This window comes from Passer montanus, unplaced genomic scaffold, assembly GCF_014805655.1.
Source record: "Passer montanus isolate IOZ18808 unplaced genomic scaffold, ASM1480565v1 scaffold56, whole genome shotgun sequence".
Taxonomy (NCBI): domain Eukaryota; kingdom Metazoa; phylum Chordata; class Aves; order Passeriformes; family Passeridae; genus Passer; species Passer montanus.
The window spans coordinates 2,559,471-2,847,828 of NW_024370595.1; the positions used below are offsets into that span (position 1 = coordinate 2,559,471).

At 39.2% G+C, this 288,358-nt stretch overlaps 2 protein-coding genes across 4 annotated transcripts; both read left to right on the forward strand.

The window, feature by feature from the left end:
- Positions 1-2,084: 2,084 nt before the first annotated feature.
- DHRSX (dehydrogenase/reductase X-linked) lies at positions 2,085-165,333 on the forward strand. Of its 2 annotated transcripts, XM_039725674.1 has the most exons (8): positions 2,085-2,397; positions 2,994-3,047; positions 39,176-39,283; positions 51,538-51,606; positions 105,265-105,366; positions 118,648-118,855; positions 135,264-135,471; positions 164,872-165,333. In XM_039725674.1, the coding sequence occupies exons 1-8, from the start codon at positions 2,286-2,288 to the stop codon at positions 165,067-165,069; spliced, it is 1,059 nt and encodes a 352-aa protein (XP_039581608.1). In that variant the 5' UTR covers positions 2,085-2,285; the 3' UTR covers positions 165,070-165,333. The 2 variants fall into 2 exon arrangements, with proteins under 2 accessions (XP_039581608.1, XP_039581609.1); XM_039725675.1 differs by lacking the exon at positions 2,994-3,047.
- On the forward strand, positions 2,261-15,083 carry ZBED1 (zinc finger BED-type containing 1). 2 transcript variants are annotated; one of them, XM_039725672.1, is made up of 3 exons: positions 2,345-2,397; positions 2,994-3,047; positions 9,258-15,083. In XM_039725672.1, the coding sequence occupies exon 3, from the start codon at positions 9,309-9,311 to the stop codon at positions 11,394-11,396; it is 2,088 nt and encodes a 695-aa protein (XP_039581606.1). In that variant the 5' UTR covers positions 2,345-2,397; positions 2,994-3,047; positions 9,258-9,308; the 3' UTR covers positions 11,397-15,083. The 2 variants fall into 2 exon arrangements, with proteins under 2 accessions (XP_039581605.1, XP_039581606.1); XM_039725671.1 differs by lacking the exon at positions 2,994-3,047 and having other exon boundaries at positions 2,261-2,397.
- Positions 165,334-288,358: the final 123,025 nt, after the last annotated feature.

A 288,358-nucleotide genomic window follows, 5' to 3' on the forward strand; every position in this document is an offset into this window, starting at 1 on the left:
AGCCAGTGGGAAGAAGGAGGCACTCTAAGTGCCTCAAAGAAAGCTGTCATTTTCTGCAGGTCTTCAGAAGTGCCTCTCTTTGTGTCCTCTGCCCATACAGCAAAGCTGAGGAATTAGATTGCTCCTTTTGTCCCTTCCAGGGCTAAGACACCTAAAATTTCATTGAGCTAATAATGTCTCAGTGAGGTATCTAAAGTAGATGGATGAGATTCCAGCCTGAATACTTGGGGGTTTGGAGTAAATGATTGCAAGGAAAACCAAAGTGTCAATAATAAGATGCAAACTGATGAAAACCAAAGAAAAGAAAGTATTGATTAAAATAAGGATGTATTAGAAGACTATTTGAAAAGAATCAAAGACTACAGCCTGTTGTAATTATTTTCACTCCTCCTGCATGGCCTATTAGCTTTAGAAAAAAAATAATACATTGTTGGAAAAAAATTTTCTCATCTTTTCTGTGACACTCTACTCATGAACCACAGAGGGCTTAAAATCCTTTGCAACATGCTGAGAAAAAGTGGTGGGTCCAATAAGACTGTAATGTTAACCCATCAGTTTTCCCTCACTTAGTCTAATTCCTTGGATAGCATTGTCTGAAAAAAGACAGAGGAGTATTTATTGCAGTAGCTTGAATATGCATCAATTGATTTTATTATAGTAGAAAACCTGAGAAAGTATGGTTTATTTATATACAGATTGTGTAAATACACTGTAGGCAAGTTTCACAGTTTAATGTTGAAAGGGCTTTCATTAATGGTGTAGTTCTGAGAAAAGGATATAAAGCAACATAAAAGAGTCAGGATTTGATTTTTACTGAGATAAGTTGAAAGAATAATTCACCTTTAGTAAATGTGTTTCTTCTTTCATGTTGTTTTATGTGTTGCTCTTTCTAGTATTCCATGCATGGTTGCAAAAAAAAAAATATACATTAAGAATGAATCCCTCATTGATGTGACTTAATGATGTCTATAATTTATGTTTGCCTAATTCTCTGTGTTAATAAAAAAAAATCACCAGAGATCCATAAAATTAAATGGTTGGTTTTGTCCTGGAGCAACTACACACTGTGCTTTTACTTTAGGTGTATTTCTGACAGAAGACATGAAGTCAGTTCTGCTTGAGCAATGTAATCTGATACTGAAAAAGTATGTTGTTAATTGTATTATTTTTTAGAAGGTATGGAGTGGGTTTTTTTAAAGGCTAGGAGATTGCATTTCAAATACACTTCCAGAACTTTGTATGGCTTCCCATCTTTCTCAGAGACAAAAAGTTACCTAAAGATTTGAAACTGAATATATGGGCCAACGTTTCCTATTGTGCAATGACTATTTTAGTTTGTATCGATATTGAGGCTCATCTGCATTTCTGCAAACCCCCCGGTTCTGTGAATGAAAACCACGGCATCAGGACTAGGCGCTCTATTTCCTGCAGCCGAAACCAGCCAAGAACTGGTAGATAGGACCCGCTTCTCTGTCCCGAGTACTCAGACTAAGGCTGAGCATTGAAAAGTGACAACACGATATACCATGCATGCGATATACCATTTATCACTGTAAAGAAGGTATCCGTCAGACAGGTGTAAAATCCCGGCTCCTGAGGTAGGAAAGCTCCGTACACTGAGCTACATTTGGAGAAATCGGTACCTGCAACTGAGACCTCGGGAGGAGTGAGCTTGAGGGATGCCCGAGGTGAGAGGGGCCGTACCCAGACCCAGCGACGCCGTGGGAGTCCGCAGCGGCCCCTCATGTGTGCCAGACTGAAGGGAAATGCTGAGACAACCCGAGGAGCGCTTTGAGCCACGGGATCCTGAAGCCGTGTGCCTCGCTCCGCCTAGGCACTGACTGGCTTGTAGCTGTCACAGATGTGGCAGCGAGAGTCCCTGCGCCCCAACCCCGGCGGCCTCACCGGGCCGGCTGTCACGCCGCTACCGCCTCCCCCCTCGCTGCAGCGTCTCCGTCTCCCCCTGCCCAGCTGCTCGGGCGTCCCGGCGGGGGCTGAGCCGCCGCGTTGTCGCTGTTGCCGCCGCCGCCGAGGCCGGTCCGCCCGCCGCCGCCCCTTCCCTTCCCTTCCCCCGCCACCGCACATGCCCAGAAGGGCGGGAGCCGCGGCGAGCCCGGGCGCTGCTGTGACAGCGGCGGCGCTTTCCCTTCCGTGGGTGGGTGGGGGCCGCGCCGCGCCCCCCGGCCCGGCCCGGCCCGGCGGAAACACTGCGCCGGCCGCCTGCTCGCCCGGTGCCTTCCCCGCCGCGCCCCGAGCCCGCTGCCGCCGCGGGGCGGGAGGCGGCCATGTCGCTATTGTCTGCGCTGGTGCCCTTGCTCCGGGTGTACTGCATCGGCCTCCGCGTCATCCTGCACCAGCTGCGCCGCCGCTTCCAGCCGCGGTGCGCCCCGGCCTCAGGTGAGCACCGCAGCCGGCGCCGCGGGGCGGGGCGGCTCCGGGCCGGGGGGCGGCAGCCCCCGCCGCGGAGAGGGGAAAGTTTGCCGCGCCTCCCCCCACCCCCCACGGGCAGGCGGCAGTTCGGGGCCCTGGGGCCGAGAACGCGCGGCCCAGCCGGGAGCGGCCGGACGGGGGCAAGGAGAGAACGGGGCAGGGCACCCGCGACCTTGGCTGTAGCGTGGGGGTGCCCCATCCCCCGAAGCGGGGCAGGGGCTGAGGCACCGCGGCGGCCCCGGCACGGGCGCTGCCGCCGGACTCCTCCCCTGCTCCCCTTCGCTGGCCGAGCAGGACCCGCCGAGCTGCCCGAGGGCAGCGGTCCCGAAGGGGCTGCGACTGGCGGGGCGCCCTCCCCGCCCCCGCCGCACCCCGCCCTCGCTGCCGGCGCCAGGCCTGCCCCGGGCCGCGGCCGCCCCGGACGCGGGGCGGGGCGGAGGGCCGGGCCCGGGACGGGCGCCTGGCTGCACGCCGGCCTGACTTGTGGCCTCGGGAGGCGGTGTGGGGGTTCCGTGGTCCGGGGGTCCCTGCTCTTCTTCTTGCTCTCTTTGGCTCTCTGACAGTGTCTCCTGAGACCTCGGCTCAGAGCCGCGCGGGCGCTCCCTCCCTCAGCCCAGGTAGGTGCTTGGAAGGCGGGTAGCGGCGAGCAGCCTCCCCCGGCCCGGGCGCTCCTGCTGCCGCCTCCCGCTGTGCCCCCACCGCACCGGGGCGGCCGGGACCGCCGCTTCGGCTTCCCTGTCCCGGCTGCTCCGGGAGCGGAACGTACCTGTGCTCCAGAAGCTTAGTATTTGATACCGGCTGACACTCGATGACAGCCTTTAAGCTGACAAGTGAGTGACACTTGTAGTTTTTTCTAAGACTTCAGATTAGTCGTTGGTTTAAGAAGTTAAATTTTTGCACTTTTCTGATTTGGATCAACAGTGTGTTCAATGCTGACTTAGGGGAAACTTTGAGTTTGTCAGAAAAAAACAACGATCTGCTTGCATTACTCTTGAAGAATAAAATGTTTCTGAGTTTATAAACTAAGAGCAAACTATGAATTCAGGCAGATGTGTAGGTTATCATCAGAGCTGACCATACAGCTGCATTGAAGTCCATGCCTTTAACTTTCTCTCCTTTTCAGCAAGTAAGCCTTTGTGGCCCTGTAGCTAGTTTTAACCAGAGGAACCATAAAAAAAGTAATATTGAGAGGGCCTAGTGTTTCAGTAAGGAGTTCAGGCAGATGAGGATATTGGCATAGACAATACTTGAAGTACTGGGAAGGAGACAGAATAAGTACACCGCATAATAGGAGCTTATTTGTTCATCTTGTCACACGTCGCATCCTTGGGTAGTGTTTTGTGTACTTTTTATTCATTCCTGGTTCTTCTGTTGGGATTCCCTTCCTTATTCTCAAAAGGCAGCAATGAAACCCGCAAACAAACGAGAGGACCCTGGTGACAAAAAGGGCAGATGCGCATATGGTTTGAAGTCATCTGAACATTTTTCTAGCATTAGCGTTTCTTGGCAGAGGAAATTTGGGTATTTTGCCTAGGGTGTGTAACACTTTCCAAATCTTTTTTTGAACCACAGAGAAACAGCATGATGAAAATGTGACCCAGTGTTTTGTTGCACTCTGCTCTTTGCTGCTAGTGAAAAAAAACCGTTGAATTTGGAAATGCCAGAGGAAGGCAATGAAGATCCAACCCAGGAAATGTCACTTACCAAGTGGGACCAAGGCAGATTTGACAGATGTGAAAAGTTTTCTTTGAGCCCTAACTTGTGAATTTTTTTCCCAAGGACAAGTAGTTTCCTCCTCAGCTAGTTGTTTGCACGCCGTTCCCTCTTGGCAGTTACCTGCTGCCTTGGTTTCACTCGCTGTGTCCAGCCATTGCTTAAAGAAATGATTCACCTTAACAACTGGAGTCTTTTTACCCAGATACCTCGTTTCCATAATAACTTCAAAATAGTGATGTCAGTGTAACAAAAAGCAAAAGTGTTGTTAGAACAATCTTGGATCAGTAAACTACAATTCCTGTAAGAAAACCTGGGGTACCTTTTTCAGACGGTAATCTAGAAAGGTGTGTATGTTTAAAATTTTCTGTATCTTTTCTAAGGGGTGTCCGTAACTCTCACAAGTACAGGCATTTTATTGTCAGGGTGCTTTCCTCGGGAGAGCTTGGAGTGGCAAAGGGGAGCTGGGACGGACAGGACGGGGAGGCAGAGGTAGCCATTCCTCTGATCCTGTCTTCCTTGGCCCCGTTTTCCATATCAGAGTTCCCACTCTGTGCAACAGCACTGCAAATCTCACTTGAAGATTTAAAAGAGAGAGATGTCTGCTGGCTTGTCCTTTAGCTCAGTGGATGAGTGAAAGGTTCTGGTCTGAATGCAGCCCTTCTGCCTCTGAATTTTCCAAGAAAATCTTGCTTTCTTATCCTTCTTGTGAAGAAGGACTCAGGATTTTAATCCAAGTAAACAAAACTAGTTTCACTTTTATTTTTCCTTACCCTAACTCAAGAGTTGCATGCTCTTGGCACATGTGCTTTTAAAAGTGACCCATGTGTTCTTTCACATCCTACTGAAGTTCATCTGATTTTTTTATAGATGGAATTGAAGACTTTTTTTGGGGGAAAGAGTTTGAGCTCTGAAACCTAGGTTCAGTGCAAAAACCTGGTAATTGTTTTGACTTGCAAACTGAAAAAATAATAACATCCTCTATTCAAGTGAATGTCCCCCACCTCAACACAGAGTAGGGAAGTTGAGCTGAAATTCTGATCTTGAAGCTCGGGGAAGGAAAATATAGAGCTGAGACTACAAACAGGGTGTGCAGTTAGCGATTGCTTCGCTAACTAAAATCGGCATAGAGGAAAGTGCACAAATAAAGGGGAACTTAAGTTAAACTTAAAAATACTTCTCCAAGTACTAATTGCATAAACAGTATAACTGCTAATATGTAGTTTTAGTGTTCAGTGGTTTAAACTATTAATAGTTTTCTTAGAAATTACTGTTTGGACTTCTTTACAGTGCTTAATCTTAGTTAATTGGAGGGAGGAAAAAAGCCTTGAATGACTAAAGTTCCTGATTAAAACAGCTTTTTAAGAACACAAATCTAATCAGTGGATTGATAAAAGATAAACCAGTATTAATTGTGACACCAGGATATTACCAGTGGAAATGTGATCATCAAAAGTCATCCTACCGATAAGAAAAATGGTTCATATAATTACCAGCTCCTCAAGGAATTTATTTGGCATCTTTCTCCTACATTTTTTCTTCTACTATACATATTTCACTGAAATTTAGTAGAGGAAATCTAAATCCTGAATGTTATGTAGTACTTTGAAAGTCTTTGTAGTTAAATTTGGAACCTGTAATGTGTAGAAAACTATCTGAAGAAGGTGATTATATGGATTAAGTTAAGGAGAACTTAAAGGTGACTCCTTCTTAAAAGTGGTTGAAATTTCATACATTTTTTTAATTTCCTCAATTTATAGTTACTCAGTATCCACATTTATACCAAGTTTCTTTACAGTTAATTGTGAAATGTTGATTTAGGATCATGCATCTCTTAATTTTGATTCATATTTTGAGGTCTCTTACTTTATGTGACTAAAGCGTAGTGGGAGCCTGAGCACTTCCTGCTCAAAGCTGTGTGAGCTCCAGATAGTAAATCATCCAGAGGTGGATAAGGAAATGACCAGGTAGAAAGGATTGATGGCAGGCAAAAATGCAGTTACATCAAGCAGTTATACTCTCTCCCCACGCATGCCCCTAAAAGAGTCATTAAGTTAGTTTCGGAATGAGGAATCACTTTATGATTGCCCCTCTGGTGACTGAGGCAAAAGTTGTGGGACAGGGATCCCCACAGGGTGCCATTGCTGTTCATGCACAGGGAGGCAGAACAAAGGTTGCAGGGTGTCTGCCCCCCCACGTTCCCTCACATCCCGGTGCTTGGTTTCACAATCCAAGTGACTGTCGTGTGGGTTTTGAACCAATTTTCTTTGCCAGTGGGGAAACTGAGCCCTGCCTGCAAGGGTAGCACGGCTACTTTCCACGACGCAAGCCACCACTAGCACTGATATTTTGGCCCAAGGCCTGCCCTGGAAAGGGAAGTCATGTGTTTATGTTAGGAGAATGAGACAGGGAGTCTGAGAGGTGTAAGGAGACAGCATAGTCTGCCCCCAGAACAGTAGGGATGAGGTGCTAGGGACAGAAAGTCTGGACTCTTCCTCCTCCTGTGGCAGCAGAGTTTGCTGCAAAGCCAGCCGGGGATCCTCACTGCAGGCTCTTAGAAACCTCTGTCCTGGTACTGGTTGGTAGTGTTGCATGGAGGAGGCAAGGGAAAGAAACAGCAGCTTCTCCAAGGTGCAGTTGTGTGGGTAAGAATTCAGGGTTGCTGTTGCTTTTGCCAGGACTAGACTATGAACACTGTTTTTCTGAAAGTGAAGTTTACCTCTTCCTGGAGTAAAATGAGAGGTGTGGGGTTTGTGTTTGTGTTCATAATGCTAGTTATGCTGTATAACACTCTATGAGAGGCAGGCATGATGAGCAGTTTATATTTGAGCTGCTACTAAAGCCTGTATTATACTGGCATATCCTTAGCTGTGGCAGTGCTGCTCTGGGCCACTATTGCCAAGTGCCTGATACATCACAAAATGAAGGCAAAGCTGTGACATACATAAGAATGAGGAGTGGGGTGAGTCTGTAACACTCCTATACTCTGAAAAACCTTCTGCTTTGTCAGTTGGTGATGAACTTTTTATGATCCAAGGTGCGTCATACTAATTTTGAACATTAAAGATGCATCAGCGCTTTTATTTCAGTGCCTTCCTCCTTACTTTCAGGAATTGCCAGGTAAACTGCAGGGGTAGCTGTAAGATTTAATGAAATGCCATGAACTTCTGTGCTTCCTCGAGACACCATGTCATGGATTGAAACAGAGGAATCTAAAAGCTATGATAATATGTATCAATATGATGTGTCAGTGCACTATCTGATAGCATGGCAGGGTTACCTCATTACACATTACACCACTTGGTCTTTCAAAATCATCCGTTTTTGTGGGATTGCATACCTTGGTGCTGTTGATATGCACATGTTTGGAATTAGGCAGCATTACCATGTTGAATCAATAGTTTATCCTGGCAACTTAAAGGCACTGAATGAATCACAGTAGAAGGCATGCTAGTAGGCAGAACTTTGCCCCTCCCTCAGGAAAAAATGCAAAGTGTCTACACCCAGAAGTAAATCTTCAGAACAAATCCAATAAAATGCCTGCCCTGCATCTCTCATTCTGCTTCTAAACAAACAGTTGTGTTTAGATAAGCATGTTTAGTATCAGTTAACCTGTCTTTGGTTTTCCATTCGGGGCATTCAGAAAATGTTGCAAAATACCAGCTGCAGTTTAGAGAGAAAACTTGTCTTTTCTTGTGAATGTTCTCCACAGTAGAAAGCACACCAGAGAAGCTTGCACACATGCTTTTATTTATTTTTTTCTTTTTAATATTCCCTTGCAGCAATATGAAAAAGTCAGATTGTTCCTTCCTGCCCTAACCAGCCAGTCTTACCACCTGAGGATTTCTTGGCTTGGGCACAGGTGCAGCTCCTGAGCAGCAGAGAAGTAGCAGTGCTGTTGTTTTCAGTCTGACACTCCTTATGTTCCTCTCCTGTTCTCTTGCTCTGGATTTTTGTGAAGGAAGCTGCATCCTTGTCTAACTAATGCCTGCCTTCTCAGTGCTGGCCAAGGCCCTGGAAAATGGCTTGTTGCTGTCACAGTGGAGTGGAAGAAATAGAGAAGTGTCAGTGCAATCGTGTTGTGCTGTGACTTGGCTTTTTGGTGTAGTGAGATCAGCTTTGGTGGCTGCCAGCTGCCAGCACTGTTTACAGAGGCATTGTAGGCCTCAAGTAGCACTTGCATGTGACTGCACAAGAAGTGTTTTCCTGTGCAGATATCAAGGTATAGATTGCCAAGTCTTGCCTTATCACCATACTCATCTCTAGTGTCATCCCCTCCCAGCTTCTGTAGCCTTTTGAAGAAAGTGCTGCAAAATTATTTTCCAGCTGATGTGGATAATAACAATTATTAGTGCTTCCCTGTCTGCTTTTCCTGTGATTATAATGTACTAGTGTTCCAGGAACCACAAATGTGAGCTAGTACTTCAGGAGATGACTTTGATTTCAGAAAGAGAAGGACAGGAAAGGTGTCAGACATGTATTGTTGATCTGCATGTAGGTTCAACCTCCTTTTCCTTTTATTTCAGTCAGAAAACATCTTTACATTTGAGAGGAACAGATTATTGCCATAATTTGCATCATAGATTTTTTTATGATATTTTTAAAGTGAAAGCTGGAACTGTTAGATCAGGCTTGCAAAACTTCTTTTAAAATAAACAAGAAAACCTTTGCTCCTTCACTATCAGGTTTCAGTTGAAATAAATGTTAACAGCAAAAACAGTTCAGTAATTCTTTGGCAAGAGGATGTTAGTCTAGCTCTAACTTAAGAGGCAGGAAAATGCTATAGCAGATGACCAGTTCTTGTGACAGTAATTTATCAAGTCTGTGGTGGTACTTATGCTTTCTCTACCCAGAATTATGAAATTCCAGAAAAAAAATATTTACTCTGGTGTTCTAGCTCAGTTTCACAGAAAAATGGGATGTATTAAAACCCCTTTTAATTTTTGACAATCCAGTGGGCTTCTTATAGGTCACACTTGCTGCAAATTTCATCTTTAATTTTGCAAATGTAATTAGTGAGTAGGTTTCTTGATACAGAAACGCTGATTTCACATAGTTGAGTGTGGTCAAACTTGTGCTTTCTCATTGTATCTTTATCTTACTGCCTTTATCAGGTACTCATTAATGAGTGAAGGATCAAAAGGTGGGACGGTGGCCAAGAAGCAATGGAGAATAAAAGTTTAGAAGGTTCCCCATCAGACCTAAAGTTAGTGGCTCACCCGAGAGCAAAGAGTAAAGTGTGGAAGTACTTTGGGTTTGATACCAATGCAGAAGGATGCATATTACAGTGGAAGAAGATCTACTGCCGTATTTGCATGGCACAGATTGCCTATTCAGGAAACACATCCAACCTTTCCTACCACCTTGAGAAAAATCACCCTGATGAATTCTGTGAGTTTGTGAAAAGCAACACTGAGCAAATGAGGGAAGCCTTTGCCACAGCATTTTCAAAAATCAAGCCGGAGTCATCGCAGCAGGTTGTTCAAGATAGCCTCATCATGAAGACCTACCAGAACTACGAAAACAAAAAACATCAGGAACTGACATCTGCAGTCATCAGCTTAATTTGCGAGGGCATGTATCCAGCCTCCATCGTGGATGAACCTACCTTCAAGGCCCTCTTGCGAACGGCAGACCCCAGGTATGAACTTCCGAGCCGGAAGTACTTCTGTACAAAAGCAATTCCTGAAAAGTACAGTGCTATTAGAGAAATTGTGCTGAAAGAGCTCACTGAGGTTCTCTGGTGTGGCATATCCACAGACATGTGGAGGAGCGAAAACCAGAACAGGTCGTATGTAACTGTGGCAGTTCACTTTCTCAGCAGCAGTCCTGCTAACTGCCTGGCTGTGAACTCGCGCTGTTTGAAAACGTTCGAAGTACCGGAGGATAACACTGCAGAGACCATTACACGAGTCCTTTATGAAACATTCATTGAGTGGGGGATCAATACAAAAGTCTTTGGTGCTACAACAGATTACAGTAAAGACATTGTAAAAGCTTGCTCTCTCTTAGATATTCCCGTACAGATGCCTTGTTTGGGGCACACTTTTAATGCAGGAATACAACAAGCTTTTCAGCTCCCCAAACTCTGCAACCTTCTTGCCAGGTGTCGAAAGTTGGTGGAGTATTTTCAGCAGTCTACAGTCGCAATGTACATGCTGAGCGAAAAGCAGAAGCAGCAGAATATTCTCCACTGCATGCTGGTAAGCGACCGTGTTTCCTGGTGGGGAAGCACGCTCGCTATGCTGCAGCGCCTCAAGGAGCAGCAGTTTGTCATTGCGGCTGTTCTCGTGGAGGACAGCAACAACCACCACCTCATGCTGGAATCCAGTGAGTGGAATACAATCGAAGGGCTGGTGGAGCTGCTCCAGCCTTTCAAGCAGGTTGCAGAGATGATGTCTGCTTCAAAGTACCCGACGATAAGTATGGTAAAGCCACTTCTCCACATGCTTCTGAATACCACTCTGAACATCAAAGAGAACGATTTGAAAGAAATCAGCATGGCAAAGGAGGTGATTGCTAAAGAGTTGTCAACCACCTACCAGCACACACCTGAGATAGACATGTTTCTCAATGTTGCAACTTTCTTAGATCCCCGCTACAAGAAACTGCCTTTTCTTTCAGCCTTTGAGAGGCAGCAGGTGGAAAACAGAGTGGTGGAAGAAGCAAAAAGCCTGCTAGAGAAAGTAAAAGAAAATAGTTTTAGAACTGAGGAGAAATTCTTCTCTGTTTCAGAAGAGCCCCCTATGAAAAAAATCATAATCTCCTCTACTCCTCCTCCTACCAGTGTCATCAACAACATGCTTGCAGAGATCTTTTGCCAGACAGGAGGCGTGGAAGACCAGGAGGAATGGCATGCTCAAATCGTTGAGGAGTTGAGCAACTTCAAGTCACAAAAGGTCCTGGGTTTGAATGAAGACCCATTGAAGTGGTGGTCTGACAGATTAGCACTCTTTCCAGTTTTACCAAAGGTTCTTCAAAAATACTGGTGTATCCTGGCCACAAGGGTCTTCCCTGAACGCCTTTTTGGTTCTTCTGCTAATGTTGTGAGTGCAAAGAGAAACCGGTTAGCCCCAGCTCATGTGGATGAGCAGATCTTTTTGTATGAAAACAGTCGTAATGGGTCTGAGGCAGAACCGGAGGACGAAGATGAAGGAGAGTGGGGTTTGGAACAGGAACAGATTTTTAATTTAAATGACTCGGTAAACATAAACAACAGTTTCTTTAATATTCGAGACAGTGGGTTTGTTTAACAGGACTGCTGCGGTACATTTAATGACAAAGAAAAGAGGTATTTGTCTTAAGTTACCAAAAATTCTTCTGTTGTATGCTATGAATGCTGTAAATATTGAACAGTTGTAACAAACTTGATTTAGCTTCCATTGTCTGTGTTTTTCCCACTGTCTTAAAACATGAATGACTTGTGATCAAACAGCACTGAAATGAATGAGGAAATAAATTCTACAAAGATCGTGATTTTTGACTGTGGCCCAGATTTCAGAAAGCACTTATCTATGTGCTTCCTTTCCACTTGTTTCAGTGGGAGACAAACACATGCTTATGTGCTTTCTATCATAAAATTATTTTCCTGAGTTAGGACCTTGAGGAAGTTTTTTTAAATGTATGCCTCCATTTGTAAATCCTGTGTGACTCAGGATGCTAGCTTTAAATTTTGGATTTTAAAATGTTTTTAAAATCCATAGATCTGAGCAGTTAATATTTTTAGAATATATTGTTGCTATGGAATGAAAAAAGATCTTGAGCCTAATTTTCACTACCTCATGTCTTAGGTCTGGTCTATGCTAGTAAAGTACAGCTGGTACAATTATGTTGGTTAGGGGACTGATGTGTTATTATTTTAACTGATACTGTGCTGGCATAGGCTGTAGTGTGGATGCATTTATACCACGATAATTTATTTTCCTTTCCAGTGCAGTGTAAATGGTATGAACACTTAAACTGGTATTGCTGTGTCCACATTAGTCCAGTTTTACCATTTAACTGCAGCTAAATGGCAAAATTGTTTTTTTGTTTGTTTTGCTTTGTGTCTAAGCAAGACCTGATTGTAGTCTCTTGTGTTTTTGCAAAGTGGGAACCAAGTGTGGGGTCGAGGCAGTGCTGTGTTACCTTCACCTTGTGCTGATGCCATGGCTGATGCCACGGCATAGTGTGTAGCAGGCAAGGCATCAGGCCTTTGGTAAGGGAGGGATGGGGAGAGGGCAGGGAGACGTCTGCAGGCTACTGGTCTACTGGTTTGTCTGTGTTATAAACTCCATAACCTCTTCACTTAACGGGGACTTTGCCCAGGGTAGGTTGAAAATTTTGTTGGCAAGAAAAGCAAAATAAAAAGCTTTAATATTATGTAAATATATTTAAAAGAAGGGGACCCCTGAATTTCCTCACATGTATTTAGTGAATCTTTAAATTTTTTTTGTTATGTTAGCACTTACAATCTTTTTTCACCTGTCTCTTTTTAATTCAGTTTGTAGAGTGGACTTCAGTCCTGTCCTGTGTAATGTTTGAGTACTGTTTCCGATTAGTTGTGTATTGTAACTACTCCCTTTGTGTCTCTCAGCATAAGTGTTTTAAGCCCCTTTGAGAACTTGACAAACAAGAAAAAAGAAAGGAAACCAACCTGACACCCCCACCCCGCCCCCAATGTCTTATGAAATACTGCAGGTCATAAACAGGATCAGAGTTCACCCTAGACACAAAATAGGATGCACCAGGTTCTTTTTCTGAGCTGCAGTGGAGAACTGTTGGCATTTTCCAGTTACAATCAAGGTTTGCTTGGGGTTTTATTTCTGTTACTGGTGTTTCACTCCCCCACCTCACTGTTAGTCTACAACTATGTTGAGCAATATCTGTGTGTTACTGTTCTGGAGGAAGAAAGTTGGGGTTTTTTCATCACAATGACACCTGTGGACATTGGGTTTTAAAAAGAGCACAGACAGCAGGAACATACAAAAATGGGAATGGTGATGGAATTGAATCTATTGCCAAATGGTTTGTTTATGGTTTGGTTTAATAATTTTTGGAAGTTTGAGGCCTCTGTGTTCTTTGTAGGTGGTGGGAAGGGATGGGTGAGTGAGGAGAAAGGACAGAGGTTAGGCTGAAGGAACAGTGGAGTAAGTACTTACAACTACATAAAGAAAAATGTTTAAGCCTGGGAAAAATGCAGTTAGCAAGTGGTGCAGCCTGTGTTTGGCTGTTAGTAAGCCTGGGGTTTCACTTTCCAGCCCCCTGAAAACTGATTTGCACTTGTACAAAGTACATGCACTGTGCATCCTGTTGAATGTTGCTACTCTCCATGTCCACTGAAGAGGTGTATATGTTTGCCCAAGGCACAAAATGCAGGCTTGGCCTAAAATTCCACAAGTAAGTCTGCTATCTGTGAGGGCAACAAAATCAAATTATGGAAGGGAGTGAGATACCTGAGCTCCTGTGGCACCCCAGCAGTCTGCCAGGAAGAGCTCTTGGTTTTTGTGGCCATCACTTGCAGGAGCTGCTACCACCACTGCAAGCCCTCCCTCCAGGACCTGCACAAATGCTGGTGTGAAGTGTGTGGATCTTGTCTTACATGAGCATAATTTAAAGCTGTGCCCTCACAATCAAGGCAAAGCCCAGAGCACCCTTAGTCTGGACTTGGCCTTCCCCTGTTGGCAGCATTGTATCCTTCTTCATCCTCCTAGGGCTGAAAAGAACCAGTGACGCTTACAAGAAATTTTACTGAGATCAGTGCAATGCACTGCTCTCTTCCTTCCAGCTTCTTTTTATTTTTTGGTATCCAAAATAAAATTGTAGGTGGTTCAATTGATGTGTCTCAGCATTCTTTGAAAAAAACGAGAAGAAAAAGAGCAAAACCATTGTTAGTCTTACCCATTGTCTGTGAGATTTTTTATTTAATGTTCTAAACCTGGAATATTGTTAAATAAATCAGAAAAATAAGTTAGTTACTAGATTATCTGTCTGATGTGTGGTCATATCTACAGCACTTTATGACTGAACTCTTCCGCAATAGGGGGAGGTTGTATTCTGAGGATTTAAAGCTATGCATTTATTTTCCTTTTGATCCTGTAAGTTATTTTTTAAAAATGCTGTACAAATCTTTTGGATTAAAAAAAAATGAGGATGAAAAATGTTGAAAGTTTAGATGGTTTCTCTCACTTAAATACGTGTGGTGTTTTTCATTTATTGACAAGATTTTCTGTTGTTTGGTTGGGTGGAGAAGGAAAATTGCAGAGCTGTTTTAAATATTGCTACAACTTGAGTTAACCCTCATGTTGCTGCTAAGGGTGGGCCCAGAACAATTTCCTAATAATGCTATTAAGTCAACTTTATGTTTGTGTTTCTTGACAGCTTCTTAAATCCACAGCCTAACGTTTCCTTTTCCCTTCAGTACAGCTGAGACATCTTTTTGGAGGGGCAATAGAGGAACAAACTTCAGCTTTTGAGTACTTTCATGCTGAAAAAGTGAATTTTAACAGGCTCTCAAAGTATGTACTCTGTGTCAAAAGAAGAATTGCCCTTGTCACCAACTAGGTATTGCCAATTCAGGATTAAACTTCAGTGGGCTAGGTGAGGTTTCTTGGGGTAACAATATAACTAAAGGGAGTTTTAGGTTTCTGACCAACTCTTGCACAAATTTCACCTCCCTCTGCCATCAGGGATTATGAGAAGACAAAAGAAAAAATCCTGATCCATACTGAAGTTGAAAAGGTGAATTTTTTCCAGCAAACCATGTCTGAAGTGATTTGGTTTAAAGGAGAGCAATAAAGTTCTGTATTATTTATGGAAAGGGTGTATAGTTTTAAGTTTCTGTTGCAGTGGTCTGTTAGATTAATTTCAAGCATTTTCTTTAACCAATGTCGTGGTGTCCAATTAGCTTTACAGGAGCATTTGTAAGCATGCAGGAATATTAAAAGCAAAAGAAACACAAATTGATTATTTGTAATATTTTATAGGACTTCTGAAAACTTAAAAAGTCATGTCTAGTTCTTGATTTTTAAAAAGAAGGGGCTGCCTGAGGACATTTCTGAAGGAGGGGAAACGCGTGATTATGAACACAGAAGTAGTGTATTTTACATACTCCGTGACAACTGGATAAAGGAAACTTCATGCTGGAAAAATTGCTTTTTATTGTCTGCACACCATCCTCCTTTTGACAGTCTCAATTTCTGAGTGTCCTTCTGAAGATCTGGTGATCCTGGTTTTGGTGGTGTTATCTAGTCTAGACTGTTTTTAGTTCTGCTGAAAGGACTCTTGTGGTCTCTTAAGTTTTGTGGCTTTTTTTTCCCTTTGGACCAGACTGTGTGGTCTGTCTTGCCTTATCTCCTCCAAATTAATGTTCTGCTAAATTCAAAACATTTTTAGGGAACATAGGGAAATTATGGAAATTGCTTTTGCTTTTTTAGTAACGTTTGGTGCTGTAGAGAGAATTTGAAGATACAGCTTCATTTTATGTCTGCCTTAAGAGCACATCAGTAAAGCATGTCTTAATGATACTATTTAAACTAATTTCAAAACATCTCTTCAGTTGCAGTTTATAATGCTGTTGTTTTTACATACAAAAGAATTTCCTTTAGATTGAACAATAAAAATCAATTAAATATGTATTTATTGTTGCAGTGCCCTTCAGTGGCCCTGCAGTTGGGTTAAAATGCCACAAAGGAACTGAGTTTAACATTAAAAAAATGGAAAAAATTAAAAACTAACCACTGTCTTTGAGCTTGCTATGTGTTTTAAAAATACAATTGGATTTATATGTTTTTTAAAATTCAAAGGCTGTTGCAGCAAATATTTTCAAATAAGAGTCCCTCAGAACTTGGAATTGTTAAAATATTAAGATTTTGAGCATTTCTGCTGACATTTCCACACTGAGTGGTATTGATTTATCTTGCTGCCAGAAGATCACAGAAGTGATGCTGCCATCTGCAGTGCTTTGAAATGATGATCAGATGTAACTTTTTTCAGGTTTTGAAAAGACTATTACCTGCTGCACATGTGTGCTGGTTTCCTTGCATCACAATTACTTATTTCCAGTGACTTGAGTTTGCCAAGTCATCCATCCTGTCTTCTCTCCCTGGTCCTGCCTTGGCAGAATGCTGGGTGGAAGCAGTAGGGAGGCAAACTCCAGCTGCTTCTCTTATAGAGAGACTTGTTTGAGAGCAGATAAAATTCAGTTTAAAAAGAGTTTAAACTAGGTTCTTATTCCAGGTCCATGGGGGCTACAGCACCTGTGCCATGCTGTGAGAAGGCAGGGCTGGTGCTTCCTGTCCTCACAGCGCTGTACACTGGGACATACGGCTCAGTGGGACCAAAATTGCCTGTGTAAGGGGAATATGCTGGGGATTTGAGCTCAGCACAGCTAGGAAACTACACTCAGAGCCCAGGGCATAATTAGCATGTCAGGGTAGAAATAGTATGTGTGCTGCTTGCCTTAGATAGGGGTTTAAGGTAAATACCATAATAAAATAGTGGTTTGTGCTATAGGCTGAAGCTCTGCCTGGGAAATTTTGTGATTATTCAAATAGTCATGTGTTTAATACTGACATAGAAAAGAGTGTTCTGTGACATTTAAATAAATATTTTATATAGAGAGTAAAGCTTCTGTTCCTATTTGATAGATATTTTGGGGATAACACTTATAATGGTTTTCCTGGAATAAATGCCATGGTTAGAAGTACACCAAGATTCATCTATCAGAAGCAGTGGGGCAGTCCTATTTGTAAGTATAAGAGACAGGAGGGGATATTTTCATTTGAGATAAGTGACAAATGTCCTTTTTTAACACTCTTAGGAAGGAGATAATTAAAGTGCATCTGTAAATACTTGTGATAGCCTCATAATTTGGCTATATCTGTAGAGAATTAATCCCTTTGTTTTCCTTAGTTCACTGAAAATATGGCTGTTTTTGTCCATAGCTGTATGTGCATGATGTCATGTTCAACAGTGCTTCCCAAAACAATGCAGAATAAGGTTATTTTTAAAAAGGCAGTTTCTTTGATTACATACAATTTTCTGTCTGTTCATTGTCCCCAAATACTTGCAGTTACGAATGAAAAACTCACTCATTTTTTATTTCTCCAGTGGATACTGCTTTTCTTTTAAATTTGAGACATTTTGTGTGTCGCTGTGTCTACAGACACTGCAATTGAAAGGGTTTCATTCTCCCTTTCTTTTTGCTTTTTTTGTTTGCTTTTTCTCTCATGAGTCATTAGTTAGGTTTACAGTGATAGGAATTTGCAGTCATAACAAGGAAGATGTCAAGTCAGCATCAGGAGAGCTCATGCCAGAAACATCCCATCCCATATTGTGAATGCAGTGCTCCAAGGGAAACTTTCATCTTCTCAAAAACGACCTTCTGATGTGTGTGTGTGAGAGAGAAAAATGAAGTGCTTTGCAAGCAATGCACAGATCTGTGTTATGGGTGTTAGTGCTGTTTGGTGTGAGTCTGTGCTTTGGGATGCACTCAGTGCTTTGGCACCAAATAAAAGTTTCTTGAGCACACAGCAAAATTTATATGAACAGAAGGAATGTAATAACAAATGTGGGAAATGCAATTGCTTTGCTTATGGGAACAGATAGGAAGTGGGTCCTAGGGAAAACACTGAAATTTTATCAGGAGTCTTCAATTCCTGTCCAAAAATCTTGATAGCATTTAAAAATGCTAAATGACTGGCCTTCCTGTAGTCTGACATTTAAGAACGCTGTAAACCAATTGTTTTACACACTTCTTGGTGTTCACATGCTGCTGGCAATGAGCTCTGTTAACTTCAAAAAACTCCTGCACTCCCAAATGGCCAGGGAAGAGTTCTCATTAATGAGCTATTGGAGAAGAAGGGAGATTAAAGCTGTGACCTGGCCTCCAGCCTGTGGGAATGTGGGCTGAAGGGACTGTTTCTGGATGATATGTTCACACATTGATCTACATAGATAAACATCCACATGCAGTCCAAGAACTTGCCACTGATCATAAATCTGTCTGGTCCCAAGGGAGTGAACATTGTGGTGAGAAAGCCAGTCTTGTGGATGAGTGGAGCGTGTATTCCTTTTGTCCCTCATTCTAAGCCCCACTTTATTTCCTGTGCAGGCAGCAAGTATGTTGGTGCTGCTCTTTGCTGTGTTATTTGCTGTGTGCTTCTTGTATTCCAGGTGTAAGAGTAGGAGAATGTGACCTGCATGTTTTCAAGCCTTGGTGAATGCAGGCAGAAGTTCACCTGCACTGTTCATGATTTGCTGCCTGGTTTCAATGAGCAGTGGGTTGAGCATAATACAGTGTTTACCCCATGGTCTTGAGAGCATGAGACTGGCATTGCTGATCACAGATTCCTGTGTACCTGCTCAGAGAAGTGAAGTGAGAAAAGCACAACCTTGTGTGTGTTGTATCTGAAGGTATGACTCAACACCCAAGTGGGCTTAAAGTGCTCACATAAATAAGTTCTGCTGTAGTCTTGTATACAAACCACCTTGTGCATGCTCTGCCCACACCACCCCACCTCCCCTTCATCAATGTTCACGAAGATTTCACAGTTCTTTTTAGACAGATAAATTCAGAGATAATATATGAAACTATTTGTCAGTTGTTAAGACCATTGCAATATGCTTTTTGTGCCTTTTTTGGCAATGCATGCTAGAGCTGATGGAAGATAACATTCTTATTTTATCCCAGAGACAGCTCTTCCCTGCAGTGAGGGGATCAGCTCAGTGCGCAAAGTTGATCTGTTGGCTGCACTTCTGCCTTTTCTCTAGGCTGTTTAGGAAAGTTGCTGTGCTCCGCAGAGGGAAAAACAGATTCCTCCAGAGTGTTTTCCCTGTGTTTTTGTGTTGCTGGGGCTGCTTTCTGGTCTGCACATGCCTGAAGGAAGGGGATGGACCAGGGCTTTTGACGTGATTCTGCTTCTTCTCTGGACTGATTGGCCACCCCTAGAAGAAGATTGTGCAGAAGGTGACACTGCCGGGTGATGAGTTCTCAAACACCAGGACTACAAAATTTTATATTTATATTTAGGCTAAAATTAAAGTGATAGAAAATGTGGCCTTAAAAGGAGTCTGCAGAGTCTGTGCACTAACTCCTTGACTTAGGTGTCTAAATACAGATTTAGGGACCTTATGTCCAAAAGCAATCCATTTTGCATGCTCTGCCTTTAGACCTTCTAAAAATGCTGGCATCACAAGTGTGTCTCTTTTAATATCCTTCAAATATTTTGGGTGGACTGTGTATGAGATGCAAACCACGGTAAAATTTTTTATTTTACATGTGTCCATTTTGTCTTCCATTGTGCTTCCAGTGTTAGTAGCCATAGAATTATTCTATCTAAAAAAGCTATTGGAACACTTTAAGTCCCAAATGTAGGTGAGCTTCAGAAGTAAGAGAAATATTTTCCCCCACAATTCATACACTGGAAGGCTTAATTATTCTGTTGTTGAAAGAGGCAATTGTAACCGCATTTTGCCCAAATATGGGAGAATGTGAAGTGTAAATATTTACATTTTTAGGTAAAATCCTGAGTAAAAGGCTTAAATGTAAGCACCTCATTTTGTGCCCTTACCTGCATCATAGCAATATACAATGAGACCCATGGTATTTCAATGAGGGTACAAGTGAAAGAACAACCCTCTTTTACTTAGTCATTATTCTGCTTGTAAGATGTTTCAGTTTCAATGATTCAGTTGTTACAAGCATAAAATCAACATTTCTAGTAGATGTGAATGAGCATTTCTATTGCATGGATCTTCCTTCCTCAGTAAACAGGAACTTAGGTTCCTTTGTTAATTTAGAACAAAAGAAAGGAGGAAAATGGGGGTACACTATTATAGGTGGAAGGTTGAGTGTTTGCTTTTTGCTCATGCAGCTGAAGCAGTGATGGATTTCAGAGCCAAGTGATGGATTCCATCTGTGCATTTGAGTCTAACGATGGGCAGATGGTATCTTTGCAAAGGATATATGGTCTTTGTCTTCAAGTCAGCTCTCTGCCAAGCAATGTCTGGTTGTGCAAATTCAAGCTTCTGCAGTCTTTTAATTACTGCAGTTTTGGGGGCTATTTGCCCTAAGATCTTGTTTAGGTGATAGAGCAAATTCTGTTAGCTTTAGTATCTCTGGTGCTAATGATAGGATGCTGCAACTCAAGAAAATGAGCTAGAAAATGTAATTGTTCCTTTGCATCATAAAAAGAGTTGTTTAACCAAATTCCACTCAGCCACACTTCAGCTGAAGGCACTGGAGATTGTAGAAACTCAACTGAAGAATGTAAGAGCTTTACTGACAGGGCAGTTGGGTGGATTAAGGTCTTGAGTTATGCAGGACCTTGTGTGGACTCCACCTGTGAGTCTGCCTGTGTAAGACAAGTTGCACAACCTTGTGCAACAGCCTTGTCTTGTTTGGTTTAGATGTGAGTGCTGAAGCACCCTCCTAACATTTTGCATGGCTGGAAGGCAGGTGGAAGTAGTAGATCCTATGATGTTATTTTTAGAGATATTTTTGTAGTAGCTAAGTAATAAGTCAGTTTTCTTAGACCATGTAGGTACTGTCCTGCCACAAGTGCTTTACTTGGGGCTCCCTTGCGCAGTGCTGCAGTAGTATTGAAGTTCCATGGGCACTGATGTGTGATTCTTGATTCAACTCAGTTGTGGTAAAATGTTTAATGTATTGAACAATGCATTCTTAGGAAATACTTCAATACCTATGCCACTAAGATTATGTGTGCTTTGCCTTACAGACTGGGCAAGGATCAAGATTTGTGCAGTTAAGAATAAAAACTTATATATCCACACACACACACGCACACAGTCCTCTCTTGGTATTTGCAGAAACTGTTGCCTGCCAGTTTCAAGCTTTCTATCCTCAAAGTTTCTAAATTACAGATGTCATTACAGAGAATGATTTTGGGTTTGTGGCTTTGTCATACTGTATAAATTACTGCATTAGAGCTGCAGATGTGGTGGAATAAAGCAAGATTCAAATGGGCATATTGCCAGCAAGGAAAGAATATATTTGAGGGCTGCAGTTCCCAAAGCAGATAACTAAAAGGCAAGGAAGTTTTGCTTCACATCAGGGTTGCTTTTAAGAAAAAATAAAGTGACATAGTTTTGTAATAAAATAATGACATTTGTTTTCATTTAATCATATCTGTGCTCTGCTAGGATAGCTTTGATACTTCACAGAACATTAAATGGGCACGAAAATGACATCCCTCAACCTACCCAAAACATCCTCTGAGTTGTATAAAGCTGAGTTAGAGTGCTTGGCTCTGATATACTTCTGCTTTTTGTTGTGTGCCTGTTTTCTGCCAGACTATGCTTTCCGGGTCATGGACATTTTGCTGTCTGAGGGAATGCCTAACCATGATTGCTAACATTGATCAATATTTTAAATTATCCTGGAGACGTAAAGAAAAAAAAAAGGAAAGTTGGACCAAAAAAATTCACTGAACTTGTTTCTGAAGGAGGAGTTTGACGGAACAGTTAAAACCTTTGTTTTTCTTCTTGTTGACACACTGGTAACACTGGTAACATGGTTGGTATAACTAAACACCTGCTCAGCTCTGCACCGAGTTACCTTCAGATGTGAACTTCACTGGCATGAGGAAATGTACAAACCAGGAGCTGAAGTTAATGAACCTTATGAGTGTTCAATGAATTTGGGATTAAGCTTTTATCTGCTATCCTGTGGGCAAGAGATTGATTGCCAGCTCCAGCTGCCCGGGTGCGATGTGCTGCAGCAGGAGGCAGGTGATGGTCCATGTTAGCCATTTGTACCCAAACTGCTGATTAGGGCCCCAAGGCTGCATTCTTTGCAAAGCCATCCCACAAGGTGTACTCTGTTCTAGGAAGGTTATTTTCAAAACAGAAACAAATACTTCTGTATGACAGTATTTTTTTAACAGCATGTCAACCAGTCCCGACTAAGGAAATTACAGAGGAGTTGGAGTCAGACCTCATTCTTTAAAAACGGTTCGGTGGTACCACTGCAAATGGCTTATGAAATCTGCAACAGTCTAAAAATTACACAGAATGAAAGGACTTTGTAAACAAAACGTTACTGGCACTACACTTTCTGCAGACCAGGACTGAGTAATCAAGCTTGTAATTTTTTTGCTGAATGTATGCCAGTGAACAGAGTGCCTGCAGAGCAGTAACTGTTGTCTTTCTGGCAATTGGATATAAGATAGAACTAACTAGATAACTGACTGGTAACTAGAAATGGGACATTTGCGCTATAAAACGCTTCTTATAGCTGAGGTACAAGGACTTTTCTTGGACATATTTTTCCAAAATAACATCTTGTTAATGAATAAAGTCATCCAGGTGAATACAGATATCACCTAATCTGCCGGCTGAAGTGTTTTCATGCTAATTAATACCACTACCTATATACGCCAGTCTTACTTGTGCAGTCCTAGCTGGAATCGCTACATTTCATGGTGTACAATTTTAAGATTAAATACTCTGCTGAAAATTAGTAGGAAAAAGGTCAAGAAATGCAAAATCCATGTTCTCTTGATGATGCTGTACTTCCTAATTATATGATACAGATATTTGAAGAGCAACTAATTTGAGTCAGAAACAAGTGTCAAGAGCTGCAAACGCTGCCATTAGTAGTGCATAGTAGATGCAGAGTTCTTTGAACTTGGTTTTGGGCATGTATTCATGTCTTCCTGTGGTCCTCATGGGTTCCTTTTCAGAGTCTATCTATTAAAGACATTATGTGTAGTTGTCCAGCACTCCAAGGAAGAAAGGCATATTTGAAGATACAAGAAAGAGGATGTAAAACAACAAAATAGGTGGGCAATGTTGAAGCCCGGACTTCAGCTTAAGCATGACCCTGTTAGGGTTGTATTATGATGGCATATGAACTTAACAGTTTATGCTCTAATATAATGATGTTTAATGGGTTTTTTGCTATCAACTGTATCTTCTGTCCATCTCTTCCACATCAATTTTCAGAGTATTTTATTTTTTTTCTGAACATGTACTCATTAATGCTAGTCATAAAGTATTCTAGCACAAGTGAAAACCATGATTTTTTTCCCAGTATTCTAATCCAATTATCAAAGTATTTGTTTTCTTCCCTAAAGAAGAAAAAACATATACATACCCACATATGTATATAGAAAATAATTGCAATTTAGCAATGAAGTTCACTCTTTTTCAGTCCAGATTTATCCAAGCTGCCACCCTTGGCTGTAAAGAACAAAGTTATCTTTGCAAGTTTGGTCTGGTTCATGGCTAGCATGTGGTTTTGCTGAGGGTTGTGGGGACAGCAACCGAGGCTGTGTGGCTTGCTGGACAGCATGTGTCTGGCTGTTCTGCTAGCACCCTCTCTGCAGGTGTGATCTGTTCCTTGCAAAGGCATCAGGGTCCGTGTCAAAGTGGCTTTGCAGTGTGCTCCTCTGGCTTGGCACATGGCAGCTTGAAGGGGGAGATGCTGAGGCCTCTTCTTCCTGCCCAGTCTCTGACATTTTTAACTACACAAAGGGCTGAGTAAATAAAGGGCTGCCAAAGTGCCTGTGCTCCCTAGAGAAATGTCACTGCTGTAGCAGGAGTGTAGGTGATGTCATCCTGGTGAGTTGTTCTGGATGTCCCTCTTTGTTCTGACTATGCTCCCATGTGCCTCACATTTGACTGCAACTACTGGTTTTTAACTTGAACACTTCTCTCCTCCAGGATAAACCTGCATGGGGCTGGCTGTGCTGGTGTACTCCATGCTGGGCAAAGCACTGCCCTGTAAAGTTGCCACAAAGATTAGCAGGACAGCACTTGCAGAACAGCTTATTCAGTAAGATATTTTTTATTTCCCCAAGTGAAACAGGGAATGCTGGTAACTGCCTGAAACAGCGATTGGGCTTTGCTGGGACTGCAACACTGGTCACAGACTGCATGAGGACGCAGACATGTTGGCCAGATGTCTTAGCATGCCTTGGGAAGGAGGTAGTGCTGTGCTGAAATGGAGGTGGTGTGACCCTCAGCACTGCTGGATTTTCTGTGTGGATAGTTGCAAAGCTTCAAGTACAATAACAAAAGAAATGCTGATGTAAGGGCTACAGAAGCTGCTGGTGCAGCTTGCAGAATTGGCAGGGGCTCACTTTTCTCTTGCAAGGAACTGTTCACCTTTTACCTTCTGTATAACCAGGATTTTTTTCTGGGAGAGATGCTAGCTGGTGGCAAAGCCCCACCAGAGAATCAAGTGTGAGTGGGCTGGCTGTTTACTCCGTGTGTTACAGGGGGCTGATGGAGTTGTAAGGCTGGAGTCTGGAATAGAAATTGCATTTTAGGGTCATATCCTTCAAATCGCCTATCAGTCAGTCCGCAGTGTAACACATGTGTTTCAAGTGCCTTGTATATTTATGGAAAAAGGCCTAGAGAGAAAAGTATTGGAAACAGCACAGAGCTGCCAAACAAGCCAGTACAAGCTCTTGGGCTTTTATTCCTCAAGTTCTCTTTTTTTTACTCCCCTTGATATGTTTACATTGCTAAGTTCCTTTATGCTTCTTAAAAAGAAAGCTTCATTCAAATAATTTTAATTATTTAGCACCCAACAGAAATTAAACACAGCTATAACTTTTTGCTGTTAAGTGGGGTGGAATGAAAGTGCTGTTTATTGGCTTAAAATCATAGGATAATTTAGGTTGGAAGAGAACTGCAAGATCATCAAGTCCAAGCATAAACCCAGCACCATCATGTTCACCAGCAAAACATGTCTCTAAGTGCCACATCCCCATGTTTTTTGAGCAATTCTCTGGGCATTCTGTTCCAATGCTTTCACCATTTCAGTGAAAAAACTGTTCCTAATATGTAATCTAAGCCTCCCCTGGCAAAATGTCAGGCCATTTTATTTGGTCCTGTCACTGTTACCTGGCTAGACCTACCTTTGAGAGGTAGCTCCAGGTATCAGCTTTACTGGAAACTGATGATCAGCTTGGCTTGATGAAAATAAGAGTATAAGATCTGTTATAGCAAAGAAAGTGTTTTTGTTTTTTTTATTCTCAGAAAAGAGAAAGAAATCATGCCTTGAAAAATATTGCACACCAAATTGGCTGTTGCAGAGCCATAACATTTGAGCTAAATCCTCTGGTCAGGTGGAAAAAAAAGCAGGCATGAAGCCTGTTTATGGTACCAGTGATGCCTGAAAAGTGCTGGTAGTTCTGGCTGATGTCCTGAGAAGGAGTGCCAGGGTGCACTGTGATGTATCAGCCTGTTTGAACGCCTGCTTGAAGAGTGAGGTTGTAAAGTGCCTCTGCAGAAGGGCCAGTATAATTCCTGTAGCTGTCACCTCCCTTCTTAGAAGCAGAACGGTTGGAAGGTGTTCGTCAACACAGATGCATATTTTTATATGAAAGGAGTTAATCCCTTAAATTTTTGGCAAGATATTTATAGAAGGTAATTAAATGTAGGAATAAAAATAGGATGTTTGTGTCATGCTCCTGCAGCATTATCAATAATGGGACTTGTCTTGTGAGTAGTTGCACATTTCTTCAAAGCAGCATGTGATGCTCTCTAATTGAAATATTAATAGCAGATAATGACACTGTGGAATGATGGCCTCTTAAATGGAGACATACTTTAACAGCTTTTAATCTGTGTGGTACCTGCATATTAAAAATCATTGACAATTTTGATGAAGACCAATTATAGAGCATGCACAGTAGCTGTTCTTCTAAGGTAACTATTTCCCTAAGTCTTGTGAATCTGCTCTAGATTGATGGGCTATAAAATTTAATTCAAATTAAAATTTTCACTGAAGAATGAAAACATCTAATTAAAAAAAAATCAAAACAATTAGCTGTCTTTATTGCAAAGTAGTTGTTTTCCTTGAAAACTTCAGTGCATATTTTATGAGAAACAAGAAAGATTAAAATTGAAAGAAAATCCATGAGTGTGAGATCACTCCAGCATGTGTTGAGAAAGAGGATTTTGAAATCAGTTTTTTTCTAGTAAAGGACTGTTATGAAACAATTAGGAAATTTCATATATGGTATAGTCTAGACCCTTCTGTACTTGCACATTCATGCTCAATTTGAAAACCCTGACCTGTTTGTGTTATCAAAGAAGAGAAAAATGAATGAAATTCCATATTTGGAGCACAAATGTTGCAGCTGTCTTGAAGACAAAATATGTGCAAGCTCTTTGTACTTGTTCATTCCAAGTTAGAACTGGTTTTTAAGTAGTTTTGAGTACAAAATTGAGCTTCATCCAGAGGCTCAGGGGCTTCAGTAGAACTACCTTTAAAAAATAAATTTAAAAACCCCACAAAATTCTGTTCCATCAGGGATTTTTCCTGCTGGAGTTTGGCTGATGGCCCTGGGAGGGTGGCAGCAGGGGTTGGGCAGCTGGTACAGCTGGGGCATCAAGCTCGGGCAGTGCCCTGCAGAGGCAGCGCCTCTGGGGCTACGCAGCTGTGAGTGTCCCCCTCAGTGGCCTGCTCTGCTTCCACATGAGCCCTGCTTTCCTTGGGGCCACTGCTTTTTGCCAAGAGGCACCTCTAGGAGTGACAATACAGACAGCTTCTGCCCCTGCCCTGACTCCTCACCAGGTGTCAGCCAGACAAAGACATAAATGTGCTGGCCAGGAGTGGGTTTGAAGGATGTGGAAACAGGGCAGAGAGGGAGAGGAAGGGATGTTGAGACTATTTTCCATGGTTTTATTAAGTCAGTAGCATCTGAGGTTATTCTCACATTAATGTCAATGCTGTAATGTCTTCTGATTTGCTTCAAAAATTTTTAATAATATGGAAATGTGCTTTTTAGCATTTTATATTTTAATAAATTACAGGTATCTCAGGGAAATTTTTAGTACTGATTGGTTGATGGGCTATGTTTCCTGTTAACTAGATTTTTCTCAATATTCTCTAATCACCTTGTACCTCTCTTCCTGATTCTAATTACTAGAGCTTTGTATATAATAACAAGCACTTCAGTTCACAAGTGATTGCAGTGTTTTGAAGTGAACTACTCCAGAAACTTTCAATTACCTTTTAAATTCTGTATACCAACTCATGACTTCTGCTTACTTATTTGATGGAAATACTGTCACCCCGAAACCATAGGAAGCAGAGGAGACTGTTTGAGTGGCAGCAGAGCATTTTTGTCAGCTGGAAGAGGCAGATCAGAATGTGACCTTCAGCTGGATGCTCTTAAGCTTGATTGGGATATGGAAATTACATTCTCTGTCTCTGGGAAGAGAGGAGATGCAGTTTAAACTACTCTTAATGATCTTTCCAATGGTTTTTTTTTTTTTTTTTCTTCACACACACCCACCCCTCACATTCCCAGAATATAATATAATATAGTAAGGGAATATTTAAAGAATCGACTTTCCCAATGTATTGGTTGCCCAACTGTATCTCTCCATCTGTGCTGTGAGCAAGATGGAATGATTAATTCAATCTTTTAATAGCATGTGGTCAGAATAAGAGATGTTGGAATTCACAAGCAGTAAAAGTAGAAGCTGTAAAGATGATATTGAGGATTGTGATACAATATATCCTGTACTATCTAGGAATATGATGACACAGTCAATACTGTCTTGATAATAGAAATTAAAATACTTTGTCTTTTGAAAGGTATAGGTCATAGTGCAAAGTATAAATTGTTTTCTGTTGTCTTTTTAATTCTTCTGGTGAGATGCTAAAATGCAGGTGGCAATATTTTGCTTTTGGTTTGGATTTGTCGTTTGGCCATAAGTAGATCAGTCTTTCCAGTTTGACCATAAGTAATGAGATCACTATTTGCTTCAGTTTCTGCATATGAAAGTGCTGATGAATCATAGAATCGTTGAATAATTTAGGTTGGAAAATTCCAAGTTAACCCACACTGCCAAGTCCATGGCCAAACCATGTCCCTAAGTGACACATCTACATGTTTTTTAAATACCTCCAGGGGTGGTGACTCAACCACCCCCCTGGACAGCCTGTTCAAATGTTTGATAACCCTTTTAGGGAAGGGGAAGAAATTTTTTCCTAGTATCTGATATAAACCTCCTCTGGAACAGCTTAAGGCCATTTCCTCTTGTCTTGTCGCATTACATGGGACAAAAGATCTAACCTCTCCGTGCTAAAATGCCTTTTGGATAGTTATAGAAAGCAATAAGGTCACCCCTGAGCCTCCTCTTCTCCAGGCTAAGCACCCCCAGTCCCCTCAGCTGCTCTGTGACTGAGTTGTTCTTCAAACTCTTCATCAGCTCCATTGCCCTTCTCTGGGCAATAATCCAGCGCCTCAATGTCTTTCTTGTCATGAGGGGCTCAGAACCGAGCGCAGGATTCCAGGTGTGGCCTCATCAGTGCTGAGCACAGGGACAATGGTCCTGCTGGCCACACTATTGCTGATACAGGCCAGGATGCTCACTGGCATTCTTGGCCAGCTGGACACACACTGGCTCACGTTCAAATGCTGTCAACCAGGTCCTTTTCTGCTGGGCAGCTTTCCAGTCACTCTGCTCCCAGCCTGTAGCACTGCATGGGGTTGTTGTGACCCAAACTCAGGACCTAGAAGCTGGTCTTTTTGAATCTCATACCCTTTGCCTTGGTCCATCAATCCAGCTGGTCAAGTTCTCCCTGTGTGGAGCCTTTCAGCCCTCCATCAGCTTGACACTCCTGCCCAACTTGGTGTCATCTGAAAAATGGCTGAAGGCACTCGATCACTACATTCAGACCATTGATAAAGATGTTAAACAGGACTGATGCCAAGCCTGAGCCCTGGGGAGCCTCACTTGTTTACGGCTACCAGCTGGATGTAGCTCCATTCACCACCACACTCTCCATGGCCAGCCAGCCAGGATTTTACACAGCAAGCAGTATGTCTGTCCAATCAGCCAGTTTCTCCAGGAGAGTGCTGAGTTTCAGCATTCTGAGTTTCAGCAGAAGCTGAATATATGACTTCCCATACTTTCTGAGCTTTGGGCACTTAAAATGTTCTCCAGACTTGAGGGTTTATGATGGAATGTTTCTTCCATGCAAGGTGTTGGGACTTGCCTGCATAGGTTTATTTCTATAGCATTTGGGATTAAATCAAGAATATCAGCTGTTCTTTTCTCCTTCTCCTTCTCCTTCTCCTTCTCCTTCTCCTTCTCCTTCTCCTTCTCCTTCTCCTTTTTCTTTCTTTCCTTTTTCCTTTTCTTAAGTCTTTTTGTTGTGAAATAACCATCACTTACAGTTTTCTGAAATGAGGTTTCTGCTCTGCAGTCAGTTATGACATTTACTCTATTTGTAAATGGCGGCAGCATCATGCTCTGCTGATTCATATTTTCTCCAGCATTTCAAACTCACTGCCATTACCCTGCTTTTTGGTCAAAACTGTAACCCAAATGCTAATTTTTCATAGTTAGACATGAAATTTTAAAACCTTAAGAATTCTGTGCCACATTTCATGCAGATAACTGTCAAGTTTTTTTTTAGATATATGGGATGTGGTCTTTCCAAGGGAAGACCTTTTCTGAGATTATTCACATTTCATTTTGATTGTTATTTATGGCTTCTTCACTGGATTTATGAACATGATTTGGAGAAATCTACATTTATTTGGGACTTTAGTGAGTGGAAAAGTGTCTTTAAATGTCAAATGTTTGGTTAAAATGAAACTTTCACTGTAGGGAAATAGCACTCGGAAATAGGGAATTGCACTTGGGAAGGCTTTTGTATGCTTGGGGGTATGTCTGAAAGCAAGAACTTGAAATGGTTTCTTACATCCTGAGGGATGTAAAGCATTGTCAGATGCAGCTGCATCTACTCGTTAGCTGTTCGGGAAATCTTGGAGCCTAGACAATCTTCGGTTCCTGGTAGAGAATGAAAAAGTAATTCTAATGTCTCAAACTTTTGCTGGATGGGAAAATGCATTCTACAGCTACTAGACTATGCAGAGCTATTTCCATTGCCCCTATTTAAATATCCTGGGATAAGCTTCTCTTTTTCATCTCTCATTTCACAACAGGAAAAAAGTATAATTACATGGTGACATGACTTGAAGAGCATTGGGAAGTTTTACATAAAATGACATTGCCCAAGGTATTGCAGAATTACATTTGCCCAGAGGGAGGGAGTATGGGAATAAGCATCAGTAAATCTGTTCAAAAGATAATCAGATGCTTTTCTTGATTTAAAGATACACCTGTTTATAACTTCCCTATCTTTAGTGTGACTGGAGTGAAAGAGAAGAAAGCCAAAGAGTAAGACTTAATAGGTAAATATATAAAAGGAATGAAAGATAAGCAGAGCAGAGAATACAAATGGAAAAATCTCCTTCTCTATTCTTGTGATAGTATTTTCCCATGTAAAAAAATGATATGGGTAAATGGAGCCTTTAAATATATGCATATGTAGGGAAGATTAGTTTTTTCTTGGAGCTAGCATCATGTTTCTTCTCATGATATTTTTAACAAATCCAGTAATCTTTCATATGCAGGCTGTGTCTGTTCAGTATAGTGTAAGGAATTAGTGGGATTTCTTCATATTATTGCAACAACCGTTCTGCACTTATTTCACAAAACCCAACGTTATATTTTTGTGAATTGCCTTTTATGACTGAGTCTGGGACTGCTCACATATGAATCACTGTCGCTGAGCTGAGTTTGTGCCATGCCTTGCCACTGACAGTGCTGTCCCTCACATCTCTCCAGTCCAGCCTCATGGCAGCAGAGCCCTCCTTTCCAAGCGAAGGCAATGCTTCATGGCCTCATCCAAGTCCCCAGCTGGCATCTGTCCCAACACAAAATGATTGCCCAGTGAAGCAAAACATGCCATGTGTGGTGTAACGCCAGTGGGTAGTCAGGTGCCAGATATTTTTGTGCAAGTTTGTCAAATGTACAATCAGCCTTTATCTGAAATAATCCTTAAGACTAGCGTTTTTCCAGAAAAACTAGCAAACAAACAAGCAAACACACAAACAAACACTGGCTTAAGCCAGAAATGGCAAGAATACATAAGACAAGGACTAGTGTGTGGTGGCAGAAATTGCTTGATGTCTGTTGGGAACTTGCAGAGCCATAATTTCACTAATATAATTTGTACTTGTCGATGTAAAGCAACTTTTCCATCTCTTGGTTACTTCTCTATCAGCCCATGCCCCTCCAGGGATCAAGTGCTCTCCTTTTCTACACATTTGGTTGGGAACTTTCCTCCCAAGAGCAGATTGTGGGCAAACTTGGATTCCTGATTAAATTTCAGCAGACTTTAATGCTGAACTGTGGTATTTTCCATCCGACTGATTTGTATAATGGTGTTCAATCAATCTATTTGGCACTCATAAAAAAAAAATAAAATTCAAATATGTTATCTTCAGATGAATTTTGGCAAAAGGAACAAAGTACTCAGGAACTCTGGCCAGAAGTGAAATTCAGGACTTGGGAACTGCACCCTCTCATCTACTTTTGCTTTCTTTTACCTTAGGGCAGCTTCATATTTGTTAGGATCAAATTTCCTAATATCTCTGTCAAAATCAGCCTGAACTTGTATTGTAAAAAAATCATATATATGCTTCACCAAATCATTTTTCAATGCAGCCTTATTTCCCATTGTCTGAGTGAAAGGCAATTCTGAAATAAGACAAATTCTCAAATTAAAAGTCCTCTTTACTTTTCTTTTTTGTATTCTCATCCCCCTCTTTCTTGGGGGAGAGGTGGCAACATCCAGCTTTTTTGCTGTGTATGATCAATGGTCCTGATGCAGAAGGTCTGCATGGGGTTTCCTAGAGGAAGAGGTTCTTCATGGACAGAGTGAAGATAGCATAAATCAGTTTGGAAAATTGCCGTCTATATAATTCTTGAAAACTCCAACTATCATTTTCTCCATGCAGCCCTTATGCCAAGTCTAGCAGCATCACAGAGTCCAAGACTAACATTACTGAGCATCCTATTAGACAAATAAAGCAAAAGCACTCAGGCTCCAGTCGAAAGATGTATGAAAATGCATCTTCCCTTGGCTCTTTTAGCTAGGCAGGACTTCTTCACTTGCAAACACACCAGTCATATGCTCTGAAAAACAGGGCACTGAAAATATATGTGCAAGTGGAGAGGAAATACTTTTTTGATTACTTTGGTAATAGCTGTAGCTTACTTTTCTAGCAGTCTGTGGATCAGTACCTTGACTTACCCCACCAGACCATGGTTGATTTACATCTGTAAGGAGCAGTGCCAGTGTCCTCACTGGGGCCCTTTTTTGGCTTTGAAGACAATATCACCATGCAGACGTTTATGATTCAGGTGTATTAAATTGCTTAGAGCTGTATCTCTTTCACCTGAATACCTGGAGGTGGGGAGAAGGTGAAGAGAGGGGAAAGGGGAATGAAGCACTTGAAAATGACCTCATCTTGACCAAAAAACTTTTTCCTGTGTCTTATTTGAAAGTCTAACACTTCCTTCTGCTTCCCCTTCCACACCCTGCTTTCTACACATGCTTCTCCCTTTATCTGCATTTATGCTGTCTTTCCAAGAATCACTAGAAGAAATGCAGATAGGTGTGTCATGCAAATGAAATTTTTAGTGTAGCTTTCCACTTCCCTTCCCACTGTTAGAGAGATGTCTTTCCACAGGTCTTGCATTTTTGAGTGCCAAAAATTCTTGCTCTGAGCACCTGCCTTATTTAGGGTATTGTTATTTTTCTTTAGTAAAAAATATTTCTTTCAGGACTGTAATGCTGGCATCATAACTTCCATCTTACTATTGCACCAGTTTATCTTGCATATTTTCTAATATGTGGGGGCTTTTTAAACTATAGTTAGGTCTTGTTGTGGATACTCATGCTCCAAACTTGTGATGTTGGACTCTAATAATACCTGTTGCTCTCTAATACCCCCCAAGGCTCCACAGTGTGTTCATGAGTTGAAAAAACAAGAGGAAAATGAGCTGTTCTGCTTGTTTGTAGTATGACTTCTGTATGTGTTAAATGAAATATCTAGGAACAAGTCCTGTAGTGGATTTTGGGAGCTTGTATCTCAGTCTTCTGTGAAGGGCTTGTCATCTTGCCTGAAAATGTTATCACTTCATCCCTGTAAGCAAGCTGGCATGCTTATCAAAAAGCTAAACAAATGTTATAAATTTAGAGCAGCCTTAAGTTTGGTTGTTTTTTTTTAAGTTGTTTTCATTGGCAATTTAAGAAAAAATCATTAGTCTGGCTCAGCAGATGTTTGCTGCTAACTCTGAAGAAATGTCACTTGTTCCTGTGTTGACAGTGTCAGGAAGGGATGAGTAAACATGTTATCTCCTTAGCTGGCTGAGCACTCTGCTTCTCTAGTTGGTGTGTCTGCCAGCTCCTCTCCTTTTGTGTCATTTGCTGCCTTGCTGCACTCTGGCCATTTGTCCAAGCATCCTGGATATGTGGTGCCTTGGCTGGAGTTACAGCACTGGTTGGGTTCCCAGGCAGCCCAGACAAGTTGCTGCTGCTGTGTGGGAGCTCTGTGTGTTGTGGAAATGTCCACTTCATGGGGCACAGGCTGAGTGTGCATTCCCCTGAAATACAGGGATGGAACTTCTGTGAGTTTCCAGAATTGGTAAGTGTGAGTTGTTGTTTGTTGTTTCACTGGCATGCAGCATTTCAGGCTCTGTGTGCCTTGTGCATTGGTTAAACAAGAAACTTATGTGTGCCAGGGGTTTGCTGTGGTTTTGTGAGCAGTTGTTACCAGTCCTATTCCCTGTCAGTGGCTGCGTGGGAGCTTTATTAAATTAGGTCTTCCCCTGACTGCTGAAATTCTTAGAGCCTTCTGACTGCTGCTGTTCCATTAATAGCACCTTGAGATACCTATGAGTTTGTAGGGTGAGGGACACATTTCCATGGTTTGGTTTCTCCTGCTCTTCTGGTTCTTCAACACCTTTCTCTTCCCATGAGTAACTCCAGGGCCAGCCTCTCCGATACCTCCATTTCCTCATGATTCTTAACAAAACCTGGGAGGCTTTTCGCTTCCATGATGCTGCACTCCAGCTGTGTTTGGAAACAGATGCTGTCCCTGGGCAGATAAGTCTCCCTTACACCATGGAACCTCCATGATGCTGCACTCCAGCTGTTTGGAAACAGATGCTGTCCCTGGGCAGATAAGTCTCCCTTACACCATGGATCCAGCCATCCAAGGTGTGCTGGACTGTTGGCCGTGTGCCTGTGGAGCTGCATGTGTGCATGGCATTTGTTCATCAGCAGAAGGCCCGGTGGCCTCAGCTGCTGAAACCAGCAGGATGCCTTTTCACAGAAGGACTCGTCGGGCTGGTTGCCACCTACCTGGTTTCCAGCCTTAAAGGCCTTCAATCTTGATTGCATATTGATGTTCATTAGGAAAGTGATTGGAAGCAGAAAAGATTTTGGTGTGCAAATTTGGGAAGACAATTTGCATTTGAAAAATCATCTGCACAGGCTTAGGACAGGCTTGAGGCACACACAGTTTGTCTGGCTTATCTGTCAGGATTTGAGTACCTAAATTGTCTTCTGTTAGGATAGTCCTGGAATGACATTTAAATCCAGACCCTGTTTGCCTGGTTTCTGCCAAACCAGAATTTTACGGAGATGTCTCTGTAAGACACACAAAAAAGGCTGTTGCTAAAAGCTGCATGGGTTCCCCAGCAGTTTACTGATTGCCTCTCAGAGTAGAAATTGAATTATTTTTTCTACATCTGCTTAATGGCTATAATCTGAACATTGACACAGTATAAATCAGAGAAAAAGAGTCAGAATATTTTGCAATAGGAAAAACTACTCAATAATCCTGCGGTACACTGAGCTATATGATTTCTTTAATCCATCTAGAAGAACTTGATTGTGCCTTGTCCTGTGGTGTTAGATGAGGACTGGAAATTACAGTTTGCCTTCTTTTCTCACTCAGTGTTGCTATACAGGAATGGCTCCAAACTTGGATCTTATTACTCAGTCATGAAACTAAATATTCATTGTTAGTTCTTTTCTTTTAATTTTTTTTCCATCTATACTTCTGCCAGTTACCTTCAGGCCTAATATTTGCATGTAAATTATTCAGTTATAGCAGGAATGAAAAAAAAAACCAACAAAAAACTGTTGAGATTTGTCTGTAGGGATCTCTCCAGCACAAATACCACCAAAGTTCCTGCACTGTGTGGCCAGTTCAGGAGGTGTGGGCAGGTCCCAGCATGGCACCTCACAGGTGGACACTGGCCAACTTTTTGGATGCCTTCAGCTGTGCTCAGGTCTTGCCTGATAACTACAGGTGACTGATTCAGACAATCTAAATTCTACCCTTGGCCATCAAGGTCTTAAAATGAAGGTTAATGAGGAAATTATTATAAAGAAATTATAGTTTAATGTCCAATGGTGTGCCACAATGACCCATAATGTGCCACAATGCAAATGCTGGATTACTAAGATAGGAGATAGAACTTTGTAAAAATCTAATGTAATTTGCTTTAAATAAACTTCTAATACTTTTTTCTTTTTTTTTCCCTTGGCCTCAAGCACCATGTCCTGTAAAGATTTCAGAATACCAAAGCAAGCTACTCTCAAGGGAAGCTCTTCTTCTGATGTTTGCATTGTCAGTATTCACATGGTGTATTTCTGCAAAAAAAGAGAAAGGTTGCTGCTTTTGTTTTGATTTGGCTACTTCAATGACCTTCATCCCTGCTCCAGAGCTGAGATTTTGCTGGCAGGAACTGGTCATTGATATGGAATTGGTCATTGATATGGGTCTGCAGACTGTCTTATTTCTGTGTGGTTTTGGCAGTTGCAGGGGCACCCTGACAGCCCTGTTCCAGAGTCCCTTGAAAATTAGCATTTTTTAAAATTACAGAATTGCCTTATGTTCTTTGTAGTATTGAATTTGTGTGAGGATGTCTATGTACATGGAATTTATTTCTGATTAAGGACAAGTATATTTAAAAGGAAAATGTTTTTAAATAGCCTTATATCAGGACATAATAAATCTGCCTTATTTTCCTGTTTTAGGGTAATCCACTTGCAAAGTAAACAGGCTCATATGTTGTCCAAGTACACTGGAATGCAGACAGAACCTGCAGCTTGAGAAAAGCTTCTCTCAGCCATTGGTGTGATAAAGGAGCACCTAAGGACTGCAGGCTGGTTTCTTTGAACACAAAGGGAAATTAACAGCTACTGCTTGGTCAGGGGATTTCATTAGCACAGGGCTGTACCATTCTCATGTCCCACGGAGATATCACTGGCATTATTCCTCTGAACTTGAGATCAGTATCTGCCTCCTTACCAGGAGCAGAGGGAGAGAGAGAACTGGGGTGGTTTAAATAAGTTGCAAGAAGTGCCAGAGGGAACCTCTCTGGGCATTGCAAAGCTGGTGGGTCTCCACTGCCTCCTGCCTGGGGGGGCTGTGAGGCTCCAGCTGCACTCACCTCAACCTCTCATACAAAATAAACCAGTACCTGCTGAAAACCAGGCTGAGCCCAGGTCTGCTTTGAAAATTTCATGCTGAATTTAATCATAGAAGTAGTGTTTTAACACTGAAAGTTGTAAATTCCACATTAAGCTGGAGTTCTAGAGGGAACAGGGCACTAAAAAACTGCCTTTTAGTGGAGTTGCCCCTGGATACACACAGAGCCTGTATTTGATCTTGACTATTTTTGTTGAAATAAATACTAGCTGTGTCTCATTTAAATGGAGGTTCATTTTACATTAAGACATCTGACTTGATGGAAACTGCACATGTTTTTAACATTAATAACAATTAAGAATTAATTGAGGAGTTTATTTTCCTCCTGCCCCACTCCCCTCCCCAATGTATTTCAGTTTTTCCCTTTGCATTTCCCATTTTGACTGAAGTGAGTGGATAGACTGAGTTGTGCCATGCAGTGTTGTGTCTATACAAAACCATGTTATGTGGAAGCTGTACCTCTTGGAAATAAAACAGATAATGACCACTTATCTGTGTGACTGCAGCCCTCATTTCTCCCTCCCTCTCTGCTTTCTTAGGTCCTTGGAGCTAGCTGCTACAAGCAGGCCTGTTTTAAAACCTCTCTGTAATATAGGATCACACAGAATTAATTTTGTCAGTGGAGTCTTTAAGTGGCCATTAGGACCAAAAAATTGTCCTTTTCTTTGCAGTGACCGTGGACAGGGTAGGACTGGACTTCTTTCATCTGCTAAATCAGCTTCTCTGATAAGAACCACATAACAGTGATACCTGTTGTTGCTTTGGTCTTCTGACTTTCCATTTTCACCTCATGTCATTGCCCCTTCCCCAGTCCTGACTTCTTTTTCTCCTTTCCTTTCATTAATTTTCTTCTAAGTGAATTTTGCATTAAAATGTCACTTCTTATTCAGTAGGTGGTGCAGTAATGGAAATGAGTAACAGCACCTGTATGCAACGTGAAATCCAAATGTCAGGTAGCAATGTGGTGAGAGGGCAGGAAGCAAAGGAGGCATGGGGAGGCAGAAGAGGAAGAGAAGGTACTCAGGCCCAAAAGAGTGCATTTTCTCTTGACAAGATTTGGATCTGTGGGCATTCTGTTTAGAGTTTAAGATCAGAAGTATTTTTGGTGGAAATTGCAGGGCTGCTGATAGCTGAATTGAAGCTGCTTAAGAAGGCTCCTGGAGAAGTCTTATTTAGCTTGAATTATATATGTCAGGACACCTATGTGCATACATATCACTGTAATTGGAGTTTACCTTCAAAGAACTACAAACAATTTCTGTTCTTCATGGATGGGAAGAACCGAGTTGTTACTTGAAGAGAACAGAAATTCATGTTGAATCATGATGGAAATCACTATGTTTCAGAAAAGATGAAATGTGGATCCTTTTTGAAGTTGCTGTGAAGAAAGAAGCTTGTATCAGTGCTAGTACTGTGTTTCATAACTATGTAAAATATGAGTTGGTGTTGTGCAAGAAAGCAATCCCCTAAAAACCTGGAAATCAAAAGAGAAAGTCCTTTGATAGATGAAACTTGGCATATTTTAAACATTCTATATCTATAGTGTTGCCTATGGACACTGCACCAGAGCAAAATGAAATATTCAATACTATTTTTCCTGTGCAAATACCTCACAGCTTTGTCTGCAAAGCAAATTAGAAATTCTCCTTGGTCACCTAAGGACCACATGGTGCTTCACATGAAACATTCTCCACCCAAAAAAAAAAAAATTATAATTGATATTAGACCTAATTCACACCATTCCCAAGCAGTTAAATGATAATGCCTTTGCTCTGCTTTGGCTGCAGGACTTCCTCCGTGGTGGAGGGATGTGCTGTGCAACCTGCACCCAGTGTGAGAGCTTGTAGCTGGAATGGCAGCTGCTCTGCAAGAGCCATCCCAATGCTTCTTGGCTCACTTGGCAGGCTGAGGGCTGCCTGGGAACGCAGGACACACAGGATGTGTCTAAGCCATCCCTCTAGCAGAGGGAGTTTGGGAGCATTCCCTGCCTGCCAGGCTGTGTGTGGGTCAAGGAGTACTTGGAGTGGAGGCTGACAATGGGCATCGGGGATGCTGGCTTCTGTGGGACAGGGGTGGAAAAAGCAGATGGGGGCTTTCATGCAAGAAAATTGCTTCCTCCTTTCTTTGGGGATCAGGGCCTTGTGATTTCAGAAGGGAAAGCACTCAGTTATGCAGGGAAATTAGGTCAGCTGGTGTACTTTTGATGGCTCACCTTTAACTGAGATCTTTCCTCCATGTTACTGACAGAGGCTGGTCTTTTGTCATTCAAGAAATTTTCAGGGTATCATGCTGCCAATTGAATTTTTTTCCCTGTACACATTGAGTAAGCCATCCCTGAGCTGACGTAACTGCCACCACCTTGCTCAGTAACAAAGTTATGGTGGAAAATTTAAAGGTCAGATGACTGCAGGATGATGAAATGCATGCAAATAGAAATGAGAAAATTTCTGGAGTGGTTGTTTACCTTTTGTGTCATCAACCTCAGTCTTTAGTGAACTGTTAACAATGGAAAATTATAGTGCAGTAAATAATGGTGGATGTTCCATAGTTTTTGTTTCCATACAGAGTTTGCTTCTAAGATTGTTTACTGGGCTGGCTTGAGTGGTCTGTTAAGTGTACACTCTTTAAAATACACCTTAACTTCTTAATTGTGTTACTATTGTGAACTAACCTTGTGTTATTTCTTTTTTCTCATATAGTTTTCCCTACACAAAATGGAAAGGTTGCTATAGTGACTGGAGGCACTAAAGGAATTGGTTACCAAACTGTGAAGCATTTGGCAAGACTTGGCATGCATGTGATAATAGGTAAAGTCATTATTTTCTTAATATACATTTTGTTTCATAAAGTCTTTTTTTTTTCCTTTTAAGGTATATTTTCTTTCAGGCATCAGGGAAATGTAGGAGAATATTTTGCTAGTGTTCAGCACAAATAAAGATTGATTTAGGTTTTGCTTTGCAAGATCTTAAAAAAAATAGTGGATGGGATTTTTTCTGTCGAACTTGGAAGAGTTGTACTACTTTAGATAAGAACTAAACAATAAAAAACCTTAAAAAAATGAGTATTACAAAAATATTTTGGTTCCTTGTTACTGGGAATGGGTCATGCATCAGCATTAGGGTGTATGTGTTCATTCAGAGGAAAACAAATTGAAGAGTTGAAAGAATATTACAGTATAGTGGGTAGTACAGTGAAGTAGTATTACAGCATAGTTTAGTGGGGGATGATCTGTGTTATAAGGATAGAGGAAGACCTTATAACTTCATCCATGTAAAAATTGCACATTTACTTCTCAGTTTGTCACTGTAAGAGGCCTTTGTAGGCAAGACAAGAAAATAAATACCTAGAGATTCAGTCGTGTTGGTCTGAGATGGACTGGGCAATTCACCTTCTGGAGCTGCCTGTTTCTCTCTGTGGGTAATAAAGTGTTGATAAGGTGACTGAGTTAGAGTGACACATTTGAAGTTAGGTGAATTTCTCTATGAACTCAAAAACTGTCCTGTGTGCACCATTTCTTCTTTCTACCACAGACACTATTTAAGAGACTTCATATTTTTTAAAGCTTTTTCTACTCCATATATATATTTATGCACTAATATCTCTACTAAATCAGAATGTAGTATAATGAATAGTTATATGTTTAAAATGCTACATTTTCTCATTTCATCTTTCCTTAACTAGATTTTTACCTAAACCCCTGTAACTTGTATTCCAGAGAATCACTACAGATTGCTGTTTCATTGTGCACTATGAAGCTGGTAATGCCATTTTGTTCAGCTTTTATAGAGATTTTGCTCTCTCTAAGGTTCTGTACACATATCATTCCCACTCCAAACAATGAACGAGAGCACAGTAGCCGTGTACTTTTAATGTAGTGCAGTCAGTAACATAATGGAGTTGTCCTGGAATCATACAGGTGTAACACCATTTACTCATACATGTTTTAATAGATGTGTCAAACCCAAGCGTCTGCAAAGTGCAAGTAGATGCTTCTTTATGTAGCTAAATGCTAGATGTTACTAATGTAGCTAGATGTAGCTAATGATGTCAGCATTAATATTTCACTAAAATTGCTTTTCATCTTTAACGTGCACTGCAAAAATGTACTCACTGGGAAAACAAAAAGAGTTATTTTCTTCTCATTGCATAGGGTCACAAAAGCATAGAATGTTCTTTTTTTCAAGATTTATTTTGTATCACTTAAAGTTTAGGGTATTCCATGTAACAAAATTCAGTGGAAGAGTTTTGGGAATGGGAGGATGAGGTTTAGGTGCAGAATCTGTAAATAAGCTGAATTTTTTTCAACTCACAGTCACTCCCTCATAAATCTCATTCACTCACCCTCACACCAATAGTCTCATAAGCACCAAGATGTGTGAGCTCATGTGATCTTGTGAGCATCACCCAAGTATGGGAAAAGGTCGTGCCAGCTGACAGTCCTTATCCTGTCCCTGTGGTTCTTCTTGATCAGAAGTGACAGGCTAGTTTATGGTCAGATCTGCCACAGAAGTTGTGCAGTCTCATTCTCTGGACATATTAACAATTCATCTGGATGTACCCTGTGTTACTTGTTCTGGGTGAAGCTGTGTTAGCAGAGGGATTGGACAGAGCTCCCTTCCAACCACTACTATTCAGTGATCTTTTATATTGCTCAGTACATTTTTCCTGGTCTATATATATATATAGGTTCTGTCTATAGCCTATTTTTAGGCCAGGCTAACAGGAAAAATAATTGTATGGGTATTTTGCTGTAACCTGGAGATGTTATCCTCCTGATGGCAGAGTGCATGGTTGTCTGCTGCCAGTCTTCTGTGCTGTGGCCTTGACATGCACGGCACAGGAACAGTGTCCTCAAAACATGTCTTTTTTTGTCAATAAAGGACATTCTTTTAACACTTTGCTCTTTCTTTTGGTGCCTACAAACACACACACTTCCATTCACTCCACAATTGTATCAGTCTTTCTATTTTCATTACGAATCCCTAAAAAGGTGAATTAATGAAATTAATTATAGGAAGCATTCGATGAGTAAGTCTACCAGCTGATTCATTTCTTCCAAGCAAACTCTGACCTAAACACTGAGCTCTATGAGTCACAGCCATCTTTTTTGCCTGTGAAACTCTTCAGACCAAAGCAGCCCTGTCAGTGGAATGGATAGTCCCAGGCGCTTTTCCAGCTGCAAGATCATGTCAGTCTCAAAAACACATTAAATGCAATGACCTTCCATCCTTGCTCATAACTATTGGGCCCAAGTGTCTAGAGTGTGTTTGAAATATCTGCTGGCACATTGGCACGCATTAGCACATTCTGCCTCAGGCCACACAAGGCTCAAATAAGAGAGCAAGCGTGCTCAAGCTTTCTCCTCCAGAAATGTTTTCACCCTGTGTTTGTATATAGACATGAAATTCTGTGAAAAAGGTGTGGATCTTAAGTGAATTTGGGCTTGCAAGAGAGACTCATGTGTAGCTTGCAGTCAATCATGCTCAATCACTGAATGCTTGTTTGCCATTATAGGAGCTGTAGCAATAAAGGATGATATCTCTGCAGCAGGCAAATGAGTCAAGCCTGAATGTCTGATGTGAAAAATGATTCACCGTTTATGATGGATGTGATTTTGATTCAGTTTGACATTTTAGAGGAGTAAATATTTGAAACAACCTACTTTTGAATCCAATCCACCAATGGAATGAGGAAAGCAAATAAGTAGAAAGTATGTTATCTTGTGGAGCTTGAGTAGGCACAGTATGAAAAGGCAGTATGTTCACTCAGAGCCTTTACAGCAAGTGGTTTCATAGTTCTTTTAAACCTCCTTGCTATCCAGTCCCAGCATTGGTGCACAAGACTCCATCCCCCATTGATGCTTTCCCTCTGCAGGTGATGCTCACCCTGCCCTCAGCCTCTCCCTGGGAAAGAGGTTTTGACGAATGCTAAAAATGATGAAAGTAATTTTCTGTATGTTTGATAGATTTCATTGAGGCTTTCTGCCAGGCTGCTTCTCCTGGTAGCTTTGCTCACAGTCAGCAGGGCTTTTACTTCAGGAAAATCTCATGGCAAGCACCAAACCCCTGGTGGGGAAAACTGATGGCTGTGATGAATCTTCACAATCAAGCTATACAGGGAACTCCTGCTCTCTGCTATGCAATTTACTAGTTGATCAATAAACTTGCAATTTCATTTTCAGAGAGAGAAGGTAAATGACACATTGTATTCAGCAGTGACTGATATTGAAGGTGGTGTTTTGTATGCACTTACAAATAAATATGCTCTTCACAATGAGGACATTGGAAATCAGGATATCCTGGACATTTCTATGACCTCCCCCAACCCAGGGCATAAAACACAGTACGTTCAGCTCTGGTTCAAGGTGTTTGCCACAGTTTTGTGAGTCTCAATTTAGAGTGATAAAAAGGCATAAAGTCTTCATATTCCTTCCATCCTTGTTCACAGATGTTTAATTTTGTAAGGATTTTGTGTGTGCATGTTAAAATTGTTGACTCAAAAAAGAAAAGCCTCCATTTGATTTCTTTTTTTTTTTTTGTCCTCAGTACATTAATAAAAGAAGGCTGAGATAATGCGTGGTAATATCTAATGTAGAAGTTTTGATAATTCTATCTGAAAACATATGTGAATAAAAATCAAAAGATTTGCACTTTTACAATGTTACACTTATGCTTGGTATAAAACACCAGGTTCAGGGCAGTGTAATCAATCTCTAATGTCTGAGTATATCAGTGTCATAAGTTTCTAAGACAGGCTCACATTTTGAAGGAAGCAATCCCAATATACTTATATATATGTATATATATTCAGGTGACTTATTTGAGCTTTGCAATTTTGGCTTGAGCCCTGCAATTTTGGCATAAATAAATGTACTTCCATCACCAGATTCAGCACTTCTGTGTGACCTCGGTAAGCTCTGCAGGAGACTAAGCAAGAGATATTTCTGTCACCTCTTTCATTCCCATTAGTTTCCAATTTTCAAGCTGGATTCTCTGCACCATGAATCAGAATTTGTATAATACTACAAAGTGACTTTAGAGGAATAATTAAATCCTATCAAGATGGTGCAATAGTTCATTTTCAAAGAGAGTTTGATTTAATTTCAATTACTGAAAATTTCTATGGGTTACTTTAGTAGTCTTTTTTAATATACATAGATCTATGAGATGCTTGGGTTATATATTTTTTCTTGAAAAGTATTTATCTTCCTAATTTCAGCCAGGTTTTTTTAAGTCTGAATGAGTTCTAGAGCTAGTCAGGAAGCGTCAAAATGTTGCCAACCTATAAAAAGTGGGTGATGATTTCTTTTTTCTCTATGAGCATAAGATTCCTTTACAATTGTAATTCAGTTCAGGTTTTATCATATCAGTGCACTGTAATCAGGGTTATCAAAAACTCTGTTTACAGTACTGTTAATTATGTACCATACATGTGCACACAGCCACACACAGTCTTCCAAATATGTATGAATTTTGTCAAACAGTTTAGTCCCTAACTTCTGTTGGAAAACTGTCACATCTGTTCTTGTTTTAACACATGGTGCTTTCAACAAATAATTTTATAGGAGGGGCACATAATGAACTGACAAGTGCTTCAAATTGTATCAAACTGTTCTGGGTGATAAAGACCAAGGACGTGTGAAGAATTGCAGGAAGACCATAAGAAGCTGAGGGTTAAAAGGCATGTACAACTCAATGTAGATCAATATGGAGTGATGGACATGGGGAAAAAATTTAATGCCAAAAGAAGACATGATGGATTCTCTGTCAAGCATCACCACTTCAGAAGTAGATCTCAGGGTCAAAACAGGTCATTCTGTGAAATTCAGTGGTACCCCATAGGGTGCAAAAATCAAAACAAATATTAGAAATTATTAGAAAATGAACAAACTAAATAGACAATATGAGTTGATTCAACTGTATGAATCCTTTGTGGGCCAGAACCTTAAATACTGTGTTGTGTTCTGGTATGCCTATTTCAGAATGGTTTTGAAGGGTTTAGAGGAAAACAAGTTTTCTCAGGGGGATGGAAAGGCAACCTTATGAGAAGCAACCAAATGGACTTGAAGTCTTCAATCTGTTCACTGTCTCTGAAATATATAAAATGAGCAGCTAAAAAGATACTTAAAATAGTATGAAGACTGTTACAAACTCAGTATAAAAACGGTATTGGACATCAAAAAGAAATTAAAACAATCTAAAACAGGTCACTGTGATTAAAACCAAAATGCATCAGAAGTGTGAAAGTATCTGCTGCATAAAACCTTAAATAATCCTTGGTAAAGGAGAAGTGTAAGGTGGACAAATTCAGTGCTGAGCAGTTTTGGAAAACATTGTGCATAGGCCAGTAAGTGTGTTTTTTATATTAAAGATAAATCAGGCATTTAAAAACATGTAGAGTTAAATATGTGTTATTGTAATTTTGGAAGAGTTAGTGCAGTTTTTCTAGGTGTTTGTTTAATTTATTCATTAAGCATTTATGCTTGATGTTTTGAAATATTCAATAACTCCATGAATTAATTTAATGCTGGTTTTCAAAAGTTTTTGTTAAGATTCATGCCAAAAGATTTAAAGTGGCTGGCTTGTCTTCAGATAAGAGAAAGATCTCTTGTAGTTTAGTAATAGAATAGGAGGCAAAAAACAATATTAAGAAATAATTTATCAGCTTTGAGCTGGAGCAAAGATACTTATGGTCCCTTAGACAGATGTCCAGTACATTTATAAAAGACAGATACAAATACAGATTGAAGAATGAGATGATACATTTTGTTTAAATGTGTTTAGGATATTCAAAATTGTTTGACTATTGATAATTAAAGGATTTGAGTTTCTGACATGTAAAAGAGTGAGATGATACATTTTGTTTAAATGTGTGATATTCAAAATTGTTTGACTATTGATAATTAAAGGATTTGAGTTTCTGACATGTAAGGAGAGGCTTGAGAGAGCTGCATTTTGTCTGAAACGGAGAGAAGGGTTAGGTGGACCTTTTCCAGTGTATAAGTACTTAATAGGAAAAAAAAACTTTTTTTGTTTTCCTGAAAAGTAGAGAAGGGTTAGGTGTACCTTTTCCAGTGTATAAGTATTTAATAGGAAATTTTTTTTTTTTTTTTTTTTTTTTTTTAATTGTGGGTGGTCAAACACTGGCACAGGCTGCAGAGAGAGGTTGAGGAGTCTCCATCCCTGGAAACACCTGAGATCTGACTGGACATGGTCCTGGGCCACCAATTGTAGCAAAGGGTGGTACTGGGTGGTGTCCAGAGATGCCTTGTGAAATCTTAACTACTATGAAGAATAGGAAATAATCTCCCGACAGTGGATGACTGTGTTATGAAAGGATGGATAAATACAGTGCTAGTAAATGCAAATGCAGAATATGAGAAAAACCAGCCACACCTATCTATTTACAAGAATAGGACCTAAATTAACTGCTAGTCAAAGAGTTAAATAAATATTGTGATTTACTGTTGGAAGCTCTATGTACAACATCATCGATATTTCATGCCAGTCATAAAGGCAAATAAAATTATATTACTTAGCAGGAAAGAAGATGAAAACAGGACAGAAAGCGTCCCTCTTCCTTTATAGAAACCATTGGATCATCCTGCTGTGCATACTCAAAAGGAGTCTGGTTGAACTGGAAAAAAATAAAGAGTGATGGTTAGGAGTAGAGGATGGCTTTGTACAAGGTGGGGCACAGAACAAAGGTCCTTCTGCTTCCAAACAGATGACTGAGGTGTGATATCATACAGTTATGAATGGTGTAGAAAGTGAAGGAGAAGTGGTCATTCCCTGTATTATTGTACACAAAGTAGGGAGCATCCAACAAAATAAAAAATACACAACAAACAAGCTACTGAAGTACAACCTTTTGAATGTCATTAAGTGTGTCATTAAATCACAGAGCCTGCTGTCCCAGAACTCTTTGGTGGTCAAGCGCTTGAATGAACTGAAAGTGCAATTAGGTGAAGTAGTGCAGGCCATGTTCATTGGGAGGCTATGTGTGACCTTGGATTCAGGAAATCTCTGAAACTTCCTGTTTCTGGGAGAGTGTACTGGAGAAAATCACTCATAGATTTATTGCTGTTGTGTCTTATCCTTAAGTATCTGCTACAGGTTATTGTTGGAAAGAGGGCACTTGTCTAGATGTATCTTGGGTTTGTAAACAGGGTCCTTCTTAACCTCCTGTTAGAACAGGTGGGTAGCTGGAACCTAAGGCAATAATGAGGATTTCTTTTCCCTTTGCAAATCAACATTCTCTCCGTTGCTCATTTTTTGCTTCTTTTCTCAAAGGAACACTTAGAACAATATTTTCACCTTTCATGTATAAAAGACATGTATTTAATTGTGACTGCTGTGTGATGAACTCAATGACAAAAGACATGTGGTATCTCTAGATACAAGGAAGTTTGTATCATGTTCACAATTTATTTTTCATATCTGGTCACATCCTTATACCTAGCTTTATTGAAATCCATGCCTTAAATGTTTTACAGATGAGGTGTAAGATCTGTATTCCTTTTATTGAAGATTTTACAAATTCCTTTAAAAGAAACCTTACAAATTCCTTAAAAAAACTACTCGTATTGAGTTCAAATTTCTCATCCTTGGAGATTTTGGGGGCAGTTATTCCTCTCTTTTAGGCATATTCTATTTTTTGTGCACACTCATAAAATCATAATCTTCCTAACCCTAGCTGATAGGATTTTGTTTTCCTCTCAAGGCATTGGGTGCCCTCATAAGCCCTGTCTTCAGGCTGGTGCTTCAAAGAAATCAGTTCCCCTTCAATCATAATGAGGATTATGCTACTCTGAGGAGGCATCTTGATTCAAATTTCCATTTGGAAACCTTTGTATTCTGTTGCACAAAGGCATCTAACCATTATCCTTTGCAATTCGCCAGTCAGATGGAATACCCTTATGCAGAATTGATTACTGTACCACCAAGCTTTTCCTGGTAAACACGTAAGGGTTTATGGGCACCACTTCTCAACTTGGGTTGTTCAAAGTCAGCAGTGGGGAGAGGGAAGGGCCATGGGGCATGCTGCACACCCTGGAAAGTTATCCATTGTTTCAGGGAGTAACTGATCTGTAATTATGGCTCCATAAATCAAGGGATGAGCGTTATCTCAGGCTCCCCAGGCACTGGTGACTGAGGGGGTCACACTTGCCAGCAGCTGGGGCGTGTGGGAAGAGCTGGAGGCGATGTGCCAGCACGGCTGCCCAGCCACTGGGCAGCTCTCCCTCCTGCCTTCCCTCGGGGGTCCCTGCAATGGGTTTATCGCAGGCTGAGGGGTGCCTTGTGCACAAGGTGGCTCAGGCTCCAAGCTGGAGTGGTCAGGTCTTTCTCTGGACACCACATGCTGGTTGCCTTGAGTCTTCTTGGTGTTCATCTCCAAAAGTTCTTATTTGCCTTCATTTTGTGCTATCTTACTGAAAGTGAGGAAACTTTTCCCTTGGCAAACTTAAGGAAGCAAAGGCTTTTTAGATTTTTGGGTTTATTCTCTCCAGGCAACCTTAAGCTTTACAGGCTCTATTGTTGATCACAGACTATTTTAAATTTTTTTATAATGCCCTGAAATTTTCTTGAAACATCAAGATTGCAAATTCTTAGTTTTGCAAAATGCCATTTGGAAAAGCTCTTGCTTTCTTTATCAGGATCAGTCTTTTACATAAATTCAGTGTGTGAGTAGCAATTACTCTTTTGAAGAGATAGTCACATTAAAAGAAATTTAAAATATTGTATTAAAAATACATATAGATGTATCAGAACCCCTTAATTAGCGATAATGTGTTTTTAGCCCATGCTGGCTTTCTAAGGGCCATGCTTATTTCAGGCCTTGTTCAGATAGAGCAATCTCTGTGATAATTCTGTTGAAATCCCTGAAATAACTTTCAGAGTTAGGATCTACTTAAGTGACTAAGATAAGAGAGCCTGACATTTAGGAAAAGATCCAAAGTCTATTAGTACTGATAAGAATTTTAGTGTGTACTTCTCTGATGGCTTCATATCAACTTGCTTTGACTTGTGATGTTTGTGTAAGTAAACGTGGAGGAGATTTGACTAAAAATTATATTTAAACATGTTTTCCTTTTTTTCCAGTATTTTTTAAGAATTATATTTTTGTGCCATTGAAATTATATCTGATTTTATAAGGGTGCATCTGTTTAGAATGATTTTATTTTTATATTATTAGGTTTTTTTCAGAATTTATTTTAGTCAGGGTTGTTATTGAATAAGTCTCACCCAAATTCTTCACTATTCTGTGTGGACTAAGTGGAAAAAACCCCATCAGGTAGGGCACCGAACTGCTTGTATAAACAGTTCTTGAGACAATTATATCTATTTTGGGTTCCCAGTAGATATTTTAAATTAGCATGAAAAGCAAGATTATTATGGTTTTGGGTACTTTGATGATCTAAGCTCCCAAGACAATGAATCCCTCTTTCTCAAAGCTTTTTCTAAGATTCCCTCTCTGTATAAAATACATGATCTCTCTTCCCTTTCTTACCCTTCCCATCAAACCATTTGAATTCAGAGTAGGCAGATCTTATGCGACAGATGCTATAACACTTGAAATGGACAAATTCTGGTATATGGAACATATGGAAATTATGGTGAATCATTGAAAAAATGTCCAGCCAGAGGATCAGTTTGTGTATCGAAAAATTTTTTTAAAGAATCATGACAAATATGATACTGAGGATTTAAACCAGCTGACTGCAGTAAGAATTTGACCCTCATCTAGCAAACCATCCCCTTCCTGAATTTAGGGTGCTGTTCATCTGTTCAGTGCACTTGAAGGTTGTGCCCTTTAGTGACCCAATTTCATCAAGAAGTTGCAGATTAGTTTTGATTTTTCCCAACTCAAAGCTGACTGTGTTAGCTTGATGACTTAAAAAGCATTTTGAAAAAAAAAATTGAATAATTAATATAGCACTTACAAGGAGGTTGATCTTTTTGATGCCTGCCACTCACTTTGCTTAGAAGATGCCAGAAGGATGCACTAGAAGGGAAGCAGTGCGAAAGTGCAACATCCCCTTCCTCTCTCCACCTTCCCTTGGCAAGGGAGTGCTGATCTCCTTAACCTAACTCAGAAGCCCAGATTAGCCTCCCAGTTTCATGGTATCCTTCTGATCTAAGTGTCTTTGTGCTTTTTGTAGGGATTTTGGTCATTTGTTCAATGACTTTATTCTTTCTTACAGGATTTTCTTTGAAAGAAGGATTTTTAAAACCTCTATTATTGTGGCAGTTTTCACTGAAGCTATTTCAATTTTGCCATACTCCAGCCTTCAGTGTTTGGTTTTCAAACTCTGTTGGATCAGGCTGGAAACAGACATCTGAAGTGACTGTTTAGCAAAATAATAATTTTTTCCCAGTGGTCTAGAGTGAAAAATATGCAAATATGACAAAAATGAGCTCATTTGGAAGGCACTGAGCTTTAATGAATAACCATTTATATAACAGCAAAATAAAGCAAATTAAAATTTGTTGTGAACACAAACTCTTTTAAAAGAACAAATTAAATGGACATACTGAGAGTTATATCAAGATACTGGGGGCTTTAAGCCTGATCTCTGCACGAGAGGTGCTGGATAAAAGAGGAATCAAATAAGATGTTCACAGAATTGGCACATAAGTATTCTTATTTCTAGCATAACAGTATACAGCTTAAAACACTGAGTTTGAAATCCTACTCTAGTACATTACTTGAGGTGAAACAGTGAGGAAAATAATCTGTTGCCCATAAACCCCGTGCACAATTTTCTCCAGAAATGGCAGTTTCACTGGAGGGTTTGTTTGTTGATGCTGCATCTATATCTGGAAATTAGCATCAAACTGAATGTTTTTCTTCTGTGCAAGGCTGGATGGTTTTAAAGGGGAAAAACAGCAAGAAGAAAATACTGTGAATATCTGCTTTGTTGTCTTCCTTCCTTCCTTCCAGTCTGAGCAACATAAGTCCATATTAAACGGAATTTGTAGACAAAAGTTGTACACGTGTATGACTCTAGATTTTATGTGAGAATTATTTTCTCTCCAGTATCTGGAATGCTAAATGTATTAATTTTGGCTACATTTTTGTAAATGTTGTGTTTTCTTGCATATCATGAAAACAAAGATGTGTTTCAAGTCCTTTTTTACTGCAGAAGCATGGCTAAGACTACATTCTCGAAAGAATGCATCTTAGAGCAAATACAAGCATATACCAGCTAATGTGAACAGGGGGCTGAACAAGATACCTACTGAGGTCTCTTACAACTTCATCTTATTCTGTGGTGCTGTGAAAGCAGGAACAGGATACTTGAAGGCTAGCACAAAAAAAAAATCTGTATAGAAACTTTGGCAGAATTTTATATAATGCGGAAAATAGAAAGGCAACTACATGAAGTTCCTAAGAGATAGAAGTATTGTTATCCAATTTAGATAATAAACCATAGGTATTTTGATGTTTCATGCTATGGAAAATATTTGTGGATGGATAAATTGAATGTTAATTTAAAAAATTTAACTTGTGTTAACAATTCCTATATCTCTTTTGCTTATGTTTTTTCCTTTGACCTGTTATAAAAAACTTGCCAAACAAATGTCAGACAATTACTAACCACCCACTTAAGCTGAATGGTACAAAAGACATTTATGTGATGCTTAATCACATTTTATGCCAGCACTAATAAATTGCCTCATGAGCATTTGAGACAGGGTAGTCAGGACTTTCCTCCAACTGTGGAAGTCTTCATTTTCGAAAAAGAGGAAGGGGAAATCTGCTCTAACCTGTAGTGAAGTTTTTGCAGAATCTGAATGTGATACAATTCACTTGTATCACACGATCAAACCTCAAGTCTGCTGGTCCAGTAGATAGTCCTACTTTATATGAATGAATGAGATAAACTGGCAGAACTTGTGGGAATCACAGTGCATTTCTGCAGCCCTCTTCGAAGGCCTCTACAGAACACCTTTCCATCTAAAACTTCATACTGGTTTTACACTGTGGTTGGCACTTCATAGTTGCTAATCCTTAAATTGATTGCATTGCTAATTTTTCATTTTCTGTCCTTTAACAGCTGGAAACAGTGAAAGTGATGGCCAAGAAGCGGTGAGGAAAATAAAAGAAGAAACTTTGACTGGAAAAGGTACCATATCATATATTTCCTTTCAGAAACCATTTTCCCTCTCTTTTTGCTGTCATCTCCTTTTATATGAGATCCCCTTGTGTATTGCTAAATTTTAAAAAAAAATTTGGGGCACTGGAAGAGGTTGCCCAGAGCAGTTGTAGATGCCTCCTTCCTGGAAGTGTTCAAGGTCAGAGTGGATGGAGCCTTGAAAAAACTGGTCTAGTGGAAGGTGTCCCTGCCCATGGCAGGAGGTTTGAAACTAGATGCTCTTTAAGGTCCTTTTTTCCCCCAAATGGTTCTGTGATTCTATGAACCGAATTCCTGAAATAAATCTGACTCAGGATATTTTTTTAAAAATGTTTTCAGCCTTGTTTGGCTTTACCATTTGTCATTGAAAAAGGGTTACCTGCAAGTTATAGTCTGCCTATGTATGTGTATGATTTAATAGATGAGAAAAAAGTCAGAATGCCAACAATTTTTACTAGGGGAAGGACAGCAGGTAAAAGCATGTGTGTGGCTTTCACAGTCTCTGAAAAAATTCCTTTGCCAAGGAATTTTCTCCTGGGAAGCTGAGAAGCCTCAGATAAAAGGAAAACAATTCTTATCTCATTTGCTTTTCCTGTGTTTTGCTTGTATGGATTGTGTTTGGAGATTGTTTACCCAGAGGTGATTGTTTCATTGGACTCTGGTGTGAGTTGTTTTGATTTATTGGCCAATCGGGGCCAAGCTGTGTTGAGACTCTGGAAAGAGTTACGAGTTTTAATTATTATCTTTTTAGTATTCAGTAAGTATGCTTTCTGTTTCTTTAGTATAGTATAGTATAGTATTCTTTAATATAATATAGCATTATAAAGTAATAAATTAGCCTTCTGAGAACATGGAGTCAGATGCATCATTCCTCCCTGCCACGGGGGTCCCTGCAAATACAATAGTGTGTGCTCTTTCACTTTGGTTGTTTTAGAAGCTAAAAGGTTTTTGAAAGATCAAGGCTGCTTGACTGGGTCATTTGACACATGTTAAGAGCTTATAATACTTTGCAAAGTAAAACCATTTTCTTCAGTGTTAATGGACCTTTCATATCAAGCCTAAATTCCTACCTTTCTGTGGTTCTTCTCTTATTTCTTTTATCTGATCATCTGTCATGTTTGTAGAGGTATAAGGACAGCATGGTTTGATAACTAAGAGAAAAGGCATGTTTCACACTACCTGCTCTGCAATTGTAATTTGCAGTTTATGGTGGAGGTTAGTGTAGCTCACATTTTTGTCCCTGGGTGTCACTGGGTGTAGTTCCTAATGGTGCCTGATGATTCATTCCTGCCACTTTGACGCATAATTTCTTGGCAAAATAATAGGGCAGTGTTGCTAGTCCAACCTATTTAGGATCTTCATAGCTTGTTCTGAGATCCGATTCTGTTTTTGTGCCTCTAATAATTACTGTTATGATGATCAAAATACATGTTAATTATTATGTTAAAAACCCTTTCATTATGATTTATCTTTTTACTTAAATAAATGTGCATCCATTATAGCCTCAGGATACATGTATGCTAGTTAAAAGCATCATAAATTAAGGCATAGTTAGAAGGATCATGAAAGGAAAAAGGTAATTATTACATCATTAAAGTCTTTTGCTGGAAGTTTCTGTGCAGAGACCCAAACCAGTTGGAATTAATAATGTCATGTGACTTGCATCAATCTGAATAAACCAGGGTCTATGTTATGTTCTCCCTCTGTGTGATCACAGGCTTTTCCAGAGCTCCAGTCTTTCTTGTTTTTTCTAAGTAAAGTCAGTTATAGCCCTCAGTTATAAACTCCTAAGACACAGATGTCAGTTTGAGGAAGCTGAAAGAGTATTTAAACTTGACTGAAGTTATTCCTCCTTGTAATTATTTTAACTGAGGCTTAAGTAATCTCAGGCCCTGATAGGCTTGGCCTAAAAATAAATTGGGAGAGTATCGTCTTTTTGGAATTTCTGACTGATTGAGGAAAATTTGTATTTACGAGTGCAATGTCCTATACAGAAGACTTGTTCAGAACTGAGAGGCCCTCCTGTGTTACTTTTTATCAATAAATCTGCACTTTGCTTTTAATAGGATGTGTGTGTATATACTAAGTGTCCTTGGTTGGCTATATGATGTTTGTATCCAAACCAAAACACCAAGACAGGGCTGTGCAAGAGTATTACCTTTTCAAAAGCTACAGTTCAAGATCTGTTTAGTCACTACATGAAAACATTGTCAGTTGTCTTGACCCTTTTCCCCTGCTTTTTCTTTGAGCATTTTTCATGGCCAATATGAAAACCCTGCTTTACAGAAACCGCTGCCATCAGGAGCATCAGACTCTTGAAGGACAACTACTCAAAATAGTATTTTTGGCAGTCAGTGTGGTCAAGATTGGGACAATATAACTGTTATGGACAAACAGTATGAGTGGATACCATCAGTTTGGTATCTAGATCTCAGATTCCTTAGAATGAAGAAAATCTCCTTGCTTTTTATCAGGTTAGACAGCAACAAAAGCAAAAGTCAGCAAAAGACCTTGTCCTCTCCTTGTTGCCTGGCTGAGCCATACATAGCACAAACATCCCCAGAGACAGCTCTGGGAAGATGCCAGGCTTATTGAATGCAAGTAATTACAATGTTTTTAAGGCACTGTCATCCTTCTCTGTCTTGGCCTTGTCTGTCTGGGGCTCTGTCTGATATCTAAGGGTAAGTAGTTTTACTTGACATAATCTGTACTTACTTCTGGGACAAGTGAGATTCGAAGCATGTACTTAAGTAATTCCTGTGAAGCAGCTGAGGAGCAATAATGTGCTAACAGTTGCAGAGGAGGATACAAGATAATAATAAAAAGGCTATACATGCAGGTGATGGGATTTTTTTTTTTCTTGTAAAATCATGACAAGACATGAAAAAAGAATGGAGAAAATTTCTGAATACAGGGAGGCAGGAAGCCTGGTTTCCCATCCTGGAGGCATGGAAAGCAGAGCCAATACCAAAAGAGAGTAGAGAACTGGAGAGGAAAGCAGTTGCAGCCATTTGCTACAAAGCAGTGATGCTAAAGGACTCAGAAAATCTAAACATTGTAGCGCTTCATCTCTTCCTTCCACCTACCCTCTCCCGTGATGTTGCATCAGAAATCTTCTTGGTTCCTCTTCCTGCTGATTCCAGACTGTTTAAGTGTCCTCCTTGGTTTTGGGTCTCTGTTCTGGGTAACCTAATACAAAGTGTACGGAGGGAGGATGTACATGGGCAGTTGAGTGGAAGCAAATAAGCTACAAGTCCTTGGGGCATGATAGACCCAGTTAGCTTAACCATCAGAACCTCCTCCATGATAAAGAAATCACAGCCCTCAGATATCCAGAGCAGGCCAGAAGTAGTGTTGCATTGTCATTAAAATTCTCACACCAGCACTATTTCCAAAAGACCAAGGGCAACACATTGCTACACTGTGAATCACAAAGCTGGGAGAAGCCAGGATGATGTGGACGTTTATCTTGCTTCCATTTGTTAAATTGGGAACTTGTGTTGTTAATAGTAGCAATTATATGGCTGGGAAAATCGTTGATGGCTCGGGATTGCCACAGAGATATTCTAATTGGATAAATCTCTGTAATTTGCACATGGGGTGTGTCTCAGTGTGTTCATTAGTTAGATCAGTTGGGTGCTTTTCAGGCAACCCTCAGCTCTTGGCTGCTTGCTCAGTGCAGGTTCCTATCAGGAAGGGCACTGCAGGTCCTGGCCTGGATTCTCTTTGGACAGGACTAGCCTGGGAGGTGAGTTGCAGAAGTAACAGAGCATTACTGCATGGGAGCAAACTTCAGAGTTTATCTGAGCCTTCCACAGACCTACAGCAAATGCCTATGTCAGGTGCCCTGCAAAAATGAGATTCAGAAATGGACTTCTATTGATCTGAACTGCTTGTTAGTGCAACCATAGTTATCAGTGGTGAACAAACTTCACTGAGCTGTGGAAATGGGGGGTTTCTGTAATAAACTCAGCTCTCAACGATACTGCAAAATAATCTCTCCATTTACATAACAGAGTTATATCTCCTGACTCAGTTACCCTCAGCTTATGTCTGCAAATGAAAGCTGGTTTTAGCATGATGATTACAAACATACAAATGTTGAAAACTCATATATAAACATGAATGAAAGCTTCATTCATTCCAGCAAAGGTTCATGAATGCTGATGGAATCAGCAATTAGCAAAACTTTATGCATAAATATCACATAGCACAGTACCAGGGGAAGGCTCTCACATCCAGAGTTTAGGAGCTGCAGTTGCAACTAGAGTCAAAGGAGACAAAAATTATCATTTAGTAAGAGAAGAGGGTGTAAAAGTCATATTAAGCATAGACCTCTTCAAAAGGAGAAGCCTGTGTTTAATCGCACCCAACATTTTTGCGGCAATTCAAATAAAACCACAATTATAAAACTACAAGCTAAATTCACAGCATTCATGAAACTTCCATTTGAAGTCAGGTGAGAAAGGAAGAACAGACTTTCTCCCTCAGAGTTAGAGGAATGCAGAGGTTAGCACAGTGGCAACCAAATTGTGTCATTTACAGTCTGACCCACATCAAGACAGCGTGGGCCAAATAGTAGAATGAATTGTCTTAAAAAAAAAAAAGCCTGGCTTTTTCCCAGAGCTTTCTCTAGAGATGTTTATGCTACATGTGACTCAGCCAGGGAATAAGGAGATGGCAAGGTCTCTTGCTCCCTTTTGTAGTATAACTTGCTAATAAATAAGGAATTTTTCCTTTTCTTAGAGATCTGAGACTGAAGAATTGACGTGAGAGAAGATAGGCTAATGTGGCTGATTCGTACCACATATAATTACAGAATAACTTGTGGGTGGTTTCCCCACAACACTTGCTGTGTCAGGCACCAGTTTTAACAGAGCAGTCCAGCTTTTTCTGCTCTGTACCAGAGAGTTTGTTAGCTTTCCCTGCAGGCTAGAGGAACTCCTCTGCTGAGTTCCCAAATTCACAAACTTTTAAACATGGTGGTGGTATTCCCATCATGTTAGCTGGAGTTGTCTTCAGCAAAGTGTTCAGCAAGGACTGCTGCCTTGTTAGTATGTGCAAAAATGTCTGCCAGGATTTCTTTTGCATAGCACATCAAAGATGTCACTATGAAAGTGGTCATCCAACCAGTCAAAGATAGTGAAAAATATTTGTGTTTGAGACATATCTTCCATAAGTGTGCATAAGCATGTGTGAGTTTATGCTTGCTTGTGTCACTTTTTTTTTTTTTTTTTTTGGTGGTGTTTTGAGTTGTAAAAGCGTCACATCCTGGGCTTGTGGCTGGACCTAATGAGGTTACTTTGTCTCTTCTACCACATCCTATTGAAATATCCTTTCTCTACCACTGCTGAAAGACCTGTAGGATTGGTTTAAAGAGCTTCCTGACAATGACAGTGCAGTTTCCTCCTACCTGGTTTCTTTTCTTGTGCTGGTGCCTTATCTCCAGTACTTGGCTTTGGCAGGTGAATGACTGCCCTCAGTTGGAGCTGTGCAGCTGAACACCAGGCTTATGAAGGCATCTTAAAAGCCAAGGTGCTGAAATGAATGGGAGTAGAGAAATCTCAGTCTGACATTGTGCCACTCTGCAGGACCCTGTGTGGGACTGCAGAGTTTTTCTGCTTTGTCACTTGATGACAGGTATAAGAACCTTGCCAAAACATTAAGATTTATTTTCCTTCCACAGACACATTTGAGGTTATATTAGGTATATTCAAGCTATATGAACATATTTGAATATTGAAAAACATGGATGAGTTAAACTTAATCTAAATTAGTGACTGGATCCTCCCCATGCACAAGGATGAAAAACTCTTTTCTGGAGACCAAGAAAGTAATGCATGGGCTAATACTTTTCCTCTGTGCTCATACCACTTGTCCCTTATCCAGAAAAACTGGTGACTTTTTGCTTCATATTAAGCAGGGAAGATTTTAATCTACAGAAAGGTGTATCCAGAGCCCTCTAATAAAATCACTTAGGTGAAAAGTTTTCAAATCAATTGTCCTGGTTTTCTGTTTGTTTTGCATAATTATTTGATACAAAACTATGGTTAAATTTGTTAAGCCTGTTTGCTTATGTCTTTTCTTGCTCTCCTTTTGACTTCCAGTGTAACATGATACAGGATTTCTCCTCTCAGTTCTTACAGATACTTAAAACAATAGGCAACCCCCTATTTTTTGGGGTTTCTTAACCCCAAGTGTTTCTTAAGTGTTTCTTAAAACACTTTGGAAATTGAGTGGTCATGTTAACAGTGTGGCAAATCAGAAATTAAGAGCAAAATGAGTATGGTTCGCATAGCTGAAGATGAATTGCATATCTGGATACTGAGATGGAGATAAAGTCTTTCAAATGGGAAATGTATTCATAATGCAGGCACAAGCTCTGCCTGTTAGTTTCCTGAATTCCCATTTCCATTGGAAATGTGAAACACATTTCATTAACAGGCTCTTCCACTAGGAAATGTGATTTTCTCTTATTTAAATTATCTCTAATTGAAACTTAGAGACAAAGAAATGCACAGGTGTAGCTGTAGGCAGAATAACAAAGTCCTGTCAGGTGTCTTGAAATGATTTTCTGAGAGTAAATCACCAAAGCTTTGTGTGACTAATGGCACCAGAGCTCTGAGGTTAGGATTTTGCTGATTGTGCTGCCCTACTGAAGGCAATCTGGAGAAAGGGAGTTTCAAATTAAAATTGCCTCTTCAAGGCTGGAAAAAGCTCCCATTTCAGACTTTTACAGGATTTTAATCCTCTTGTATGCACTTGTAGAGTGCATGATGTTGTGCAGTGACTGAGTAAAGGTGCTCCTGGGTTTGTCACATCCTTTAATATGCCATCATTTTTTCCATCTTGATCAGTAGTTGCAGGCAGGTTGTGTGAGCTATTTCTAGACCTTGTCTGTTTTCAAGAAAATTGCCAGCACATACTGAAAGACAAAGCCAAGAAAAAAGCAATTTGTGTTCTCTCTGGAATGCTTTCATATTTCTCTTCCAAGACCTACATTATATAGACCTATCTTCCGTGAGTTACATGTAGGGCTTTAGAAGTTAATTTGCTTATAACAAGTAGAATATTTTCTGTGGCAATGCCATTGGCTTCTGTACTGGAGATCCAGCTGCCAAGAGCATGGAGAACTTGTGGGCTGCAATAAATGTGGAATAAGCAGAGTCTGTATGCTGTGTGAGCAACCTCCCAGGTATGAGCTGCACATCAAACAACAGGTGCTGGTCAGCCTGCATGTGCAGGCACTGCCAGTATTTCCTTGTCAGCTCCATCCTTGCAGCAGTGTGGTAGAGCTCCAGAGGAAGCACTGCTAGAGAGGAGCCTCTGCACCTCCCAAGGACCAGTGCCACTGTGCTCATGCTTAATTTGTTCTTCAAGGACTATTTATTTGTGGCAAAAATTGAAGCTCTGAATAGATGTCCCAGTTCTTAAATGAGTTATGAGCCAGGCTCTCCTCAGCAGTGCCCAATGACAGGACCAGAGGCACTGGGGGCACAACCGAAAATGCAAGAAATTCCATTTAAAATGTAAAAAACCTTTATCCCTTTATTTATTTATTTATCTGTTTATTTATTTGTTTATTTATTTTTAGCATAAGAGCTTTTGGGTATCAGCACAGGTTGCCCATAGAGTTTGTAGATTCTCCAAAGCCATCTGACCACAGACCTCAGTAACCACCTCCAGATGGCCCAGCATGAGAAGGGGCAATCTCTTTCCAGCCTCAGCCACCCTGTAACTCGGTATATCAGCAAATTTTGGCTGCCAAACCCACATGAAACCCTGTCTGCTTTGTGTGTCCAGACCTGAATACAGGTACTGTAACATACCCAGATTCCAGGACTTCAGGGCCTTCCAGAAACTGTATCAGTGTTCATACAGTGCCAATATTAAGTGCATATTGTGATAGGAATAGCAATAATTTGGCCATAATTCAGTCTTGGGAAGCAGGTATTTGAAAAGAACTTCATAGCAGTGTAAAAAATAACAACTGTGCAAGCAAAATAAACTTTCTGTGGAAACAAAGGGAAGAAATGTAGGAAAGCTGATGTTTAGAGTAAGAATGTAAGCTGAAGCAGCTTACATTCTTGTTTCTTTCGGTGTTTTGGATTTTGGCTTGTTTTATTGCTGTTGCTGTTGTTGTTTTTATTACTGTTGTTCGGGTGTGTTTTGTTTGTGTGTTTTCTTTGGTTGGTTTTTGTTTTGTTCTTGATTTTTGTTTGTTGCTTTCCTTTTTGTTTGTTTTTTTTTTTGTGTAGGGCATAGATAATTTTTGGTTTTAAGACTTGAGTTTTAAAATATAGATTACGAATTTTATGTGTTCAGGATTACATGATGTATGTCATCTCTGCCCCATTTTCATAATCTGACTGTAAATTATCATGTTCGTGTAAACTTTGAAACCCTTCTTAGCCTAAAGTCTTGCAGGAAGTGTGTAATGCCAGCATTTTTAATGGTCTTTTCTGATACCTGGTGCTAGAAAATCTAGTTTGTAAGAAGAAAAAGAAATATTCCTAAAGACACTTATAAACTCTTCAATTAAGCCAAACATCCAACATGATAATCACTACAAGCCTAATAATCATGTCTCAGTTTGTATTTCTCTACATATATTGAGGCACTGTTTCTGCACAAGGTGATGTGAACTGTTCCCACCACCTGATTACTCTCCCAAAGATGATGCTCAGCTGTGTTTCATTCCTTATTAGATTTTAACATTATGTCTGCCACTGACTTCTCTTACCAAGATTGCTGTTGACTTCAGGCTGCTTGGCAGGATTGGCTCTTCACAACTGATGTGACTTGAGGAGACAAAATAAATCAAATCATCTTTCCAACATTTACTTTCACCTAGTTGAAGAATAATCCTTGCCAATGTCTTAGCTCCCAAGCATGAAAAATGTGGGCCTGTGGTTGGAGAGAGATCTCCATGGCTCTGGGCAAGATTTGCTCTTGTTCTGTGTTTCCTCTCATTTTACTCCAATCTCACTTATGCTCACTTGTGCTTTTTTTAAGAAGTAATTTACAACAACTAAGCTTCCTGAACATGGATCTCATTTAAATGATAGAGTGTTTGTACTTCTGTCTCTTTAAGAATTTGATGGCATATCAGAGGGAAAATAAAAGGAAGGAAAAATAATACAAGGCAAAAAGCAATTTCTCCTTTTCAAAATTTTGTCATGGCAATTGGGGGCTTCTGAACTGGAGGTTTGCAACAAGTTAATTTTCCAACCTAAAATATTGCAGGCTTTCTGTTAGCTTATAATCAGCATTTGAAAGTCAGTCCATGCAAAAATTCTATGGTCCTAGTAGGAACAGTTTTTTGTAAAGACAGAATTTTTCCAAGAGATATGTCTGTTTGCATAGCAAAAGAGAGAAAGAAACACTTTTCCACCCATATCTACAAAATAACACAGAGAAAGTGCAGAATCTCTGTAGAAGGGATTAACTTGAAAAGTGGCAGTTTGTGTTCAACCCAATCTAAATCAAAGACTTTTCATCCCAGCTGTGTGTCTTATGTCCCAGACTGCTGTACTATAAAAGACAATCTTTGTTTTAGAATATAGACCTTAAAATCCTCTTGAATGAATAAACTTCAGCTTATCAATGCTTTGTGTTGATTTGAAAATGCACACTATAAATGATTTGAGTTTTTGAACAAGAAAATTTTGTAGAAGTTTATTTAAAAAAATTTTGTTTAAAAATTACCACAAAATGAAAATATCCTATGGAAAACACTTATTTTGTGTTAGTCTGAACCCTCTTTCCATCTATCTATCTATCTATCTATTTGTTTTGGTTTTGGTGGTATTTTTTTTGTTTTGTTTTGTTTTTGTTTTTTTCTTTTTTTGTTTGTTTGGGCTTTCCATCTATCTGTCTATTTGTTTTGGTTTTGGTGGTATTTCTTTTGTTTTGTTTTGTTTTGTTTGGGGTTTTTTCTTTTTTTTGTTTGTTTGGTTTTTTGTTGTTGTTGTTTTTTGTTTGGTTTTTTTGTTAGGGTTTTTTTTTGTTTTTTGGGGGGGTTTTTTGGTGGTTTTTGGGGTTTTTTTTTGGGTTTTTTTTTGTTTTTTCTTTTTTTTTCTTTGAGCTGATGCAAAAATTAATTGTTCCCTGGCTAAGTGAAGTTTTCAATTGGGATTTCCTTCAAGGCTGTTTCTGAAAGTAGAAGACAAAGTGCACCTCCAGTGCCATGAAGGACTATACTTTGAGGCATTAGCTATTGATAATAGAGGGAGATGTCAAAAAATGTGCTTATTTGGCGTAGAACAAGGCTGATATACAGAGCAGTTCTCCTGAGAATCTTAGGCTCTTCCTCCAGTTAAGATAATCTCAAGTGGCTGGAAGAAGACTGCTATATTGGAAGATACATGAAACAACTTTTTAGTCTGGAATCATAATACTGTAGTTACCTTGACTACCAATGATATGTAACTATATTGTGTTTGCCACTTTAGATGCCCTTTCAGTCAGTCCTGCAGACAGGAGAGACAGAATATTGTTTGTCTCTTTGTTTGTTTTTAATTTGCTTGAGTCATACCTCCAGAAACATGCTAGTCAGAAAGCAGTACCCATTTCTGTGTTTCCACCCAGCAGGAGAAAATAGTATGTTTGCCTTTGCTTGCAGAAGAGAACAATTTGTTGCACTGTTCCCATATCCAATTAAACTTTTCCTCATCTCAGTGCAATCAGAAGTTGAGCATTTAGGGCCATGTTTGCATTTACTGGTGGGCATTGGGCCCTGGGGTGCTGGCAGTGTGTGTACCTGTGGAGATGGGCAGCACACGTGGCTGCAGCAGCTTTGGGGAGCTGACAAGCTGAGCTGAGAGCTCCTTCAGCCCCTTTGAGCTCCGGGATCTGCCTCTGTCTCCCTGTGGCAGCCTGTCCAGGCTGGAGCCTGGGACAGAGTCCAATGTCTCAGCCTTGTGCAGTGGGTGCACAGTCTTTAGGGGAGTCTGAGATAGACATCTTAGTAGGTGGGGTTTTTTTTTGGTTGTTTTTTTTTTTTTTTTTGTTTAGATGACAAAGAGCTCATCAGGTAATGTAAATTGCTGGTGCCCAAGGTAATTTTTCAAAGGTAGTCCAGATATACCATTCTTAGGCTGTGTGAAAATTGAGCATCTATATCCTTAGTCTCTTAAATTTCTAGTCTCTTATTTTCTAAAGAGAATGTTTTGAAATAAAGCCGTTCTTTTGTGCTTCCGAGGTGTTTCCATGGGGGTTATTTTTCAGAAGCTGGATGCAAAATGGCTAATCATTCATTTCAGCTGGAAAAGTGCTACCTGCCAGCCCCATTTTTAGGGATTTGTAAGGCAGTAAAATGAGGACAGAACAGGGGATTTAATTAATTTATTTCAGCCTACTGTAAGAAGCTCATGCTCTGGGGAGTTTGGGTCCAGGGCAGTGTGGTGACTCATGGGGGACGGGTGTGGAAGGAGTGGGTGGGGGCTGAAAGGAAACTGTGGTTGTGGGTCCCAGCCTTGGTCTGTTCTCTGCAGCTCAAGAGGAATGGACCTGGGTGGTGCTTTCCCTGCTGTCTGGCTTCATGGACCCTTTCCACAAGCTGCCATTGCAGCAATCTTTTAAAACACACCATCTTCTGGTGCTAAAAATTAGTGATGTTTTTCCTTCAGTTCCCTTTTAGCACCAGGTGGAATTATATGTCACTGATGATATAAGGAGTATTCTGTCTCAGAGGGATAGTATAAATTTATGCTACCAGCACTAAATTATTCTTTTACTCGAAAAATAGATTTTTTACTGACCTTTTTATTTTAAAACATTTTTAAAAGAATTTATCTTTTTTTTGCAGGTTAATTTCAGATTTTGCAGATTCATTTCAGTTAATATTTTTTTTTAATATAGTCTAGCCTTTGAGTTAAATAAAAAGCCTTCTACTGCAATGGATGCTATAAAAAGGAATATGTACCAATGTGTTCAAAGAGCAACTGAATCAGGCAGATAAAATGGGAGAAAATGGGTGAAAAAAGGAAAACAGATAAGAAAATGATAGGAGGAACAAAAACTCCACAACATGAATTCCACATTTTGTGTTCCATTTTCTTTTTGAGTTATCATATTTTTAAATTTAGTTTTAAATTTAATTCATAATAGACAGTTAAGACACTAATGTACATAATAATAATCCAAACAAAATGGAGAGATCCTAAAGGCTCACAGGAAAGGGAGACTAAGGAGAAAACCAACACAAGGAGTAGACGAGGATTAGGAAGCGTGTGAAAACAGAGAGAAAGAACCTGGAAAGAGGTTGCTGCCACATAAACTTGAAGGAGCATAAGATCATATCCAAAGAATATTATGTGCAGTGGTTGACTGTTTATTTAGTGTTTATGCTAAGCAGACTTTTGAGTAGATGGTCCCTGATTAAAGAATTGGAGTCACTCTGCAGTTCAGGATTTCTTTTTTGGAAGTTGCATTTACTACACTTAGAGAAACTCTCAGAGAGTCGTGTCCTGGTCAGCAGTGACACAGCTTTCACAGCCATACCTGCTTACAGGGATGAGCTGGGCTAGCACAGGGCACACAAGGCTTGTTTAAGTCCCCAAGCAGGATGTGTGAGGCTCCAGGCTTTATTTTAACCCTCAGCTTCCATATTCCCCGTAATGCTCCATCAAGGAAAATTGTGTGTTTTCCTTTCCATTCTGTATACTTAACTTTCCTTGTCTTCTCTGAAGATCTTTCAAAGTGTTCAGAATTCCTGGCACATTTATATTTCCATCTCTGTCTCTGTCACTCTTTTCCTTTCTCTCTTCCTCACTCTTTCTGTCCTTTTCTTACTCTCTCTTTTTCCATCTTTTTAAAATAAAATAATACAGAATAGAAAATACAGCTTTGTAACACATATCTGCCTGTTTCATATTATGTTTAAGAGAGTACTCGTGTACTCATAGGAGTTGCTTTGCTTTCTGTGGTTTGCATACTGCAAGCCAGCATTACATATCAATAGGAACAACCTGTAGTTTTATTGCGCTTTTTCAATTTTGATTTTAAAAATTATCCCAGATTAATGGTGCTTGTATAGTCATAAAAATTGCACATTTTTAAATGGAACAATGTGATTTGATATTCTTCATATTTTATCCACTATGCTAAGTTTTTTTAGTTTCTCTTTAGCTGGCTTCTGAGATGGAGACATCCTGCTGCCCAACCAGGAAAAACAAGGTTCTTCATTGATTTTATATAGGATTGGAAGGGTACACATGAATGATATGGATTGCATGATATCTTTTCTCTGGAAACTATTCTGTTAAATTAGTTTCAAAGCTGTCAAATTAAAAGAAAACAAACATGGAGTTAGAGTGACATGTTATGTCCAGTGGCTGTTTTTGTCCTAGGAAGTGGTATCATGCTAGCCTTGGGAAAAGCCTGAAAGATAACTTCCGTTATTATTCAACTGAAAAGCAGAAAGAGTGACTGAATCATTAAGCTCATTTTCTCTGAAAGGGATGAAATAGCTATTGATGGGTTTTCCTCTCTTCTTGTGTTCCTGCCCTCTTCATCTCAATGGCTCCCTGGCATCTCCATTCCCACTGAACCATCCCTCTGTCCTTTTCCCAAACCTACCTTCTCAAGTCCAGTATGTGTTTCTAAATATTTCTGGCTTCTTTTTTGTATATCTTGCAACTACTAATTCTGAGTTTGCCTGCCAAAGGCAAGGCAGAAGTAGGTATCAGTGGACAGACACAGAAATTTAAAGGCAGGAACTTAACCTCTACTTATCCATCAATGTACTTTCATCATTGCCCCCAGCCAGTCCCTTGTCAGTGTGGCTGTCTTTTGCCTTTTTAGTTATCCCTTGCACAGATAAATTCAAACATTTCCTGCTTCTCTAGGTTAGCAAGGAAAGCCCCTGACTTATGCTATGGGGAAGGACATCCAAAGCCTCCATCCATGGCATGGAGGTACAGAGCTTCCCCCTGCTGTCTAGGGACTGGAGACTCACACTGCTCTATGTGTTTTGTACAATAGAGGCTGAAAGAGTATTACAGATCACCACTGCTGAGGTTAGAAGCCCTGTTCATTCTTCCCCTTTTCTTTTGTGGAAGGTGCATTTGAAGTGCTTCCATCAGCATATATGGACCCAATTCTCAAGCATTATTAAAATCTGGGAAGCTGTTTTAGTGGTTGTATGTTCATTCTGGACATGAACAGCCAGCAGGTAGAAACCTGTGAAACCACACTGGAGCTTTAGGAAGATAGAATGAAAAAAAACCCAAACAATTAATGTTACTTTTCCTTTATTGACTCTTTTTTTTTTTGTTTTTCCTTTTAAGTTGACCAGTATCCTTCCCACCTAGGGGCCAAGTAACTCCTTAACTCCTTAAAAAGTGAACACTAAAGGAAAATAGATATAATATTATGGTCAGAAAAGAACTTGTCATTTATGCAGGATTAAGAAGAACTGTCAAGCATTCTGTACCTAACAGTTTGTATGATTACATTCAATAAAAATTACTTACAAAGCTACTTGATTGTTGCATTCACATATTTCTAACCCTTGTGGGGGGAGTATTATAGTCTTCTAAATAATGGGGTTTAGGGCTGCAATTCCATGTCTTCTTGAAAACTACCAGTTGGCTTTAACCTAATCAGGGATTCTACCTCATCATTTCAAACATACTGCCTCAATTAGAAACTTGCCTCAGATTTAATGGGAAAGTGACAATTCCAGCAATTCATCTGGACAGTTACTCAGGGATACTGAAGGTACTGAGGCCAGAATTTTGATCCCAGTTGGCCATAAATTTGTTCTGGGAGGTGAGTCTCATGGCTCTTCAAATCTGAATCATAAGAAGTGTGCAGGCAGCTGTTATTCCCACCCATGTACATACTTGCTACTAAAAGACCCACAAACTAAATTTGTCTATTTCTTCAGTCAGTAAGAACTGTAATTCAGCTACATATTTTAAAATGCATGCCTTGTAATATTTTTGTTTCCAATGAATTTACAGTTAATTGCAAGGATTATTTTGAAGGCTTCTAAACCCTTATTTAGCTTGTACAGTGCTGAATAGTGGTGTGATTTCTGTATATCCCAGAGTTCATATATGCTAATCAGTCTGACTGCTTAGAAAACACTGCATAGCATTGGACTAATTTGCAGGGAGAGTAGCCTGTGAAAGTTGGCTATTAGCTGGTTTCAGTCACCTTTTGTCTACACATTGCCTGACAAGCAGCTGGATTCTTGTGCGTTCCCAACAGCTTGCAGTTCCCATGCAATGAGGCTGAACCAGGCTTTTCTCTATTAAGGAAGAAATCAAGCCAAAAATAGTCTCTGTAAGTGCTGGTTTTTTTTATTCATGGTAGTTACAGGCAACAAATCAAAGATCTTAGTTGTTTTATGCTATACACCCTTGCCTGCCATACACACACACTTGCAGACATTTTGCAGTCCTTCCTTTAATGAGGTCCTTATTCTGAAGAGGTCACACTCTTCCAGAACATTGTTTGTTTTTCTCTGCTCGGGAGCAGCACCTTGCACGGATCTGCAATCATTCCCCTGTTAAGTGTTGTCTAATTGCCCACTTCTGCTCCATCTTTCAGGAAGTTCCTAATGATCCTCCCAAGCCTCTGTTAAGCTAAATATTTCTGTGTTGTCAGCAACTTTCACCACCTGTCTATTCAGCCTGCTTTACAGAAAATTCCTAACACCTGGCACCCAGCACTTGTTTGGGTATGAAGTAAATGAACCACTACATTTCTCTGGGGGGTGCTCAGAACTGGCAGCAGGTAGAGGCAATGACTGCTCCTGGTGAACAGGAGCATCAGCCAGCCTTAGAATCAGGGGCATAGGGAAAGGTTCTCCTTGGGGTCCAAACAAACCTGATACTGAAAACCTGGGCTGTTTTTTTTTTGTTTGTTTGTTTGTTTTTTTTGGTTTGTTTTTTGTTTGGGTTTTTTTTGTTTGGTTTTTTTTTTTTTGGTTGGTTGGTTCTTTTTCCAGTGATTTGTGTACAGAACAGCAAATGTTCAAATAAAACAAGCATGATTTGGAAATAGCCAGTGCATTTGTCTCAATCTTATAATAGCAATTGTACTAAGCTCTGTGGAACTGAAGAAGGAAGCTTGCAGGTTGCAAAAGCAAGGAGCTGAAGGCACCAAGAAGGTAGCACACTAGGATGCACAGCAGCAAGCTGCTGCTGTGTAGCATCTTTGGAAAGAGGATATTTTATTCAGGAGTTCTCCTGTAAATTACCTACCTCAGTGTGTGGGTGTCAAGTCTACTGAGAAGATGGAAGAGCAAGTGGTTAGACACAGAAAAATGGGAATGCTGTGTCGACTGATCAGAAACCTTGCCTGGAAAGTGAAGCTAGTTTTAAGTGAATGCAGCAAGGAAATATGTAGGAAAAGGCTGGATAAATTTGGAGGCTTTTTTTCCTTTTTTTTTTTTTGTAGTAAAAGAAGGAGTCAGAGAAACATGAGCTGCGGGCAAGAACATCAGAAGGCTTTGTAAAGGTTTTTGTGAGCCCTGCAACGTGTGCCTTTAACCTAGATATATTGAACTGAAAGGGATGCAGGTACTAGCATGAAGATAGACAGCTAGACAAGCGTAAGATATTTTGAGTGGTACTTTCATGGCATGGACGATTTTTATCTCACAAGGGAGAGTTTCGAGAAACAGATCCAAGCATAGGGGTGCAATAATAATAGTGGAAGAGTTAGCAATAGCTGAGGGATGACTATGAAGTCAACTGCAACTGGAGAGCTGCTGGCTACATTGGACACATTAACTGTATGCACACAGATCCTTCACATTTTTTAACACAATAAATGAACAGCAGCAGTTGGTATTGAACTCCATATTCAGTTTCAAGAGTGATATAAATTGCTGACTAAATGGTTATTTCAGCATCCTGGCTCATTTTGTGAAAGTCTCAGAAAGCAGAGCAGTGTGGATGAGATACAGGAATGGTTTCTAAAGATGAGCAATTGTTGGACTTTTTAATTACAGTCAGCCTCTGAATTCATGAGTATGCTTTCTTTTTTAATGTGCTATTTATCATTACAATGAAGATCTAAAAGCTTCATTTCACTATGTGAGTATAGGGAAAATTATAAATTGAGACTTATTTTGGCTAGATATTAATCTTTTCTTATGTAAGCCAAAAGTGAAAACTCATAAAGGAATTAATATGTTGTTTCGTCTGTAACATGTCAATAACAGCTTGTCTTTGGGAATTTCAGCCTTTCCAAATTCAATTTGGGCACTTACATTTAGCACTTACGCTACCTGTTTTAATTAAGAATTGGCAGGCATAAAAGAAAAAAAAAATCTATTTTATGAGCTGATAGTATCTTAATTGAGAATGCCTGGCTCTCATTGTCATTGATCACTTATTTTTTGTGAGTTATATCAAGGTGCACATGAGTAATATGTAATACTTCCCCATGGCAATATTTAGCAGAAGGAGTTGAGAGAGCCCAGGTGTTTTAACAAGGTAGTTTTAAAAAGCTCCAGAAATAGTATGTGATTTTGGAATCCTTGGTGGAGGCAGGGGACAGCCTTCCAAACACCTGGACTCCTTGATCCACCTGTAGGATAAGCTTTCCTGCCTAAGATGTTGCAGCATATTAATCATCTTTTCCATGTTTGAACAATTCTTTGTGGTGGAACTCCAAAACAAAGGTGTAATCTTTTTATGTAAATCCCATAGAAACATTGTCCCATAAAAAGTATCTTCCCTGCCTTATTTTCTTCAGACTTGCAGAAAAACTTTGATGAGCAGGGGTCTGAAGGAAATGGGAAATAAGAAGCCTTAGAATGCTTTAGAACTTCTATGTCCTTATGTATTGTCCCTGTAGTTGCAGAGGCAAAAGTACAGATGCTTACCTAAATAATGGTTTGGATTTTAGCGCAAATGCAGTTTTCTCAGAGTAAAGTCTTTCAAAGTGTGCAGTTGTGATAGATCAGACAGAAGCTTACCTAAATAATGGTTTGGTTTTTAGCTCAAATGCAGTTTTCTCAGAGTAAAGTCTTTCAAAGTGTGCAGTTGTGATAGATCAGACAGAAGCTGGGAGATGTTAAAATAGACAGAAGTGGGGGTTTATCTGTTTTTGCTGTGCAGGAGGGAAAACATAGGCACCAGCAAAGCATGAGAAAAAAAATGCAGTTGTGTCTGTGAAATAGTTTAATAATAATGCAGTATTTGAAATGTTCATTTCAATTTTCATGTATGCTATAACCAAATGAAGGTTATTTAGGAAAAAAAACCAACTATGCAATATACTGAAAAAGTTGAATCAGAGAGATGTAAGATAAGATGGTCAGCAGACCTTTTCTTAGATCTTTATGGGAAGAAAAAGAGGCCCCAAGACTACATCTGATGCAATTTAGGAAGAATATATCACGTGCAGTGTGAAGTGCTTATTAGTTACCGCTATTAAAAAAATTGCCTGCTGTTGCCAGGCCTAACTTTAGCTTTTTGAAGTGCCTAACTTAGATTTTTGAATCATGTTGTCCTTTCATCTCCCAGATCAAAGAGCCTTGGACCTGTTTAAGAATGTTGAGACTGTAATAGGCTCAGTTAAAGGTGCGTGTTACATAGTACCTACCCATGTCATGATTTTGGGTGATATAGCCACATGGCTTTCTGAGGCTGAGAAATATAATCTGGTCCCAGTTGCTTCTGAAGGGCTATGTGTAAACTCAATGACCCTAAAGGTGCTTCTGACTGGTAGCATCTACATCCCATATCAGGGTAAGACAGAGGCACATATCAATGTTGACTGTCACCTTTGTATTTTCCAGAGAGGAAATCTGGAAACTATGGAAATCTACTTAGTTCTGGATAACTAGGGTAGAGTACAACATGCTTCCACTAAATTACTTGAATTGGAAGTGGTCATCAAGTCAAAACTGTTAGGAATATTGGTGTTTTTTAAAATATTCCACAGGGGGTGGGATAGAATATGGTGAATGTATCTCGTAGAAATATTGAGATTCTTGAATTTCTGATCAAGGTGATCGAGGGATAAAATCATATTTCAGCATTATGAGAGTTGGAGATTTCAAGAGTTAGCAATGTGGGTTTAGAGGGAGATCTATATCCTAGAGGTTTGTATGAGGCATCTCATCCACCCTGCTGAATCAAAACCTCAGTTTCATCCAGTGTAAAGACTTCATCTGGTACAAACAAGTTCTTCCAGATACGGGTTTTAGGTGTATTTTTTGGAAGATGTCAGGAGACAGCAAGCTTGTATCTCTTTCCTCATTCATGTAGCAACAGACGCCTTTGTGAGGAAGGAACTCAGACGTACTTCATGCATTTTTTATTCCGTGAGAGAAGCAAGGCCTTTCATTACTCAGCATGATATCCTCTTTAGAAACAGTCCTTCGGCATAGCTAATCTTGGGCATGCTATGGTCAGTCTGTCTAACCTCATCTATGCTGTTGCTTAAACTCAGTGTCTGAGAAAGCCTTTATGGACTGTCTTGAGTAACTTGTGGTCTTCTCGCTTGCTGAAGTGTCTCTGAGGCATAGCTTGGGCAGCAAGCGTGGCCAAACCACCAGTGCCTGGGAGCTGATGGGAAGTGCTGTGGGAAGCAGCAGTGACTGGTGGGCTGGACAAGCCCTCCTCCTGCTCAGTTTCAGCTGCAACCACTGTGCAAGAAGCAGCTCTGCTGGGTTGCTGTGGCTTGCACACGTTTGCTGCTGTTGATTGTAGGACAAAACTCACCTGAACTGGTCCTGGGGAACTGGAGTGCCCTTTGGCAGGCCGTGAAGCAATAAAGAAACCAATAATTGGTGCTGCTGGTGAGGATGATTTTGGGAGCTTCGACTCAGTCTCTTGTGGTTCTGCACTGTGTTCTATGGCCCCATGGAACGTCTCACGAGCCACGAGAACTGGTTGAATCCTTCAAGCTCTTTACCCAAACACCTTCACTACTAACAGGAGAGAGACTGGCACACCTAAAAGGTGTCTCGTGCACCTTAGACAACTCTTTTAAGGACAGCAACCTAAGTGGTTAGATAGAGCTAGACAGCTGACATCTAGGCAACTCTAGCTAACTGATTGCCTCCTTTCTTTTTGAACCTTTGCTGCCATGCATAATTCAATCCTTTACAGGGAGGAAAAGGGTTTGTTGGAATTAGTGAAATAACAGGTTAAAGGCTCCCAGGCAGTTATATATATTTTTCAATCTGCTACAAAACAATTTGTGTCTCTTTGTAGGAAAATTAATATACTTTTTGTTTTCATATGAGATAAGGAAGAGTAATTTAACAAGTAATACACCTACCACTTCCAGACAAACTCAAAAGATATGTATGCTGGAGTAGCTGGCCTCAGTCCAGCAAAGCCATTAGAATGGGTAACCCTTGACAAAAGAAAATCTGCTTAGCTCGTCCTCCTTATTCTTTTGAAGGGATTGATCTTGTGTGATCCATTTAGCCTGTTGGGCTGGAGTGTTTGAGGACCCACAAAGGAAAGGCCAAAACCTGGTCCAAGGTTATGTTTACCAGCCACCCCCTGCCCTCACCCAAAACCAACCTAGCAGATTTTTTTTGCACCCCTGAACCCACAGAGTTTTCCTTTCCTACAGTTCCTGTGTGTTGCATGCCAGCCCTCTCCCAGTCCATTATCCTTCAGCCTGGATGAAATTTGCACGGACTCAATATGTGTCAGCCAGGATTTCAGCCCAACATAAACACAGCCAGAGCAGGACTGTTATTGATCGCAGGCACAGAAGGGATGGCTTAACCTTTGCAATGCTAAGAGTTTGTTCTTTCTCTAGTTTTAGTTTTACTTTGGGGGCCAGGCGGAACTTGGATCACTGAATGAAACAGTAAAGGGCATGAAATAATTTGTGCCATTTATGGAGCAAATAGTTTAGATAAGAACACATCAGAATTTTTCAATAGCCTAGTCAGTTATAAATCTTTGTAACAGGAATACATCACTGTGTTCAGGGATTTTTGTTCCTGAATTTCCTGGAATTACACAGTGCATTTTTATATACTTCTCTGTGTTTCCAGGTCCCCACGGGTCTTCTGAATTGAGCCAGTGGTGAAAGTTTTCTCTATGATGTTGATTAGTGTAAATGTGCCAGGGTACATGATCTGTGAGTTAAAATCAGCATTGAGGCTCCAAAATTTTATTTGATGGTTGTGTCTTAAGGCCAAGCATGAGCAGCTGATATTTTTCCCTGTTTCAGTTCCTCTGCCTGTGTCTTTTTGTTTAAGCTAGACACACAGTAAAATCTCTAGGCATCCAAACTGCCTTCTAGTTGTGTCAAATAGTAGCTATTCATTGATGAGATACTTTGCTATGTAAGATTTCAGAGAAATGTAGGTATGCTGAAAGGAAAATACAAAAATATTAGGTGTTATTTTTGTGGTTGATCTATTAATCTATCTGTTATCTATGAATGTGCCTAGTCATACCTTATGCATGTTTGTCCATTTGGTTCGTGCAGTGGGATTTTCCTTACTGCCTCAGGAAGAAGCTCTGTCCTCTGTGAAAAACTGCTGGTGTGATGGCCACAGCTCCAGCATCCAAGCCTCATACTGTTGCCACATTTCTCTTCACAGAGAAAAGCAAGGCACAGTTCTTCCCATAGATTTCTGAGATTCATATTCTCTGAACTTCAGAGAAGGGGAAAACACGATTCTTATCATTTGCTGTGCATGTGTTTGTGCCAAACTAGAATGCAATATGGTGTTTTTTTTCCTTGGCCTGTCAGGGCCAAGAGTCTGTGTGAGTCCAGACTGTCATGAGACAGTCACAAGAGAATCAGAGATGAGTGCTGCTCTGTGCAGGTGTGAGCAAGGGTGAATGCATGGCAGATTCAGTTTAGATGTATGTAACATAGTATAATAAAGTAATTAATTAGCCTTCTGATAAGATGAAGTCAGATGCATCATTTTCTCTGCCCTTCATCTGGGATGCCTTTGCTTCAATATCATACAGAAGCACACTTCAAGTACATGTACTCAGTATCATCTATACATGTTGGATACAGCTGTCAATTCCATAGCTTCCAAAACTGTAATTTCCAGGCTAGCACAATGCTGCAAGTTGTCTGATGCCAAGAGCAAAGGCCAAGTCTTCAGTATCTGGAATGTTTTTTCTGTTCTGCAGAGATTTGCAGTGCTGTGTCTGTACTTGCTGGTGACATGCCTGTGAGTAGCATCAGTGTAATGCAGATGTGTCTTACCTTTCTCATTCCCTATTTCATGCAGATGTTCCAAGCTCAAAGCAGTGTCATATGCCCCTTCCATGAGCAGAGGACCCTTGGCAGATAAGTTCCTTCCCACATAAAGGTCACAGGTTGCCACCACCATGAATGCTACGAATAGTTCAGCTGAAGCCATCTTTAAGCCAGACAGAAAAATAAACCTCTCACAGTGGAAAGAGCTCTTCAACATGATCCAGATTGCCTCAGTATAGTCCCTCAGGACTATTTGTACAGTGGGATACTCTTCACTGTGAACAGGAGTGACAAAATCTGGCCCAGAGTTTGTTCCCTAAAGATGTAAATATAGAAACTGCCACAGAAACACGTGCAGGGGCACAGAAGTCTTTTTTTTCCACCCATGGTCTTTGCCAGCGAGGTCTCTCTGAGAGAGTCACTGTGGCAGTTCAAAGCTTCACTAGCATTGTGGGCTGACAGGGGCAAACATTGCTGATCCAGCTCAGAGAAGCAGGCAATTTGCTTCTATAAAATTACACTTAGTAAAGCTTTTGGGATTTCATGTAGGCATATCTGAATCATGTGTATATCAAGTGGTCTCGGTCATGAGAGGAAGAGAGGGTCATGTGAGGATGAGAAGCTCTTCAGACAGAGAGAGTAACCTTTGATGAAGGGCTCAGGCCACAGACAGGGAAGCTGTCTGCAGCTTTTGCAGTAATCTGGGAGTACTGCTTAACGGTTTTATTGTCTTTCATAGAGATTTGCAAAACTCTGAAACTTGGAACCCACACATCTGCAGTACCCCATGGATGCTGTGCAGATGGTCCCTGGTGCAGTAGGGGATCCAGGCTTTTGTGCAAGGGGCATTTCTTTGGCAGGATGTTTTTTTCTTCCCCAGGTCTGCTGATTCTCAGTCACTTCACTGACTGAAGCGTCTCTCTATGCCTAGTAAGCACTGTTAAGCAGGCAGGGGAAATCAGGCTGAGGTTTTCTCTGTGTGGAGAATTGGATACCCTTGGTATAATGCTTGAGACCACTGAATCAGCCTTAACCAGGAGCTCTCAGCCCCATGGCAGGAATTCGCCATGGTAATCTTTGCAAGTGGAGCTGTAAGTAACAAAACTGCTGGTCAGATATGGGCACACAGTCCTGCTCTTAGCAGTATGAATGTGTTTCTCTAAAGTTTCATTGTGATGCACTCATTTCACTCATTTGCCAGGCGTTGTTTGATCTTTCATTTGTGAGCAGTGTGCATGCAGTGCATCCGCAGCAACAAAATTTACTTCATTTAGAAATGCCTTAAGTACTGGAAGAGATAGGGAATTTTGGTTTGTTGTTAACCTCACATAACTCTTCAATTCTTTCCCCCCCCCCGCCCTTTTTGTTTTTTCCTTTTTTCTTTTGAATGCCAGTTACAGATCCCAGATGTCAAATAGCAGCAGCAGCTGGCTGCATGACAGATCCCTTAGGCTGCAGCTGGGTGAACACTACTGGACTTATTCTAGCTGTGTCATATAGATGGTATGCAGATGATTTCTCTGAGCTGTCATGCTTTTCAAATGCCTCTAGCTTCTTTTTCCCCTCCTTCTTTTATTCTGGTAATACACAGAGCCTGGAAATTCAGCCTTGGAGAAACCTTGCATGTATTGTGTACAAGGTCTGTGGATCCAATGGATGGCCTATCTGTGCATTATTCCTTTTACATAACTGAATTATTCAACTTATAAATATGCAGTATTCCTAATACTGTATTAGATTAGGGTTGACTATGTCCTTCAATACTCTGCATTTATGACAATAGCACTCTTGTATGAAGATGAAAGGAGAAACATTAATTCAGGAAGTCTGATCTCTCTTGAAAATGACATACTCAGTGTCCATATTGGTTGAATAGTACTTTTGGTGGTTTTTTCCTTCATTAAGTCAATGTGAGTAGATTGATTGAATGTTAATGACAGAACAGAGCTTCAGATTTTAACAGATGAGAGAAGCAGAAATAAGAGCAGATTTTCAGTAGAAGTATAAACACACAATATGCTGTATTATCTACAAAGAAGAGTTACCTCACTATATATTTTTAAGATCATCTGTGCTGCTGAATTTTCTTTAGTAATTTTGGTGTACATTACTTTTAACTAAGTCCTTTTTGTAATGTGTTGCAACTCTGCCTAACATTAATGCAATCATAACAGGTGTATGGTTTTCCTTTAAACTACAGCGTATGTTTTGTGAAAGTAGTATAGTTTGAAAGAGAAGTACAATTCTGATTAGAATTTAGTAACCGTGCTCTGAGTCAATAATAATTAGAGAGCGGAATTATTTAAACTCAGATTATTGGAACACATGCTTAAAACTTCAAGGTAATATTTCAAATATAATTTTCTAATAATTTCCCTCTCCAGTTCTTTCAGGAATATTAATAAACTCAAAACAGTTTGTTCTAGAAACAGAAGTGCTCATTGACTGAGCTGCCCTTTTTCCCTTTTGGGCAAAATCCAGAAAATAGATTTCATCAAGTGGGGCAAATGCACTTTCTCTAAATGACCTAATCACTTCTGTGTTTTTTCCTCTAAACATTACCTGCAGCTAAAATGAAGGTGGTTGTTATAGATACAGGAGAACACTTCCCATTGCTCCTTTCAGAAATGATTGATTTTCCTTGCAGACACAATGCAGAATCCAGCTCAGAGCTCTGGGAAAATGCAGAAGTGACATGCAAAAGTAGCTATAGACCAATAGAATTTTCAGCACCAATGGAGGTGATTCCACTGTCATTTATTGTAAATCTAAAGATAGTGTGTTTCTTCTTTATAGTCACTGATTTATGTCTTGTGCATTACTTTTGAGTGGGATATCATACAGCCTACACCTATATGGCTTCTTGTAGCTACTTCTGCAGAAATCTAGTTCATCTTGCTGCTTCCTAGTCACAACTTGCATCTTCCTAGACACCCCTCATATTTGCAGCTTTCGAAAGGACATTGCAAGCTGGGTGTAAATATATGTAATTCTCACTGAAGTTATTAATGCTTTTCCCCTCAGCTCAAATATCCTTTTATTCTCCCTTCCTAAAGGAAATGCTATGTATTGGTCAGTATGGGAACTTCCTTTTGTTGAAACTAAGCACAGTAGACCTGTCCTGGGACACCCTAATAGGAGATTAGTCTGAGAATAGAATCCTTCTGGTTTTCCTCTGGTCTCTTTTTCCCCAGCAGTATTCCTTCTCCAGTTGCAATTCTGAAGCAGACAATCAATGCAATTGTTCCTCTCCTTTAATCTTCTGTTGTTGTCAGTAAAGTTCCTGCTGTTCCTTTGTTGTGCTTCCAGTTCAGATTGCTCATTCTCAGCCTCACAGACTAACTGACATGATAGAGTGGCAAAATATCCTGACTTCTCTGAAACAGACTATTGTAAATCTGCAGAAACATTATCTGCTAAGTGTTTTTCTATGTTCTGTTTCATGTCTTTCAGCAGGAGGCTTTATTGCAGAAGCTCTTTCAAATTATCTCTTTTTTTCTGACTTTATTTTATTTTTGTATCAGATTGTTTCTGATTTGGCTATGTTCAGTTATGTCTAAAAAATACTAAAAAAGTGTTCTAGAAGCTTCATGCAACACCTAAGGGAGTAAGAAGTATTCTGCTTAGAAATAGGGTAATAGAAACTTCTATTGATGTTTTTTTTTCCCCTTTTGTTTTTACCCCTGCTGAAGATATTAATAATTTCATCTCCAAGTCTTATGCCTTATCTTGCCTCAAGCTAATGTAAATTTCTGACCATCATCATCATGTTTTTTCCCCCAAATTACTGGTCATATTTGCCTCTATTTTCAGCTTTTATGATGTAAATTCTTCTGATAATTCCCTTCAGTTATCTGTTCTTCCATCTGCCTGCTTGATCTCCTCCTATAAGCCCTAGTTTCTTACATCATGGTATGTTACCTAGCCTTAGTCTGGGTCAATGTGCACAACTTCCCCTAGGACTTCAACGGTCTTGATCATTATCCTTCCTTTTTTCAGTCTGTTTCTCTAAAGCCTCCCACTGATGTAAATGTATTTTACTTCAGCACAAAGAATATCAAGCTCCACATGCACCACTGCAGGACTGCTGAAACAGTTTGAGATTTGCTTTGTAAATACTTGTGATCAAGCAGGCTACTTCTCTCCTCAGCTTATTCATGGGTACTCAGTACAAAGAGGGCAGATCACCTGATGTCAGTGAAAATTTATAAAAGAATAAAAATCTATAATGCAGAGCTTTTCAGTTAGGGATTTTGCTTGGTTTCCTCGGTTTGTTTTTTTTTTCCCCACCATAAAGCATCATTGTAACACCATAAATTTTCAGAGAGAGCTTGAATTTTATATCATGAAAGAAATTCCAGTATGCCAGAGATGTGGGATTTGCAGTTCAGATATCATGAATTAACTGTAAGTGTATTGAAAGAACCCTCTACAGATAGAATTGGAGAGGAGATCCCACCTTGGAAACACCTAAGACAGACTGTGATATTGCAGCTTTCATCTTTTCACGGGAGGGAAGATGTTTTGCATGAAATATCTGGAAACAGATGGATTCCTCTGGCCTGTGAACATGTATTTCTTTAATGGTACCACTCTTGCACAGAATCATAAAGGCAATTGCATAGAATTCCCTGTCTGAAGAAGAAATGTAAGTCAAGATAGGAAAAAAAAATCCAGCCAAGAGAAACATGTCAAGATGGCATTGAGCTTATCCATGTACACTTCTGTCAGTGAGGAAAAAGCTACTTTTCTGTTCAAATCTTGGAGGCATAGAGGAAAACATCAAAGGAAAACAGGGTCATTCTTGTCAAGTGTTAACAGCTGTGATTAAATGCCGTATTAAAATGCTTGAATTGTAAGTTTTGTGGTTCCATGGTGTGACATGTCTCTGTTTCAATAAAACAGGTTGAACCTGGGTTTGTGCCTTAGCAAATATAGAGCATCTGTGCAGCTTGTTGCAGAATTCAATCCTTGTGTATGAAAAGTTCACTTTTCAGACCCTATGCATGTATTATAGGTAGTAGATAATGAGGAAATACTGCTTGAACTACAAAACTACAAGTATCTGCAGCTCATGAGAGCATCTCCTGACTGATGAGGGGAGAGGAAAGCAAAAGAAAGTATTAAAATATTTATTTTCCTGACAGAACCAGATATTCATGCAGCTTATACCACATTATTTATTCAATGTATATTTTGATTGCCTGGTGGGGTTTGGGACTCCAGTGAGTAATAGTACCTGGGCAGCAACTGAGTGTTCCATGATAATTCTCCATTACTATAAAGCCACAGAACAAGGAAAAGCCAGGCATTAATTTGAATAAAAGAGAAAGGCATGTGCTCTGAGCTGCATTCTGTGATGGAGTCTTAATATTGTAGAAGAATGCTAATTTTATCTGTTCAGTAATGTTGGTGAGCTTTCTAGTGCCATTCAATACCACTTATATTAGCATTTTATCGATTTAAATTCTCTTCATAAGTAACCATGTAGTTCCAGGTTGTTTGGTCAAAGAGGTTATGCAACCAGAGAGAGAATAGAAATGACTGCAAGATGTACTGTGAAAAGTAAATTATGATGTCAGATACACAGTTTTAAAAATATGATAAACAGGAAAACCTCCAAGCAAACTGGATTTTTTATTTGAAGTTCTGAATTAATTCTGCATGAAGTCACAGTGTTGTGTAGTAATTGTTTTAATTTTCCTATATTTTCCTTTAAAAAATTTTATTAAATGATTAATCTAGTTACCAATTCTGCATTTAATAATTTTCAGAGAGATCAAAATCCCTTGGAATATGAAGCACTCCTTAGCATGTATTTTGTAATTAGATGTAAAAATTTACATAATGAACTAAGCAATCAATTTCTGAATATGATTTGTGTCTGTGTATATGAACCACAGACCCATGCCCAGTGCCTCTGATAAGAGATTCTCAGCTAATCAATTCCTGTTCTGGAGCTTTTGAGCCTTCCAGTCTTTTTCATTCTAGTCATTCATCTGGACAAATTCACCATGGCTAAGGAGTTGCTAAGTGCTACAAATTAAAATAATAGCTTTTTTTCACACTTCTGTTGCCTATGATGTCCATACTTACAACTGCTGGGGCAAAATACAAGGAAAATCAGACCAACTGTGTCTTCTCATAGATGTAATTTGTAATACTCATGCTATCTTCCTAACCAGGTATGGTATAATCTAAGGAGAGTAGAGTTTCTTGGTTTGGAGCTGTTGCCTCCAAATCTGTGTGTCTGAATACCTCTTAAAAAGAATGTTTGTAGTGTGGCATTCATTGCTCACAGGCCCTAGCGTGGCAGTGGTTCCCTCACAGACAAATTAGAGCCATTACAGTTGTGTCCTAGAATGGACAACTCAGTGGAAAAAAACTTGTAGCATCTGAGGTGTCACAGTCCAAGGATGATACAGTTGTTGACCAACTTACGTTGACAATTTCTTCAAGTTTTACTAGGGATGGAATAAAATATGTGAAAGGGAGAGTTTTCGTTATAGGAAATGATGGTGATAGTTTCCACTGACTAAGAATATTACTCTAAATATTACTTTAGAGCCAGTATTTGTTTACAGTTGACAAGTTTCTGAAGCACTTGGGGATTTTCTAGAATGGGAAGTGGAAGAAGCTGTCCTGTCATTTGAACAGCCCAGCTGAATAAGAAGTCACTTTGCTGTCCTGCAAAGGGTGTCGTTCCCAGTCAGGAGTCATCAGCTAATCAAAACAGCTCTGCTAGGTAGCAAAGTAGGACAACAAGCAAAGGACAAAGGAGTGAAGAGTCCACAGTAAACTCATTTCATAATGGAATTGCTTCTCTGAGCACTGAGACATCCTGAAACTGGGCCTATGCCCTGCCCTGCCTAGATAGGACAACCAAGGCCTTATTTCTCTCATTTAGAAAATGGGTGTTCTTAATGTTTGCTCTTCTTAATAAGCTGTGTGAATCTATTAGGTAGGGAGGCTTTACTTGAATTGATTTGCTTTGTTTAAACATGCTCTAGCTTTTGCTCATGTATATAGCTCATAAAAATAAACCTGTTTGAGTTTAGCCTAGTATTCCGTGGTGATTACTTAGATGTGCTGTCATAGCCAAGAGCTTGAGTCTAGGATTTTGCTGGCAACAGTGCAGCTGCAGTAATTATAATGATATGGAAAACTGAACCACAATTTAAAAACCAAAAGCACTATTGCAACTCTTACAACTCAGAGATTGCTGAGTAATGTCCATTCAATATATGTAGGTAAAATTCATGATGCTTTATTATTTTTAGTAATTAATGTGGATCAAATCTGTTTCAGAAGCTCTAGTTTAAGCATGCAGGTAGGTTTGTTTGGCTGTTTTGTTTAACCAACCACTTAAGAGTCAAGTAGAAATTTTAGTGAAATTAATTATTGTTAGTTAATATTTACAAAAGTCTTTGAAGATATTTATTGCCATATATTTGCTAGATTTTTGTCTCATAAGCAACTTCTCCTGGGAAAAGTAATTCAACAAGTTTTTGGACCAGTAATTTTTTCTCTTGATCAGAGCCTGAAAAGGCTTGGATTTTCAATGGCTTCTGCCAGGGCAAGACACTGAATCCTTCTGAATGCTCTGTGCCATGAATTCTGATCCTTCAGCTATCACACATAATCATAACAACGAAAACCAATGTGAATTTTGAATGCACAGCTGTGGCCTTGATTCAGTTAGTGAGGATCAGAAACAGTTTTTGAGATTACTTTGACTAGAACACAGGGAGCTATATTCAGCACCTTCTCCAAGGCTGAATTCAGATTTCTTATTGGGATTTTTTTCAATGAAAAAGCAGTTAATTTGCTTAATTAAAATACCTTTAGTTGAATTATTTGCCCAGTTTTGAATAGCTATTCTTCTGGTGACAACTAGAGGCTGAATATACCCACCTTTCACTGAAAAATCTGCCTGTGAATATACCAAACTTGCTTTCATTTCTGGAGTTTATACCCCATTCATACTATAAATGCTTGTTTAGTACTTGATTTGGACAATGTGGACTTTGAGAGAATGATGTGGCAGTTCAGGAGAGATGGATATAATTTGAAATCTGGATCCTTTGATTATAAGGATTGATCCACTTTGATTGTAATGTATGAACCGAAGAAAACTGATGTGCTGTGGTGAAGTAGTCTGTAGCCTTGTGAAAGAAGCAGTTGATAAGTAAAATGAGTGTATATTTTAGGAAAAAAAAACCCATAGGTGATGTGACTGGTATGTTTTCCCTCAACACACAGCTGTATGTCTATGTAATTGAGGAATAAAGAAAAATGAAATTTCTGAACAATTTCTGTTAATTCTTTTAAACAGAGACAGACTTATGGAGGTGCACACTATTTTGAGCAACCAGTAATTGTGTAAGCTACACCTCACAGACAAACTTTGTCTTCCATATAACAGCAGGTTTGCCATCCTGTCTAACCAGGTTGTTTGGTAATGTTGAAGAGCTGATTTTCTGCTTTTGAGAGATTGTTTGAAAGCTGTGGATATGATTTTTATGTGTTTGGGCAATCAATCAATTTTATTGCTTGGCTGCCTTCCCAGCTTCTGGTTGCTTCCACTACCTAATTTTGCGATGAACAAGCAAATGAATTTTCTAATTGTATATGAAGAGAGCTGTTCTGATTGTCATGTTTTGAATTCTTAACAACAGCTTAAAGTATTACAACTATCAGTATATCATGGCAAGTCTTGTGAATTAATTTCAGTAATGAGGCAAATGATACTGAAACCCTGCAGTACAGCTCTGACATATTTTTTGTAGCTGTTTCCATGTATTTTTCATCTAATGATGTTTTTTTTCCCCTAGAAGATGAGTTTCTTGCACTATTTTATCACAGCACAGTGTTTCCAAAATGAGTTTGGTTTGAATTGCAATACAGCTTCCAATAGTCTTCTAAGGACAAAGGAGACTATTGATATGTTTGGTGCATGCTGACACAAGGAGGAGGGTTCCTGCCCCACAGGCACCACAGGATGCAGCTCCAGTGGGCAGCACAGTGAGGAGCAGAGCTGTGGGTGCTCGAGCCCCACCGTGCAGCTGGCATCCTTGGTACAGGTGTGGGAACTGCCATGGGGAGAAAACATTCCAGAGGGATTGTTTGTAACCTCAGGAAGCCAGGTGTGAAGGAGGCATCATCCAGGCATTCCAGACTGAAATTTGCTGCAGCTACTGCTGCTTCATTTACCATCTGAATGTCTGTCACCTCCTCTCAATTTCAGTTGCTTCATATTTTCTTTGTGCTTGATCCCATGCTGAGGTCCATCACTTGGGAAAGCTCAATTAAAATCTGGCCAGCTGCTTCTCAGCTGCATGAACTGTGTTGATGCAAAGTGCTGGCTAGAAAATATTCTCTGCTGATGTTTCATTGGAAGTGGTTGGTTTCTGGGGGCAGAGTGAGGTGGCTCCAATGGGCAGAATTACAGTTTGGCCTGGAAAAGAAAAAATAAAATCCCACCCCTCAAATGACATACCTGTTAAATTACTTGCTTTGCATTAGAGTAATTGCACTGTTCACCTTAATAAATTGGGATAACCCATAGGCCACAAAAAGTAGGCAAGTGAAGCATTTGCCTTAACTCATTTTCTGTGTGCTCCTGATAATTGTATGCATCAATCTCTTTTTTCCTAGGGAAAAAAAAACAACCAAAAAACAAAAAAGGAAAACAACTCTAAACCAACAGTGGATCAAAAAAAAAATAAGACCCTAAGATTAAGGATGTCAAGAATGCTTGCTCTGTGAAGTGCTGTACAAAATCAAAGGAAGGAGAAGCACTTTAAGTCCCTGAATCATACTTCAAAAATCAGACTTGCTGCAACAAAAATATGTATATATGTACATACATACATGTATGCATACACACACATAAGGAAGTTACTAAAGAACTGTAGAAAGTGCCTTAAAAGGAAAATTAGGTGTTGGATCCAAGTGTTGGCCAAGCGTATTTGCTTATGCACAACTCTACATCAAATTCCAGACCAGAGCCAACTTGCATCCTGCCAGTTTACACCCCAGGCAAAAAATCTGTGTTGAGTTTCTGCCTGACCGTGTAGATTTTCCTTGGAATAGCACAGTCCCTTGTCATAAATTTTAAGAGAAAAAATGCAAAAGGTACTAAAACTAAAGGGCTGTTAGCAGCGCTGGGAAAAATAAAAGGCACAACAAAAGCAACTAAGAATATGTTAGGGAGAGCTGAAAAACAGTTACTTGTAATACAACATTTTGGATGTTTATAGCAGTGATTGTGTAATGTGTGGTCTCCCCTGAAGACCAGACTTAGATTGAAGAATTTGAACAGGGATCATTGGATGCATGTCCCTCAGTTAAAGGCAGATAAGGTCAAATGAGAAATTTGGTTTAATAACAAGGCTGATAAAACAAAATAAATGAAAAAAAAATTTCCAGAAGAGATGAATTTTTCATCTTGTCTAGTCTTAGATCAAAATAGCTTTCCTTTAAATTAATGAGCTCACCAACTCTGTGAGAAAACTGTTATGAGGTGAATAAGAAAATAGTTACGTGGGTCAATGATTCTTAGCAAAAGAACAAAAGCTGGAATAGATAAGCAGGTATATCAGTTTAATTTTTCAGTATCACTGTAGAAGTAGAATGCACAAAGAATGCAGTCTCTCATGGATGATTATTATATTTGGACACGGACTTTTGCAGCAAACAGGAACATCACACAACATCTCCAGCTACCGCTCTTAGAGCCACCTTTGACAAATGAAACATTGGGAAAGTAATTTACTTTCTTAGTACTCATATCCTATATAACAGCTAAAAAATTATCATCTGAGAAAGTGGAAATATAAACATTTTTGTTTTCTCATCATAGTTGTTTATTCTAATCCTCTAGGCAGATCCTCATTCCTGGATCACGCTGACTTTCTACCCATTAATAAGCCAATTAAATTATGCTTTTATCCAACTGTTAGAGGGACCAAAAGCATTTTTTGGTTGTTTTTATCATTAAATTTCTAATGATAAACATGTTAAGTACTGTATCAGGTCATTGCATACAAGACTCACAGTTAATGCATAATTAAATCTAATTTTAAAACGATTTCTGCTTGTTTCCTGTATGCATTTCATTAAAATTCTTTCCAACATAATGGAATTTCATTAAGAGAAAATTAGAAAACAAAGATCACATACAACCTATTTGCCATTCATGTGCTTAAACATGCCATGCATTTTCTACTCCATAAGCATGGGGCCAGAGTAAGAATATGTTCACAAGTGACAGCACTGGTGTGTAGTGAATCCTGTGAGATGTCAGGGTTGGACTCACAAGCTTTGAGGGGGGAGGGTTGGAGCAAGCTTGTCTATCCTGACCCCAGTCATGGGTCTGATGGAACTAGGATGAACTCTTTAATGTGCCACTGACTGCTCTGGGATCCCCCAGGCCTGGTCCATGCTGGAGAGGGACTGGACAGTGAGGAGGGACTGGGGCTAAAAGAGGGACATCTGACCCCACAGGGAGCTGCAGGAAGCAGGAGACAAGATAGTGAGTTGTTGGTTTGGATGTAGCAATCCCTCATGAGCAGATGGATTTCAATTACCCACCACAGCTTGCACAGAGCACAATGTCAAGAGCTATCTGTACACTGGGAAAAAACAATTCTTTCTGTGGCAGTGCAAAATGTGAAGGAATAATGAAAAGAAGGTTTAAATCACCAATTCCCTCTCCTGTTATAACTTAGAATGTGGTAAAGAGGGATATGATTTGATACTAGGAAGGAAAAGTCATGAATCAAAAGACATATGATGTATTCATGGAAATTGTGATAGGACATTCATATTGGTAGGAAAATGTACAATAATGACAGAGGGAGTACAAAAAATATGTAAAAAATCAATACTGTTTGTGTTAATATGGTTCATCAAACAGGAGTGAGGGAATAATCAAAAATATTAAAGAAGTTTGCTGTCAGGAAAGTAAAGTTTATTCTTATAGCTATGTGGTTTCAGAACTGGAGTTTGCTTGCCAGGAACTCAGCCAGGCCAGAGTAGCTGCAGAGTAGCTGCAGGTCTGCTGATTGTGACTGGGACAGTGTGTCTGGAGTGCTTTGATTCCTCTGATTAGAATACAAGTCAAAATAGAGACTCAGCTCTCCAAGAGCTAAGTACTGTTGATAAAACTGGAAAAAGTTTTAAAATAAATTATTACCATTAAAAAGTAGAAGAAAAACCCATAAACAAACATCTGCCTCCCCAAAACACCCAACCAAAACCCAAAACAACAATAACAAAACCAAAAATATCATCAAAGAAACAAACCTCTATTGCCACAAATCCAGCAAAAAAAAAAAATAATACCCCAAACTCCAACCATCTTCATACTTATCTTTTCTAACAGTTCCTCATGGTCACCAGACATGTTTGAGAAAAAAAGTTCTTCAATACTTTGTTGTTTAATTTATCTCCTTCCAACAAAAATTCAAGCCAAAGTAACTCCTGTGGTTTTATTATTCACATTACTACAGATTATTATACGTTGTGGAAACAGTCTTCATTTTTGTTTGCATTCTTGACATGTTTTATCTGGTGTTTTTCCATTCAATGAGATCAGAAACCTTTACCTCGAAGCACTGTCCTTTCTTCTGCTCTCCCATTTTTCTTCTCATACATCCCCAAACATCAATCAAAGAAGATGTAGTGTGTTAAAAATTTGCTGTGATATTTGGTGCTGTCTTTTTCTGTGTGCTCTGTATGGGTGTAAAGAGCATTATTTAAATGTGAACTTTCCTGAGCCTGTCATAGTTGATTTTTCCATGGATTGGTGTGATGAAACTTAAACGATTTTTAATGGAAGATTTTCCAGCATAGCTTAGTTGAACGTCTTGATATTAAATTTTAATCATCTCAAATGAAGCTCTGTGTGATGCAATGAAATTCAGCAGAAGTATGCTGTGCTAATAAGCTTCAAAATATTAATACTGAGATGATTTTTTTTGTCTGTCTGGTATCAAAAGTCTTCCCTGAGCTGTAACATAAAATAAGATTTTAGCTATAAACTCAAAGCTCATCTGCTAAAAATAGCTGAGGAAAAGGAAGATGTCTGTGTGTTCAGTGTTACTAGGATGACTAAAGATGACAAAGAGAAGCCATGTCTCTAGCAGTTTAGACTTTCATATACCTCTGGAGAAGACAAATGATCCTAAGATATATTTGGTGGTGTGTACCCAAAAGAAATTAGGAAATTTTCAACTTACATTGCATTCCTTCTAAAATACAAAGTACTGTCCTGCTCTTCAAGTTCAGTAAAATGAACTCCAACTGAAATGGAGCAGACTTCCTGAGGTAAACAGAGTCTGCTTTAACACAAGAGGACTAAGTAGACTTGGTTGGTTTTGTTGAAAAATAATTAAATGTGAGAGAAGATGCTCTTGCTGCTCATGGATATGTCACTAGGACAAATAATGAAACCAGTAGAAGCACATTCATAGCAAAAGGCAATTTACAAAACCAATGAGGTATAAACTAGCCATGAAGGTTAGAAGGTTAGAAGTTATTTTCCCATCAGCTGGGTAAGTGAAATTATGACTTAGGTTTCCCATAATACTGCAAGAAAAGATGTATTTCAAGTAGAAGTTGATGAGTTTTTGATGGGATATGACACAGGACATGTGGATATGCCCATGACTTGAAAAGGTCTGCTCACTCTGTGCTTACTAACATTAAATTAAAATAGGTGGTTTGCACATAACTTATTAAAGTAAGATAAAAATAAGTCTTCCAATCCTTTTGCTGTCTGTTCCACAAACAAACACAAACCCATAAGGGTTACATCATATCTTACATTGTTTATTATTACAGTGATTCCTATGACTCAACCAAGATTGGGGCTCCCATGCGTAAATAGAAGGTGATTAAAGAAACTTGCAATAAACAATCTATCACTAATTAAAGTAAGTCAACTGTTAAATTAATTTAGAAAATCACCATTGTATTTTCATTCTTAAGAGTTCTTAACAATTATTTTTCTTAGATCAATTTTTTGCATTTCAAAAGTGAAATAATTAACTACAAGTGTATATAATTATTTTCCTATATTTTACCCTCCTTGATAAACACTGTCACTTTTGCTTACAAAGCTGTTTGAAATCTTGGATTCAAGGAGCTCTCAAACATTCAGATGGCACTGAATACCTTCCCTAGCTAATGCTACATTTTAACGGATCGATCCCACAGACTGCTGGAATAAATGTGGTAAGCGGCCAGGAAACGGCTCACAGGTTAGGGAGATGTCTTTTGCATGGTCTGATTAATTTTTAGCACTTTTTCAAAACTCATAACACATTCTTTTCAGGTAGATTGGGTAATGTGATATGTAAGCTGAATTAGTAATTTTTCAGTTCCATGCTTTGTTGTGACTCGGATAATTGTACCATTTGTTATCATCACGGACGAGCATTCGTATCTGTCGGGCCATCCCAGTGCACATTGGCATGCTCTCCACACTTCCCTGCAGAAATGCAGAGCTGTGAACAGATAAGGGAAAGCCATAGCATTTGCCACAGCAATGTGTCATTATTTGACAACTTTGATGTTCTCACACAGGACAGCTTATCCTTTGGCTTCAAAGGGATCCCACTAAACTGTAACTGCAGCAAGGGCCTACAGGATTCTCGCTATTTGTAGAAAGCAATCTCACCTTTTTCTATTGTTCTTCTAATCTTGTGATGTTTCAAGTATATAAACCATATTGCACATTAATATTTGCTAGCTCACCCGAATACTTAGGTCAAGGTTTTCCATGACTAGTGGCTGTTCTAGATCTGTGTCTTTTAAGGCTCTGCAGTCTGTGCTTCACTTTCTGAGTGTTTGAGTCTTCTTATACGAATGTGATAAGTTTGTACAATATTGGTGCTTTATCTGCTGCTTCTTTAAGTAGAGTGATACTGAGTAAAGTACCTTTTTAAAACATTTTTCTCTTAATTTCTTAATTTTTTTAAAATCTTTGCTGAGGTACAAATTGCTTTCACAGTTTTTTTGATACATTTTTCAAAACAGTCTTACATTAAAGTAGTATAAAATCATTGCTTTGAGTTACATCTTATGCAGACACAATGCAACTGCTGCTTATGTTAATAAAATAGATATTAAAATATCAAAACCATCTTGACTAGAGCTAAAGAATGTAATAACTTGGAACAATGCAAGTCAAGCATCTTAAAGGGTTTGTTTTCTGTTAGAAATTTAGATCTCTTGAAAAGCATTGCCAAGCTGTAACAAGTCTTTTATTCCACAAAAACAAAATTATGTGGAAAGTGAATATTACCCTCCAGCAGAATTTAATTCCACGTTCCCCAAATGTCTTTAAGTTGTTCTCTGTTCTCTCTGGCTCGGGCTTCCCTTTCTTTTTCATTAACTTTGCTGAGGCAACAGCAAAGATGTCTTTAGAGAACAAGAATGGATTTTTTTTTAATAGGAAATACTCATGATAGATTTACCTTTTTTGTCATGACTTTCAGAACAGTTTACCAGAGGATGAGTGTTAGAGAGTCTGATTCTCCTATTCTCACTTCACCTATTCTCTTTGGGAAGGTAGCCCTAAAACAGAAATGAAGGCTGAGTATGGTGAGCTGTTGCCCACACAGGCTGTTGGCATGTGTATTATGAATAGCTGTGCCTATCAACACAGAGCAAATGAAATTTTCACATTCTCACTGTGAAGTCCAGAAAGTTTAAAGATATATTATCAGACAGACGCTGAAGCCTTTGGGTAGAGACAGCTGAAACACTGCCTGGATAATATCAGGTGGATCTCTGCTTAGGAGATGCCAATGAACCTGCAGTTTGTACATTAAATTGTTTTTCCAAGGTGACATAAAAAGAAACAAAGGAATTCTCCAGTGGTGTCATAAGCAACTCTCCAGCCCGTTGGTTGTCATGTGGGATAACTACTGTTGTTCCCCTTTGTCATCAGAGGACAGGAAGATGTAGCCATGTTTCTACATCTCAGGATAACCAGCTCGTGGAGAAGTAGCAGCATCCTTGTTTCTTGCTAGCAGCTCATCAAGCTGTGCCATAGCTCATTGAGAAATCATAGGTTTGACTCAGGAATGAGTGAGTGGGGGTCAGACCCTGTGCCATGCAGGAGATCAGAAAGATGGGCTATACTGGTGTTGATCTGAGCATTCCTGAATTGTCTTCCCACCTCACAGTGAGTGATGTCTTTTTGAGTTTTTAGAAAGATTTTGAGATAATAATATATTATAATCATCCCATTTTAATTCAGGCCAAGGTTAGTATAATTTTCAGGCTTGCTGGACAGAGGATGATGTCTACCTGCTCTTAAGTGCAGCAGAACCTTGTGGCACTATTCCATGCCTGTCACCCATGGAGAGCTGCTGCCAATAGCTGAAAACAAGATATATTTCTCAGGAAAGCAGCAGCTGATGATTTGCTGTAAGCTCAAATCTCCCAAAAGAAGATTTTTTCTGGAGAGCATGGAGATTGGGAGGAGAGGATTGGGGAAGATGTGGGGAGTGAAGTGAGTGTGTATGAAGGGTGACTGGATGGGGATTAGTTCTTCCTTTGACGGTTTTGAAGGCTGAGCAAAGAAAATTCTTAGTTTTCTTCATCTTTCTTTCATCCATGAAAACTGTGAGGACAAACAAAACGCAAAAGTAGGGTATGGAGTGGAGTGATTCCTTGGGAGAGTACCCTAATGTTTTTGAGGGGTGCATATTTGGATTTAGATACTATTTCTAATCCAAACAGTCATTTGTATATTAAATCTATTTCAGAGCCCAAGTGGCATCTGGACACTTGCCTCTCTGCATCCACTAGCTACCACCACCGTTGCAGTGCAGATGGCAGTATGTCTGCCTTGGGGTGTAACTTATAATAGGGAGTGAAGGTCTGCAGTTGCCAGAAATTGAATTACCAACAGCCAAAGGTCTGAAAAAGTGGAAAAATTAAACAGAGATAAATCACAGAGAGCTGATGGCCGCCATCCAATTTGTCTGAAAGAACCGAACAACAAAGCAGCCAAGCTGCTAACCCAAATATATAATTTACCATTAAATTAGCACTCTACCTACCTATTAGAAATGTGCTGTTCCAGAGCTTTATACATGGCTAACCAAATTTACTTTTGCCCCCTAAAATAACAGCTGAGGGAATCTGTGTCACTCCTATGAAGCAACCAGAGGAGGCACAAGTGACGCCAGGCTGGGTCCAAGTCTCACAGTGGCCCCATTCCCCTTTTTCCCCAGGCAGAGCTGACATGTTTTCCCAGGTGGGCATCAGCTCATCTGTTCTGCTCTTTCCTGGATAGGAGAGGGAGGGCAGGAAGGAGACCTACCACCCTTCCTAGCACCAGGGTGGGTTGTATGATGCTTTCTGTGGCATTGGAGGCCAAATTCAGCCTTTTACAGATGTAGAGCTGAACCATAAATGCAGGCTTATGGAGGCACTTTGGTGGGTGAGAATCTGCTAAAATCAGGCAGTGTGGGTTTTATGTTATGACTTGCAACACTAAAATTTTGCATCACAGACTTTTGATCTTGCAGCACTATTAATCTGGAGCTCTGCAGCAATTCAAAATGTATTCAAACAGTACCATTCAGATCCAGACCTGCTGTTAAAGGTTGTCTGCTGGAATCTCATGCTCACATGAATAAAAATTATTATCTGATTTTTTCCCTAATATATGTGTGTGGGGTTATCTTCCCCAAAAATGCTAGTTTATCAGTATGCAGAAATCCAAAACCTTTATGTTCTCAGATGCAGTATCCTGCCAGGTTCAGCTCTCTAAATCCCTTCTTCATAGTGTCGGGATGACAGTTTTCACTGAGTTAGGAATAGTAATCTATGGTGAGGAGAATTTCTAGCTTTTTCATTAAGTAAATGCCAATAATACATCAGAAAGAGTAGGAAGAATAATTTCATACATTGTTAATTCCCTGCAGAGGATGCAAAATTTAAAAGAGGTTTGTTTTTCTGCATTTATTTTTCTTAGGTTAGAGAATGGGTGAAAATACCTTTTAACTGTATTCAGTTATACTTGGGAATAAGCAGACTAATGAGGATCCATTTTCTCCCTCATCTCTCTTAAAAGCTTTTCCCTGAAGGGTGTGCACCAAAGGGAAGAAACAGTGCTGTGACTTTCGCCTTTCAAAAGACAGACCATTCTGATGCTGATCTCTTCCCTGCTAAGGAGAGAGCAGGTGTGCAAAGAAATAGATTCATTCACTTCTTATGTGTCTAACTGTGCTATACATCTCTTTTCACTAATTCAGCAAGCTTGGCTGCCTTCACTGTAGAGTGACTGACCCATACCTTGTGTCCCTTCTCAAGGTGAGAAATTCAGACCTGGAGAACTATCTCACCAACATATTTTAAAAATTAATTTAGCTAATGAAGTATCTGCATAAAGTCCAGAGACTGAATGGGAATGCAAAGACCTGTACAGGTAGTTATTTTCCTAAAACTGGTGTAAAGGGCAGTGGAAAAAGACTGTCATTCACAAGTTGGATTTTTGAATAGGAGAAAGACTTCAGTATCCTCTTTTTGTTCACCTGGTACCTCCCCCAAGATGCACCTTTAGAAAAAAATATTTTGTTTTGTTTTTCTTGAAAAGAAAGGGGTTATAGGCAGTTAAAAATATCTGTTTCTTTCCTAAATAGTTCCCAAATGTGTATACCTTTTCCAACTGGATGTAGCCTTCCCAGGGTTATTTTTTCTAACAAAAGCAAGAATTTTCACAACATGTCTAATGAAAGTACTTATCGGCATGAGCCAATACTGAACAATACATGGGATGCATTTCTAAAGGCAAGAAATATACAGATATCCAAAAGTCAGTTTGCCTTTAAGAAGAATGAAAATACCAGAAGCACTGAACGTTGAGATGGAGGAGAAGAACCCTGTGGCTCTTTGCTCAGCAGCTCTGGCTGACATTGCCTGAAATTCCAGGTCAGCATTAGCAGTGAAGTGCTATGAACGATAATTGCTTTAAAGCCCCATTACTGACTAGGGACTCTACATTAGAGTGATCATGTTAAAAGTTCTGGAGGACCAGCAAAGGAAGTGACATGAGAAGAATAATAAAGCACAAAACAAGATGGGGTGAGAGGAGAGATCTAAAGTTTCCTAAAGATGAATCCATCTCAAAGAAAAAAACCTATAGCTTTTTTTAATGTGAATATATTCATTAAAAAATAATAAATACCTATTTGTATAGAAGTAAAAAGAGAAAAGAGGTGGGATCCAGTGTACAGGGCAGCCTGTGAAGCAGCAATCAAGAGACTGGTTCTATTCTTAGCATTTTATTCTTCTGCACTTCTTTTTCCTGTCACTTTGCTAGCCTGAAAGATCTCTGCAGCAGATTAGTAGCTGTGAGAGGTGTGTGATTTATAGAGTAGCAGCAAAGCTGCCACTTCTCACCTGGGATGCACAGCTACAGTGTCATTACTGTAAAAATTATGATGTCTTTCAGTTTGCTTAAGCTTAGTCTCAGTTACATGCATGTACATACACAATGTCACCAAAACCAGCTACCAGAATTATCTTTACATTCTTTTACTCTTGAGATGTGTTTGTCAATTAGAGTGTGCAACAGTGTCTCAAATTTTCTGTTGAGAAGTCACAGTTATTTCAGAGGCATTCACAATAAGGGAGGAATTTAAACACACCCTGCAAGACTTCTTATCTTTTTCCAGCATGAATTTTCTTTGTGTTCTATCTGAGCCTTTGGCAAGATTCTTCTGGAAGTTCTCATTCTTTTTTTTTTTTCTTTCCCCAAAGCTTGAGTATGGTGAATAACAGTGAGTCATCTGCACACATTCCCTGTTCTCTGATTTTTTTCACCTATTTTCTGTTTGTTCATTACTAGTTGAAACTGAACACTAGGATTGAAATCAACTAACTTTTGAGGTTCGTAATACAGAGGTTTTAATCTGAGTCAGTGTCCCCAAGCTTCTTTTGCAGTCTGTGGTGAGGAATAAATAGTTGCAAGACATGATTCATCTCATCTTAAACTAGATTTGTGAAACAGGTCAGATGAATCATATCTTAGAAGCCCTCTACAGACCTAAGCTTGCTTAAGCATGAAAGAGAAACAGTCTCATGTCAGATCTGAAGAAAAAGAAAAAGTAAGTCGATGTATCTTGACTCTTGGAGGAGTGGGAAAGGACAACAGTATTGCTCTGCAAGGTTACTGATATTCCCTTACCATAGCCCAGGTGATGTCCCAGGTATAGGTGGGCATGAACCAGGAGAAGCAGCTGCACCAGCAGACCTGTGTGGGTGGAATGAAGTGGGGCAAGGGTGTGATGGGAGAGCAGACACCCCTGGGTGAAACCAGGTGAGCTGTGATTAACCTGGCCCTAAATCTGAAGGGCCTTTTGCAGTTCCCCCACCCCTGCTACCTGCTCCTGTTACTCTCTGCCACATTTGCTACCTCTGCTGCCACAGGGAAGCAGTGACTTTATTATCCATGCAAAGAGTATCTCCAAATAAAGAGAAAAAAAACCCCAAAAAAACCCCAGACTGAAGCTGGATCTGAGAGCCCCTCAAGCTTGCCTCATGAGCACTAGGACTGACATGAGAGAGAAATGCAGAAAACCTCTGGGAAAAAGGAAGGTAGTCTTTGTCTAAGTATGTTTTATGGATAGTTCTCATGTCTCGATGTATTTTTGACAACTCCAAGTTGTTCTTGCCTGGAGCTTGGAAATATTATTCCCTTTTTATTTTCTTGGACCCTGCAAGGTTTCTATCCTTGAAGTACTACAAAGCAGAGGCATTATCAGCATCTCTGTGGTACCTCAGAGGGTGTGAAGCAGAATATTTGCTGAGGTGTTTTTGCGGTAATACCGAAGCTTATTACAAACATGCTTCTTCACACCAGAGGTTTTTATTTTTGTGGTTTTGAAAAGGTAAGCAAATATTCTCAGAAAGTAGATGTTCTTTTCAGGAAATGTAGCCAATGGGAGATCTGTTTTGCCATCACATAATGATTCAAGTCTGTCCAGGAATCAAAATTTGATGTTATCTATGAAATATCTAGACAGACTAACAGACGTCCTATTAGGAATGATTTATTTCACATCTCCAAGTATATACTTGATATTGGCTTATGGAAAGAAGCTCCTGCATGACAGAATGGGACATGCTGGTTGCGTTCTGAATTTTGACTGAGATATTTGATACTTAAATCTAGAATGGCAGATAAAATTTACAGGACTGAAGGTTATGAGTCAGTTCACATCTCTTGACAATTACATCCATGATAGATGCCAGACCTGCACCACAATGGCCAAGTGGCCCAGCTCAGTCCTACTGTGGGAACTGAGGTATCATCAGCACTAAGCCATTGCAGTCCAAAAGCAGTTTTATTGGATTTGTTGTTGTAGCAACTAAAACAAAAAGTCAGTTCTACAAATGTTAAGGCTCTATGAGTGTCTGTAATTAAGGCCCTGTTTTAGCAAACCCTTCACTTTCTGAACAGCCTGTTTTTCATAGAACCTCATGTTAATTCTCCCTCCAAAAATGAATACACTGGAAATGTGAGGGCTTCTTTCACACTAAAAGTTAAATAAATTAAGGAGGTTGTTGGAAGCAAGATTTAGGGGTGTACAGATATGAGCAAGATATCTAATTTGAAGCTGGATTGAATTAGGTAGTATTTTGCTAGCTTGGAGAAAACGTTTTGAATAAATAAATAAATTTAAATTTCTTGTGAAAAGTAAGCTGTTCATGTAGAAAAAAAATTCTGCAAGTTGAGACAGAAACAGCTCAAGATGAGTGCTGGTTCTTGTTTTAGTCAGGATACTCATCTAATAAAATATTCTGAAGGAGAAGACTACCGGCAAAATGTCTCTAGCCCTTTTTTTGGCATTTCTCTTTCATGTGCTTGTCTGCATCCTTGTACAAGTGAGTTGATATTTTAACTTTAAAGCTTTGCAACCCAAGATGCATTGGAAATGTGTAATTCCAGAGCAGAGAAACTGGAAACAAATGACAGCTCCATATACTTGGCAAAACTACACCAGTTTAAATCAGTTGAGGACTCAGCATAATCTCTAGGAAGAATCATGCTCCTAGCTTTTGCTGAAGTGCATTCTCTTTTTGTCATCTTGTATAAGCCTTGCTGACTTTTATTTTCATTAACAGCTTGACTCTGTATTACATCCAGAAAGCGCTTCACTTGAGTTTCAGTCCCGACAGAGAGTGTCAATACAGGACAACGTGTCGTGTGCGTCGCATATGCGCCATGTATTTTTAGGTTTTAAATGAGATAGAAGTCACAGTGTGCAGTTAAGTAATTCCAAGGAGTAAATGCCACCTGAGAAGAAAAAAAAACCAAACCCCATATCTACAAATCACAAAATGCAGCAATGAAATTTAATATAAAAATCTGTTCACCAAGAAGCAAGAGGAAAATATGTCTAAAAGTATTCAGAATCAGAGAGTAGTTTGGGTTGGAAGGGACTCTTGGAGATAATCCAGACCAATCCTCCAGCAATGAGGGCAATAATAGTAGAGAAGGGTATACCGTCTTCTCTTCTGACCATATATGATTAATCTCAGAGCCTCACTATGAGCTCTTCTGTCCCCATGAAGCAGAGAGATTTTACCTGGTTTTGGGTTTTATCCTTCTGGAGGGAAGAAAGCATGCTTAGCTGTTAACAGGAGGAAGACTGCCTTCCTCCATCCTCAAAAACAGATGTGAGAAGCATTTTCACTGCAACAATTTTTTTCACCTTCTGAATATCAGGCTCAGACTGAAATTAATGTGGCCATGGCCATATTTCTTTTCCCACCATTTCTTCACAGGGCTCTAAATAGTCCTATGAAAAGCCAAAGTTATATTTCCTTTGAACTCATGTGAAGGCACACCCATAGATACTCAAAATGGTGACAGAAGGAGTTCCAAAACAGTTCTTCAGAGGGGGGGAAACAGTCTTTCCATAGCAACAGGGGAGGAAAACAGAGGACTTTGTCTCCCTACAGTCAGAACCCTGGGTGGTGAGCATCTGAACTCATGAGGAGGAAGCATGTGAGGAAACTTTATATATATCTACTATTGTGTACTTGCTATTCTAAAAAATCTAAGCCTCCCCAGTGAATAATCTGGAGGAAATTTTACCCATGGGAAGCTGAGATAACCTTTCTCACCCTGTAGAGTTGTAGATCCCACTGCTGCCATCATCTCCCAAGGTTACTTTTCTGATAAGATGATGGTAGCTTACTTCTTTTCAAGCTCTGGCCCCACTGAACAGAAAATGTCAGACAATATACAGCAAAGCACTGCTTGCATGTTTGGAAAACCTAGAGTATGCCATGCCTGTATGAACGGTGCTAAAATGATAACATGTTTATATTACATCCCACTTGGTGTTGCAACCAGCAGAGCCACACTTGGGCATTTGTGTTGCTTTAGATGGACTCCCTCCCTTTTGTCCTGCTCTTAGGTCCAAGTACTCTGGCACTGTGCTTTGTGAGGCTGTTCAGGGGTCTCTTCTGTAATGATCTGACATTTTAGCAGTAGTGGGATCTGCTGGTAGTGGTGGAACTGGAACAATGTTCTTTTCCCTAAATTTTGTCAATTTTGATTAACCAGTCCATAAGAGCTACAGGGGTGTTTTTTAAATGTAACAAGTTAAAGAGTCACTGTACTAGGCCACACACTTCTTCTTGAAGTGGCTAAGCACTGCCTTAGCTACTTCCTTGCCTTAGCTGGAAGTTGCTAAGGCAGACTGTTCAGTTTCTGAAAGACAATTCCTTTCTTTATTTTACTCTTCCACCTCTGAGAAAGAAAACAGCTCCCTGATTAAGATGCTTTCTCCCATTTCTCACTACAATGGAGTAAAGCTTGATGGTTAAGAAATGGCACCCAGTGTCTTTATTTTATAGTAGCTCTTTGAGCAGAAAAAGTTCAAACTTTCATGAAGAAGCAAAAAAACCCCAACACATTAATTTCTAATATTTGCTGTTTCTAATATTTTTTTTATTTCTCTTTATGCTGTGAGACTGATACAGAGCTCTTGTTTCCCTGAACTGGCTGGAGGATGACACAGGGAGGCTGTTTGCAAAGGCTGACATTAGGCACAGGAAGTTCATCTCTTTATTCTGCCTTTAAAGTTAGAGGTGCTAGAATGGATGACTCAGAGAAGAAGCAGCTGAATTTGGGTGCTCTTACTTGCCTGCTGAAAGGCTGTAGACAAACTAGGCTGCCTTAAATTGAGAGTGTATCTATCTTTTAATATAAAAAGTACTCAAATGGTATATCTTTAAATATGCTCACTATTTTGATCTGTGCTACTGCACTCACACACTTTGACAGATGGATGTCTTCAATTTGTCTTCTTCTTCAGTGGTATATCACAAATGTCAACTTGAGCAGTAAAGCTGCTCTAGAGTTACCCATGCTTTATTATTCCTGTTAATAGACTGTGAAAGATCAGTGGTCTGATAAAGGGCCACAAAATTATTGAGGCTAATAAAATACAGAGAATAATACTGGGGAGAACTTATAAAATGCCCAGCAGTCATTGGTCCAAGGTCACATGTTTATCATAATTCTACAAATTGTCTGCAAGGAGCCAAAATCTGAAAATTGCCACCATAACCACAACTGGAATTAAGCATTGACCAGTATCATGGGTAGGATTGCACATACTAATCTGTGTGCCAATCAATTTAATGTTTCACCTCCGTGAATCTTGGCTGCTAATATAGAATGGAGGAGATTATGTAGTGCTTGTGGTGTAGAGGCCATAGAGGTCATCAAGTGCATGAAGGTAGGAGCAAGGCATAATCAGGAGAGACTGTGCTTGCTGCATTTATGTTGGCTGCCTCTTGTGCTCAATATGCAGTTGGTTGGTGCATGCCTTGCTTACCTGAAGGATTTTGTTTGGTTTTGTTTAATGAGAAGTCCTTCTACAGTAAGCATTTTATGGTCCTGAATAGCATGCAGTGTTCTGTCATCATCCATGTCTGAGCAGAACTTGCATCCCAGCCCTTGTGTGAGTCCCAGACAATGTAGAAAAACTCTGTTAACAAGAGTTATGTTTTGTAGATGGGGACTTTGTATGCTGCTGCACATACCCAGCTGGCAGAATGATAAACCACAAGTTTATGTTAGCAGTGTAGAACCACTTTTGCATTTTCCATTGGCAGTAAAGACAGAGTGATGAAAAAAGGCAAGTAGACTCCAGTCAGTGCTGCATTATGTCTTCTTCTCATCACAGTTCATGGTCTTTTTTTTTCCTGAGGCTTGCTCCACTTCGTTTTCACCTGCCACCTTGCTGACAGAGCTTCCCTGGCTCTGCAGTGCAGCATCTAGCAGATGGTAGGTTTTTGACTTGTTAAGGGTCCTTTCTGATGAACATCCCCATGGCACTGTCCAGATTCTCAGAATCATGTTGTTTAGGTTGTTGTTTCAGATTCTCAGTTGTTTATGAGCAGAACCACATTTCTTCTTGCTGCTGTGCAGATGCCAAAGTATAACCCCTCTGTGGAGATACACGAACCAGAATGCGATGTACCTTTGAGATCCTTTTTTTGAAGATGAATACCTGACTAAAATGAACACCGTTTTTTATTATCTTGTCTGGGAAGCATTCCTTGTTCCTTGGTGAAGAAGTTACTCTTCCTTCTGCTGTCTTCAGACACTGGATAGATGGGTGGCAAGTAGGAACAGGCAAAGCGATTCCTTTCGGTAGTTCTCAGCTCCCCACAGTTCTGGGCAGACTTGCAGCTTTCCTTAGAACATATCCTCTGTTTTTAACACAAAGACATTGAAAGCATAACAGAAAACTTCTGTGGCATAAGTACTATACAAGTAGACTTTGACTTATGATTTCTGCTGAAGCAGAGCTGTAGCTGTCCATAAAAATTTCAACATGGTGAGTTAGAGCTGAAGGCATAAAAAATGGTAGTTGGTAGGTGGCCTTATCTCATCTTAATCTGATCTAAACCATGCCTAAGTGATGTAGTCTTTGAGGGAATCATAACATTGCATTTTAGTGTGTTCAGATGATCAGTAAACATCTCAGAAGTTACAGTTGTTCAGTGAAATATCTGTCCATCTTTTTTACTTCTGAATTTTCCTTCCATACCAGACTGAAATTCCCATTTCATGCTTTTTATGCCCTGTGATACAGACACAGAGGAAATGTGCAGTCACAGTCAACTGTGCTGGTGCGGAAAGAAAAGGAGGGTAACTCTGGATGTGAAGGAAGTTGTGGCAATAGTGTGAAGAAGCAGGAGGACAGAAATGGGGGAAGCTGACCCTGAAGGGGAAACTCAGAGGAGTGTGAGCACTTGGGGGCTGTGTCAGGCTCTCCTAACACTGGGCCTCCTCCTGGATTTCGTGGGGCTCAGAAAGCTCTCCAGGAGCTACCAGATGCCAATCATTCAGGCTCTCTCCTTCTAGTTACTATGACCAAGCAAGCAAGGGGAATAAAACGCAGGAACAAACACTGCAATCTCAGCGTTGTCCCACATGGCAGCCAGCGTGGCTTTGTGGGGTCTGTATGGGCCTCATGAGGTGCAGCCAGAAAACATTGTGCTGACTTCCTTGTGGCTGGCTGAAAAGTTGCTGCACCAGGCTAATACATGTTTGAAAGAAAGCAATTAGGGAAAGCAGCAATTGGAGCACCATCATATACATATCTATTCATATGTGGTTAATAGCATAAGTAATTCTGGATGTCTTTTGGGAAATTTTGCTCCTTCTGTATTTCATTAGCTAATAACTCTCTGACAACTGAGTCATCAAATTACAATAAAAGAATAGAAAAATATTTTTAAGAGTGAAAATGTTAGCCAGTGTCTGACAATTATGGATGTACTTCCTTTCACTGGAAAAATTATTTAGATAAGAACATGGGACACATCCAACGTGTGTGAAGAAAGAAATACGGGCACGTCTGTCACTATAAAAGTAGCTGAAAGCAAGTAGTACAGAAAAAAGAGATAAAATGGGGAAGATTTAGACATCTGAGTATTTCAGTAGCATTCGCTGCAAATATTCTGTATGTAGCTTATTCTGTTTGTGCCTTCTACTCTCTATTTTTGTACTTAATAGCATACAGAAAATGAAAAGAACTAGGTAGTTTTGAAAACTTATTAGATTATTAAACTCTAAAGCAGAAAAGCCACTATTGTAAAAGACAAGAATTTTGGCACGTTTCAGTTTTCTTGCTGTTAATGCACACCTTCTTTTTGCTCATACCTCTGCTATATGGAAAAACATTGGCATTCTTGCTTCCTTGAAGTAATTCTAGTTACATTCCTAGTTCACAATTCAGTTTGGTCATTTGCTCACATTATTAAACACTGGTCTTTATTAACTAATGTTGTGTTGCACTAAATAGTTTATTTAGTTGTTGTTTTGCACTGGGTGATTGGAAATTTGCACAGGGTAGTTTTTATATTGCACTGAGTAGCTTATGTTATATCACGTGGTTTGTTATCCCTTTCCCCCACCACATGGTCCTTCCCTCACCCTCACCAGTACCCCGTGGTGGTCCCTCCTGGGTTACCACTCCCCTCACCATTCTTCACTGGTATCCCATTGGCTGTGGACCTCTTCCTCTGCCCCCATTCCCCGGGGTGTAAAAGCTCCCTGACACTGGGGAATGCTCTTTCTCCCATGTGTCTGTCCATCGTGTGTTTCTCCTGGAATAAAGAGAGAACGTTACCTCTTGGAGAATAGTGCTTCTCCATCTTTTACTTTCGTCTAAGAATTGTCATGTGAGCATGGGTCTATAGCTAGCTGGAGTGGACCCCAACAGCCCGTCAGAAACTCAATAATACAAACTAAGGTATCAAAAAAATTGTTGTGCTTAGTATATTTGTGCGTGCTTCAAAATAGTCTAAAAACTTATCATTGTTCTTAGCTTCTCAATTTGTAATTCTCCAGTACACTGATTAAAAAAAATCACCATGGGATGAAGAAGAAACTCAGATTCTGCTCAAGGCCCTGCCTATGAGTCAGCACACGGCTGGGAGCCAGATTTTGGCACAGTTTCTCAAGGGGAGTGGCACCTTGGTCAGCGCGGTGCCGCGCTAGCGGATCCGCCTCCCTGGCAAAGAGCTGCCACGCACAAATGAGCACCAACAAGGACTCTGGGCCTGAGAACATAAAGAAAGTTTGGGGGTTGGTTTGTTTGTTTGTTTTCCTTTCCAAAGCATGTTCTGATCTTTTGATGGCACGTGCTTTACAAATTCTGAATATGATGACATTCTTCCCAAGTAAATAAATTTAGTAATGATAGCCTAGGCCTAGTGTGCCATTAGTCTGGGCACTGTACAGTCATCATGAAGGAGAGCATTTGTTGTGCAGAACTGGAAAATTAAGGGAGGCGAGATCAGACAGCTGCTGCAAAAAGTTAATTATCAGGAAGGATGAGATTGCGTTGGTCAGGCTAAAAAGCACTCTCTTGGCACACATTATCTAACCACCATTCTTGTTGGCAATGCAAGGCCAGATAAGGAAGATATTTAAATTCAGGTTAGTGGATACCTTCAGAGGTCTACTTTTCTTGCATATGTAGTGGCAATAGAGTCAATAATGTTGTGAGTCCATACTGGTGATGGAGAAATGGTTGGAGCCTGCACTGTGCCACAAAATACTGCAGCTGATGAAGGCCTAATGCCTCCTGTACCAAGAGAAATGTTTTTGTACTGAAAGTGACTCTTGCATCGGCAGTGTGACTGCCTCGTAAGAAGCGGGTCATGCTTTCCCTAATCTCTTTCCTTGATGAGCTGCCTAATGAAGTAGAACAACAGCAGAGTCAGCATAAATCTTCATCTAGGTCTTCACTCATTGTTGCACTAATTATTAATAATTTATTATGACCAGGTTTTGGATATCTGAGCAGTTACAGTGCCATTCATGTGGTTTTATACAGCAGCTAGGCCACAGGAGTAATGGCCTGAGCAACACTGACAAAAGTTATTAATTTCTACATTTCCTTAGCATCTCCAGTTGCAGGGCTTCCATGAAATTAAAGTGAGGCTGAGTGCCTAAAGGTCTGCAGAGAGATCAAGAAATTGTCCACTTCTATTCATGGGACAGTGTTGTATTTATTTAGAGCCACTTTGAAAAAAAATTATTTACACCGTCCTAAAAGTGGAAGCTAAGAATTCTTGTTTGTTTGTTTGTTTGTTTTTTAATGAACCTGGCCACTGAATAATTTACATACATTCACTACGACAATTTCAGAGGACTAATATTGTCTAGGTTCCAAGTAATAAGGATTATTAAAGCTTCATATTAAGGGAACTAAAGAAACTGTTCTCCTGGAAAGAAATTAAATTACAGTTGTGAATATCTTTTTTTATTTATCTTGTTGTTGTGCCTGCAGGCCTTTCTAATCTCTTACTGTAGTGACATACTATAAAGAGGCATTATAGCTCAGAGCCTTGGTAGGGACAGGATAAACATCCCTGATAGACCAGGGAAGAGAGTAAGAGGAAAGGTCTCGTATTACAGCCTGCACTGGAGCCTATTTATCCAATAGTTTAATCCTCCTATCAGAAAGGCACTTTTGAAGAACTGTATCTCTTTATTTTCCCCTTCTTTCAAAGGCTGATTCTTTCATAGGAAGAGGTGGGGGACCCATGTGCAAGGAAGGGGGTGGCTGCTCCTTCCTGTGGAGCACAGGGCAGTGACCCTGGTGCCAGGAGGAGGGAGGGCAGCAGGGAGGGGGGAAAGCATGGTGAGTGAGCCTCTGAAACCCCAGTCCTTTGATGTGGTGGCCAAAACCATCCTGGAGACAGCATCTGTGCAGAGGTTGCCACAGCTTGGGAAATCTGGGAGCTCATTGAAATGAAACAGGACAGTAAGGGCACACCCTGCAAGGACAGAGTGAACAAGGGGAGAGGCTTTGTACAGCCTTTGCCTTTCTCTCTGATGGACCTAGTCATGGAAAGTTGCTCAGTATTCTTTGACTTTGTCAATTTGAAACACCTTTTGCTCTTCCTTGGAAAAGTCACTTTATGGAAGAGGTTCAAACAAACCCACCTCAGAGCCCTAGTGCCTTGGCAGGGTGGAGTTGACAACAGCTGGCTGACTTGGACTCCTACAGTGACAAGTAGGAAACCAGAAGAGAGACTAATATCTGTGGTAGAGCATCAGATAGTCTTCCTTAAAACACAGCTAATGCTGAAACAAACCAAAAGCCTGGCATGCAATATATACTTTTTTAAAGGCTAAAACAGTTGGACAAGGTCATAATTTTTCTTTCTTTTTCCTCTTTGCAGAGCTTCTAAAGAATTTGGATTTTTTGTGTGGGGACAGCTACTGCTGTTGGCAGGGGGCACTGCCTCTTTTCACTTCATAACTCTGGTCATGGCTTCATGCAAGGAAAAGCAATCAATGAGGCAGTGCTGTGAGAGCCTGGGGTTGAAAGCTGAACAACTGCAGTAGGCGAATTTTAAGACCTGATGGGTTTAAAGCTGCTGGGGGATTTAAGTAATATTTTTTATTTTGACTAATTAATTTTCTAGCATTCTAGCACAGGTCAATGGCTGAGTAATGCTTTGGACAAAAGGATGGATGCCTGTTTGATATGTATTTTCTTGTCAATAAAGACATACTGGAATAAAATATATCTTGAGACTGACTCCCTGCCCCTTGAGCCATCCTGTTGGTACAGTTGAATTTCCAGCCCCCTTCCACCCTGCCCTTTGACTGACATCAGCAGCGTAGGCAGGATGCTACCACAATATTCGTGTGAGCTATGGTCCTCTCAAATCACACTGCCATTGCCAAAGCCAAGGGTCAGCACAACCCTTACCCATATTTAAATGGCATTTTCATGGTTGGTTGTTGCTCTATTTTCATGGTTGGTTGTTGCTGGATACCAAATGTCCCTGGATGCCCATAGGAGCCACAGCATTTCTAATAATGCTCTATTTGCTTTTAGTAATCAGTAGAGTTGCTGTGTTCAGGGTGTCCTGCTGCTCATGTCTCCTACTGGCAATAGAGCTTTGCTTTATAAGCTATTCCAACCACATATACTTAGAAAATAATCTGGGAAAAACAAAGGACAGCATATTTGCATCAGGAGCAGAGGGAAACCTTGCAGTGTCTGATGTGCCTTCTCCTCTCCCCATTTGATTTCCAGCTGCCATATCCTGATCATCTCATTGCTGCAGCACTGTAGCTCCTCTTCTTAAATGGCAGCAGTAGTGAGAGCAGTAGGGTTGGTGCATATTTGCTTCATTTAATGCCCTCCTTCACCTCCTGACAGACAGTTTTCCCACATTTGCTCTGTGAAGAATCAATAGTTTAAAAATAGAAATGAAGGGAAGAAGGAGAAAGAAAGAACCTGAGACCGGCTTCACCCAGGACTTTGAAAACTTTTTCTTTTTAAAACTTTTACTCTACTAGTGATGTTATCACAGGAGTCCTTGTTGATGTCTATGTGTTTTTATATCATTGTAACTGACTTAACTCTGTTTTTATCTCCTCTTCTCTCCCAGTGGAGTTTTTATACTGTGATTTGGCTTCCATGAAGTCTATACGGCAATTTGTGCAGCAGTTTAGAGCAAGGAATTGTCCACTCCATGTCCTGGTGAATAATGGTGAGTTCTGTTTTTTTCTTCATATGTCTTCAGGGGAAGTTGAGACAAATGGAGGTCTCGTCTATCACTACAGATTTCAAATAGATTATCTGAACCATACAGCAGCTTACCATAAGGCTGCATTAACTGCTATGTCTTCCTAGAGTTAAATTGCATTTTTTGAGAGATTGTTAGGTGAGGAGTCTGAACACTTCAATGCCACACCTGCTCATTTTGTTATTGCAAGTCTAGTTCCTTTGCTGTGATTTTTTAGCTCTCCAGCACTAAAAAGAATGCAATTATACAAGAATCTGAGTACCGCTAAGAAAACTAAGAAATGAAAGAGAACTTGTAATTTATAAGAAGTATAATAAGAAAAAATAAGAAAGGAAAGAGAAGCCAGTAGAAAATCTGTCCTTTCACTTTTATTTGCTTTCTCTCCCCTTATGTTTTTCCCTGTACAAACACTTGTTTACTGTGGGTGACTGATGAGCTGGGCTGGGGGTTTAATCCACTTGAAATGTAATCTGGCAAATTATCCAGCAACCTCAGAGAAGTCACTGCATCGGATCCAGGTGCTACTGGAAAGCTGTTCATACAACTGCATCCTCAGTGGTCAGAGCACAAATTAAAAGGACCACACTTATCTTGCATTCATACAATTATCAAATGAATCTAATTATTTTTAGGGATTTTAGCTTTTGTTATTCACATACTTGCTATCTAATTTTGTATTGTGGTCTCAGTATTTTTGGAAGCCAGCCTGTACAATAATTTTCTTCACGAAACCATGCATGCTGTGCATGCACTGTCCTAAAAGGGAATTTTCACCTGTGTATTTAAATAGGGGAAAAACCCGCCAGCAACAATTTAGGTTTCTTTTAGAAGTTTGCTGCTGAAATATGCTGCTGTTCTTGTTTTCTCAACTATTTACATATTTTTCTATTAAGACATCCCAGAGAACATTTTCTGTTTTCCTGTGCACACTTCCATCCTAGTGAGAGCAAGGATGCTGTAAATAAATGGGTTTGTTATGTTCATTGGTGCCTCAAAGAGCTCTCAGTAACAGAAACAAATACTGTAATAAAAATTCAAGTGTTTTTTATTTGCTGATTGATATGAAACATTTGTGAAATGTTCAGTTAAACATTCATTTTTCTTTGATTAGTCAAAAAAGCCTACCATTATTATTTTAATCATGCAATAATTAGAGGTGGATATAAAAGCCTAGTTATAGTTACAGTTAATTAGTGAGTATTTAAGCCTAGTTACAAAGTCTTTCCAGATTTACTTTTAAACATGCAGAATAAAAACTGTTCTACAAATGGGAACAACACTATTTGAAAAAACAGCATTTTATGGGAAAAGGGGTTTTTAATTCTATGTACCCATCAGGAATGCCTGCCCTGCACTAGTTTTCAGCATGAGCAAAGCCAGCATTGTCAGCAGGGGCTTAGAGGTCAGTTGGGGGAAAAATGAAGAGGCTGAAGCAACTGGGAAGCCCTCTGGAATATGGGATTTTTTTCTGCCCTAGCTGCTGCTGAATTGGGTTGGATGAAAATTAAATGTGTCTTCTTATCCAAGAGACAAAGTTGTGTGAAAATGGATCTTTTATGTTTTTAATATGTTACAAGACCAAAGAATGTAAGTCCAACACTTCTTTTAAGAAAGGAGATTGAGAGTAAAATTTGCCTGCTTCAGTCTATGTATTTGTAACTTGAAAGAAAGCCATTTGATTTCACTTATGCTTTTTTACCAAATACAGTTGGCAAGAGAAATCTGTTGTTTGATAAAATCCTTTTAGAATCTACAATGAAATGAATGGTCCAAGTAATTTTTCTGCCTTAACAGAATCATGTCCAAGGTACAGGTAAAGAATTCCAGGGAATTAGGTTAGTCTCTGGCCATTGCCTGGCAATGACTCCACTTCTGAATGCTCTTTCCCACATATATTTTCTTTTTTCTTATGGTCCTTTTAATTTGCTTTTGTAAATAATCTGTAGAATTTAGTTTTGTTACTAGTGAAAGCACATTTTCACTAGTAACTTCTGTTTCATAGTGAAAGCCCAAATGTTTCCTTGCTACATAAGAGGAAAATGGACATACCTAACAGAGGAGATGTGGCCTGATACAAAAACCAACAGTACTGAGCACAATTAAGACAAGTGCTGACATATGGGCTATCTGGTTGGCTTTTCTCCTTCCATGTTCCTTTCCTCTTTTGTCCTTTTTTTATATTTTTACTTTTTTTTTTTTGTTCAAATGCACTAAGGAGGATGATTCAGTCCACCATGGACTGCAGAGCTGGAAGCGCTACTCTCTCCAAAGCCTCATCACAGTTGCCTGTTCCACTGCCTTTCCCATAGGTTTTGAAAATCAGATTTTGTATGCATCCCATGATACCTGAATCAAACTATCAGCAAGCTAGTACAATTTTTTTATTTCTGTCTTCATAGGACCAAGCATTTTATTATCAGGGCTGAACTTTTCTGTTACATTTAGTGTAAAAATGCAAGAACTGTTACAATGAAATTGTTGCACTACATACTAGCACTATTTAATTGCTTAAATCTAAATCTTTTAAATTGATGTAATCATGTGCATGTTAGTGAACTTTCCACCTATTATCTCATAGATATGTATACTGTATGAATGTGAAGGTGTATGATATTCATTGAGGACTTGTGCAAACCTGTCAAAAAGCCAAACACTTGAAAATGACTTGATAAAAGTTCCAACATTTTACAAGAATGCCAGCTAAGAAATTAACATTAAAATATTATTAAAGACAAGGGATTTCATGTGAATTACGATCCTAAATAAATAATCAATCCTACATGTCTGACCTAGGATTGGTATGAAATTCAGCAGTTTTTAAGGTCACTGGTGATTTTTTTAAAAAATATCTCTTCATCATTTGCTCTCTATCCCTTACTTAACTCAAGGATTCAGATGGAAATTAAATTAATACTAAAATCCTGAGTTTCTAAGTATTCTCCTAGAGCTAAACATCCAGGTCCCACAATAATAATGTGAAGTTTAGGTATCCAGCTAAATGGAGATTAGTGCACTAGTCACCTCCTCTTTTTGTTATAGTTTATTTTAGCATGTACATTTAACTTTCTAATTTCTAATTTAAAAGGAAAAATTTGGTTGAACGCATGCATTATTTCAGCTGACAAATAAGGGCTTGTTTTTCCATTACTATGCTTTCTGCATCAGCAATGTGTAGGCTCAGCTCTTGGTTTTTAAAATAAACAAAACATATTAAAAATGCAAATAGTGTATATTTTAAAATATAATGTGCTAATGCTAAAAAGAGAAAAATGCTATGACATAGAAAACAAAGTCATTTTCTGTAGGAAACAAGAAGTCAGCTAAATGGTTGAACTGTAAGCCACAGGAAGAGGGCTGCAGCACAAGCAGTGAAGAAAGCTTTATCTGACAGAAGGTCAGAAGAATGTGTCTTCTAGTCTGCTAATTAGTGTTTGGGTGCTAATTTTTAGTTTTGTTTTGGAAAGAACTGTGTCTCTGTACAGCTGAGAAGCATTTAGCAAATTACAGCATGTACACTAGTGTTAATTATTTAATATATTCCTAAAAATGGCATTGCTGTTAAAATGCATTAGAAAGTCTGCTGTCTTCTTGTGGTTGAAAAAGGGACAGATACTAAAGCACTTTGTAAAATTCCATAACCAGCAGTCACTGTTTCATGCCAGAGATGTTTTTTCTAGCCTTGAAGGCAGGCATTTTCTCTGTGTGCTAGAACTGTTTCTTAGCACCTTGTAGTTAATGTGTTTGCTTGTACGTTGTTTACAGTACCTAATGATCTTAAAACCAACAGAGCCAACACAAAAATCACAAGATATTTAGGGACACCAGGATATGTCTGGATGAACTGTCTAGCTCATTAACAATGAAATGCCGACTTAGAGATTTCAGGCTATTATTAGTGTATTGTAGACAGATTACAGTTAATGTATTTCAGGTTGAAGCTTATCTAGGCCAATTTAAAATCAATATTCCTGAACTGCTAGCTAATTCAGATGATCATATTTGGTACTTTGTGGATCATCTGAGAAATTATCAGTCTCTTGAAAGAATGAATAAGTGTGTATAAGCTTACCTCTTTAGTTCCTAGAGCACATTAAAAGCTGTATCAGTAGCTGAGTATGTGGAATATATATGTTTCCTTGTGTTACCTACATATAATCCAGCCATGTGCAGGTCAGCCATAATCCTTTGCTAGGAGTCCTTTGAATAGTCCCATAGATGCTGTCATTGTTGATCATATATTATTCTTGCATTTGAGTATTTGCAGGATCAGATCTTCAGAAGAAAAGTGAAATTCGAGGGCTAGGAACAAGGGCATGTATCAAATGCAAACAATTCTATACATACTTACCTACTCACAGGTCATATTTATAAATTGAATTTACTAATAGTTAAATTGTTTGAAATTATCACAGTGAGATCTATGAAAAGATCCTGCCCCACTGGATTAGGTAACAGCCAGCTCCCTTGTCTGTAGCAGCTGCAGGCTACATTGACTCTTCTGATGAAAAGGAAAGAAACCTCAGAGATGTGGAAATTCACTGGAGAAGGCCTTGATGGAAAGTTAGTGAGGAGGGTTGCTGTTACTCCAGTGAAACTTGGATTTCATTGAAATTAATGCTTCTCTTGCAGCCGCACAGGAAAGCTGTGCTGAACTCAGGATATGATATCTCATTAAAGTTCTTCCAGTGTCTTGCTTACAACATCATGTTTCATCTGTATCCTTCCTCAAAGACAAATTAGAGTAATACCCAAAGCTGGAAAAGGTACAGAGGGATAGGAGCAAAGAGAGAAGGGAATGAGCAGAAGAGCAAATAGACTTTACCTGTATGTAATGGATGATAAGTACTAGACATCATGGGAGAGCTGAGACTTTGGGAATGGTTTTACCTGGAAAAGCTAATTTGAGGTGGTGGAGGGATTGGCTTACAATGGATTTCCCATGTATGGTGGGGAAAACTGGAAGATTCATAAGGACTTTAACATGCAGTATTAACACTTTCTAAAATGAGAAGAAACTCCCAGGGCCATATTTTTTTTTTTATGAAGTTCAGTGCATGGCAAATCTTCTCAGATTTTCAGAAGAGGTCATCTTTTTGGAGAGCTGACTGTGGGGAGGCTGGCTGGCTGCTCACACACTGCTCTTCACAGGTATTAGCTGCCTTGGGTACTGTGAGGAACTTGTCTGGGCACATGTGTCAGAGCACCATGACACTGCTGGCAGTATCCAGCCTGGCACATTCAGAGCAAATGAGAGTTGTGCAATGCCCATGTTTATCTAGAGTATGGACTTGTAGCAGCAGTCATCAGCTAGAGATTTTATTATACTTGGATAGCACTTTTGTCTGCCAGAATTATATGTATTTTATAAGAAGATGTCAGATTTCCTATAAAAGGTTTATTATTTATTGTAAGAACTAATAAGTTAGAGGGGTAACCTTAGACTTTTCTGGCTTTCAAAGAGTAAGGATTTCATTCATGAAAATCCTGACTTTCGTTGATATTATCTTTCTCTTTGTGATTACTTCCAAAGCTTTTTTTTTGTCTGTGATATCAAACATTTTGTGAAAGGGGAAATATCTCAGGCTCCACATGCTGCAGGTTTTTGACACATTTGCTTTTATGTCTTGAATTTGAGCATTTTATCAGTGGAAGACAGATACAAAATTGAGCTATTGATGGATTAGGAAACTCAACCAGTTCTACTTAAGTGTGTGGAACATTTGCCATTGGCTTTTCTGAAAGGCAGGAGTGAGCCATGTTTTATATTTACTTAATATTTTCATAGCTTTTAGGTAAAAATATTTTTTTATACAAATTGCAAACTGAAATATTTTCTTCTTCTGAGAGAATATCCTATTGAATTAGAAAGCTGTGACTGACTTTCCTATTTTCTGATTGTGAGTGGGCTAACTCACCATTGTGCCAACTCAACCAAACAGTTACTGAGCATATTTTTAGGAAACACAGGGTTTTTTTGAACCAGACCTAATTAGGAATGCTCTGATTTATTTTAGTGTAAAATCAAAACCTTGGTTATGGAATGTATTTACTTTTTTTAACTGACACATTTTCCAAGGAACTAGCTTGTGCTGTGTTCACGTGTAGCAGTGTGACCTTGATTCAGAATGTGAATCTATTCTTATGGAGGTATTACAGCCAGTTTGGTCATGTTCTGAATCAACCAAGATTTGGTTGTTGTTCTCACAGTCCTTTAATGTGTATTGTCTGCATTTTTTCCTTTTCTTTAATTTACTGAGAAACCCAGAATTTATTTTTTCTGGAAAGACACATTGCTTTATCTTCCGCACAGCTAATACAGTGCACAACTCCTTTGTGAACATTATAGGTGGGTCTGGGAGCATCAGCAGCAGACATTACTCAGTTTTCAATTCCTACTACTTTGCCAAACTTTTAGTGTTTGGGCTAAGAGTTTCCATGCCGATTATTTGCCTTAGGCTGACTATTTTTCTGTATTTATTTTGTAATGCCAGATAAAACAGTTTATCTGTTTCCAGCAATGATAAGACAAACATCTTAGGAATTTTTTTTAATGTCAGAGATGATGGCAAGGCTTTTCATAAATGCTGGGTTTTATCACACTGTGTGGAATTGAATGTAGACAAGATCTTGCCTTTGTGTCAGTGATGGCTGCATCTTTTGCCACGTGTGGAATATTCCCCTGAAGGGTCGAGTCAGAAGCCTGCTAAGCACTGCACTTTGTGAGCCACCTTTTATGTGTTCCTCTCTGAATATTTTGTCTGTACCAAGCATGTCCCAAGTTAAGCCTGAGCAGGTCTTTCTGCCCAAATCACAGCCCTGAGCTGTGGTGGGAGGTGCTGCATGCAGGCAAATGCACCAGCACTGAGCCTGGGCACCAGCATCCCACCTGCTCTTCCTGGCTGCCTCTGAGCTTGGTGGAGATGGGCACTGGGTCTCATTTCAGGCTCCTCCAGTCTCTCCACTCTCCAGACTGGTGGCCTCAGTCTTCCATGATCTCTGTGACAAGTTTCTGTCCCATGAAAAATAGCCTGTGAAGAGTTGATGGGTGGGAGGAACAGGACAGTTAGCTGGGAACCATCAGGATGACAGAAACCTTGATTGCAAAACATTTGCATTTTCTGATTAAAAAACTTCTATAGAGAGTTAAACTAAGAACATAGCATATGTTCTTGTTAAATATCAGAAAATTAATAAGAGAGCAAGTACTGAGGTAGAGCTGTGGTGGGTAGTGTGGGCAAAAAGAGTCATTACGCCTGGCTGAACTGTAGATGTCTCAGTCAGTGGTTGGAAATGCTTAGACACCATATAATTCACAGGGATTGAGTCCTTAATCTTGAGGACTGAAGTCTCTGTTGGGTACTAAGTGATTGAATCTTTTCTCTATGAAGGTGTTCTTGACTGATCTCTTACTTGCAAGTTTACTGATGTTTAACAGAGATGAGAATTATCATTCCTGGTGGAGAAGGGGCTGGAACCTCTCTCTTGTTTGATCACGCACTTCAATGTAACTTGTACAAAGAAACTTGTGACTTAGTCACATCTGGTTGATAATGAAGCAGGGATGGAGAGGCTGGGAGGAGCCTCAGTGCCACAGAGGCTTCATGGCTCCAGCAAGAAACAAACCTCAGCAGCAAGGGCAAGGTGAGCCAGGTGTGTGACAGGGTGCAGAGGGATATGGGATTGACACACAAAGGAGCTACAATGGCTGGGTGAGAGAATTAGGGAGAATGAACTTACCATTTTCAGGGAAGCAGAGAGGTAGATGAAGTTGATAAGCATGTCTGGAGCTGAGCCTCTCCCCTCCTTCCTGAACACAAGCAGTTCCTTGATAAAACCAGCATGGAATCACTGCTTTGTGGTGGTAAGGGAGGAGGGAAGCAGAACACTCATTTGTTCATCATGGCCATGCATTTTGCCTGGCACAGGGAATTATTGGGGAAGTTGTCAGGAAAAGTAATGAGAAAAGTCAATGGGTGGTGCAGAACATCTTGGAAGTAGGGAGCAGGAGATGAGAGCTCATGGGAACTTGTTCAATGCTGGAGCAGAGGCTCAGGCAAACTCCTGTGGAGAAGTTGTCCTGATGAGGCAGGTTGGGATGAGGCAGGAGAAACCTAATCCTCTGGAGATGGTTCTTCTCCACAACCCCAGGCTTGGTCCCTTTCATTTATCAAACCTGTTTTCACAGTGGCCAGTACCTTCCAGAAAAGGTCCATGCACAGGGCATTGTTCCAGCACTGATGCCAGACAGACTAACAGGTGCCTTTGCATCTCCCCTATGGTCAAATGCATTGGTGTGGTATCTGTGTGTCATCCAGGTGTCATTGCTGTGCCATGGGGTAAAAGTTCTTGCTTTGCTTCATTTTCCTCCCAATGCAAGAGTCTAAGGTCTCCCTGGGACACAGGGAGTAAGACAATAACATTGGAAAGTTGCACCAAGTTTCATTTGTGTTTTTGTGGTTTTCTTCTAAACTGTTAGGATCTTTAGCTTTTCAGTTCTCATACCCGTTATTCTGGCTTCTGTGTGCGGTCCTGTTGAGACTCAGAACACTTTTCTGGCATACCAGTAGGCACGTGGCCTCCGTGTAGCACTGGACTCTGGGTTAGGGATGTGGCTTAGTAGGCAGCCATGTCACAGCTTTTAGAGCAGTGCTGTCAATTCACTGCTCTTCAGCCCAGACGAGGCAGGAAGCAGCAGTGCCTGTAAGAAGCAGTCATGTGGGCACAGCTGTGCCTCCAGTAAGCACTTCTGGGGACAATTCTTACAGTAAGGCATTGCATGTTCTTGTTGCTCACTAGCCAGGAGAGACCCACAGGACAGGCAAACTCTTGGAATTCACAGCCCAGTGGAACAAGGTGGACCAAGCAATCTGGTGCAGGCAGCCTAGCCAGGGCTGCTGTTGTATGGTTCTCCTGTTCAGGTGAGAAGTGCCATGCTGTTTTACTTGGAGATACACCCAGAGGTGTTTCGTTGCATGGGTGTGCAGAGCAGAGCAGTTTTGACATTCCGTGAAGTGGGGGTGGGTCACCCTGTGTGGCTGCACTCGTGGGGTTGGAAATGCTGCCAAAGGCATCAGCTAAGACAGTGCAAAGGAGGAAAGGCTGTGTGTTTTTACTGGAAGTAACTGTCTCCTAATTTTTCCCCTTGGGAACATTTTTGGTACAGTATGTATCTCTTCCTTGTAAATAGCAAGAATTGGGTGAATGTGACTGTAAAGGTTCCCCTCCTGCTGTGAAGGTGTTATGTGTGTTTGTGGCTGACCTATTGCTTTATCTGTCCAGCCTTTGGCTGTCTGGAGATGAAGAGCTTGTGTGAGGGGGATCTGCCTCCAAACTCTCTTCTGTGAGCCTGGCTGGGAAGGCAGACATTTTGTTCTGTACGTGAAAAAGAGATTTTAAATTTTTCTTTTGTAGTGAGTTGGAGAGAACTGACTTTAAAAACCTCCAAGTAGCTCACTGTAAATAAATCCAGATGAGTGAAATACTTGTATTTTTACGGCTCTTAAAACACATTTTATAATGGAGATGGAGGACGTCTTTGCAGTGGGAGGTATGGGAGTTAGAGCAACATTTGTCATCATCTGCAGTACGAGCAGGCGTAGTGAAAATTCTCCTGTATAATTCAATAAAAATGGGGTATGTCTCGCCTATAATATTTATAACTATCATAAAATTTTTTGTTTTGCTGCATGCAGTGTCAGATCCATTTTGCTCTTTAAATTACATAAGATAGATCAGAAAAACTTTTATAGAAAATCATCATAAATTCTTGCTTACAAAGACAGCTCTCATGAAGTGTATACATTCTTTGAGTGAGAAATATGATTATTGATTGCCTAGTCATAGAATTAGAAAATAATATATTTTTTGTTATTCATTAAAGCTATTTAAAAATGTGTATAATTCAACCATATTACAATAAATGCAGGGCTGCAGCACAGTGGAATGTATTGCTATCTATAACAACAGTTGTTCAGCATAGTTTTGCAGGAAAATATTTTCCTTATTCTAATTTATTACTACCTCTGCAAAATCACACATCCATGTTCTGTTTTTGTTGTTTTTCTATCAGACTTTTGCTGGAATATTTCAGCAACAACTAATCAATTACAAAGTAGAAGCTTATGTTCAGCTTACTTATTAATTCATTTTCTTATGCCATGATGTTATCAGTGATATTTTAAAACTGAATCTTCTGGAGACAATCCAGCTAAATCAAGGGGAAAAACATACAAGAAGGTTATATCAGAACTGAGGTGTTTGGCATTAATGGTTTGTGTGCTGCCACTTCAAATTTCACATACACTCTGAAAAAAATTATAAGGCTGATTGTTGATAATTAAAACCAGAAAGATACTGAGTTATTTGGATTCCATATTAGAAGAAAAAGCATGGTCATTCTTAGTTTACAATTAAAAGATAGAGAATTTGTTAACGTTTCAAGTAGTATTGGATTAATTCAAAGAATTAAAAGTAGAACCAGCTTTCATTTTTGAGTTAACATTTGGGACCCTTAAGTAAAGCTGATGATGTTTCTGGACAAGAGAAAATCAATAGCATGCCACTTTTAGTATCTACTGAATGTTAGGTAGTTAATAATTTAAGAAAGAGAGCTTGCTGCTACACTTACAAGGTTTTCCCTTTTGTTAAGGAAGGAGACAGGTTCAGTTTCGTGTTGGGTATTCCTTTGTATGCTCACTTTAGTAAATTAAAAATGGCTTTTCCTCAAATAAGAGAAACTGCCCTCAGACTACAGGGCAAGATTTTATTTTTTTTGACAGCCTTGATATGAACTACCTGAAAGATGGGAGCCTTTAAAAAAACAGAAAAAGTCTTTCAAAGGTGTTTTGGCTTAACATTATTTGAGCAGCTCTTGAAGATAGAAAGGGAACTGTAGTAGCATCAGATGCAGGCAGAGGTGACTGTGACTGCTCAAGGACCTGACCAGAATTTCTACTCAGGGGATGCTCTTGAAGAATGAGCAAAAGAATATTGGGGAGTGTGTATCTTTGCAGTTGTGCATTGCATAAATGAAAATTTTTTCTGTCTCCTGACCCATGCTCAGATCTGGTTTTTTTGCTTCCAGGATGTACAGCACAGATGGTGGAGACTAATTGGGGTGGAGGGCAAAGCCTCTATGTGTTCTTGAAATCCTGTGTCTCTCTGGAGGTCGAGGGTGAAGTTGCAGTGGCACAGGCATCCTCGGGGCTAACGTGAGCGATGGCAGCCTCCCTGGCATTGCCTGCTGTTCACGATGCAAAGCTGTAGCAGCTGTCTAACAGATTCTGTCTAACACACAGGACATATTTCTCCATCCCTCCATCTGACTCAACCCACAGAAGCGTGTTCATGCATGGAGGGGTCCTGTATCAAGCCCTGCAGCAATCCCAGCAGATGCAGAAGCAGCATTTGGCGTGCAGATCAGCCTTGCTGCCAGGGCTCCTTTATATTGGCTGCCTTGCTTGGACTTGTATTTCACTGGTGTTGCTGTAAAGAGAACTCTGACAAATTGCTACCTTTCACCTTTTCCAAGTGTCAGAGCTCTCTGGAGGGCAGAATGGCTTCAGAGATATGCCAATAATTTCCTTGTACTAGCCCTGGTACTCAGAGATGCAGCAATGTTTCCATGTGCCCTCCAACAGCTCATGCTGAGCTCTGTCTATGCTGAAACTTGCACTGTAGCAGGCTGAGACTTAGTCTGGGAGCCTGGGGTTCATTCCATCCCCAAGCCATTCCCATCCTTCCTTTCTTCCCAGAAAACAAGAAAAAGTCACAGCTGGACTTGTCTCTCGTTTGCATCTGTCCATAACCTTCACAGCAGTTCTCAGTCCCAGCCACTGTTACAGATGTGATTATACACAGTTTACAGCAGTAAATTACATAGGGAGATGCTAATCAAAGCCTTTGTGGAGCCTCATCATGTATTTTGTGTTGTGTTTCTTTCACTGTGCACCAGTCAGAATGGCTCATGTTCAGTCTTAAGTTCTCCATTTGCAGGTATGCTGTGTTCCACCCAAACATTTTGTTTTCTCTGTGGCTTTCTTGAGTTTATTCCCCTCCCATTGCTTCTCCAGTTGCTTCATTAAACAGCAGGAAGCCACAGGTGAATCCCTATGGATGTTTGCCATACTAAAAAAAGATCCCAAAAATATCTCTTTCAGTCCAAGAGGCAGCAACAAAGCAGGACTGTCAGGTGGCAGGAACCTCCAAAACAGGGATGTAGGTGCACAGCATGTGCAATTTGAAATGGTCATTTAATGTGCCATCATCAGGTCAGGCTGACATCAGGAAATGGGATGTTAAAGGCTTTTTAGTGGGCACATGAAGTAGTATGAGGATTAAGCTGACACCCTGTCATGTCTTGTGTGCAGAGGTGGCTTTTCTGCTGTATCATTTTAATGGGTGTTAGAGAGAAGCATCCAATAAGTATTCTCCATGAGTTATGTCCATCTACATTTAAATGACAAAGATGATGTCCACTCGTAAGTAGTTAAATTTTAATAAAATAAGAAAAATTTATAGCATTCAAGTTAATGCTATAACTGAGCAGTGTAACTATCCCTCACATAGCCTCAATACATGATATAGTTTATGCATGAGCTCAGAATTCTCTGCAAGATGCTGAAATCAACATTGCATGATGGGGATGTGGATACTTATTTTAGACACTGAGTTTGAAAATTGTGGTTTGTGGAAATTTATGCAAAAATATTGCCAAAATAAGCATTGAAAACCTAATTTCAATATGCAGCTGCTTGTAAGCATGGTAATTAAGATATATTGGGTAAATTTACTACATCTGTTCTCACCCACACCAGTGAGAGAGAAGTTGCAGATTTCAGATGTAGACTCACCAGAGCTTTCAACTCCAGCCAGGATCGAGGAGAAAGCTGTCTGGGAGAGCAGGTCTGCTGTTTAGCCTGGTCTTGTCTCCACTGCTCAGAGTTTTGATGGAGGGAAAGTTGAGATCGCCCAGCTCCCACCTCTTGAAAACACTTTTCACAAATGGACTCAGAGTCCTTCAGGGACGGGGAGAGTCAATCAGCACTATGTGGATAAAGAAACCAAAGTGGGGGTTTAGTCATTTTTCTTGTCAGGAGTCAATCAGTGCCGACTTTACATGCCATCACCAGTCACTCACTGCTCTGAATGCTGTGTTTACCCTCTGCAGCAGGAGATCCGTACTCCTTCTAGCTTGCTGCTCCTCTGAAATAAATCAACAGGTTTTACCTCTACTTTTTCCTTCAGCTGGGGTGATGCTGGTCCCTGAAAGGAAGACGGAGGATGGTTTTGAGGAGCACTTCGGCTTGAACTACTTGGGACACTTCCTGTTGACTAACCTCCTCTTGGATACGCTGAAGCAATCAGGAACGCACAGTCACAACGCTAGGATCATCACTGTCTCATCAGCCACCCATTATGTAGGCAAATTGCACCTAAACGACTTACAAAGCAGGTACCGATCCCTTTTTGGTATTCACTGGTCTGTAGTAATCCTGTGCAGATTAAAATACAAGAAAATCGTTACTGACTATGAGATGAGGTTTTGTTGCCTTTTTTTTTTTGTTTTAATAAAATATATGGTGCTTCTCAAGCACTTGCTTATTATATTTAACATCTGATCAAAGCTTGCAGCCTTGAGCTAAAGGTACAAATAATTTATAAATTCTGAACAACATCTTTTATTCTGGACTTCGAAAACCTCACTTTGCTTTCTGATGCTTATTCTGCGGTGATGCTTGTGGTCCATGCGGCGCCTGGACTCGCCACCGCCTGATCAGGGAGAGACGCTCCGTAGCCGGGATGTTTTGACATGGCTTGGGTGGATGCTAATAGACCTCGTCCCCGAGAGGCTGCGTGCTCAGATGAGCTCAGACAGCCGCCTGTGGCTGCTCGCTGCCTGCCGGCGAGCAGGGATGCTGGCTGGGCTCCGGGGGCAGCTGGCCCTTCCTGCCCAGCTGCCTGGCACACAGCTGCTGTGCCGGCCCTCTGCCGCTCCTTCCCGCCCGGCAGCTCTGCCCGCCGGCCCCAGCTCCCTCTGCCTCCGCCTTGTCCTGCTCTGCTCCTGACATCCCCGTCTCATCGCCCGTGGCTTCCCGCACAGCCCTTCTCCAGCTTCCCCCACCCAGCCCCCGGCCCCAGGCTGTGTCATGCTGCCTGTCCCCGTCCGAGCCCTGCGGTCCCTGCCCTGTCACACATCAGCCTGGCCAACGCTGGACCCTGGCTCCTGTCGCTGCCACCCCCTGTGCTTCGCTAAGAGCCGCCCCAGGCTGTGGCCACCCTGGGTTTTTAATCCAGTAAAATGGGCTTAAATGCATGGATGACTTCTGACCTCCTGCTTTCGTTTAGGAAAACTGTGGATGAATGTCTGTGGGATATTTCTAATGTTAGGGAGACATCAAATGATGTGGTAAATGTCTCTGATGTTGTACAAGAACTACGTGGAATAGTTTAGTTAGCAGAGAAACAGGCAAGATAACAGATAAATTTCAAAATTTCCCCATGCTGTCATGCGTGGCAATTACGTGCTTACTAACAGGCTCAAGCAGAGCCTGCCTTCTCATGGGCTCCAGAGAGCTTCTGCCTGCCTGCGTGGAGCCAGTCTGACTTCTGTGTCATTTCCATGAAAATCTGTCTCCATCCTTTGACAGGGACTTCAGCAGATGATCAGAGGTTTCATCAAACCTGGCCCAAGGTTTCATTTCCGAACAAAGACTGAAATTACAGGGCTGGGCTGTTTCCACTGCAGACATTTTACATATGAATGCTGCATTAGGCATGTCAAACTTCTGATTACATGTTATGGCATCAGTTTTATTACAAGCCATTGTTTAAACCTCTGCAGGGTAGTCACAATTTAATCTCTTGCTTGTAAAACAACCACAGGAAATTACCCTTACTCTTCACTTGATGTGCGTAGTCATTGTTTCTGATGGCCATGTGCTGGATGGCATCATGCAAGGGGGCTAAGGGGATTAGTATTTCTTGGGCTAAAGTGCGGAATGCAGAATTAAATGTGACTGTTCTGTGTCTCTAGATAACAGTAGTTTCCTTTATTATAGCAAGGCCTTATACTGCGCCTCTAATTTAGGATCATCCCTATCTTTGATTTGTCATTATTAACTCATATTTTAAAGGAACCAGAAATGTTTTGGTTTGGAAAGCTATGGTTGAGCAAGAACATGACCAGTCTGACATAAAGAATAATAACATACCAGTGAGATTTACCTGCAGCATTTGTGTCCTTTACCTTTCAACATTATTGATGTAAGAAGGGTCATAAAGGATGACAGACTCTTGACTGATTTTGCCTGCTCATTCCCACACAGATGCTCTGAATCATTCAGAGGCAGCAGTGGTGCCTGCACATATGCACACTGGTGAAACCCAGAGCGGGCTGTAAATTCAGGTCCAAACCTTTCCTTGGTTCAGGTGTAAAAAGATGCTTTTGGTATTTCTTTTTGCAGCCTAACTGCCAACAAGCCCCCACTCAGACAAATAGTTTGACATCACCATAAACAGTGCTGCAAAAACCAGTGAGATCACTTGTGTGTTTGAGTGTGTCCCTACAGTGTGAGCAGGGGTTTAGCAGGAGGACTGCTGGGGAGTATCATAGCCAGGCATTGCCTACTCCACAGGGCCCTGGAGATGCCTTGTAATTCAGAGCAACATTCAGGAGATTTAATGGATGTGGTAAAGACACCCGTGGTGAACAGTTTCCTGGTGATGCCATATCTCATTTTTACTGCTTGTGTGAATGGGAAATCATTCTAAAATTTTTATACTCTTTTTTTTTTTTATTTCTTTATTTTGAGTGGTGCCAGTTGGCCATAATTAATTTTACAACTTGGGTGTATGTTCCCAGGTTGGCTGGTAGTCCTAACCTAGCAGGAAAGCAGCAAAAAAACATCTGGAGTCATTATTGGAGAAAGGGGGATGTACTCTGTGCTGGGGAAATTGCTGCTGGCAGCAGGCTGAATTGTTTACCCACCTCTTGTCCCATTATTCCTAGATGCTAGTTGGGCTAGTGTCCTGACTAGAGGTGAGTGACAGTACTGGAGCAGGAATTCATCCATCAGGCATGGCAGAGAAGGAAGAGCAGAAGACTTGTCTCAGCTCAAAGGAGACACTAAACTGAGGTTCAGTTCTCTGCTTTACCACAGACTTTTCTGTGGAATCCTTCTCCCAGAAGACTCTGGGTTGGAAGTCACATTTGTGGCCATTTCTCCTCATTGCTTGTACTTGGTGGTGAGAGATCTGATCTGAAACCAGACATCATCCATATCAGATGCCACAGGGCAACTGCATAACAAATAATTGTTGGAAGGCCTGTCCCATGAACAGTGTTAAATGAAGCTGTGTTAGTCCTCCATGTTTCCTCTTTAGTTTGTTTCCTGCCATTTTACCAAACTGATTTATCCCATGTTGCCCTGATTAGCTCTTTTCAGTGGGATGGTTAATTAAATTTTGTCCTTTTGCATTTTGCATTATTTTCCTTCCTTCATTGTCTCTTTCTTCATGCTTGCCTGCTTCTTCATCTGTGTCTTTTAAACTTTTTTCGTTTAAATAGCCTTTTCCCTCCCTATTTTTTTTTTTTTTTTTTTGCTTTGAGGCTGTCTTATTTCTACCCACCAATAATTTATCTCCTCCTCTCCATTTATCTTCCTCTCATCTTTTCCCCCAGCCCCTCTTCTATCTCTTCCCTATGAATGCCATTTCTCCCCCTTCCTACCCCTCCTCTTCACACACACACACACACCAGTGGAAGAGACATGGCATGGGTACATCAAGGCAGGATAGAGCTTGTTCCAAACAGGCAGGGCACAGCTTGTTTCATGTGTGTTATTGAAAATGCAAACGCACACGCACAAGAGCACTGACTGTTCTCCCAGTTCTTTTGCTGAAGGATATATATGAAGAACATCAAACGCCTTTGTGGTCTTTTAGATCCAGACCATTTTCAACAATTTCCAGCAATCACATGAGTCGACAAGGGGATCCCTAAGGCAAATCATTCCCCTTCATCCCTACTTTGAACATGACTCTTTTCAGGGAGGTGAAAGTTTAAGAGAAACACAACCTATCTGCAAGCATTTCCACAGTGGTGATTTCAGCAGTTCCATGCAGAGGGTAGTACACTGGTGTGCTCCAGCAGCACAGCTAGCATGGCCTTCTTTCCTATTCTCCCTGCCTTTAATAATACTTTCTAAATTGAGAGGACAAAAAAAGTACGGTCATGAGAGAATATGGCTGTCTGGTTTTAGCAAAAGCTTGAAGAATACTGTACCATCTAATTGGGTTGAGGTAGGATTGAGCAGTTCATGGGAGTTCATGGTGCTCTTTCAAGGCTGAGGTATAGGACACTCCTTTGAGTGCTCTACCTACCAAAGTAAGAAGGTATTTTTAGGAAAATAAAGAAAAAAAGACCGTATTCTCTTTCCCAGGCTGTGGATCACACTTGAATATGCTCCTTTCCCAGGGGTTAGCATCCTTGTGTGTTCTGTCTAGCTTTTTCTCCATGACTAACTATTCCTTTCATCATCCTCTCTTTTTGCATACCAAATGGGCCCTGTAATGCTGTGAATCACAGATCTATGAACTCCCCAGCCACAGTAACACAGCTCCTTTTCTGGTTCACATCTCTTGTATATTCAAGAACAGTTAGTCACACTTTTCTGCTCCCTTTCCTCTGCTCTCCAAATGCAGAAGGAGCTGATTTTTTTGAAACTCTCCAAGCTGAATATAATATATTAGATATAATTTCTGTATTTTCCCTGTAGCCCTAGTGTATGAATCATGTCAGAGACAATAGAAGTTATATGAAAAAAATTGCAAAATTCCCAGCTGCCACATGTGTGTCCTAGCTGGTGTAAAATAGGATAAACAGCTATGCCCTAGACCTAGGAAGATTCTGGAGAGACCAGGCAACTCCAGTTCATCTACTCTGTTAAGCAGTTCACAAAGAACTGTAACAGGAAGTGTTAGGTACTGATGGGAAAATCTGTTTAGCAAACTGTCTGGAGGTCTCCAGTTCTTGGATGAGGGATGTCCTTCATCTTATCTTCTTCCATGTATGTGAAGTTTGTTGGTTAAAAATTTTGTATTACGTTTGGGCAGAAAGCTGAGGATTTTTTTCCATCAGCATTACTAAATTTTGGAAAATATTTTCCATGAAGAGCAACTAAAAGTTAAGATGCTGAATTACTTTTGGAAAATATTTCTCCATTTTTGAAACCAAACCATTTGATTTCAGTTTTCTAAAATAATTTTAAAAATTTATTTGTAATTATCCCTATGAGTACACTGGTATTCAGATTTTGAAGTACGACAGTGAAACTGAAACTTCCAACATTTAATTTCTAAACCACCCTTTTGAAGTATCTCCATCAGTTTCAAATTACTTTTTTCTCTCTCTCTTTTTTTTTTTTTTTTTTTTTTTTTAAGCTGGACATTTGAGTAAAATGGATTGGTTTTTTACTAAGAATGGTTTGATGAGTCAACATTTTTTTACAATGAAAGGCTTCTATTTTTTAAATACCCAATTAGTTCCTTCAGTGCCTTTTCATTATTGATTTGCCACTTGAAGTTCCTTAATTCTCTCTGATTGGAAGAACTGATATTATAACATGTTAAATTCAAGCAGAAGCAAATATTTAGCTGGTGTAGCATAGTAGTAGCATAGTGCTGTTGGGTATATTTCTGTTTCTTATACAATAAAGGAAAATTTGTAAAAGGAAAGGAAAGTAGGAGAGATTTTCATGATTACCCCTTTTTTGTAAATCCAATTTAGCCAGTACAGAAGTCTTTCATAATAACTTATAAAGAGCTGTGTCACTGGACTGTTGTTCAATAAAGTGCTGGAAAAAATATAGAAATAATAATAATAAAAGATCATTAGATAGATAAATATTATCATAGGTTTTATTTAACTCATGAAATATATAGTTCTGTTTTAGTTCTGCCATTTAAGCAGCTTCTGCATGATGTCTTCTGTTGCATATTCTGGTTCTATTTGCAAGATAAATCATGTTGCCTTTACAAGACCAAATGCTGACTGCAGTACAGTGCTTTATTCATTTAGACATGTCCTTCCTGCAGCAGGCTATCAAGTTTTCCTGTATAGAGTTAGATGATAACTATTTAAATGCTTACTCCACACACGTAAGTCCTTCTTTGCCAAATGCTTTCTGTATAAATGCAAAAGGATTTGCTGCTTTGCAAAATGATCCCTTGTGTTTGCAGCGATTAGCATTAATTGCAAAAATTGACTGGCCTGGAAAATGAGTGTACTGGGGAAGGCACAGATCTCAAATTCTATAAGTTAATTTAAAAAATAAATAGGCTACTGTATCAGCAGACCAATTCATCAATTCAAAAGACAGAGTTCTAGCTCAAATGCATCAAGTGTTTTATCCATTCTTGCCTGTTCCTGCAACCAATGATAAAGAAATATTTAAGTCAGGATGCCAACTTTAGAAAGCTTTCATTTTACGTTCATCAGTGTATTTTCATTCTGCCTAATCAAAATGCTTTTAAGGTTGATTGACTTCTGGAGTACAATAACAGACTGTAACACTGATACCACAAAGGTAAATATCAGACTTACATGTATTTGGGGTTATGTAGCTACTTTGTTGTCACAATGTTAAATTCCTTTTTGTCTAAAAGAATTAATGTTCTTCACAAGGGATTGTTAATACTGGTTATTGGTTTAGTAGGACATGGTGATTCACAACTAGTTCAAAATCTCAGCATGCTGGGAAGTATGTGAGATATGGGTGCTCCTGCTGCCCAGCCTCTCCCTGCACCATGGGCTGGGTGGGAGAAGCCAGATCTGCGTGGCATTCAGGACAGTGGCAGTCACAGATGTGCTTTTTCCAGATAGTCAAGATGTCTCTGTGGTAATTTGTAAGTTAATGTATTACATTCATGTGATATGGAGGGCAAAAGGGACTTGGAGAACTGGGAGCAGAGAGAGAGCTTGTTTGTCCTTGAGAGGGGAAGGTTAGTTTAACATCTTTCTGTCAGCAAAAAGACTCATTAAAGCTGAATGAACCATAAAAGTTTGGAGTGCTGGTCCTGGGTGATTATTCCAGTGTTTTAAGATTTTTTCTCAGTTATCTTAACTACCCTCATCCTCCCTGTATCTTGTCAGTGAGTTGCTCTTTGGGCTGCCCAGCATAGCTGGGGCAGGCTGGCACACATGCCTGTAAATCCCTGGAATGATGTGTTCAGAGAAATGTTCAAAATTATCAGCTCACCTTCCAGAAACCCCCTCCAGGTTCAGCCCTGCTGTTGTTCCTGGTTCTTCATAGCCATACATTCCATGTCTTGCCACAAGCAAGGATTAAGGATTATGAGGTATTGTGCAGGATGCTGAAGGCAGATTTCTGCCTCTGTGATTTGTTAACTCTCAATCTTTTCTCTAGTCCTCATCCTAAACTTAGTTCAGTGAAGGAGAACTTGATCTGTTCAAAAGCAGACCAAGCAGTTGAAACTCACACCAGTGAAGAAAAATTTGTCTTTTGATTCAATCAAGCTCTTAATAAAAATATGTTGTGAAAACTGTGCTTTCTAGAGTAAAATGAATCTCTGTAAACATAAAATATTTTAGCCCCCAGGAGTTTTAATACTGCCAGAATGTCTGATACAGTTGTAGCTTTGTTGCTCCATTTCTTCTGCTCTCATTACATGTTGGGTGCTGTGGTAGCCCAGCCTTTCTTGCCATGGGAGGTGGAGAGGGGCTGTACACACCAAAATCTCAGCTTCCCAAGAGGGACAGAGACTAAGGAGCACTGTGGCTCACAGTAGCTTTAGGGGAAGCTCAGGAGTTTTTAACAGTAATGTTAAAGGAGTGGTGGGCATGTTCAGTGCCTGCATTGCCACCAAAAAATCAATCAACCAATCTGTCAAAGCAGCAGTTTCTTTGCCTTTTTTTTTTTTTTTTTTTTTTCAGTGGGCTGGGGCAGAGGAGCTCTGTGACTGTGTTGGTTTTTCAGGACATGAAACTTCTTGTCATTTCCTGGAAAGCTAAACCTGCCAGATTTCACTAGGTTCTGGCATGTCTGCAGGTGTAAGAGGTCTTAAGCATTCTGGTCCCAGGCCATGCCATGCCTCTTATTATGAAATGCTTGGTTTTCTATTACAGATCCCTGTTTACAGTATTCCAGGGTGACACAGTGTTGGGAAATTTGTGAAGCGAACCCCAAAACTCAGCTCTAAGGCCAAATGGTGCAGAAGGTGATTGCTGACATTGTTCTTTATAGTGCTTAAAAATAACCATTTGCAATACTGCCTGTGGACTGCTTTGTATATTACTCCTTTCTGGTAGGTTTTTGTGCTTCACTCAAGTTGGTATTTTTATGTTCCTCAGATAAGACCCTCTCTCTTCACAGACCCCTTTCATATATAAATCTTATTTAAATCCCACCTGATTTCTGACAGTGGATGAGTGATGCTGTTGATGTACAGTCTCACAAGAACAAAAGCCTTTCATGCTGTGTCTGGACTGTGAGTCATTTCGTGGATGCAGAATGCTTCCATGTTTTAATTCCTCTGGTACCTGCTGGCATTCAGCTGTATTTCTTCTTTAATCTAGGAAGGTCTTCCAACTGAGGAGAAGGCTTCTGGTGATGGCTTTTGACAAATAGCTGTCTTTTTAATGAGTTTGTTCCTTGTCTTAACTCATATACTATGAGTTAGTTACTTTTATCACTCAGATTGAAGCTGTGGTTTTCTTATTCTCACTCCATAAGAAAAGTTCTAAAAAACAGAAGTTGTTAAATGTTTCAACTAGCAGAAACTGATTTTCAAAAGTATGTTGTGCCAGACTTGCTAATTTTTTGTTATTTCTGTAAACAAAGATTGATGGCATAGCACTTTCTGCACAGTAGTTATAGATATCTCAAGGAAAAATTATTTTGCAGGCACATTTCCTCTGTAAGACAGACCAATCCTTCAGCGTGGGTAATATTTGCTCTTGCAGAACTTATTCAGCCCCTCCTTAAATCCAAGGCTGTGCAGTGGGCTGAGCCCACCTCAGTTAAACCTTAAATTATCTTTGCATATTCACCAACATAGTCTACTGTAAATCTGCCAACACAGTAGGTGTACTGTGCTGGATCTGAAATGGTAGCACCCCATTATGCTTATGCAGACCCTACAGTTCCTTTTGAGTTCCAAAATGAAAATCTCAGAACTGCAGCTCATCTGCAAAGGCCTACACCAGTTTCAAGATGCTTTTTAAGAATATCTTGGATTGTTCAAGTTATTGCTGGGGATTTTGTGGTCCTATGTGCATTTCTGGTGGAAGCAAAGAAACCATAACCCCCCCATTACGTCTTTCAACTTAAAAGCTCTATTGCAGGAGAGGTAGGAAGCTCTCCACAAGTAGGTGGAGAGGACCTCCACCCATTTATAATCCTATAGATAATCTTACAAGATGCGTGACAATCTTCAATAACTTGAGATCCAGATTACCCAAGAGATAATATAAAAAGATATATGTCCTTGTTGTTTCCCCATCCCTCCAAAGGGTCATAAAGACACAGAACATGTCTTGAAGCCGTGATCTTTTTCTTGGGCAAAGCAATGCAAACCATTGCTTCCTTTTATATATTTACTCATTCATTTGTTTAATGTAGATTTTTAATTCAATGAAGGGATACTATTATGGTCAAACACCAGTTCAACTGTTAGCACCTACTTTACACTGCATCAAATGCCCTGACTGTAGAAAAGTGGCAATTTATATAATTCTAAATAAAGACATCTATTTCCTGGAAGAATGGAGGTACAGTAATTATAACTTGAATTTGACATTGGTATTTAAAATAAACCAAAACATTTGAAATTAACACCAACTGTACACAAACAGAACAATTTGACTTCTTTAAAGGTACTGATTCTGGTGAGACTTTGAGAAGACCAGCCATTAAGTTCATGTTATATGCATTTGAGAGCTGTGCTGAGCACACAGCAACTGAGCTGCACACAGCCACTCTCAGTAGATCAGAATAGCTCTCGGCATCTCACCTCCTGCCATTAGGAGTAGGGATCAGCCAAATGAAAAATGATGCTCTGATTCCATCTGGATGACAGTAACACCCTGGATGACAAGTCCTGGCTTATTTTGCCTTTCATAAAAGATTTTAAGATAGACATTCTACATTTCTTTACTAAATGTAGTCCTCAAGAGACAATAAGTAAATTTTTGTTCCCCCTGCATTTCCTAAAGGCTATTAGAAGGGGCTAATCGCTCAATGCTATATATTTATGCAGTGAAGTGCTGAAAGCTGGGAAGCACGGCTTTAAAAAAGAAACAAAAAAACAAAACCAGCTTCCAGCTTGTGACTTCTACTGCATTGAGGGTTAAGCACAAGGCAGGAGTCACTGATCTGCTGAGATACCAGTTACTGAGACCATTACCAACATTTTACCTGTTAGATAGAGAGAGCATTTCCCAGATCTGGACTTTTACCCTTATACTCTAATTCTAGGAAGAAAAGTGTTATTTTCCTGCAGCTGAAAGATGCCAGCCAAAGCCTGGATTTGTCCAGAGCTGTGTGTGAACAACATGTGGAACTGAAGAGCTCGCTGCAGGAAGAGGAATGAAAGGCAAGATGGATTGCTCTGCCACTGGCCTATGACTGCTTAAGTAACCCCTGTGCCACAAATTAGGACATGAAGGATCTCCTTTTTACCTCCTGTAGAACCACTAATTTCATGTGTTGTTCTGGTGGCCTTCCTTTTGAACAAGTTCATCACAGGGTCATGAGGGCTCTTCAGGAGTCCCTAATGCTGCATTCCTTATTCACTCAAGGTTTATGCTTCAGCCACCTTAATTGTTATATGTATACTCTCACAATTTATTTTTAAGGTTATGCATGACATATATTGAAGAAATATACATGAAGAAGTACATGAGAAGTTTCTCAGGATCACACAAAATGCCCAGTCGTGCATGAGATGAGTGACAGTGCGACAGCCTATAGCAGTAGTTGCTAACAGGACAGCTGCTGTGCAAAACATAACTGCAGCAACATCTCAAAAGTAGATAAGTTAATACCTTAGATTTGAGCTTTGTTTTACTAATGTATATGCTTCTTTCTTTCAATTGGTAAAATACTGGTTGTCAGTGGTAATATATTTATTCTTCTTTCTCCAGCTTGGTCTTTTTGCCTTGTCTGTATTTCTGGGTGGGTTTTTTTTGTTGTTGTTGTTTTGGTTTTGGTTTTTTGTGGGTTTTTTTTGTTTCTTTATTTGGTTGGTTGGTTTTTATTGAGAGAAAATCACAATTAATGAGACTCAGAAAATGTGTTCACAGGATAAATATATGTAGTACTGCCAGAAAGCCTGCTTTCATCTAATAAACAATATTTAGAACTCAAGATTTTTCATAAGAGAAGAGAAAGAAACTGTTTATGATAACCAGTAAAGACATGTTTATTTTCCTATATATTTCTCTAGCTGCTTCAAAATAAACTGCAAAATCTATCAAAACTTGAAAAATCTTGTGCTGCATTCCCTGAAGAAAGAAAATATAAGACTGTGAAAGCTTCATGAGTGTTTAATAATAGACTTTTATAGTCTTGACTAAGCAATGGTGATGATGTATTGCAAGATTAATACATAAGTCATTAGGAAGCTTTAGTCATTTTAATACAGCAAGCCTGTGTTTTGCTTAATTCCCTGATTCATCCTAAGGCATACATTGAAATTTTGTGTGGCCTTTCATTAAAAAGCCCAGCATGTCAGCCACGTTTTGCATCACTTGTCTTTTAATGGAGCACATAGCAGCTGGGTTCTCTGCAGTTTGATCTTGGTGCACTCTGCCCTCCAGGTAAATTAACACCCTGGGAATTGGGGAGCGGTGATGGGTGAAAGGAGGATGATGTGCAAGACAATTGTGAAAGGTTCACGTCAGGAAAGATTCGGTGCAAGCACTGGCTGGGTTAAACTGATCTGTGTGCCAGTCAGGATGATCACAGGTCCATGAGCCTTTTGCTGAAGCAAGCTGTGGTGGGGTACAGGCTGCTGTCCGCGAGTCCATGATGTCTGTTAGGTGTGTGCACAGCATGAAAGGAGCCCCTGGTGAGGGTGGCAAAGCTGAGAGCAGCAAGAGAGCCCCATGCTCAGGAGGGTGAAGGAAGTGATTTATGCTGGGCAGCACAGCTTCCCCTGGGACTCAGTGGGTACCCTGACCTCACTCAATGCTCTTTACTAAACATAGGATCATTTGACTTAAGTGGGAGACCATTGTGGAAAACAAACCAACTAAAGCCAACCTGAGGAGAAACAAGTAAAACTGCCAGGAGATGTGCTAAACATGATTTCAGTTTTCAAACTGGGATAGCAGCTGAGTCCATATTTAAACACCTAATTAGCCACTGCAGGCTTCAGTTTGAAATTTGGCTTCTCATTACCTTTTGAAAATGCATTCCATAGGGAGATTGCTGCTGGAGACAGCACCATGGAGATAAGTGGAAAAATCAGCTAATCAGCTTCTGGTGGAATAAAAGAAAAAAAGAAAAAAAAAAAAAAAAAGAAGAAGAAGAAAAAAAAATCAGCAAACCTCAAGGCACTCACTCCAGAATGGAATACCTACTTATTTTAGTCTTGCAAAAATTTGAAATAATGCCTTTATTTTCTCCTCCCGAATTTTTGCAGTAGTAAGGCAAACCTGTAGTTTATATTGCAAAAAAATCTTAAGCCAGAGTAAGAACTTCTGCTAAAAAATATTTGGACACAAAATACAGAACCTGCTTTATTCTGACCCTTTATTCATCAGTATAGAATTCATAAAACATTATTTTTAAAGGAAGAAGAAGGTTTTGTGTATTGGTGCTCTCTTGGAGAGATTTCAAAGCAGCGAATTAAACTCTACCTGCCTTAATTCCTCCTGTACTTTTCATTTAGTGAGTTGTGCATTGCCCAGCAAAATGCTATGGAGGGGCATCCTCTGAGGCATGTCACTGTTTTCTCTGGTAAGAAGATGGTCCACAGCAAGCCCCACTTAAACAAGGGAGAGAGCATGACCTTCTCCAAGTTACTGATGCCATGCTGTGTTTTCCCACTGAACCTCTTCCCACTAAGTCCTTCTCTACTTTCCCCAGCTGCTGACTGTGTACAGGCTTGCTATACCTCAGCACATGCTGCCTGGCATCGCCCAAGCTGGGTGGGCAGTGTTTATTGGGATGTATCCCTGGGCATTGAACACCAGTGCCTCCTTATCTCTCTAGCTGACTGACCAGCACCCACTGGGAGCTGGCTGGTTGCCTAGTTAGGAGGCAGAGTTTCTCTGCTTAAGAGTGCCTGCCTGGCTGTAAAGCATCGATGCCCTGTGTCCTCAAAGCAGCAAAAGTCCAACTGCCACAGGCACCTCATGTGCTCTGCTCTGCTAACACAGTTTGCTGGTAAGCTGTGTTCTGCTTGGATGGTTTTCCTCTTGTATGCACTTTTATTTTGGAAAGATTTTAGAACCTTCAGAAAATGTGGAAATGCCAATAAATAATGTCAATATTATTTTACTTAGTATGCAATTATACTTTTATTCATTGTAAAAAATGTGCATACAGAGCATAAAGTGCCAAGAGAGGAAAGATTTAGATGCATAAGCTTTGAAGCCAGATAATTCCATGTGTAAGAGGAATTCATTTTATGGTTTTAAACTAAAAGAGGGGAGATTTAGATTGAACAAAAGAAAGAAATTTTTATGGCAGGTGTAGTGAGGCACAGAAATGGGTTGTCCAGAGGTAGTGTGGATGCCCCATCCATTCAAAGCCAGGTTGGATGGGACTTTGAGAAATCTTGTAAAGTGGAAAGATGTCTCTTCTTATGGTAGGTTAGAGAAATTAGGTGATCTTTAAACTTCCAGCCCAAACCCTTCTGTGATTCTACATGTGTGTGCTTAGGAGAAAAAATTGTGGTGTCAGTTCAGGTGCCTATTTTTCTGATACATAAAATCAACACTGGATCTAATGAAGTCAAACAACTAGTGTTGTTTTATTTTTTCAGTGTAGTATTTAAACAACGTGATTCTAATAAAATGGGGTCTGACAAAAAACAGTTCAACAGAAATCCTCATCAGTTCTGTGTCACGTCATTCCTCTGTCTTATGTAGTCCATTGATGTCAGATTCCTGGAAAACAAAAAACACACACACAGAAATTGGGAAGAGAGAAGTTAATCATTGCAGGGCCTCTGCCAAAAGTTTTTGCTCTGTGTATCCAATTTTATATACTTCATATCTATATTATTTTATTGAAGTCTGATTCCTGGCTGCCTTGCAGATCATTTGCATCTCTGCACTGTGATATAAAAGGCTTCCTCATTGATTGGGTAGCTTTTATATCTTCTCAGCACTCATGTTTCTCTGACATACATACATATGCAAAATACAAGGCTTTGGAAGATCCAGCCCTTGTAGTTCATGCTTCATTGCCACAAGGTAAGTCAAAACATCACTCACACAAAATGTGGGAATGGGGAGTCAGGGGGAGCATTCAGCATCCTCCTGCCTGGCATCTGAAGGTTACTGAAAGCCCAACTAGACCCAGGCAGAACAAGTCAGAGTAGTCCTTAGCTCTGCTTCCCTGCGAGCCACTTGCCAGACAAGCTCACTCTGGTTCAACTCGGAGGCTTGTCCCGTGCCCCAGCTCGCGTTCAGTGGGGGAATGGTGGCGCTGGTGGAGGAGTGCCAGGGGGAGCTGCCAGCTGGCTGCCGGAGGCGGCTTGGGATGAATGCTGCTTCCCATGGGGAGTGTGAGCTCTGCCCCGCACGGCTGTGCACAGGAGAAGCTTGTAGCAGCTGAGGATCTGGTCCTTCAAGTTAAAGTGGTTGGAATATGCATGAAGCATAAGGTGACATTTTGAGCGTCTCAGATCAGAGCATGGACGTTACTGAATTGAAAATATAACTGCAATTTCCTGACTAATACCAAGTCACTTTTATATTCATGCAGTGATTGTTCTTTACTCTTTAAATAGCCCATTTTGCCCAAAGGTGCAGGTGATATCCTTATGATAATGTAGATATCCAGCACAGTACAGCTGAGGCTGTTGGTTGCTGCAAGGGCCACCTGTGATCAGCTGTCCTTTTTAGTTCTCAATTCATATCATGGTTTTGTAGTCTGCTTGTGATTTGTTTGTACAAAAAAAAGAGACAGGAAAAAAAAAAGTAAAGAGATGCACTGGAGATTCAATGTTGTTTTCTGCTGTTGTCTTTTACTTCCTGTAGCTAAACTGTATTATTTACTGTGGTGTCTCCAAGTTTCTGAGTCCTTGCAGATAACATGGACAGCTAAATTGATACAGTAGCCTTATACCTCTGTAGAGAGTCAGCCTGATTCTTAACATCCAGGGCTTTCTGTGATAAAGTGCGCAGGATATTATAAATAAGATATTCAACAAGAATGAGATAACAAAATGAATTCATATGTTTACTATTCATTCAAAATAAAAACTTGCACAAAGTAACAGCCACGGAAATCACAGGCAGGCTTTCTTGCAGAGTAAGAGCATCCCTAGTCTGGACATTTCTTGCACTTAGGGTGAAGGTGTAGAGGATGGAGCTGTAGCTGTGGCCATCACAGAGATAGGACAACATCAAGGGAAAAGGAAGGAACAAGGAAAGAGAGTTCTGTTCCTGGGTGGGCGCCTCTCTATCACCTTTCACAAACAGGTTAAGGCTCTGCTGCTGCATGGACCCTAACCCCTGATTCCACATGGGGAGCAGCTGCAGCATGCAGCATCACTTCCCAGGATTTAGCAGAGGCAGAGCGGATGGGGGCTGGAGCAGTTCCACTGCTCCCAGGAGTCTGCTGCTTTAGGCTCCTGCTGCTTTGCCTAAGAGCTGTCTGTAATGCCACCATTTACCTTTGGTTTTGCTTAGCACAAAAAAGGTTAGATGAGAGGCTGCGGTAATTACAGGAGTAAATTGTTATGGCACAGGAATTTGTGGAAGTGATGCTGAGGCCTCAGTCGGAAAGAGCATTTTAAGTGACATACCTGCTAATTTCCTGAAAATAGCCTGCTAATTAAAAAAAAATAAAAAAAAAAAATACTGCTGCCTGCATCTTATGAAACTCAATTCAGCAGTTCCTAGAATGCTTAACTTGAAAGAAAGGCACATTTGGCATCCAGATGAGAGGTGCACTGGAGTCTCAACAGGTGATGTTTTGCTGTAACTCATCGAATTTGTGTGCCTTTGTCATACCTCTTTGGCATAGACTTTGCCAGCCATCTGTGCTTTGAAGGCTGTATATGGCCTGTAAAGTGTGGTTGCACTTGCAGCTCTTCTCCTTGCCCTATCTTTTTATCCATCTCTTAGCTGTGCACAATCTGATGTGTGACCAGGGCAGCTGCAATGAGTACTTTACTCATCTGTACTCTTCCCAACACAGGGGAAGAGTAGTACTTCAACTAGTAGGTTCTGATGCAGTAAAAATAATAATAGCCACAAGAAGTAGTATGATCAGTCATAGGTTTAACAGGGAGTGGGGTGTGTATATTTGGAAAGAGCAGAGTGAAAGAGGAGAGAGAAGTTTAAGGGCCTCCAGGTGATGATAGCCTAGAGATTGATGCCTCAGCATTTCTAGTTTAAAGAATTTGACAGAGAGATTCTGGCAGGTATTGTGTAATTTTATTTTAATATTTTTATTGCTATAAATAAGCCTTGGTGTCTGATGGAGTAATCACCAGAACTGGAGTAAACAACATGCCTGCCAGTGATAAGCTGTTTCTCCTGACGACTTATTGTATATCTGGATATTGCAAAATGTGGTATGTTTGATGTTTGTGCAATTCTGTTCTCCTTCTGGTTATTTTTACATATATCTCCCTTTCTTTTTCTCTCCTGTGTACAGATGTTCGTATTCACCCCATGGAGCCTATGCCCAAAGCAAACTTGCCCTTGTGTTATTTACCTATCGACTACAGCATCTTCTGACTGCAAATGGAAGCCATGTGACTGCTAATGTAGTAGACCCTGGAGTAGTGAATACTGAGCTCTACAAGCATGTCTTTTGGGTTGTGAAAGTGGTCAAATGGATGACAGCCTGGCTATTTTTCAAGGTATTCCATTATTAAAATCATTTTGTTGCTGTGCCCCTGCATTGTGCAAAGTTGCAGTTGTCCTGGAGCTGAAGGTGTTTCAGAGTTGATAATAGTGTATGGTATTTATTACATTTCTCTGTGCTGATGAGATGTACAAAATCAATAAAGACAGGCTTTCCAGCAAACAAACATTTATTTTAAATGGAGGGAGCAAGCTGTCTCAGTAGGGAAAGGGAATGCCTTTCACAGTCTTTGCCTATGCACTGGTAATCTCTGCCCTGATCTATCCACGTGCTTCTGTGCGTGCGTGGGGGCAGGACATCACCCTGACATGGAGCCAGAATATGCAAAGTGTTCCTCAGAAATGACTTGTTCATTCTCTTAAAGAGAATCAGACATGATCTGGCATGGTCTACATGTACACCACATGTTACAGAGAGGAGGGCAAAGGGAGGAAAAAAGTTGTACAAAAGTGGCAGTGGGAGGTGGCTGTGCTCCAGGATGTGAGGTCCAGACACTTGTGCTCAGGGAGGCGGGACAATTTTTAATTAGGTTTTTCATTCTAACACCTACTTGTAATGGTATTTGATTTTTTGTTATCCAGTCCTGGTCTGCACTAGGAAACAAAAAGTCGTTTAATAAAGCTGATCCAGAAGTGGGGCAGACTCAGTTATGGGTAATGTTTTGTAGGGGTGTAAGTAGATTAAACTGAAATCAGTTTAGCTGTGTAGGTGAAATCTCCTCATGCACACAGGCCTTTGAAGGGCTTGTGCTGAGAAAATGTACTGCTTATAGCTCTTTCAGAAAGTAGTTTTGGATTAAGTAAATGGAACCTGATTCCATTAGAGAAAATTAAATGTCCTAATTAAAATGAAGTATTTTACATCAAGGAGCATGTCCCACAAAGCAAATTAATTTTAAACTTTGATATGGAAATATCAGTTGCTTTCATTTTAGAAATGAACTGGAGGCTGGAAGAGTGACTATAAAATAAGATGCAAACAAATAAACCCATATTAAAAAAAATAGATTCTCCTGAGTGCACCTTGAATATTGCAATAAATTTGTAATAAGAATGCTCATAATCTGTAATGCATTCTTAAAGAAGCAGACTGCAGCTTTGCCAAACCATGTACATGAGACCTGTTTTCCCTCTTGTGATTACCATTTTGAATACCAGTCTTGGGTGGCAGTGTTCTTTCATTGGACTTACTTCACCTTCCTAATATAAAAAATTCATGTAAATTTTAAGTTGTGCTTAGAATTTCTTCTAGAGAAACAAAATTCTTACTAAATTCTTGCATCTGAGAGTGAGTTTCAAGTCTCTTGTTGTTTGCAGTGCTCGATCCCTCCCAGTTTTATTGATGTGCCCAGGAGACATTTTTGTATTTTACTGGTGATGTTTAGACACTGAATTGGATGTTATTGAACATTTAGAATGATTTATCATGAGAGGGATTCCCATTCTTACAACTCTAACAGTCCTGCCACTGATATTTCCTGAACATTTCTTTCTTCTTTGGATGTGATACTGCTCAAAAGAAATTCTTCCTTTAAATAGGTGACAGACAGACATACTGATCTGTATAGAAGAGCCATGCCTGTACTGTCTGAAAAGCAAATGTATCAATTGCTTTCTGAGTCAGAATAACCTCAGCTTTGGATATCTGAACGCTTCAGTTATCGAGGTTGAGATTTTCACATTTTTGTCTAACACTCAATGTGTTTTTCCCTAAAGCCAGAGGAGAGGGTAATTCTTACTTTCTCTTTTCCCATCCTCCCTTAGATCTCTGAGCTACAGTTCCAACTTCTACTCTTTGCTTATTGCTTAGGATATATCTGGGTGTTTGGGAGTGCTTCATCCCAGAGGAGAGCCCTGATTGGCATCACAAGGAGATGTTTAGCTCCACAGCAAGCTCACATTAAAAGCCTGCCTGGCAATTTTAATAGTGCTCTACTGAGGGCTGTAGTATTCAACATTCAAGCCTGTGTGAGTCTTGTGTTGGTCTCGTGCATTAGGGTAAATTTCCCCTGAGAAAAGTAAGAAAGCAGATACAAGAAAATTCAGTTGTCTGGTAATATTAGCTGATAGTTGGTAGTATGGATTCTTTTTCTCCCCTGGAATTTTGTTCCTGAGCACTTATATGAGTCTTTCTTCTAGGATTATGGCAGTAATGCAGTGAAAATGAGGTGATAGCTCTCTAATCATATTGACTTAACTAACTATTGTCACCCTGAAGTATTCCAGAGTGGGTTCTAAATGTGTGCTGGAAATTGCTTCACTCACTGCAACATGGCACTCTTGAGAGCCAGCACAGCCCAGAGAGTTTCAGTGAGGAAATGCATCGCATTGCATTCCCTCAGGAGAGAGTCAACATCTTGTTTGATTTAATTTCAAAATAAAGTGGCAGAGCCCCCACTACTTTTCAATGCATTTCTGCCAGCACTGGTGCCAGTCATGTTCAAGTTAAATACCTCTTTGAGATTGCAGCCTGGCCCCCACCTTCGCTGGGCTGCTCATGTTTGAGGCAGCTCAGTGTGGCAGACAAGGCTGTTGGCTCAACATCTGCCTTGGAGCTGCCTCAAGATATTTAGGTACTTAAATGAATAGACCTACAGTCTTGTAAATAGGCCATGATATGTATGCATAATTAACTCAAAGTATTAACAGCTTGATTTTCTTAAAATTGCAAAGCATTATCTTCTAAACTTATATGTATGGCTCAGAAAAGTCTTGGCCAAATCAGTTTGGTGTTTTTCCCCCCACAAGTTGCAGTGAAAGGCATTTCTGTAGAAATAAGATAGGCCAAACGAAAGGTTCTGGTGACAGTCATAAAATTTGTGACGTTGGTGCTTGCCCTTTAGAAGTGACGTTTTCATTCTTACTCAGCTCGATTCTTTCTCAGAATTTAGAGCTGTGGTGCTCTAAATTTGCACTTTGCAAATGTTTTCTCTGTATTTTTCATAAACATGGACCTATCACACAAGAAAAAAATTATTACTCAAAAAAATATATTTCTATCCCTATGATTTTTTGGTAAATAAAGCCTGATGAGCTGATACAGTCCTCTGCAGAATGCAATGAACTATGTTATCCTTTAGTAATTTTTAACATAAATTAATCTTCTTTTTGAAGAGATAAAGTCCTAACTAATAAACACTAACTAATTAATGAGATAGTAATAACTTGAAAAGTCATTCATTGAACATCAAACTGCAATTTAGCTCAGTGTGCAACACACCAGCTTTAGCATTGGGTACTCTGCAGGCTGGAAACCAGGAAGTACCATTTCCCTCCCAAGTATTTCTGCATCTGCAGCAGATACTGAATATTCATTCTTAAACCAGATGTTCTCTGCTTGTGATACAATTAAAATGCCTTAGAGCAAAACAAAAAAGTTGACTCTCATTAATGTCCGATAACAGGGACTGTTCTGCTTCGTATGTCTTCATTATGGCATCAAAGTAGACACATTTGACAGATAGCAGTGTTGTAAAGTTCCCCAAAACCTTGTTTATGACAAGCTTGGTGAACACGTCATTACCAGATATAGAGTATTTGGTCCTTTCAGCCAGCTCAGATTGGTATTTAGGAAGGCATTGTGGAAGGAAGGCTTTGCATCAGATCCTGTCTCAGCTGTCATTTCCAAAGACATAGTGCCAGATAAGTGATTATTGACTGACAAACTGAAAATGAGTAGGATTAGTGACCCTGCCAGCCTGTAAAAATGAAGGGAAAGGCTTCAGGAACATGGGCTGGATAGATATCAGTCAATATACACCCATTCATTTCCTTCACCTTGTCAAAATAAGCTTAACATTAGTGTAATTTTCCTATAACCCTTTTTAAAAAATGCTTCCAGTCAGTAAGCACATCTAGAAAACAAGATCTAAAGGACCTGGACTCATCATTCATGCCAGAGGACATAGTCATGCTGGTCTTATTGCAGCATTTCTTATTCAAACTGTCCCTTTGGCACTGTGAATATAGTAAATTCATTTCATCCTACCCCCCAGGTGTCAGAAGACAAACACATCACCACACAATAACACCAGCTGTAAGAGAATGAGAGTAATTAAATCCCACAGCTGAAAGCAGCAATTCATCAGCATCAACATTTTCTGTGCATGAGAGTGTGTGGTTCTCACATAAAGCTAATCTGGGCCTTTCTCACAAAAATGAAAACTTGCAGAAACGTATAATTTGCAGTTAATTTTTACAAAAGGTTTTTCTGGTCAAAAACATAGAGAAGAAAACAGTCTGCTTGAATCCAGTAACACTGGTCTTTCAGCAGATACCATTTTTGTACACACTGGTAGAGGGATTTAAGCTTTCAGAGCCATAGGTGTCTTTTTTTCATCTGTTAAGTATTTCATTATTTTACAGCCATAGAATGATTCTAGAGGGAAAGATGAGGGAACCAGCCTGAGAAGGCTGGTAAATAATCTACTGTTTAATTCCCAAATCCTGATGATCTGGGCTTTTTTCTTGCATGTGAACTCCTGGACTTGGTTAAGTACCCAGGTCCTGCCTGTTATGGGGTATGTGGATGGAGCTTGGCTGCTTTATTTATTGTAACTGCTGAGCACAGAGCCTTCTGAACACAGAGCCCTGTGTGTCTGTTCCAAGTCAGGTCAGACCCCTCTAAGGTAGACTGGCCCTCAGTGCACACATAAATAGCATTGGACCCTGCTCTCCACTGAGCCTGTGACCCCCCTGCATGCCCAGATATTACTATTTTTCTGCATGTTTTCTAAGGTCTAAGTGGTTAAAATATTTATTTGAAGGGACACATTGAGAGTTGTGACAGGATGTTTTGATGGCAGGAAAATGAAGGATTTGTGTTGCTTGCCTCAGTGTATGGCACACAAAGGAGTGAATAGTTGCTGTAGAATACAGCACAAAACCTGTGGGATTATGTCACAGTGCATCACAGGGAGTCAAAGATGTTCAAGTTCTTGTTTATAACTTATTTGGAGCAGCTGCTGATGTGATTTATCCCCATACCACACCCAAGCTTCCTCTTGAAGGGTGCCAGTTGGAACAGGCTGAAACAGTTATGGAGCAAGCAAAAAGTGAAGTAGTGTGCACAGAGATATATTTTGTATCCTGTCCTGCAATTTTAGTTGTTTAATAAAAATAAGCATCCTTTTTTTTTTTTTTTTTTCCCTTCTCACAGTGTGAAATGGGAAGATTGTCTTCCCTCTTTCAAAATTGTTCACAGGACAGGAAAACTGTCTCTATGTCTAATATTGCCTACAGGATTCACCCTTTTTAGCCCAGGAAATGGTCGAAAGGAAAACAGGTTAAAACTACACTGTGCACTATGTAAAAACCCATGCTTGCTCTGTGTGAAATTGTTTTGGACGTTTCAGTAAGCAACTGAAATGCCACAAGCTCTGTGTCTTACTGTGTAAGAGAGGGTTTATCCTTAACTCTGGTGTGTTAGAGGATTGCTGATTTAACCTGACAGCCCAGGAAGATTATTTATGTGAAAGCATTTAAATTTGTATCCAAAAGAGTGGGAAAAGTAGTCCTCCATTGCTTTACTGCGGTGACAGTAAGTAAACAGTTAAGAAATTGTGAAAATATATGAGCCTAACCACTGTTAGCACATCAGCACCTATCATCCTGTAATCTGTAACTGGTTTCATATTCAGAAACCACAGAGTTAGTTAGGAAAGACATTTTCCATCCATCAATCTATTCCTTGCAGTACTTTCCTAAGTATTTGATTAATACCTTTGTGTGGTAATCTATTCCCAGTCAGACTTGTTGAAAATGGAGAAAACACAAAAAAGGATCATAATTTTGCTGTGAATCAAACACATATCAGGGACTCTGAAACGACTCCTCTCAGTTTAAAAAAAAATCTCCTCAATGTCTCTAAAGTACAGGTCTCAAAAAAGAGCCTGAAAGATTGGGAAATTAGAGAATCTTGAAATTTCCACTGGACCATTAGCACAATCTTTTCAATTATGGGTTATAGCATCACACTACTGTAATTCCTCCTCATGCATCAGAGAAGTACTAAGTCAATCACTATGTGCTTAAAATGGTCACATAGTATAACTCTACTTGGAAACCTGAACCTACTGTCAGCAGGATATGGAGCAGCCACTAATCTTTGTGATCAGTATATCTCTCAGAGAAAGAACAAAAGAGAGAGGAAACAACCCCAGCCCCAATGAAATTACCCATTCAGCAAGGGTAGGAACAGGACTTGCAGGCAGTTTCTGTCTTCCATGTGAATGAGTTGGAAAACAGAGTTGAGGAGGAAGACCACTGCCTTCCCTTGGAAAAACCTCCAAATTAGCTTATGAGTGAGTAGCAGTTTGGAATTAAAATAAAAAGATACAGAAGAGTAAGTTGTGGGCAGTGCATATTCAGGTATATATATTATCTATATATAGATATAGATATAGATATATTCATATATTTACATAATCATATATATGTATGTGGTCTATCTAAATTCCTCATTGTTTTGCTATTTGTGAGTTATGTATCCCTAAAAAAAAAAATAATTATATTGCAGAGCCCCATTACCTATCCACTACAGTTGATTTTGGAGATCTACAGGCCCTCCTTTCCCCCTCTCTGAATATGACAGTCTGTAACTTACCAGTCATTGAAGGAGACTGAAAAACCTTTCAGTGTGAAGTAAGGAAATTCTTCCATGAACAACACAAACACAATTTTTGGTGGTTTTCCTGAGTTTTCAATGGTTGACATAAAATGTCAGGTTCTACCAAGAAGCAGAAAACTTCCCCTTTTCTAGAGGTCTGTGGCATTTATGCCTGGAAGTCACCTCTGACAGGTCTCCTGTTTCATAAATCTCTCTGCAAAATAGATGCCAGCATTGGAGGTGTGGTTTCCTTATAGTCACTGCTGCTACAGGACCTGTCTTATCCTAAGATAAATTTCTACAGCTGGACCACTGAATGAAGTCCTTCAAGTGGCAGTTTATCTCTGTGAATGACAAAGGGGTCCTCTGGTGACTAGTTCAGCTGTAGACCTCTGTGCTGTATAAAGCTGATTAAGATGAATCCTTTCCAAAGGTGCACAATGTTAATTTTCTAGGTTTTTTATAAGTGAACTGAAGGTGGTAGGATTTTGGATGTGCACAGGAGAGAATAGGAACTGTAAAGGTTTGTTCTTACATCTGAGGCACAAGTAATCTGCTATCAATCTGGTTTTGCAAATGCCAGCTCTCAGGTGTTAGACCATTTCCCATATAAGTGGGAAATGTGTTCTCTCGTGGGCAGCTAGAGATGAGGAAATCCCAGTTATTTATGAAATGTATTTCTCATATATGTTTATAATCTATTGTGTGCCTTCACTACAGCAGCGCTGGGTGAGGAAATCCCAGTTACTTATGAAATGCATTTCTCATAAGTGTTTACAATTCATGGTGTGCCTCCACAGTTTATCACGCAGATATCGCCATGCATTTACATGGGTAGTTATGTGTACTCCCTCTGTGTATTTATAATAGCCTAATGTTTGTAACAAGGGGAACCATGGGAAGCAAGCACCATCTCCTCTTTGAGGATGAACTGCAAACAGTAAACACACTTTTTTTAATATAAGGGGATCATCTGCCACCCAGTTTGTGAGCTATGAAAAATTTTAGTTCAGAAGTCACATGAGTAGTTCTGGCTTTGGTAATGACTATAATGATTATGATTGCAAGCCACAAACTTCTGTGTTGCATTTTAGAAAGACTACTGAGATACTGCGTGATGTAGTGGTTCTTTTTATTCTCATTATGTTCCAAGATAAATACTTGGGATTTGGTGGATTTTAATAGGTAAACACAAGAAGGGGCTTTGGTTTAGTGCCTCTTGTCCCCATTTTTTCTAGAAGAAACCTGATCCTAGATGTTGCACAAACATAGTTAATAAATACAATCTTTCAAGAGCTAGTGGTTTTTGTACATCTGTTTAAATTGTGTCTGTGAGTCTTTTCAGGGCAAATGACTACATCTGTGTGGTGCCATCTCAGTGCTGGGGAAAGGGGAAGTAACCACAGGGGTTACGTTACCACAGACCAGGCACTCTGCAGGAAATACAGAACATATGCAGAAGAGGATTTGGATGAAACCAGAGCAATGTGCAATAAAACAAGAACGAACTTGGACAGCTTATCAGAGATGGGATTTATAGTGGTATTTATTTGGCCCATTGAGCTGACCTACTTTTCTCTCACTGGAATAGGAAGGAGGTGCTGCTGCTGATCCTAGGCTCAGGTACAGTCTGGAAAACTGAGTTGCTCCCCATGTCTCCTAATTGCTCATCAAAGTCTTGGAGCTAGCCACTACCAATTTACTAACTTATTTACAATATTTTACTCAATTTATTATATCTGTTACCTTTTGAATGAATAGCAGGGGCCAGAGTTGGTGCAGTGTGCCTGGCAGGCCTGTTTTCTTTGCTGTGAGATGCACTGTGAGCCCCAACCCAGCCGTGTCACACCCCTGCAGCCAGCATCAGTATGCTGAGGCTGGCTGTGTCTTAGGAAGAGACTTACTCAGTATTGTTGCCTGCCAAGCTTAAGATGCAAAATTCAGTCTTCTACAGTCTGTCACTTGTCATATACTATCCTAAGATGATTAAAACTGTAGAAAGAGAAAAGCTGTCTTGTTGTTTTTGCAACTCAGTGTTGAAAATAAGCTTACACAGACTGTGAGTATATTTGGGTTCCTCCCACCTGGAGTGCTGCATCCAGCTCTGGGCTCCCCAGCACAGGAAGTGCATTGAGCTGTAGGAGCGAGTTCAGAGGAAGGACACCAGGAAGATTAAATGGATGAAGCATGTCTCCTACAAGGAAAGGCAAAGAAAATTAGGATAGTTCAGCCTGGAAAAGAGAAAACTTTTTGGTGACCTAACTGTGGTGTTCCAGTGTCAAAGGCAAGCTTACAAGAAAAACAGACTTTTTTTTTATACAAGGACATGTAGTGACAGGACAAGGGAAAATGTCTTCAAACTGAAAGAGTACATTTAGGTCAGATATTTGGAAAAAATTCTTTGCTGTGAAGGTGTTGATATGCTGGAACAGGTTGCCCAGAGAGGCTGGGGATGCCTCATTCCTGGAAGTGTTCAAGACCAGGCTGAATGGCGCTCTGAGCAACCTGGGATAGTGGAAGGTGTCCTGGCCCATGGAAGCTGTGTTGGAACTAGGTGATCTTTAAGATCTCTTCAACCCAAGCTATATTTTGACTCTAAAAATTATGTAGGAAGGATACTATGGGGCAGTATACTTATTTTTTTCTGTCAGGGCTGTACTTTGTCCAGTTGCAAAGGCTATTTTTATGAGTGCTCAAGCTGTGAATGTAGCCTGGTAATTTTTCAGAGAGGAGTTCAGTTACCACAATTCTTGTGCATCACAACCAGTAACAAGAGCTTAGGTGCCTGTTTTCCTTTGCACATGAAATGATGACTTCCATCATCATGAAGTTTGTGGGACATCATCAGTGGCTTTATACAAGTGTAGCTGATCAGAACCTGCTAAAGAAGTAAATAAGATCTGAACACAAAAGCATCCAAGTCTGAATCTTACTGCATATTCTCCTACCAAGGATTATCTGATTTGATTTCATATCCTCTGTGTGCAGTACTGTTCTTTTGTAAAGCATGTAAGACATGTCTGATCCTGCTCCTTAGAGGTTCTCCTTGATCTGGGGCTGGCCTTTTATTTTTCTTGCTTGGTTTAGGTTTGTGGCACATGTGTCCTATTTTATATGCCTGTTATCTCAGGAAGTGGATTAAGGCTGGCACAGATACACTGAACCCTAATCTCTTTAGAGAGCCTGCAAATCTCCAGAGGTAGTAAGTACTTCAAATGTTTGTATTACTATGTTCAGCTGATGTTGCTTGAAATCCATTCAAGAAGATCTGGAAGAAAAAAAGCAGGGCATTTTGCAATGGGTTTCTTTTTTTTTTTTTTTTAATTACCCTGTTAATATTATTTTATATACACTTAATGCTCAGTTTTCATTTTGGTGTGTTTTTTTCTCCTTATTTTAAGGAAAACCTCAAGCACTATTTTCACTGCAAAATATATCTATAACCCAAAATCTTGGCTGTACAACTTCTCCCATGAGAGCTTTGACCCATTTGTTATAGTTCTAGGTTAAAGGCAGATTGCTGGTGTCATTATCTCCAGCTTTTTGAAAAAGTGATAAAATACGAAATGTGTTTGTATTCAATTACCTGGATTTGTCATCTCCAGGTCACTACACAGTGGTTTATACAGAGGAGACAAGGGAATTATAAAGTACCTCCAGTGCTCAGAAGCAGCTCTTGTACACTTGATGTACAATCTGTCACACGCTCTCCTGGTTGGAAAGAAAGAATTTGCAGTCACTAGGCTTTATAGATGTGAGCAGGTACCATCCTGCTCAAGGTTGGCACCAGTGCTGTCACTCTTACCATAAGGACAACACATCTTTTGTGAGCTGGTTTCAGTTTTACTCTGTAGAAGCTCTTGGAATTTTTTTTCCCTTCTTTTAATTGTCAGTTTATATCATGATATCTAGTAATAGTCTCTAATCAAACAGGAATAAGAATACTTTTAGGGAAACAATTTACTCAAGACAATAATGAGTTAAAGTGAAGTGACTGGAAATGTATTTACTTTGAGAAACTGAGAAAGAAATAAGGAAGAAGAAGAAACTTTTCTTAATCTTTGGAATCATACTCTGGGAATGGCTTCCACAGTGTGGCAGCTATAAGAAGAGTGTTGTTTTCATGATGGAGTATAAATAGGTTTTGGAGAAGAAGATCAGCTGATAGGTTATCTGCAAAATTAGGTCAGAGATGTCCCAAGATGGATTGTTGCTTATGAATCCTTTTTGTATTTAGAATCCTGGGCTTTTTTTGTCCCAGGTTTACCTGGTTTACTCCCATGCTGAGAAGAAAAAAATGAATCCAGTATAAGAGTACAAAAGTGAAGATTTTCCAAGAAATGTCCACTTTGATTTTGAACTTGTTGAGTACCTAGCAAACTCTTCTTTAGGTAAACCTTTGGTGAATATGTGCCATATCTTGAACTCTCCTCCATCCTTACCTTTCTTGACAGTAGTTCTTCCAGTTTGCTTATGAGCTGTGTTGAACTGTCCAACAGTTTAGTCCTTGCTTTTGGTTAGAGAAGAAAAAGGGAAGATGACAGCTATGGATCAGCCTGAAGAGCCTCCAATGAAAAGAAAATCTTGTATTGTCCTGGTCAAAATATCTGTGCATACTCTTAAAAAATAAAGCAGCAAATGGAGCTGTAGAGATAACTGACATAACCATGAGGCTGATCTCTCCCCTGTGTGCTTTTCACAAGTTGGTCAATGCTCAAGAGACCCCCTCAGCAGAGAGTCAGCTGGAAGTCAGCTGAGGAGTTGAATTCAGCTGAATATTCAGAGTAGACCAGAGTTAGAAAGGCAAAGATTTCCATTTCAAAAATGTCCAGAGCAGAGTTTGGTTCAGGATTTTTTTCTAAGGGAAGGAAAGTTATTACATTCCTCTTTTGTGACTGCTACTTGTTGTATTTTTCTTAGGGAGAAATTATACTACATGTTTTAAATATTTTTAAATTTTTTTCCCTTTTTTTGATTTGTTTTCTGATTTTGTGGCCCTTTTAATTTAAATCATAATGTGATATTATGGGGAGGTCAAAACTGAGTGCTTTCTTAGGTGGGTTTTTCAAATCAGAGCAACAGACTTGCTGCAGACTTCTGCTCATGGATCTGTTGTGAGAGCTAAAATGTGTCAGTGCTCCAAAAGACTGAGTAAAAGTTTGCTCCCCGATATAAATGACTGTCTAGATTTCAAAATAAATCCTTTGGATTATACAGAAAATTTGAACTGTCAAGAAATAAATGGTGTGGTGAACTGAAACATAGGTCTCAAGATACCTGCAATTTAGCTGTATTTCAGTAATCTCTCATTCACCTTTCATTGCTGTCAGCGGCCTGTAGGGTTTCTGTTATATTTATGATGGAAATATCTGTCAATGAATCATGTCACTGAGATGCATGTGGTTTTTCCACTTCAAGGAATTATTAAGCACTCCATAGTTTCTGTGGTAAACACCACATTGCTGGGTCATTTGTACTACGAGGTATTTCTCCATGTAAGTAGAATTCTTTCAATTCTTTCTCGCATAAAAAAATTATTTATTTTTATGTGTGGTAGGTAGAAGGTATTTTTGTCAAGCAAGTGCATATAATTTTATTTTGTGTTTTTACATGTTTTCACTATCAGCTAGTATTTCTGTAAAAATGACAGTAGGTATTTATTAACAGATTTTTACAAGTATTAATATGGTTTCTTAGTGCCTTTATCACAGAAAAATAGATGTACCTAAAATTCAGGAGACTGAGTACCTCTCATGTTTTGGAGTCCCTTTGATTAAATTTGTGGAGATTAGATAATTTTCATGTTAAAATATTACTTACTTTCAAGTATAGAACTTTTTTATTATATAAAATTATGTTAATAAAATGTAATTTTCTTTTTAATCATATACTAACCAGAAATGTAACCTACTGTAGGTTTACAAGTTAAACAGATATTACTAAGTAGTTTTCAATAATCTTCCACTCTTAACCTTACTCATCTGCAATACCTAAGAATGTTTAGGAAGGATAGGTACATAACCCTAACAAAATGCAAAATGCTGAATATTTTGGGAGACTGCAAGATCCTTTTAATTTGATCTGCTGCTTCTTACTGTCACTGTAGGTTATGGATGAGACCATCTGCAATTGTCCTCCAGTTAATATACTTTTGAATTAGAAGAAAGGGCAGAGCTACAGAGAAGCTGGCAAGTGCTCAGTTAACCTCCATTGCAAATGTTTAAAACACCTCTTCAGTGGGGCTTCTTAATGATGAAATACGTAGGGCTGGCTCTTCTGACAACTCGTGGAATGAGATCGATGATTGTAACCTTTTCTCTATATTAAACTGGAAAACCAGGAGCCAGCAGGGCTGTAAGCTCAGAGCTTTGGAAGAGCAGCTCCTTTCCTGCTCATCACCCCATAAATACATTTTTAATGTTTGTTTTTAAATTATGTGAATATATTCTGGGCTATGCTCTCATCTCCATTTCATTGAGCCTACTTCATCGTTTATAGTTTTGAAATAGTTATATTTGCACTTATTTAATGTAGCAGCAGTTAGCTCCAGCCTGAGTACTGTCTAGATTTTATTTCCTTTTCAGTACAAAAGTAAGCTTTACAAGACTGAGCAGCTGTCTACTACTTGTAAATGAGGTGTATGCTGAAGCAATTTTCAATCTTATTTTATGATTTCTCATACTTGCCTAAATAAAAGGAAAAAAATACCCTGGGTTAGCTCTTTGGAATTGAGTTTATATTTTCAGAGAAGTAGTTAAAGAACAGACTTGGCTCAGGTATCTGTTTTCCCTTAGAGAAACATGTTATGTAAAGATGTGTACCTTAGCACTGTTTTCTCTCTGGATTTCTTGTTGTGGTTATATTTGTTGTTTGGCGTGCTTTTTTTTTCTGCTGTGGGCATCTGAAAATATTTGTAAATTCTTCTTAATATTAATTTAGACTAGGAGAGGAATCTCCCTGATTTTTCAAGAGCCAAAGTGCTTTTCCTCATTTTATTACATTAGTAATTAAAAATGATTGCTGTTTTCTTATGCAGAACTGTAGCAAGACACTCAAATATGTTTCTAGCCACAGCTGGGCATTTATTCTTTCGAAAATCTGTCCCTCCTATCAGGTGCTGCTGGTAACTGCTGTCAGATGTTTGAGTAGCTGTGCTCTGATGGCAGGCATGATATTATTTCAATTCATTTTCTAAGCAAGGACCAGATGTTTGTTCTGGGCTAAGCAGAATTGATTTGCAGTTAAAACCTCAAGTAAAGGAGTATCATATCAGGCTGTAAACCAGCCATGTCTCAAGCCACACGTGAATCAAAAAGAAAAATGTTAGAGCCAGTGGTAATCATCTTCTTCACTGCCCTGTACATCTTGGATATCTGTTTATACAAGTGAAGAACAGATGTGTTGTTCTCTCCCGTATGCTAACAAATGAGAATTCAGATTTGTACCTTGGACTTTTTAATGGCTTTCCTTTGCTCTACACAGAGATAACAATAAAAACAAGGCAAATGGCTATAATTAGAGAATTAGGCCAATTCATTGGTTCCCTGTGAGAGCCAGTGATAAATCTGTTTCCTTGGGACACTTCAATAAGCCTGAGGCACATCATGTCCAGTTCTGGCCACCTCATATCCTTCCACTTGCTCCCAGCAGTAAACCATTGCAGGCAGAAAAAGCAACAGGGAAGACTTTAAAAAGATTGAATTCCAGCAGAGTCATACTGAGCCTTTAAGAGGTGAGGTCTTGATCATTCTGTGACAAAACATGTCTTATGCAAGAAAGAGCTTTGTATGGAATCCCATGGCTACAGTGCTCTGCTTATAGTTGGATTTATCCATCAGGAGTCTAGCTTTTACATTTTATTCTAGTTGTCATCAATATATTCACACTAACCTTTAATATATTTGCAGCATAACAGGCAGGAAAAATTACACTGGGTCTAAGGAACAAAGACAAATATTGCTGAAGAAATTTTAAATAACGTGCAGATCTCTAGCGGGCATTGATTCATGTGCTTCGTGGTGTCAATAATTGTTTGTGAATTGCAGTAATTTTTTTCCTCTGAATAGAGCATTACTCGTGAAATACAGTCATTACCTATTGATTAGCTCTGTAGTTATTTTCATGCATCAGTCATGCCAGTAAAAACATGAGTAACATTTACTTTGCACAAATGTGTAAGATCTGTTCATCAACATGTGAAATGAGCCTTTAAAATATATATATATTTTTATTGCAGAGACCACATCGGCATTTTCAGTAGTCATAAGTCTCAGAATAAATAAGAAAAGTCTAAAGGGCTCACTTGGGTTTTTAAAGGGTTTTTTTATCAGGGCACTGTAAATGTTCCGCTGTATCAGGACAAGAGTGCAATAAGAAGGACATATTTGTCACTGTTTAGTGCTAATGTAATTTCCTATTTTCCCTACTGTATGTCTTTCCATTTAATCTCAATTGTTGGTAATGTGCTACTTTTTGATTAAATGATGAGAGCTGAAATTCACCAAGGAGAAAATAATTAAAACTATTTGTTTCACAGACTGTCAGCAGCTATTAGGGAAATTAAATGTATTTTTCCCTAAACCATGTTACAGACTTTGCAAAGTTCACAATCAGTTCACAATCAATCAATCTTTTATTGAACACAGATTTAAAAGCAAAGGTCAGTTATGTTTTGGACACTAAGGAATTGATGCAATTGATAAAACCCAGCCATTTAGATTATTTTTATATAAAAATTTCACTGCTTGGAAACCCTTCCTTTTTGATTGTGGCACCCTTATAGCCACATCAGCTCAGCAGATTTGCAGGGTAAAAGAGAGCTTCGCAGCTTGTCCCTGCAGCTGCAGTAGTGTCCTATGCCCTGGCCAGGGCCAAGCAGCAGGAGGGATTGTGGCTGATGCTGGCTGGAGACCGGCCTCACTCGTGATCCTTTACTGCAGCCCCACATGTCCAGCAGTGTAACATCCTGTCACACCACTCTTTTGCTTCAAAGAGGAGCCTTGTTGTCTGACCTCCTTTAGGGGTTTGTCCCTGTTTGTGGAGCCACCCATTTATCCTGAATTGTCAGATTTGGCTGGGTCAATGCATTGACAAGTTTTCACCTAGTATTTTCCTCTCCTCTTTCTACTGCAGTAAGGCTTGGGCTTACTCCTTTGTTTGCACCACAGATTGTAAATACCACCTACCTCAAGAGCTCATGCTTTGAAGTCTGCTTTTTTACCCCTTTTTGGTTTCTAAAGGGGCTCAGTGACATAGGTGGGTGATCTGAGGAGGGAGAGTGTTGGTGCTGCACTGGGAAACCCTCCTACCCTGAGCCCCTTCCTCCTCCACATGGCATATGGTCTGCAGAAAGGGATCTGAGCCAGTGGGGCAAGTGGCACACTGATGTAGCAGCCACAGTTTGGAGTGAGGGCCTGGCAAGAGGCATTTAGGAATTAATGAAGAAAAGATAATGAAAAAGCACTGGGACTGTCAGTGAGATTGTTGTGGGGCACAATGAAAAGGCAGGTGGAGAAATGGATAAAAGTTTTGTCTGCAGACATGCTTTGCATACCACATAGAGAAACAGAACCTAATCTTGATTGGAACAATTCAATTCCACTGTGAAGTACATGTTAAATAACAATAGGCGGCTGCAGAGCTGTGCAGACTTGCAGGTGAAGAGAATTTTAAGCAAGCGGCTGTGCGGGCAGGAGAGGCAGAGGGGAGGGCTGGGATAGCGCCCAACACTGGTGTTTGAGCTCTGCTCAGACCTCAGCCTGTGCTTTTATGAGTTAAAAGCAGTTGCTTAAACCTTGGCACAGTTCTGCATTAATTCAGCTGGAATTTTTCCTGGGAAGCAGAAGTTTAATCATCTGGAGCTTTGCTGCTTGCAGTGTATCACCTCAAGTGAGAGAGTGAGCAGGGATAGGGGGCTCATTGATTGAACAAAGGATGTGTGTAGCAAAATGACACTACCAAAGAGCATAATTCAATATTGAGCTTCCTAAATAAAGTGTATTATTTCAGCACCAGATGAATCAGTAGAATATATTCATCAAACCACAAAACCTCACAGTATTTTTTTTCCCATTCTAAACAACTGCTCTAACCTTTATGTCAAAAAGCCTTATGAATTCCAGTGCAACAGGAGCTTTCCTGGGGACCTTAATTAAAAGAAAAGGTTAATTCTCACAATTTTATTTTGTGTATCAATAGTTCTGCAAGAGCAAGCCTTTGGGCCATGGCTATGTAAACCCTGAATTACTCCAGTATCAAAACCCCAGTCAGAAACTCTGCAGAGACAGGAGCTACCTGAAGATGAAATAAAAGAAATAAGAAAAGTTTCAGAAATATCGTTGGGATTTTTAGCATTCATGCCTCACAACCCCTTTTTTTAGGTTTCTTTCTTCTTTCTTTTTTTTTTTCTTTTTATTAGCTTATTGGGGAAAGATGTTTTTTGTGAAAGGGATTAAATGGTTTTTTCCTTTCCAATTTTTCATTGTCCTATTTCAGTTAACAAGATTTGATCATTCATTATAGAACTCATTTTTGGCATTTGAACCAATTCTTCCTCCAGCAAAAGCTGGGACAGTCAGTGTAGTCATTCACACAGGAATGGGGTACGCCACTTCACCTGTACATCAATGTGACACCTCTGCTGTGACTTCTGCCATCTGGAAAAGGAAACAAGAACATGGCAAGGATCACATCTGTCACCAAATTCAACCCTGGCTTTTGCAATGGAGTCACAATTTTTTTCACTCCATCTGCTACCTTAATGAAGGTTTACAAAATACCTTTAGAAATGAGCCCAGGTATTAAACGTGACAACTTCGGTGGATAGCAGATCTAGGTGTTCCTACTTACCAGAAGCTAACAATTACATGTAACATATACATGACATTTCATGCTTTCCTTTACATGTTCCACTGGCAAGAACTGACACTTGTTTTTCCTTTAGAGCCCCTGCAAATGAATAGATATATCACCTCTCCATAGGCTTATAGTCCCCTCTGCATTATGAGGCCTGCCTTAGACCATTTAGCTGATTAAATGTGATGAGCTTAAACTCTTGAGTAATTGTTTTCAAAATGAAAGTTTGTTGCTTCCATTTCAAACCTTGAGAATCATTTGTGTGGCTGAGGGTCTGCATGTTTTCTCTCTGTCTAATGAGCTCTACAGTTAAAGATATGATGCCTCGAGTCTTGTCTGACATAGTTTAGAGACTAATCTCATTTAAATCAATGGCACTCTTTGCCTGCCTAAAATTATACATGTTCTTTGGGTCTCTTCTGAATTTAAGCCATCAATAGATTCCTTTGCAGATAGTGAAGAGCCCTGGGGTTGATTGACTTAAACAAAAGGATTTAAGTTACAGAGCTTGAATTCACTTTCAGTCTACACAACAAAAACTTGATTTGAATAATCAGATTCAGTCATCCTTTACATTTGCATTTTTAGGTATTTTGTTAAAAAACAAGTTGATTCTGGTGGGTTAATAAGCATTCGGATATGTCAATTTGCAACTGAATGTTGCCTTTTCCTCTAAACTTAGAATTTCTCTTGGGTAGCAAAGGATAAAATCTATAGACAGCTCCATAATGGCATGGTTTCTGAATCCATCCGTTATTTCATGACATTAGCAATCTGATAGCATTGTGATAGAAAATGGGAAATGGTAGTTCTGTTTACAAGATGACTTTTTTATTATTATTTATTTTTACAAGTGGTTTCCTGATAAAATAGTTTAATTAAAATGAAGAGAACTGTAATTTTTCAAGGATTTTATTACTTAAACAGAAAGTATTATTGGGCAAAATCAAAGACATAAAATCTAAAATTATTTATTTGAACTATCTCTTAAAAAGATATGATTAGAAAATCTGAGCCACTCTCACCTAATTCTAGTCTTCCACTAAAATAACTATAGGAAATAAGTCGGGTCTTCTTGTTTTCCATCTTTATGCTATTACTAGACACAGATGTAAATTAACCCTCTTTATATCTTTCTGGTTTATCATTCAAGATTACATGATGAAATTGCCAGCCACTGGAATTACGTGAAACAAATTTCCAGAATAAAATTCCTTCCCTCCCCACCACTTTTATCTGTCTTCTAGTTTGGACTTTCTCCTCTCAGTCTGGGAAATATTATGAAACTATAATTTAAGCACAATAACTATAAAAACCAGAAACTCAGAGAAGCTGGGACATGGACATTGCTAAATGGTTGTTCTGGTTTGGGCTGAGATAGAATTAATTTTCTTCTTAGCAGCTGGTACAGTTTTGGATTCAGTTTGAGAATAATGTTGATAACGCACTGATGTTGTAGCTGTCACAAAGTGGTGCTTATGCTAAGCCAGGGCCTTCTCAGTTTGCTGTGCTCTGCCAGTGAGAAGATGCACAAGAAGCCGTGAGGTAGCATGGCCAGAACTGGCCTAAGACCCAAACTGGCCTAAGAGATATTCCATACCACAGGGCATCATGCTCAGTGTTTAAACTGAAGGGAGTTGGCCAGGAGCCATTGATTGCTGCTCAGGGGACCTCAGTCAGTTGGTAGTGAGAAATCTTGGATTTGATCTTTTTCTGACTCTCTTCCCCACCCCACTGGGGGATAGGAGGGGAGTAAGTGGATTAATTGCCAGCTGGGATTGAACTGCAACAATGGTATTTGGTGACCTGCTTTAAACTCCTTTTTCCCAGCAGCTCAGGGACAAGGAGGCAAAGGCTGAGACCCAAGGTGAGGATAAGAACTGCAAGGTGAAAGTCTTTTTCCACGGAGGAGCTTTGTGTGGAGCAGACCCATCAGCAGGACATATTACAGCCCAGCTAGCACGCCACTGCATTGTAGAGCTAAGAAATTTTGGGGAAAGTGTACTTTTTCTTTCCTCTCTTCCATCTTCCCAGACATATATTCATCTTGCATGCTATTAATGCATAGATGTAGCACCCTGTAGTAATTTTGAGTTAGTTTGTCACCTCACTAGTTCTGGTCCTCATCTTTGGCAGTGCAGGGTTATAGCCTGCTTGGGTCCCAGGGAAAAAGTGTTCTCTGCTGAACTTACCAGGTGATCCAGGAAAGGATTTGCACTTTCACGTCTTCACTGTCTGTTTTCAGGAGGTGCTTCCAGCAGGAAACATAGGAAACCGAGGCTGGCAGCCACCCTCTCCCAGCCCTCCTCCACCTGGCTGAGCCCACAGCTGGAAATAGTGCTGCTGCTGTTTGGGGTGCAAAATGGGGGTTGTAGCAATTTAAAACAGAAGAGGCTGTGAAATAGCTGCTGGCTTATGTAATTTTGGGTTATTTCATTTTGTCTGTGTTCTGTATAGTCTTTTTGCTTTTTGATCTCATCATAGATCCTAAAGGCTTTCTATATTGTGGTTTTATTTTAAATATTTAGGAGTTCCATGCCCATCCTCAGTTCTTATAATAATTAAAAAATACATAACAGTCATTATGAGAAAGTTGTGAAGTGGGGGATGTTTCAGTTTCTATTTTATAACAAGGGAAAAAAAGATTCATGACTTGTCAAATATTAAACAGTAAGTAAAAAAGTAGAGATGATGGTAGGGTGCTACAAGTCAGAAATTCCCATATAGATTATTCCTGAAGTCTTGTGTTTTCACCAAAAGCCAGCAGAGGTATTTTACTTTGCATGAGCAGGCCAGTAATAAATTGTTCAGAGGTATATGCACTCAGGAGCATCATCTTCAGCACCTTGAGCCTTTCTGTGTCTCCTGTTCTCTGGGGCTGCTAAAAATGCAGCTACCACTTCAAACACAAATATTTCTTTGTGTGCTTTGCTGTGTTGTTTTGATTGCCAAGATCTATCTTCTTTGAAAGAATTCAAGGAACTAAGGCTGGCCTATGTACTCATGTAAGATAAGGCATTGAAAATGTAAGGTGGAAGTAAACAAATAAATGATGTGTTTTCCTGTACAAACACAGGAGTTACAGCCTAATACACGAGGCATCAGGATTAGGATTTCAGAGACTCATTCTTTCCTTATCTCTTCTAACCTGTGCATTTGCTTCAATAAATATGTTGTGGGTCTCTGAATGGAAGTGTTGCAGAAAATTCCAGATTATGTGAGGATCCAGGACAATTCTCAGTGATTTAACTCAGTCATCCTTAGCAATAGGTAGCTTCAGAACATCACCTGGTTTCCAGAGAGCTCATTAACCAGACCAAGTGTTATGCTCACAGAAGAAGTTTCAGTATTTTGTGAAGTACACATACTTTTTCATCTCTCTCTGTCTATTATTGCCTGTCTTATTTCCTAGAGACTGGATGTTCCAGCAAGTGAGTGTCTCTGGTTGGATGTTTATGCAATGTCTGGGGCAGCAGGCTCCTATCTGTCAAATTTTGCATAATGTTACTGAGCTGAGCGAGGTAACAAGTGTAAAGTGATTTCAGTGGCTGCAGCGATATCTCAGTTCTGACTTTGAAGACATCACTGTCTGCTGCAGAGCAAGCTTAGGGATCAGCCTCCAGGCAAAGTAATATTCCTCAATGCACTTGACAAAATGAATAAAGGACTCAGTCATGATTAATGACTTTGACCGAAAGTTTCAAGTCCCTGCTCAAATTCAGTCATGTAAAGTTGGGTTCTTGTTTCTATTTCAAAGTGAAACAAAAGTGAATATTATTCTTTTAGTCCTCTATTCAATATCTTAGAAAATGCAAAGTATGGATCCACAAACAGTCCTGCTCCCATCACCAACATCATATTGCAGTTCTAACCTGAGAGACATTCAGTTTTAAATTAAGACACAAATATAATTTTATTATTTTATATATGTTATTATTTATAATACCTACAAACGAGTTGTAGCTGCTACAGCTGTTGGAGCTGCTCCTTGAAACTGATGGAGATTTCTTCAGCGTAGCCCAGAAAGCTGACCAGCCAAGAGAAGTTTCACTCACTGCCTGAGAACACAAGTATCTCATGTTATTTGACATGACCCATGATGTTCTGTTGTGATTTAACACCAGCCAGCAACCAAGGCCCATGCAGCAGCTCACTCACTCCTAACCAGTGGGACTGGGGAGAGAATAGAAGGGGTAAGAGACCCCTTAATAACTCGTGGGTTGAGGTAAAGACAATTTATTAGGGAAAACAAAAACCATGCACACAGGCAAAGGAAAACAAGGAATTGATTCTCTGTTTCCCATGAGCAGACAGCCATCTCCAGGAGAGCAGGGCCCCATCACACATGATGGTGACTTGGGAAGACAAACACTATCACGTCAAATATCCCCCCATCATTTTCTCCCCACTTTTTATCCTGAACATGACGTGATATTGTTTGGAATACCTCTTTAGTCACTTGGGATCACCTGTCCCACCTGTGACTCCTCCCAACCTCCCACACACCCCCAAGTTCCTTGCCAGCATGGCAGCAAAAAGCAGAAAAGGCCTTGTTTCTTTCTAAGCCCTGCGCAGCAATAACAGAAATATCTTTATATTATCAAATCTGTGTTCAGTACAAATCCAAAACATAGCCCTATACCAGCCACTGTGAAGAAAATTAACTCTGTCCCAGCCAAAAGCAGCACACCTGCTTAGCCTGAAGTAGCTGCTTTAGAAGAGGGTTCAGAGTCATGACAGCTGCCTTCCTCAGTAAAACTTTGCTCAGGTTTTGAATCTGTAACAAGACTCACCCCATGGCTTCAGAGTAGAGGTATTTGGCCATTTTTTAACAAAACAGATTTCTCAGAAGGCATATCTCTGACACAAAACCAATTAAAAACATCTAGTGCCAACTCCATCAAAAGATTCATGGGAAATGCAGATCTGGGCACGTACCTGCTTCTTCCCTGAGCAACAGGCTGACCCTGACAGTCTTTTGAGGACAGTTCCTTTCTTCCATAGCTTGCCTTATCTACAGGTATCCCAGCCACCAGTGCAGGGGCTGATGTGAAGATAAGGTGGGACTTCCCAGTCTCTCTGTGTACCTGAATTTTTTTAAGGTCTTTCCAGAAAAGTTGTTTTCAAAAGAAAAGCAGATTCAGGATTTGATACTCTCTGTGTCTGTTTGCCAGCAGTCTCTGCTTCTCTTCTTTCAGTATCTTTGTGCTCAGGGAAAACTTATCTTTTTCCCCACATAGTCATGAATTATTCAGATTATAAAAGCTCCTTTCCTTCCAAATTTTGATTCATTTTTAGTGTGAAAATTGCTTTGTGTTCCTAATTCATCAGAGTTTCATCTTTTTATTATTTTATTATAATCTTTTTTTATATATTTATAACTTTGATTGAGAAATTATTTCTCCATGGCCACAACATTGTCAGGAGAAAGGCTTCACACTTTAACTGAATAATTTCTGCTATTTCTTTCAAAGACAAAATCTGAAGAATTTTATTGTGCAGTGAATTTATTAAAGAATTCTCATTGTCACAAGTTGGGGATTGAAGAGAAATTAATTTGGTAGTGCTGACTAGGTATCTAGGGAGAACTATATTCAATAAAATATCTCTTTCTAGTCTATTATCAAGGCAGAAATTGGATAGAAATAGCATAATAGCAAGCTATATATGAAAGAATAGAAGGAAAGAGAACACAGATGGAAACCAGGCCTTTTGAGTGAAGGCAGAGATTGCTGAAAAGCTGTGCTGCCACACTAGTCTGGCAGCTTTGGCTTCCTAGGGACCTGGCAGTTGGTCCTGGCCACTGGTCTCACCAGGACATAAAGTCAGCTGCTGCAGCCTGATCAAAGGTGGCTGAGCAAGCACGTCCATACGCCTGCGTCACGGTTTCCTTTCTAGCCTTTGTTTTCATACTCAGTATTTCAATGGATACTTTTTGTCTGGAATTTTCAAAGCAACAATCACATTAGGAGGTCTAGACAGTGCAAGTTACACAATACACACATAGCCCCTGTGTTCACCTGGAGTCTGTGGCTCTACAGCAGCTGTTGTTATTTCACCTTGGACTCTTGCACCAGAAAGTAACCTGGTGTCTTCCCGGGACACCTGCCTTTGAAATGATTCAGTGTTCACAGGTCATAGTAGTCAGTGCACCCTAAAACACAGGTAATTTGCTTCTCACAAGGTTGTTTGCTTTAATATTCATGGGAACACAATCCCAGCTGCTCTGTTTCTGAAATTTTTCAAACTATTCCATGTTCTGTGTTTGCCTTTTTTCTTGAGAGTCAGGCAGTGCCTTGGGGGTGACTGGGTGTCACCCCTCCACTAGCTGCCACCAAGTAGATGAAAGACTTTGCTGTGTACCAAGTAAGAGCAATTTCATGTTCTCTTTGTTGTTGCTAATCCCTACAGTATGTATGCATAGTACTGCTCAGGAATCACAGATGATCATTGTCTTTCCTGAAGGAAGATGGAAAAAGAAGAAAGCTCTGCATATACAGAATTTTTCAGTACAGAAGCAAGTCAGTAATATACCAGCACTTTGAAAAAATTGCCAGATTAATTATCACTGAGAAAGGTGAAGGAACACATGCAAAAGTGTCCGAGTACTGATGCCCAGAAGATCAGTGCTTTCTGCATTTTCCTAGCTGGAACCAGGGAATTTGTTACCCACTCCAGGAAAGGCCTGATGGAACTCACTCTTTTAAAAAAAGTGAAGCCACAGAGTGAACACCATGAACACCTGTGGCAAAACCAAAACCAAACAAAAAAACATCTGCAAGCTCATTTAATGCATCAGTTTATGAGTAGATTTCCCACATGAACTGAAAGGTGCATGATTTAATGAATGGAACATGAGCTAGGCCCAGTGTTATAAGCCCACATTTGATGAAAGTTCCTACAGCAGCCTACCTAATGTTGCTGATGAGAGTTATTCCATCGATACTTGATGTATTCTGCAGCACAAATTATAGGAATAAAGGTGTTTTAACAGGATTTTTCTCAGCCTTAAGTGATCTTCCATCTTACCAGGCAGTCCTGTGTGCACATCTCTGACTCCTTGTTCATGTCTCTTAAAACTCAGCTGTGATGTCAGTGAGTGATTTTGCCAGCAGCTCTGTCCTCTGCACCCAACCTTTTCTCCTGTAATCTCTCGAGATGACAGAATCCTGAATTCATGAAACATAAGTCAAGTAAAATTTTCTGATTGAGTGGGATGAGGGGAAGCTATCCCAAAGCCATAAATCCCCTGATACCATGGCTTGTATCATTGCTGCCCTTTCAATCACATGGCCAACTCTGTTAGCCAGTACAAATAAAAGTATATTCAGGCTGTCCATTCAAGCTATTTGTCACAGTCTTTAAGACACATAGAAGAGTTTGTCACTGTTTGCTGGTAGTTGCTGCAAGTGGAACTGAGAAAATGAAGGGATTACAGAGGAGGAATTATAGGAGCTCATTAAATTTTTTTCTGTCCAGTTTTCTGTGGTTTCTGATGAACATAACATACAGTCTACCCAGGACTCTGAGTTATGAATCCAGGTGAAGGTGGAAGTGAATGAGTACGTGGATTATCATGGAAAGCACCACAAAGCCATCACATATAACTGATGCAGACACAAGATTTCTAAAGAGTTAAGATGTTGCTCCCTCTTTTAGACAAATGGAAAGGATGTAACATTTCATGGTGACATGGCCATAGGAACTGACTTTTGTCAGCTAGCACATTCTGCAAGAATTAGCACATAGACAAAGTTATATGTCCCTAAAAATTGCATTAATCAAAATACATGAACTAGCAAGTCCTAAAAAAGCAAAACTAAAATACAAAACCTCTTAACACTTGTCCCAGTTTTTCTAGAACAGAATATTCCATTTCATACTGAGGGAAAATTATTCTTTGTCGATGAGTTATAATTGATGAATACTTAAGAAAAAAAAGAAATATCAGAGCTTCTGTAAAAAGAAAAAGGCTTTTTCTTTGGGAATAGATAGTGCCAAAATAATGTAATTTTATATATGTAGGCTACATTTTGCTTAAATAAGCTGGTCACAAGCTATCTTTTCTCTCCTTCCACAACTTATACATCTAAGGAGAAAAGATGTGTACTTTCAATCAGACCTTTATTTACTGTTGAAGACAAACATTTAGTTACTTGAAAACGAAAGCTAAAAATTGTGATCAATACTATAACAAGCAAAGGGAAATACAGGTTCAGAATTTCATTAGGAAGAAGTTAAGCAGAAATCAGTTTTACTTGTATATTACAAAGGCATTAATTACAGTTCCTTGGTTATTAATAATATAACAGTTTGTAAACAAAATTCCAATTAAAAAAAATTAATTCAATACCAAGAAGTTGGCAACTGAAGAGTAAAGAATCATTGTGTATAGGCATACCCTTTCTCTTAGTGCAAGTCCAGTCAATTAATGAACAAGGTGTTACTGATTCTGTATATACAAATATTATTCTTTTATTGTTTTTTAAGGCTTTTTTACACTGGCAATAAGTAGAGAATCCCCCCCTGTGATTAGAATTATACTTGCTATTACTTCCTGTCTACCTGGAATTCTTGGTATAGTACTTCAAGGAAGAGACTTTGAAGTCCATCTAGTTCCAACCCCCCTGCCATGGAAAGAGACAACTTCTACTAGACCAGGTTGCTCAGAGCTTTATCCAGCCTGGCCTTGAACACTTGTGATGTGCTAATTCCTTAATTTGCCGTAGTTGGGTTTATTTCATTGTATGTTTCTATAGAGCATCATGACAAACATCCTGGGGTTTTATAGGTCAAGATATTTGTCCATTGGCTGGTGATTTCTCTGGTCTCTTATCAGGTGCTCTCCTTCCTAGAAAGCCACTGGCATCAAAGGGTGGGTCAGATGTGTTGCTTTGACAGTAGTCTCCTGTTTGTGGCCATTTTCTTTTCCAAGGGCTTTGTGGTTTCTCCTCATCTTTTGATGGCCTACCATGTGGTAAAAAAAAAGCTATGGAAAAGTTCTTCAAAGGAAATTTGGCACCCATGAGTGAGTCTGCCACTGCTGGAAAAATTAATCCTGATCCTTGTCCAGATCCACATGAATTGCTCCAGTGGTTGCAGCCTGTTGCCAGCTTCATCCTTCCCAGGAGGTCCTCAGGCACTGGTGCACAGACAGGATGTCTGCATGGTCTGTGTGTCTTTGTTTGTTGCAGTTGATTTTTGGGTGTGTAGTAGACCCAACACTTTCCCAGAAAGAATCTTGACTGTGTGTGTGGATGTGCAGTTGCTGTCATAGTAGGCATAGACAAGATCCAGAGAAGGAATCGCAAAATGTGTTTTACTTCAGCCCCTCAAAACAAATAGGTCAAACTTCCAGCAAGCCACTCCTGGTGCAGAGTTTAATTTTACTTTCACTAAAACATGGAAGCATGTCAAAACAATGAAGAGCTTATAAAGAAAGGGAAAATAAAACTTTAATAATTAATTAAGCACTCAGAAGATAGGATAAGACAATTCATTAGTCATACACAAGCATCTCACTCTCTGTTGCACTGAAAACTTACTTGTTTTCCTTATTATATTTCTTATCTAGGATCCTAGAATCATAGAATGGCTTGGGTTGGAAGACACTTTAAAGTCCAGCTAGTTCCAACCCTTCTTCCATAGGAAGAGAGGTCTTTTACTAGACCAGGCTGCTCAGAACTTCATCCAACCTCGCCTTAGACACTTCAAATAATGGCTAATTCCTTAATATAGTGTAGTTGGGTTTTTTCCTTGTATGTTTAGATAATTGCTTCTAGCATCAGGTGGTAGAAGCTAAATAGGAATTTAGCACATTTCAATTCAGCATATTGCATGTGGTGGATGGGAGGAGCAAAATAAATAATATGAAAAGTTACACAAGCTGACTTTAATGGATGGTTAGTGTTGTTGGGCTTATAAATCACAGTGTGAGTATGTAAACACTTTCAGCTAGTGCATAAGCTTTATTTAAAATATTTGATATCATTTTGAATAGAATAGAATATAATAGACTGTTTCAGTTGAAAGGGACCTGCAACAGCAGTGACCAGTTCATGACTGACCAAATGATAAAGCACATTCTTAAAGGCGTTGTTCAAATGCATGTTCAAATGCCACTGACAGGCTTGGGATACACCAACCACCTCCCTAGGAAACCAGCTCCAATGTTTGACCACCCTCTTGGTATAGATCTTCTCTGGTGGAAACTTAAGTGGCATATCATCAAAAGTAAAAATCTTGGGAAATTCTGCATATCCTGGGAGAACCTGACCATTGAATCAGCAGAGGCAGCCTGGTATTTCTGATGCTGTAACACTATCCATACAGACCAATCTCTGAGGTGGTAGAGAGCCCTGCTCATAAGAACATAATCACACAAATTCCACCCACAGAAAATTTTTTCTAAAGCATTTTAGTGTTGAGTTGTTGTCATTAAGATTTGGGAGTCATGATATTGACAGTTATGCCTGTTTGTGCTGGAGACCTGTTAAATGCAGGAACATAAAGTCCAGTGAACTATCACATGAAGTAATGGCTTATCTGTGTAGCTACTTTTTTTAAGTAGAGCACAAGAGTAGGGTTATTCTCTGTCATCCACAAAAAGTTGTATAAAAATAGGAATGCTCATATTCATCGTTGTTCTGCTACTTTACAATATCAAGATATTTTATACTGCTGTTCATAGTTGATCATTATATTAGCCAGTCTATGAGCAAAGAATTGTGAAGGCTCTTTATGTTATTTACATAATGTACTAGGTATGAATAGCACTATTTTCCTTAGGATAAAGAAGGGTGAAATAGCAGTAGAGCACTAAACCAAGATAAAGGAGCATTTTTAAGTGATTTTAGACAGAATATTGTAGTACAATAATTTTCTTTAAAACTCCAAACATAACAAAAATCTTTCAATTACTTAGATTTATTAGTTTTAATAAGGCAATGAGTAACCTATTCACTACTGTCTCATTCATCAAGTGAGTTCTTCAGGAAAAAGCATCTTGTCAGGTGCTGCAGACAAAGCTCTGAGCAGTATCAGTACTGTTAATGCCTCAGATAATGACTGCAAGGATTGTAAAATAATACATTATTATCTAGCAGGCATTGATCATAATTATATCACTGATAAAGGCAAAGCATATAAAATGTTGTGTTTTAAAAATGTCCTTTAATTAGAATAAAAATGCCATGGAAATAATTTTAGTGGTAGCTGTGTGATTCTTCTGAATGCACAATGTAAAAGTTTTGCATATATTCGGGATGAAAGGAGTTATCACTCTAAGCTATTCACTTATGAATTTTCATTTAATACTCATGGTATATCAGATATTATAGATCATTCACCATTTTGCTTTATGACAGAGAAGAATAACGATGATAACTATGCTGTGTCTAAAATGTAGTTCCCTCATTTGCCTGCCTGCTTGGACTGAACTGCAGAATCTTAGTTTGCTGTCATGGTTTCCATGATCCTTTGCTCATGTCACAATTGTTATTACAATGAACACATTGCATGTACAGCATAGACTTCATCTTCTGAGGGCAAAGCACAGACCCTTTCATCCCTGCAAAATGAATAATTAAACTAGGATTTTAATATTTGTGCTTGCTTTTGGGTTTATTAGTCTAACTGTGAAAGCAAAATCAATTATTTTGTATGCTCCATCTGACTAACTCTTGAAAAAATAGACTGGAGTTTTCCATTTATCTCTTCTGGCTTTAAGCTATCTTAATATAGTGCTATTGAAGAAATGGACTCTGCAAATTGAATAAGTGACTTTCTTATTATTACAAGTTTTGGGTTTTCATAAGGACCAGAAGTGTAAAGCAAAATTAGGGAAGATGTTTGTCACTGATAAAGTCCTATGGCGGCAATATAATTCTTCTGCTGTACCTGCCTCACTTGGATTTGGGTATTTTTGTTTCTGCAGAGCCCAGAGGAAGGAGCCTCTACAACCATCTATGCAGCAGTATCACCCGAGCTGGAAGGAGCTGGTGGCTGCTACCTTTACAATGAGGAAAGGACAAAATCGGCTGACGTGGCATATGATGAGGAGCTGCAGAGAAGGCTCTGGACAGAAAGCTGCAAGATGGTTGGGATTTCTGATGAAGCCAGCAGGCTTCCCTAGAAGAAGCCACTTTCAGCTGGGTAAATGAAATGCATTGAAAAGCATCTTAGGTGAATTCTTGCAGCATCAGTCATCATCCTGGAAATCACTGTTCAGTCCCAAAGGCAAACATGAACAGCTCTGTTCTTCACTTGAATCCCTAATCTGCTAGGGTGTGGGGGGAATATTCCCACAGAAAGGTGTAGTGGTTGGTTTTAAATCTAACCATCAGTTTTGTAAATCATTCTGTTTCAGTCTGTGATTAAAATACAATCTTTAAACATGTGCAGAGATGAGTTTTCATTGTTTTGTTCAAAAAAAATAATCCTTGAGCATGTTGTGCTGGGAGGTTTTTGAATTTGAACAACCTTTGTACATATAAGTTACTCTTTTAAATCAGTTTTAAAAGTTGCAGCTTTATTTCCTTAAGCTTCATTAATCTTTAAGACACTTTCATCAGCCTGTTCTAATGTGGAAATTTGGCATTCATGATCATGATGTCGTTCTGTCTTAAGGTTACTTTTTTATGTCAGCTTTTATCCAAAGGTATTAACTGAAGGTCAGAACAACAAGAAAAAGTAAATAAATAAGGTCTTCTTCAAACAGGATACTGAATTCACTTGTTTCCAGTTTAAGTTCATCTCTCCTATAAAGGTGAGGAGGGGATCAAACATCATCATAGCAACACTGGCTTTGGCAGAGGATGCAGTCAACCTATTGTCTTGTCAGTGGGCTAAGATTTACTTGTCCCCTTTTCTCCTGAACACCTGTAATGTTGCATCTGCAGTTTCATTAATTTTCTTAGACAAGGAGAGTCACTCATATAGTGTTGCATGAAGAATCACCTCCTTTAGTTGGTTTTGATCCTAGTTCATATTAGTTTCAGAACTGGAGTTCATGGTTTGAGAGAGACAGCAATTAAACCCAGCCCACTTTTTTTCTTTCTGGAGATGTACAATGCATCCTCCCTAAACTGTGTCTTTTCCATTTTTAAGAGTAGCCCCTGCCCACTCATCCAATTTTCATAGGAGCAAGAAGGTATTTTTCCGTTAGTTGTGTATGTCTTTCCTAAATTTTCCTAGCAGCTGTTTTATTTTTAATTTTATTTGACTGTCTCATATTTGAGTGTGGAGCTGATATATTTTATGAAGCTATTTTCAGCAAACACTAGGGTTTCCCCCCTCAGTGGGACAGCAGTTGGTTCAGATGCTATCAGTTTTGAACACACTTCAGTTGTATACAATTCAGGGAACTCCACCTATGTCTACCAAAGAGAATCTTTAAGAATGATGTTCACATTCATGGAGTAAAAAACTAAACAGACAGTGGGCGGTACAAAGATAGCTTGACTTTATACAAGCTCCAATGTCTACCAAAGAGACTCTTTAAGAATGATGTTCACATCCATGGAGTAAAAAACTAAACAGACAGTGGGCAGTACAAAGATAGCTTGAATTTATACAAGCTCAAATAACTAGAAGAAAAAAACTGGATTGAATATAGAAATATTTTAATGGAAATGGTGGTAAACCATGAGAATACTTCCCTGGACAGTTTCAGTCAGGTTTTTAAATCTCACAAAATCACTTGGAAATGTCTGGGGAGACCTTACAGCACCCTTAGGGTACTTATAAGGGAATACAGGAAAGATGGGCAGGATGGGCTTGGGCTATGTAGTGATAGAATGAAGGGTGATGGTTCTAAACTGAAAGAAAGAAGATTTAGGTTAGACATTAGGAAGAAATACTTTATTGTCATGGTGCTGAAGCACTGGAACAGGTTGCCCAGACTAACTGTGGGTGTCCCATCCAAGGAATTGTTCATGATCAGGTTGGATGGAACTTTTTCTATTGAAAGATGGCCCTGCCCATGGCAGAGGAGTTGGAAACAGATGATCTTTAAGGTCCATTCTGATCCAAACCATTCTGTGATTCTTTGATCTCTTCTCACTGAGTCTTTCCAGACATGGGATGTGTGTCTAGGGAGCTTCAGGTCTTATTGTTAATGGAGTAAGGTCTACCCTACTCCCATCTTGCTGATTTTTAGGTGCCATCTAAAAGAGCCACATAACCCTATAAATGTCCTTACATTTCCTTTTTTCAAGATACACGGGAAAAGAGACTAATATGTGGGCATAAGGCTTATATTCATTTTGAGGAACTGGAGATCACTGCATGACCGAACCAAGTGCAAACACAGCATTGTGCTCTCATTTGCAGCAGACTAGAAACAGTAGGAACATGTTCCTATGCACTGAACCCTTGACTAATATCCCTTTTGGGCTTTTTAGCTCTAACTTAGTACTTCACTGCAAGTGACCTTATCTCTAGCCTTTGGTTCAGAGGAAGATCACATCTGAGTGAAAGTAAACATGCTTATATGTCCAGAGCCTAGGAAGGAGATGCACTGACGAAAAAAAAATAAAAACCAGTATGAACAAAGAAGAGCATCTGGGAACAAAAATAATAAACAAATTGAGGGAGAGTATATTTCCTGTTTGAATTAAGCCATGGATGATCTATTTTTAGCTTCTTAGAGTTGTTACATACAAGGGTTAGCAGCAGGAGATTTATCACTCAGTCACTATAGCACTTTCTCTGTATGACTGGCTGACTTTTTTTTGGTAAGTGAATGTAGTGCTAGTGAAATGTGCCAGACTGACACTCCAGGAACTAAATTCCCCTATTTATTCACGGATCATGCACAGGATGCAGTAAGCCTGCTAGACAGCCAACATTTTGATGTTGCCATAGCATTCCCATGGAACATCATTGCTGCTAACAGCATGTCCAGGATTACTCAAACTAGATGGGATGAGATTATCATCAGTTTTAACTCTCTTGAAGCTCCACAATATTTGCCCAACCAATTTCAAGTGACATAGGGATTAGTGAATTAACAAAGAGTAAAGAGAGCTAGTCATACTTTCAGTGTTATCGGAACCAATTTATTAACTGCCTCAGTCCAATGAAATCTGTTTTAAACACAGAAAACATGGTTTGTGAGAATCGAGAACACAGATGTGGCTAAGTGAGGGGAAAAAAAGAGTCCTAAGGACAGGGATTTCTAGAGCATTGCAGTTCATAAAAATACATTTAAGCTAGTTGCAAAACTGTTATCTCAGAACTAAAGGCAAAAAACTGTGTCAGCTTTGCAGTGTCACACAAGCACACGTGAGCTTATCTGGAGCAAAACCCAGTGTTGTTATAAAGTACTCCCAGTGTGAATAAGAATAATCACTCGTGACACTGCTGCAAAATCCAAAATAGTACTTAACATATCTATCTAGGGAAAAATACATGAAACATGTAAAAATATGACAATGGTTTACTTTTGCACAGATAAATGGTTAGAACTGATTTAATTTCATATTTCAAGGTTATGGGATTTGCAGAGATCTGGACAAGGCTGTATTTCACTTCAATGAATATATGGTTGAGAGGTGGCTTTGTAGTAGATATGTAAGTGTAGTAAAAATACCTGAGAGCTCTTTAACCTTGCAAAGAAAGGCTAAACAAGTCCCAGTAATGGTAAATTGAAAGTAAACAAATTAACCTTCCAACATGAAAGCAGATCCTCTCTGAGAGTGATTTCCTATCGGAACGTCTAGATCTGATATCTGAAGATAATGAAAAGATGCCTCTGAAATGACACCTGGCAAATATTCCAGGTAGGCTCCTAAAAAATGTAGGTCAGTCACAGTGAAGCCATACTTAGATTCTCCCTCATGTCCACAATGACAGCACTTATTTTGATTAGTATGAGAGTGACCCATTGCTCACAACTTCTACAATGGATATTTCCTTGCCAGTACTCCTCCCAGGCTAATATTTGGTTCAGAAATTGAAGTCCCTCTACCTTGGCACAAAAAGGCACACAAAATCTATTGCCCAGTTCAAGTCTGAGATAAAGAGAAGCGTCCACTAAGTACCAAGGTGATCTGAGCCTACTGCCTTTGGTAGCAGAATAAAACAATGTCAAATCAATTTTTTTCCTCTTAAAAAAGGATTACAAATTTAAAAGTAAGAAAAAAAACCCCACCTCTGCAAAAGGACCAAAAAAAGATGACTCCTGTTATGAGGGATAGTTCAAATACGTATAGATCTTACAGGAATGAATGGATTTTATCAGAATGAATGCAGTTGTCTAGGAATTTGATAAGGCAATGTTATTTAAACAATGAACTTGTATAGGAAATAAATAGCATGCTGAAAAAAGCACTCTAAGGTTCTTATTTAAAAAAATAATTTCCCCAATAATTAACTACTTTATTTGTCAACTGTGGAGAAATTATTTATAAACTGAAAAGGTAAGTGCTATAATTTTTGTGTGAATACACTGTTATTTGCACATAATGAAGTAGCTACATTCTCATTTCCAGTTCTATACTGACTTTTGGAGCTAGACATGGAGCCACGAGCCACACTTTCAAAAAGATATTTTATAAATATTTAGACTTCATAGCTGATTCTTTACACAACTATCAATTACTTTAGCACACAGTGAGAATTGATATTGTAGAAACAAAGGACTTTGTTATTTAACACCAGGTTTTCTTCCACCTCTTCCAAATGCACAGTAGTGTTAACTCCAAATATAACAACACATGGCATATATTTAAATGTTCATCCTAAATAAATTTTCTACATACAGGCTCTTGTTCAGTTCTGGTCTTAGGCTGCCCTTGCTTGTTCTATGACATGGTTTTCGCTTCAGCTGCCACCATGGAAAGATAAAAATCAGATTCCAGTGAACTGGAAGAAATCTGCCACAGAAAAGATAGAACTCCCATGATTTTAAGAGGGTGAGGCTGAGTATACTTGCCTATCCGCAATAACTGAGGAAGTCAGTGCAAAACACGTATTGTACAACATCAGGCCAGGCAAGACGGGTAAGCTACAAACGATTCTTTGAAGGTAATTTCATTCCTTTTTAAAACAAATGTGCTGTGCTTTGGCAATCTACTGTGGCAACACCGAAGGAAGGTAACAGGAAGAAAACAGACCAGTGTCCAAGAGTGCTGTTTCCAAATACATATAGTTATTGGCTTCCATACTGCACAAGGCCTTGTTGGCTTCTCTCCCTTTGGAAATGGGCCTTAGCCAAGAATTTCTTTCACACAGGCAATCAAGAAGAGTCAAAATGCAGCCCTGACTCATTTATTTAGACAAACTGTCTAGATTGAAACCAATCATTTTAAAGTACATGATTCCTCATTTTGGAAAGGAAGAAAAAAAAAGAGCAAAAAAAAAACAGGCTATGGCACTTTTGAGTGGTATTAAACCTGGTCACCTCCTCAGAATGCCAGACACTTTAAGATGGTAAGCTGCCTAATGTCCTTTCCAAACAAGCAGATCAACATTTCCTTCCTCTCTATCTTGGCACTGTCTGAACTCTCAAAATTAGCTCAAGTAACATCACTGTTTGCAAACAAGCAGATCAATTTAATTTATCACTTCCCTGTTTTGAAAGTAGAAACAAAATTTATTTCAGCTTGCCCACATTTATGGAACTGATTATTTAGTCCACATTGATATGCATATATTGAAGACGTGCGCTGTATCTCAGGCTTTTTTTTAACAGTACTGAAGGAAAAAAATAAATGCCTTTAAGATGCACATAATAGCTAAGGGCCAAATCCTGCTTCTTTTTTTTTTCCTCAGGGAAAGCTTTCATTGAAGACAATGTCAGTTCTTTACAAGGAAAGTAAGACCATGCTCAAGAAAGTTAATGTAAAACATTTGCACAGAACTTTTCTCTTAACTACATTGCACAGCTCTGCTGAAGTTAATGTGACATCCCAGAATCACTGTACAAAGAAACGTAACTTAATAGCACAAGGAGCTATAAAAACCTTGTATCATTTAAATTTGATAATGCCTCAGAACATTATCTCTGGAGTGAAGGATAATTCATGTTTCTACTATATTATTTTAATATATTAAAACCCTCTCTTTGTCTTAAAGAAATTAGTCTAAAAAAAGTGCAACCTAAAAATTCCACTGATGTGGTGTATTGAGAAGAGACAGTAGCATTTATCTCACCTAAAGTCATCTAAAAGCAGGCTAGATGGTCTAAGTCTATGAGTTAGGCTCCATCTCTGGTCAGTGAGTATAATACTCCTATGGGACAATTCCTCTGTCTGCTGCAGTTGGAGTGGGAAACGAGCCATGATGCCATATCTCTGGCTGTCCAGAGAGGGAAAACAGACCAGCAGCCTAAAGTAAATGTCCAGTACCTGTACATTGTAGAATCACAGAATCAATTAGGTTGTAAAAGACCTTTGAAATCATCAAATCCAACCTGTCACCCAACACCACCCTGTCAACCAGACCATGACACTGAGTTCCACGTCCAATCTTTGACATCTCCAGGAACAGTGACTGCACCTCCTCCCTAGGCAGCCCATTCCAATATCTAATCCCCCTTTCTGTGGAGAACTTGTTCCCAGTGTTCAACCTAACCCTCCCCTGGCACAGCCTAGGACTGTGTCCTCTTCTCCTGTGGCTGGTTGCCTGGGAGAAGAGGCCAACTCTCACCTGGCTACAGTCTCCTTTTGGGTGGTTGTAGAGAGTGATAAGGTCACCCCTGCACCTCCTTTTCTCAGGGTTAAACAACCCCAGCTCCTTCAGCTACTCCTCATGGGACTTGTATGAGCTCTTGTTGACTCAGCCAGCTCTCCATGTGCTAAAACTACCTGAGAACAAAGTTGTTTATTTTCTTTTCTTTTGTCTTCCCCAGCTGCCTCCCCCCACAGTTTCTTAGCTCAAAAGGCACCATAGCTAATTCACAGTAAGTTTGATCTTCTGGACAACAAAGATCATCTAACCCTAATTTGAACTGGCTGGATCATCTGTGCTAGATAGCTGTCAGCCCAAGTTTAAATTTTTCCACCTTAGATATGTTCTTTCCAGCCAAAAAAAAATTTCAGCTTAAAAAAATGAGCTTTATTTCACTTATGAATCAAAGTAGCTTTTCAGCTCCCAGCTATTTCATGTAGTTACACTTTTATCTGCTGGGCTGAAGAACCCATGTTCTGATTCTGGTGGAGATGGGCAGGCAGTGAAGAAGGCATCTCTTGGCATATTTTTGATAAACTAGCTTGATCTTTGAATCTTTCATTGGAAGTCGTGTTTTACATCTGGCAACCATCTTCATATCTCTTAGTGAATCTTATCTGGCTTTTCAACTTCCCTCCTGCTTTTGAGATTTTAGCAGCTCATTTTGGTATGCACTGGTAATATAACCTCACTTTTCAGCTTATTTTTTTCTGTTCCTATGCCCCAGGACATCATGGACCTCCTTCCTTGAAGCATCAGAGAGGAACTCAGATTTGGAGATTCTATAAGCCTTTTTTCAGACACATAAAGCCTTATGCTGTAATACAGCCCACTTGATATGTTTCAAGATGCATGAGCTAATAGATCTCTAAATGCTTCTTTCATCGTTATTTATTTCCACCATTAAAGCCCTAAATCTGCACTAAAGAGTGCTTGAGAAAATTCTGGAGCTGTTGAGTCAGGAGATGCAACAGGGACTGAGAGTCAGAGCATTGACATCATGAAACCGTGCCCTAGTTCAGCAGCTGAAGTCATAGATAAAATAGTGCACAGTGACGTCCTTTATCTGGAACACAACAAATCTCAGTAATTTCCTTTGGTTTAGAAATTATTTCTGTTATTTATCACTCTGACAGAATCTCCCAGAAGATGTTTCTCTCTCATGCCAGACAGAACTAGCAGGATAAATGCATATTGCTCTGCACCTCTGAAGCAAAGAGATCCCCCAGCAATTACACGGTACTTCAGCACAGTGCTGGAGCTTCAGCAACTTGGCTACAAACATTGGCTGGAACAGTGATTTAGAAAAGCAGATCAGGCTCTCAGAGATTTTTCTTTTTTTATAATTTAGTATTATTTTTTTTTTCTAACCTCTGTTTTCCTCTCATATGTGACTTCTCTTTATGGCCCTCTGTAAAGGTGGGGGGTCTTCCCCCAGAGATGAAGGAAACAAGTTTTGTTCTACACAGTCACTTGGCAGAGCAGTTGTGATTTCAATATTGTAACTCCCTCTTGCCCTGGTGGGTCTTATGCCTGGACACTGAATTCATGCTGCAAATTCACAGCTTCTATGCTTATTATGAGAAGAAGCATTACCATCTGTTTTATGGAACTCTAAACCACATTTCATACCACATTTACTTGATATGCAATTGCTGCTGCATTTATTACCCATCTTCTTGCAGAGCAGAAACCATTTTACTACCAGCTCATGTCTGAAATACTGAAAAGCACAATTCTCATCCTGTGTCTGAAAAAAACCCAAGATGCAGGTATTTCCTGCAGATAACATTGAAAAGACAAAGGTATTATTAAAATCTCAAAATAGTCAATCTTCCAAATTTTACTCAAGTTTGAAGTGATCTAGATCAATATGACTGCGTTCCTCATATTTTGTTTAGATGGTGCAGTATTTTGCAATGAAGTTGTTTCTTAAAAAAGCTCAGGGAAAAGGCCTTTAGTGAATGGCATGTTTTTCATGCTACACTGAAAATTAAATTCTGTATCTTTAGAAATTGTACTTAGAAGAGATTTTCCTTTTGACAATGATGACTTGATAACTTAAACTATAGGAGAGGATTTTCCTGGAGATATTTAAAAGACTTGAAGATGTGGCACACGGGAACATGGTTTAGTAGTGGACTTGGCAGTGTTTGGTTTGTGGCTGGATAGACTTGGAGGTCTTATCCAACCAAAGTAATTCTGTGATTCTGTATCTCAGTTTTGATTAAGTTCTTGAAGAGTAGCTGTCAGGGTCAGAAGAATTGGGAAATTTGGTCCCATCTGTTAAGAGCATGACTTACCTTCTCTTAAAATGAGTCTTAGCTTCTGTGCTTCTTCACCTTTGTTTCACCATAGCTGGTAGTATGAAGTGGCTGCTGTTTTCAGTACAGCTGAAAAGGTCAAATGTTGGGTGTTGCTCTTTTTAGAAAGAGCAACCTCTTAATTCAGTGACAAATTCATGTAGAATCATTCAATTATTTTTTCAAAAGCTTTGAGGTCTGGAGACAGTACAACAGTTATCCAAACAACAGCTTTTTAACTTGAATATCTGCAAAGCAGTTTTATCAATGTTTTGATCCTACAAATACCTTTCTATCCTGCATTCTTGTAAAGACAAGAAGAAGATCTGGGGAATAGGTTAGACTGAATTTATAATTTTTTCCTTTCCATAAAGTTACATAAACCTACATAACCTAATTGCCCTGAGAGTAGATATTTTGGGACATTGCACTTATAAACCACATTAATATAAAAGCACGTGCTTCAGCATATTCTAATAAGTCAATTCCTTTTAACCATATGCTCAAATTTCTGCATGTGCTTTACTGACTTGGTGCTACAATGTGTTGAGCTACAAATGTGGGACAAGTGACAAAAAGGGTTTGAAATCACACCTCTGTTGGTAGAATACACAGTACAAGTTAGAGGGCTAATTTTTCTCTGAAATAAAGACCAAGACAAATGGTCTCCATGTTCAAGAGTTTTTTTTCATAAACAGCAATGCTAAACAAAAGATAAGTTTAAACTTTAAGCCTTTTAGTTCAATCTGTTTCAATCAGAAAAATCATTATTTGCATAATCTCCAGAGAAAAACAATACAGACATTAAAATACATTTTAAAAATAGAAAACAAAAACTACTGCTCTATTGATGAACAAATAGTCATATACCATAAGTTCAAACCATACATCAAAGCTTGCTAAAGACAAGAGGCACAGAATATTTATGTACAGTACTACAAAACAACCCAAACCCCTGTACTTCTTTACAGGGACTTAAACTGGAGTGGTAACCATATTATGCCAGCGTGAAATGGTTTATTTCATGAATGGAAAATAAATTCAGAACCACTTGATTTTCATGTGTTCAAAGTAGTTGATTTGCTGAATACAGATGAACAGTTGTACTTCCTCCTATTTTCTTGTGTCCTCTTTCATTTTTAATAAGTCTTTTGTTAGTCAGATGTGATAAAAAGCTTTAGATCAAATCTCATGAGGTAAAATCCAAAACTCTGGGGAAAACTAAGAAAGATTGATTTGTTTGGTTTCTAAAAACATAACCACATTGCCAAGAGCCTCCAGCTGGCAGGATAGAAAAATGTCTCTCCCGATTGCAAATTGCCAATTCTAAAATGGCACAGCAGCAGCTTTCCACCCTGACTACCTGCAGCTGGCCTGCTTTCCACCTGCTCTCTGCCAGGCAAAATAATAGCTGCCACTTGCCATGTCTTCCATCCACCTCCCCAAAAATGCACATCAAGTTATGAAACACAGTTAAAAATTGTGTATTTGAGATGAGCCTGTACTATAGCTGTCGGGATCACAAACAGGAGTGAGATGAAGTACACATCGTTCTCCAGACCAGCTGGTATGGCTGTGGGGAGAAACAATCAGGCTTGCAGCTCATAAAGTCTTCTATGGGTCTAAAAAAAATACAATTACTGATCTTGAGACTAATTGTTCTTAGTTTAACTTCATTATGTTAATCAATGAAAAAGCTTTATTGACAGCTATGGGCCTGAAGAAATATTCTTGGCAAAAGGAAACAAGAGCTTTCAATCCTGGGAAACAGAGATAGTTGTGCAGAGGTAACTAAGAAGCAGGACTAGTTTTTATGGGATTTAAGTGGCCTGAATGTTGCTGGATATGAAAAAAAAAAAAATTAAGAAAACTGCTTGGTAGATGTTAGAAAAAATTGGTGACTCTGGTAGGGTGAGACGTGGGTATGGTACTGAGAGAATTCTCTTAGTAACAATGAAAGTAAACACAAGCTTAAAATAAATGTGGGCTGAGATGATGCTCCAGACAATAGAAAGCAGCAGGGCTGGAACCTCCCTGCAGCATGTTCAGGAGGCTACAGATCTTCAGACTTCCGCATTGCTTTTCTCCCAGTTTTGTGTTGTTCTGCAGCCTGGCAGAACTTCAGCACTGGCTGTGAAAGAGGAGCCCACCTGCCAGAGCACCTAATCCTTTGCTGTTTGTGCTGTGCTCCTGGAAAGAGGGAGGTTAATTGGAATAGAGGGGAAAGACGGGGAACCCACTCCCCTAGCACTAAGGAGGCGTTGAGCTTGGTAATTTATGAACAAAACAGTCTCAGTTCTTGCTGTGGGCATCCAATTCTCACAAAAGAAACTTGGAAGAGCTCAGAATATATTTCAGACTGTAGAAGATTTAAGCATGGATGTGCTTAATTCCTGGGTAAAAGAGTTTATACAGGGGCATCAACTATCAAGATGGAGCAGGTCCTTGTCATGCACATTTGCAGATTTCTGAGTGCCTGAGGGAATCCCAGGCGAGACAGGGAGGCTTCTAATGAGTTAGACTACTCCTAAATTTAGACAAATCCTGAGCAGGAATATTTTTGGAGGGTAATTTTGATATTATGGTGTTCATCCCTGTCTTATTTAGAGATTTTGGTTGTTTGTTTGGTTGGTTTGTTTTCACTGAAGCAAAGAGCTAGAGCAGCCAGATCATTTTGCTTGCCAGCGGTAAGGTAGTACAGGGCTGGTAGGGGGCTGAAGGGTATCTGCCTGCCCTAAGCATCCAAAATCCTGTTCAGAACATGAGAAGGAACTGCAGGAGACACAAGAAGCAGTCAAACCCAAAAGAAACATCCCTGGCAAAAAATATTATATTAATACAAAAGCAAAAAATATTATATTAATACAAAAGACAAACTGTTGCAAGGGATGACCATTACACTATTTCTATGTGTGTTCTCCTATTGAATCAGGATGACCCCAATGTAGGGAATAATGTGATCTGACTATGATTTCAGAAAGCTGAACAATTATTTATTAAGCTATTCTATATTACACTAATACCATACTGTATTAAAGAGATTAATGTAGGGAATAATGTGATCTGACTCCATGATTTCAGAAAGAACAATGAACAATGCTTTATTAAGCTATTGTATATTACACTAATACCATACTGTATTAAAGAGATACTATACTGAAAAGATACTACTAAAGAAAAACCTGTGACTGTCTGGACAGTCACGACGCAGCTTTTTCCTTATTGGCCAATCAGGCCAAACAACCATCTTCTTCAGTAAACAATCTCCATAACACTTTCCACATGTGCCAAACAACAGGAGCAGCAACTAGAGATAAAAATTGTTTTCTCTTCCCTGAGCTTTTGACTGCCTCCCCAGAAAAAATCCTGGGAGACAGAATTATGTCTCTCTTTGTTCAGGGAATGTGAATACCACATTCTCCTTTCCTCTTTCCTCCAAAATACAGGTAATTACAAAGCATCTGTGTCAGGTGAGACCCAGATGGTGGGTGTCTAAACACATCCAGCTGCACTGGGTACAGGAGTGTCTCTTTGGAACAGCCCAGTGCTTGTTTCTCTGCAGAGAAACTCTAGCTCTCAGCTGTAAACACCATGGAGAAAGGAATATTTAAGCTAAAAGACAGGGGTGTTTACATAATACAGGTTTTGACACATTCTGATCACATCATAGGTGATTCTTTTGGGACTAGAAGGTCTCCAGAAGCCCTATGGGATGTTGTGAAAGCCTGGTGCTCTCTATTCCAAGAAATTGGGAAACCTACTGTGGTTAAACTCCTTCAGCTTTCCTACTGACTTCAGTCATACAGTTCTGAGAATGTTTTGTTGGCTAATTTTATATAGAAATGCCTCTTCCCCTCCCACACTTCCCAAGTATGTTATTTTCTTGATATTATGTTCTCAGATATGACTGATGAGGTGCAGATAGCAGTGAGCACACTGTGCTGCCAGCAAGGACTCAGGAAAGCTCGGGCTGGCAGGGTGCTCCTGTTGTCCCTGCTCATCTTCTGCAGGTGTGCAAGGATGAGGGTAGTGAGTGATGGTTTGTCAGCACAGATCATATGAGTTTGTTGGGGTGCATTAGTTTAAGTTGGTAGATCATATGAGTTCAGATGAGATTTTAATTTTTTGGTACAGCCTTTGCCTTTTTAACTTTTGCTATGAGTGGAAGTAGGACAAAAAGACATTCTGTGGGCATAGAGGGTAGAGATTTGCAGCTGAAAAATGGACTAACACATGGGAGCTTGGGTCATTCCTAACAGTAGGCAAAATAGATGGCATTTGAGAGAAGGTAAAATAGAGCAACATTTTTACTTAAAGGTTTCACTAATGTATCTGAATTATATGTGAATTGCAGAAAGACCAGGAGATGCTCTTACTGCATCCAAGTTACTTTTCCAGTGTGGGAACTGTAGCAGAGTTCAGAGACTTTGCTCTCCTGTGGTGCCCCAGTATTGCTGCAGGGCCAGAGATGAAGCTCTGAATCAGAAATGCTTCAAAGAAAGAAAGTATTATGTTCAGATGTGAGGTGTTCAAACCAATCCAAGTTTGAGAAGGGCTTTGCTGTCCATGCAGGCAGTTTTAAAAGGGATGTAGGAACTGTTGGAGAAAAAAAATCTGGAGAAAGCTGAAGGAAACAAGTGAAAAATAGTAGAATGAAGGGATTAAACTTCAAAAAGTCTGTATTACAAGAAATATTAGTTCCCTCCATCCAGCTGGCTTCTAAATTCCAGGGTCTTAGTGAAACCAGCCTCTGAACTTCAGTAACTCCATTGCTCACCACAGAGTCAGTGGAGACTGAGAGGAGTCTGCAGTTCCCAGAGGGAGATCTCGTCTGGCTGTGTTAGGTAACTGGAGCTCACCAAGGGTAAATTGCAATAAGAAAGTGGGAAAAGACAGAGCAGAAAACAAAAGCAAAAAAATAAGTATGCTGGCTGAGGAACAAAACAAGAGGTTGGACAACAATTTCCAAGAAAAGATGAGATAAAGAAACATGAATGATGCAATCTATGAAGGAAAATGTAAACTGCCAGGGATAAAAGAGACTGTGGAGAAGGCAGCTGAAGAAGCAAAGAGAATATAATCCCAGCTAAGCACTTTGAACAAAACAGAGTAAACAAATAGAAACTTTCTGTTTGTCTTGAAAGGCTGCTTCAGACATTGCTGCCTGGAGAGCAACACCTTTTTCTTATCACTATTGTATTGCAAGAGAATAAAAAACTCTAATTATTCCTGATGCCCTGTTTGTTTTAGAAGAAAATCTTCACATGTTCTGTTTGCTTGATGCACTTTTTAATTACTGCCCCAATCTCAGCATAAAATCTGAAACAGGGAACTGAAGCAAACATTCTCTCAATCTGTGCTTCTGTAACTGAAAGAAAAAGTGAAGCTTCAGTTACTAACAGACATTTAACTAAAAATAGTGAAACAAACTACAGTGCTGGCTTAGTTGGGTCTTTTTCCCCAAATTTCAATTCTAGTTCAAAATGGTAATCCTGAAATCCTCTCCTCCAATTTGCTACCACATTACTTCACCAAAATAGCTTAAAAGTCCCTCAGCTAGCTTTAATTATGTCTCTGCCCACATTCTGCTCTCAAGCCAGCTTGGTGTTTTCTTCTCATTTGGCTTAGGTTGAAACCCCTGAGCCTGGGAAAGGAGCTTTTCTCTGAGGAGTTAAATAGGCTGCAAGCTCTATAATAAGAGGAGAAAAGTGGCACACAATTCACTTTTAAAAGCACCTATTTCTTTGTGGCAGACTGAAGCCTTCTGAGGTCCAGGTCAGATACCCAGCTCTTAGGCTGGAAGAATCTCCCTCTGGGTGTTCCTGCCAAGGAGGCAGGCTCAGAGCAGGACTGGGGTAAGTGGACATGGCCAGGAAATGTGGGGCTTCCTGAGAGGCACCAGACTGCTCAGAGTGGCTTGGAGATACCTTAGCCTGGGACTGACAAAGCCAAGCCAGGTTTCCTCGAGCCAGAATTCACTCTGTTTTGAGCAGAGAGTTGGGCCCGGTGGCTTGTGGAGATTCTTTCCCCTTGGAAGGGGTCACTAAGGCTATGAAGTCCACATGTCTCTGCAGAGTACTCAGATCACCCCCTGGGAGGGGAGGGAAGGGGAGGGGAGGAGTTCTGTGGGTCAGGAAAAACATGGCTTGGGATCCAGCCATGTTCAGTTAGCCATTAGGTCTGGAGAAAGGAGGGTAAAAGTGTGCTAAAACTAGTCAAAATACAGTTCTTAAACTTTGTTTTAATCATATGGTAGAAGACCTGTCCTGGCTAACCTGTGGTGAGGTGAGACAGTAGTGTCCAGGATCTAAGGACTCCAGGATTTAAAAAAAAAATATATTAGCCTTGCAATTGCACCACAGAAATCTAGCAGTGTGCCTTTTTCATCCTTTTTATGTGAAGGGTGACAGCATTTAACATTTATGACAGTCTTCTGGGCTGCATATCTGTAATAAAGACATCTCAATGCAGAGCTGAAAAAGGTACCTGGAAAATGAGGCTCAAAGTTTCATTGATGCCAACTATTAGACAGCTCCTGACTCAAAAAAACCCCTCCCTCTTAATTCCCTTTGTTTGGGAACAAATTTTGACCATAACAGAGACTTATTCAGAGGCCTGGCATCAGCTTTGGAGGATGAAGAACCTCAAAACTGACCATGAGACACCAGGTTCTTTGATCAGACCAGAGCCTGGGAGTCTGAATTCCATGTTTTTCATCCAAAACCAGAGATCTGCCTAAGAGATTTCTGTTAATTTTTTCCTCATGGAAGGTGCTTCAGTGCCAGTTGATCCCATCCTGTTCCTTTCTTCCATATGTGACTTTTCCATACTATTGCAATGGAATAGGATGTGTGTGTCCGACTATAAGTTCACATTTGAATCTCGTACTGCAGGTTGGAAAAGTAAAATAAAAAATGAAGTAAAATAAATTAATGACATAGAGTCTTATAAATTTTATGAGTAGAATCAGATCCTTGCTCTTCTTCAACAAGGGCAAAAACCAATTTCTTCAGAAAGAATCCCTGATGATTAAAAGGTTGTTGGCAATAGAGCCACAGAGGCTAATTATGAATTCTCTTACAGTGTTCATTGCTGTCTCAGATAGTTGGCTGGCATCATGGAAAAACTGTTTCATTCTAGATGAGGAAGTGGAAAAAAACGGTTTAAGGCTAGAATCAGACCTGACTTATCAATTTATAACAGTAAATGAAGTTTTACCAGTTCGTAATCTGTTACTGTGATATTATTTTATGTTTTTATGGTATATAAAAGATGGGGAAGATACAAATAAAATAACACAAAACACATAATGGTTCTTTACCAGTAAACGTCTTTGATTGTCCCACAGAGGCTTCTAGATGTCTGCATGCTTGTCCTTTTATTCCCTTCTCAAAGACATGAAAAGTGTTTGTACATGTAAATGACATAAAAATTTTCAGTTATCTTCCCTATAGACACACTGATTTTGGATGAAGATAACTATGGCACGTTCCAGGCTATGTGTTTACTATCCTTTGCATAAAAGACAATGGTTACTTCTTTCCCCACAGGAAGATCAATGCTCAAAAAGGCTTTTTGTTCTATTACAGACATGTGGCAGTAATACATTCTATTCTGAAGCTCTTTAAAAAGGTGTGTTGCTATTTTGCCTCTCAGTTATGAACTCACAGCACAGACATAAGGGATGAGGAGACTGGATAAAATATGTGTCCACAATGACAGGATTCTGGCATAGCAACAATAGGTTTGTGAAAGAGCTGAGCTGCTTAAAGGTCTGATCTCCTGAGAATAGCAACCTTCAGCCTTTGAGAAACAGTGGTCTATTCAGGGTTCCTTTTCTAAACTTTCTTCCCTCTTTATGCATGTTCCCAAACACACTGTTTTTCCCTCCAAAATAAAATGCACGGAGGGCACAGGGGGTCCTTTCATTGTTGGAAAAAAAAAGGTGAACACCTATCTCTGTGTGGATGCCAAACAAGGACAGCCATGTCTGTATTCCAGTCATATTTCCTTATTGTTTGTGCTGTCCTGCCCATTACCAGAGAACAGGAAACTGCTTAGGGGGATGTAATTCTGTTTAAAAGTCTGTCACTATGAATTACCAAGGGGAAAAGGCAAATCACAGGGTAGCATAGCAGTACTTTGGTGCCAAAAAAATCCTAGACCTTTGCAGTGTCGGAAAATAATTTGCAGTGAATATCCAAGTTCTCCTTTATAATTTTCTTGAGGCTAGAAACATGCTAAAATATTCTATTTAGAGAATACTGCATATTAAAGGCAGATTTGAAAGGAGAAGACAGCACTTCCAATTTCTACCACTGCCAAATTTGGTGTCCTTATAACATGCATGTAAATAAGTGCCTGGCATTTGACATGATCAGGTCTACCTGTTCTGTGTAAGGTTTCCTCCAGTGACACAAGAGCTGTATTTGCAGTTTGTTTGCCTCAACCTTTTTTTTTAATCCTTGTTCAAAAGTTGCATAACTGCATTGTCTTCAAGAAACAGGATGTTTATAATATAAAAGCAGATGAGCCTGGGGTACTTTGGGATACTGTAGGTCACATTTAAAATAGCTTTCATATAAAATTATTCAGCAGAAAGTGGTAGCCTGGAGTGAGTCTGTGGTTCAGATATGCTCCAGTGCAGTTAAGCAACCTGAAAGAATTTATTATTCGTCTTTTTAGAATTGTCATTAATCCCTGAAATGAAACCAATTCTGCTTGTATTTTCAAAAGTTTTATTCAGGAAGGTTATCCCTATGGGAAAGATCAGCAGAAAGCCAACACATCAATGAAATTTTATGCTAATCCTCAGAAGAGGGTAGGAGAGAGATAGAGGTCAAGAATACAAAGTAAGGAATATACCTTATGATGGTCTATGCACAACAGCAGATTTCATTTCTACAGAAGCCTCTGAAGGCAAAAAAGATCCAAACAACATCCCTCTTTCATTAACTGAATAACAATTAGAACTAAAATTCAATTAAATTCCAGCCAGTAGACAGAATGTCCAGAAAATGGCAATGTCAACAGTCTATTCAGACAGACAAACTTGGCTAAGAACCACATGTTCTTTATGGCCATTAGAGTCCTTATTTTTTTTTTTTCTTAAATAAGATGCAAACTCATTGCAGAGAAGTTTGGGGCTTTTGGGTATTTTTTAGATAAGGTCAGTAATGGTGACAGAGCCATCACCTATTTGCAAGTGTCATAATGTCACTTAAAACCAGAATCTCCCATTTCAAGCAAACTGATGCAACATCATGTGAATGAATTTTTAGAAACAGACAGGATGGACATTAATTTACTTCTTGTTTCTAAGTGTAAATGTTTTATATGGAGGCATTTATTTGCCTACAAGTGACTGCTTGCTCTTAATATTCAACAGAACATAAATTGGATTGATGTTAAATGATTGGATTTGCCAGTGAAAGGGTTAGCCTTGAACTGCCTACCAGGAGTCTGTCAAAATACTCATGTTTTGTCCTTATGTCATTTCTGTCCAATCTGAAAAAACCCAACTTATTAACTGTCAGATTTATAAATTAAGCAACTTTGTCCAAATGAATGCAGGGCCTGACTGAATAGGGCTCTGATTAGCTGGCCAGGGCTTACCATTACAGCACAAAGTAATGAAACTAGTTTGAAAAAAATCTGCTTCTTACATTATTTGGATAGGAAGAGAGGAAAAAAAAAGAAAAGGTAAAAAATGGTCTTCCTAAAAACTGTAGAAAAGAAAAAATTAAATCTCTGAAATGAACATTTTTAGCTGCCTGAATTCCCATTTAAACTATTTCATTTTTCTTCTCAAAAAAATGATGTTTTTTCTCCATGCTTAGTTCAGTGAAAAAAGGTGGGGATTTGGTGTGATAGTCTTTTTTTTTAATAGTTTTATTAATTACCCTTCTTGTGATGTTCCCTGCTTTTACTTTGAAATTAGACTTTAAATTTTGCATTCTTGAAGAATCATAGCATATCCTGAGCTGAAGAATCCACAAGCATTTTCAAAGTCCAACTCTTCTTCAAATAAAGAATGAATAGAGAAAAAAGGAAAAACTTGAAGACAAATATGTTTTTAAATTTGAGGTTTAAAAACAGAAAGAAATTACATTTTTTTTAAGGATCTTTTTTAAATAACCTGTATTTCAAATGCACTTACAGGAGTGAAGTATCCTTTGTCAATCCCTCTGAATTTACATTTGCTATACCTTACATGATCTGGGGAATGTTCTTTCACTCTTCAGGTGTTTACAGCAATCACTTGATTCCATAGCTATGACTTTTCAATGTAAATTCAGTCTTCCATTTTATTTGCTCTACTAATTTTGTATAAATCAGTGACTTCACAGTTTTCACTGAAATCAATACCATGCACAACAGCTAAATATCTCTATCAGCTCTTTGATGGCCACTTCTAATAGTGTTTTATGTTTTAATATGCTTTAATATATGCAATATCCAAAATGATTTTGCAGGGCTGGTTCAAGTTAAGAAGCTTTATAAATTACTTTATAAGAACGTAGCATAAAATTGAAAAACATGAGGCACAAGAAAGGCTGAAAGAGAAAATTATTTTGATTTGTGTCTTGAAAAATAATTTCAGGCCTCTGAAAGGAGAAATTATTTAGCATCTCAGAAAGAGGCTGCAGCATTTGGAGAAAAGCACAAGATTGCAGTCTAATTATAAAGTACTATTGTACTGTTTTCTGCATTTGTTGCTATCAAAATCATTAAAATAAATTAATTTAGCATCAATCAAGTGAATAAGCTAGTTAAGTAAATTGCTCCCATACCTCACAGAGCTGGTGTTATGGTATTTCATGTGATGCAGAAGTCTGTGGCTGACCAGTGAGATACTGCAGTGTTCTGGGTGGCTGCAAACTGCAGAGAGCCCTTTGCCTTCCAGGATCTGTTCTGTGGGGCAAGGATGTGTTGTTGCTCTGTATTGCATCACACAGTCAGGAAAAAAAAAAGTGCCTCTGCCCAGGTGTGCAAGGAAGGTCATCCCTTGTGGATCTGCTGCTGGACATCCCTTTGGGTTTGGTGTGGTGCTCTCAGCAGAGCAGGGAGGGCACAGCACAGTGGCTGCATTCCAGGGGGGAAGGTGTTGCTGTGCACTCTCTGTGAACCATTAAAGCAAGCTGAAATGTCTAACAGGAGCACAGGGGGGAAAGCATGCAACACGAGCTGATGGAAATGGAAGGCAATGGAATATTTCACTTCTGCACCTTTCTCCCATCTCTTAAGTGCAATCCCATGGCTGCCCAAAAATATGGAATAGCAGCTGCCTTGGCCCTCTGGGATACCTTCCACTTTGGGGATATGGGAAGCTGGAGAACAGCAGGTCCTGGCCAGACACTGTCATTGCTAGGCTCCCAAGTGAGAGGCAGCCATTGTCATTGTCCCTGTCCAGCCTTTCACAGAGTCAGCTAGATGTCAACCACTGCCCCTTCTTCTCTTGAGACCCTTCTCCCAAACCCACAGTATCCCAAGAGACTGAGGAGCAGCAGAGACAACAAACACACACTTCCTCAAAAATGTCCACCTCAGCACAGCAGGGAAGCATCAATGTCCAGAAGAGAAGCCTGTCCCTTCCCTCTGCTCCTGGTGAGCAACTAGAAATCTGTTTCTTCAGACCCTATTGGAAGCTGTGATATTATTATAGGCAGGTAAGGGCTCCTAGACTTCCTTCCTAGCCTAGCAGAAGAGACATTTATTTCTTGTTTCCCTGCTGAGCACAGAAAGGCTAAACCACCTTTTCTATTTACACCATTCCCCTGGTCTGAGGCTCAGTTGCCTGAGCAATCCTGGGTTGCCTGTTCAACCTTCCCTCAGTTGTCTACACAACCAGCTACAACTACAGCTAAGGAAGCAGCCTGGTTGCTCTGGAATTTTTGCAAGACTAAATATATCCACTGAGACCGACTCTTAAACTACAGTCATTTTACATTTAATCGTCATGTTTAAACATCTTTAAGCCACCCATGTGCACAGATTTTTCATCACATTTTCAATGGGCTAATAACCACTCTGAGCCTGTGCCCTACTTGTGCACATTTTGCCAACCTAAAATGCCAACTGGCACTACTTGGTCATTTCCAAATGCAAAGGCAGATGTCTGCTCTTGTAGGCAACATGGCCAAGAAGGTTTGTTGTTGTTCTTGTATTTTTTTTCTTTTTTTTTTTTTTTTCCTGCCAGGGTTTGTGGACATAATCATCCTTTTCACTAATACAGGAGTATTTTTCTGAAATTGAGTTTGGCTTCCTGGCTCTCATGAGCTCTCTTTCATAAGAGAGCAAAGGGGGATTGCTCATTAAAGAAACAAGCCTGTGCAGCTATGGAAGAAAGATGCTGGTATTTAATTTTCACTTTTTCATTAAGTTTGACAGAAAGAATATTTTTTTGTTCATTTTTCAGTCAAAGATGATTATACTGAGTTCTCTGTGTGTGGCTTGACCATTATTATATTATTTAATGGACATTTTATTGATATAGAACATATTTATTCTGTCTGAAAGAGCCTTTAACAATTGCTCCAAAGGATCATTTTCTGTGATGGCATCAAACACCTTGGCAGAGCTGAGCTCAGCATCACCAGTTTGTTACGATGTCAACATTAGAAGGCTCTGGGCTCTTGGGGACCATGAGGAATGTGAGACCATTCCCCACAACAGCATGAAGGGGACTGCCATTGAGGAATTCACATCTGCTGCAGCAGCTGGTAGACCTTCCTCCAGCTAAACTGCATGGCAGGAATGAGGCATCATTCCTTGTCTTGGGACACACTCCTGTTCTCACCTACTCCCCATCAAAGCTGTGCTTTATTTCCACTATTTTTTTACTGCTGCTCTTTCTATGGCTTCTCCCCTGTGACTGTGAGTCCTTTACCCACAAACAGAGGGTTCATCTTCTCACAGCCTTAGTCAGACCATAACTAGGATTTCATGCTATGCATACTTCATACAACATACAAACACAGATGTATGCTTATTTGTCATACTACCTTGACATATGCAAAATAAACCAATGAGCCTGCAGGGACCTTTTTCTGTAGCCATTATTCTTCCATTTTACTTATTCCTCTCCCATCCATTAATGCATGAATTATAAATTCTTTGGGACAGAGTGTTTGATTTTATTTACCTATTGGCAACAACAATCATCTGTATGAGCAATGAATAAATAATAATTGCATTTTTTTAATATAAGAGTGAAAAAGGGAGGGGTTTTATTTTTACTCAGAATACAAATAATCAGGTAAAAAACTCCCTCCTTTCCTTTCTGTAATGGCTCTGGAGAACTCTTTCAGGGTTAATTTCAATTTGTGGGAACCTCTATTAGGGGGTGTTTTTCTTTACCGCTCCAAGGTAAAAGATTATTGCCATAAAAGGATCACTCCTCCGCAATTAGAAAAACATATTTTAAAGAATAGACATCTATTTTTAAAAAATTGTGTTAGTGAAATTGAAGATAAGTTAATCATCTTGTATTTTCTGTCTTTCCTGCCCTGTTCTAAGAACTTCATCTCCCTCTAGATTACTAACAAGACAAGAGTTAGACATGAGATAATTTACCACATCATTTATTTATACATTTTAATGAAGGGAAGATCATAGAAGCTTAACGGGGCTGAAGTTTGTTGTCAGCTGGGTTGGGAAATGTATATGAATTCCAGGAACGACTTAGTACTGACAATGTTTTAATTCTAAATGGAAATTATGCATCTAACAAGTCGTATCCTGTGTTCTTGCTGCTGTTGATCTGCAAAGCAACAATCCTAGAGGGCATAATGGAGTGCTCACAAAAAGTACTTCTCAGATCTCAAATCAGACATGTTATTCTTAACTGCACTGCTGCACTAGTGCAAAAAAACCCCAAACCCAGCTATTTTAACATGTCTTTGATATTTAGTTTTCTTATTTTGCAATCAAATAGCAACAAAACATTATCTTGATTCATATCAAATCATTGGAAGTGTCATCTATGGATTGATTTAAGCCTGGTGGCAACCAAACACCACGCAGCTTCTCCCTCACACCCACATTGTGCCATGCCCCCATGGTGGGATGGAAAGAAGAATTGGAGAAAAAGGTAAACCCATGGATTGAGATAAGGACAGTTTAATCATTGATATGAAATGAAAATGTTACTTCTACTACTATTAGTAATATAATTGTAACAAAACAGGCAACAAAAAGAGAGAGGAGCAAGACCCGAGAAAAACAAGTGCTGGCTCCCTGCTGACCAATGCCCAGCCTGTGAGCAGTGATTGGCAGCTCCCCCAGTTTATATTCTGAGCATGACATCCTATGGTGTGGAATAGTCCCTTGGCTAGTTCAGGTCAGCAGACATGGCCTTGTATACCTGGGCAATGAAAAACCTACAGATGGGAGCGGTGAGAAAGCTTTAGAGAGTTTATAGCTAGTTGGTTCAGTGCTTCTGCTCTCCTGTGCAGAGTGCTAAAAAAAGGTGTGTTTAATGAGGGCACTTTTTAAAGTCCCTGGTGCAAAGTAGCTCCCTTTAGGCTTTTGTCCCATCCTTTTGATTCCCTCAGGGACCTTCTTCTGTGACAAATTACTGTTCATGGTGAGATAAGACGTAAATTAAACCTTAGCATTATTCTATACTTACAAATCAGATGACAGGTAATTCTGTCTATTCTGGTTCCCCTATAAGGGGACAATGATCAATTAACCTTCTTTTCAGTTTTCGCAGTTAGAATTCTATTTTCTTATTAGGAGCCAAATAAAAATGTCAGCATTTTATAGTTATTCACTTGGCAAAGGGAGATAGAAAGATAAGGAAAACATGTGTTATTAAATTAAATTCTATTAAATCAGCAGAAAAAACTGAGGCTTGCTCTTTCATTTCTGCAGTGGTAAAGTTCAAATTCAAAAAGAACAAGTGTAGGTCTTCCATGATACTTGTGATTTATCATTTCATATGTGCCCAGAAGTTATCTGTCTGAATCTTCACAGCCTTGCCCATAAATCCTTTCCATGCTCTGGGTTTACTTTCCCATAGTCATCATCTTCATTTCATGACATTATTTCTTTGTTAAATCTCCAGAAAATTTTCATCCTTCCCTTGCCCCATTTATTGCAGCAACATTTGGAGCCCAGATCATGGGGGGTTTGAAATCTTAATTATCTATCTTAGCAAATATTTTTCTAAAACTGAAGCCATAGAAGTCAAAGCTACCTCATGGGAAATATGTCAAAGGGTTTTTTTTCCCCCCTGTGTTTCTCCCTTTGCGTGGCAGAAAACTCTTCAAAGTGGCTCCACTGTCCATATGCAAGTTTCCTCTCAAAACTTACCTCAATTGAAATGCCAAAAGTCTGACAATCAGAGAGCTGGCATGTTGTAAGGGCTGCTTTTCATTACCTACCAAACTAATTAGATAACAGAGTCATAAAACAGTGTGATTTGGAAGGGTCCTTAAAGCTCATCTAGTTGCAAGCCTCCTGCCATGGGCAGGAGCACCCTTCACTAGCCTAGGTTGCTCAAAGCCATATCCAGCCTTGTTTCAGACACTTCCAAGGATGCAGCAGCTGTAGTTCTTTTGGGCTACACGTTGCTGTGGCCTCGCTATCCTCATGGTAAGGAATTTCTTCCTAATATCTTACCTAAACCTACCAAAGAATGTTGTAAGGTCTCCCTAAACCCATTTCTTACCCTGTTGCAGTTGAGATGGCCACAATACACAGAGTATCACCATACAATTTCAGAAGACTTTAAGCACTCACCAATACCAGTAACACCACACATCATCAGAAGGCATCAAGCATCTCTCCATACAGAGTAACATCACACCACTTCAGAAGGCATCAAGCAGCTCTTTCTTGGTCTTTAGCCCAACCTTTTATACCCCTCATGCTGATGCATTGCACTGTGTGACCTCTGTTCCCTTTGGTGATTGGCCAGTACACCTCAGCACTCCATGGCTCATTGTTTCAATGCTGCTCACCTGCTTTGCACAGCTGCAGACCATTGGGGATGAGGCTCGGCCACAGCCCCCCTCCCAATTACCACAACCTGTGTGCCTACATTACCCAGTCTGTTCAATACTAGTGCTCTCAACCTGATATCATACGAGAGGTGCTCTAGCTCTCTGATCATCTTTGTAACCTCTGGGCTCACTCCAACAGGTCTGTGTCCTTCTTACGCTGGGGGCCCTAGAGCTAAATGCAGCACTCCGGGCAGTATTTTGTGACAGAAGAGTAAGAGGGAAGGACCTCCTCCTTTGCCCTGCTAGCCATGTTGCTTTTAATGCAGCCCAGGACATGATTAGCCAGCAGTATCTTATCCTGGTAAAAATATCTGACTCCAAAACAAACTGAAACACAATAAGAGAAGTGCCTGGAGCCCTTAAAACAAGTGCATTGCTTCTTTTATGAAGTTATTTATCCCTGTTGAAGAAGGTGACATTGAACCCTCTATCAAAGCATTGTTCAATCTCTAAAATGCTAGTATTAATACATCTATTACTATCATCTGAAAGATATTATACACTACTAAAATATTCTAATGTTTTGATTATTGCAGATACTGTAGTTTTCTTTTAATAGTCTACAACTTCCTCATGATGGAAAGAGGAGGGGCAGGAAATGATCTCTTCTTTGTGGTGACCAGTGACAGGACCCCACCTGAAGTTGTGTCAGGGAAGGTTTAGGTTACATTTTAGGAAAAGGTTCTTCACTCAGAGGGTGGCTGGGCACTGGAGCAGCTTCCCAGGGCAGTGCTCATGGCACCAGCCAGCCAGAGCTCAGAAAGCACGTGGACAATGCCCTCAGGAACAGGATGGGACTCTTGGTGATGGTGCTGTGCAGGGCCAGCCAGGAGTTGGACTCAATGATCTTTGTGGGTCTCTTTCAACTTGGCATATTCTGTAATTCTGTGTTTATTTCTTCTGCAAGCATCAGATATTTCATTAGGGAAGTATCATTTGACAAAGTTTCCCTTATTGGTGTTGCAAGCAGATCATGTTTTGTGCAGAGAGGAAATTCTGTGGTTACAGACAAAAACAATGCACAGCTTTTATGGGGCTTAGTAGATTATTAAGTTGTGACAGTTTTAAAGTCTGAGAAACGGATTAAGCAGATGAAAGTACAGCCTGAAAGCAGAGCTATAGCCAGGGGCCTTCATAAGGGTAGCTATCACAAGTGTACATGGCTTTGAAAAGTAGGTACCATTAATGGTCATAAATGAGGTTAAAGAATCAATTAGTATTTTTTATTTCAGTTATTATAAGCATAATATTAGATCTTTCAGGACAAATCTAATGAACAATACAAAACATGTTCATCTGCCTTCTGTAGAAATTAAACAAATTTGGGTAAAGAAATAATTGTAGTAGGAGTTGGTGACCAAAATAACTTCACCATTTGAAGTTAGTGTTCTGAGCAGAAGCAGATATTCCTTCATAGCAAATATTCATTCCTGTGCATCTTGTTCCCAAACCTTCATCTGTCACTGTCCTCAGCATTCTCTAAAGCTGGCTCTGTGATGTTTTCTGGCTCTGTTGTCACAACAGCTCATCAGGCAGCTCTCCTCAAGCTGCCAGCTGAAACTCTGCTGTTTCAGTAATTTGTCAGAAAAATTTTTGTTACCTTTTTGCCTTAGTTCAACTTTTCTGAAGAAACAACAAATGTAGGTGACATACCCTTGGGCAAAAAGTACAGTCACTCCCTGGGCACATGCCCTGTGTAACTTTACTTTTACAGGTGGCCTCCCCCACCTCTGCCCAGCCCCTGACCACACCAGAGCTTACCAGCCTTGCTTTGAGTAGGAAGGACTCACAGCAGCTTTGGCCAGAGTAATCAAACTTGCAATCAGTTTTGAGGCAAAGGTTTAATTGCAGATGAGCAATACACTCCTTTAGTTGTCTCTACAGCCCCTTCTGATAGATTTGGCAATTAAAGCTGGGTGATAAAGCTTTGATGTCAAGCAAAGGAAATGCTGACTTGTTCAAGCTTCTGATGGGAACATATGGTTGTAATTAAATGTTTTCAGAAGGATTCTTCAGGACAGAATGGACTTCTGGTAACTGAGACAAATGGTTAGGGCACTTACTTGAGGTAAGGAAACTTGTGGGTGCAAGGTGCTGATAGCACCACACAGAGAGCAGCAGAATTGCATTCTGTCCAAGACTCCCAGAACTTTTAAGGGCACAGTAATTTGTCAGTGATTTCTATCAGCGCCTTTCTAATGCATGAACTGGTTTCTAGAGCTCTATCTTTCTGTGTCAGGTTGCCAAAGTTATGTTAAGAGTTATTTTGTCTTTGATCCCTCCTTATTTCTCAGAAGAGACCGTTTTAAGCGTGCCCCTTTCAGCTTCCACCACTCTAATACATTGTGAAGAGTAGCTTTTATTTCAGCAGCTCAGAAATGTTCTTCTCTGCATAATCACTCCTATGCTAAATAATCCCCACCAAACCAAGAGGCAGAGAATTATGTGGAATAACTAGCTCATAAGCAGCTTCTTCCCCACTGGAGTGCCAGCCACTGCATCAAAATTAAAACAAATGCTGCAAATATTCACAGCAAAGGGAGACAATAACAGGCAGTGGGCAGAGAGGGGTAGGAAGCACTGTCTGTCATTAAACAGGCACAATATCCAAAATCACCATCTCTTTACCATGTCAAGATCAGTGAACAGAAATTAATGAGTGACATGGCCATGACCCCTTGCCTGTTTCACTTGTGTCTTTGATCCCTGATGTATGTGCAGACTTGGTTGTGTTGAGCATAACCATCAACAAAGGCAAGCTGAGCACAACAGGTAGCACAACAATAGCCTCAAGAAGTGTGCAACTGCTTTTTTCTGCACTGTAATACCAGTATGCATATTTGAGAGGTGGTGCCTTACTTACAAACTGTCCACCCCTAGCAGAGCCAGAAGAGATGATTAATCAGAAAAGGGGGCTAATTCTGAAAATTCTAGAAAGCATTTCTAGAGGTTATGAATGGATTGATGCTGCTGGATGTTTGAGACTTTAATTTACAATCATCACTTCACCACATACTCTTTTTGCCTGTTGATCCAGGACTTTTGAGGTCACAAAGTAACACAGTTTTACTTTATAACTGTATTTTACTCATCTCAGTATCAGTGTTTTCACAGTCCTGCTCTGTCACAGTCCTTTGAAGTGCAATGCCCCATTGAAGTGTATATTCTATAGCTATGCCTTGAGCTATTGTGTTTTATAGGCTTTCTGCTGGCTTTTTAAAAACATTAAACATATATAAGGTTTAAGAAGGTTTAAGAAGATTCAAAGGCCAGAAAGACAGTATGCACATCCATCCCTACAAGGCTCAGCATGAGAGGATGAAACAACTTCAAAGCTTCCAAACACAGAATTCAAAAGGCTCAAAAAGCTTTTGCCAAAAAACACACTTGTGATCAAGCACTCTTCCTGAATTTTCCAATGTAGGGTGACATCCACAAGCGTGGTTATTGTGATGCTTTTTGTCATATTTCTCTGTCCTCTTTCCCTGGAACTTGTTTTTGGTTTTTTTTGGTTAGTTCTTTTTGTTTGGTTGTTTTTTGTTGTTGTTGTTTTTTTTTTTTTATCCCTGACCGCATGTACATTTTTTTTTTTGGTTAGTTCTTCTTGTTTGGTTGTTTTTTGTTGTTGTTGGTTTTTTTTTATCCCTGACTGCATGTACATTACTGCTTCTTTGCACTTAAAAGCTAGATCACATTTAAACAAATTATGAATTCAAAGCACAGTTATTGCATCTGAATTATGCCATAGGTGGATGCTGCTGCTCCAGAATGGCTGAGTTACTGCTGCTCAGCTGGAAGCTGGACCAAACCCAGATTAGTGTAAATTACTGGAAGACAGTAATATTTTCATAGGAGCCACAATTCCCATTTTTTGCAAAGAAATACACTTGAATGTGTACTGCCAGGCAAAGAGAAGTTGTATTCTTTCCTATTAGAGAAACCAACAAAACAGTGACAGCTTTTAAGATGAGCTATAAAAAATCAGTGAATGGGAGTGAATTCTGCCCCATTGTTTCAGTCTCTAACGGAGGTCCCTTATCAGTGACAGTCACACAATTAATGAGCTGTGGAAGACACATTTGCATTTCTCCAGAGACAGCTCAAGTCTGTGTCATTTAGTGTTCCTCTACTGCACAGAGAACTCAGTCACCTCCAGAGGTTGTTCTGGTCTATTGGACTTGAGTGATGTCCTCAGAGAGTTTCTAAGAAACTGTAGAAAATATTGACTGCATCTGTATACCAGCATTTGTTCTGCCATGGTCTGAGACAGAGGGGAAAAAGTAATGTGACACAAGAATGAGAGTGAGAGCATGTGTGTGTGGGTTGGTTTTTCTTGTTTCTTTTCTTCTTTGCTGTGGAGTTTTTTTTGAACAATCCATGGGTGTCACAGAATGTCTCCTAAGGTGACACTGAACTGTGCTGCTGTGACATGGGTGTATTGGGTAGTCTGCTCCTTCTTCTGATAGCTGCTAGTGGTCAATCCTTTATGGTCAAATATATGCACCTTCAAATGTGCTTGGTCTGGAAGCACATCCTGTATTCAGCCTTAACCACTCAGCAAGGATTTCTAGTTTATTTGTTCATTTTTCTTCTGGGACTTCAAAAATGCTCTGTGAAGGTAAAACCCCATGTGCATGGTGGATTGGTTTCTGCTGGTCTGAGCAGTTCCTAGCATAAAAAGGGAAGTATTAATTGAATTAAGCTTTTCTATCATCTAGCAATCCTGGAAAGATTGACTGTTTTGAAACTCACACAGGAACACAGATATGTAAGCTCTACAAAGGCACTATGGAGCTTGACAGGAGTTACTACAATATATAATCAGAGATTAACTGTCAAAAATCAAGAAGTGAAAGGAAGATTAGATTTTCTCCATAACATTTCTGTCAAAAAATATAATTTACTGATATTTTCCTAATTTCTTCTTCTTATGAGAGGTGATACTTGATCAAAATATATATTTTTGTTATTTTCAAGGTTTAGGTGTCACAACTACATCTTGCAGGTATCCCAGCTGGGAAAAAGACAATCACTGCAGATAGTGGGGAACAGGAGTTTGGATGGAAATCACACAAAAATTTCAGTTTGAATTACTTCATCCTTCAAGTATTTTTGTGCTGGATGATTCCATGGTGGTTTTTCATTTGGTTTGTTTCAGAGTTATGTTGTTTGGTTTTTTGTCAATAAGCACCAAAAATCTGGGAGATGCAAAGTCTAAATAGCATTTGCAAATTTATAGGTGTGAAAATAATCAGGAGGAACACATTTGCAACTGGTGGCTGAGCATTTCAATTTACATTTCTGTGCTTTCTTCAAACGATTTCCACTGAGTAATCAAGACCATCTCAGTGTTATTGATCTCTAACTGAAAAAAACCCCAGCAGACCCTTATGCTGCTCTTCTGTTTTCTTTCCTTTTTGCTTCTCTTTCCATCCAATTTCTCATCAGCCATTCTGCATTCTAATGCTGCTGAGTTTAAGCACCGAAGTACCTGAGTCTCTTGACAAAACATTTTCCCACAGAAACCCAAGTATTTATAAAATGGGCTGATGTGTCAAAACAAAAGTACTGGCAGAAGCATGTTGTTTGTGATGTGCTTTGAGTGGAGCAGAGGTACAATTTTGAAGGGCAGGCCTTGTTTCTCAAAATGCAGAGCACTGGGGAGGCCAAGATTTTGCTGTGATACTGGGAAAGCCTTGCCTAGGGGGTCACAGCCAGTTGGCAGCAGCTGGAGCTTGCAAGCTTTCCAAAGCTTTCATCTGCTGAAGGCCATGAAATGTTTTTTCCCTTTCTAAATTAGAAAAGGTTTTTTTCAGATTTTTTTTCCAAAGTCAGGGCACAACACTTAAATCATCTCCATTTCAGACACCATATTCTCCTTTTCCTCTGCCATCATTCATCGATGGATGTTCCCATGCTAAAACTGATACTCACCTCACTGAGTAAACTGGAAAAAACAGTTGAGGAAATGCTGATTGCTACTAGAATTTTCCATGTTTAAAAATCATATTTGTACATGAAGACAATATATATTAGATGCTTGTATAAAGAAACATAAGAAAAAAAAAGAAAACAATACAACTTTATTCTAATGTTCCCTAAAACTATAAAAATAAACTGCAACTGTTATTACTAAGATTTTTAAAAACCTGTTGAGCATTAAATTTAGGATAAAAAGGAGATTCAGTTATCTTAAATAGAAAATCTACTCCTCTCCTACCATGCACTGGAGAAAGATTAAACAAAAAACCCAAAACACTGAGAAAATTTCAGACCATCTCTTTTAGGTTTTTTCTTCCCTCTTTTTGATAAAATAATGTTATGTCACTTTTTAAAAGTTTTTATTCCAAAGCACCGCTTACTCCTAGGAAATATTTGTTTATGACCTTTTGTGTTAATATGATTTGTTCCCCTCTCCCCCCACCCTTGAATGAATTGTGACTGCTAGACTAATGAAATAAAAGGGGAAGTAATATCCAAAATAAGGGATTTTTTTATCAAATTATGAATTTATTAGTTGACAGGATATTTTATATATTAATAAATAATGCATAAATAATGCATTGTGCCTCATTCTAGTCCCAGAAATTGTGCTGCTATGCCTTGAAAAGTAATAAAACATTTATTTTTTTCCAAACTGGTTTAGAAGAAAAACCCAAAGTAATGTTTAGCCTCTATAACCCTAAGAAATATTGCTCTGGTTAGGAAGCAAATATTGGCTGTATATAGTTTTAGGGGTTTTTTTTCATAATTTTCTGCCATGAAAAACAAAGCTAAGCACACCTTCTCATTTCAAGTGTCCACAGGAATCTGGGTTGCACACTAGGTAGACCTTCCACATCTTTTAGAATCATAGAATATCCTGAGTTGGAAGGGACCCATAAAGTTCATTGAACCCAGCTCCTGGTCCTGCTTAGGCCAGCCCCAGGAATCACACAACGTGCCCAAGAGCATTGTCTAAATTCTTCTTGAGCTCTGTCAGGCTGGTGCTGTGACCACTTCCCTGGGGAGCTGTTCCAGGGTCCATCTGGGGGAAGAACCTTTCTCTAATGGCCTAAATGTCTCCTGGCACAACTTCAGTAGAAATGCACCTACCCACCCTAGACACAGCTGAGTCACCCCAGTGGTGGAAACCACCCTCAGTTTAGACAGCACCACACAGATCCCTCCAGTGACTGCAAACCCTTTCAGACTCCTTTCTAACCACCTGGGCCTTTCCCTGCATCACTAACAAAAATGTTTTCCTAATCTGTGTGATAAGGGAGACAGAGGGGGTAAAACCCTCCCTCAGTCCCTTCCCACAGTCAAACATAACCTGGTGGTGGCAAAAACAGAGGTGCCCTGCCGTGCTGCTCTCTCCTCCATGGGCAGAAGCAGGGAGAGAAGTGCCCTCAGCCAGTGAAAAATAAAAGCTACCCACAGAAACAACCAAGCGTCAGGTTCATTCAGCATCATCTGATAACCCCGTGGAACAGGTGATCAATATTCATCAGCATCACAGTTCTCCTGCTAGTGATAGTTAATGGGCTGATAATGCCATCCTCCTTGTAGCCAAATCCCATCAGGGACCAGACAGCTGGAGCTAAAGCAGAAAACTTATCAGATCTGGCAGGAGACAGTTTAGGAGGCTAAAATTAACCTTGAACCATTCACAGAAAGAACTAATTGTTTGTGACTGCTAGATTCCTGCCGGTGGCAAAGGTTTATAGCTGCACAGATCTTAACCTGATACTAGCTTTTCTGCAGCATTTAAAAAAAAAGAAAACAGGGGGAAAAATATATATATACTAGTGTTCTTTTTAACACCTCTCCCATAAAGAAATATAAATTACCCTACAAATATTAGAAATTAAAGCTGAAGACTTATGCATTGGTGCTATAATCATTCAAAGTGTTTCAAGACTCCAGCACATAATGTGAGCTCATGAGCTTGACAAAGCCTTTGTCATGAAAAAAAGTCTCTCAGTAAAGACCAAGTCTGCTGAATTACTTTATTAAAACCTTAGGTAATATAATTTCCTCCCCTTTTCCTGCCAGCAGTATACAAGTACTCATATTGGTTTTGGCTGTATAGTTATCATCTGGAACTCAGTAAAATGAAGAGAAGTAAGTGGCATAACCAAAAGAGGTGGCAGACGTCAGGGTCTGAGGATGACCAAGAGAGGGAAGATGTATTACTTGGCAATATGCTTGAGCTGTAGATCTCTTGAATTTTAGGCATATTTATGTTCAGCAAATGTGAGGCATAGCAGAACTACAGGGCAAACACCAGAACAAGAAAGAGAATCTGGAAACACAGGAAAAGCGAGAACTCGGAGCTGGAGAAGAGGTCTGCTTCATGGAAGGAAAAAAAGAAGAGGCCGGAACACAAGATAAACTGGAAAATGAGAATGTGCACATTTAGCGGACCAAAGAAAGTGGAATGGAGAGCCAAGGAGTCTTGGTAGCCAGTGTAGAAAAGAAACAGAACTTGTACCAGGAAAAAGCCCTAATTATGAGAAGTAAAATTAAAATCCTATCACAGAAGCTGATGTAAACAAAACAAGAACTGAAAAGCAGGATTGGGTTAGGGTTCTTGAAAATATCAGAGAGGACTCTACTGAATGTTCTTGGCATAAGGACAAGAACTTACACTGGAGTGGGTCAAGACTTTCTGCACTAGCCAAAATGTGCAAAGAAGAGAAGGTTTAAGTTATATCTCTGGAATTCATCCATTCCCAAGAGAGGAATCTAAGTGCATAGCAACAAGAACTAAAAACAAACAACATGAGTTGGTTATGATGAAAAAAATCTGACTTCCAGTAACAGGTATGCAATCAGGTAAAAAGTGTTTATCTTGGCGGATTGACACCACACAGGTGTCAGGGATACTGGGCTGTGATGTAGATGACTTAAGAATGAAAGATGAAAGAGAGGAAAAGTGAAGAGACACTTCTGAATCACTGTAGTATTAAAACCTGGCTGAAGAGGGCTCAGATGAATGAGGGTTCAGTAGCAATTTAGAAGTTGAAGAGTATGTAGGAAAGGATGTTAAAATATTTCTTCTGAGACAATTTGATGAATCACTGAAAAACCCTGAGGGTTAAATATATACATGGATCAAGGATCTCTATATTATGACTGTATATATGTCTAAATACTGAAATTTATGCTTTCAATGACAGATTTAATTACTAGATGTTTATCACCTGAGATTGAAGAAGGTGAGAACTGCCAGAAATTAGCTCAATTGCACACCTGAAAGATATTCACAAAAGTGAATAAGTTCTTTACCCATAAGAAGCAAGGAAGGTGATGGAAATTAGTGTCATTTGTTTCAACCTAACAGAGTGGTTAAAGAGAACAAGGAAACTAAGTGTCTTTAAGTCAAGTGTCTTTACTGATCTTGTCCAGGGAGTCATGTATGCTACCTGATTTCTTTGATTTTTTTACTCAGAAACATCACTTAGCCATAGAAAGACTAAAATGATGACAGTCAGTTAGCAATACAACTTTTAGTGTTAAGCTAAACCACTTGTAAGAGCAGTGTTATCTCTCCATCAGAAGCAGTTTGGGCAGGCATACAGCAAATCAAGGTTTCAAACAAATGTGTAAGTCTGTGTTCAATGGAACAGGCTGTGTAAGGCAGGTGGATGTCTATTTAATCTCTATCTCTCACATTTTCAGTGTGCTTGCCATAAGAAGAAGAGCTAAACCTCTGGATTCTGGTTCTTGGGATAAGCATGTATTTGAGGTTACTCCATTTCAGTTTCTTTCAGCTGAGATGTTTATGCATGGCAGAGGAACAATTTCTTCTATGTCCCAATCAGCACCACCAAGATTCCCTGATAAAGAAAGGTAATAATGAATTTATTTTCCTTGGCATACATCAAAGAACCAAGCATTTTGGCCCTTTCCTGCACTGTTATTGCTTCTTTCCACTACAAGCCAAGATCGTACTAGAAAGTGTTGTAGTAATAACAATAATTTTCTGTCCAGAAAGAAATATGGCTGCCATTAATATTATATAATGATGGTAACAGATGTATTAGATAACAATTAGGGAAACTTAAATAGCTATATGGTGGAAACTCTTCAAGCTAACTCTTTCACTCTGGTGTGCAAAACAAAGAGATAGCAAAAGTAAAATGTGAAGCTAATTAATGTATTGATAACCCAGAAGCAGAGATAATATATAATTACACCTTATATTCAGGCAATGGGTATGAAATACTTAATTTATGGATAATAAAAAATGGTGCTTTTTGTAGTGAAACAGAAGAGAAAGACCAAGCCATACAGAAGCGCCTTCTTCAGTATTGGCATGTAAATGAGATGCAGAGAATTAAAAAGGTCCAAAATACCACAGACAAACATTGAGAAGGCAGACAGAAAACACAGCATGGACATCAGTCAGACTTTGATGACAAACATGAATAGACACAAAAGTAAATTGAAGGCCCCCTTCCAACCCTCCAAACTAATAGAACCAATATTTTCACCTGAGGAAATGGCAATCAATTAACCACTCCTCCCCAAAAACACATCATGCAATTAAAGGAAAATTAATTGGAGAAATTTTTTGTATAAAACTGTCTAATTAAAATTATTTCAAATTCATATGATTCTGATTATAAAGATTAATTCTGATTAATTAATAATTTAGAATGGTTATGAAGAAAAAACTCCAAGGCAATATGACAAATTCCAGTGTTAATAAAACCAACTAACCACACCCACACCCCCAAGCCTACTTTTAAAAGTGGTGCAATAAAGGAGTAAATCCTGTCTAGTGCTGTGCCTATGAACATGAAATATTTCATTTATGTAAAACACTCTAAAATATATGCCCTGGCTTTTTTTTTTTTTTTTCATGCTCAAGAACTTGCAGAAAACCAAAGAAATCAATTTTTTTTTGTTCTGGTAGGCAGCAATAGATGGCAGACACCTGGATTTAAAAAAAAAAAAAATATCCTATTTCTTCTAACAGGTAGCTCTGCTTCTTTCTTGGTGAGAGTAAAAAGAATTCCTTCCCTGTCAAGTATATTTGACATTTACAAGCTATGGCTATGACCACAATGGGCTTTTGTTTGGTATTTGAAAAGAATTTCTAAATATTTTTTCCCAAATTGAATTCAAACAATTGGTGGATAGGCAAAATATTTAGCTAAGAACACTTTTAAAAACCCAAAAAGCTAGTTTTATAATACATCCATCATTGAACACCCTCATTGTTCTTTGTAAATAAAGTTATCAAATCAAAACAGGGTGGATAGGCAAAATATTTAGCTAAGAACACTTTTAAAAACCCAAAAAGCTAGTTTTATAATACATCCATCATTGAACACCCTCATTGTTGGGCTATATGAGATTCTGTGCTTAAGTTTTTTCATTCTCTTCTGCTTCAGCTTTAAAATTTCTCATTAAACATTAAACAGCAAGGGAAGTATGAACTGAAATGAAAAACTTCTACTTTTAAGGGAAGAATTCTAACATTTTAGATTGCTTCAGTTCTTTCTTTGACAAATAAATATTTATGATTTATTCTTCCATTCTGCCACCAGGTTTATTGAAATAGAATTTTTTGAGATACTTTTTCAGAATATGTCAGGATGGTTTCTTTCAAAGTTTCTTATATATAATTTTATTTGTTCAAAGCTATTTTGGGAATCTGACTAGAATTTTAAAATAACTTTGAATCAAACTTTAAAATCACTAGGTTCTGCTCATGACAACTCACTTTTGTTAGTTATGTTATTTTCCATACTGCATCCAAAAATATCACAGCTGTTCCTGAAGGGGAACAGAATGAAAATAACCCTGACAAGTTCATTTTGAAGTGCTCCTCCCACAAGTCTATCAGCTTAAACAGTCAAAACAGACAATTTAGCTAAATAACATTATCAGGAAAAAAAAAATTCAGCTAAACCAGTGTAGAACAGACGTTTTCAAAGTATTTAATGGCTTGCATATTGAAACAACTTTCCTCACTTTTACTCCAGATTTCTGCTGGCTGCTCTGTACCTGTGCTAAATGTCAGAACTAATAGCAAGCAACTTCAGACATTCAAAGGCCAAAGTGCTAACAACAGGTTGCCTTCGTGTTCTTTATCATTCATTATTCAAGTGGCTGCTTGTAATATTTAACCTCAGCCAAGTTATAACATCCACTGCAGAAACTCATTAGTGCTCATTATCTTATGACCACTAACCTGCCAGGCAGGGCAAGTGGCAGGGGCAGTGTACCAAGGAGAATGGGTTAAGTGACAGAGACAGCTAAAAAGAGGAAGAAGCTTTTTACTGCTCAGAGAAAATTGCTCCTTTCATCCTACCAGCAGCTTCACAATTGCCTGTAGGTCTTTTGCTACTATATCATCTAGGGCTCCTTCTAGAAAATAAATATTTAAATAATTTTGGAATTTCCCCTGGTTTTAGAATTCTGAGCTAAAAAAATTAGGAGTTGGCCAGCAGTAGCAATGTCCAGATGTGTGCTCATATTTATACCACAGAACCCAGGGATGTTCATTTTGTTATATTAGTTCACATTTCAACTCCAGTTCTTCTTAATTGTAGAATACAAATAGAAAGCATTCCAGAAATACCTAAACAAAATACCTCAGAGGCATTTGTTTTCCTTTTACTGTGCATTCACTCAGATTTCTCCTGTGAGGGACCATAAAGCTGCTGAGCATTATTGGCAATGCAGACCTACACTACACCAGCCAAACACTTTATGAGATTTTGATCACTCAACGACTTTTTCCTCTTCTGCCCCCAGGTCCCCCAGCTTTTTGAAAAAGCACAGACTGGCAGCTGATAGCCATGGATAGGATGGATGAGCCAGGGTTCATCACAGCCACCAGGTGCCACCTCACTCCTGGCCTTTAGCCTCTAATTGCAGTTTGGCACCTGAACTTGCAAATATTGACTGGTGAAACATTTTATTATAATCATGTTCAAACATTTAGCTGATCACCCCTTCAGGATATCACTGGAAACATTCTGTAACTCTTTTGGCACCCCTTTATCTTGTCACTTAGAGGCCTCACCTTCTTATAAGGAAGGCCACACTACACAGAGGATTTCACACCTGGGCTGACAGATGCCAGCCATTTACACAAATGTCTGCTGTTGTGCATAGAGCTCATTGTGGTACAGCAAACAGGATGATTTAAGAATGTGGAGAGATGACTATACTTAAACACAGATATACATATAACTAGGCTCATAACTAGGCATAAGAAATGGAATGAGGATTATGAATACAAAGAGGAGGAAATGACAGCAAAATATAAAACCAAAAAATAAGGATATTATAATTTTATTACACTGTCACTTAAAATCACACATGCTTTCCTAATTTTTTATGAGTAAGGGTAACTGTATTCAAAAGTGTTCTTCATACTGAAAATATTGACATTCTTTAATACAATTGCCATTATTACTTCTACAGAAGTCTCATGAAGCTGGTTTGAAATCATTCTAAGGTATTTGGAATCCCACAACAACATGCTGCAGAATTAACAGTATTTCTTTGAGATTTAAACTCTGGTAACAGCAAGGGATCACAAGGAGAAAGGTTCTATTGTGCTGGGAGCCCTAGCAACAGCATCCCATTCTCAAAAAGGTTAATCCCCTGTTTCAACACATCCTGATGCTCTGCTGATAGTTCCCACTGAAACTGTTCAGATGTAGCCTTCTGCAAATTCCTAAAGAAAGAATTTGTCTGGCTTCAAAGACAGGGAGTGTTTCCTTGTTTCAAACGACAAAAAATGAAATTAAGTTTTTTTCAGTAAGAAGTCAAAAGAATTCTACAGGGCAAATCCCCTTTTGTTGTATGTGTGAAATGGATTTCAGTAGAACAATGCACAGAGCCATACAGCAAGCTGATGAAGACAACTGGAATTAAAGAAACTCTTGAAGCTGTTCACATGAAATTATCTAAGCAAAGACTAGGGAATAGCATATTTAAATGATATATTAAAGAAGTAGATAAGCTTTGAAACTGATGCTTTATTTCCAATATTTTATAATATGTCTTCATTTTCTCTGCTCTATATTCTATTACCAATAAAAAGAGCAGGTTGTTCTTTAATTGCACATAAGCTGCAGAGCATCAAGAAAATATGCCTTGTGTTCCACGTGACTCAAACATGATATATGAGTTTTCTTTGCAATTTTGCTTTAATGCTAAGCACTCCGAGAAAATTCCTTGAATGTTAAGAGCCGCTGTCACAGATGGAAAATGGCTGCAAAGAACTGACTGGATCTTCACTGAACAGGGATGGAAGTCATGTAGGTGTTTCTGCTTGATATTTTTGTAGGTAGAAAGCATACTTAGCTCCCTATTTTAGACATCTAAACCACCCTCCCTTCTCAGCTGCAGAGAACAGTTGTATAGAGATTCAGGCCATCCAACTATAATGGCTGAGGGAAGGTTTTGAAGAAGCCTCTCTTTCTCACTATCTGGCAAGGAAAACCTAACTTAACCCTGGATGTTTGCAGTATGATGTGTAAGATGTTGACATTGTGCACTACATCAAATCAGTCTAGATTCTAGTGATTCTGTATGCAAAGTCTCAAGGACTTTATCTAAAGGGTACATTTTCCTACAGTTGATGTTGCATACTACCAAGACTACATATGAATTCAGGAGAGGAGTCAGTGATGCACATCCACTTTCCTAGGATGTGAGCTTAAAAACCTTGTCCTCAGAGTCCTGCTCTGCTGCTGCTCCAAATGGGAGTTCTGCCAATGAAGCCTGGCAACCCATGCCTTTTGTGTCCTTACTTCACTGTTGAATGACAAAACAGGCAGCTCAGAAAACTCACCACACATACATTTCCTTGGTGAAGTGGAAAGCAGAGGATTTTTTCTGTGGGTTCTGCCTGTACAATCAGCAAACAATAGGCTCTGGCAGCTGCTGCTATCCCTGTGCTGTCTTGGATGGTCTTGGAGGAGAAGAAAGGCAAAGAATGCCAGGGTAGGCTGCAGGTTTTTACCTGAGCTAATTTACTCCCTTGAGTTTCACAACAATTTCAGCACAATTGACACAGAATGCTGTAGAAACCTCTTACTAATGTATGCTTTGTTTGGCCTTTCAGCTTTACAAATCTTAAACAGCCCTCATAGGGTTAGCTATAGACAGCAAACATTGAGTATAGTATATATACAAATTGCTACTTGCATGTCCAAAATGTCCAAAGAAATTTTGTGTCAACATTTAGATGACTATTCAGGTTCTTTTCTGTATAGCATGGAGAAAAAGAGCCTGATTTGTAGAGCAGGACTATAATAGAGTTATTTTTTGTCATAGTTTGTGCCAACAGTATCCTTTGAATACTCAGTAAATTAGAGCTGGTTTTGTTTTTTTTTACAAGCAAATCTGCTGTCTTAAGAAAAACACAGTTCTGTGAAACTTGCAGTATATAGAACTATTTTCTTCATTGTCTATAAATCAAAATATGTTTTAAAATTTAGATGTGAGTCACACCAGAATTGAAGATGTTGTTGTTAGTTCCAAAAGGAGCTGACAAGAAACAAAACAGATTTGAAAGATACCTTCATTAGAATACTGCTTGTAGCAAGAAATGCAAAAAAAAAAAAATTCTTCACCTGCAGAAGAAAAAAAAAAGAGCAAAAAGTACAAGAGGTTCTTTATTTATTATTATTTAATTTTACATTTAACACTGAAATTTCTGTAGTTTTGTTTCCAGTATCTGAAGTCCAGTTGTCCCTCAGAAACACCTAAGATTCCATGTCCTGCCTGGCCCAAGATCCCTGCTAGGCAAGACTCATGTCAGGGGAGCAATTTTTTATTTATGTCACTGATGTAGTGTGGTGGGCCTGGGAAAATCAGTGTCTTCTGTGTGATTTGTTATGTTGCAGACTGACGTTAATGTGAACGTGACACACAGAGAGGACATCCACCCTATTGCATGCAGTCCAAATTAACCTGTGGACTCCCTGTTAATTCCACTGGATGTGTCTGGGGTATGTACCAGCTCTGGGGATGTCTGCCATGTCCACTGATTACAAAAGGAGCCTGATCAGCTCTTCCAGAAATGTGCAACTGTTTCAGTAACACAGGCTAGTGGAAATTAAAATTTGTACTAGCAGTGGAATTTGATGGGCAGCCCTTAGAACAAAATAAGCAATGAGCATGTGGGTTTCCTGGTCCACTGATGGATGTTCTACTATGTATGCTCTGGATTAAAACTCTTTTAGTGAACTCAATAAAACTAAATTATTCTCATCATAACAAGATAATGCAGTGCCTGTTCTGTTTTGGAAAATTCTCAGAAATAATTACTGAAAAAACTGGAAAGTAATTGGGTTCTCTGGACTTTTGATGTTGGATTTCAGAACAGAATCTATTGTACGCACACTCTTTTGTCTGTTGAACCACATCTTTATATATTCTACCATTCCTGTTCTGCTTGATTTCAAGATTTTGGAGACATCCATTGGGTACAACATCTTGAAAGTGTCTAAGTGTCTTTTTAGATCCTCTGTGCTCCTGGATAAAACTCCAAACACCTTGATTATCTATTTATCTCAGATAATAATTTTTCCAGTCATATAGAACTTATTTCTGTTACATCTAGCCACTATTTCAGCCTCCCAGAAGAAGTATGATAGGGCATCAACTAGAATGGCTTTTTTATTCTCTACTGTACAAAAAAACCTACTACACTTAAATATTTTGAGTTGTAAAGATACTTGAGTTAGTTTGATACAGATTGCATAAATATTTACGTTGGGATCTTGATACATCCTATAGTCTGTCCTTAGCCTTTTGGTGTCTTGGCCTCACTGTCATCAAGATCCAAGTTGGGAAGTTTAAGAGTCTCTGCAAGCTGCAATTTATTGTCTAAGTTCTGTCATAGACATAACCTAAAAAATAAGAGGCTGTCTACCTCTTTACAGAGGAGGCTCAGTTTCTGTCTGCTGCAGTTGTGACCTCTGCGATGTGCCTGACAACTGGAATGGCAGAGAGAACATGAGACATAATCTGTTATTAGAAAAACACATACAACACCACCTGGTGAAAAGGAGAGTCGTGTCTAGGTAAATAACAGGTAGCATAGGAGCTTAACTGATCAATACAAGTGGAAGCAGTCAAACACCCTGAAGCCATTTTCACTCTACACTGCAATCTGACTTTATTTTGTTTTGAATGCTTTAACGTGTGAAAGGGAAACAGTGGCTGAAAACCTAAAAAAATATGGGTGTGACTCAGGTATTAATTTAGGCAGTCAAACACACTGAAACCATTTTCACTCTACACTGCAATGTGACTTTGTTTTGAATGCTTTAACGTGTGAAAGGGAAACAGTGGCTGAAAACCTAAAAAAATATGGGTGTGACTCAGGTATTAATTTAGACAAGTGGCTGGAATGAAGCTAACTTTCTTCTTGGTAACTCACGTAGTGCTCTTCTGAATTTGGGATCAAGGCAGTGTCGATGGCACAGGGATGTTTTAGCTGTTTCTGATCAATGCTTACTCACTGCCCTTAGGCTCTCTCTGTTTCTCACTCTGTCCTGCCAGCAAGCAGTCTGGGCTTTGGCAAGAATCTGGAGTGGGGCACAGCAGGGACACCTGACCCAAACTGATTAAAGAGACATTCCATGCCATGTAGGACGTGTAAAAACTCCATTAAACTCAGTAAAAACTGGGGAAGGGCACTAGATTTTCCAGGGTAGCTGCTGCTCAGAGCCTGACTGAGCATCAGTCTGGTACTGGAGGCAGTAAGTAATAGTCTCTGCATAATTTGGGCTTTTTTCCCCGTTTGCTTAAATTCAACTGTCTTTATCTCAGGCTTTTAGGGTTTTTTGCTTTTGCCTTTCTAATTGTGTCCCAAATCCCTCTAGGGGAGAGTGAGTAAGTTGCTGGTTAGTGTTTAGTTGTTGGCCAAGGTTAACATTAAGCTTCTAAGCTTCTATGCCTGCCAGTTTGATTTTTTTTAGACAACTATAAAATAGGAGACAACAGCCTAATTATACATCCAGTCTTTTCTCATAGTTGTTGTTGTGGAATCATGTCACCCTAATTGCTGAGTGTAAAAGTAAAATATATTTCAAAATAAAGGGTTTTCAGCCTTCTCCTAAACAAAAATTGTGGAAATGTACAACTATAGTGGCAACCAGTATTACCTCACATAAAAAGGTCATGTTATGAGAGGATTAAGTATGTGAAGACCATGTGTGCACATAAAATTTATTCACAGCTTCAGTTTATATTCCATATAGTATATTACTGAAATAATGAACCCAGTGCACTCAATTTAACACCTTTGACACCTTCTACTTCCTTGGCATTTTTCAAATTGGAAATCTTTTTATAAGGAGTCATTCCCTTAAACTTCAGAAAGTTGACAATCCCGTGTCAGAGAAACCAAGACTTTCTGCCAAAGGCAGAGACCAAGGACAGCAGCAAACCCTATTTCACAGTACATCTCCTCCCATTATTTCAGGGATGGACACAATTTTCAAGGGAGTGAAAAAAACCCATCAAATACATTAATGTATCTTCAAAATTCTTCCCGTTTTCAGATTTCCCTCCATTTACTTCAGCTTCTTCTCTTCCCACAGCTTTCAGAATACAAAGGGCAAACCGCAGAACAATCTGATAAGTACTTATATATTTGTAGATGCATTCTTATCCAGGTGAGGACTCTCCTCAGCATGAAGGTCTAAAAATACACTTCCCACAGAATCATACAACCTGAAGGAAATTCACAGAATTAAAAAAAAAATAAATTCTAAATCAAAGACTTTTTATCCCTAAATTTATGAATTAGGCAATCTGAAATATAGTGAAAATTTTTGCATATTTTTATTTTATCCAAGCAGGTGGGCATCCCTAATTTATATGACAGCAACTGAAACTGATGGGGAAAGGACAGCTGGTTTGATTACTTTGCTTCATTCATAATGCAGTTCTCTCCTCCTCCCGACATGTGAAACATCTCAGCGATTTTATGTTCTCCCTCCCTTTCTCAAAAAGCACCAATGAAAATATCTTCCCCCTGACTGAGCAGATAGTTAATTTTAAATTAAACAGCTGTGTCCAGGCACAATGAGCATATATCTCTGCTGCATAGAGAATGGCTTGTAACTGGAATTACCAATGTTTGGGGATTTGACCTCCAAACAGTGAATTAACATTTGTCTTAAGTGAGTAGCATGAGACTGATCTGATCACTGATAATGCAAAAAGGTTTTGCAGTTTGAATCCAGTTCTCAGCATGCTAGAATGGCAATTCTGGTAGCTGTGTAAATGAGCTGAGAACCTACTGGAGGTTACAGCAGAGACATCTTGGGAAGTACAGAGTAGTTGAGTACTTTACTTTCACACTGGTTAGAAGATTTTTGGAAGGTGAGAGTCATTGCTTTACTGGATGAGTAATTGCAGACAAATTTTCCAAAAATGAATGTTCAAAAGCTATTTTGTAGGACAGAACAAGACTTTGAATATGTGATCCACTCCATGGTGACGAAGCATCAATAAAATGTTATGTCACTTAGGCACATAGCAGGGGCAGAAATTTTGAGCTGTGATGGAAGGAACCCCCGGAAATGCTTCAGTTCATTTGGCACAAGGGGAGAATGAGCATCTCTGAAGGTCTCAGCTCCTCAGCAGAGGTACCTAAGGTAGTCCAGTAATCCCTCTGGAAGCTTCCAGTTGTGTTTTCACATACAGATAAGAAAGGACTGGAAGAGATTGCAACACTGGACTGGAATATGTTAGGTACAAGTCAGATACCTGAGGTGGGCAGGCTGGTTACTTGCCCATTTTTCTTCCAGTTGTATTTATTAATGTAGTTATTTTCTGTAAATTGCTCAAGAAGTCAGTTGATCAAGTATGTCATCAACATTTCTTCTTATTATGTGTGAGTTAAATTCACCTTCAATTCACCTGTGTACAGTATAAAGTAGTTTCACAATGGCTGACCACTAAACAGTGTTTAATTCAGCCATACAGGACTGCAAATCACAAAACAATTAATCATTGTTTATGTAAACCAGAAAATCTAGCTCTGTGCTAAGAATAATTAAATCAGTCTATAAAAAGGGCTCTCCAAAAATAGCTTCTACTCTCTAAAATGCTTCACATTCCAAGGACTGGTTCTTTCCTTTCATCTTCTGAAAGTTCTGTTATGAAAGAAAAGTCAAAATTGCTACTAGCAGACCAGTTGAGAAAAGCTTGTGGCTCCCCTCACCCCTCCATTTGTACATGCTATCCTTTTAAAAAAAATAAAGTTATTTCTCTGAAAAGAATTATAGGAACATGCTTAAGCGTTTTGTTAATCTCTGATCTCATTTCTATGTTTTCAAAGTCTAACTTTAAAGTTAATTTAAATCAACTTTAGGTGCATTCAAGCACTTGAAACCAAGCAGTGTGTTTCCTCTGTATGTGGCATGTCTCTGGGCCTCTACACGTGTGTTAATTCCTGTAATACCATTGTGGCTCTTCATTCTACTCACTCCAATATGTCCACATCTCCTCACTGCAGCTGCACTGAGCTGCCCAGAACTGCACCTTCCAGATGTATCTCTCTGGTGATGAGACCTGCTGGCAACCCTCCTCCTAGTGCAGACCAAGGTGTTGACCTTCTTTGCCCTGAGGGGACATTACTGGCACAGCTCGACTTGCTGTCCACCAGGATCCTCAGCACATTTTCTGCAGAGCTACTTTTCTGCTGCTGGGTCCCCAGCCTGGTACACGAGGCTATTCCTCTCTATTCAAAGGGCTTTGCTTTTCTCTTTGTTGAACATCCTGAGATTCTGCTGGACCATTTCTTCCCCATCTCAAGGTCACTATTAACTTGAACCCAGGTCTATAATTTGCTTTCCTTGTTATGCATAGTGAAGCTAGTTCATGAACTCAGATTAAAAACCCAATCCACATCCATCACGAGGACCGAAACTTAAATTTTGTTTGAACTAGAGCTGCTCTTTAAGAGAAGTCTTCAAATGTAATTGCCACTTTCCAGTAATAAGTGAAAACTGACAAAACTCTTTGTCCCCTCCCCAGACTATAACCTTGACACCTTTATGAAAAATCCCATTTCATTTTTTGCTAAGAATGCATCTGTCTTTGAGTTGAAGTTAGCAGAATTATGTCTTTTACTTTGGAAACCCATGTATTCTCAGACTTAATTTTCCCATATGCAGACTCTAGCCTATGGTCAGTTGTGTTTTTCTTTAAGTCTCAAAATATTTGCTGAGTTTCCTGTAGCCATCTTGATAAGATATTGAAAGTAGAGCACAGTGCCATGTCCTGGTAGTAGTTACACTGATACTAAAATTCAGAAGTAACAGAGGTAGGGTTTGTTTGCCTAATTGTAAGTGTCTAGTGAAAATTTAGATGGTCTCTTGCTTAACTTCTATTTCCCAATCCAGATGGGTATTCATCTCTGGTAGGTCCTTTGCAAACCCTGGTCTTGGGATTTGGGTACTGAGCAGCCCTTCATACAGCACTAGACACATGTTAGATGGGTATTCATCTCTGGTAGATCCTTTGCCATATTTTTAAACCCTGGTCTTGGGATTTGGGTGCTGAGCAGCCCTTCATACAGCACTAGACACATGTTCAGGCAGCTGAGTTCTGCTCAGTGTCCCTACACAGTTCATCAGCTGATGCAAACATGCACTTTATCATGTCAATCTCTTGATCATAAAATTCCATGAGAAATTATGTTAATCTAAATATTTACCACTGGGTTTTTTTCAGAGCATTTTTTCCCCAGGCTGGCAGCTGTTATTCTGCTTGTCCTACAGTCTCATTCTTTTTCTTGGCTTTGGTAGTACACTTCAGTTGGTGCTGAAATTTCCACTTTGCTGAGCAAATTAGAATACTCCCTAACCACGTTCTCTTTATGGTTCCAATTTTCTCAGTCTTTGAATATCAGAAAGTTGTATAATAATATAAGAAAATAATTTAAAAGTTGTATTCCAAAGGCTAGAAGAATCTAATTCTTTAAAATGTCCCTTTAAAGTGATTTACTCCTTATAATCATAGGTAGAGACACACCAATCATCCCTTGAATGAAAAGCATACTTCTTTTATATCATTCATTCTCCTAAATGATTTAGTGCAGTAACATTTTAGGTGCCTTACAGAAGTCTAAATATGTCAACACCTTGTATAATCTCACTCTGTCTCATTTTCTTTTCTTCAGTTAAAAGAATTACAGAGTTTCCTGTTTACTGGACATTTTGTCCCTTGGCTTTGGTTTGCTACCTACTCAAAGGAGGGTACATCAACATTAAGACTGTCAGACTGATGGAGTCATACAGATGCAAAAGATTTATTGAAATGAAAGGAAAAGTGGATTTTATTCTTGCTGATGCTAATGGGCCAGTACACTTTCATGAATCATAAAAGAACATAGTGCCCTCATCTACACAAATATTTAGCTAAAGTCTCAAAGGATGGCATCCTGAGGGTGCCTTAAGGACAAGGAGAACATAGAAGCTGAAGAAGAATGGCCAGCAAAATGCAATTTGAGCTGTACCATCCCACTGCTTATTGTCCCAGGCTAGGAACTTGAAGAGGATTCTAAAATCCTATATAATATGATAAAGATAAGATATCCATGTTTGAGATCAATATAAAAGATTCCTGCTAGGAGGAGGCAGGGGAGATCCATCTCTTTCTGCTTAGTGGCACTGACTTTTGGATTCTGTAGGCTCAGCAGAAGATGCAGAATGGTTCTGAGCCGAGGGAATATTTATCCATCTGTCCCTTGTGTACTCTTTGTGTTTCAGTGGGAACATGTCAGAGACGGAAACTTGGGAATACTGTTAAGTGGAACTTTGTGCTCCACTCATGTGGAAGATGACTCATTACTGTTTGATTCACCCATCTCCCAAATTTTTCTTTTATAGCAAAAGTTAATGTTAAACTCCTAAATTTGTTTTAGTATTAGTACTGCTATGTCATCACTGATATTCCTCAAAGGTGTTTCCTTGTTCATGAAATTCTTGAACTGTAAGAAAAACCAAAACCAACCAAACAGAAAAAAAAACAAACCAAAAAAATGAAACCAACCAACCAAAAAGCTCCAAATCAAACAAAACCAAAAAAAACCCCCACAAACCCCACCCCCACAAAAAAATCAAAAAAGAAAAAAAACCAAAACAAAACAACAACAAAAAAAAAACACCATCAAAAGCAAACCCCCAAAAAAAATCAAAAAATAAAAAAACAAAACAAAACAACAACAAAAAAACCCCACCATCACCATCAAAAGCAAACTTCAATATGAGCATAAACAATATGTGTTGGATGTAAAGTATTTACTATAGACTTAATTTTCAAAAACATTACCATGTTTCGTTATCTTTGTATGACTAAAAAGCCCACCTAGATGCCCCATAACAGGCACTTAAAACTGAAGAGAAACAGAAATATTTCCATTAGAGCTATAAACATTTAAGTGATAACTAATTCTATTTTAAATTTTATAGGAAAATTAGATGGTAAAATGAAATGTGACAGTAATTCCACATAAAAATATATGTTCGTTTTTTACACATATACATTCAAATCAATCTATTTCTATGTACTTTAAATGGAATAATTTACTACATTTCTCCCATTCATTTCACTTGTTCAGAAATGCAATGATAGAGCTATTTTACCCCACTATCTAGGTACAAATATCTGGTTGGAGTGTGGATAAGGTAGAGATAACAAGCTACAGTTCTGTTGGATGGTGGAAGCATGAACAGGACAGATGTACAGCCCCTCCAAGAGTACCCAGCTGTTCTTTTCCTCTCAGTGCTAAAATTGTGTTAGTTCTTCTAGCCTTTACTTCTAGCCTCTTCTCCTAGCCTCTTACTACTTTAAAAATGCTTCTAGAATATCTTATTCAGCTAAGCTGGTATTTTTCTTTAGTCCTACTATACAATCAACCTGCATGAGTAACTGTCTAAGAATGTTTACAGGGCATTTAATCAGCAGGAGATACTTACATTTATGAAGGTAATAGGAAATCCCCTGTGGATTTGTATCTAATTTAGTCATCTTTAAAGCTCAGTGTATTTACTGTTGCAGCTGGGGATTAGTACTGTCAAAAGATTCTCAGCAGAGAAAGAAAATTCAGCACCTCATCTGTCTAAAGTGACATCTCCCAGGCTTCAGGAAAGTCTAACTCATCCGCTAGATCAGGGAATTATAGTCATTGTGCCCTGAAAAATTTGAAGACGATTTTTCTTTATGGATAGAAAGTAATTAAAAGGTAGGTCTTTAATACTTGATATTAAAAATGGAACCTACTTTCTCAGCACAGAGAGAAAGAAATTACCCCAAAATTTAAGAAACAAGCATCAACACTGTAAAAAGACTGAAAAGGCCTCCTTGCCATAGCCTTCAAATCATAACAGATCTGAGCTGGCACAGTTAGCTGCCAGCCATTAGTACCACATACTATGTTTAGTCCCTGGATCTTTTCTCTCTTATGCTCAAACTCTGTTTATTTCATCCTTACAGAGATGAGAAACATGTATCTGAAAACATTAACAAACTGAAAAAGAAAAAAAAGCAACTCTCTGGGATTAGCCAGAATATTGTGCCTACTCATTTTTTTCCAGCTCATGTTGGAAAATGGGAGCTAAAATGTGGTTCTAACCTTTTGATTAAATCATATGAGGATTTGTGCTGAAGTTAGGAAACATGCTGTAGCGTTACATAATACCACAGGTACTGATACAGCATTCTAAAGCAAAATCCAAATTTACATTTAAGATCTTGTCATATTGCTCTTTTAATTTTTGCAATACTAAGCCCAGATGCTTTGGACTGAACCTTTCCCTTGGTGCTCTGGGTGAGCACTGTAGCTTTCATAGCTATTTTTGCTTGCAGGCAGATTCCATCTCTGGTATTACACCACATTTTGTTTGACAGAATGAGGAATAGACCAGATTGCTTTGTAAAACTAAGAAATTGAGAAAATGTGGTTTGTAGTACCTATTTTACCAATTTTTAAACAATCTAGGTACTTAAGCACATGCTCAAGGACTACTGGTGTCATTAGTACTTCTGAGGAATTTAATTGTAAATACTTAATTCTCTGTCAAGTAAAACCTCCTGTATCATCAGTAGTAGTATCAGTGGGGAAAGGGAGGCAGTAACAGTGTAGCTGTTTACAACCTAAAGTACAAATTGCAGAATCATCTGGAGGAGAGGAGAATGGTCATGTAGTATTTTTCGTATTGAAAGTCAGATTGCATCCCTGAAAGCAGAGACAGTTCTGTACAGTTCTCTTGCCTTGATTTTATATCTAAGAGAATAAATTTTTGTGACCAAGGCTGATCTTCAATAAATCCCAATATAGGACTCAGTTCCTGAATATACTGTAACTAAATTTCAGTTCATCACACAAAATAACCCAACAAATGGGAAGCAGAAACTTTGAAAAAGTCAGCCAAAGCAGAAACTTATCAGAAAACCAGCTCTGACATATGATGCCTCCATTTCCAAAAACAACTAGAAAGTTATCCAGTATAAATTATCTCTCTCACAGATGTCTCAAAGGGAAAAGCTATAATGATCATGATGCTTAAAAATAACAAATTCTTTTTTCAAGCTCCTGGCTTCTGAATGCAAGCCTCCTTTCCCATTCCCTGGCCTTCAGGCTGACTTCAAAACAAGTTCTGGCCAAAATTCGGAGCATCTTAATAGGTGGTTTAAAAGATGCCAGTGCAGAGAGCAGAACTGTTTTCCATAACTTTACATCTACAGTGTAGATAACTTGCCTGTAAGTTAGTTAAGCTCTCTACCTGAGATCCAAATGTCTTATTCACCCCTAACCAGCTGCTATGTTGCACATACCTGGTGTTTTTCGGCAGAACTGTTTTCCATAACTTTATATCTACAGTGCAGATAACTTGCCTGTAAGTTAGTTAAACTCTCTACCCTGAGATCCAAATGTCTTATCCACCCCTAACCAGCTGCTATGTTGCACATACCTGGTGTTTTTCATGAACACTTGCACTTGGCAGTGGATGTCCTAGGCTGCAGACATGCATGTCAAAAAGCTGCTGCAAGTGGGCACTAGCCCATGTTCTCTTCCTTGTGACCTGTACAGCACTGTCAGGACCACACTATCCTGGTTATTCTTCTGCAGCAGCAGGGCTTCCTAATGTAGCATCCACTAGGGCAGGAGATGCTCAAGTCTGCTGGCAAAACACCCTCTGCATTCTCTCCCTGACTCTCTCTAATAAGGCTGCCTAAGCTGAGCCGTGGTGCAAACTGCAGCAGAGAGCCATGGATATTCCTTACTTAAACAGGGGAAGCAACAAAGGGTGAAATTGTTACTTCTCCTTTAAACAGCTGAACAGCATTCCTAATAAAGCAAACACAGTCCTGTTTCCAGTGATGCACAGAAAGAGTGGAGCAGAGCACAGACAGGGAGCACTAAAAGTCACCCTACAGCCAGCTTTGCATTACGCAATGCTGCAGTGCCTGTGCTGTGAGGGTGACTGAGCAATCTTCTAGATGAAAATCAGCTGTGAAGAATAAAATGCCAGCACAATTTTCTGATGGTTGGTTTTCACTTCTTCCTCTGTTCTTATTTTTGCCTTTATAAATATTTTATGCTTAATTGGTTTATTACTGGGCTTATTGTTAAAGTGAACATGAGGCCAGAGAGGCAGGAAGAATTAACTGCTGTCCTGCTACTGGACTTGGCTGCAGATTTCTTAACCATGAGTTTTCTTGCATTGATTTAACTGATGTGATAAGACACACCTGTCAAACCTTTGAAAGGTGACTGGTGACTTTGTTTACTGCCTGAAAAGGTAGCAATTAAGAGTGATGAGGACCGAGAAACAAAATTCTTTCAAGGTCTCCAACTGTGCATGCAAAAGGACCAAGGTACCCATTTGAATTTCTTTGAAAATAAATATACATAATATTAGAGCTATGATTTAATCATGGCATGACTGATTTCTAGGTGCTGCACAGATTTGCTTACCTCTGAACCACTGTTTTTCTCTTTCCAGTATGTGCCTCTGTATAATAAATGTTGTCTGACTTCCTTTACCTTGGTCTGTACTATATTATCCTGCCTGAATGCACTGGGAACCAGAATGTGCAAACTCTTGGGATAAAAAATAGCATCAGAGGCAAGATCCCAGGGCAAGTGCTCTTCAAAGAGCTGCTGCAACGATGGCTGAAACCAAGTGCATTCCCCTTACCTGGAATTATGAAGGTTGGGATGCATAAGTGACTTTTTCTAGGGTTGAATTAGGATGGAGAAAGACAAGGCCAAAGCAGGTTCTCGATGGGATTTTATGGGCATGGTCTTCTGAACTGCTTGGCTGTGTCCCTGGGGGTAGTGGATGCATACAACTGGATGCCTGCTCATATTAAAGTTTCTTCAATCAAATTTTTAGCAGGTAATTTCTTGGAAAAAGTCAAGTCTTAATGTTCAGAGTCAAAAAGACATTGGATTTTCCTCCCTCATAATATCAAAAAAATAGAGTTATATTTCTAGTTCAATATTCCTGAATTTGTTGGAATGATCAGTGGGCAAGAGCCCAGCAATATTTAGAGGATCTGTGATCCAGAATCCCTTTCCAGTGCTGTGGAAGCACGTGGTCTTTCCCTGCTTCCCCCTCGTTCATTATGCAACCAGATGTGCCATGGGCATAGGCCACAAAAGATCCCAGAGTTCTCCCTGAAAAGGTTTCAGGAGCAGAAATGTGGCCCTTCCCATCTCCCAGCATCAGGTAACAAGGAAAGTCTATTCTGAAATTTTCAGAGACTGTGGCTTATTTGATTCTTTAGTGGGGCTTTGGTTCTGTTGTGGCCATTGGTTTCAGTTTTGTTTCTGTTTTTTTTTAACACTAAATTATAAAAATCTGATGTGCTTTGATGAAAAGTCAATGTAAAAGATTGGATATAAAAGTATCACCTTTTGAAAGCATTTTCCTGACCTCTGTAAAAGATTGGATATAAAAGTATCACCTTTTGAAAGCATTTTCCTTTTTTTCCTTTTTAATTAAAATAACACTATTGTTAAACATTTGCCAGCTGTAAAGAATGGAGTAGTGCAGGCAGTGTGTTTGCCTCACATCAAGGTGTGCTTGGCATTGGATGTGATTCCTGCCTTCTTGGTCTCCTGGAGATAACACTGGCAGTTCACAGCTGGGCACTGACTCCTTGTGACTGTCAGCAAAGGGGAGCAGAGCACAGGCACATGCTGGGACTGGAGTTTCAAACCAAAGACTGAGGTCTCAGGATGCCTTACTAGGAGGGTGATAGCTGGTGCAGGGAGTAAATGGATCCTAGGGGTGGTGAGACAGAGAAGGGAGAAACTCTGCCCGCCTAGATGTGTGTACATATTTTGCTTTCTGCATTTGAAGCTGAAAATACTCTTAATCACTAATGCTTTATTTTTAAGGGTTGTTGTAGACTAGACCAATGTCCTGGTTGCACAAGATGTCAGGCTGTACTGCAGCTGATGAAGGAGCTGCTCTGAGACCTACAGCAGCCTGCAGTAGGAGTCTCATTTAGGAGAGAAGTCAGGGTTGAGCAACAAAGAGACACACCCTGGAAAAAGCCAGAGGTGATCTTTCTCCCTGGACCTGGTGAGAAACTGAAACATTTTGTTTTCACTTCTCAAAATGATGTGTTGTTTACCAGCTCAGAAATAATTATAGAGTTTACAGAGAATTTCCAGAAGCTTTTTTTCTTTTTCCATTCTGGAGTGAAAGAAATGTTGAAACAATGGGAATGAATCAGTTCCACCCCATCCTTCATCAGCAAAAGTTTCATTGTGCATAGGCACCTTGGGTGACCATCTTTCACCTTCTGAAAGAGTGGCTCATAATAACAGCCTTGATATGATCTGTTAAACACTGTTGCCTGGTTCCCTTCTTGTGCCATGTTAGATCCAAACAGTGAAATGTCAGAAGGCTAAGAATCAATTTTAAGCAGTAAAATACATCAAAATGTGTAGCCTGCTAAAATGTTCTGATACAGATGAATGCCTTTTTTTAAAGCAGCTATCAAGTGCACAGCATGAAGGATAAATCTTCTCATTTTCTGTGTGTTTTGATGAACATGTCTGCAAGACTAACTTCTGCTATTACATTTTTGTACCTGCATGACATTTTGCAAACAGGACATAGGGATATTTTTGAACAAAAAATCATAATTCAAAATACACAATAAGAGAGGAAAGGTAGGTGCACATTAAAACTTATTTATTTCCCTTATTTTCATTTTTTGTTTGTTTTCAAAAGTGAAAAGGGAGAAGAAATCTTGTGTTTATATTACAGACTTCTTTACCTACTCTTAAGACCAGGCCTCTAAGAGCTTCACATAATTTTTCATTTTTCCTTGTTAAGAAAATCATAGCTAAGCAGAATTGTTTAGATGTTGCCTGGAATATAATGGTCATGCAATGGCAGTAAAAAGAAATGTGAGGATGAATGTTTGCTGAGTAACACTACTAAAGACACAGAAAGGAAGAAAAAAAATGCATGAAGTCATAGGTGCTCTCTTCCATTTGAGCATGCACCCAGCTCTGACTGTTGTCAGTAGTGCATGGCTGTAAACACAGCCAGAGGGATTTTACATCGACCTGCACCTTTCTAAGCCTGTCACCAAGTCAAAGTTAGTTTCTAGGCTCCCTCTACAGTCGATGGAGAAAAATCATTACCCCTGGAGGGCAGGTTCCCCTATTTCCTCTGGACATGTCTTTTCCAGGCTTCAAGGTGACTTGGCACAGAATGAAGTGAATTGTCTGAAAACCCAAGCACCTTAACAGTAAAGGCTGGAGCATGGAAATGGCCATCTCAGCTTCTACCTTTCATTCATCACTTAGCTATTACACATATTCATTCAACAGAAAAAAGATACTTCAGTATTTTTCAATATCTTCAAGATGCCTTCTGTCCTCTTTGACCACTTTCAGCAATGTGTAATAGGCAATATTTTTTCTTTTACATTGGTACTAAGGTTTAATAAAAATTCATATATAGTTTTTGAATTATTTCACTGAATGTCATTAAGTGAAGCTAAATTCCTTCTCATCCACAACCTCAACAGGAGACCTGTCCTTTGAGGATTTGTTTTTATTAGCTGCCATTAATATGGGACAGCCTTTATTATGCTATTTTCTACACTGCACTAGCCATCATATTTGGAAAATACAGCAGGATTCCATGAGTTTTATTCATCAGAACCCTCTGCAGATTGAGCAAGGCTTGTTCAGTCTCTTAAGCTATTCCTGGCTGTGACCTCATCTCTGTTGAATGATAAGGATTTGTTCTGTTTTTCTTTTTTTTGACCTTTTTTTTTGGTGGGGAGGAGGTGTAATTATTTTTTTTAAGGAACACTACTGAAATAATTATTTTCTCTTGTTAAGGACTATGTTGTAGAAGGAGATCTTCAAGGAGATCTGAGTGCTATATTCATACAATAGACAAGAACAAGTTGTTCCAGTGACAAATACAAAAGATGAAAGTTAGGATAACCTTTCTGATAAAGACTGTGTGAATTTAAATAAGAACTAAAATAAAAGCAGGGTCAGACAAAAGGCAATGAGATAAATTTTCTCATGTCAAAACATGCAAAATTGATTCTCCTTTGGAGATCTAAATTAATATGAATCTTGCAAATGTGGTAGCCAACTGCAAAAAGAGGGAGAAAAAGGCTGCTTCTGCCCTCAAAAATGGACACTGTCAAAGTCAAGGTGCAAACAGCAGAAAGTATCTCCTGAATTAGTATTCACTGCTCCTAAATCCGAGTCCCAAGCTCTGCCAGCAAACACTATAAACAGTGACAGAAAATGGACCTTATTAACACTTACAGACAGTCTCAAAATCAAAGTTAATAAGTTACAGCACTCCAGAATTTTATTTTTTTTTTTTGTAAATAGGAGAGTAAAACTACTCTTGCAACATATTAGTTCTTAGCACTACATACTGAATAAAAGTCAACAAATAGTTGTGAAACAGAGCTTTGTTTTCACAGGGTGCATGATTGGTTCTCTGTTGCAATGTCCCACCGCAGCCACTGTGGTTTATATGAAAATGTCATGCTACAGTGATACTGAAAACATACAGGTTTAAGCCATTCTGGTTTGTTCTGTACTTTGTCCTTAAATTAAACAAACAAAAAAAAAATTCCTCCAAAATCTGGCTGTAAGGACTGTCACATTTCTGAACCTGGCTTTGAAAGGACAATTTTTATTAACATTGTGTACATTAATTCCAGTTTCATTGTTGGTGCCAAATGTTCTAACAGAGCAAAGGCAGGAGTGGAGCACATACATCAAGAGCACTGCAGTTCCCTGGGAAGATCCCTAACCTGTGATGTTTACAAGAAAGCAGCAATTGCTTTTTTACCCCCCTCCCACTTAAGGTTTGTTTTTACCTTGTAGAAGATATAAATGTTGAAATAAAAAGTTCTGCAAATATCGTAGAGAGTAAATACTAAATTTTTTTTTAAATGCCTTACAAGATAGGAATAACTATCTCAGGAATAAATTGGGGATCACAATGAAAATGCATTGTATTCATAAATAAAGGCAGACTATAAAGTGATATAGTACCATTAAAAAAAATCATAGGAGCAGTTGGGATTTTGGAAACCAAACTGACACTTCAAGTGCCTGTGTGAAAACTCTATGTTTTCATACAGATAGTAGAGAGGAGTAGTTGAGAGTCAAGACCACCATCAGCCATGCTCACCTTTCACACTACTATGCAGGCATGTCCTAAAAGTGTAAGAAAATTAGTGTTGAGCTCTGCAGAGCCTTACACATCCAGAGAGGCAGGATTGCTCTGCTCCTTCTCTCCCACATTCATCTTCACAGGTTTGTCCTGCCCTGGAGTCAGTACAAAGACCTACTGGGGGAATCTGAAATGAGGACACAACAGTCCTCAAATCCAACCCTAACCAGTCTCTTCAGTCCTCTGGCATAACCTGGGAGCCCCAGGCTGCTTGTTTAACTAAGCATAGTTATTTTCTGGGAAGGTGACTGGTGTTAGTGCTATTTGCAATGTAGCTTTATCAGGGGCACATGCAGGTGTAGCATACCACAGACAATCTGTCTATAATGTTGTAAATGTAGCAAGCTCTTTATACCTACAACAGAAATGTACATAGGTATCAAAATATATATAGATAGATAATATATTAATCTCCCCTTCCCCAAAGCTACCAGGTGTGCTTTGGGTGCTTTGCTCTGCTACTGAATAATTTTTCCATACTCTTTTCCATTATATTTCTGAGGTGAAAAAGCTTTTTATTCCCAAAGTGGCCCTCTCCACACAGACAGTTGAATAAATAGTGATATCCCCTGCCTAGATGATGAACAGCACAGCACTGCAGACAGAGTTCAAACTGTATATTTATTGAGGACTCCCATAATAGTTCAGATTTCTAATAAATTAGGGGTGCATGCACTTTACTTACGCAGATTCCCTCAGATCCCTTTGCACACACTAGAGAAAAGGCTATTACAGGCTATTTTGTACCTGTTCCTGAGAAGTAGCTATATTTTATTCCCCCCTGCCTCCCAAGTCCCCTATTTCCACAGATGCCCTGGCGTAGCTCAGGTGGGTTTTATCCCCACTGCCTGGCTCATGCCCTGGGTTGAGCAGGATCTCCTTGGTCAGGATGAGCTCCGTCACGTAGCCAATGTGTTCCCTCAAGCTGGAGTCCTCCAGCCTGGTGGCTGCAGCATGAGCCTGTCCCATGGGGCTGCTCCAGGGCTCCTTTGGGCAGCTCCTGGTGCAGCTGGGATGAGAAACTTCAAGGGTGACCTGGTCTACACACAGGAATGTGCCCAGGCATCACTGGGATGCTCCTCAGAAACTTGAGAATGGTTCATGGGGCTGTCCAGAGATGGACTGAATAGTGAGGGGTGAGAGGGGTCAAGGAAAGAGCTCCTTGATCCAGCCCTGCTGCTGAGGCATGTCATGAGATTGTGATCCCAATGGTGAAGAGGCTGCCATGCTGCCCCAGGTGGGACAGCTTCAGATCTCATTCAGAAGTGGCCACATTGCCATTTGCAAATGCCTGCTGCATTGCTGCCCATGTGCTTATGGAAGCACCCAATTTGTGTGTGTGCAGACAGTCTGAATGCAAATGCATACACACCAACTCTCCAAATTCCATTCCTACTTCACAGAAATAGTTTTAGCTTTATAAAATATGTGATTCATTTAGATTATCTGCTTTTAACATTATTATTTTCAGTTTAAATCTTTGGTAAGGTCACCAGGTGCCCCAGTTTCATAAGTGCCCCATTTTCCTAATAACAGTCATGGAGAAATTAAGGCGCTCTAGTTTTTAAACCTGTTGGAAAATCTTCTGCTACCTTGGATGTATAATTATTAAGCCCTTTTGAAGGAGAAGAAGGATTGTCACAGGAAAGAGAGACATTTTAAGGTGACAGCAAAGTAAAATAGTAATTTTGGTTTCCTGTTGAAAGTGCATCAAACGCTCCCTGATCATTTATTGGTATGTTTTCCTGCTATGGCAGGTTGCTCATAGTCATATACATTTCAACCAAAATTCAGATTTAAATGAACAGTAATTTTATTCACTGTCAAGATAGATAGTTATGGGTGTCAAGAAAGCTATCAGGTTTTATTCCACCTGAATTTTTCCCTAAAGCTACTGTAGAAACTGAAACCAGAACAGTGATCCAATGCTTCTTTTGATTTGCAATGAAAATCCTTTTGCTATTTTTTTTAATTAGTACTTGATTTATATCACACTTATCTTGCTTCTTCTTCCCTAGTTTCATCTAACAGGTGAGTGAATCTGAAGCAGAGTGAGTGGTGCCAAGTGATTGATGGTGTCAGCCCCATTTTCCATGGGTCTGACTGCTGAAAGTCCCACCCTGCCCCCCCAGGGTGGACTTTCACTGCCTTCCTGCCCATGGTCAGATTCATAAACATTAAAGTCAAAGGCATGTGAAGAAGAAAAAGTAGGAATATGAAAGCTTGAAAAAGGCTGTCTATCTCGGAAACAGAAACAAGTTCTACTTGGTCATGGATGGATTTACACACCTTTTTAGAACACTGCCATGCTTATGTTTAGATGTCTTCATCAGAGGCAAAGCATCTGAGCCAAGCAAAGAGCCTAACATCTGGCATTCAAAAAATCCAAGTATCCTTGAAACTATACACACTACAGCAAACCTCATTCCTCTCTTCGCCCTTTATTTTTTCTTTTGTATTTGTTTAACACTTTCCCTAACAGTCAACGAAAATAGTTATTACTTTTGTGGATTCGTCGTTGAATCCCTTAAGTCAGTTCTTTCAAGTTGGTATGCTCTCCATATCTCCAATTATATCAAGGTAATAAAGCAAAATTCAGCCCCATTCTGACAAGCCCATGCTTTCATATCACTCTTGATCAAGTCAAAGCCCAATGCCAAAAGCAAAATTGACCAAAATCTGTCATTCCTTTTATTTTTTTTTTTTATCACACCAGTGATAATCTGTTAAATAGCAATGATGATGTTGAAATGCGTAATAAACTATAATACCGTGATTAAATGAAATAACATGGCTCCAGTATGTTTAATTTGTGCATCTTATTTCATAATTTCAGCTCTCAACTGGTCCTGCATGTCTGTCTTTCAGAACTTTAAATACTTTCTTAAGGGAATTTTATTAGATTTTCACATAGCAAGACAGTTCTTTGTGCATGTCTAGGAGCCCTGCAAGCAGATTATAAGCTCTATAAATGTGTTTCCTCAACAGAAATAGTAAAATCCCAAACAACCAGATTGCCTCATAGCTTCTGCTCTGAAAGGGAGCAGCAGTATGCTGCTAGCTGCCAGTGCTCTCTGCACAGACTGCTTCATTAAAACCTTTCACCCTCCTAAAATGGGTGGGGAAACTTAACCTAAGAGATGAAAAGCCCACAATAACCGCACACAATTTACTTCCCTAATGGGGTTTAATATGATTAAAATAATGAGCATCACACTGTGCTCAGCAGCACTTCAACCAGTATAACTATGGTATAGAACATGAAACATATCTCCAATGCAAAATATTTAAATTTAAAACTGCAACAGCAAATCTGGGACAGTATTGCCAGATAGGTTAGACTGCTGTTACTCTAAGTGTGCTAGGAAAGATGGGGACAGTTTACTGACATGGCCAAAGTCTGTCCAAAAATACAGTTCATGCCTTCCTCCAAAGAAAACCATATGATGGAAACCTCGGTCCCACCACTGAACTCAAGTCTTCAACCAAGTTCTAAATGCTGAGTTTTTCATGATGCAGCTCCCTAGATCCTTGCCCAGATACCAGCATGGCCACAGCCCCTGGCTCCTCTAAGGCAGCAGCTGCTCCCCAGGCCAGAGGTCTGGGGCTGCTGGGAGAGTCTCACAACAACCACGTCAGCAGGGAGAAGTTTTCAGAAGGTGCACCAAGTATTGGGAAGTATGATGAAAGGAGAAGCAGCAAAATAGCAGGAGTCTCATGGCTCAGTATAAACACACTCTATAGTAGGGTGTTTGCACCTTGAACACTTAACAGAGATCTTAGGTCTCCATCCAGTAGAGCAGAAGTGGGAAAGATCCACTGAAGGCAATGACAAGGGCCAAGGGAGGGAAATGGTATTATAAATAAAGAATGACTAGATGTAAGGGCTCACCAGGTGGGAAATAGAGAGGAACACAGCACAGGTAAGATGCTGGCTGACATCATTGTCAACAGGGAATGGATTTTTCCTGTCTTTTTCAGTGCAAGGGGCATCTAGTGAAAGCAGTAAATGCCATATTTAAAACGTTGACCAAAAAAAAAGACTATTTTTCACATCTTGCACAATGAATTTTACAACTGGATACGGTGGAGTTAAAAGTTTGCATGATGTCAAGAGACAGCTGGACAAATCAATGGGGCAAAAACTGCATTATTGACTCCCAAAGGCAAAGATTCTGTCCCTGTCCAGGAGGTCTCTGAGCCACAGTGTGCAGAGACTGGAAGAGCATTATGAGGAAGTATTTCTGAGCGTGTCAATATTGTGAGATAATTATTACTAATGGTTTTTTTATACTGCTAATATGTTCTTAGATCTTCCAGGCATGCTGAAGACACAGGACTGGATAGACTTTTCTTGGCTTAACCTGTCTTTATATTTTATTTTGAGTACATTAGAAATGGAACTGGAAAAATGTAAAAGGGAAACCGATAGTTTGAAATATGTGAAAGATGCAAGGGCAGATTTTTGTGGTGTTCATGTTGTTCAAAGTACAGCCCACCATGGCTCTTGTGAAACTGATTTCCCATGGTCTCAATCATCTTGGGGGCAGCAAAAATATACAACTCTTTTGCAGCCAGTAAGGGCTGTACATAATTTTCTCTGGATGATTGTCTCTCTGGAACATCCACAATTGCTTTTGACAATTCACTGGTCTCTTTGGGAACAAAAACAATTTCTGACATACTAAGCTGTGTCTAATAAAAGGGCTCCCATTATTTTCTATCATATGTCAATTCTGACTTCTCTGGCAAACAGAGAATCTTTCGATTAACAGCAAAACCATCCATAATGCATGGAATGCACTGTGGTACATACCATGAAATACTTGTTCTATAAAGTCACCATTAATAATACTATTTCATCAGATGACTCTGGTCTCTCTGGTTACAGAAAAATAACATATGTCATGTTAAAAAAGCAAATGTGCCCACTGTCATCAGGATATCATTGTGTTATAAAGAGAGTAGGGTTTGCAGCCCACACATCAGACCTGTACTGACAACTAAATTCCAACTATCTTTTGTTTGTCATTTTGAGAACGGAGGTATACATTTTAAATGTCTGAGTTTTACTTGAACTTAAGCAGAAATCTATTTTCTGTACCAGAATTTACTCCTCTGATTTATGGCATTGATTCAGGCCTCTGAGCCTTTCAAAACACCAGAATGTACTCTATGTTGCACTTCCAATTATATAACTACATTGCCTGTAGCTGCAGAAGCTTGAGGTTGATTTTTATAAATTTTCTTGCTTTCTATAATAGGAATGGGAATGTTAATGGCATCTGAAACAGTTCAAGTTACTGCATTTCTGAACTGAAGTAATCTATACCTGGCCACAATATGGTCTTTACACAGTCAATAACTTTTATGACAGCAGCTTCCAGTTTGTTGAAGCTGGAAGAAGGGAGCAGAGTATACTTGTCTGTAATTATCATTGAGCAGTACATTAAATAGAATTTCTGGTTCCTATTGTTCCACCCTCATTCAGGAACATCTGAGTCTCCATTTTTATGTGAACACATTGCTTGAGGAATGCACCAAACACTTTGTCCTTGATGTGATGTGAATTGATTTTCTTCCATTTACAAAAAATGAAGTCTAATATAGAAAAGTGAACTAAACCAATTTAATCCATTGATGAACATTTTAGGGTGTTTTTTACTTTGAAAAATTATGCTCATTTCTACAGAAAGGAAGAGATATGCAGAAAGCAACCAATAGTCTGAAAGAAATGCATGTGGGGTTTTTTTCAGAGACAAGTTCTAAGTCTTTCTTGGCGGATTTTTTTTTTTTTATTACTCTTATAAGTAAAACCTTCTGCAGAAGAAGCAGTAAGTAATTTATTTGTGCCCAGGTTAAAGAAAACACTAGTTTTTTTTCAGAGACAAGTTCCAAATCTTTGTTGGCGGATTTTTTTTTTTACTACTCTTATAAGTAAAACCTTCTGCAGAAGAAGCAGTAAGTAATTTATTTGTGCCCAGGTTAAAGAAAACATTAGTGTGAAAAAATAAATGGAACTTACAACTCCTTGAGTTGCAAAGCACATTTTGCTATTGCTGATATACTTCAGGAAGACATATTTTCACTGGCTGTAGTAAACTCCCTCATTTCTAAAGTACTTTTTATTTTAATCATTAACTGTTCTGATATCAGAAATAAAGTAGAGGAGAAGAGGAAGGGATATTATGATATTACTTTTACAGTAATTTTTCAGATTAGAGGTATTTGAGCTGCTGACTTCTGAAACATTGTGTTCACTTTCCAAAAATAATCTTTCACTCTGTAAAAATATACTTGAGTACAACTATCTAGAACAAAGATTGCCCAAACTTCTACTGAAGCATAAACAAAACAGCCGTCTTCAAAAATTAAATCAACTTTTGCTTCGGTGAATTGCAATTCATTGTTAATCTCAGTGGGATCTGGACTGCAAACATAACCTTTGTGAATCTGATATTGTACTTCTTGAAGACAGGGGTGTTTGGCATACTTGGTAATTTTTCTGACATGCACCTATTTGTCTGTTTTTATTTGTCTTGCTCCTGATGTCTGTTCCCATTCTTCTTGCTCATGACTTTTTGGTACATGGTGTGACCTGTATTTGACAACTCCTAGCAAATCATAATGTCTCACATTTTAATGAAGTACAAAGAGATGGACATAACCACAAGGAAGAAGAAGGCTGTGTGGAGAACAGACTGGCTGGTGTGACTGTGCAACTGTCATAAACCAGTCAAGGCACACAGGAGCAGACAACCTTTGCAGCTCAGACAATGAGTGGCATTGTGCTGGATGTGGACCTGGGCAGTGAGTGGACAAGGAGTGACATTCAGCAAGTCATCAGTTGCTGAGTTCGCAGGGGTCCCCAGAACAAAGTGAGAGATGAGTCTGACTCCATGTTCTCAGAAGGCTGATTTATTATTTTATGATATTATATTATTAAAGAATGCTATACTAAAGATAGAGAAAGGATACATCAGAAAGTTTAACAAGAATGAATAATCAAAACTCATGATTGCTTCCAGTCCCAACACAGGTGGACTGTGATTGGTCATTAAGTTAAAACAATTCACATGAAACCAATCAAATACTCACCAACCACATTCCGAAGCAACAAAACGGGAGAAGCAAATCAGATAATTATTATTTACATTTTTTCTGTGAGGCCTCTCAGCTTCCTAGGAGAAGAATCCTGGGCAAAGAGATTTTTCAGAAAATATCACGGTGACAATCAGTCACCAGACAGCAGAGGCTGTGTGGCAAGTTTGTATGATCCAGCATCTTCCATTGCTAATAAAGAAATAAGGATCTTTCATGGTCTTGTTCTAAACTGTCATCAAAATGTGATCTTTTCCCCATGGTACACCTCTGAAAAGTTGAGGTGTCTGTCCTGGTCCCCACAGTAGCTCTTTGCTTCTTCAAACAGAATTCTTGGGAGTGTCTCACTTCTGCAGCAGAATTACAACATTCACACTACAGTGGTGGTCAGCAGAAGATTTTCACCCCAAGATCATGCTTTAAAACCCCAGAGAGAAGCATTGCTTGGGCTCTGAATACAGAATGCTTAAAATTCACAACCCTAAGGAGTGAGTCTCAGAGTGAGGGAAGAGCTATTTTAGTGCTTCAGAAACACCATATATATTCTAAAGGTATTTAAAACCCCTCAAAATGTTAGCTTTTTCCAAGGAAAGGTTCATGTTTCCTGCTTGAAGTTTGACTGGAAGAAACGGCCCTTCAAACACCTTTCAGGACATGCTGTTTCAACGTTATTCACCATAGCTTCAGATGGATTGCACCTGGCAGGTGTCCTAGGAAAGATCTTGGGTCTAAAGTGAAGACCCTGTAAGAGATCCCTGAGTTTTCAATACTGTAAGAAAAGCATAACCTGAATTTTAACCTTAATGTTGAATTTTATATAAGTAAACTTTGAATTAAAATAGCCCTTCATAGAAATCATTCTTTAAAGAAAATTACACTAAATTAAACACAGATGTGAAGAAATAAATATTAAAACAAATTCCCACTTAAATGTGTATTTATCTAGAGAGAGAAAGACGGCTTTAACATATGTACATAACAAACCTGTACAATCTTTACCTGTGAATATGCACATGTGCACATACACATACACGTGTATGAAACAATTTATTCCTAGTTCTTTTCAAGCAGAAGGGTTAACTAAAGTACGCATGTGCACATACACATACAGGTATGTGTCTATATATCTGAAACAATTTATTCCTAGTTCTTTTCAAGCAGAAGGGTTAACTAAAGTACATGTCCTAGTATCAGCTAAGACAAGTTGACAGCAGCTTCTACTTTGCTGGAAGTTGAGAGATGCCTGATGAACCTTTGTGGCCTCTGACGGGACAAGGCATTAGCAGCTCTTTGCGTTGCCAGCTTTCCTCTCATGGCTGAAAGTGGTTCTGGTTCTTAGCAAACAAGTTCTGTGCAGCAGCTATGACAGGGATGTAATGAGGAAGTCTTGTTTATCATTGCACAGACAGCTAAAGACAGAGGGCTGAACTCCTGCTGTAAAGGAGTCCATCCTCATCAGCTCAGTGGTAAAGATACATGGATTTCTGAGAAATACTGCAGGTACACAATAAAGTTTGTTTTACCATTAAATTCAGTTTTGGTGGATGATTTGAGTTACAACCCACTTCAGTGAGACTTTGTAGACATGCTATTTGTTTTGGTTTGAAGTATGTAAAGTGAGTAGGTAGCTGTTGGAATTAAGACATAACAGATTGTTTTCTACCTTCTTTGATGTTGATATCCTGTAGAGACCTCTAACTAGCTATCAAACATTTGCCTATTTGCCCAGTGGATTCTGCACAAACCTCTAAATGCTCCTTAATTATGCATTTCTGTACTTGTTTATCAAATTTCTAAAGCCTCTGTCATTCCCATGAGGTACAGTTTTAAACATTAAGATTTAAGAACAAGAGAATTTAAAATAAGTGGGTGGCAAGGCTGTCTTCCTGACATGCTTCACTGCGAGCAAGAATGCACTATCTTAGGGAAAATAGTACTCGGATGCTATGGTCAATAGAAACACCTGGAAAGCAATAGCATATCAGTGCCCATTCATTTCAGACATGTTTCATCACAGACATTGCTAGTTATTGCTTTCAGCAGCAAAACCACAGACATTTGGTCATAGAGTATATTTTTAACACTGCATGTTGCAGATAAACCTATAAAGGCTGCAATCTGCTAATGGAGTTTATATCCTGATTTGCCTTGATGTTGTGGCTCAGTGAGAACATAACTTGTTGCTGCCCTTTTACTCTGAATGCTGAATTTTTTTCTCTGCCTTTCTTACTATAGTAGCAAAACAAATGCAACAGCTGGAAGAATAACTATACCTCAAATAAAATAGTGTGTTTAATAAAGGCAAAGAGGTGGAATTAACTTCTGGAGAAGACATATTTAAATCATGGCAATAGCAATAACTGAAGGATTTTCCATCTCTGTCTCTCTGACAATTTCAAATATGAATCAGGTAGGGACTGAGATACTGACCTGTAAACCACCATTCCAGTTAAATGTAGTAAAGCAGAATGCTTAGGACCCAACTACACCAGACACCTCCTGAGGCCCCTTCCAGCCTGAATTATCCCACAGGGAGATGAAGGCCATGTCAGTGCCTTTCTGGCACGCAAACAAACATGGGCTATGCATGTGTGCAGCAAGGACAGGGATGACACTCATGGAGCACAGCTCTGCACTACAGTGTGAATAGGAACTACTTTGACTTGAGAAGAAAAACTAATAATCAAATATCCATTAGGTAGCTGTTACCTTTGTTTTAAAATCATATTGCAATGCCATTCATTATTGTAATTATGATTAGTTTGACATTCTCTAGAAAGAAATCTCAGTATTTTGAAATTAAAACAGCTTCCCAAATAATGCTTGCAAATATCATTCTTACAGGAGTTTTTGAAATGTCTGTTACGTGGTTCCTGAATGAAAAAAAAAACCCCAAACAAACAAACAAACAAACAAACAAAATATATATTTATAAATTCTAAGCGTCTATCTTTAGTGTCTTGGCAACGTTCCTTTAAATACCTCTACACCCTCTATAAAAATGGAAATGACACCGTTGGCATTAAAGCTGCTTCTTTATCTCAGTGTAGTGTAGGGAGAGACCAATAAGCCTTGAAAAGAGTTTTGCAATTGTTTGTAACAAATGCAGGAAATGTGAGGGGAATGGAAGTTGTTCTGCTATGTGCCTTAATAGCAAAGTCCTCTTTATCCATAACCTTTTCCTTGCAGTTAGTAATTAGCAGTTTATTATGCTGAGAACGAATTTCTTCTTTCTGACTTTTAACCAGCCTAATTAAACACAGTCATTAATGTAAAGACTCTGTATGAAAGAGACACTTCACACCTGAACAAACAATTATTTTGGAAGGTGCTGATCCTCTTATAACTATTCAGTATATTTTTCGGTTGATTGGAGATGTGGCAATGGCAGAGCATATTAACAAAATAATGGAGATGAATGGCTGTGAAATTTAAAATGATATTTCTGCTCTGTTGCTTCAATGAAAACTAAGTAAAACTGTCTTGCAGTGATGACAGGAAATATTGTAAAATGAGCATGCAATTTTCATTGCTTGCAATGAAGGTCTTAAGTTTTTAATGGAAAAAGTGATCTTTTGAAATTTCACAGTGCATCAGTAAACATTGCAATGTGTGTTACCGCTGTATACACTGTATCACTCATGGTCTTAATATTCATTTTCTGAAAAGATTAAAACTAACAGACCCTTTTGTTTTCTGCCTGTGTCTATGTGGCAGGACATCTCCCTCACCCCCTCTCTACCACAGATTGTTGTTGTATAAAGAGATAACCCAGGCTGAAAGGCCCAGCAAGGGGTCATGCCTGGTGCCAAAAGGGCTCAGATCTCAGCTAAGAATCTTAGCATCTTAGTCTGGAGAGCAAATATGGGAAGAAATATTCTTGACTAAGAGACACCGTTTTGCAAACTATAAAAGACACACAAGTTATCACAGAGGCAGAAGCCTTCTACATGCACACCCTGAAATTGTGGGAGACTTCTCCCTGGAGCCTGGACCCACATTCAGTGGTTACTTCCCAGGGGATTGAGGGAAAGGATCTCGATGTTTGCCTCACCAACAACTGGATGGCAAGATACATTGAATCCTAAGTTATACTATTTCACTAGCTGTAACATTAATAGGTGATTTTAACCTTGTGCTGTACATATCTATTAGTAGTCCCTTTTTGTCCTAATTCCTGTGTAGTATGACTTTAAGTCTTATGTCTGTCAGTTTCATGTCTTTTGAATGAATAATTCTATAATAGATCAAATCAGATTTAAAGCACTTGTGAATGACAGTGGGTTTTGGGGTGCTCGCTGCCTCAGTAAAGCTCTGGCTGCTGCCTGAGACCTGGGCAAAAGGCAAGGACTTATCTAAACCCCCACATCCATTTGTGACACCCTATGGACAGATTTAAACAGATTGTTCATTGTGGTATTTACTATGCGTCCAAACTTGTTTGCTGCCAGGAGAGAGGACTGGGCAGAGAGGAGATTCTCCATGTCAGTAAAGCTGCCAGAGATGGGAGCCCAGGAGGGCTACAGCAGGCTGAAAGTGGGCAAGAATTAACACTGAGCTTTGTCTGGGCCTTGACCTTGGTGAGGTCACAAAATTCTGACTGAATTGGAAAGACTCAACATCTGGTTAAGTTAGATGAAAATATAATTGTCCAAAGAGGGTGATACTGGCCATGGTCTGTGTATAGGAAAGGATTACCACTTCTTTCAGAGCTTCTGCCCAAACAAAAGTGGTGGCTGCAAGCCTGACCCTCCATACAGCCCCAGGGATTTCTCCAGGCATCTCCTTGGATGCATACAATCCAGAAAGGGAGAAGAATATCAGAAAAAAGGCAGGATCTATATATTCAGAGGGAAGCGTCCTATGAACAGCTAGTCTGAAGTACCTTTTAGGTATTATACTTAGTATACCCCTGCAGCAAATTGCCATGTTTTATGTCTCCCAGCTTCCAGTCATGAAAAGTTGTGCCAGTTACATACATCCTGCCTTTATAATAAGATTCTGGTAGCTAAAGTATTGCCATACACTTTTATATGTAAGTATTTTGGTCTTTCAAACTAATGAAAAAACTCATACGAGCAAAGAGAATGATATATAGATTGAGACACTGTGTATCTTTGATAGGGAAAAAAAGCTGAATGCTCAAGCATATTGAAAACCAAACCAAAAACTGAAAGACGGAGGTTATCTTTATGCTTCAGGCATTGACAAATACTAGACAGTAGGAATTGGGAAAGTATTTTCCCTCTGAGTAAATAAACATCCATTTTGTGGGCTTTATTATTAGCATGTCACATTATACATCTGTTACTGATCACTGTCACACTTGATGGTATAAGATGCAAAGATTATGGGGTTAGATCCTGAATGGTTACACCTGGTTTCATGTTTTCTGATAAAAGAAAAACAACTGCATTGCATGAAATAATGTAAGAAAAACGATCCCTTGACTTTCTTTTTTGACAAATGATTGGTTATTTTTGTTCAGTTAAATAACAGGAGGCAAAGTTGTGAGGATTTTTTTCAGCTTTCTGCCCTTGCTCTTATCAAGGGTAACACAACACCAATACGTTGTCAGCTGTGCATGTGTGTTATTTCCAGGTTCTGAATCCAGTCTAGAATAATTCTTTGTAGTGTGGGAAAGAATCAAAATAAATATTGCTTAGGGAGGGCATGTGAAATACACAAAGATGAGAACTTCCCAAAAGTAAAGATGACAAATCTGTGTTTTGTTTGAAGCATCCCCGGCACTACTGAAAGTAAGGAAAGGGTGACTGGAAGAGCATAAAGAGCAGACTGTAACCTGCTCAGCATTCTTGAAAATGCAGGATATCCCCTTCTTGTGTGAGCAGTCCAGATCTGCGTGTGTCACATCCCACCACACTGGTTTCACATTAATGCCAACTCAGGACCATTTGCTACTTTGTGATTGGATCTGCTCGTGTGCAAAAGTTTCTGTTCAGCACACGAAAAATATCTTTTTTTTTTTTTTTTTTTGGTGGGGGAGGAGGAAGACAAGATATTTATAAACAAAATCAGAACAATTAATAGAATAGAATCGTTAAGGTTGGAAAAGACCTCTATGATCATTGTTTTTGACCGTTAAACCAGTACCACCCTGTTCTCCACTAAACGGTGTCCCCAAATGGCACATCCTCCTGGTTTTTGTACACTTCCAAGGATGGTGACTCCATGACTTTCATGGGAAGCTTTTTCCAATGCCTGACCACTGTTCCATTGAAGAAATTTTTCCTATATCAAATCTAAATCTCTCCTGGCACAACTTAAGGCCTTTTCTTCTCACCCTGTCGCTTATTACCTTGGAAAAAAGACCTCCCACACCTCATTTCAACCTTCTTTCAGGTATTTGTACAGAGAAATATTGTCCCCCCTGAACCTTCTTTTCTTCATTTTAACCAGCTTCAACTCCCTCAATTACTTCTCATAAGACTTGTTCTCTATTCCATTCTATTCTATTCTTCACAAGACTCTCAGTTTTGATAGCATTTTCACAGAATTTATTTTGACAGAATGAATGATCTATTAGAAAATTCCATGTGTAATGGTTATTTATGCCACAAATCATGAACATTTAAGTGCAAAAGTAGATTAAATTATTTTGAAGATGCACGCTAAAACAATTCATGCGTGGCCAAGGATATCACCGTGAATGACTTATGGGGCTGTTGCCATGTACTACATTGTTTGCAGATCAAACATTCCTAGAAAAGAGCACCTAATCAAGTAAATGTTAAGTTTCTGCTAATTTAAATAGTAAATGTTCCCAAAGAAACATCTTAAAAAACATTTTGCCTTCACATTGCCCCAGTCTATTCTACTTACAATTCAATTACAGTTGATAGTTCCCACCAAGATGGATATGAAACAAGCAGCGAAAAATGAGATTTTGAGAGAAAACGAGCAGTTTTGCAGTCTTATTTTCATTAGCAATATCCTACATGTGTTTCTATACTTTAAGGTAGAAATGTACCTTCTTTGTAGAATGAGCACCTTCACCCTCCCCGAGGGTTCATGTGAATAAAGGGTATTATTTAAACAATTTGTTATGCTATTCCCATTGTTCAGGATCTCCAGTGCCTTACTTTATAATTTTATCGTAACCTTTTCTGCCTCTTGTATTGTGCTTTCCATTATCTGTGGATGAGATCAGATCCCCTGCCGGAGCTGTAGCTTGCTGGCTTTCATCATCAGCACTCTCCTGCTTGCAGGACTCGTAGGTGTGCACTGCTGGAAGTTATCCACTGGTCACACCTCCACTTAGGTTTCTAAAACTTCTGCATGTGAACTACTGACTGCAGCCTCTGTCTAAAGAGCTCATCATCTTCTCATACTGATGTCTACAGCAGTGGGGAGGAGTTGCCCCCTACAGCTGTTCCTCCTCCATACTGACCAGTGCACCTGAAGAGAGCCCTTTTGATCTGACTTACATATCTGCATTTTCAGTGGTCACAGACAAGGGAGAGGAACTTTGCCCCAAAGACTATTTGGCTTGAAATATGCTTTTTGGCTCCATTGATCATGTCACACCTTTATGTTCATAATCAAATACACCTCGTAGACTTGGATTTCTAGAATGAATAGCCTTAGTTAAAATATGATAGTAAATTTCTTCCATATTTTGCTATTTATTTTCAATCTGGTTTCCTGGTTTTAGAATATTCATATACAGAACATGAAAGTAGAGTAAGATGGTCAACGTGAATTAATTTGAAAATTAAGAGTGGAATTTCCTGGATCATCCATAAAATATCTTCTCATCTCTAGTCACACTTCCTCTTAGATAATACTGCCTAGAGACAATCAAGTGCATACATATTAAGAGGAAGCAGCTGCATAAGGTATTTCTAGTAGTGCAGATCCTATTTGAAGTCCACTGCTTATGTCATAAGGCTAAAGTAGGAACTAAGAATGCGTCCCAGAAGACATCCTCTGCTAAACAAAACCAGGGAAAAGCAATTAGAAAGTGAAGCTTCTTATGAGCTCAATTAAAAGACTACTTCAGATTTGCAAACTTATGTCCCTGGCCAGCACAGCTGATGGAGAGAAACCGCTTCATCAAGGGGGCAATTCAGAGCCTGAAAATCTAGATTTTCAGCAAGAAGAGGTTTCTCAGGCGAAAAGATCGCCAGTGATTTTTAGGAACTAAAATCATCTAGAACACCTGTCCTCATAAGAAAAAAAAGTTTCAGCATTTGTTGCTGCTGTACCTGCGAAACTGAGTGGGACTTCAAAGAGTAAGGTCTCAGGAGAAGGCAGGGTCACAGTGGTTAAAAGCTGCAGAGTTGAATGCAAACATTCCCATCCTTCATCACTCTTAATCACTTTCTCATTTCCAACTCTGCTGAGTAATACAGTGAACATTTCCAACTTTGTGTTTCTGCTGGAGCTTTCCAGTCTCCAGCAGATCAGCTAACATTGTTTGGATTCTGGGATTTATAAAACTAATTGGGAATATTTCCATGATTTACGTAATTTTAAATATTTTTTAGGCCTAGATTTTGGAATATTAGACTGCTGATGCAGATAGCATGTTTTATACCTCTTTGTAGTGAGAGAAATGCCATCAACAACTTAGTCTTCAAATATGCTGAAAATCTAGTAGGCATTATCATCTGTCCATATAAAAAATACATTTATAAATGACAGAAACATGGGATAATTACAGCAACATTTATGTGTCCCTTCTGGCATACTTTTTAGCCTCCATTATTAAAGAAAAGATCACTTTCAAAGACCATGCTTTTTAATTGTCTGAAGGGCTGCTAGAGGAAGATTTTACCAAGATTAAGAAACAGTTGTTTTGCAGGGTAGGCCAAATGAACGGATATGATCTATCTTTGCAGCTGCATACCTGATTGAATGCCCCAAATCCTGCTCCTTCTCCTACTCATGATCTGAAAATTTGTGTGGCTTCTGTCCAGGCATGAAAACCCTTTTTTTTTTTTTTTTTCTGTTCTAATAATTCAATCCCTAATAATTTAGTTGCCTAAAAATAATCCATAAAGACGGCAAAAAACCAGTGTTGGTAGGTGCATATGATCCTGATAGAAATAAATTACACACACAACCATTACTCAAAAAAAGTATTAGATGCAGATCACTTATTTTTATTGATGATTTTAAATTAAACTGAATTTCTGTAAGAAGGAGGTATAAATAAGCATGCCAAAATGAAGTAGCTTTCAGCATTCTCAAACCAATTTGTTCAATATTGCAAAATATTAGAAGAAAATAAATCTGTTGTGTAAAAGCAGTGCATTAAAATTCATTCTACATGTACATTCCTTATTAAGGAACAAAACAGCTTTATGATGTATGTTTCTGTGAGTAAATTTTACTGAGATATAGTACACCATTAGCAGACATTTCTCAAAGGCATGTTCTAAAGCCTTGAACTTGGCTGCATTTGAAAACGTGCACTGAATTTGGAGCAGAAAGTTTGGAAAATGTGCATTCTAGTTAAAATTGAATATTTATTATTTCCTTTCCACAACATCTTTGCATTTGACTGTCACTTTTCAGACAAATGCAGGGAGACATTTCCCTGCTCAAAGCACTGGTAGAAAGCCTATGGCCATGATCCTGCCACTGATAGCACACAGGAGGAAAGTTGCCTCTAAATGGAGTGTCCTTGAAGACAAAGGGTAGTTTGAGGATGAATTAATCAGTTCACCAGCTATCATTTGAAGTGCTCTAAGCCTTAGACCTTAGCTCTGCTCCTCCTGATCTCTTACAGTTACCTTCAAAGGCTGCAGGATCAACCTACATTCATACTGGGTACAGATAAAGAAATAGAGGTGAGATATAGATAAAACACAGAGGAAGGATTCTGTACACTCTGTAAGCTCTCACCAGAGCCAGCCATAACAGAGCATTATTGGTAAGGAAGTGAAGAGCAAATAATTATGGCCTAGAGACAGTCTGAGAAGGCAATTTTGTTCTCATGGGAAATCTGTTCAGAACTGTGCTTCCTTTCTAAATTTAAAGAAAGTTAAAATTCTTTAATTTTTCATGGACCAACAGAAAATTCCATAGGATCTCAGTTCAGAAAACTGAAATTTCCTTCTCTTGATAGGATAAAAATCATTATGTAGAACAAAAAACTGTATGTAAATTACTTTTAATATACATTAATATGCGTTATGATAATCTAAATAAGATTGACTAAGCTTAAGGCAATTCTTATTTTCAGTTTTACCAAGGAAACATTGTAAACCAGGATACTGATCTTGACAGATTTGTGTTTAAATTTCACTTGTTTTTTTTCTCATCAGTAGAGTTACAATAGCTCTTGGTCCTGAATCAGTCACGGGGGATCTTCTGAGTGCATAAGGAAAAGAAAGTAAAACATCTCCATCTCCTTCACCTGCTCCATATTTGAGCATAAGATCTGAATCCTTACAGACTGGCCAAAGGTGGGTTTCACTCTGCTGGGAACCAGCCCAACCTGGACACCTGCCCAGCCTGGAAATCTCTGATGTGCAGTGCTCTTTCATGCAGCACATGGCTTTGGAAAATTCTTTATTAGCGACTATGGTAATGCAACCAAAGGATGCAGTGCAGAGGTGCCTCCTGTGAGCACAAGAGAAACTGGGATGTGCAGTGCTCTTTCATGCAGTACATGGCTTTGGAAAATTCTTTATTAGCGACTATGGTAATGCAACCAAAATTGATCCAGCAAAACAGCCAAATGCTGATTTATTTTAAACTCTGCTGTTACTCCTGTATGTCTCAATGCCAGTTCTGTGCTCTCCCTGCAGTCACTGCTCCTATAGAGGAGACGCCACTGCTGGTACAGCTAGAATTATTGCTCAAGAGCACTTCCAGCGTACTCAATTTACTGTAGAGGGAGTTTGGGGAGCCCTACTGTTAGCTCTAGAGTGTAGTGCTTACTGAGTGCATCTGCATTAGTGTTTCAGTTCAGGCTAGAATGGAGGTTTGGAAGCCAATCTTATTACTTCCCTGCCTATTGCACCATGGTTCTTGTCCAGAAACTATTCATAGTACTTAGGCTCTGAGTCTCAGGTGAAACTAAAACAAAACAAGAACCCAAAGCACTCTTCAGTCAGTATTCGGACACTGGGACAAAACTTGTCCTTATTAGAGCTAATCCAAAGAAAAGAGCTCCTGAAATACAGATAGTTTGGATGTCAGGTTTCCAGCAGCAGCAAATGTTCTGGAAATTGGTTCCTATTATACCACAATACTTTTTGCTGAATGCAAGGCTCCCCAGGCAGATCTAGCCTAGGATAGAGGATAAGACCTACTCACATTACAAATCTACCATAAGGTTTGTGATGGAAATACACACCAAATAATTTGTGTAATTGTTAAGATCTGATTTGTGAAAGATGCCTGTGTCAGAATTAAGGTTCAAGCAAGATCATATGCCAAAATCAATAATACAGATTTTATTTAACAATGAATGTGAGATAGAGACAGAAAGAAATGGACAAGAAAAAAAATTGACAAGAAATAGGCAAGAGAGGAAAGACAGAGAGAGGGAACAAGAAGAAGATGGTCATCACACATGGATCCAGAAGCATCCCCTTGCTCCTTCTTTACACTGGGCTTCTCAGTTGTTGTTCAAAACTTTTCACTGTTTATACATCTTAGCAAACATAGGAGTTAAGGGTCATTGGATATACAGTTCTCTTACACTACTGGTTAAATGATTGCCTCATGTCTAGTGCTCATTAGTCTGTATGTTCAGTCTTTCTCTTCTTTTGAGTCTGTGGGTTTCTTGGGTTCATAGGCTGTGAGTCCATCATGATGATCTCCTCCTGCCAGAATTACCTTTTACCCATTGGAGCTGATTTCAGCTCAGTTTCAGAGTTGGCTTCCCTTGTGGTCCATAAATTCTGCATTCTTTGTGTTCGTTATCACTGATAGATTCTTCTCCCCAAGCTTTTTTAGCCTCTCCCAAGGTCTGAGACAGCACCTGGACAATAGTACCACCTATTCTTATCTCAAGTTCCCAGAGTGGTGGCTTCTCTTACAGTCCAAGTTCCATGTATCCACAGAGACATATTCAGGGGGGTTTTAGTGGTCATTGGTGTCACAAATGCCATCTGTCCCATAACTTGGGGTGCTCTTTGTTTGATACACATATAAGTAGCTTCTTCTTTACACTGTTTGCCACAGGGAATTTTTGTCTGGATGCATTAACCAGGATGAGCTAACCAGATCTTGCCTCCACCAGGCCTTAGGTTAGCACCACCCTGTTGCTCCATCCTGTGCTTATCTCATGGCAAAGTCCTTCTGTGGCCTTAAGAGTGTTAGAGACAGGCAACTGTGCTCCTTAAATCCCTACAGCAATAGAAATTGCCATGCCAGTTAGCTAACAGTGATTCTCCTCAGCAGTGTTCTCTGAATAACAATTCTGAAACAAGGACCCTTGGGAAACAGGGCACAAGAACAGACTCCGTGACAACAATGTGGTTCTTTGGAATGAAAATTACAAACGTATTATGAGACATTTGCAAATGTGTTACATTGTTTCTTTTTTCTCAATGTCTGCCACTTTTTTTTTCCTAGTGGATAAAAGCTTTTCTAAATGCCTTTTTTGTGCTAAAATTAGGTTTTAAGTTAATATCTTTGGCATTGACTCTATCCTAATTGTAAGATTTATGCCATTTCCTGGTACTAATAGAGTGTTCAACATATGCCTGGGAGGTTCAGTAATAGGTATGTCCTTGACAGAAATCAAGTCAGCATAATGCTTTTGTAAGAAATCTGAGAAAAAAAAAATTTCTTAGTTCTATATTTCTTACAGGGGAAAAAAAAAGTATATTTAATGTTAAATATATATGGAAATAACTTCTAAATATTTGTGTTTAAAAGTAAACTTGTAAGCAAAACTATAAGTTTTGGAAATTATATTTTCTCCTTCTCTAGGTCTTATCTTGTTCTTCTGAATTGATATGCTCTATTTTGACTAATGTGCTTGTCATTTCATGCATACTCTGTAAATTAAAACAGATCTTATTACACCTCTGTAACTGTTATCTTGCCATTGTTTTTAAGGATTCCATTTGTAATCCCATTTTCTGTCTAAGAACTTTCAGAGGTGCTGGTGCATGAACTGGAAAAAAACACAGCAAAGCTGTTGAAATCTGGGATGAGTTTGAGGGGAGAGATGATGAAATCCTTTTTATTTGTGCACACAGGAAGTAGGATATGGAAATTAGTAACACCTTGAAGGTGGAAAGCCACTATCTCATTTAACAGAGTCCAATTTTATGGTAGAAATGTAATTCAATTGCTGCAATTGTGGAAGCAAATGTGTCCTTGATAACGATTCCAGTGTAATTGCCAAGATAAATAATCCCAGATAATTTTATCTGTATGACCTTGAAATTACAAGGCAGAGCCATAGAGATGTGAGGTGAGGTTCCTGAGACACTCACCTAGAGTCACTGCATTCAAGGCAGGAATGGAGGCACTTACAGAAGATGATATGTAGGTAGATACATGCAGCAGATAAGGAAATGTCTCTCTAGAAATACTTAGGGGTGACTAAATATTTCATATATGTGTACATAGGCTGCAAATGTCAGCAGATAATGAGACAAGTGCCATCTCTAAAACCATGATCCTGACTTGAACTGTGTTGCCCAAGCAGTTCTGCTTGTGTGAGAAGAGGTAGTAGAATTGACTATTTAACTTTTGACCTTAACATAGTGTTAGAGAAGAGTGTTTCATAGGCCTATGTTTAAAACAAAGATGATTTCTTCAGGTTTGGATTTTTGTTTGCTATTAAAATTTTTTAAAGGATCTTTTACCAATTTGTGATTATAAGTTTCATATATAACTCAAAACTTCAATTTGAAATAAATCACTACCGGCCCTAGAGGGAGAGATGACAACAAAAAAAAAAAAAAGGTGTGACGCATGAAGAAATTCCAGAATAGGAAAACATGCTGTTCACTCTAAATGACTTTTGGTCTGCTTCTGAGACAGGTTTGTGTCCTGACAGAAACCAGCTTTACTAGATCATCTCGTACAGGCAAGAAATTAGACACTAAGGAAGCAAATACTTCTCTCTCCCAAAAAATAAGATGTATTTGAAAGAAAAGCAGTCCTTTTCAGGTGCAATAGAACTGGTTAATTAATTTCTGCATCTGAAAAAGCAAGCTGACTATAGGAAGGACAAAGGGCAAAACACTTCTAAGCCATAGATAAATACTGAGAAAGCTCAGAACAAGAGGATCAGGAAAATTAGTGACGCAACTTCAAAGAATATTTAGTTATGAATAAGTTAGTTATGAATAAGGAGAGACCAAGTTCAATTTACAGATGATGATGGTGATGACCATGATGTTCCCTGTTCGCACAACACATTTTGTATTAAAAATCTCTCTCTAGTGTTTGCATGAATTTATATCCACTGTTGTGTCTCCCAAATGAAGCAACCTCCAAACCAGCCTAGACTGAGAGACACAGAAAGGAGTACTGCCAAGCCACTGGACTATTTGAGAGGTGTGGGTGTATGACTTCGGAAGAAGCCTAAGACAAAGCCTTACCAGAAGACTTTGCAAGCACAGCAAGCCGAAGTTAAAGTTTTGATGCATGCATCATCTGTACAGAGCTTAAAGACCCATATGGAGCGTAAAAGACCCATAGGGCTACAACGAGAATTTGTTCAGCTTTGTGATGCCCAGAGAGATTTCAACAACAAATAAAGTGTGGGTGGAAGAGACAGAAAACACACTTGACAAATATCACCTTACATAACACCTTCTTGCAGGTTTCCACAGGTATAGAAAGGAATGAATACACTGAGAATGGAATAAAATATATGTCGACAGTTGATGGTTCACTTTAACAGACCTGTATACAGTCATCAAAAATAAATATATATAATGACAATATATGTTATATGTATGAGGAACATATATTACTCCAGGAAATGACTGTTACCTGCTGCAAGAATTTTTTACTTAGTCAGTGCTCTGCAGAGTGGTCTCTGCAGAGTGAAGGCACCAGAGGAATGAGGGCTGTGGTGGAGCCCTTTGCTCATGCCGAAGAAAAGCTCCCTGTTGGCCACCCTTCCAGTTTCAGACTGAAAAGTGCACAGCAAAGCACAAAAGGAAGAAGCAGTAAACAGAAAAACAAAACCCCAACACTCTTCTCTTTTCCATACAACCCCCTGCTAGGTACTTTCTCAAAACATGCACGCACTGCTTTATTTAATATTATATTACTCATGCAAAAGCTCAATTTCTTCATCAGGTCAATACCCAACTGCTTTGTGCCTGGCAAGACAAGTCATTTATTAATTAGAGCTGCCCTGCAGTCTGTCACTCCTGTTCCAGTACACTTTGTTTGTGCCATTCTCCAGCTGGTACAGCCATGATGTCACTTACTTTCAAAGACAATTTAAAAATGTGGGGAGAAAATGTGAAAAACAACAGAGTTAATAATGTTTTAAGCAAATTTCTGAAGCATTCCCCTGTTTTACATCTCCTGCAAGAAAGGGACAGCTCTGTACATGTCTCTTTGGGAGGAATTTTTCTATTTAATAGTTGCAAACACTCTAAATTTCACTGTTCGAAATGTTGTAATACATTTGTTTGCCAAATCCTATTACTAGTAATAATATGGTTCACATTTGGCTTTAATCTGCGGGTCTGAAAACACTTTGCAAAAGAAGTCTGCACCACCACCTTCATTTCCATTTTCCTGTTTCCCCTCAATCACTTTTTCACAAGATGCTCAGTAGAAGGTGTGTGGACAGGAGAGGCAGCATTGTACAATTCTCTGCCTCAGTGATTGTTTCAGCTCTTGTATTTGATCACTCAAGGGAAGCAAGCTAGTGCCTGCAGCACACCACACAGCCCCATCTGCCTTCACTGGCAGGGAATCAGATGTGTGAGGTCGTCCTGTGGCACTGTCATCTTTCAGCAGGACTGCTCTGTGCAGCCTATGCTTTCTGAAGAGTTTTCATTTCACTATCTCCCAAGCTACTGATAGCATCTTGTGACTGAAATCTGTCATTTTTATGTGAATGGTATATCTCACTGAAGCCTCATCTTGCCAGACCTCTGATACAGTCTGTAATAAATGTGAAAGGAGCATTTTCAAGACATCCCAAAACTGAGATCACAATGAGAAGGCTAAGGCCATTGACAGGCCTGTACTGCATTTTTACTAAAAAGAAGTTAAAAGGATATATTTTTGCCCTTTTGCCATTTCTGTTGTTGTCACTATCTGTGTAGTGCTCTGTCAAAGCAGAAAACCTTAATGACATGACAGAAAATGCTGAGGAGACTACATGCCCTTTCCTGTGTTCCTGTCATCTTTTACCAAACCCTGCATTCTTAAACCCACATTAAAAAAAAAATTAAAAAAAAAAATCAGGCCTTGTCCTGTGTATAGAGACAAAGATCTTCCTCTTTCATAGATTTCCATAGTTTTGCCTTCCTCTTTCATAGCTTTCTTCCTGGGCAGGAATGTGCATATGACTGCACCGAGAATGGTGATCTACAGTTACTACTTAGGGTTAAAAGTACAGACTTAAAATTACAGGCAGTTTTCTCATACTTGGACCCTATTTCACCCCACAGAACAGATCCAGAGGGCTTCTGCAATATGGAAGAATATTCTGCAATATGGCCTGTGCTGGCCAATCAGCAGGAGACAGTAGACATGCTCATGGTAAGAAGGTTGAAAGGCTCCAATGTCTCTGTTTGTCAAAACAGGACCCAAAGGAAATCCTTCCTTAAATCTATTTCTCTCTATTTGGCAAACCAATGGGCAGACAGCCTGTACTGGGTTTGTATTGTAGAAAAAGGCAATCACCCAGCCAGGGAATAATGTGCTCTGACTCCATGATTCAGAAGGCTGAACAACTGCTTTATTAAGCTATACTACCTTACACTAATACTATATTACATTACATACTAAAGAGAAACTGTCCTATACTATACTACAGAAAAACCTGTGACTCTCTGAGACAGCCAGGCCACAGCTTTGAGTGATTGGCTAATCACTCAAAACAACTTTCACCAGTGTCCAATAACCAACTCACTTTGGGTGAACAATCTCCACAACACATTCCACATATGCAACAACAGGAGCAGTGAATATAGATAAGAATTGTTTTCTCTTCTCTCTGTGCTTCTCACTGCCTTCCCAGGAAAACTCCTTGGAGAACTTGTTCCTGCTGCTCCCTGTAAAGAAAGCTGTGGCCGCAGGTTTGCATGGTCTAGTTTTGGTAGTGAGGAGGATGCAGGATGGCTTCTGTGAGATTCTGCCGGAAGTCCCCTCACATTCAGCAGAGCCAGTGCCAGCTGGCTCCATGATGGACCTGCTTCTGGCTAAGGCCTATTCCCTCAGGAATGATAGTAATGCCTCTGTGATAAAGAAGGAAAAAAAAAGTTATCAATAAGATGTCAATCTCATCAATGAGATCTCTCAGAGAAGAGAGGAGTGAGAATGGGCGAGAGGAACAGCTCTGAAGACACCAAGGTCAGTGGAGAAAGAAGGGCAGGAGGTGCTCCAAACCCCAGAGGTGAGATTCCCCTTCAGCCTCTGGCACAGCCCGTGGTGGAGCAGCTGTGCCTCTGCAGGCCATAGAGGAGCACAGGGATGCAGAGATCCACCTGCAGGCCATGGAGGAGACCCACACTAGAACAGGTGGGTTTCTGAAAGAGGGCTGTGAGACCATGGGAAACCTCTGCTGCAGAAGTCTCCTGGCAGTGATCCGTGGACTTGTGGAGAGAGGAGCCCAAGCTGGAGAAAGTTTCCTGGTAGGACTTGTGACGCTGTGAGGTACCCACTGTGGAGCAGGCTGTTCCTGAAGGACAGCACCCCTGAAGAAGTGACCTGTGATGCAGCAGTTCACGTAGGACTGCTGCCCATGGCGTGGATTCGTGTTAGAGAACCCCATGGAGGCCAATCTACCATGGGAAGGACCCACTGGTGGAGCAGGGGAAAGACTCATCTCAGTGTCTGGAAATATCCCCTGAACTATTTAACCACTGCTTTCTCTGTATCCTCTCTGTTGAATTGTTTGGGTTTTTTCCCCTGCTTATTATATTGCATAATAATAGATAGCACTTGTGTGAAAACATTATTTCTCTGAGGAGGAACTCTCTTTCTCACCTATGTGAAGGGACTGGCATTACTCTGAACTTGCAAAATTACTCTTTTCTAGAAACTAACCTATGTGACATTAAAATTGTAGCACCCAGTCAGCAGACTGTGTACCATCAGATTTAAAACAGATGAAGTGAAAGAAACCCAGGTGGAAATTGTCACAGGTAGAGCCTAGCTGCATATAGCTGCAGTTTGATTTTTGTAAATGGTTCTGGAAATAGAGGGTGGATGACACTGATCAGGAAAAGCAGTGTCCTTCTGTTATGTCAGGATTTTGAGAGATTAATGAGAGCTGCAGTGGTGAGAAGCAGCTTTATTCTTACTCAGTGCTCCTGTGAAGATGATCGCTGCACCTAACAAATGGGGCTTGGTGGGGTTTTTTGGCTCGTTGTTTGGGGGAGTTTTTGTTTGTTTGGGGGATTTTGTTCTTTTTTTTTTTTTTTTTGGGATGTTTTTGACTTTGTTATATGAAATAAGATGGAATCAAAATTATTTGCAAGGATTTACTTCCCAGGGACCAGCACATGGGAGAAAAATGTCACATTATTTCAGGTTTTTTGGCTCGTTGTTTGGGGGGGTTTTTGTTTGTTTGGGGGATTTTGTTCAGTTTTTTTGTTTGTTTGGGTGTTTTTGACTTTTTTATATGAAATAAGATGGAATCAGAATTATTTGCAAGGGTTTACTTCCCAGGGACCAGCACATGGGAGAAAAATGTCACATTATTTCTTAAGAAATTAAGAGGAAAAAATGGTAACCATCTTTCCTCAATGTACTGCCTGAAAAAGCAATTTTTCAGTAGAGAAAGTTTCTCTCCAGACACTTACAAGCCTAAACTGTGTCAGGTGCAGATATTTTTTGAGGGAGCAAAACAGAGGCTCTGCTTAGAAAAAATTTGGAGTGCTTTCTCTTTAAGTTTGCTGAACAAAGATGTCACTTCAGAGAGCTGTGCCATCAGTTATTACAGCATAAAATCAGACATGAGAGGTCATTCCCTGGCACTAACAGCTCTGGGCACACTTGCTCAATGACCTCTGTTTTCCTGGTGGGTAAATTCATTATGTGATTGTCTCTGCTTTAAATTAACAGAGCTCTACCATTCTTCACATGAGGAGCTCAAACAGTCCCATGTGACTTTCAAATTAGTCCTCTAAATGAAGGTCCCCACACAAACAATTAGGTTGCTTTATTGTGAGATAGTAACATTATCTATTTTCAGTACAAATGTCTGGAAAGTTCTCTTCCATTCCTCTTTTTTAAACTGAGCTTTCATTAAGCTTAATGCCACAAAGTATTTCTGACACTACAGGCTAATCAAAACAACTTAATGAAGAAGTAGGCGTAGTTTCACTGTCAACTATAAATCTTAAAAAATCCAGTGGTTTGAATGTTGTTTGTGAGTCTCACACACATGTAAAGAACTCGCATACCCTGAGTGTGTATGCAGGTGTCTTCATGGATGCAATCTCCAGCCTGGAGTGCCCAGCAGGACCAGAGCCTCTGCCCTGACAATCCCAGTCATGCTACAGCAAGACTAATCCTGCCTGGCTCATTGTGGGCATGCCCTGCATTTGCAGGGGAAAAGTCAGGAGGAAGCAGTGGAGCATTGCTTTAGCTTGTCCCTCTGAAAGAGAGAAAGGAATCCACCAAGGGACAAGGCTGATGGGAAACACAATGTTCAAGCAGAAAAGACAGCCCAGGGCAGAGGCAGTCTGAAGGCTGGTTATATAAAACTCAAATATATGGACAGAAATCAATCAAAACATTAACATTAAAATATAACCTCTATTGTTATTACTTCTTTTTCAGTTGATTTGCTTCTTTGTTTATCTAGTTCCCATTCTGTGTGTTGAATTAGTAGCATGACATGACGTCTTATGTAAAGCCTGTGTTTTTCACTAGATACATGCATTACTGGTCTCAGCTATAAAGAATCTGACCCAGACAAGTGATCATTTCTTAACTTTCATGGGTTATATTTTGTTGAATAAATGTTATTTAAACATTAATTGAGTAGGTGATAGTAAAATAATAATTGTTTCAATTGACCAGATTGTTCCCTCCCACAAGATTGTTAGAAATAGAAAAAAAATTTTAGCTTGTCTGCAGATTTGTGCTTTCTTTCAGTTATAGTCTTCAACCCATTGAGCCATGTGAATCCCAGGATGCCTCAAAAAGCTGTGGCACTATGCAACCTCACTCGTCTCTGGCTATCATCGCCACACCTTTTTCCCTTCCTTTTACTTCTATAAAAGTGACTTTTAAAAAAGCAAAAGCAGAAACAGTAAGGGAGAAGTAGGTTGAAGAGGCAAACCTCCTTCAGATTTTAATCTCAAGTATAACATATTAAAAGAAAACTCAGATGATCACTCTCTGCAGTTAGAATAATGAAACAGAATCTTTTCAGGTCAAAATTATCATAAACCCATTGAAACCTCTGTGATTATGACAGCAAACAAAACTGAACTTATGTTTCAGTTAATGTGAATTATTAGTCATTGTTCCCTTGCACAAAATCCAATGCATTCACATTTCTTCTATTTTCTAAATGACAGGTACAACACTCACTTTTGCAGTACCTGTTTTGTTCTAAATAGCATAGTCCAGAACATTTTGTAAAGGAAATCTAGTGAAGACTAACCCTCCTAATGGTATTCTGCAAATCAACAGATTTTTTTTTAATTAAAAATTTTTATTTAAAAAAATTCATTACAGGAATCACTGTTTTTGTTCTTGTAACCTCAAATTGTCTTCTGATTTAGTCTTTTAAACTTTGAAATGTCTAACAGTAACTGAATATTGAGCCACTTGATGTTCATTTACTTGCAGGAATGTACATTCCTGTGTAGACCTGAAGACGAAATATGGGAGAGAATGTTATATTTCCTGCACACACACACACAAAATTAGTATTATGCAGATAAAGAGCAGAAACTCTAGGCCTTTACAATAATAACATTCACTGAAATGGTGTAAATACCCTTTTAGCAATAAATATGAATAGTATAACGTTTTGGTTTTTACGAAAATCAGTAAGTGTTGAAGCCTGTTAAGTAACATGAAAGAAACACAATGAATTTTCCACCTATTCTTTTGGATTTAGTAAGAAGATGAAAGTGTCTGCTTAGAGAATAAATACAGACATACATTACTTCTCCCCTAAGAAGAGCAGATTTCCACTTTATAATTGTATAGATCCATGGAGTGAGCTTGTCTCCAGAAATGGAAAATTATCATACTGAAGAAAAGTTTGCACGAGTTCCAAAGACTTAGCATAACTTTTCTCTAAGCTGACAAGGCATCCTGACCTGTGAGCATCCCAGTGGCTGCCCTGGTGCCCATATAAAACTGCTTGCAGGACCACCAGTGGAGCTAGAGAGTGGCACTGGGGGAGGGACCAGGCTTGGTGTGACAGACCCTCAGACAGAGAACCAGCTATGCCTGGGTTTCCTCTCTAGGAGCACTGCTGGCACTGCTGGCTAGAGAGGAAAAATGAGAAGGTAGGAAAAGCATGATGTTATTGTTTCCAGCGTCCAGAATGAGATTGTTCACATGGAGACAAATTGCTGAAGCCAGTGGCAGCCAATCTGAAAAACAGCAGGAAGTCCTAATGCTGTGGTGTGCTCCTTTTTGGGAGTCTCTGAATGGAGTAGTCCACACAACTGAACTAAACAGACACAGTAACAGGCAGAAGTCTCTATATGTTTATAAAAACACAACTGAGTAAGATTTTTAATCACGTCTGGCTCACTCTAAACCGTCTCAAATTTGAGAAAGTGTCTGTGAGGAATCTGCTATCATACAATGGACCCTTTGTCTACCCAGCTGTTTCAACCTAAAGAACTGCAAAAATAAATAATCTTAAATAATCCAGATCTTGCGCAGGCATAACCTGACAGTCAAATTAAGGAAATGGCAGAGTTCACTGCCCTGAATGCCTGTGTCATGGCATTGCTCCACAACATGCTGCTCTGACCCAGGAAAGAGGCTGCCTGGAGAACAGCTACGTGGACCATGGACATCTCTGGGAGCTCCTGCTCTGAGGTAGCAAAGACAACTTTAATCTCAACAACTTCAGCCTCTTGCATGTTCCTTTGGTTTGCTTTACTATTTACTATTTTCTTTAGTCAACACAGTTGTGATATTATTATCTATATTTAAGAGTATTGAAGGACATTGCGATGAACTCACCTGCTCAGGAAATACAGCAGGAGAACAAGATTTGTCTTGTGCCCATGCAGCTGCACTGAGTTACAAGTGTGGTACACTGTTCATGGACTGTGCAAAGGACCAGGGTCATTTTTAAACAGGAAGATTTTTTTTGTATAACTGTGCCCAAGAAAAAAATTCTTTCTCCCCACAGTGGACACAGATATGTTGGTTTAGCTGCCTATAACGAGAAAAACTACCTTAACTAAAACAGAGATACAATGGAAAATGGAGAGGAATGTCAGCAATCTGCCAAAACAAATTTGTAAATATGTCAATACTTCAGTATATTCACAGCTAGAAAGACTATCTCCTTATCCCAACACTGGTAATCATTGCTTATCTTCCAAGCCTGATACTGAACGTATTTTGACGTTTTCGCTAGGATACTGAACACTCAGAGCTCTACTGTGTTCTATGCTGTGCTGAGCAGCATTTAGAGGCAGAGCCAGCTGAGCAGGAAGGGTGCATTTACACAGAACAAGTTCGGCTCTGCTTAGCCGAATGCCAGTGATTGCCTAAGCACAGCACCCTTCTCTTATGGCTAGGTTGGAGATGCCCTGATTTTCATTATCTTGGGCCACAGTAGAGCAGAAATTGTCTCAAATCCTCCATGTAGGTACACTGGCAGCAGCTGATGAATTTTACCAGGCCAGATCCGTGATGGCTTTTATGCTGAGAGCAGCATTACAGCTGTGTGTGCCCAGGTGTGTGCTCTGCACATGGCAGGAGGCTATCTCCCGGGCTCCCCTCCTGCCTGGTGCTTCTTCCCAGTGATTCTTGTACTATCCTAAGGTATGAACTAATCTTTACTACCAGCTCAGGCAGATGATTTCTTATTTCACCACTACAGTGGGTTTTTGTTGTTCTGTGTTGGTCCTTCACAACATCGAGGAGTGAACAAGCAGCTTGAAATTCCCTTGCAGCCTTTGAACCACCAATGGGCCAGTGGCAACAGCTGCAACTGGAGTAATCAGTTTGCTATAAAGAAGCTCTAATGTTAATGACAAATGGGTCCTTATATGTTGCAGAACTGACCTAACTGAGGAAGAAAGATTAAACAGAAATAGCTTTCTCTTCTTTTTGCACTGGAATATTCTCTACTTCCGTAGATAATTTATTCTTGAAGGTCTTAGGAAGAATAAGCTTGTCATGTCATCTTATAGCAACAAGAAAAGCTACAGGAGCAGCAAAAGCAGTAGATCTAAACAATATTTTGGCTGGCCAAGACACAGCCATAATGATGACTGCTGAGAAGGCAGTTTTCCTTAGATGTGTACATCTTATCTCCTGTCTCCCAGGCAACTTCCTAACATCTTTTTGAAATTACTAAAGACCAACTAATGTATTCTAATACTGTGACAAGCCTTATCAAGCCAGTACAATCCCACGTCATTTTCTATTTTGAGTCACATCCAATAAACCAAAACCAGTAACTAAATATTGATGGCTACCCATATTACCATGTAAACAAAGGCTACATTGTTTTGACATTCAGCACGAAAAATAGTTGAATCTGTACATTGAATTTCTAGAGAAGTCATATATCTAATTCTATTGCATACAATATGAAAATCCTTGGAAATTATTTTCTCAATGTTCCTTATGCTTTAGAAAATATATTTGTATTAAACCAACAAACTTTTATTTCTCAGTACCAAAATCATAGCTTGGTATTTTGGAACATTCAAAAGAATCTATATTTTAAAACCTGTAATCAGTAGTATCAGAAATACAGAAATATTTTTTTCTCCATCTGAAAGTACTTGAAAAATACATTAATTAATTAATTAATACATGCCGTAAGTCTTGATGTAGTTTCTTGTGGATCTTATAAGATATAAAGGCTGAGTTGAGATGTAGACTGTCAGCTCCCATGGCATGACTTGACACAGTAGACTGCACATTTCAAATATTATTAAAGATTGAAAATTATTTTATTGTCTTCATACAGCTGATGCAGAGATGGGGAATAAGATAGATTATAATTTTTGAGTCAGAAAACATTTCTCTAATCTATACTCCTATGCAATAAATAAAAACATTTTGTATCTACAGGGGGAAATAGAAAAGAAACCAAACTCAACAGATCCATGAACACAGGAAGAAATCTCTATTTTGAGAAATATTGTTGCTGAAAATAATAAACTACACAGAAAAACTAGTATTAAATTAACAAAAGTAATACCTCTTTTTAAAGAACAGTAGCCTTGCCCACTGAGCAGTTTGAAGACAGGAATTCCCATTTTTAAGAATGATATTTTCTGTGTACATGATAATGACTGCCCTTGGCATCAGAGATAAACTCAGTATGAAGAGAGAATTAATTCAATGCTTTTAAAATCATATTCCAGACTGCTGAAACAAGAATGCATCTCTTTTCTGCAATCTCATTATCAAATTTGCTGTCCCCATTTTGCTGTGAATAGAGAGTACTTCTGGATCAATGGTTTCTTTAGGTTACTACTACCTGCATCTTACAAAGAAGTCACAAACAAGATTTGCTGAAACAGAATTTTGTAAGTTTTCTATTTCTGAATAAGCATGCTAATACTTACCTTGAAAAATATTGCAACACACATTACTACATGTAGGAAGTTAGAAAGGAAAATGAACAGCAGGGGTAAATCTTAAGGCTATTCAATCCATATACATGATATGAGCTGAGAGAATGGTATGTAACAGAAACAATTTTTAGTGACACATCAGGTGTCAATAAAATAAGGTGTTGCCATTTAATTTTTAAAGAACTTGAATTTATAGTGGAATGGTAATAACCATCAGTCACTGGAGGCTGCCTAGAACAAATGCAGAGCACATATGAGGGCAGAGGATCAAAAGAAGTTCATTCTCAAAGACAGAAGTGTTTTTTTTTCATTTGAACAAAACAGAATGAAGTATTAGGTGTGAGTTGTTTGTTCTTTTTCACGTTGCTATATTTCTGCCTGCTATAAAACCTTTTGCACCCTCAATCAGTTTGCAGATGACACTAAGCTGGGCAGGAGTGCTGGTCTGCTGTGGGTTAGGAAGGCTGTGTAGAAGGATTGGACAGGTTGGATCAATGGGCTGAGAATAATGGCATAAGGTTTATTAAGGCGAAGAAAGAGGTCCTGAACTTGGGTCACAACTCCATGCAACACTGCGGGCTCAGGACAACATGGCTGGAAATCTGCCTAGTGGAAAAAGACCTAGGAATGAGGGTGGACAGCAGCTGAACATGAGCCAGTGTGCGCCCAGGTGGCCAAGAAGGCCAGTGGCACCCTGGCCTGCATCAGCAATAGTGCAGCCAGCAGGACCAGGGCAGGGATGTTCCTGTGTACTCAGCACTAGTGAGTACAGTGTGCATGTCAAACCCTGTGAGCCCTTCTGAGCCCCTCACTACAAGAAAGACATTGAGGTACTGTGGAGTGAGTCCAGAGAAGAGCACTGGAGCTGGCGAAGGGTCTGGAGCACAAGCCCTGTGAGGGAATCCAGGGATTCTTTAGCCCAAAATAAAAGAGACTCAGTGGAAATCTTAGTGCTTTCTACAACAACATGAAAGGAGATCATAGTAAGATGAGAGTTGTTTTATCTCCCACACAACCAGGGACAGGACTAGAACAAATGGCCTCAGTCTGCACCAGAGGAGGTTCAGTTTGGACATCAGAAAGAATTTTTTCACTGAAACGTTTGGACATCAGAAAGCATTTTTTCACTGAAAAAATGGTTAGGCTTTGGAAAGAACTGCCTAGAGAGGACGTGGAGTCACCATCCCTGGAAGTGTTCAAGAAACAACTGGACATGGCACTTAGTGCTATGTTTTGGTCGATGTGGTGTTGGATCAAAGGTTGGACTCAATGGCCTTGGAGGTCTTTTCCAACCGAAATGTTTCTAAGATTCTATGTCCAGAATGTGATTAAATGCACACTGCTAACCAGTACAGTTTAAACAACTGGACATGGCACTTAGTGCTATGTTTTGGTCGATGTGGTGCTGGATCAAAGGTTGGGCTCAATGGCCTTTTCCAACCGAAATGTTTCTAAGATTCTATGTCTAGAATGTGGTTAAATGCACACTGCTAACCAGTACAGTTTTGCGCTTTATTGGTAAGTTTTAACTGTGCACACCTAAGCTTGGGAAACCTGGGCTCTACTGCCATCACTGCTACACATGCTCACAGGCCTGCTGCCAGGCACCAGGCACCATAAATAGTTATACAGAAACCTACAGCTCCTAATAGTTCCTACGAAAACCAATGATGACAAACAGGCTATTTTTTAAGGAACTAAAAGAAAACATAGAGGTTAGTAATGGTCAGAATGAATTTTATAAAAACACTCTATATCAAATCAAATCAAATCAGTTTCCTAACACTCAAGGTAGCAGAGAGAAGAAGGAAAACATGCCATATACCTTGGCTTATATAAGACTTTAACACTATGTTGTATAGAGGTCCAGTAGCCAAGCTAAAGAATATTTAGATGATGAAAAAAAAATTCTAAAGTCATGGGAAAATTCTACTTGTGAATTCATTATCAGTGGTTCAGGTACACCCTGTGAAGGACTGAGTAATGTTCTACAAGGATCAGTCCTAAGGGAGTGATATTATCAGATGTTATTTTCAATGACCCAGATGATCAAATAGAAAATGTTTTGATTATATTTGAAAACATCAATAAGCTGATAGTATAGTTGCAAAATGGGAATAGAGTTAATTAAATCCTGATACACCGGGAAATTATATAAAAAAAGGAAAATATGCTGTTTATTATGGGCAAGTCTCAAGCCACGAACTTGGGTAAGAACAATTAACTGCACAAAAACAGCAAAGGGAACAAAGGACTTGGTTAGAGCTCTGTGGAAGTATATTTAGAATTGTTGTGAATCATACCTTCAAGGATTGTGTAAATGCAAAGCCCATGCGATTAATCACACACAATGATTAATAAACTGTCACAGCTAACAGGACATTTCAAATAATCCTACTCCTTTCAGTGCTGACCTCTGCTGCAGTGCAGCAACACTAATTGTTGAGCAATGAAATCCAAGGAAGACAGGACAGTCTGGATGACATTCAGAGCTAAAATTTTCTCGGAAGAGCATTGAGAAGGAAGAGCATTGAGAAGGAAGAGAGGACTGGAAAATAGATGAAGAGGAAAGTTTAGGTGAGATAGAGTTCTATTGCTTGTTGCCTAATTACTTTTAGGATGACAATTAAGGCTTCAAGTTTCTATCTTTGAATGTTGAAGCCTCTTACAGGAAAATAAAATTACTCATATGCCCCACAAAAAGTCCTGTCAAGGCATTTAATGGCTTTTCTCACTTCCCAGAAATCAAGTGACAACGAAATACTTCATAATGTGGCCAGGATGCCTATCCAAGTTTTTTTTCAATTCTCAACTAATTTTCTTTCTCATCCTTTTCCAAAAATATTAGCAACGTTCTTTTACTTCACGTTCAAACTTCAGAGTCTTTAGGAAACTTTTATTTCACATATTCAAGCCTTGAGCATCAACCACAACACACAGAAGTATCTTTCATGATGTTCTTTTGAATCCTGGACTTTGTGTCTCGAGGTCTCAGAAAATATGACAGCCATGAGGGTCCTTGGCTTTGAACCCAGGACTTACTGAAGTAGGTGTACACTACTTAAATGCCAATGTCACTTAAATGATTTTTTTCAGGCTATACCTGAGCTCAAGAACTGTGTCTGGATTGCACTAATTTCACATAACAGCCAATGCTGACTCTGTCTTAAAGGAAGAAAACGTGAGAGGCAGAGAACAATTAAAACTTCAGCTCCTTCTTCATTCTAGTTGCTTTCATTTTGCCAACTCCATCCACCATCCTGTGAAACCCCCAGAAATGTAAGACAACTTTTTCAATCTGCAGAGTTTATGTAGCATAAATCCCACTTCCCTGGTGGGAAAGAGAGGGGATCCTCACAGTCCCTTGCTTGCAGTGCTACAGTTTCTAGCTGACTGGGTGCTCCTCAGAAGAGGCTGTCACACCAGGGGTTCTTTCCATGGCATGGCCAACACATTGACACCTGGCAAGCATCATATTCCTTTCCTGGCATGCAGGAGAGGCATTAGCAAACTGTGAAGTTTTCAATGCCTTGTGTTACCCAAACTACACTAGTTCTGGTGCCTTGACCTGATGGGAGGTGTTCATTGCCCAGGTTTTCTTCCTCATTGTAAGCAAGGTGTGGGCTGAGAAGGAATGGGGCTAGCTTGATCTTGCCCTGTCATAACCTTGGCATTTACCCTGTGCTTGCAGGGACTGGGAGTGCTCCCAACATCCACCCTATAGAAACAACTCCTGAGACCTCAGTTTACCTAGAAATAAATCATTAGCCTGACAAGAAAATCTCTTTATGTAAATATCACTCTGAGCATCCAAGTTTCAGACACCACTGAAATGCATGAAATTTCTATTCAGCTGCAATATGCTATGGAAAAGGTCTTAAGTGCCTCAACAAACAAATGCCAGCCAATGAATATAGTCTTTTACTGCTGCCCTTCTATTTCTTGGGATGGATAAGGACTGATATTCCAGAGGCAAGGAGGGGCAGAAGAGAATAAAAGGTGGGAAGTTTCCCACTGACTGTCGAAGTGTGATACTCTTCTGGTTGCTTTCTAGGAGAAGCAGCATAGCCTTGTATGATTCATGTAACAGCAATCTCTGCTCCAGATGAAGGCTAAGCACCTGTGTGCCCTGATACCTTGCTCCCTTGCCACTTCTAACTTATCAATAATGGTAAAATATTAAATAGGAAGAGGTATGGCCTCTTCCTATTTAACATAGTTTCTTTGACAGTGCTTCAGCTATCCATCTCTCCATTTTCCAGGGCCATTTTACCATAGTGACAAACAGCCCCAATTTTCTCCCTTCAAAAGCATGATAATTATTCAGCTAGAATTAGGAAATCACATAAAATCCTGTCACCAGTGACTAGCCACTAGGTCTTAACTTGTGTATTCCCATGACAACAGTTTTTCTACAGTGCTTGCTTTTCTATGGTGTCCAGAGTAATTCAAGCTGCCTTTTAAAGTCTTGGGTTTTCCCATTTCCTGGTAGTTTCTTGGCCCAGAGATTTAAAGAAACTCTCTTTTTGCCACATGCAGCATATTCAACACTGTGAAAAAAGTGGAACAGATCCAGTACTTGGCATCTATTAAGCATCTCTATTCCAACTAACAATTAATTAGGATTAAGGGATGTTGAAAATATAGAAGAAGAAAATAATTACCGACTATTAATCATGTATTATGATTATGTATTATTCTTTCAGGTACTTAAAAGATAATTGCATGCACTTTCCAGAGGATCTAAGGAGACTTGTGAAATATTTAAATTGCCCTATAACCCAGGATCAATTGAGAAATGTCCAAGTTTCTGACAGGAGAACTAATGCTTTACTGTGGCACTTCTGTCTCTCTGCACATGCTGTTATTTAAAACACAACCTGCACCTTGCTGCACCCCAAATTATGGTTTACTTCTGAATAGCAAGGCAGGCAAGCTCTATCTATCTACAGGACATTGTTGTAGATTGTAGAAGTACATCCTCTGTCAGTGAACAGAAGAGAGTACCACTGTGGGATTGCTGGGGGAGGATCTCCTGCATCCACTTGTCAGTGGAGGCGTTATCAGGTGAGGTTACAGACATTTCAGTTCTACTTAATCCCTCATAGATACAGACCTGATGTTGTTGTGGTGAAAAAGGGTGCATCAGGAGAGCTCTCCTGATATATCCTCTCCTCCTCTCATGTAGCTTCAGAGGAACTCTTCTGCACATTGGCCATTTATATCCTTCAAGTGATCTAGCCAGGCAGTACCCTCTGGTTTCACAACAAAGTATCAATCAAAATGTCCCTGGGAAATCAGTGATGAAGCTGAGTCTCTCTGGTTAGACCTCCAGGTCTTGTAACATGATGTATTTCTAAATTCAATATAATGAACCTGTCCATTAAATGTTTATAACTCAATAATCCATTTTAAGTGTGATGGCTAATTAAACTAAACATAGCAAACTTGCCTGCAACTAGAACTGGTTGTATGTAATTTGAATTAAAAAATAGCAAAAGATTACTTGCATATACAGAAAGCTTAACCCCCACAAAAATATTCAATAATATAGCAAATCTTAGTTTTTGAGTACTAGATCTCAATCATCAGAGTAAACAGAATGCAAAAAATAATTATGCAAAACTTATTTTAACTACAGAAGTAGATTTATTGAGTATCAAATGTGAAATACTAGAAAATGAACAAAAATACTTCTGGGTACAGAAGTATTAAATAATATGGTACTATTATTTCTGATTCTTTAGGTGTAATGTGTTGTACTCAGAACACTGATTCAATGAGTTTGTATTTTTTGTTATGTGTAAAACACTGTTTATTCTTTCCTCAAAACAAATGTTTAATATATACAGATTTATTTTACTAGGCTCTTAGATTGCTGACTCACTTTTAAATGAAGATTACTCCTTTAAGAGAATGACCATCTGTTTCTTCTCCATAATGAAACTGGAGTGAAGTGATTTTAACAATGGAATTTTAACAGCCAAGTTATTTCAACTCTTCTGGGCAAAAAAAACCAGTCTTAAGCCCTAAGGTATTCTTGAAAGAAATATAATTAAATTATTTTACTTATATTCTTACTATTGTTAGGAGTAAGCATACTTCAGCCAAGGTGTAATTAGTAGGATGGCATGATAGATAAATACTGAATGGGACCATTGTGACCACCATAGTTGTAAACAGGTCTGACCTTACAGAAAATTTCCATGTGGAAACACTATGAGAACATGGGGCACCATTCAGGAATACTCTGCATTATTTAACTTTAGTCTTTAAATTATTTATTTTAGTCTTTAAACAGGTAGAGATGTTTGTTCTTAATAAATGTTTGTAACACTTATTGACTGTTTATTATGTGATGCTGTTGGGGAACTCTGACTAGGAGTTAGATATTCATATATAGATTTGAATATTGATCTTGAAAGTTAGGTGTTGAGAGTTTGGGATAAGGGTTCTCATTCTCCTTTTTAAACACAGGCCTCTAAACCAAAACATTTCCAAAGACTTAATTACCTCAGATAAATTTTATTTTTCTTTTTTAAAGCTTTGTGTCCCACAGGACTGCCTCACAAAAAAACAAACAAACAAATCCAAAATACCGCACATACTAGGCTTTCTGTGGGAAATTTACTCCACCCCTGCCAGATCCTGTATGGAGTGATATTCAAACACAAACATGGAGAATAACTGAAGCAGATTATGCACTGTTCCTTCAAGCATGCGTGTGTGTTAGATGCATTATGCACTAATACATTATAAGTATGACAGGTATGGATGACAAACGTAATTAAACCTGATAAATTGGTGATTAATAAAAAACCTCATAATTAATAAAGAAGGAGTAATCAAAGTCAAATAATTCTGTAGAAATTACAAACAGTTTGTCTGATTTAACTTTTTGGCATTTTCTTTAATCAGAAGGAAAATAAATTTCTGCTAGATGTTCCCAAATATTTTTTTTTTTGCTAAGAAGTGAAGGCTTGATTTAAATACTGAAATCTTCTTGAGTATAAATGACAAACTGAGTTAAATCTAATCTGTATGAAAGTGCCTTTAATCCAACACTTAAATAGCTAAATTTTCTTTATTAATCAACATTTTAGAAAGGAATGTTCTAAAGGTCCATGAACACCTCCCCAGATGTCAGACTATGGTCTAGGACTAGCATTGCTGTCAGTGGGGGTGGACAGGATATCTCCAGGGGCTGGTGACCCAGCCAGGGCCACCTGGGCACAGACAGCTTGCCTTGGGGCTGATGGAGAGCAGGAACAGCAAGCAAGGCTGTCGGCCAGGGCAGGGGCAGCTCTGTTCTGTTCCTAGGTTGCCCAGCAAGGTGGTGCCAAAATGATGTCCTTTAACTGCTGAGGTGACTTACTGAGGCCAACATACCTGTGGCTGTCTGTGCCAGTGGCAGAACCACAGCATCCCAAACAGCGGCCAAAACAAAAGTCAGAGTGAACAGTGGCTAGGCTAGAAACTCAAATGCTCCATTCTCCTTTTGAACTACAAGCAAGGATGTACCACATGCCCCTGTGGATTGTGATGGAATACCTGATGTCACAGCACCATCTTACTCTGTCTGCCCTTTTCTGTCAATTAGGGATGATGAAGTTACAAGACTAACACTGTCTCTAATGATACTGACAAGGAAGTCTGGTTATTGGGCGGGAGGAAGAAGAATTACTTTGGTAATTAATCCATTGTTGCTCAGAGATTCCAGTTGCATTGCTTGGAGTAGTTCCTGCACAGATACTGTATTTGGTTGGTAAAACTAATAACAATTTCATTAAGCTAACAGCTCCTAATGGTCACAATAATTCTGTTAAATCTTAATGGATATACTTGTCCTTGCCTTACTTTTTAATTTACAATTTATTGCAGATACACTTCACGGTCTCTTGTGTCTCAGATTAGTGTTCCATATTGCCACAAGATCATTGTGAAGTCTTACTGTGACTTTTAAACTGTGAAATACCTGTCTCACCCTGTCCTCAGGGACTTCAGTAAGAGCAAGAGTAGTCTTTATCTCAGTTTGAAATCTATTAAATGTGTTTATTTAATTTTTTGCTTATGAAGGCATTTTTCTTTATATGTATTTAAAGAATTTTAAAACAAGTTAAAAATAGGAGCAATGACAGGAATGTGAAAAATTCCTATGAAGAGGAATGTGAAAAAAGTTACTTGCCAAGATCTTCCCAAATGAAAACTCTACCTTCTTCATTTAGCCTTCACTGGGGATGACTGCAAAAGTAGAGCTTTTATCCAAAATTCAGCCCCTTTTTACAATTTTAATCATCTTATGCACTCTGCAAAACACCATGAGCTGCAATGCTGCTAGTAACACCCTACTGGGTGCTATAACAGCATTTTATGTATGAGATCTGGCAAATCATCCTAGAGGGATGTTACTGGCAGCAACTCACACAAACGAGCTATGAAAAGGGAGAAGGAGGTAGCCAAAGGTAGCAGCAGCCAGCTGGTGCCAATGCTCCTGTGATTTTAACAGTGACACCTCCGGGGGAGGGAGGAGAGGCAGAGAGAGCTAAATGTAATATGAGACAAAAAATATTCATTTTCATCAGAAGAGGTAAATTAATATCAACAATGTAATTTCTGCCACTTCTCAGGATTAAAATAAACCATATGTATAAAATTGTTTTCCAGATAGTATGGAAGTCTTAACCATCTTCCCCTCAAAATTAATACTGGATAAAGGAAATCATTGGCCAAAATACCGACATCAAAAGAATGCCTCTAAGGTGGATGCTTTTCTGGGGTGAACTGGCAAGGGCAGAGAATTTTTTATCATTATTTATTTTTTATAAATTTATTAATTTTTTTTTTTTTTTTTTTTTGGAACTCTCAGCCTGTGAGAAAAAGAGGCAAGTCTTCAGTGAGCTCTGCACAGCGCAGCTGAGGGTGCTTTAACAACCAAGTAGCGGTTCCCCTGGATGTGTCCTGCTCTTTGTCTCACTGCTTGTACACATATCCAAGTACTGTCTGGCTCAGTAAGGCCTGGACTGAAGAGTTTTGCTCTTCTGAGGTGTTCAGAAGCCTGTAAAGAAAAGGTTAGTGGGCTCTATCAAAAGCCTAGTGAATAGGCAGATGATACATTACTGGAACACTACAGCATTGGGCATCTTCTGGGCTGGTTCACCAAAAAGGCTTAAATACAAGATGTCCCTTCATTCCTTTATGAGATTTCCCAGCCACAGGGAATGCTGAACTCCCACAGGAGTTCAGGGAAGGATGAACTCCCACAGGAACACTGCCTAATCTCTGGTTATGGACATGGCTGAATATTGTACAAACACTACATTTACTCTTCCCAAATAATATTATTGTGTATCTTTTTTGAAATCTGGATGGATTCAATTTCTCTCTAATATCACAGTACCACCTGAGAACTTGATTTATCTCTTCATTTACTTTGCTAGGTAAGGATGAAACAGCCTGGGGCAATTACTTTTAGATTTGTTAACAAAAGTGTTAAATTGATCATGCACATTGGTAATGCAAAAAAGTACCATCCTCCTTCTTCAGTGGACTCATTTAGATTGTCATCAGAGAGGCTGCAATGGTTCAGCACTACATAGATTTTAATTAAAAATTTTGGGAGAAAATAAGTTATTTTGTGTTATCTAATTCTTTACTAGATGTTAGATTTAAAACAATAGAAATAGGTTTAAAACAATAAATTTCCATTGCGTTGTAATGTTTCTTTGAGCAATTTTGCTGCAGATTAGATTTCACAGACATACAGCATTTCTATTTGCTGGCTTTTTATTAGATTTGGCAAGAACTACTGCTATGAAAAGAAATTCTCAAGGCAAAACTGTGATTAAAAGATATAAAAGATCCGTATCTGAGAAGGATGGTGATACAACTGCCAATGAGATCTATAGTAGCTCAGTGGAGCCATCCTGTGTAAGCATATTTAAATCATACGCATATGAATATATAAATTTAATCTGGTTGGTTTTTTTTCTTGAAGGTACAATGTGCAGAATAAACCTGACAAAGGCAGGCCAGGTATGTTGATACCACATTTCTGGAAAGAAATGTAGATTGACAAGCAAAACAAATTCATAGATATATGGCTATGATTCCACTAAATGACACTATTTTTGTACAAGAAGGCTTTTAAATTGAGTGGTCACAAAGAGGCGATGGTTTTACGAGATGTTTAGTGCTGGCAGAAGTGGAGCAGAGGTTTGAGGCAAAGATCAGAAAATAGGCAGAGCCTCTCTTGGTTGGATCATGAAGCAAAGACATGAGGTAGATCTGGAGTATAAATATAGGCTGGAGTGAAATGGCTGAGAGCCCCAGTTCTGGCTGCATAACATATTTACAGGTGTTCAAAGAAGTCATCATCCAGGGACAGGTCCTGGGATCAAAGGAGAAGGAAAGTGGAGGGATGGGCTAGAAGATCTGGTAGAGAAAACAGGTTTTTAACACTCTCCATTCAGATCTATATTGATAGTAAATTATTAAAGATAGTAAATTTGCACTTACCACTTTTGCTTCACATTATCAGATCTGGAGGAATTTATTAACTAGCTGAGCGTGTGAATGCAGAGAAGTTTAGGGAAGGAAAATATGATCTGGAATCCAAAATTATCAAAAGGATAACTTTTCTTTGAAGAAAAAAGAAGCATGATCAAAATTAAAAAAAATATATGCTGCTCCCAAACTAAAAACAAGAGCTCATTTTATTAACTGCATTCTGTTGGTTGAGACATAGCCTAGAAATTAATAAAAAAACATAAACAAAAAACAACACAAACAAGCAGTGTGAATTATTGCATTGCTGGAAGGTGCAAAAGGCAGATTATCATATATATCTACAAAAAATTAAAGATAAACTCTGGAACAGAGTGAAAACAAACAAATACAAGATAAGGTATATTAATCTTTTCTCGGGAAAAGGATAGTTTCAGGTTAAACAAAAGCAGTTGAGCAGTATTGTATTTGATGGACTAATGGAATTTTAAGTCAAAATAAAAAACACATTATAGAAGTACTAAACCAGGAATTAATCATGCAAGGAGACTAATTTACAGCGTTCCAGACTATGCTTTTTACAAAGGACTTTCACTAGAAAGAAATGGAAACAAATGTTGAACATTTCACTTAGTTGAAAAAGTTAAATTCTTAAAAGCTGGGAGTCTGGAAAGGGCCCTTTTCTATCTATTCAGTTCCAGTTAATCATTTACTTTTGTATTGTGTAGCTGGCATTTTATGGAGCATCTTTATAGATAAAACAATTACATTACTTTGTTGAGCTGGATCGAGAATAAAAGAGATATTTCTTTTCAGCTGGATTTTATTTTAATGAACTAAATATCAGTTGCATATAAAAGTGCCATAAAAATAAAATACCAGGTACTTAATAAGCACTATAGCCAAAATAGCTGCATTTTGCTCCATGTTGAGACTCTGCAGTGAGAAACAGGAATATTTTCTCTTTGCTTTGGTCTCTGGTTATCATGGCTCCTACTTTGATATTGTTCTAATATGGTGTTGAATTCCTGAAAGGATGAATTCACTTCAAGGTGGGTAATCCTCTGTGTTCCATGACTAACATTTAGTTGCAAATAAAAGTAGTTGTGTTCACAGTGTCTCCAGTTCCATGACTCCTAGTTCTCTACTGGATATATGATTTCAAGAACATAATGTCTCATACATCTCTGACTGTTTATGTTGGTACATGAACAAAACAACAGTGCTACAGGTGAAATAAACCACTTGGAAGATAGTAACTATTTCAGTTTGAAAGAAAAAAAATTAATCTGATGTACCTTGTTTCCAGCCCTCAGGATATGACTGATGTGGTGTATCATGGTAATGTGTCTGTCAAACACCACTACCACCTAAATGCCGTTCCTGTAATCAAAATATTCAGGAGTTTTTATCTGTTTCTGGGTTATGATGGTCAAGAAGACCTTGAGAACATAACATTCTGGCAAAAGCATATTGATTACAAGATATAAAACTGGGATTTGCACTGCCTTTCATCAGAACACTGGCTGCTGTCTACCTTTATTAGATAAAAGCTGGAAGTGAAGTCTCCTGGCATAAAAATGATGAAGATCTGCTTGAGAAAATACCTGTGTTTTTACTTATGATGAATACAATAAATTTATGAATTTTAGATTTACAGACTCCTTTAAAAAGTTTATGAAGAAGGGAAAGGTGATATAGACTGAATCGCTTACGTGTGAGCATGAAATAAATGCATGACGTGAAAATGCACCCAAACTTGATGTTCACAATTTCAGACTGGATGCCACTTTTCTCAGTGTCTAAATACCCTTATATTGGGAGTTTTCTTCTAACATGCTGTAAGTACATGGAATTCATCTTAGTCTGTCACTTAGGGTCCTTCCAGAGAGATCTACTTTTGCCACTTAAAGAGTCGATTTTTATCAACACTTATTCAAGCTAATCCATCTGATAACAGAAGAAAACTACTGGTTATTAAGAGAAAAACACAGAAATACTAAATTATTTCTGTTTGTAGGTCTCTTCAGCAGTCTGCTTCAGTACAGCTTGGCTACTCTACTCTCTCTCTATGCCAAAACGATATTTCAGCTTTGTTGAATATTTAGTGGGCCTATTTACTTACAGTGTACAGTATTCATCAACAATTTATTTCAGGCCAGCCAGGGTCAGATCAGATCCCTGTGGAATGTCTTTCTATTTTTATTAAATTCAGGCAAGCAACACAGACTGTGATCTATTTTGCCATCAACTGGCAGTCAGTATTAATGATACCTGGAAAGATCAGTCATCATTACTTTGGATATTCTAATATGCAGTAGAAAGTGAATTGGGCATCTAGCCAGTTACACTGGTGAAACCTGACAAGAAAAGCAGTCGATATAGACAGCTGTTGGTTGCACTCCTAATTCCCAGTGATACAATGATTATGATTCCATTACCTCAAGTCTGATCAATAGAATTGGCAGCAAACTGAAAGTTGTATTTGGACTGCTATTGGTCAATAGAAGAGATTGGTGATTAAATTATTTTAATTAATAAATAGACAGAAAAACTGGCAATAGTTTTCTGCTGTTAAAAAGGTTTTCCCAATCTCAGTATTTTGGTAAAGAGTTTTTATTAGAGGGATAGTGTTAGAGTCAAGATGTCAGGTGGTTTCCTGTTTTCTGACGTTCACTAAGTCTGAATTTTCAGTTTCTTTTAATTTCTAAACAATGCTTCTTCAGCCCACCCATGCTAACAAGTGTTCAACAGACCTATCAAATATACATGAGGTGATTTTTGCAGCAGGCATTGCAAATAATCTCTGATAGAGTGTCATCTGAGATGCTTATTAAGAAAGAAAGGAAAGGTCATCTGATTTCAAGTTTGAATACTCTCAGCTCATCGCTCAGGAAAGTGTGTTAAACTTGAAATGCCATCTGAAAGGCAGACATAGTTTCTGTAGCTTTTGTCAAACTGAATGACATTTGTGTTAGGCAGACTGCTAGGCTGCATAATTTGCTGGATCAATGGAAAAACTACTTTGAAGCTACTGATTTATATTATCATGCTTCCTATGTGAGCAGGAGCAGCCTCCAGCCAGAAAGAATGTGATCTCACATTCTACACCCCTGCCTCCCTCCCCTAAACTTGGTAAGGTATCAGAGCTGATAAGATCACTGCTGGTGACAGGTGAGTTTTGTGGGGTGTTTGCAGTGTTCTTATATTCAGGCAGTACTCCATCTTCGAGAACTCAAGAAAAGTTCTGCTAAAAAATGAAGATAATGACTTGCACAGCATCTGCAGAAGCCCTGTTCTTTGATCAGCTACAGTGGGTATCTTTGCTTTTGTACCCATGCCTCAGTCAGCAGCAACAACTGAGGTAAAAATGGAAAACTTGGTGTGGATTTAGATCAGATGTTTTGTCTTTCACTAAGCTGCACATTACAGAGGTTTTCTGAGAAAATAACAGTTTAATGAGACATAACCCATTCCTTCTTCCTGTCTCTTGTTAGGCACTTGATTCAGCACATCACGAACGGCTAGAAGACCTGAGGAAGTGACTCAAAGTCCCAAGGAAGTTATGCTGATGAAGAACCTCTTAAGGGAATAGAAAGCTCTGTTTGTATGAATGACAGCTGAATGCCATTTTTCCTCAGTTTCCATGGCTGCATGGAACAGCCAAGTCCCGTCTGTCCTGACTGTTCTCAGCTGATGGACACATCAGAAGAAACAGCTGTTTGTGATATTACGTTGTACACAATTCTGCTCAAAAAAGATCTTAGATACACTGAGGGCATTTGCCTTGTGCTCTCAGCATGGAGAATCCAACTGACAGTCAACTTAGTGAAGCAAAAGGCAATGTGTAGTGGAGGAGAAATTGTGTATCGGAGTGTTGACATATTCTATTTATAAATTTCCTGTTAGAAGTACATGTTCCATGAACACAGATCACAGAATAACAGAATCACAGCATTACAGAATAGGGAGTGTTAGAAGGTCACCTACCACAGCAGGTCACCTGGTCCAGCGTCCCTGCTCAGAGGTGGACAAATGCTGCTTGTAAATCCTTTTGCAGTATGTTTGGTGGTCCCATTTCCACACTCAATTCCCTGGCTGAAGAATGAAGTGTTATCAGAGTGAACTGCTGCTTATACATCTTTTTAACAAATGTGGTCTCACAATTCCCATATTGTACTCATAAAACCAAAAATGGATAGCAACTTCCATCCCGACTTCCTAAGATTCAAGACTTGTTCTTGAAGATAACTAGGACACAAATAGGTAATACTATCATCTGGTTTTAACAACACAGACAAAAATATTAAAGTTGTGGTATTATTCAAGGGTCTTGAACCCCTAATTTATCAGAAATTAAAATACAGACATCAGTCCTCAGAAATATACCTGAAGTGCTCTGATATTTTATATATTGCCAGTTTCAAGCTGATAGTACTGTTGGTTTGACAAAGAAATAGTTCTTTGGGCAGAAATAAAATATCTTGTTAATACCCAATTTAGTGTGTTCATGAATTTTATAAGAGCTTGTTTCTTCTCTTTAAAAGCTGTAGATGAGTATATGGAATAACAGACTTCCTTAATTATCTTGAATATTCTAATATGACATGCTTTGAAACACTGGTGGTGTCTTGTAGAAAATAATGGTGCTAAAGAATGATGTGAGCTAATTGAACAGAAAGGAAAAGTTTGCATGTATGTGAAAGAAAGGAGACAAAACATATGACATGGCATAAATCCTTATTCCTGTTCAAATTAGCAATTAATTCACTGTTTGTGTTACCTTTCCAATCACAGTATGGGAAGAAGAATAAAGTCGCAAAATATTTTTGTTTTGCTTTTAACAAAATATAGGCTGTATGAATCAAGAAATTTTCACAGAATGGAAGTACTTTTTATTTTTAACTTTTGAATGCTGACCTCCACTTAACAGATGTCAAAAGGTGTTTGCTGGTGAAAATATGTGAAAACTCTGAAAACATGAATTACTTGAATTACTATATTTAAATATTTTATAATTGCTGTCATTTTTTATATACCTGGCTTGAAGAAAACAGACTATAAATGAACAGAAAGCAGCCAAGAAAGACAGATACTTTCTTTAGAGAAAGTAGGAGTTTTGATTAGTCAGTGTAAAATTGCAATGACCTTATCTACAAGTATTACTTCTTGAGCTGTTATCCAATGCAAAGGTTGTGTAAATTTACAGTTTCATTAGAAAAACCCACAGATAAAATAGATTTCCATAGAAAAGGCTTTTTTGTTGAGCTGGTGGATTATTCTGTTTGCTTTGACTGAGCATTGGTTCTACATCCTTTCCTTCCACTCCTGACAGATAGAACTGACAGATGTTGGAAATGCTAGCAAGAGCCCGTTCCCTGAGGGATATGAAGGAGTTCCTATGAAACCTTAGAGTTGGAACTAATCTTCTTTAAGCTATAAAAAATAGTTTATCTTCTGAAGGACCACCTTTTTCATGGAAAAACAAATAAGCCAAGCTAAACTTCAGGCTGTTAACTGGTCATCAGTATTTCTGAGGGAAAAATAAAACAAACTTGTGGGAAGCTACGTCAAGATTTTCTGATATCTTTCAATGCTTCTAAGCTGCAAGAATTGGGGCAGGTGAAGCCTTGCTGTAAAACATGCCAGGACTCAGGAACATGCAGAGATTTTGTGTCCATAAAATAAATCCTGGTTGCTGGCATCCCTTGAGCTAATAAAAGTAGCAAGCTATTTGCAGCACTGGTTCTCTCTCTCATTGCTTGTCAGTTCTCCCTGTGGGTCCTGGCTTTGCAGGTAGGGAACTGGTGCCTGCTGGCAGTGGCAACTGAGCCAGTGCAAGGCTGAGCTAAAGCTTTTCCAGAAGGGAGTTATGGAAAGAGGACATCCATCAGCTCAGTTTTGCACTTCCTGCCCTAGACACGGAAGGAACCAACCCTCAGCTAACATCCCTCTCCCTACAAGAGATCCCTGGGAGTGTATTTAGGGCATTCTGCATTTGTCAAACATCAAGTCAGGTCTCTGCACTGCTGCAGCCAAACAGGCCCTGCACAAGGTGCAGTGAGAGGCATCAGCCTCGGGGACATACAGTATTTTCTGCACATTGTTCCTTCCCTTGTATTAATAGTCCTCTCTTCAAAACAACAAATATAACTTTCTGCTGCAGACAGAAATCCAGCAGAACTGTAGTGTATTCTGTAAAATCAATATTAATAATTTTCAAATTGTTTGCTTGTTGACTTTCTGAGGACAGAAAGAAATCCTTAGGGCAACTTAAGCACAGCACAAACAAAATGTTCAACAACAAGAAAATGTTTGGCTTTTTTTTGCATTTTACATCTCACATTTGACCTTTAGAATACTCCTGTCATTTAATCACATAAAGGGCCATAAAATATGATGAATAACTAATATCTCACCCATAGTCATGTTTGTATAGTAGAATTCTGAAATTCTCTATGAATTACATTAATGCCTGTGTAAACATTTTATTACATTATTTTGTGATTTCTTGACTATAGCTTATTTACTGTGAACCATATATATAGAAGGACAAAACCCTTCTTCATTTTTGTCCCCAATAGCAAGTCAGTAACAGAAAATAAAGTCCAGATATGCAATTTGGGCTGAATTATTATATTCTTTCAATAGGTAAGTTGTTTTCATTTTACTGATCATCCTCAAAGTGTTCTTTTTTTATTACAGTTCCTCTCATACTGCTTTTACAATGATGGTCTATTCATAACAGTGATTGGATTCTAGGGAGAGAAATATTTACCCCTGTTCTTTGATAGTTCTCCTTTTGGTGACTGTTTCAAGATGAATGCTACTGGAGTACTCAAAGCAAACATAAGCAGTGTGAGATTTACTCAACTTATATGAACACTAAACTAATCACTGTTAAGAAATATAAAGCACATTAAATATTGCTATTGAGTCTATCCTTATCTCTGGTGCTGGGATAAATTCTTGCTAAATTTGTGTTGTTGGCTACACTAATTTTTTGGCAATATGCAGGAGCAGCTGTTGCATCACTTAGCCATAAGAAAACAAAACTTCACCTACATTCTGTGCATCCCTCTGAAGGCTGATATACTCCTCAGGGGCAGTTTTTCTGAACAACAATTTCACTGAGATAAGAAGGTTTTCTGTGAGTAAGAAAATTAATAGAGTAAACCTAATAATGTTTTGTTTAATAGGCCTTCATTTATATTTTGTGCAAATGGAACGAGACTGAACAATGCCACAAAAAGAGAATACTAATACATATATTTTCCCCAGAGCACCATGTGGCTCCGATCCCAGAATCAGATTTCTGTCCTACACATTGTACTCAAATATAAACAGGAACTACCTCTGCCCTTCTTTTAGTCCCCAGCTTTTGAAGCATTGGTGCAACTAGTGCTTTTTATTCAGTCATGCTCCCTTCATCTGTGTTGTGATACATAAACAGACACATGAGCATGCATGTTATGCTCACACATTGGGCTTTGAATTAGAGCTTATTTTGCAAGTCTATTTATCAGAAGCCACTAGTACTTTTAATGTCTTTTGATGGTCTATTAAATGACTTAATAATCCCAAAGAGCCCATATTTTCAGAGTGTCATGGTATGAAGTATGATAAACCATATCTATTACACATGGATAAAGCACTGGGCAGTGTTTTTTTTAAAAGCTGCTTCTCACTAATTCACAGTTCTCTTGGATATGATCTCACTGGCAAGCCTGTTCTGTCTGGCACATCTGTGTAGAGGTGTTATCATGGGTAGAGATGAAAATGTTTCAACAAAGTAATTGAGGAATAACATGAAGAGCTACTGGGCTCCTGTTTGTAAGATTTTGGCCATATCTTGTATTTCTGCTTTTTAATTATTTCAAAGAGCACCTTTAACATATATTGAAACAGAGATATATTCTTTTCAAAGCTTGGAATTACTGGCTACAGTTTTATAGCTCAAGGCAAGCAACCTAGAGGCCTTATTAATACTTGATGAATCCCTCTCAATGTCTCAGCAGTGAAGAGAAGACAAACAACCTGCTGGATGATTGATGCTGTGCCTGCCAAGGAGGAACTTTAAAGCATGATTCTCTCTTACAAAATCTGTAGAAGAAATCCGGTCTGATCCGGTGTGATCCTGCAGTAGCGGCAGCGTGAGCTGAGTGGAGATGCAATCTCTGCCCTATTGCACAATGGAAAATGCATTAACAAGTGGTTTAAGTCCTTTGGCAAGGCTTTCAGCTTTCATCTCTGCCTCCTCCCTACCCACAAGGCTCCCTAGATTTCCATGGCACACTGCTCTTCAGCAAAGTGTGTTTGCATAACTGCGTTAGGCTGCATATGAAAACTTAACATTATCACTACTTTTAAGTATTTGTTCTCTGAACCATACAGTTGCAAACAGTCTGTTAATCCCTTTTTTCATTGTTTTTCTTCTCCATATCATGGACTCTGTTTTCTGTGCAGCTGTTTTCCTTTTGTTCTTTTTCTTCCTGCTCCCCTCAGGTGTCCTGACATACATAACCTTTGTCAGATGAGACACATGGTTGGACTTACTGAGTAATCTCCTGTGCGCCTGCCCAAGCTCTAAAAATCAGGCTTGAGACAGCCTTACTTAAGCATGATGCCATATGGGCAGAGAATCATTCACCTTTCCTGCAGTTTGATGGTTCATAGGAAATTGCAATGTTTTGCAGCCTTTTAATGGGATAGGCCCATCAAATGGGTGAAGTGAATAAATCTGTATTTTATTCCAAATGGAATTCTCAGTCACATGGGCCTCACAAAGAATCCCTCATATCAAAAAGAATCTCTAAACTGCACATGAACTCTTCAAACTACAGTAGCCAAATTGCAATTCTGCTGTGTGCCGAGTCGGCCTAAAAAGGGATGGTAGTAGTATATATATAAAAAGTATGGCCATTTTAACTTCTGTAGGAATATTCAACATCAAATAGGAACAATTTAAATAAAATACAATTTAATTTCAATTAATACATCTGGGTCCATAAATTTGCCTTTTACTTATTTCATTTTGTTTTTGTAATTGCAACATACTGAAGCCAAAGGGAAAAAAAAAGATTCTACTCCAGGGCATAATGAATTATTGATTAAGGCAGCTAGATCAGTATGAAGCCTTATAGGAAGCCAAAAGTAAATCAGTAAATGAAAGGGTTTTAAATATATACTTAGAAAAAGGGATTTTGGCAAATACTGAAATGAATATTAGACAGAAAAATCTCAAACTGTCTGAATCACTACCCATGGCTATCCAGTCAGTCCATGATTTAAATAAATTGCAGTTTAGAGTGAATTGTGTGGGAAAATGAATCCAATAAAGAAAACAGCTTGTAGAAGAGCTAACATTGAAAATGTGGCAGCATTTAAACCCTGATCATGTGAAAACATTTGTTATACAGATCAGACAAAAGATTTGTGAAGAATAGAAAGACTGAAATGCTGTTCCTCAATAATAGCATAAAATGAATATCCACTGAAATGAGTCCTTGTACATGGATAGTTCATACCAGAAAAATGAGAGGTTCTCTTTCATCACGTTTCAAAGGCCATATATTGGGATAAAGTGATGGCAAATCAGCCAAACAAAAAAAAAGTCAAATAAAAGAAAAAACCTCAAAAATCCCCAACAAGAAACCACTTAATTCATCTGCTTTATGGCCAAAATCTAAGGGAAATTTGTCTTGAGAGAGTGTGAGGGACATAATTATTTTCTTTTTGCTCTCTTACAGCAGAAAGTGTACACCAAGATCCTTCTGCTTAGGAAAAGTGAAATCTCTAATTTTGTGCATAGAGAAATAGGGAAATACTGATATTCCAGACAGTAATCATAGTCAGAAAACATCAATAAGATTTTGGTTTTTTAGGAAAATAGAGAGCAAGACAGACATATAAAACCACACAGATTTGTTAAATTTTCTCTAAATGGTCATAAAATTAGGTTTAACATACCCGTTTAGAATTTGTAAGGACCATAATACTCCTGAGGACTTCAAATCAAACTCAGCTGTGTGTTCTTATTTCTCAGTATTTTAGTGGCATAATTACTGTGTGGAGCTTTTCAGAAGAAATGTCTTCCCAGACAGACAGTATCCATGGATAAAACTGATTCTCAACTACAATAGTTAAAAAGCTGTCAAAATCATACAGGGACCATTGAAAATTAATGTCTACTCAAGAGGCTCCATGAAGACTATTAAAACTACCAGGAATCTGTAAACAAATCATTAATGTGTCATGATATCTTTTAAGATTAAATATGTTTCTACTCTGAAAATGGATTCTGTCAAATAACATTTTAGCATTATTTGCACTCTGGAACTCAACACTTTTCTAGTTCCTGAATTTATATATACATTAGAAGGATATATGTTTCTTCTGACTTCAAGTGAAAATTCTTCAGTGGGATATGAATTCCAATTTAATTTCTTTCACCTTTGGAAACCACAAGTGAGTAAACCCACGGAGGATGTTGTAATCATAGGGAAATTGGATGAAAAGTGATCCAAATAAGATGAAGTGCCAAACAAAAGAGAATCAAATTGAAATGTTATGATGGAAGAAAATGAAGGTTTTCAGAAAAGGAGTATTTTGTCTTTAAGCCTGGGATAAAATCCTCTTCTTTGAGAAGGTGTTAGACCTGAATCTTGGTCCAAAATGTAGTCAGCTGTTTTCTACAGAACTGGTGGCCCCAAAACTCAATTTGTCACACCCATACGTATGCCCACATGGGAGGCTTTCTTGTTAGCTCCAATATGCATTTTTCTAATACAACAAAATTAACACGTCATTTCCTCTTTATTCTGCTCAAAGTTTTTGTTTTCCAGAAAAGTGTTCTTTAGAGGTCATATTTTTTTCTGCAATGAGAAACCAGGTTATGCGTAGAGATTGTAACTTTTGGGTTTATCTTGTAAGCTTTAATTAAATAATTATGGCCTTCAGGAAAACACAACATAGTTAAATTCCCTTTGCGTAGATGAGAGTGAAACAGGCATCCCTAGGGGTCATGAACAAATTAATAAAAGGAAACAACAACAAAACATTGCTCTGTTTGTGAAGTGAATTTCATTTAACATAGATGAGCAATAAGCAGAAGGAAATTTAATTACGTAAAGGAACACTTATCTCCAAAAAGTTATGCAGTTGTAGCAATAAAGAAACAACATTTTAAAAGTAAGTTAAAACAAGATTCTGCCTTACATCTTTATATATCAAGTGACAAGGATAATTCACAGCATTAAAACCAATACTAACTACGATAGGTAAGATATAATACATGTACGAGAGTCACACTATAAATCCTCTCAGGCAAATTAAATTCTGAGAACCAAATCACTAAAAGGCAAGAAGATATTCATATAAGCCTGTAACATTAGGGGAGAAAAAGCTATTCACCACACTCATAAGAGAAATATTGTAAGGAATATCCCTACAAATCTGTATTATGAACAGTCAAGTACCTGAAGCACTTCCCTCTTATTTTTGAGAGTTTCTAGAAGGAGCTGTAGGAAGTATTTTGTCATTGAAATAGGCTTAATTAATAGATATTTTAATAACATTTTATATTTTACCCAAGCAGATGACTATTTTCTCTTTAAAGATGCTGTCTCTGCCCCTTGGTGTGTGGTAAGAATGTTTATCTCTCACATTCTGAGTTAAGTGTTAAGGCCATAAAATTGAAGGATAGTTATTTTTAGCACTCCTATATGCAAAGCTGTTGTTTGGCTTGCATATTATTTTCCATATTTTCCATATTGCGGGACAAAGCTTCTTTTCTTCTTCTTCCCACTCCCTAACTTCAAAGATGCATCTGCCTGTGTGCCAATCAGCAGCAGCAATCACTGCCAGCCCTCACCCTACCCCATGGAAAGGCTCTGGTGACAGTTTTGGGGGTGGCTCTGGAGCTGGAGGTACCACGAGCCTGGGGTACTGTCACCATGGGTATTCGTCCAGAGTGGGGTGACCTTCCAGAAGAAGCATCTTGAAAAAGACACCCTGGGGGTGTCACACTGGGTAATTTCAGCTCTTCTGTGATCCGGGCAACACAGGAGAGATGGGGTCTTTGTGTGGGCTTCCAAGGAGAGCCTTTATTCAGCTCATTCCTCAAAGACATCCAGGGACAAAGAACCAAGCAGGCATGGAAAGCAGAGGTTTATACAGGGATCGTGAGGGGCAGGGCAGAACACCAGGAACAATGGGATGAGGGCACAGGGATGGAGCTATGGGGAAAGGCCAATGGGATACCTGTCATCTACATGTCACAGCAAGGCATGCTGGGAGAAGTATTTTTCCTCACCCTAAGAAGGTGGTTATCGCTTGAGGAGTTTTGCCTCTAGGGGAGGTTTGTGGGTTCTTTTCCTGCTGGCCCACCAGCCTCCACAGGATACCCTAGCCTCAAGGCATCCCATGAGCTGTGGGTTCTGGCTGTGTCCTACAGCAGGTACTCAGGAGGGAGGCAAGGAGAGATCTGTTCCAGCATGCTTTGGTTTCCATTCCTTCCCCCACAGAGCTTAAGAGCAGTTCATTTCTCTAAGTTCATGAAGGGACAGTGACAGACCAAGGGTATAAGAAACAGAGATATTCATATGGGAAAAATTGCAGAATTCACAAAGGAACTCACCAGCCTCGGAAAATTTCTTCTGCCTCATGATGTTCAGTTGGTAAATCATGGCACTCCTCTGTAGGAACACCTTTATTGATGAGAAAATATTTGGAATTTGTGGAGTTTTCTAGTAAGTCTTCACACTTAGCAGTAGGAAAGGGTTTTTGAAAGGTTATGTTGTTCACTCTCTCCATTTATACTTTATATTTTGGGATGTACCAATATTTGCTATTTTTGAGAAGTTTTGCTAGTTGTCTTTCTGTTGTAGTAGACATAAACGTTGACTACTTTAAGCAGTCATCCACACAGCATATGTGTATATGGATTTCCTGGGAAGATGTATCTTCCTGGGAATGCACAGAGCATGCAAACGTAGGAAGCACTCTCATTTTTCCAGATCGAGGCAGAAGTTTATATTTGTACCTGTCTCGTCACATTTCACTAATTAGAGCACTAAATAAGGAGAATGGTAGAATTTTATTAACAATTGCCTTCTACTTGATATTTGGGCCATTGACTGGCAAACTCTGCTTGCCAGAAGTAATATCTGTGCCCGGCAAATACACAGCCATGATACAGGTCTGGGGGACAAAAGATAACCTTTCCAGTGCCTTTTTTCCAACCAGTATCTTTAGTCTCCATTTGCAGAACCAAATAGCCCATGTAAGGAAGGCGGTCATATTTGTTTAGGAACTGTCAGTAAAACCAGAGCTGTGCTTTCAATTCTCGGTTTTCAGTTTTTCTTTTCTGAACAGGTTGTTTCTCCAGTTCCAAGTCAACAAGTCCCAGAACACATTTTCACTCAGTGTCTCATTACACCACGCAGTCAAGAGTGCCTTTGGAGTTCTGCTTGCTTGTTGGTCAGGCAGGGTTGTTTTATGGGGAACAATGTAATGTATGTCTGCTAACACTCTTTAAATACAAAAAGGTTCTCTGTTCTTATAAGTCATATTCCTGAAGTTATTATATTCCTAGAATTGGAAATGTTAGTCTCTCTTTTGCTATCAATGGAAAGATCTCTGACAAGTTTCACAATTGCCTCTCCCTGTGGTCTCTCACTCAGCTGCAGCTAATTGCTGCCAGTTACACAGGCAAGAATAAAGAATAAAGCAATGATTTCCCCTTGTCAAAAATTTCTGAACCACAAGCCACAAAATATGAGCAAAATGAGCAGCTTCTAGTTTATGATACTGGATCTCCCCCCCCCCCCCCATTTTTGCTGCTTATCTCTGTGCCCAGTGCCTTGAGTACCCCGCACTGCCACTTCCATCTCTTCTCCTGATCCTCGATTCCTCCCGTTTCAGTGTTGGGTCTGTCACTGGTAATTGCCCATCATCTGAGCACTGACACGTAGCTACAAGCAGAGGACACCTGATCTGTCATTGTGCTTGCTGATGAAATGTAGTGGTGTTGTACATATCACAAAACTGCCAGATAAAGTCCAGACAGCTTGTTCAGTGCCAAGGATGCTAGAAATTTGAATGTGAATAAAAGAAGAGGGAAATACATTTTGAAAGGGCACAGTTAATTATTTAAGGAGTTTTGGGGTTTTTTTTCCTGATGAGAGCATTGTAAAAATGATTTTTTTTTTTCATATCTTGGAAGACATCATAGAAAACACAAATTCAGACATGTTCTTCAGAAGTTTTGGGAAGCTAATTAACCAGATAATGAGTAGGAACCATAACATACTTTTCTGACCCAGTACATCTAAGGAATACAAAAATCAAGGTCAGAACAAACCATACAGGCATTATAGATTGAATAATTAATATTTCTGATGCAATAGCTATCTTTTTTGCAGTTATTATAAAAAAATTTAATTTGTTGGATATATCAATCCATTAATCATTTATTCGGTTTTCATTATAATTGTAACCTCCAAAACACTGAGTGAAAATACACATACATATATTCCTATTACTCTGATCTGATGTGTGTTTAAGTTCCCAAATATTTCTCATATTTCTTCCCTTTAGCTGATAACATTATGGAATGCTTTATTGATTGTGGCTTGCCATCATTTTCATAAAAGCATAATCCTATTGATGTCATAACTTATTTCTGAGGTTTTTAGACATCATGCCATGGATTAGAAAGGTCCTTAATTTAAGTAGCAAGAACACAGACAGCCATAACAACCTCAAAACAGCAAATCTAACTTAATTTGTTGTGACAGAAAGTGAAGATGAAGGAATTAAAACTGCAATGACTCTAATTTGAATTGTTGTAAATGTTTCGGCTTATGTGGGTTGAATTTTAATTACATAAAATCAAATTAATTTCTTTCTAATCTTTATTGAGAATTGTATCTTCACTCAAGATATTTAAGCAGTTTGGTGAAAATACTGGGGTAATAGCAGAATATTTGAAAAATCAAACCAGAAAGCAGATATAACTTAAGAGAAATACAATGTCTTTGTTGATTAGGGTGTTGGTAAATAAATCTTGCAGAGTCATTTCGCCACCCATGCCAGGAACAATAAATCTCTCCCTCTGGGACTTTGTAGGGTACAGATCTCCTGCACTGCACAATGCATTGCACTGATAGCAGTGATGCACACATCTGCCATAGCAAACACAGCCTCAGTTTTCTGCAGAGTTTGTCTGTGAAATAATTTCAAATCAGGTCCTGGAGCACATCAAATGGCTTTATTGTTAAGCATGGATTGTTGGAATTGTCTTTATAACTGATGCAGTGTGGCACACTGAGCAGCAGAAACGAGGAAAACAAGGAAAAAAAGGTGTAATTCTCTAAAGTAAAAACTTTATAGCTCACTTCTGCATTCCAGGAAAACTCACAGTATGATCTGATAAATCGTCTGGAGTGTTTATGAATATGTGTATAATTTGCTGCAGGGGGAGAAGGGATTGGCAAGAGTGCTGCAGATGTGATCCCATGTGTTTCTGTTCACTGGCCACTGACAGCTTTAAAGAGAGCTATTTTTTTTCACTCTGGGTATCTGCTCACATGAGTCAGGTGAATATATGGGGCTGAGGATTTGTGTTAGGTTGATATGGTGTTAGCTGATTCACATGAGTGGATAACCATGAACAAAAAGGAAGAGCTATCTTTAAAAAGATGACTGGTAGTGCTGTCTAATAAAAACAAAATCCTTTTTTTTTCATCCCATTACCTTTGCTGTCTACGGCAGTAAATGTGTAAAGATGAAGATTATTTGCAGAAGAAAGCAAATAAACTACAGATGTAAATATTGCAAATAGTGGAAAAGGTCATTACTCAATGAAAAAGAGAGAATAGACAGGAATAGGTAGATCAAGGAAGATTCAGTTGCTGAACCTGCAGAATTTTTGAATCCTGATCTACAACACAGGTATCTCTTCCAGCCCAGTCACCTCAATGTCTCATGTGGTCAAAGGTTAGTCAGACTTCTTCTCTCCAATGAGTATAAAGGGCATGTAATCTTAATTATGAAAACTCTAAATTACTGTAGATGACAATTGTGACCTATTAACTCTTTAATAATATCTACAAGTAATAGATGAATTCCTGCTCACAGTGGGAGGAAATTTGATTATGTCTTTACTTAACAGCAGGTAGCAGGCATATTTATAAAAACATCATTCTCTGTTGTCACAGAGACATGTTAAGTCATACTTAACATTTGGATTGACTAAGTTTCCAGTATAATAAAAACAACCATAACAAACTCTGGTATGCATGTGGTATTAGCCTCCATTCCCAAAGGTACTCTGTCGTTCAGCAATAGTGGAAATTCGCTTAGCACTTAAAGTAAGATGGGCCCAAGTAAATCTGTACTGAATTATAAACTGTAATAAACAGCATCACAAGGCAATTTCCATGCTTGCAAGGAAAAGAGAACAGCCTAATTTCCTAATTCATTACCTGCTGCTCCACTCCAACTGATACATGTATTACTGAAATTACTCCATATTTATCTTTAGTAGTCAAGTGCTTCATAAGAAAACTTGATGGAAACCAGCTCACTGTGCTGCTTGATCTTTCCTACCTTTTTTTTTTCCCTTTTGAAATATAATATAATTTTTACCTATAATCTTCTAAGGTTTTCCCACTCCTTGTAGTTCATCAGAATGGATAATTAATGTAAGTAAAAATTTATGTTATCATAGGACTAGTAAAAAAATGTGGCATCACACCCCTAAGGGGAAGGGAGCACCCAAATTCTTAGATGCCCTTGTTTGAAAAGGAATGACAAAAGCCAGAGGGTCCACAAAAACTTAAAAAGTTTTATTATGGAAATTGGTATAAATGAGTCTCTTATCTTCCAGTATAAACACACAGGAGTGGATTTTGAATGAGGGGAAGCATGGAAGGAAGGAAGGAAGGAAGGAAGGAAGGAAGGAAGGAAGGAAATACATCAGTCCTAGATCAAGTGTCAGTCCAGGTGCTGGAACGTTCAGGGTCCTGGCAACAGCCCTTGTGGAACTACTTTTTTCATTTATGTTTCCCCATCCTGGAGATAAGCTTCTTGCTTTCTATGCAAATCAATTACCATGTGCAGTTTGTTCTTCTAGACATTTCTGAAAATGAGTCAGAGGAGTTTTGGGATCATTGATGATCTTGATTTGCCTGTAGCTGCTTCTTGACCTCATTTCTGTGCTCACACTGTACTGTGCTATGGTCATCTCCAGGGGCCAGCACAAGTATGTTTGTCTCAGAAAAGTGCTGCCCTACCTCTGTATGGCTCCCTTCTTCAGCCACATCCTATTCTTTCTCACAGTGTATTGTTACCAATACTTACTTGGCTCCACAGCTATTTATTCTTGGCTGTCAATGTTTGAGACACATATTTGCTCTTTTTTTTCCTAGGTTTCTGTGAGGAAGTAGCTGGCTCAGCTCGGGTTTCTCTGCACAATATTGTGTTGTGTTAGAGATACAGAGATGTACCTTCCCAGCCTGCTAACCTGAAAAATTTCCTTAACATTGAAGAAGAAAGCAGTAGTTCCTATGACAAATATGGTTTGCTATCAGTTTATCAGAATCATTCATGACTGTACAAAGCAGAAACCTGCACCATGGCACCATACTTGAGCTGTACCTCTGCAGCTTCCTAGTAAAAGTCTTAGTTTGTGAAGTTACTTTCAGGATTCACTTCAAAGCAATGCTGGTGAATAAAACAATCTAAACTCCTCTTCAAGTTTATTCTGAACCATTTCAAATATAGGAATGCTTGCAAATGCTTATCTTCAGTGTTTTAGGTGCACCTCTGTCTCAGGCAGCAGTATTACCTTAATAGAGAGTGCCTGCTTATTGTTCATGCTGCCATGGTGGCACAGCAGTTACAGAAATTAGTAAAATGTGACCATTTCCTCCATTCTACATTTTCCTTTGTCTTGTTCCTCTTACTCTGTGAGAGAAGTGTACCACATTTTCTCCTGTAGTGGTTTGTTTTGCTGCACTTGAGTACAAGACAAGATGTACCCAGTGCCTTCCATCAAGACGGCCCTGGATAAGTGTGTACTCCAGCACCTGAACTCTAGGGAAAATGGTGCTGCATATTTATTTTGTTTTCCAGTTACTTAGCTAAACAGTGGTCTAGGCAATTCATGTGTCTCTAATTCTCCCTCATTTCTGTAGGAGTTTCATTAGAATAAAGGATGCACTTGAAAACAACTCTTCAACAGAGTTTGAAACATAACCTTTTCTTTGTATCCATCAAAAATGTAAGCTATGAAATGAAAAGTCTGGAATCAGGTTTGTTTGGTTTTTCAAAAATACATATATAATTATTATTATAAGAGTGTGTCATGAAACTTGGAATAGCTGCTCAAACTACTTCCCCCTGTTTCATTCTGTTTACTTGAATTAGCTAACAAACAATTCAATTGCACTTTCATTAAAATAATCATTTTGAGAACAAGTTTTTTAAACCCTTTTATTCATTTGGTGAAAAATGCATTCTGATGATTCCACACAATATGTTGATTCACCTTTTTCACTGCAAAGCTGTGGCAACTACAGAGAGGAAAAAAAGCCCCAACTAATTAGTGGAAGAAGCTAATCTGCATATGTGATACTTAGAAGGCTAAAGGTAGAAACTCACTCTATTTTTCCATAATTTGCAGTCACTTGTCAAACTCTAGTAGTCTGTCTTTAGGACACAGGATTAATTATTCTCAGAATAGTCCTAAGGCTTCTGTTTTTTTCTATTACATTTGATCATTCCAGTCCTGGTTCTTCCTGGCCTTAGCAGATAATGGCTGTGGCTTTCCCCTATAACTTCAAATAAAGACACATGTGACTCAAAGTTGGAGGGTAAGATCCTCACAGGGAGAGTCTGACATTCGAACTTTGGTGTGATGTCTGTCTCCATCCCATGCAGTGAACACGTACATAGAGCAAAAACATCAGCAGTACAAAGTAGGGACAGTCTCTATCTTTTTAGTCCATGAGGTGAAAGCCCTGGATATCAGGTTTTAGAATTTTCCATCTTTAAATGACACCACTAATTTTGCATTGTTTTCTGTCTGAAAACAGAATTTCTGCAGGAGTGATACCAATTTCCTTTCAACTTTTCACCAGTTTTCAATGATTAGCCAATTCTAAACTGCTCCCTTACTCCCAGGCACCAATGTGCATTTTTATGCTTCCACTGTGGTTGCATTTTTTACAAAATATTTATTTTCTCATCTCAGTACTAAGTCTATAGCATGATTGCCAGGTAGTTACAGAACTCAAGCAATCTGAAAATTTGGTATCTTGATTGATCAGTAGGATGTAACATGACAGACAACCTCTAAGGTAATAGTTAAAGTTTCACAGCTTGACAATGTCAGGTACTGTACATTTGAAAAAGCCAGGAGCGTCCTCAGCGTTGACTCACCCATGAACACAGCAAGGAACTGACAGACTGACATTGAGAAAATTATTTGGTGTAAAGAAACAGGACTTTCTAAAAAATACAGAAAAGGAAAAGTGGAGATCATGATGTGGTGGGAAATGGAACACAAATTCTCACAGTTCCTTGAAAGTAATGTTGACATGGCACCATTTTTCAAGACATGGAGCCCAATGAGGAACAAGGGACGACTCTACCACACACTAAACTGTATCTTCTAAGCTTATGTGACTTGTGTACTACACAGGTGGAAAAAAATGTTTTGAAGACAGATATTTTCAAGGAATATAAATATTAAATAGATACTTAGAAAGTAGGTGTGAGAAATAATGCTACTATAAAAACTTTCTAGTATAAGCATGTCCTCAGATTGCTTACTGACTTTCCCTCACTATTTCTCCTTTTTTTTTTTCTGAGAGTTCAACATATTTCTCCTTTTGTATTTAGAGAGAATAGGACTGCAAGATTGATAAGAGTTTCAACTATGGAAATAAGCCAGAATTCTGGCTTAAAATTATGTGGAGCTATAAATACTACCTTCCATAGGATTTATATCACTTTGTAAGACCTGTCACTCTTCCTCTGTGAAATCAGAAAAATGCTGGTAATTACAGATTTGCTTAGCAGATCCACAATCTCATATGAAATATCTGCCTGTGATGCTCTGTGGCCCAACAGCTCTTCAGAAAAGCAATTAGGGAAAGGGAAAGTAATGTCAGTGAAAACCTCTGGGTTACATCATAAAGCAAGTAACCAGCTGGTGGCTTGCAGTTTTCATTTTTTCTCTGTGTATGCCTGTTACTTAGAATCTTTATTACTATTACTTTTATTACCATTACCATGGTGTATAAATTCATCCAACTACCTCTCAGAAATTTGAGTATTTTTTTAATATAGCATCAATAAACAGTATTGTATTAAACTGGAATTCCTGGCTATTTAAGTGTGGGTAACTCTGTCCTTCACTGCACACTTTAAGAGTGACAACCCCTACCTTTTAACAAGAAAGCCACTAACTTAACTAATCTCTAAACTTTTCATACTTGAAAATGTATTCCATTTCTGTCACTTTCTGCATGACATTAAATTAAAAACTTGAGAAAACAAGGTTTGTGAATAACATTTTTAAATTTATACATTTTTTCATCTAGCCTGTAGCACTCAAAGGCTTGGGCCCAGTTATTGTCTGTTTTAATTTATAGAGGGAGATAAACTGAATGGATGGATTATGGAGATTAGCTACTTGGATAAAACTGAAGCCCTTGTTCTTTGTTTAATGTGATAGTGTCTTTCCTAAAGAATTATGAAAATGACAGCACCTGTACTTGCTGTTTGTTGTTAAGCTCATCTACATTTTTTCAATTATGAAACAACTCATCCTAGAAACCCAAGGGAATGTGAATTATTAACTGAGCTAAGACACACTTGTACTAAAATCTTATGGGAAATCATATGATTAATATCAGTTATGCAGTGAATATGCTTTTTGAGTTTTATTCAGAAAAGACAGAGACTGCTTCTTATATATGTATACATCATTTACTTATAATATACTCTGGGTTATTGTATTGAATTTTGTATACATAGAAAATATTACTCTATGCAAAACAATTTAAATTTTGTCTAAAAATTAATAAATATTAATAGACACCATAAAACAAAAATACTTTATTATATATAGAAGACACTTGCTTTAGACTGTTAAAATTAATAAATAGACAATGTAAACCCAAAAATGTTATATATGGAAAGCACTGGCCTTTGACTGTGATATTTGTTTTTCAGAAAGATGGGTAATTTATATAAATTTTAAGCAAACAAGACTTGACCACTTATAGGTTTGAGATTTTACAATGCACTACATTGTTCTACTGTGATGTGTTTCTCACCAACTTTCAATGGATAAAACTATAATTCCATAAAATCATAGGAGAATAGAATATTTATTTTCATTAAAAACATGTTATAATTAAATAATTAAATTAAATAGAAAACAAACTTGTACAGCCTCATCTTTTGCAGCTTCATATTTGGACAAGATGAGCTGCTGCACAATCTTATCTTTTCTCTTGTATTTAAAAAATACTTTTAAGGAAATGTGCTTAGCAGGAGGCTTGATGACATTTGTTTACTAAGATCCCTAATTAGCAGTACTAGAAAATAACCAGTCCCTAACCTAGAGTTTCTCATTATCACTTCTTCAATATTCCATGCTATTAACCAACTCTGTGCCTTGAGCCTCAGCAGGTTTTGCTTTCTGTGTTGTAGATAATGTCATTCCTAGAAAGGTTTCTTGAGATACTGCCACTGGCAGAACAGGCAGTCCTGCTTTATAATAAAGACTGCTAGACAGTGAAGACTTAAACACTGCCTACAGAAACCTGGTTCTGAAAAGCACCATGGCCAGCCTCAGTGGTGACTTGGAAAAGGGAAAGATGTTCTCCATGCTTATATTGTATTACCTGGAATATATGTAACACACCAAGCTGTAGAAATGGGTGTTGTAGGGAGGAAAGGCCATAATATTTCCTCTTTGCCTGTCAGTTAATACCTGTGTGACTGGCTGGAGGCAGAGAAAATGGTAGGTGAAAAGAAAGCACGTAAGAAAAGATTTATCCCTAGGACATTCACCTTTCAAGTATTCATGGAAAGAAGACACTCACCTTCTCTGACTTCAGTCTGTTAAATTTGCCATAGGACCATATGGAAGTTAGTTGCCCTTGAACTCAATATGGTCCTTTGACTCTGTATGATGTACACTTCTTTGCAGAGACTTGCTTGTCTCTTCACTCCTCTTGCTCCCTTTAAATCCTATTAATTCCTATATGTTTTTTGCCATGATGCGTTCCTCTTTCTGTGAAATTTGTTGGAACTGGACTGTACCATGCAAGTCTCTTTAGTTTTCATTTTAACCTTTCACAATGCTACAAAGTAATTTCTTTCCAGTAGTAAGAATGATGGTGAGTGGTTAGTGAAGGATGCGTTACTAATACTTAAAAAGTACAGTACAAACAGAAGGTATTTAAACACTGGTTTTTCTTGATTTCTGCAGCATAATTTCTATGAGGAACTATCATTATGTAAGCGGATCCCTACTACTATACAACATTTTCCCAAAATATGTATATTGCATTCACCTCCTGTCACTAAGACTTTCCCTGAATGCAGATCAAATCATTCTTGCTCTTCCAACAACTACTTATTTTTCTGATTTTGCAATAAAGACCTAAGCAGTATAAAAAGCAGAGCTGATAAAAATAACAACGTGCAGCTCTTTCTCTGAAGATTTTGCTTCAGGAATCAAGTTTCTGATGCAACCCACAACTGAAGAAGTGAATAGGACCTTGTAATCTTTTTGAGTATCACTGCTGAATTTGTCATATGCCACAGTATGCTGCCTTCCCTGGTCTTGGTTTGCATGACATTCACCCATTCCATTGTGAGCCCTTGCATTTGCTGTATAAAACACTGCAGAGGTGTAACAAAAACTCCTTCTATTCTGAATATACTAGAAATTTAAAATATATTAATGTATAAATATGTGCAAGAGAAAACCAAGAGATACAGTAGATAATCTACTGTAACACATATTTCTGTATTTAAAGTGTAGAGAATACATAAATATTAAATCTTTACCAAATAACAGCTTGACTAATTAGCAAAAAAATCATCTCCACCCCTATTGTTTCAATTAAATAAGCTATTTTTCATTTCCCTACTGAAACCATATTGCATAAAATGATTGGAGTAGAATGCCAGCTGCATTGGTCTCTTGAGAAAATCCATGGGGATTTTACCAGCACGAGATGTGATCATTCTTCTGCAGGTGCTATGCCTACTGAAACCCTTCATCAGTATTTCTAAACTCTTCCAATTATAAAGTGTCACTTCCAGTTATTAAAACTTCTTGTTTCAACTTTTCTATAAGGGTTTGTTGGTTGGAGATTTTTCTGTGCTCCCAGTCAGGGATTGGGTTGCAGAGAAAACAGAGTTAATTGATTTGTGAAATGGGTGATGACAGCTGAGATGTGGGACTTTTACTAAAACCTAGGTAAGCTGTTTATATTCTTAGCTGAGTGTCTGATCTGTTATTTAGGCTCTTCCTTGTACCTCAGCTCTTCTCCTTCCAGACACAGACAGGATATTTTTTGAAAATAACCAGACTCCAGTGGGAGCTAGAAGATGTTTCTTTCTCTAAATATCTTGGCATGAGAAGCATTCCTACTGATTGAGATTGTGGTTACAGTTAAGAAGCCAAGCCTCCCAAATCCTGGAGCAGGGCTCCTCACAGTATACTATGATGTGAGAAACATACATCCTCTTCTCAGGATGTAATATGAGGCAAGAGATTGTGCTTTGAGTGATGAATAATCCTAAAAAAATATGAAAACTTAGTCCCAGAACCAGATGCCCACCTGAGAATGTCATTGTCATTGTGTACTTACTTAGCTCCTGCAAAAAAAAGCCCACAGAATTCCTGTGAGTAGAGTGCAAATGCAATGTTTCAATTGCACAGGCAATGCTTTGGTATCTCAGGCAGGTTTTTGGTATACCCTAGCGAGTTAAGTGGAATATTTGGGATCACTCAGGTTGTGTGAGTTTCACTCACATGCCTCTGGAAGCTGCTAAGTGCTCTTTGGACCTTGGCCCAACTGCTCCACACAGCACTGAAGTGAAATTAAGTTAAATTTCTCACAGTAAATTGTTTGCTAAGATTAGCTTTAGGAAATGCCACTAAAC

What these genes read in the sequence shown, in the direction of transcription:
- DHRSX (XM_039725674.1), top strand. Translation starts at nt 2,286, where the DNA reads ATGTCGCTATTGTCTGCGCTGGTGCCCTTGCTCCGGGTGTACTGCATC. An exon ending in GCGGTGCGCCCCGGCCTCAG is followed by an intron (nt 2,398 to 2,993) that starts GTGAGCACCGCA and finishes GCTCTCTGACAG; the next exon opens with TGTCTCCTGAGACCTCGGCT. An exon ending in CTAAACGACTTACAAAGCAG is followed by an intron (nt 118,856 to 135,263) that starts GTACCGATCCCT and finishes TCCTGTGTACAG; the next exon opens with ATGTTCGTATTCACCCCATG.
- ZBED1 (XM_039725671.1), top strand. Translation starts at nt 9,309, where the DNA reads ATGGAGAATAAAAGTTTAGAAGGTTCCCCATCAGACCTAAAGTTAGTG.